We start from the raw sequence: 206,998 nt of genomic DNA on the forward strand, positions 1-206,998 counted from the left end.
TTTGTTTTGAGTTTTGGACACAGGGTTTCTCTAGCTGTGCTGGAACTTGCTCTCCCAAATGCTAGGATTAAAGGCGTATGCCTCCTACCTGGCTCCTAGCTTAATTTTTAAGGACTCTACTGATATATTAGCCAATCTGACTGCCAAACTACTTAGAACTCACAGAAATCAGAGCAACTTTTGAAGTACATTCAAATAACCACAGACACCGGGTGACCTAGCTCACCCAGGTTCCTTGATGGACTCGGCGAAGGCTGTTGTGATACACTCTGGTGGGGAGCACTGTAGGCTGAGCCTCCTCACCAGCACCAAACTCCTTCTCTAGTTTCCCACCACACCCTGGGAAGTAAGAACATGCCATTATCCATCTCCATAGGCCAGGCTACAAGGTGCTAGGTGCAGGCTGAGCCTCTCCACCATGATAAAAAGTGGTAACTGGTGCCAAATTACTCGCTTGTCAGGCTCCATTAGTCTCTGTTGCTCAGGCTACTCCTATGCCCAGAGGGGCCACCATCAGGAGGCTCCAACGAGTCCCTGGAACCTGAGTTCAGGGGAAGTTCAAGATCATGTGAAAGAGAGAGGGAGAGTCCAAGATCTTAAATCATGAGGATGCTAGGCAATTCTCACTAGTCCTTCATCCAGAGCATAGCCGGGGTGGGGTCTGGGAACAAGAAGCTATCTTATCCTTGTATATTTGAGCGTCCTGGGATAGGAAGAGTGCCATTCTCACGACTTCTGGATAACACCGAGAATAAACTAAAACAGAAGGTCAACAGATCAAATGCTGGAAGTTTGAATTTTTAATCAGATCTGGTTACTTCCCAATAAAGCAAGCAAGTCTAAAAACTAGCGGAAATCCATTCTCTCCACCACATACTTCCCAGTGATAGTTACAAGCATTAAATAGAGAGAGTAGGTATAGTTTGTTAGGGACGTGTGTGGGTGTGTGTGTGTGTGTGTCACATGGCAATTGTATATGGATGGGAGCCTAAGGCATGGGAGAAGAGACTGGAGATAGATTTGACCAGCAAAGGCCTTATATATAAACTATTGGACCTTTATCCTGCCCAGTGATAAACTATGGTTATTAGGAAACAAAGTTGCAGAAGAACCAGTAATATCCCAAGGTCACATAGCTTCTAAATGCCAGTCACTCTAAGATAACAGGGAAAGTAAGAGAATAGTCTGTTTTAAGGGAAATGAGATATTCATAGAGGCCCATGGGCAGCTGTTCATTCCTGGGTAATGAGACAAGAAGCTAATGTAGAAGCAAGCCGCCCTGGGAGCCATATTAAGTGATAGACTTTAATCTTGCCAATGACCGGGAACTTCTCAAACATTTTTAAGCAGGAAGTGTCACAACACAGTTGTGTTTTAAAAATGAGAATACGAACTAGAAGGGACAAAAATCAGAGGTAAAGAGAGGAGTTGGGAAACTGTAGATGTTACCACGAAAGTCATGACGACAACCCTGTGCCGCCCTCGTCTCTCTGATGAAGGAGAGAAAGCCTTGGAATACAGAGATTCTCCAGAAATACTCAGCAGATAAAAATCACCAGATCTTAGGCCACATAAGGCCTTCACTGACCTTATCATCAGTCTCTTCTCCCATGCATCTGGCTCCTACGAACAATTGTCATGTGAGTGGTACACTGGTGTTATATCAAACTATGCCATAATGCAAGAACAGATACAGGCCTCTCAGTCTGGAAAGATGATATCAAATAAGTAAGAAAATGGAAAGGTTTGTGTTGCTGACCACGGGAAGGTGGTGTAGCCAGGGTTTGGGCTTGGGTAGAACTGAGTGGTCTGGAAAGCTCTCTGAGGAGATGGCATTCGGACTTGCTGAGGCCGCGTGAGAGGCAGAAAGGAGTGGTCTCTCAGATTAGAGGAATCCAAAGCTTGCCAGGGCAGCCAGGACAAAACGGAGCAAAGAAGGAAGTAAGGTCAGAAAGAAGCTGTGGACAGATCATTTGTAGTTTGTAAAGAAGGTCAGGAAGCTAAATTTTATGGGTAGCTGGTGGGAGAAAGAAGTGACTTCATCTCATTTAAGTTGCTAAGCAATCACTATAGATGCTTCATGGGAAATATCAACATAGCATGGGTAAAAGCCAGGAGGAAGGTTTGTGGTGTTCCATCAAGAAAACGTAGGAGCTGAAGAGATGGCTCAGAGGCTAGATTCTTACTGCTCTTTCAGAGGACCCAAATTTAATTCCCAACACCCACATTAGATAGCTCACAAGCACCTGAAATTCTACACACACACACACACACACACACACACAGAGAGAGAGAGAGAGAGAGAGAGAGAGAGAGAGATTAAAAAATGTATGTTAAAAAATTTTATTTAGTAGCTTTGAGATGAGGAGCAGATTGAAAAGCATTTTCCTAGGTAAATGCAGAGGGTAAGCCAGAAAAGAATCAAGTGTGACCGTGCTTGGAACTTGAGTAATGAGGATGGGGAAGATAGAGAAATCAAGAACTTTATTATAATGTCTCTTGTCATGCAAACCCAGGGCCTCAAGAGCTTCAAGGCACTGTGTCCAGATACTGATGAGAGAACTGAGTGGATTCTACAGGGTTTGGCTATTGTTATTACTCATGCAATCCTTGGCAATGGTCAACCAGGAGACGTGGTGCCAGCTAGGGCCTTCAAGCAGCAGCAGCAGTTCTGCAGATGCAGAACAAAGAGAAACAAGGCCAGGGCTCAGGGCTGCTAGATGACACTTAGTGGGCATATGCCACTTGTCATCTCACTATCTTCAAATAAGGAGACACACGCACACACATACATACACACATACACACACATACATACATACACACACACGCACACATACATACACACATACACACACACACACACACACACACACACACACACACACACATCAGCATTTACTCTTCCAACCTGCAGACCCCCCTGCAAGGACAAGGGTTCTGTGGCCACCTCGGGCACTGGAATATTTCCCTTGCTCCAGTTTCTGGTGCATGTCCCTTGAGATGAGACATCAAACACATATTTGTAACTTTAATTTTTTTCAAACCTTATTTTTAATGATGGTTCTTAAACACTTTAACCTCCCTTGTAGTCCACCACCCACCAGAGGTAGTGGGGGAAAAGAATATGGGAAGAAGTGGACTTGTTTAGAAAGGTTCTTTGGAGTAATTCACACCTGTGTTGTCTGGAAATCGGCAGTTCAGTTTACAGGGCAGCAGGCAGTGGCAGCTTGATCCACTCATAAACATTTCACGAATACACCAGCAGTCCAGTTTGGTAGTGTCAGGTTAGCAACAGCAGTGACACGATCTAACAGAGACAGCCAAGCCCCATATTGCACCACAACAGCTACGGGATGTCAGTTGATGCTGGGAGCAAGAAATTATTGTCATGTCCCCCTGGTGTGTCTTGACTATCCCGTCCACTTGAACATAAAGTCCTAATGCTAGGCCAATTTAAATAATCATAACCACTGCCAAAGTTTGGTTGTTGTCAAAGCTTTAAAGAGATGTGTGGACAACCCTCAGAGAGCAGGAAAGCCCATCCTTAAAGCCTACCCAGTAGTGGGCAAGTTTATATCTGATTTATCTATCCTCCAATAGAGTAAGTAGTCAGTACCTTGATAGCAGCTTTTCCTCTATAACGATCCCCAGAACCCTTCTATTGCCAAGACCAGAAACCTATGGGCTATGTGGGACCATGTGCCCCAGAACCCCCAGTTGAATCCTTCTTGATCAACACACAGTTTATTCTGCAGAATGGGTCCTATCAAATGGCTACATGCCTGTACCTGTTTCTTTGTGTGTAATCTTCTGTTGATTCCCATGCTGCCCAAATTGTTGATGGAGACTCAATATCCTACCAACCAGTAGTCCAGTAGCCCCACAAACTCCTTCATTTTTCTTCACTATGTAGAAAAAAAAGAATCCCGCCCCTTGTCTATCACCACCTATGGCAGTACTTTCATATCTAACATCTTAGGGTTACTATTGCTGTGGCGAAACACCATGAACTTAGGGAAGAAAGAGTTTATTTCACTCATGGTTCCATAGAACAGTTCATCATCAAAAGTAGGAACTCAAGCAGGGCAGGAACCTGGAGGCAGGGCTGATGCAGAGGCCATGGAGGAGTGCTGCTTACTGGCTTGCTTTTTATGGTTTGCTCAGCCTGCTTCCTTATAGAACCCAGGACCACCAGCCCTGCGTGGTCCCACCCACAATGTGCTGCCCACCCCAACATGAGTCACTAATTTTTTTTAAAAAGACTGCCCTAAAAGCTTGCCTACAGCTAGATCTTTGGAAGGCATTTTCTCAGGTGAGGGTCCCTCCTCTTTGATGACTCTAGCTTTTGGTCAAGTTGACATAAAACTAGGCAGCGCACCTAACAGAGAACTCAAAAATGCTATCTACAAGACAGATTCTTGGACTTTGGATTTACTACCAGTCCCCTCTCCTTCAAGTGAGCCAGCAAGCTTTCTGAGCTAAACTATATCTGGAAGGTAGAGGTTAGCAGAATGCAATCATGGAATGGAATGTCGGAATAACTGTGGATTTTACCCACTGCACTAGGTCAGAGAACACTACAGTAGGGCTGTCCAAACACCCTGAGTTAACACAGGAACAGTCCCTGGGACCTTGCCATGTGGTGAGTTTTTGTTTGTTTTGTTTTGTTTTGTTTTGTTTTGTTTCAGTTGTTATATCAAAGCTGAATAAAGCATGGAGCCAATACAGCACACAAAAGTCACGTTCCAGCTGTGTTCCTAAGCCTCCCAACACCTCACCAATGTTATACACAGCTTGTGTGTGGAGGGCACTACCTTATGTATTTCCCTATAATCTACTGTCGTGCATCAGCTCCCGTCAGGTAGGTGGACAGGCCGTACCAGTGAATTAAGAGGACTCTACACTAGCCAGATGAAGTTTACTTTGTCCAGTTCATGGACTGTTTTGATGATTTCTGGGGTCCTTTGCTTCAAGATAGGCTGGGGTCACACATCTACCTTGGGGATAGTAGAGCCTCTTGAGGGTGTTTTCCATAACCCCTCAAGGTGAGTCTCATAGGGGTAACATGTTTGGTTCCCTTGTGTCTTAACTGAAATGCCTCCACAGGCCTTTGCAGGTACTTCACCGGCAAGCGTCTACCCCTATGGTAAATTTGAGGACTAAGGCAAAGTGCTCAGTAGAACTTCACAGGCAGATGTCACAGTCCAAAGGAAAAAAAAAAAAACAGAGCACTAACCCTTTCAGCTGATGGTTTGTCTACCATGGTCATCTGCTCCTAGGTAAAGGTCCTGAAGCATGTCTGTGTCCCCATGGTTGTGTCCCTATGGCCGTGTCCCCACGTATACATGTACCTTCAGCCTCGGCGTCTACCAGCACAGCAACTGTGTGTGTGCTATGGGTGACTATCATTTACTCAGATGTACATAGTGTTTCTAGTCCAGGAATGTGACCTGAACCCCCAAATCTTGACCAGTTCTCTGTTCCTTGTTTCCCCAGAGCCAAGCACCTATCAGACTGCCTCCAGCAGTCTGAATGGGTGGCTCAGGGGAAGGATATTTTATGTGGCATCCATCTGGAGGCTGGGCCTAGGTTTCTTTCCTCAGCCTTGCTGGGTGTCTGTTTCAGACTTCATTTTTAACATAGTGTCTTTATTGATTACTTTTATAAAATGTACCCCCATCTTCCCTTACTTCCCAGTCCTTCCAGGTCTGCCCCCCTACATGCCCTGTGGCCTCCCTCCCCCCACCAAATTTTTTTAAAAGTCTAATTTGTGCTGTCCATATAGTCACTCAAGCCTGGTCAATCCACCAGTGGTCAATCTCCTAAAGGAAGGTAAGTCCTTCCCCTCTCCAACCCCTCCAGAAGCTATCTATTGTGGAGAGCTACACTTTAGCATCCTTCTCACAAATTTTAAGAGATCTCTTTGATGGCTTCCTGTCTAGATTGTTACTTTGTGGGGAGAGAGGGGTCACTGAAGCCTTCCATGTCCCTCTCTCTCAGCTACGAGTCTGCAGCCATTGATACCACTGCAGAAGCTTCCTCGTCCTTTAGAGTCAGCAGGAGCACGGAGCATCGACTTCCACATAGTATATGATAACAGCATGGGCCATGAACATCCACCTGGCCTCTGGTGTCAGCACGTGCCTCAGACCTCAGCATGGTCTCCAGTACAAGTAAAGTCCATGGGCACCAACACGGTCACCAGCAGCAGCCCAGCCCATGAGCATCAGCATGGTTTCAGATAGCAACACAGACCACAGATATCTGAATTGCGTTTGATGGTAACACAAGCCAGCTCTGCCCCCAATCTGCAGCAGGACTCCAGACCCCAACATGGTCCTCAGCATCACAGCCTATGAACATCCATCCACATGGTCCTGTATGGCTACATGGGTCGTCATGGACCACGGCATGTCCCACAGCTGCCACAGAACCATAGACCCAAACATGGCCCCAGCAGCAGCACAGACACCTGCATGACTTCTGTGGTAACTTGGGCCACAGACACTGGAGCAGGACCATGGACTCAGATATGCTGCTCCCTCATCCCTCAACCTCCATCCCCCTCCCCCACAACCTGCGGCAGCAGGGACCACAGACATCACCACAGACATCACGGCCTCAGGTGGAAGCACAGGCCATGCACATCAAGCCTCCGGAGGTTGCTCAGGCCTTGGGATGGAAATGGTTCAAGCCGTCTCCACTGCACACTCTCTGCTCCATTCCTCCATCTTTCTCACCCCTCCATCAAAAATTCATTCATCGAAGTGGCATTGAAAACAGCATCTCATCATTATATAGTTTTGCCCACACAGCTCTATATGCAAATACTCATGGCCATGAGTCACTGGTCTCTCTCAGGGCCTCTGGTCTCTAAAGCACTGTGAATACTGGACTTCTTCCATGGCAGCCATGCCTCAGGTTTTCATCTCCAATGGTGATGTCCTGCTCCCAGACCTGGCTCTGCTCACCGGCTCTTTCTTCTGCTTCAGCAGCTCATAGATGGAGCAAGTGTTGTAGTTGACCAACGCCAAGCAGTGGATCTGGGCCCAGATGGCTGACGAGTTGGTCAGGTCAACCCACACTGTCGTGGACTTTTCTGAAGTTCCCCCTACCCTGCTATGTTTCAGACTTCTAGTAGCAGGCTTACCCCCTCTTTTCCTAGGTAGGAATACTTACTTCCTTTCCTTAGGATGAGACTTCCAAAGTTTCATTAGTAAAGCATTTGGCTGACTGGCTTTGGGGTATCTGTTCCTGTCTTTACCAATCAGTTCACATCTGCTTTGAGGGTCCTCTCAACTGACCAGTTTTTATTGACTGTACCTTGTCTTTGTCTCATTCTTTCTGTCTCCCATAGGTCTGTCATACTGTTCTGATCCACCCTCTCTAGGAATTCCCCAGGATCTTTAGCTTTCACTGCATAATGGGCAAGACCAGTGGTTTCATCCTCAACCCTTACATCAACCTCACAATCCATCTCGCTCCCACACCGGTCCCGCACCTGGAGAATCCTACTTCCCACTAGAAACTGTGGAGCAGTCTGTGCTCCTGCAGTCTGGTGTCACGACCAGAGATAGCCTTTGGCTGTGCATCTACTAGCTGTAGCTCTGCCTGACTACCCTGGTTGTCAGTCTGTGCCAACCTGGCACTGTTTCTGACCTCAGCTTCTGCTGTTATCTGTTGGCTCATGAGTAAGAGCCTACTTCCTTGTCTGCCCCTTCTCTGAGCAAGTGCAGCAGGGCCATGCAACAGCGGCAGCTCAGTTCATATACTCCCACTACTGATTTGCTTGCTATCTTCAATAAACAACATAGGCTAGCCCCGGATATGCCCTACAGAACCCTTATCCTCACACAGCCCATTCAGTCCATATCCACACACAGCCCATTCAGTCCAATCCTCTCTAGTGCCCTGTCCACTATCACACTAATTATTACATAAGCTGAAACCTCAAAAAATCTCAGAGTATTATTATCAGAACTCAATGGTAAGTATTTAAGAAAGCCTCAGAGGACTGCCAGCAGCAGCAGCTTATACTGACACAGAACAAAGAGGCACACGGGTCTTGGTGTTAGGGTTGTGCTAGCTGACAGCAGATGGGCCCACTCTGTTCATCTACCTTAACCTTCCTTCTCTGTTCCACCATCTTCAAAGGAAAGAAATGGACAGGAACCTCCCCTCGCATCAGTACTCACTCTTCCAAACTGCAGACTCCCTGCAAGAACAATCACCTCACTGTAATCACCTCCGACACTGACTCTGGAATATTCCCTACACCTGAGCAAGGAACTAAGCCAACCAAAAAGTGAGAAACACAATGTGGGATTCAGGAGTGACACTAAGGATAGAGATGAACATTTCACAATGTCCAGCCTATGGGTGGGACTTACAGCCAAAGGACCTGGTGATATTCTTTGTGAATAAGACAGAGCTCAAGACAGAGTTCCAAGGCATTCACATATTTGAAGTCAGGAAGAAAAAGAAACAAGATAGGAGAAGCAAGGGAAGGATGATGACTTAGCGCTGCTGTTTGGCAGGAAGATGCAAGCCTGTGTGGTGAAGAAAATAGTAGGAAAGGCTCAGAGACCGACTGGGACAGATGCGTCTGACAGGTAACATCATAAGAGGATAGATAATTGGCCACTGAGTTTCGCAACTCGAAGGCCATTGACACATTTGATCGCAGGGCAACTATAGGGACAAAGTTCGGTTACAGTAAGCTGAAGGGAGAAGATAAGAAAATAGCTAGTGTGAGATGACAAAATACAACTGAAACAGCTGAAAGGGGGAAACACTTTCATTTGTTCTCTGTTTCGAAGCTGTTTATCCATGGTCACGTGATCCTATTGCATCCGGGCCTGTAGTAAGGAAGAGCACCATAGAAGAAAGACAGCAGAAGAAAGCTGCCCGCATCCGGTCACCAGGGAAACAAAGTAAGGTAAAGGGCAGAGGTCCCAGTGTACTCCTCAAGGACATGCCCTCCCAGTGAGCCAACTCCTCCCCACTCTACCCCTACCTCCTTATGCTTCCACCACAGGATTTTGACCAAACCTTCAACACAGAGACTTCTGGAAACACTCCAGATTCAACTACAGCAAGGGCTCCATATCCTCAGGAAGAAAAGTATCTTGCAAAAGGTAAGAGGTCAGGGAAGTGTACAGGGCCTGAGGAGATCAGTGAGACTCAGGGTGGGTGATGCAGAAACACATGCACTTCCCCAGATGAGCCAGGAGACCAGAGGTCACCAGAGCAGTAGCTCCATCTGGATTTGTGTGACTTACTCCAGCTGCATTGACACATCAGAGCTAGCAGCACAGAAGGCAGAATCCACATAGTGCTGGGGGGTCTGAGTCTAGCAAAAAGAATGATATAATCTAAAGTACTGACTATGGTGTTACTCAGACAATTGAGCCAAACCTTGGAAGTCCTAAAGAAGAACTCCTGAGGAGGTGTGTGTGTGTGTGTGTACTGGGACCAAAAAAAAAAAAAAAAGACTGTGGAAGGACAGGCAGGGTAGGAATGAGGTCATTGGGAGCCAATAAGAAGCTGGTCTGAAAGGAAGACCAGAGGTCCTGAGCTGACTAGGAAATCAGTCCTCAACCACATTAGTCATGCTCCATTCTTGTCAAAGGACGTGGATGGCTAGCAAGACTAGTTACCAGAAAGAAACTGCAGCAGCCACTGCTTGTGGAAACTGTCAACAAGACTGGGAAGATGCTTTAGTGTATAGTGGGTAAAGTGCTTGTTATGTGAGCATTGGCTCTCCAGAATACATATAAAAACCAAATATGGTGGCATGAGTCTATAGACCCAGAACTGGTATTGATAAGACACGTAGGTCCTACGCTCACTAACCAGTGACTCTAGCTGAAATGAGATCCAGATTCAGTGAAAGACACTATGTCAAAAAATAAGGCAGAGAGTGATAAAGGAAGACACCTGACAGACCTCTGGACTCTATGCACACAATAGATCAAATGTTCTCTCTCTCTCTCTCTCTCTCTCTCTCTCTCTCTCTCTCTCTCTCTCTCTCTTTCTCTCTCTCTCTCTCTCTCTCTCTCTCTCACACACACACACACACACACACACACACACACACACACACAGGATGAGGAGGCAGGGGGGAAGGAGGGGGAGAGTGAGAAAGAGAGAGACACAGACAGAGAGGCATAGCCTAGCTTTGGAGACTGAGTTTACACCAGCTTTGCAACAGCCCTAATGTGGGCGCATTTGAGGTAAGACTCTGCCTGTTAAGGCAGAGATAGGCGACCTTTCCTAGCCTTCAGAAAACCATCCTGTGACACTCTTCCAAAGCAGTGTCACCTTGTGCTTCATGATCCCCAGACATTCAAGCGTGGGTTGACAAATAATCAAAGGAAAATCTGAGCACAGAAATCCTCTTTCCTTCTACAGAAATTGTTGGGATTTTTTACCCAACTCCTCTCTGTTCAGAAAAAGAGCTTCTCTCATTCTTTAACATAAATCAACAACCATAACCCCCAACTCCATAAGCCTGTACCTCCATATGTGGCCTAATGGAAGGAAGCACCGTATCAAGGTGAGACTTCCACATCAGTGCATTGTAGGCTTGGGGGAGAAATATAGATAAGAGGTGTTCTATGTCCTTTGCTGTCTCCTAGATACAGTGAGTTCTTGGTTTGCATGGGCCTTCCTGGCCCATATGACAAATTCTCAGTCCTCAGGGTGGAGTTGTTGGGAGGTAAGAGAGCACTGGAGGCCAAGGTAACATGTGTACCTTACAAGCATTAGGACCTGAATTGGCCCCTAGTTCCTGTGTAAAAGATAGAGGTGGTATTGCACCTTGGACTCCTAATACTGAAGAGACGGATGTGTAGTCTACTTGACTGAGCTACAGGCCAGAAAGAAGCCTGTCTCAAAAGTGTATACATAGCGTGAGTAACACCCAAAGTTGACCTCTGGTTTGTATACATATGCACATACATACACATTCACAAGCATGCATGTGTACCTGCATGAACATATGCATCCAAGAGTATACCTGTGCGCGCGCACACACACACACACACACACACACACACACACACACACACACACACACACACACACACAAAGGGAGGGGAGGATCCTAGTGAGAGATTTCCTGGTCTTTGGGAAGTATCTTGTGTGTGTGCATGCACACACATATAAGCTTTTAAAAAACTTATTTTAATAAGGGTTCTTAAAAGGCTTTAACCTCCCTTGTAGCCCACCACCACCACAGGTAGTGGAAAGAAAAAGTCAATAGGGCAAAGGGGGATCGGACCTGTTTAGAATTAGTTCTTTGGGGCGATTTCCAAAATCTCTGTTGTTGGAATAGCAGCAGTTCAGTTCAAACAAAGGAGCAGTTGTGCTGGCAAACACCATCCAGCAAAGGCAGTTTGATCCAGAAGAAGCTGCAAGGCTCGGCTAGTTGGCTTGAGTCCATAGAAGATGGCGGAAGCAACTGGAACACCACCAGAAGTTCTTCGGTGTTTCTTTCTCTGAAGTCATGACAGACAATGACCAGTGAAGAAGGCAAGGTGAACTGATGCCACACCATTGTCCCACATGTTGGGCTATACTGATACCCTTTCCGAACATCACATGTCCTCTCAAGCATCCACACTAGCAAAACATCACTGTGCCCCTTTTCCAGGCAGCTTCCAGAAAAACATCACATTTGTTCTCAGCAAAATATCCTCCCACATGTCTGCTTCAGCAGAAGCATCCTCTCATAAGACAGTGTCCAGAAAAACATCACACGACACAACTGAGTTGCCAAAGAAACCAGAAATTCCCACTTCACACACGTGCATGATTATTAGAACTGTCAACCCCAGGGTTTCATGCATGCTAGACAATGCTGTAGCGCTGAGCTGTGTTCCCAGTACCCAGATGAAGCAGCTCATGGCTGCCTGTAACTCCAGTTCCAGGGATCCAGTCCTGGCTTCTGCACATGGACTCAGGTAGACACATACACATAAAATAATTTTTAAAAAAAAAATAAAAATTAAAACATGCTCATTTTTATCAGCTCCTAAATCTTTTCGTGAGCCATCAATAAGCACCCACCTGTTTTCTCAGTCACTTATCTGTTTCTCAGAAATACACACAAGTCAAGGGTATTTCATTTTTAAAACACCCTTTTGCCCAGAAAACGTGGGCAGCTACCATGTCTATTTTCTCTTTTTATTTAATCCATGTGTTTGGCATTCATTAGAGAGAGGTTGGGAGGGAAATACTCTATTTCCTTACAACTGTTGTTAACCTGAAATTAAAAATAATTCTGTCACTGTTGTTTCATTGTTGAAGTCTGAACCTAAGGCCTCCTGCTGACAGTGACTTCCTTACCACGGAACTACACTGCCAGCCTTCTTTTTAGTTTTTATGTGCTGAGATCAGGTCTCACTAAGTTGTCTAGACTAGTTTTTACCCCCTCTCAGTAGCCCAAGATAGCCTCGAACTTGCAGTTCTCCTGCTACTTCAGCCTCTAGAATGCCTACCACCTCAGACCTGTGCCATTAGGCCTCGCCTCTCTTTTCTACTCTCTTTTCAACTCAGAACAGAGTGCAGCTAACCCCGTCTTATCCATGTGTTCTGATAATCCAATGTTATCAATCTAAAAAAAAATAGCAATAGCTGTTTCCTGTTTTATCTCTATAAAAACAAAAGTCTAAATGAGCATTTAGAAATGAACAGAAGGAGAAAGTGTGGTGTATGCACTCGATGGGATACTATTTGGTCTTCAATTTGAGGGGAACCTGCCAATTGCAATGATGTGCGATAAGTCAGGCAGAAAGATAAATATTGTATGATTCCATTTACACGAGGAACCTAAAATAACCCAACTTGAACCAGATACAGTGAACACGCACCTGCAGTCCTTATCTACTTGGGATACTGAGGCAGGAGAATTATTTGAACCCGTTGACTAAGGCCAGCCTGTGCAACACAGCAGGACCACATCTCAATAAACAATGTAGACTCTGCCAGGGGCTGGAGGAAGGTGAAAAACGGAGGGGTGACAGCTCAGCTCTGGGGACGGGTCAGCTCTGTTCCACACAGCACACTCTTGTGGCTAACAACAGTACAGTACAACTTAAACTCCTGAGTGCTTACATGAAACCTACTTACATTACTATAAAAATAAAATATGAGCATAATAAAAGTCTGGGAATTGATGGACGTGCCTATGACATTAGCCGTGCTGTTTATTCAGGGTGGACATTTAGCTCCAACTCATTAAAGTTATATACATGCGAAAGGTTTAGTACTTCATGACAACCACACATTGATAAAGTCGAATTGGGAGAAAGAAACTGTGTTTCTCTACTCAATCTTCTCTAATTCGTGTCTCAAAAATATACTCTACAATTTAAAATTATGTGTGTGTTTGTATGTGTGTTGTGTATGTTGGTGTGTGTGTGTTTGTGTGTGTGTGTGTGTATCATGCTAAGACTTCCTCCTTTCCAGTGCACAGTGGCATTTGAATATAGAAATTGACCAACTCTGCTTTAATATTTGGATTTACTGCTACTCCTGAGTCATGTCTATGCTTAGGCCCTTGTCTTTGTGAAGGCTTTTAATTTTACTAAAGACTCTTTAAGGATATTGTTTTCATGTCTTTTAAGTTTAGAATTAATCTTGTCTGAATATATTTTCTCTCAACTGTCTGTTTAGTTTTCCAGCTTAATACACCACCACCACCACCACCACCACCACCACCACCACCACCACCACCACCACCACCACCACCACCACCACCACCACCCCAGCTGTCGTCACAGAGGACAGAGGAATGACAATCATCCTGTAAAGTCTCCATCATTGTCCTCTGTAAGACTCACAGTCTCTGAAATACTTTCAGGAGTGTCCTGAGTTCCATTGCCAGCATCCAGCATGTTTCAAAATACATGCGCAGCCCCTTTTAGCCATGACCTAGTTTTTCCAGGCAAAGTTACACCCACGGGCTATTCATCCAGGCTTTCACGGGCTGTGTGCATGTTCTCTGTTTGTCTCTCGCTCTTTCCCTCTCCTTCTTCCCCTTCCTCTCTCTGTCCCAGGTGTGTGTGTGTGTGTGTGTGTGTGTGTGTGTGTGTGTGTGTGTGTGTGTGTGTGTGTGTGTGTGTGCAGGAGGAGTTTTGTCTAGTTGTGTGGGTGCCTGGATGCCCATATGCCTTGAGACTTTGTTGGGGGATCCAAAGAGACCGCTAAATGACTGAATCATTTGAGGATCTCTTTCCAACTTCTGCAAACTTGCAGAAACAGGACTTCTCTGCTTTCTAACCAGTCATGAAAGCAGCTAGAGATAGAAATTGTAGTGACTTCTAGGATGAATGAAGGCAGGCAACTCCTGACTTTTTTTTAAAGGCATCTGAGTTAGAAAGTCTCTTGATTATACTCAAACCCATTGTCTACTTTTTCAGGCACTCACTGTGCCTGTTTAAGAAACCTTTCCTTCTTTAAGACTCAGCACCCAGAACTCATCTTGTGAGTTACATGTTTTCAATCGGAGCACAGATGGACAGGATGACAAAGGCGGTTCTATCTGTGAGGACAGCTGTTTGTTCCCAGGATGGAAATTCCTAGTACAAAGCCGACAATGCTCTCCTTGTATGCCCTTTTCTGCTTCTTCAAGCCACTGGGCCCCCACCACCAGAGCCATGGTGGCAGTTTCCAGATCTCTGTTGCAATTATCTCTGGAGACACCAGCTACCTGTCTTCATCCACACAGACAAGCATCAATAAACACACATGTTGTCCCTTTGGCTTTATCTGGTTCTTACTTTTCTTGAATGAAACTGGAAATAAGATTCCTGTAAACCTTTGAGTGTGCTGGGTCCTGTGAGGAGGGGACTACTGAGGACCAAAGCCAGGGTCTTCTGCATGCCGGAAAGTGCTCTAACCAATGAACTACATTGCCAGCTCCTGTGAAGTCTTCTATAATTTCATCTGACCATGATTCTTGATTCTTTTTCCCTTATTCCTTCTTTCTCATAATGAACAAGAACAAAGATGAAGGGGAAAAAATAGACCCAGATAAATAAAATCTTTAGTGGTTTTGATTTTTTTCTTCAACTTTTCTGTGGTGTTTCACATGTTTGATTTTAGAAGTTTTTTTTTTCTTTAGTAAAATAAGAGGTGGAAGAAATGCTTGAGATATTTCACAAAAATGCACAGTTTTCTGAATATATCACATCCTCATATTTTCCTATATAACTACAGGCTATTTATTGATCCCCATGGTTTTCTGGCTTTAGCCTTCCTTGGTTGATGGTTTGCTCATGGTTTTCTCTTGTGGCCATCAAGATTCTCACATCACTGCTCACCTGGTTGTCACTCATAAGACTTAAGACAGACAAAGTCGATCTCCGCTCACTCCTAGGATAAATATCTAATCACTACATTCATTAGTTACTACCTTTGGTCAGAGATTAAGAAGTTCAATTGAAAAAAATAGATTTACAGATCTTTGAGCAAAAAAAGCTCTATTTAACTAAGTAACCAATTAATGGTTGGTCCTGAGGATTGTATCAGCATGTAAAGTGGTCACATGCTTCTTAAAGCTTATTTTTTTAATTATGAATGCACGCTGCTGTCTGTGGGCATGCTATGCATCAGCACAGGAAGGCATGTGGAGACCAAACAGCAGCTTTACCCAGTTAGTTCTCTCCTTCCACCAGGGGTTCTGGGGATCGAATCCAGGTCACCAGGCTCATATGGCAAGTTGCTTTTACCCAGCGAACCACCTTGATGGCCCAAAGAGCCTTTCAGTGGGATGACACCGGGCAGTAATTTGGATGTAATGTGAGCAGGGCGCTCCCCGTGCCCTGGGCATGTGAGAGCAGAGCTGAAGCAGCACTGGCCTGGTGCCCTTTTGAAAGCTGTGCTCCTCAGCAAGGATGGAGACTTTATCCTTAAACAGAATATAAAACGTGTTTGTTTTCCACTCTGTCAACTTAGTGATGCTTAAAACATAATAAAATAAAATATCATTTCTGCTGCACAGAGTTGATTAAAGTGTCATGGGATGTTTTAAATAGGAGAACAGAAAATCGAAGATGGATCTTCATGAAGGACCATGAAGTCTTTAGTTTTGCTTAGTAAAACGGGGTGTTGCACAGTCTGCCAGATGTGCTGCAATGTAAACTGAGGCGGGGGATGGAGCGACAGGGTAACTCCATCCTTGGCGCATTACATTAGATGAACAGAGCCCAGACTATGCAGCAGGACTCCAATCAAAACAAAATCAAATGAAGCCGGCAAAACCAATTAAAGGCAAGGCAGGAGAAACATATCAGGCATTTGAATCCAACTTTCAGCCACTGGCCTCAATAAGGAAGGGATAAAAATAGAACTTCAGTCTGGATCTCACTGCCTAATTTCAATTGTTTTTTTCATTTTATCTTCAAATCTGGCACTCAGAGTTGTCACGGCTGGCACTAGATATCCTGCACACAATCTGCAGAAAGGACCTGGTAGAGAGAGAACGGTTTCACATCCGCCTAGCCCCTGAGACACCTAGAACCTCTCCATGCAAAGGCAAACAGAACAATCCCAGAAAAACAAACAAACTGACCAATCCACCAGCAAATCCAGAAAGTGAAGGAGCTAAGCCTACTTTTTTAGGCTCTTCCTTATGCCCCCACCTTCCTGTATTTGCTGATTTTTGTTCTTGTTGTTGTTGTTCTTGTTGTTCTTGTTCTTGTTCTTGCTGCTGCTGCTGCTGCTGCTGCTGCTGCTGCTGCTGCTGCTGCTGCTGCTGCTGCTGCTGCTGCTGCTGTTGCTACCAGAAGATGCCTAGCAGAAACAACCTAAGGGGAGAAGGATTTATTTTAGCTCACAGCTTCAAAGCTGTCAGTCCATCATACTGGCGAGGGTGTGGTGGAACAGGCAGGAAGCAAAGAGACAGGGACCTGTGGGCAAAGGGAGCAAGACATAATTTTCACAAGCCCTTCTGTAGGTCAATCTTACTTCTTGAAGTTCCCTCAACCTCTCACAATAGCGTGGTCAGTCAATGAGCAGGCATGCAAACGAATGAACCTACTACTACGAACCTACTGGAGGGACACTTTATATCCTAAGCACATTGCTCTGGTTCCCCTCAACCATTCGCACTCCCCACACTTCATTCTAAGGCCTTAGAAACATGTCAGATCGTCAGTGTGAGTCAGCTGAGGTCAGATGTTCTTAACCAGAATTCAATGCATAGAATTAGAATGTCTGGAAATGACCTTAAACTTTTCCCCCTAATTTTCCATTTTCTGCATCAATTATCCTATGATAAAGCACCGTAGCCATGCTCACAGGGGATTCGGACTCTGACTCAACACCTCTGCTGATTATAAATCAAGGCCCCCTGGGGCTGCCTCTTCCATTTCTGGATTGTTTTAATCATTAAAATGTTCTGTTGTGCTAGCCAAAATTAGCCCCCTGTAGCTTCCCCTCATGTGAGAAATACCAAGCAAGCCTTCGCCTCCTGGCAGCCTCACTTCGTTTGAAGGCAGCTGTCATCTCCCTGCAGAGTACCACGTCCCTGAACTAAATATGCCCAACTGCTCAGATGACAAAATTCATAGGCTCCTCACTATCTTGGTCATTGCTTCTTGAACACATTGTAGTTCAACAAAGTCCTTCTTCAAAAGCATCATCTAGAGTGGACTGAAATGCTACAGGAGAAGCCTAACCCTGGAGTGGAAGGAAGCCTCTGTCTACTGCAAAAAGAAAAAACAAAATCAAGGCACCAAGAGCCACACCTACAAGAAAGATAGCGTTGTTGCTTTGTTTTTATCAGAGTGTTATTTTCCCATGTGGAGGGACAAAGAAGAGAGCTTGCTGGTGCTCTCACTCTGTTATTCTGTAATTAAATGTCAAATGCACCACACACACACACACACACACACACACACACACACACACACACTCACTCACTCACTCATACACACCAAGTCTGCATGCTATTTTTAACCCTTTGTCTCATCCCTCCTTCTGCAACTTGAAATTGCTCAGGGCTTTTTGACATAATAGGCTCATAGCAGCCATTCATTTGAAAGGGTCCCACTAGGCACAGACTACTCTTGGGAAAATGTATTAGTTATTTTGGTTGCTATGATAAAACACAAAACAAAATGCCTTATGAAAAAATAGCTTAATTTGACTTACAGTTCCAGAGAGAAAGTCAATAATGGAGGAAGAGACATGGCAGCTGCTGATGTCCAGAGCAGGAAGCTGAGAGATTACATCTCAATCATACATATGAAGCTGACAGTGAAGTGGAAGTGAAGCAAGACTTGAACCCTCAAAACATGCACTCTCTGATGTACTTACTCCACCAAAGCCATGCCTCCTGAAGGTTCTATAACCTTCCCAAACAGTACCACCAACAGGGGACCAAATGTTCAAATATCTAAACCTATGAAGGACATTTATTAGTCAAACTACCACACTCTATTCCCTGCTACCCACTGCCCATGGCTATCTCATGGATCAAACTTCGAAAGTCTTTATTGCCTTTAATAGTCTCACCGTTGTTGAAAAGTTCGAAGTCCAAAGTTCCTTCTGAGACTCAAGGTAATCCCCACCACCCTGGTTTTAAGGACAAGGTTTCTCTGTGTATCCCTGGATGTCCTGGAACTTGCTCTGATCTGTCTGGCTCTGTCTCCTGAGTGCTGAGATTAATAGAAAGTGCCACCAGCACCCAGCCTCAAGGTAATCTGTTAACTGTGACTCCCTGTAAGAGCAAGACAAGTCGCTTACCTCCAGCACACAGTGGCACAGAGTATGCCCTCCTATTCCAAAAGGGAGGAATGGGGACACAGATAGTACTAGACCAAAGCAAGACTGAAGCTCAGCAGGGAAAATACTAAATCCTGTAGCTCCGTGCCAAGTGGCTGGGGTTTTGGTTTTATTTTTTTATTTATTTATTTTTTTTTATTAACTTGAGTATTTCTTATATACATTTCGAGTGTTATTCCCTTTCCCGGTTTCCGGGCAAACATCCCCCTCCCCCCTCCCCTTCCTTATGGGTGTTCCCCTCCCAACCCTCCCCCCATTGCCGCCCTCCCCCCATAGACCAGTTCACTGGGGGTTCAGTCTTAGCAGGACCCAGGGCTTCCCCTTCCACTGGTGCTCTTACTAGGATATTCATTGCTACCTATGGGGTCAGAGTCCAGGGTCAGTCCATGTATAGTCTTTAGGTAGTGGCTTAGTCCCTGGAAGCTCTGGTTGCTTGACATTGTTGTACTTTTGGGGTCTCGAGCCCCTTCAAGCTCTTCCAGTTCTTTCTCTGATTCCTTCAATAGGGGACCTATTCTCAGTTCAGTGGTTTGCTGCTGGCATTCGCCTCTGTATTTGCTGTATCCTGGCTGTGTCTCTCAGGAGCGATCTACATCCGGCTCCTGTCGGTCTGCACTTCTTTGCTTCATCCATCTTGTCTAATTGGGTGGCTGTATATGTATGGGCCACATGTGGGGCAGGCTCTGAATGGGTGTTCCTTCAGTCTCTGTTTTAATCTTTGCCTCTCCCTTCCCTGCCAAGGGTATTCTTTTTCCTCATTTAAAGAAGGAGTGAAGCATTCACATTTTGATCATCCGTCTTGAGTTTCGTTTGTTCTAGGGATCTAGGGTAATTCAAGCATTTGGGCTAATAGCCACTTATCAATGAGTGCATACCATGTATGTCTTTCTGTGATTGGGTAGGCTCACTCAGGATGATATTTTCCAGTTCAAACCATTTGCCTACGAATTTCATAAAGTCGTGGTTTTTGATAGCTGAGTAATATTCCATTGTGTAGATGTACCACATTTTCTGTATCCATTCCTTTGTTGAAGGGCATCTGGGTTCTTTCCATTTTCTGGCTATTATAAATAAGGCTGCGATGAACATAGTGGAGCACGTGTCTCTTTTATATGTTGAGGCATCTTTTGGGTATATGCCCAAGAGAGGTATAGCTGGATCCTCAGGCAGTTCAATGTCCAATTTTCTGAGGAACCTCCAGACTGATGTCCAGAATGGTTTTACCAGTCTGCAATCCCACCAACAATGGAGGAGTGTTCCTCTTTCTCCACATCCTCGCCAGCATCTGCTGTCACCTGAGTTTTTGATCTTAGCCATTCTCACTGGTGTGAGGTGAAATCTCAGGGTTGTTTTGATTTGCATTTCCCTTATGACTAAAGATGTTGAACATTTCTTTAGGTGTTTCTCAGCCATTCGGCATTCCTCAGCTGTGAATTCTTTGTTTAGCTCTGAACCCCATTTTTTAATAGGGTTATTTGTTTCCCTGCGGTCTAACTTCTTGAGTACTTTGTATATTTTGGATATAAGGCCTCTATCTGTTGTAGGATTGGTAAAGATCTTTTCCCAATCTGTTGGTTGCCGTTTTGTCCTAACCACAGTGTCCTTTGCCTTACAGAAGCTTTGCAGTTTTATGAGATCCCATTTGTCGATTCTTGATCTTAGAGCATAAGCCATTGGTGTTTTGTTCAGGAAATTTTTTCCAGTGCCCATGTGTTCCAGATGCTTCCCTAGTTTTTCTTCTATTAGTTTGAGTGTGTCTGGTTTGATGTGGAGGTCCTTGATCCACTTGGACTTAAGCTTTGTACAGGGTGATAAGCATGGATCGATCTGCATTCTTCTACATGTTGCCCTCCAGTTGAACCAGCACCATTTGCTGAAAATGCGATCTTTTTTCCATTGGATGGTTTTGGCTCCTTTGTCAAAAATCAAGTGACCATAGGTGTGTGGGTTCATTTCTGGGTCTTCAATTCTATTCCATTGGTCTATCTGTCTGTCTCTGTACCAATACCATGCAGTTTTTATCACTATTGCTCTGTAATACTGCTTGAGTTCAGGGATAGTGATTCCCCCTGAAGTCCTTTCATTGTTGAGGATAGCTTTAGCTATCCTGGGTTTTTTGTTATTCCAGATGAATTTGCAAATTGTTCTGTCTAACTCTTTGAAGAATTGGATTGGTATTTTGATGGGGATTGCATTGAATCTGTAGATTGCTTTTGGTAAAATGGCCATTTTTACTATATTAATCCTGCCAATCCATGAGCATGGGAGATCTTTCCATCTTCTGAGGTCTTCTTCAATTTCTTTCCTCAGTGTCTTGAAGTTCTTATTGTACAGATCTTTTACTTGCTTGGTTAAAGTCACACCGAGGTACTTTATATTATTTGGGTCTATTATGAAGGGTGTCGTTTCCCTAATTTCTTTCTCGGCTTGCTTCTCTTTTGTATAGAGGAAGGCAACTGATTTATTTGAGTTAATTTTATACCCAGCCACTTTGCTGAAGTTGTTTATCAGCTTTAGTAGTTCTCTGGTGGAACTTTTGGGATCACTTAAATATACTATCATGTCATCTGCAAATAGTGATATTTTGACCTCTTCTTTTCCGATCTGTATCCCCTTGATCTCCTTTTGTTGTCTGATTGCTCTGGCTAGAACTTCAAGAACTATATTGAATAAGTAGGGAGAGAGTGGGCAGCCTTGTCTAGTCCCTGATTTTAGTGGGATTGCTTCAAGTTTCTCTCCATTTAGTTTAATGTTAGCAACTGGTTTGCTGTATATGGCTTTTACTATGTTTAGGTATGGGCCTTGAATTCCTATTCTTTCCAGGACTTTTATCATGAAGGGGTGTTGAATTTTGTCAAATGCTTTCTCAGCATCTAATGAAATGATCATGTGGTTCTGTTCTTTCAGTTTGTTTATATAATGGATCACGTTGATGGTTTTCCGTATATTAAACCATCCCTGCATGCCTGGGATGAAGCCTACTTGATCATGGTGGATGATTGTTTTGATGTGCTCTTGAATTCGGTTTGCCAGAATTTTATTGAGTATTTTTGCGTCGATATTCATAAGGGAAATTGGTCTGAAGTTCTCTTTCTTTGTTGTGTCTTTGTGTGGTTTAGGTATAAGAGTAATTGTGGCTTCGTAGAAGGAATTCGGTAGGGCTCCATCTGTTTCAATTTTGTGGAATAGTTTGGATAATATTGGTATGAGGTCTTCTATGAAGGTTTGATAGAATTCTGCACTAAACCCGTCTGGACCTGGGCTCTTTTTGGTTGGGAGACCTTTAATGACTGCTTCTATTTCCTTAGGAGTTATGGGGTTGTTTAACTGGTTTATCTGTTCCTGATTTAACTTCGATACCTGGTATCTGTCTAGGAAATTGTCCATTTCCTGAAGATTTTCAAATTTTGTTGAATATAGGTTTTTATAGTAAGATCTGATGATTTTTTGAATTTCCTCTGAATCTGTAGTTATGTCTCCCTTTTCATTTCTGATTTTGTTAATTTGGACACACTCTCTGTGTCCTCTCGTTAGTCTGGCTAAGGGTTTATCTATCTTGTTGATTTTCTCAAAGAACCAACTTTTGGTTCTGTTGATTCTTTCTATGGTCCTTTTTGTTTCTACTTGGTTGATTTCAGCTCTGAGTTTGATTATTTCCTGCCTTCTACTCCTCCTGGGTGTATTTGCTTCTTTTTGTTCTAGAGCTTTTAGGTGTGCTGTCAAGCTGCTGACATATGCTCTTTCCTGTTTCTTTCTGCAGGCACTCAGCGCTATGAGTTTTCCTCTTAGCACAGCTTTCATTGTGTCCCATAAGTTTGAGTATGTTGTATCTTCATTTTCATTAAATTCTAAAAAGTTTTTAATTTCTTTCTTTATTTCTTCCTTGACCAGGTTATCATTGAGTAGAGCATTGTTCAATTTCCACGTATATGTGGGCATTCTTCCCTTATTGTTATTGAAGACCAGTTTTAGGCCGTGGTGGTCCGATAGCACGCATGGGATTATTTCTATCTTTCTGTACCTGTTGAGGCCCGTTTTTTGACCAATTATATGGTCAATTTTGGAGGAAGTACCATGAGGAGCTGAGAAGAAGGTATATCCTTTTGCTTTAGGATAGAATGTTCTATAAATATCCGTTAAGTCCATTTGGCTCATGACTTCTCTTAGTCTGTCTACATCTCTGTTTAATTTCTGTTTCCATGATCTGTCCATTGATGAGAGTGGGGTGTTGAAATCTCCCACTATTATTGTGTGAGGTGCAATGTGTGTTTTGAGCTTTAGTAAGGTTTCTTTTACGTATGTAGGTGCCCTTGTATTTGGGGCATAGATATTTAGGATTGAGAGTTCATCTTGGTGGATTTTTCCTTTGATGAATATGAAGTGTCCTTCCTTATCTTTTTTGATGACTTTTAGTTGGAAATTGATTTTATTTGATATTAGAATGGCTACTCCAGCTTGCTTCTTCTGACCATTTGCTTGGAAAGTTGTTTTCCAGCCTTTCACTCTGAGGTAGTGTCTGTCTTTGTCTCTGAGGTGTGTTTCCTGTAGGCAGCAGAATGCAGGGTCCTCGTTGCGTATCCAGTTTGTTAATCTATGTCTTTTTATTGGGGAGTTGAGGCCATTGATATTGAGAGATATTAAGGAATAGTGATTATTGTTTCCCTTTATATTCATATTTGGATGTGAGGTTATGTTTGTGTGCTTTCATTCTCTTTGTTTTGTTGCCAAGACGATTAGTTTCTTGCTTCTTCTAGGGTATAGCTTGCCTCCTTATGTTGGGCTTTACCATTTATTATCCTTTGTAGTGCTGGATTTGTAGAAAGATATTGTGTAAATTTGGTTTTGTCATGGAATATCTTGGTTTCTCCATCAATGTTAATTGAGAGTTTTGCTGGATACAGTAACCTGGGCTGGCACTTGTGTTCTCTTAGGGTCTGTATGACATCAGTCCAGGATCTTCTGGCCTTCATAGTTTCTGGCGAGAAGTCTGGTGTGATTCTGATAGGTCTCCCTTTATATGTTACTTGACTTTTTTCCCTTACTGCTTTTAATATTCTTTCTTTATTTTGTGTGTTTGGTGTTTTGACAATTATGTGACGGGAGGTGTTTCTTTTCTGGTCCAATCTATTTGGAGTTCTGTAGGCTTCTTGTATGTCTATGGGTATCTCTTTTTTTAGGTTAGGGAAGTTTTCTTCTATGATTTTGTTGAAGATATTTACTGGTCCTTTGAGCTGGGAGTCTTCACTCTCTTCTATACCTATTATCCTTAGGTTTGATCTTCTCATTGAGTCCTGGATTTCCTGTATGTTTTGGACCAGTAGCTTTTTCCGCTTTACATTATCTTTGACAGTTGAGTCAATGATTTCTATGGAATCTTCTGCTCCTGAGATTCTCTCTTCCATCTCTTGTATTCTGTTGGTGAAGCTTGTATCTACAGCTCCTTGTCTCTTCTTTTGGTTTTCTATATCCAGGGTTGTTTCCATGTGTTCTTTCTTGATTGCTTCTATTTCCATTTTTAATTCCTTCAACTGTTTGATTGTGTTTTCCTGGAATTCTTTCAGGGATTTTTGTGTCTCCTCTCTATGGGCTTCTACTTGTTTATTTATGTTTTCCTGGAATTCTTTCAGGGATTTTTGCGATTCTTTCAGGCATTTTTGCGATTCCTCTCTGTAGGCTTCTACTTGTTCTCTAAGGGAGTTCTTCATGTCTTTCTTGAAGTCCTCCAGCATCATGATCAAATATGATTTTGAAACTAGATCTTGCTTTTCTGGTGTGTTTGGATATTCCATGTTTGTTTTGATGGGAGAATTGGGCTCCGATGATGCCATGTAGTCTTGGTTTCTGTTGCTTGTGTTCCTGCGCTTGCCTCTCGCCATCAGATTATCTCTAGTGTTACTTTGTTCTGCTATTTCTGACAGTGGCTAGACTGTCCTATAAGCCTGTGTGTCAGGAGTGCTGTAGACCTGTTTTCCTCTCTTTCAGTCAGTTATGGGGACAGAGTATTCTGCTTTCAGGCGTGTAGTTTTTCCTCTCTACAGGTCTTCAGCTGTTCCTGTGGGCCTGTGTCTTGAGTTCACCAGGCAGCTTTCTTGCAGCAGAAAATTTGGTCTTACCTGTGGTCCTGAGGCTCAAGTTCGCTCGTGGGGTGCTGCCCACGGGCTCTCTGCAGCGGCAACAACCAGGAAGACCTGTGCTGCCCCTTCCGGGAGCTTCAGTGCACCAGGGTTCCAGATGGTCTTTGGCTTTTTCCTCTGGCGTCCGAGATGTGTGTGCAGGGAGCAGTCTCTTCTGGTTTCCCAGGCTTGTCTGCCTCTCTGGAGGTTTAGCTCTCCCTCCCACGGGATTTGGGTGCAGAGAACTGTTTATCAGGTCTGTTTCTTTCAGGTTCCGGCGGTGTCTCAGGCAGGGGTCCTGCCGCTCCTGGGCCCTCCCCCACGGGAGCCCAGAGGCCTTATACGGTTTCCTCTTGGGCCAGGGATGTGGGCAGGGGTGAGCAGTGTTGGTGGTCTCTTCCGCTCTGCAGCCTCAGGAGTGCCCACCTGACCAGGCGGTTGGGTCTCTCTCTCACCGGGTCTGGGAGCAGAGAGCTGCTGCGGGCCGGGATCCGCGGGTGTGGGACTTCCGGTAAAAACCGGGGTTTTGGTTTTAAATACCTAGATATCTTTGCCCCTCCAACTTCGTTGTCTGCAGCATACGGCTCTTTCATGGTCTGGCTCCACTCCCCGGATTCAGCTCTCCTTGGCAGTTGTCTTATGGCTCCGACATCTCCAATTTCTCTACCGCACTCAGGCTTCACTTCCACAACTTCATGCAATGGCCTCTCACAGCCTCCTCACCAGGGCTCTCATGCTACACACATTGCCTGGCCCCAGCAGCTCTCTGAAACCATGGAGGAAGAATCCATAATCCTTTCACTCTTGCATCTTCCATGCTTCCAAAACCAGTACCATATGACCAATATCGCCAAGTTCAGCTGCCAACTTGGGGCAGACCTTTGCCCTTTGACCACATTAGCAGCAATTGCCTTCTAGAGGCAGGTACCCCTTAGGCCTGTGGTTCTCAAACTGTGAGTTGCAATCAATCCCTTTGGGAGGTCAAACAATCCTTTCCCAGGGGCCACCCAAGACCATCTACATAGCAGATATTTATATTACAATTCATAACAATAGCAAAATTATACTTATAAAGTAGCAACAAAAATAATGTTATGGTTGGGGTCACCACAACATGTGGAACTGTATTAAAGGGTTGCAGCATTAGGAGGGTTGAGAACCACTGTCTCAGCCTTTCTCCAGTCACAGATTAGCTTAGTTGGCTGGGGTCTTGCCCTAAGGGAATCCCTCCCATTGTTCTGGTGCAAAGCAAAAGGTCTTTCCTAAACAGTTGCTAATCCACCTAACAATTATAGCCTCTCTTTCAGCATGTGATTTAGCTGGAACATTGTTTCCTAGTGCTCTTTTTTCTATAAATTGTACTTTTTTTATTGCTATCTGTCCCAAATGTTTTAATTGTAGACCTGCATTACTGTTGTTGGAAACAACCATGGCACAGACTTAACATTATGCTGCTATGAATTTTTCTTCCATCAAAAAAATTAGTCCATTACCTTTTAATTTATCCTTAAGCAAGTTCTCAGGACATGGGCAGAAGGCAGCTAAATTCTTTTTCTAAGTATAACACACATGATCTCTAGCCTAGTCCCTAAAACTGTTCACCTCAGAAACCACTTGAGCTGGGCCACTTTAACTGGCATAACTTCCAACATGACTGTTTCCTAGGCTCCTACTACAATGGCATGTTAAACTCTGTTTACAGCATTCAACTACTTTTCTAGTCCAAAGTTCAGAAGTCTTCCACATTCGTATGTATGTACGTATGTATGTATGTATGTATGTATGTATGTATGTATGTATGTATGCATCTCAACCTCAAACAGAAAGCAGAGAACAAACTGTAAGTGAGGTGAGGCTAAAGCCCTCAAAGCCTACCCCATAAGGGAGTACTTGCTCCAGGGAGGGCGCATCTCCTAAAATTCCAGTGTCCCCAAATGATAATGCCAACTGGGGACCCAGTGTTCAAACCTGAGCCTGAGGGAACATTGCCCACTCAGACTACTTTATAAACTGAGCCTAATCTAGCCCCCAAACAGCTTGGCAAGTCTATTCCCACGGGAACATTTCACACTTCAGGACTTCTATGTCCAGTGACCCCATATCTCTCACCATAGTCTCAAATCCTTTCTCCATCTCCCTAGTCTGAAAGGTCTTCAGATTTCTCAGAACCATGGCTAACTTCTTTTGTGCCTAGACATCCACTTCTAGAACCCACAGCTAGAATTCCTCCTTTTGATTTCTTCTTTTCAGCTCCCCAGTAGGTCCTAGGCACAGAGACACTCTGGTCTACCAGAGACTCTCCAACACCTTCCATTCATTCACCTTGCCTCCATACGCCTATTCTTCAGAGGACCAGCAGTCTAGAGCCACCACCCTGTGACTGAGGATAGATACACACCACGGCTGAGGGTGTAGTTCAGAGCGTTTTCTTAGCATACACAAGGCCCTATGTTCAATCCCTAGCACAAACAGGAGTGAGGGGATGGATGCACAAACAGAAGCTGTTCATCTCCACCATTATGTCTTTTTTCAGCCTCAGAATCCAACTTCTAGAAATCATTGCTTTTAGGTGACTGAGTGAGGGACCTCAGGAAGCATGCTGACCCGAATCCATGTCTTTAAAAGCTCAATATTGTCTGTGCATAGTGGTATTAGTTGCTTTTTTCCTCACTGTGATAAAATACCTGACAGGAACCACTTAGGAAGAAAGGATTTGTTTTAGCTCACAGCTTCAGAGGGTTTGGCCCATGGTATCTTAACGTTTTTCTGCTTGGGCAGAACAGCAAGGTGATTAGAACATGTTATAGAACTTTTTTTTACCTCAAGTCATATAAATGTTGAGGAAAGAGATATAGGAAGGGGCCAAAGCAGGGTACAACCCTCAAGGAAAGACTACCGATGACCTACTTCTTCTAACAAGGCAGGAAGTTTCACTATCTACCAATAATATATTCAAATCTTAAATCCATTAAACCATTCATAAAGTCAAATCCTTTATGACTTAAATGTGTCTAGAAATGTCCTCAATTACACCCAGAAGTATATTTTCTAATCATTAGGGCAATTCTTAATTCAATCAAGTAGACAGCCATTTGTCTCTTACAATCAATGAAAGATTGGGTCCAGGATACCGGGGGACACAAAAATCCCAGAAGGCTCAAGACCCTCATATAAAACGACCTATGAGTTAAAGTCTCTCTACAGTACTTGAAATACTTGATATAATGTGAATGTTACATGGATAATTGTTACACTCTTGAGGATTAGACAGAGAAGGCCTAGGCGCTGTCAATAGATAACTTCCCTGATGTGATTGAGTAGTTGCTGTAGTAAAGACTTTTCTCCTCACAGTGACCAAATACCTGACAAGGAGCAATGTACAGGAGTTCGTCGGGCTTCTTCTTGGTCTAAGAGAGGATACAGTCCATCATGGCACAGAAGGCAGTGCAGCAGGGGAGTGGAGCAGCTGGTTGCACTTCATCTGAACTCAGGAAACAGAGAGTGGAAATGGGGCTAGATCTCAAGGCCTACCCCTAATAGCCCACTTCCCCCAGCAAGGCACTGCCTTCTAAAGGTTCCACAGCATTTCAAACAGTGCCAGCAGCTGGGAACTAAGCATTCAAATACAGGAGCCTATGGGAAACATTTCCTATTAAGACCACAACAGTAGTTATTAACAGGATGAAACAAACAAACCAAGAGGAATATTTTACTTATTTGTGATTTTATAATTTGTAGCTTTCAAATTATTTCCAAAACCCACTCAATAGAGTTGGTTTAAATGGAAATACTTTATGGTACCTGTGTTGGTGAGCAGTAGCTCACAGAAGAGCTTATGATAATCTATTCCATACCTGGATCATTCGAGACATAGGCTTGAGGCCGTAGAAGGATGCAGCCATGGAACAGTCACCGTTTGCAGGGTAGAGTTTCTGGAGCTAGTTTGCACTCATATGATGAAGTGTGCTGTGTTATTTGGGGAAGCTGACGCCCCATGAACACATCCCAGATTTCATGCTCTGGCCTAGTGGACCTGAGTCATGGTGACTGATGGGAGAGAATACTGACCTCAAGCTAAGGGCTAGTAGGCTGATTAATAGCCCCTGTGTGAGCTTTGACAATCTAACAGACACATCATTAGCTCCCAGCAAACAAACAACCTGTGGAGGTCATGGTTATGATTACACACACAATAAATACACAAATAACATAAAACAGAGCAAATGGCCTTTTTATGTGCCGGGGATATTTAAAAACTGAACGTGTTCTGTGAATACAGACTCTGCTAGTAGCTTAAGATTTTGCTTATCTTTCAGAAGCAAGTGCAGAAACTGTTAGCTGCAACATACCTCACCATAGCTGCAATGGTGCATTAAATTTTAGCCACTCAATCACGTTTAGGAGAAATGTCCATTAAAATCCAGTATTATCAGGACTTCACAACTTAACTTGATTCAACATTATCTTTGGGCAGTCTCTTACTCAGGGAATATTTTTAAAACTCAGTCATTAAAATTATTTAAATGTTACAAAAGATAAAACCAACATTCACATGGTACTGTTTCTTCAGTAGAGAATACGTCCTTTATAAGAACACACACTTGGGAACACAGGGGACTTGGGCCAGTTCCCTGGTTACTAAGGTCCATAAGGTTCAGAGGAAATCACCTTAAACTTACAACATGTGAAAACCCCCAACTACCAGAATTGTTATCTGCTTTTTGTTTGTTTGATTGATTGATTTTTTTCTAGTATTTTTTGTTGTTGTTTTTTTGTTCGTTTGTTAGTTTTTATTTCTATTTTAGTCTTCTCCAGGTTGAAGGGAAAGGAGGAGAGGAGAGAGACGACAGACAGCAAAGAGTTGACCGGCTAAAACAGACAAGTACGGTCATGACAATCGAGAGGAAATGCAGGTTACAGCTCTTCCCAAGTTCATTGCAAGCTGGACTGCGACAGTTTGAACTGTGAGGGTGTAAGTCTGTTGTTTACACTGCTTAGTCTGAGGCACATGGCTATCAGCAAAGATAACAGTACACTTGGACAAAAAGCATTGTAACCTTTAAGGCATGAGGACGTAGGGTACAGGTAAGTGCCGGGAAAACAGTGATGATACCAGCTTTCCACTCCTTCCAAGTCTTGTCAACACAGAAGACAACAAAATCTCATTATTATTTATGTTGTGTTTTAATTTGGGTTTGTTGTTTTGCTTGGGGACAGGGTCTCATTATGTATCCCTGTCTGGCCTGAACCCATTACATAGACCAAGCTGACCTTGATCTCATATAGATCCACCTGCCTCTGCTTCACAAATATTGTAATTAAAAGTGTGCATCAGCATCCAAGACTTGTGAGTGTCTTGTAAACCACAAAATAATAAAAGTAAATAAGATTTTTAGTATGATATACTAAAGTCAAGTTTTCCTTAGTAAACTGCCCTTGAATCTAAATGTGCGACCAGGAGACTAATAAATGTTGATGCTTTGTCTGCATAATCATGGATTGCTGCTTTGGGGAATTTCAAAAAAGTACTTGTGTTTTCTTAAGTGACAAATTAAAGTGGCAAAAATTTAAAGAGTAAATCAAACATAATTATAATAGATGGCGAAAATATGAATCACTTTCCTGGCATTTTCATCTTCTGAATGTTATAAGGTTTTCTTCTTATAAAAAAATTAAAATGAATTCAAAGCACCTCTGGGTATCTTCAGTAGAGAACTGTCTTTTGCCAATTAATTGTGTCTTTATTTGTTATTAAAGATTCCAATTTGGATTAAAGTTTCATTTAAGTGCTCATACTTCCATTTTAAATGTTCGGAGTCAAAATGGCCAGATCAAACGAATGAAATGTTTCAATTTTTATGAAATATGAAAGCTCTAATTTAACTACACATCTTCAAAGGACTACTGTTCAAGAAGAATATTGCAATGCCTGGATATACTCACCTGTCTATAACCATCAAGGGCTAGAGATGGTTCGGCAGTTTAAGAGAGCTTGCTGCTCTAGCAGAGGACTCTTGTTCAGTTCCCAGATCCCATGTCAGGTGGTTCACAATCCACCGTTCACTCCATTTCTAGAAAGATCTACTTCTGGCCTCTGCAAGCACCTGTACTCACTCATGTGTACATACCCATATATAGACACATCTAATTAAAAATATTATAATACATTTTTAAAAGTTAAGAGTATATAATGCTTTGGATGAAAACAAGTTGATAGTCTTGGAAAGAGAAAGGTAATTGCCCTTCACCAAAGCTGGACCCAGATGGCTAAGTGTGAGTGGGTAACACAGGCCTCAGGCTGTTTAACATTCCCTCAAATTCTCAACATTCACTACAAGGTAGAAAGTTAAGGCATGGGCTTCTCACCCAAATGATCTGAATGTGAGTCTTTATGCCATCCCCACTGGCCTCCTGACCCTGAGTGTCAGTGAAGAAGAGTTAGGATAGCCACTGCAAGGCTGAAGCACGCAGGTTGGTTCTTAGTCGTGCTCGTTTCTATCCTGATGGAAGATGGAGTTTTACTCCACATAGTTATTCAGGAAGCCAGGGTAAGAGGCTCTACTACGGACAGGCCACAGATACACTTCATTTCTTTTGAGCACCAGAGAAGCTCATAGTGGTGATTAGATGCTCTGGTGGAGAAGTGACCCAGCCCACAAATGATCACAGACATCACTTCTACTCACGCCTTGCTGTCACAAGGCCACCTGACTTTGAGAGGATAGGAAACTGAGTCTCCAGCATACCTGTGAAGAAGAGACTCAGGGAAAGATGAAGACACCCTGAAGACATCTCAGAACCATTACTTCATCCCTGTGATTCTATTTCTCTATCTGTAGAATGAAGCTAATAACCATGACTGTCTTTGGGGATTACTGTAAGCATTATGTTTTTATGCGCATAATATCTGGAACTGTGCCAAGCAGTGGGCACAAAAAGAGATGGCTCTCTCCGCCCCAGAAGTCTACACATTAGTAGAGAACATGAGTGTGTATGTGGTAATTTATATGGAAATACAACTAATCTAACTTTGGAAAATGGTGCTCATTCTCTCTGTAGCAAGGCAGAGGAATACAGAATTGGTCATGAGGGTGGCGGACACTGGTTTGGCTCTTAGCTCTTGTTTGCTGTGACTTAGTGACTTAAGCTCTCCTAAGCTGTAGGTTATCATTTGCTGAAAGACACTGAACTTAAAACATCCACTTGGGATTAGTTTGGTGAGAAACAGCATAATAAGCAATGTCCAGTTCAATCAGTTGAAGCTGTTATTTCAAATACATTCTTAAACAGTCTAGAGAGAAGCATCACAGTGACAAACACACATGATGATCCTATAAGCTTTCCTATGATTAGTGAGAAATAGAATTTAACTAGCTTATCCCTGTGGGGTTATTTCCATTTAAAAAGGAAAATAAGGAATAAAACATGGTTGGAGAGATGGTTCAGTGTTTGAAAGCATTGTCTGCACTTCCAGAGGACCTGTGTGTCTATTCGAGCACCCATGATAGGTGGCTCACAACTGACTGTAACTCTACCTCCAAGGGACCCAATGCTTCAAAACTAAAAAAAAAAAAAAAAAGATACACATACATGCAAACAAATAAAAAATAGATTGTTCGATAGAAAGAAAACAAAAACCTACATAGACCATAAGGATATATTTCTTGATCTAATCTTCCTATTTTTTGTACTAACTGTCTCACCAAAACCTTTACAATTAACTCTGCAACTCCCCAAAGGGTATCTTCCTTTGACTTCTCCTTCCTCTAGTCCACTCCCATCTCCTTCTACCTTCCTGTACGGAGTGAGCCCCTCAAGAGAGAGCTCATCACCTTGCTGCTTCCATGCACAGAAGCTATAAAATAGTTACGAGAAGAAAATCAGGGGGTTGGGGATTTAGCTCAGTGGTAGAGCGCTTGCCTAGGAAGCGCAAGGCCCTGGGTTCGGTCCCCAGCTCCCAAAAAAAGAACCAAAAAAAAAAAAATCAGGACTGCTCAGGGAAAATCAACTGAGAGGCACATCCCTAGATGGCCTTTTAATTCACACACAATGAGTTTTCAAGCCACCCTGTGAAGACTTGGTTTTGGTCAGCATCTGTTCTGTCGTCCATCTTTTCTTCTATATGATTATTCAGACTGCAGCAGCATCAGGATGAGTTTTCGCTGTCAACCAAAGTATATTTCTGAATAAGTCTCCCGCTCCTGTCCATTGCACGTTTGAAAGAAGTGACTTTTAAGCCCCACAATATGATAGAGTTGGTATTTTCTTTAATGTGGATTTGTAATAGTTGTTCATATGCCTTTGTGCTGTGTAATCGCTAATGTCCTCTAGGCAATTGATTTCAATATATAATGAAAGCTTACAACACAGTGACAAGTTAACAAATAGCCCTTTCATAGAACCATTCATACTTTCCATAGCAGAATGAGCCTCACAAGTCACCACCCTGGGTGTGACACTGTAAATACCAGGAATCAGAAAGTATGAGAAGACTTTGATCCTAGGTTTTTTCCATCCAGCCAACTATTTGGTGAACTATAACAGTACTCAAGAAGCAGGGCTCAGGCTGCCCCTCTGCCCCTTGCTCTAGCTGCAGACCATCCAGAATGCCAGAGCATCCTCTGTGTTGTTCTCGCCTGCAGTCCACAGGCCCCTCCTCCGTGATCCAGTGCTGCCAACCCTGAGTCCTGAAGCTCATCTTTCCCTCTCTTATCCCTTCCTGACACATGTCCACAGTCTCTTACTCCTCTCTCCCTGACAGGCAATGTAGAGGCCACCCCACAGGAGGGAAGCCAGTTTCCTGATTAGGATGAGGCCGTGCCTTCTTCAGTTGATAGCTAGGCCTCTCAAGTTCCCCAATTATCTGTTGTAAAGCATCCCTGCCTCCTTTTGTCTCAAACTGCAGCTGCACATCTCTTCTCTCTTTTTGCAAGAAGTCCAAACTGAATGCTATGCATGTACCATATTAGTGAGCAATGTCAAGCCCTGTTTCACAGGATGTATCATGTCCCTTTGAATGTTCAATTATTCCTTTTTATGAGTTAATATTTGTATAAGTGTTTTTAATTATTCTTTTTTAAGTATTTGTTTTACTTAAAAATTAATGTGAAAGTGTGTGTATCTGTGTGTGGTTATACAAATGTGAGTGCTGTGCTGTTGGGGGCCAGAAAAGGGTATCAAGTCCCCTGGACATAAAGTTTTTGTGAGCCACCCAAAATGGATGCTAGGATCTCAACTATGAACCCATCTCTTCAGTCTCTAAAAATTATTCTTACTTGGACCTGGTGAGATTGCTCAGTTGGTAAAGGAGCTTGCTAAGTTAGATTTCATGTTGCTTATAATGGTAGAGGCAGAAAAACAACGCTCACAAATTGTCCCAGTCTGACCTCCACAAGTACACTACGGCACTCATAAATGAAAGCACATATGTGGAAATAACACACAATCAATCAGTCAATCAATCAATCAATCCTCTTTTCAATTTTAAACACCTTATTCTTTATTTACTCATCAGCCAGGTATGTGCTCCTGTTATTGCAGAAACAGGGATGAGCGCGGTCTTTCTCACAGAGCTGTCATTCTGTTGGAGGCAGACAAACATTGAACAAATAACATAGGTATTTGATTACAGTTGTGTTATGTGCATACAAGGAGAAAAATGGGTTCCTCAGAGAGGATGCAACAAGGCACCTGACTTCACCTAAAGTGGGAGAAAGGCCTCCTCGAGGGCATTCTGTCCGAGCTGAGAAAACATCTGCTGGGAAGAAGATGAGGGCCCACAGGTGTGAAGGAGTGTGGTCCACAGATGATAACAGGGGTGGAGGTGGGAGTGGGAGGGTGAAGACAATCAAACTACAACTCTGTGTGCCTGGAAATGTCCAAATGAAACCATAATTTTGTAAGTACTGTACTATAGTTCATATGTGCTACTTTAAAATTTAAAAAAGAAAATGGAAGGGAGGGGTGAAGCAGAGGCAAGTGCCACATTTGGAACATCCCAGGAAGCAGAAACCAGCTGGGGAAGCCCTGGTGAAGGCAAAGGCTAGCAGCCTGGAGAACTGAAGAACAGAGCGGGGATGGAAGGATAAAGGAGGTGGGGATCGTGGAGGAAACTGAGCAGCAGGGAGGGAACAGCCATGCACAGACCCTTGGCCATGCTGGAGGTTTGGTCTCTACCATGAATTTCTGAAAGATAGTAATGTGATATGACTGGTTGTGGCTGAAATGGGAAATGCCTCCCAGAGGCTCAAGGGTTCCAACACTTTGTCCCTGATTGGTGGCCCTTTTGGGGGAGGCCTAAAAAGGATTAAAAATTGATGGTGGAAGTGGGGTTGTTGTACAGGTCAGCCCACTTCCTGCTCTAGCTGCTTCCTGACTGCAGTTGGGACTAGCTGCCTCAACCTCTCATGTCCTGGCTTCCACACCATGGCAGACTGTATCCCTTCAAACTGTAAGCCCAAATAAGCCCTTCTTTCTTTACTTGATCACAACTTTGAGAAAAGTAACTAAGAAAAGTAACTAATATATGACCACCTTCTTCTTCTTCTTCTTCTTCTTCTTCTTCTTCTGCTTCTTCTTCTTCTTCTTCTTCTTCTTCTTCTTCTTCTTCTTCTTCTTCTTCTTCTGCTTCTTCTTCTGCTTCTTCTTCTGCTTCTTCTTCTGCTTCTTCTTCTGCTTCTTCTTCTGCTTCTTCTTCTGCTTCTTCTTCTGCTTCTTCTGCTTCTTCTGCTTCTGCTTCTGCTTCTGCTTCTTCTGCTTCTTCTGCTTCTGCTTCTGCTTCTTCTCTCTCTCTCTCTCTCTCTCTCTCTCTCTCTGTGTGTGTGTGTGTGTGTGCGCTTCTGTGTCTGCCTCTGTGTCTGTGTCTATATGTATGTGTGTGTGTGTCTTTTAGTTCTTTCTTTTAAAAGTATGTAAATGCGTCTGTATACAGGTATTGCATGTGAGTGCAAGTGCCTGAAGAGGCCAGAGGTGTTGGTTTTCCCAGGAGCTGGAATCACAAGTGTTTGTGAGCAATCCAGTGTGGGTACTGGGATCCAAATTCCAGTTCACTGACAGAATAATATACATTCTTAACCACTGAGCCATCTGTCCAGACGCAAAAATTTTTCATTAAAAAAAAAAAAAAAGGAACAGTCACTCTAACTGCCATGGGGATAGTTATGAAAGGACGGGGAACTACTTCTCAATCTGAATGAGAGATGGTACTGGTCTGGCCTAATTTATGCTGATCAAACGGAAAGAGCAAGCTTCTCTGACGTGAGTTTATAGGTCAGATTGCCGAAAGCAAGGATTGAAAGCTCAGGGAGTTTACAGGTCAGATTGCCAAAAGCAAGGCTTGAAAGCTCAGGGTTAGATATAAATTAAGCTTAAAAGGTGGAAATAACTGGGTAAACTCAAGAATTTCTCTTTTTTTAAATAGGTGACTGTAAGTTTTTTGAGACCATATTTATGCAGAGACTAGATGGGGTTAGGGAAAGGCCTGGTTTATGCATAAATGTAACGATAGAGCTTGGAGCTCACACAGCTTTATATAAACGGTTAAGAGAATATCCGTTCACCTCATGTACAGTTACACTGAATAGAAATATATGGCTCAGCATACATTTATTATGATTATCCAAGGCATGTTCTTCAGATCTATGGCATCTGGGCATAGCTCTGACTCCAGCTACTCAGGAGGCTGAGCAAGAAGCAGAGGCTTGTATCGGCTTCAGCAAGTTCGAGGTCAGTTTGGGCAATTTTAGACAGATTCTGCCTCAACATGAAATAAATAACAGCTGGAGCTACAATTCAGCAGTAGAGTATATAGGGCACTGGGTGTAATCCTCATCCTCAGCAGTGTGGACACACGTGTGCAGGCACACACACACACACGCACACACACACACACACAGAGAGAGAGAGAGAGAGAGAGAGAGAGAGAGAGAGAGAGAGAGAGAGAGAGAGAGACTCTTGAGATGTTTGAGGAGTCACACTCCTGTTAAAGCTGGTGCCTGCGACTGAGGCAGCCTGGCGTGTTTGCCTGTGAAGTGGATTGGTGAGAGCTTGTGATTTTATTGTGTGAGTTACATGGCCGGTACCTGAGGCTATAATGCTGCTTTCTTCCTCATTTCAAAGACAAAGGGCACTCAGCAACCAGAACCACTGGTTTCCAGTGAAGCCAAACACAGTACAGACAGCAGTTGAACTAAAGAATCGCTAGCTGTCTTGTTTCCTGCAGCCTTCTGGAGTCAGATTCATTTCTGGCTCTCGAGAAGGTCTGAATACCAAGGATGAACCATGGTCATCTGGTAGTTTTGAGGAGCTGCCATTGGATCATGACGACAGCACTGGGCTAAGAGTCAGGAAACAGGATTCCCACTCCAGTTCTAGCCTGGATTCCTGACTGTCTCCAGTTGGTCACTTAGTCTCTTTGGGCCTTGGTTCTCAGCTCTGGAACTGGCACTAGCCCAGTGTCAGTACAATGCTCACTCTGACTTGAAAGGAAGATATAAGGACTCGCACCTAACATTCCAATGCATCTCTTTAATCTGTTAACAAAGGAGAACGCACTATGTATTGATCACCATGGCAGTAAACAGGAACCCACAAATCCTCGTAGAACTTACACACCCATGTCTGCAGCGGCTCCATCTGCATCTTTAACACCTTATAGCAAGTGCTTCAGGAAAGGCATCTGTTTGTTGAACACTCAGTTAACTCAGTTAAGAAAACAATTTTTCTTTTCGATATCAGTTTCAAGCACCTTTCCTCTGAAGTCCTCTGTATTTGGAGCAATGCTACTTACCCATGAACCGTAGGTATATTTATATATTTACACATATAAAAATAAGTCTGGTTGAAGGAATTTGTTGGTGTTAGCCATTTCTGTCAGAACATAAACTCCTTGAACGAATGACCATCTAGTGTCAGCATCCTTAGCAGAGTGCTGGGCTAGAGTGGCACCCAGTTAATACATCTTGCCAAGTGGATCTGTGCTCCTGGAACACACTGTGAAACTCAAGCCATCACTGACTCCTGCAGGAAGAGCCGGCACAGCAGGATTCCGCCTGCAGCCATCTGACACTTAGGCTCTGGCCAGGTCCCCTTTGCTCTACCTGTCCTTTGCTGTCCCTGTTTCCCTTACTCTAGGTGCAGGGAGAGTGGAGATGTCACCAGTAGATTCATTCCTAAGCACAGGGCCCTCCAAAGCGATTAAGCACATTAGTCAGGTATCGTGGCACACACCTTTAATTCCAGCACCGGCAGGCAAAGGCAGGTGAATCTCTTCAACAGGCCAGCCAAGACTACATGGTAAAACTGTGTCACAGTACAAAAGTGATTGAGCACATCCACCCAAAATACAGAAATCCACTAAAGATAGATAGATAGATAGATAGATAGATAGATAGATAGATGATAGATATAGGTGTAAAATCTATATAAATAACAACTGTATATGTTTATGTACATGCAAAATACATAGATATACTGGTATATAATTTGTACAAATAAATACACATATATAAGCATAGATGTATATATACACAAATACATCTAGATTCATTAAATTTTATGCATGTGCTTATACAAATAGATGTATCATTTGTAATGTCTATACATATATGTGCATGTTCATATGCATATACTTACATATACATGCATACTTACATGTACAAACATACATATGGGCATGTATACATACGCTCCTATACTTCATATACATGCATGTATACATGTGAACACATATGCAGATACAAGTATTTACTTTTTATAAAAAAGGAGAAACATTCAGATTTGCTGGCATGGAACATCGGCACACTACTTGGCACATCTGTTTAATGGCCCTTTGGCATGTACTGTACTCAGGTTTCTTGAGGGAGATAGAGAATGGCTCTTCTTCAGCAAAGAGTCACCAAGAGTTCAGTGAGAGATTTGCAGATTACCTTATCTGATTTTAACTAGTCTGCCCTCACAAACAAGAAAGCAACCTATAAAGATTCTTAGCAGGAGAAACACTCTAGATGTAATCCCACCAACATCAAGAAGCTGGGTGGTGATTAGCGGACGCCAAGCAGTGTCCAAGCATCTATCTTTGTCTGCCTGGCTCACCCTCGCAAACACCACACTTTCATTCCCATTTAGGCTTGAGAGAAATGGACAGCTGTTTAAGCTAGCGCCAAAGCAGTGGTTGCACTGGGATGCTCTGTCCTCACTCAGCACCCAGAGCCTGTCACCACAACACTCTACTGCCTGCTAACAAAAGGAAATAAAAAAAAAGTAAGCAAATGGTTCATCGTCTGGCTCAGACGTCTTAGGAAGCAATGTTCTCGGCACTGCTAAGCGCAGAACTTGGGTTGTTACCAACCCTACTGGATATTAAATAGGGACTCACTAGTGAGTTTACAAACAAACTTATATGGTGCTCTCTAATACGCAACAGGTCAAATAAATTTGGAACTTGCCACTGCCTAAGATGTGATCAGATGGTTAACTGACTTTCTGTGAGGATCAGCAATCTTATGCTCCAAAATTGGTTGTCATTTCTTCCAGGGAAATGAGAGTCTGTGTGTCTAACAGTGTTATGATAAAATTGCCACTTCCTACTTGCAGATTTAATGTTAAAATTTCCTAAACCGCTATAGCACATTTATAAAAAACTAGTCTAATGAACAAAAGCACCTAGGACCTTACCATGGCAATAAAGACTTTGGGTAACATTTATGATCTTCTTAGGCTCTCCCAGCCAGGGATGCCTCCTAATTGTAGCTGTCAGCACTGTTTAATCTCAGCCATTGCTTCACACGTGACCCAGACTGAGTAGGTCACATGTCAACACTTCCCTTTCCTCCCTAAAAGTTCTACCAATCACCTGGGGCCATGATCTGACAGAGCTTTTCCTCCTATACTCAGGATTCCGTGTTCACATCCACAAGGATACTTTTCCATCTTGGGAAGCTTTAGTTACAGCAGGGCTGCTATGTCGTGGCCATGTTACTTATGCTATGGATGTGGAGGTTTGGCTATGAGCAAGTGGCTGAAGCTCACATTGGACCAGGCTCCGCTCACCAAGCTGTATGCCCTGATGTGGATTTCTAGATTCACACACTGTCTAGTGTGAGCTAGCATAAGCTGCCTGGGAGTGGAGAACATTCTTAGTCACCCACTGACACAGTCCCTGGCGGCATGCCTCATCTCAACAAATATCTGTTGAATTCTCTCCTCTCTCTCTCTCTCTCTCTCTCTCTCTCTCTCTCTCTCTCTCTCTCTCTCACACACACACACACACACACACACACACGATTCTGACACCCTTCATTATTTTTCACGGTCTTTATTCAGTGATGCAGAAAACCAGTCAGTTCTCTCCTTTACACTCTCTTAAGCCCGTATCACAATGATCAACACCTTAGAGATGATACTTAGTGGAAACTGACTATATGATAAATGAACTTTGTCCACCTCCCTCCTCTCTTAGTGTCTCCTGTAAGCCACACTGGCTTCAACTCACTATGTAGCTGTGGATGCCCTTGAACTTTTGATTCTCTTAGACCTCCTAAGTGGTGAGATCACAGTGTGCCTGCCATGCTCACATTAGAGCCATGATGGGGATTCATGCATACTTGGTAGGCACTCTGCTAAGTGAACTCTCAGACACTTCACATTTTCTAATTTGTCTTTAAGATCAACCTTCTTTCAGTCTGGAATGATCAGCCCTAAATAGGACGTTGACCTCTCACCTCCTCCCAAGGCTCAGGGTTCATCTTGGTGTGGGGAAAGAAAAACTGCAAGAGCCGGAGGCAGTGAGTGATGACAAGGACATAGTGCTTCTGCACAGAGCAGGGAGCTGCACTCTGACGAAGAACTCCTGGCAGCCGTGACAGCATGCACACCACCTGCTCTTTGGTTGTTTGCTTGTTTGTTTGTTTGTTTTTTATTTTACACGATGTTACAATTAAGAGATTGCCTTGGATCTCAGAAGAGACTTTGGACTTTTAAATTGTTTAGACTGTGAAAGACTATGGCAACTTTTAACTTGGACTGGGTGCATTTTGCATTATGATAACAGCCATGAGCTTATGGAGGCCAGGGAATGGGATGTGACAATACCAATGAAAATGACCCCCAAGGGCTCATATATATGAAAACTTGATCCCCAGTTGGTGGAACTGTTCAGGGAGAATTAGGAGGTATGGCTTTGCTGGAGAATATGTGTCATAGGGCAAAGCTTTGAGGTTTCAAAGGCTCATGCAATTACCAGTGATCTCTTTCTGCCTTGTAGTTGCGAATCAAAATGTTTACTCTCAGCTGTTCCCTCACTGTGCACCCTCTGGAACCACAAACCATGTTAAACTCTTTCTTTTATCAGGTGACTTGGTTGTGCTGTTTTATCGCAGCAATAGTAAAGTAACTAAGGAAGCTACCATAGAGATACTTGTACTCCATGTTCACTATTGCTTCCTCACAACAGCAAAGAAGTGGAACCAACCTGCTGACCATCAGCAGAGGACTGTTGATAATAACACTCTGGTATGCATATACAATGGAATACTATTAGCTCTAAATAAAAATGAAGTCACAAAGCTTTCAGGAAAATGATTAGACTTAGAATGTATATTAAGTGAGGTCACGCAATCTCAGAAAGAAAAATACCAATGTCCTCCCTCACAGGATGCCTCTAACCTATTATATACTATATATATTATATAACATATATGAATGTATATATGAATATATATGAATGAAATACATTTGTGTATTCATATATATATATGAATGTACATATGGTATAGTATAACATGTAAAAAGGATAGCAAGTAAATAATAGGGATGAGAAAGGACAGACTATAAGTAAAGGACACATGAGTTATGAAAGAGAGTATAAGGCTAATTTTTTTCTAGTTTTGACTCTGTTGTGGAGTGTGTGTGTTAGATAGGTGCATACAAATATAATCTACAGTGCGAATGCAGAATACCCTGTACAGCCCAGCTGTGGGTGGCTGGTCAAATGTTTGTAAAGTCCTCTGACATGTGAAGACTTTGGTTTTGCCTAATTCTGTTATGTTATGTTCTTTATTTGCAAATTCTCTACAATAAAATTTTAATTACTAAAAAATAAAACACTACCCTCTAAGTTTTACTCACTGTATTTTTAATCTTCCCAAGAGCCTTCAAATGCATAATAATAAACTGTAAGGCTTGTATAATTGAATCAAATGAGACATCATAGGATTTATGACACCTCATAGACTGCAGTGCAATAGAAACAGGACTTCCATAAATGTTCACTGTGCACCAGTGGTGATGAAGGCCGAGGTTCAGAGCCACAGTCTGTCCACAGCCTAGGAAAAGGGAACAATGCTTCTGATATGACCTAATTTTCTGAAATATATAAAATCCCATTAATGGCTAGCACCTGATTATTAAATTTAACTTTATCAACAAGGAAATGCATATAAATTGATATTTATTTTCTCACCTATGTTGCTTGGTGAGATGTAGTGACTTGATTGTTCTGTGAAGGACCTTGAGTGACAACCTTAGGTATTAGAGGATACTATGGAACCAACTATCATTCCATAAAACAGAGAGAGAGGAAAAAAGCGAAACAGTAACTAATAGTTCTTTGTTTTGTTTTAAGGAAAAATTTTTACTTTTAGGGAAAGAAAATGGTTATCTTTTAGAAAGACCACAAGAATTAAGTAAATATATTTATAAAAAACTGATGAGGAATAGACCATGTGAAACTCAAGTAAAAACCGTGTGAACTTTTAAAAGGCAGAAAACCAAGTATCAAAGCCTATTAGCTGAAACTAAAAAGAAGGTCCAGAGACTAACAATCCCCTACTTGTTAAGTAGTAAAAGTGACAAAAGGCAGAGGTGGGGCAGGAGAGGAAAGGAAGGGAGGGGTTGTAGGTGAGAAGAGCCTGTTTTCTCACAGTGCTTTCAAAGTAATTATTACAACTTCACCCTTAATATCCTCAAGCAATATTGAGACATCTTCAAATGCCAAACTTTTATAATAACCACTATTCTATCACCAAGATCTCATGAAATCATTTCAGAAATATTAGCACTCTGCCACTGACTTTATTAGATGTCTCCTTACTCTTTCCCCTTGGAATCCTAGTGCTTGCAAAGCCCCAGATGAGGCTTTTCCCATATCACTTTCATGGAGATATATAAGTGAAACCAGCCAACAACATGACACAAAGAAAGTCTAGCTGTTGGGTAATTGGAAAGATGTGTGTTCTAGCAAAGTGACTATTTTATCAATCAATGCCATCAATCAATGCCACAGTATCTAAGACCACCTACTTTAATGCAGTTGCAAAGCTGTGCCTTCCCTAAGGGAGCTGTCCAATACGGAAACTGTGGCCAGCACATGCTGATTGCTTTTTGTGTACCAGGTAGCATATCAAACGCTGTCTACATTTTCTATTAATCTTCTCAATTTTAGGGGTGGGACAACAAAATACTCATAAATATGAATCTGTGATACTCCTGGGATGAGGCCTGGTAGATATTGTTCATATAATCTTAACTACCATAGCTTGGGATTGTTATTCTATTGTTTATTACAGCCTTGTAAAATAGGACTATTACTATTTCCACCTTACAGTTAGGATATTTAGCCTTAAAAGGTTATCAAAGGAATAAATAAGTAAGTAAATAAACCATCAAAGGAAAGTAGGACTGAAATTCACTAGTTTTTTTTTTCATGAATGCCCCCTTTCTGTTGCAGGATACAAGCGACAGTACTGTGGTACACCTAGTTGTTAAATGTCCTGTCTACTCTGGCGTGTGACCAATGTTTTTATTTTCACCCAAGGAACCAGAAAGAGGGGAGTTGGGGAGAGAGGGAGAAAGGGAGAGAGTAAGAGAGGGAAAAAAGAAGAGGGGGAGGGGATAGGAAACAGAGAGAGGAGAGAGAGAGAGGAGGGAGGGAGAGGGGGGGTAAAGAAATAAGAGGGTCTCTATGCAGTCCTGGCTGGCCTTGAACTCAGACCCTCCATCCACTACCTCCAGAATGCTGGGATTAAAGGCACGTGACACCACCCCTTGCTGTTTTTTACACAAGGTTTCCTGCAGCTATGTCTGGCCTTGAACATACTTTAATGCAAAGTCTGATGAATCAATCCTTCAGCCTCTGCCTCCCACGTGCTGAGGTCTGTACAGGCATGAGCCACAAATGTCTCTAGTTTTTCATTTTTCTTCATGACCTTAACATTCTTCAGGAATAACAAGTAGAAATACTTAGGAAAATACCTCCTTAATCTGAGTTTATGTGAATTTTACATTTGTTTTGATTGGCATTATACTATGAACATTTTAAAATGAAGAAAAATGGAAATTATCACCAAAGAAATTCTAAAGCAGCCTCCTCCTTCAAGGTCATCTTCAGCCACATGATTAGTTCAGGGCCAGTTTTTATTCTTCTCTGTAATTGTTGACTTGGAGCCTTATTGCCTTTGTCTGCTAACCTAGGTCTAGCCGTGGAAGCTTCCAGCCTCCATACAATCTGATCTAGGCCTAGGATGTTTTCAGCCTCTGAGACTTGATGCTGAATAAGCTCACCCTTCCTAGTTCTTTATGAGCCCCGGTTAGTTGGTTCAACTCAGCTGTTCTGACTCAAACTCCTCTCCAAACTGACTGATTCAAGCTGGCTTTTCCTGAATTGCTTTGCTTGGCCTCGAACTAATTCTAGCAATCTGTTCTAATCTTCTGTCTCCTTCTCATTCTCTGGCTTGTTCTGTCTTCACCTGTCTCTGTACCACTGTTCCATTAAAACTGCCTTCTCGGGGTTGGGGATTTAGCTCAGTGGTAGAGCGCTTGCCTAGCAAGCGCAAGGCCCTGGGTTCGGTCCTCAATTCCGAAAAAAAGAAAAAAAAAAAGAAGAAAAAAAAAGAAAACTGCCTTCTCTTTCTCTTCTTATGATGTTCTACTCTCCCTGTCAATTCTGCTGTACTGCTTTCCATGGACTGTACTGTATTCCTGTACTGTGCTCCCTTCTCCTGTATTGTCTGCCTTTCCCTTAAGTAGCTTCCCTTCCCTCTCCTCGGTGAGAGTTGTGCATATCCTATTCTATCAAGTCTTTCTCTATTCATCACCTTGTCTGCCACTCAATTAGACTTCACTTTAAAACGTGGGTGCTCAGTGGAAGGGGAAGCCCTGGGTCCTGCTAAGACTGAACCCCCAGTGAACTAGATTGTTGGGGGTAGGGCGGCAATGGGGGGAGGATGGGGAGGGGAACACCCATAAGGAAGGGGAGGGGGGAGGGGGATGTTTGCCCGGAAACCGGGAAAGGGAATAACACTCGAAATGTATATAAGAAATACTCAAGTTAATAAAAAACAAACAAACAAACAACAACAACAACAAAAAAACCGTGGGTGCTTCCTTCTACAAACTAACTTTACCTTCATTGTTTGGGATTAAAGGTGTGTACTAAGCAGGTGTCTGTATTCCAGCCAGAGGGATTAATGGTATATACAAAGGCCGAGCCACACCTTAACTAGAAACAGGTTTAAATAAATATTCTGTAACACTTTCCCCTTTTGTCTAAGCTAAAAGTTGTAGAGTGTTTAACTTTTACAATAGAAACAATTATCAGTCCCAACAGTCTGAATGTCCTTAATTAATGTGATGATCCCTTAATTGCAGCCTTGATCATCTGTCCTTCAGCAGATGTCCATTTCAGCATCAAGGCTTTCCAATCTTCCAGTCTGAAGACCGATCTGTTCTTCTTCAGTTGGTTGGTTGTCTCCATTCAGGGGACATCTGCTTTCTTCATCATCTACATTCCTGTCTTTCTGCATCCCTTCCTTCTCTGAATCCTGTCTTTCATGTGGAAGCTTCTCTTATTTGGATTGGATCTTTATCAAACTTGGTGCAACCCATAGTCTTCCATCAGCTGTGGAAATACAGACAAAACCTCTTCCCCATGTAACACATTACCTGACTTCCATTCTGATGTTAAAACATCTTTAAAGTATACAAGTTGATCTACTTCAGCAGGTTTTTTTTCTACAAATCAATGTCTTTCAGTTAATCTTATTCCCCCTTTCTGTTTATCAAAGTACAATTAGATCTTTATGAATCCACATAAACTAGACATTTAGGCACCTGCATTTCATGCCAGCTCCATGCCAGAGAGCCAGCCTTCTTGCTCATTGCCAATAGGCTGTCTATCTTGACCCTCACTGTTTTTAGGTACCACGGGTTCACAATTTCTCATTTCCTATTTTCTTGCTTCCTCCATCTTTTGTCTCTCAAGCCTTTGTACCACCAAAACTAGTTTTTCCTATAGTACAGCTATTTTTTTAACCTTTTTTGAGAGAAAACAATATAAATATTGCAACTGAAAGTATGGGGGATTGATTAAAATTGCAACAAGTAGTACTGTGATGACTTTTCAAGTGATATTTCTATCCCAAGTCCTTTTCTTGCTCTTAAGGGATCTTAAATGGAGTTTCCCATTTTTTTAATGCAGGAAAAATCTGTGTATACAATTAAAATTGTCATTTGGCGTGGCCGTGATTCAATGAAGATTTGCTGTCTCAGAAGCTCCCTTTTCTTGCTCTGGGCTTAAGGCTTCAGTCACTTCAGAGTCTCCTGAGTCTCTCTGAGCATTCAGATGAACTCAAAGAACTGATGTTTCCTCTGGAGCAAACCAAGGCAACTTTTTCCTCTGCAACATTTCTGTCAAATGTCCTCTCCTTTTTGCAATGTAGGTGGGCTTTCTTCTTCTCTAATCATATTGAATTTTCCTTTCAAACACTTTGATTGCCATATGTAAAAGTAACTTCTATTCTGTTGTAATTGTTGTCTGGGAGGCCTCTGCTAACCTAGGCTTAGTCCTAGAAACTTGGTCTCCAAACCATCTTCTAGCATGTTTCCAGCCTCTGAGACTTGTTGCTGAATATGCTCATCCTTTCTTATTCTTTCGGAACTCTGGCTGGCTGGTCAGCTGTTCTGGTTCAAAACTCCTCTCCATGCTGATTGATTCAATCTGGCTTTTCTCTCAGCTTCTGAGATGCTCTGCTTAGCTTCAAACTGACTAGCATTCTCTTCTAATCTTCTGACCTTTTCACTCTCTTGCTCATTCTGTTTACCTGTGTCTAGCTTGTTCTCTCTCCAGTTCTCTCTCTGTAAAACTCTACCCGTAAAACTGCCTCCTCCCCCTCCCTCTCTGTTCTGCTCTACTCTCCCTCTCAACTCTACTGCACTGCTCTCCACGAACTCTGCTAGATTTGTGTACTGTACTCTGTTCTTCTTGAGACATCCATCTCAATAAAATAAATAAAACATGGAAAATTAAACCTTATCAATATTTAGTCCATAGGTCAACATTAGCATCTCACTATTCTTAGTGAAAAGCATGCATCTGCAGCGTGGGTAATGATTCAGGGGTTCTTCACTTCATTGCTTCTTGGTATATTAGGATTTATTTCATGTTATATGAGCCAAGTCAATTCACTCATTGTGTTTGCTAGATTTATACCAATTTGACATAAGCTAGAAACATCTGAAATGAGGGAACCTCAATTATGAAAATGCCTCTATAAGACTGAACTACATATAAGCTGTTTTCTTAATTGGTGATTGACGGGGGAAGGCCCAGCCTACTGTGAGTGGTGTTGCTCCTGGACTGGCAGTCTTGGTTCTATAGGCAGGCTGGGTAAGCCATGAGTGTAAGCCGATAGGCAGCCCTGCTCCACGGGTTCTGTGTCAACTCTTACCTCAGGGTTCCTGCCCTGTTTGAGTTCTTGGCCAGACTTTTTTCACTGAAGGACTGTGATGCGGATGTGTAAGCATAAGCCAAATAAAAGCCTGTTCTGCCAAGTTGCTTTCGGGTCACGGTGCTTCACCACAGCAATAATAACCCTGACTAAGATACTTGTTATGTTATTATTTTGTTAAATCAACTTTTACCAAGATGAAAGAATCCAGAAAGGATTTCAAGAAAGAGGTCATGAGTTTGAGATAACTGTAGGTTGATGTCTATGTGCAGGTGAGGGCTGGCACAAGTTAGGTCAAGGCCATGATTGAACAGTTTTGAAAAAAGAAAAAGGCAGGGACAAAGTTTTTGAAAGGTAGGAGAGAAGGGGAAGGAAAAGAAGAATCAAGATGGAGACTGAGGATGACCCAGATCCGGGTGGTCTTGAATGGCCCTAGGCACTTATGTATATTTTTTAAGGGATGGATTTCTATAAATAAATTTATCTTATCGAGGTGGGTGGTTTACATCCTTATCAATTGGTTGTGAGTTTATTGTGTAGCTGCATTGTGGATTGAGAATTTAACATATAAATCTGATTGTTGGGTTGCAGTTTGTGGAGTCTTGATTTTACTGGATAGCTGGAACCAGAGGGTTTGTGACTAGGGGAGAGCCACTGGGAGAGATACTAACCAGAGATAAATTATGGTTAGTTTCATATGTCCCCCCCACAGTCCAGGAATTAACTCTAGGAACCAGTGTGCCAAGGTGCCATGCTGGAACACCTCAAAGAGGCCTGGGTCTGAGGGTACTTGGAGGCAATATGGAGCCGCAGAGATAAAAATATCCTGCAGTGCTGTGTGGCCCTATGGTTGTAGGTGCTAGCACAGGTTAAAGAGGTTTTGCTGTATTTTTAATATTTACTCCAACAGATAACAGTATAAGCATGAAGGAGAGAGGGGTAACTAAAATGGCACCTAACTCCTAACAAGGCTTCTACAGAACCGGCTCACTAAAGTAATGGGAGTGGCATGCTTGAAACTGATTAGAAAAACTCTCACTGTGTGATTTGGTCCAAAATTATGTACGTGCTAGTCAGAGGGACGAAGCATGGGGAAGCAAGCTGAGTACCGTAAGAACAAATTTATAGCAGCATCAACATTTTAATAGTCAAGAGAATCTTGATGCAGTGTTTCTTAAAATTCTATGATGAATGAAATTTTGAACATTTAAAGATTAGGGCTGGAGAGATGGCTCTTGCAGAGGACCCAAGTGATTCACAACTGCCCATTGCACCAATTCCAGAGGCTCTGGTACCTCCTCCAGCATCTGTGAGCGCCATGACTGTGGTTCATGTACACTCTGATATATATAAAGTAAAAAAAATTAAAAAAAATCTAAACACTCTTCCCAAATTCATATGTGCCCTTAAACATGAAGGCACAATGTTTTGACCTTTTCAAAAATGTGAGTAGTGTATTTAAAGAATTTTTAGTCTACCTGGATTTTTGTTTTATTTTATTATTTGTTTAGGGAGAAAGTAGTAGGGATTGAATTCAGAGCCCCCTACATACTTGGAAAGTCCTCCGCCACTGAACTGCAGGTCTCCCTTTTAAAACAATAGTTGACGTTAGGAAAGATGGAAAATTAGTAGCTGAATTTCAACAAAACCCTTTGTATGGCTGAAGGCTGAAACAGATAAAAGTGAGCACTGTATTAGTAAGAGTAGTTGAAAATGCACTTCTTGCATTAGGATCAAAATCTTTGTGGGTTACCTTTCTCAGCTTGTGACAGCTATTAAAGCCAAGTACAGAAATAACCTGAACACTGAATCAGATATTTTAATAAGTGTTTCACAAAGAACTAGCTTTTTAAAACTAATGAAACCTAGTCAATCATAGTGAGCTCACTAAATATTTTCAGTAGGGTTAATGGATTTTTTTTTATACCATTACTACTTAAAAACTCGTTTATTTTAACTGTCTTTGCTATAATTTTTAGATTTTTATAGATGTTTTACAGTGCCACAAACAGCAGAATTCTAATAAATCTTACATAACTGTATGGAGAGCTTTTCTTGGGTGTGGAGTGTACAATAGAAACAAGTTTGGAGAGCCGAGAGCACAGGTATAGGAGTTGGCACTGTGGATGCTGGGTTTGGTGCCATGGAATTAGCTCAGCAGGCTGTAAAAGGGCTACTTTGTCTTCATGAAGGACGCCTCGCTGGGTCTTCATAATGGAAGGGCTGCCATTAAGGAAAATGACTAATAGGAAATTTGTTTGGTATAACACATGGTGTTTACCGTCAGGGGAAGATTGAAATTCTCCAAAAACATTCAAAAAGACAGCACAGGTTGAAGCGCATTTCAGCTCTGCTCTCAGAGGCTCCCTCAGACTTGATCCTGTAGGAGGATGATAACAGGTTACCCAGAAGGGTGCAGGGGAGTTCCTCTCAGTGTAATGGCTCCTCTTTAAGGAGCTTCAGGGGCTGACTGATGGGCACCAAGGTTCCTAAGGAGAGTGGGGGTATAGGAGCTGAGTGATTGGCAGCCACGAAAACAGGACCGGAGCCTTGAGTGCGAAAGCCAGAAAGGTGATTTCTCTACAAGGTGCGCTGTTTACCAGTTAGAGGCCAAAGGTACCTGAAGAGGGGCAGCAGTGGCCGCGCTTAGTAAGAGGGAAGGTTCGGACTGTAGGGTGGAAAGCGGGGCTTTGAACTGGAACCCATCCGTGACGCAGGGGCCTGGTCCCTCCCTCTGCCGACAGAGGGAGCCGGAGGATGAGAGGACAGGATTCCCGGTAGTGAAAGGTGCTTACACCGTTCCTCGACCAGCATAGCGTTGCGTATTCCGGGGCAGAGCAAGAGGTGAGAAGATCCCGAGCTCGCCACGGCAGCACACGTTCCTCAGGCCAGGCGCCGGGCCGCGCGCCCACTGAGCTGAATTCTCGCGAGAGCGGCAGCCGCCATTTTTCCATTGATTGCCGCGGGCCGGGGGAGGGGCGGCGGCGGCGGCGGCAGCAGCAGCGGCGGCGCCCTGGGTCGGTGTCTGCGCGCTGGTGTCTAAGGCCTGAGCGGAGGCCTCCGCAGTTGCTGGAGCGCAGGCGGCTGGGAGGATGACTACCACTGCCATTCTTTCCTGAGACGCAGAGCCACCGCCACCTCCACCCGTCCTCCGCAGGCTGGGCGGAGACGAGCGGTCGGAGTCTGAGCGATGGTGCCCGGCGAGGAGAACCAACTGGTCCCGAAGGAGGTGAGGGGCCGGCGGGCCAGACTAGGCCCGAAGCCTGCGGTCCGCTTGGAGTCGTGCAGGCCCGAAGCGAGAGGCAGGCTAGGGCCGAGCGGGCGTGCGGCCGGGTAGACGGTGGGCGCGGCGGGCAGTTGGAGACCGCTGGCTCCCGGGGCCACGTAGCCGGGATAGACCCCTGGCTGCGAGGGGCGGACGCATCAAAGACTGGACCCGAGGAGTCGGGTCCTGCTCCCGGGGGTGGGGGGAGTATTGCGGAGAGAAAGTGGCCTTTGAAGTCCAGACTTCACACAGGTCCAGCCGAGAGAGTTAGAGATCATTTCAAAGAAAACATTCTGGAACAGTTGCCCGTGGGTAGGACGGGGTGACAGTGCTGCTTCTGGGGTTTGACAGTGTATAGCTTACAGGGCTTGTGAAATCTACACCTAAGTTGAGAACTGTGGGAGGGCAAACTTAACTGTTAAAGAGTTGGAGTTGTCGGTCCCCCCACCCCCACCCCCACCCCCAACTCCTGTTACTTCGTAGTACTATTGGCCAGCCTAAATGAGGCCTACCCAGGATCGTTGAAAAAGTAGTTAAGTGGGACTTGAACGGGAAGGTAGGAGATAGCCGAGTTGATTTTACCATATGGAGAGACGAAACGTTATTTTGTTTGGAATTTTGGTCTTTTGCTGGTGTTGCCAACTTGGGTGACTTAAATTCTTAAAAGCGAGTGACATAAGACTCCCGGACTTCTTGGCTTCCCTTGAACAGTCAGTAGTAGAAGATTAAAGGTAGAATCCTACACTGGCCAGTGGATTTCGACATATTAATAGTCTGTTGGCTTTATAAATATCTCCAGCATATTCAAACATGTATTTTTAACTGCTCATCGTCAGACTTAATGCTTTGGACTTTTATGTCTCATATACCTTAAATAGATGCCAGGTGTTAAGTTGATAAGTTAAGTAAGATCTTGATATTCATGCATGATCATTTCAGATTCCTAAATGTTTAGGGCCATATATGTGTGTGTGTGTGTGTGTGTGTGTGTGTGTGTGTGTGTGTGTGTACACAATTCGTTGCTACACAGACAACCCCAGGCACAATGCAAAATGACTTTATTATTTTGTACCTGCATAGTTAAAATTTCTCATCTTTTGTTAAATGGACAGTAAGTTGATTTCTAGGGTTTTGTATTGCTGTTTTGAGGTAGGATCTTACTATGTGGGCTTTGAAGTCCAGACTTGACTGGCTTGGAACTTGTAGATAAGCTGGTCTGGAAATCTTAAGAGATTTGCCTGTCTCTGTCTCTGGGATTAAAAGTGTGTGCTATCAAACTCAGTAGGTTGTCTTTTTGTTTTTTAAGGCTGAATTGTGTGTCAGTATTTATCTGTCAGGCATCACTAACTCTCAGTACGGCAGATAAGCCTGAATTAAAGATCTTGCCTCTAGACGGATTTCAACAACTAAGGGTTGGGAGGTGGGAGAACATGAGTCCTCCTATGGTACAGTCAGGGGTTTTGCACTTTGTATTAATAACAAGGAAGGAAGTAATAGGTTTTAAGAGAAAGCTAACCTTCATTTCCTTTGGTGCTAAGAGACAAGATTAACCCTTAATTTCCAACAGTTAGAAAATAGAACAGTAAGTAGAACCCTGCATACGATTATATTAAGAGTTTGGTGTGTAGAAGTCCTGATAGAGAGAGACGTGCACATATCCTGCTTTGCAGGAGCTTACCTGCTGTCTTACAAACTGATATTGCAGTGCTCGGTTCACCTCCTGGACGAATGAACTCTCCCTTACTGAGAAGCGCTTCCTTATCAGATGAGCCTAACTCTTTTTTCCTTCTGGATTTTATGCTTTATTTCCTGTTCTTGGCTTTCAGTATTTTATCCACAGTTCCTGCTTCCTGGGACATGCACAAGTGCTGCTCTTGAAATGCAGACTTTTTCTTTAGCTAACCAGGTGGTGTTCTGTTCTGTTCTGTTTTGTTTTGTTTTGTTTTTGACAACCCTGCTCATTCTTCATTCTTGAGGTTGCTTCTACACTTCTACACTTGCTTCTGAATTACCAGGACTGTGTCCCAAAAGGAAGCTAGTGATCTCTTAAACTGAATACATGGGCTTTCTAAACCCTTCACTTCCTTTAGCTTGTTTGTAGCATTAGATAATTCAAAACAAGGCCCGTCTGCCCATTCATATGCCCAAAGCCTTTCTCTTGTGTTTTTAGTAATGAGTTTTATTTTCTTTGTTATTAAATAGTATTTTAATCATACAGTGCTAAATCTGAGGGGAAGTCATGGTGATCAGCTAGTAATTTAAACCACTTTACTTCTCACAGGGGTGAGAAGCACGGCTCTCAGGTTGAAAGTGACTTGTTTAAATAAGGACTCACAGGTGGGGGACTAGCACTTGAGCCCTCAGGTCTTTTTCATCCTCTTTAATTAAGTTCAGTTCATGTTACCTTGGAGCTCTAAGAATAGTTTCTATTTCTTCAGGTACTTGTGTTTAGTAAGTGAAAATAAAGTGCAGAATTTAAAGCTTCCCTGTGTCTATTCCAGTGGGCTAATTTAACAACCCTAGAAAACTTTGTTTTGCTTCAGAGAAGTTCTACCTTTATGGATGTGGCTTTTGATTCTATGTGTGAATTCATGCAGTAATTAAGGAAGATAAGATTATTTTGACCCTAAAACTCCAGGACAAATGTCCCTTAGAGAACTGCTGGAGGCGGATCTTAGTGTACAGATTGACAAACTGTAACCCAGCTCCCAGCCTGTTTTTGTTTGAGTTAGGAATGATTTTTAAATTGCTAGATTTAAAAAAATTAAAAGAAGAATAGCTTTCTGTGCCATGCACTTGAGCATGGTTGACATGTGAGTTTTATTATTAGGACAGTTTTCAGTGGTGGCAGCAGGGCTGAGTGACTGCTGTGCCGGCTGTGTGCACAGTACACTTGCTTCTGGCCACAAGCTTTCTCTTATCTTTTCCCATGGAGCAAGTTTTTAATGTCGACAAACAGGTTTCTCTCTAGCTTCCTTAATTTGCTGTCTCTCTTTCCTACTTACTTCACCTGTTCAAATCTTTCATACAGCCCATAAACCTTCTTTATTCTAAAGAATCTTGAGCATTTTAACCTAAGGAATTTCTCCTTAGAAGGTTTTAGCATAAGAATAGAGGTCACTTAGCAGTTCATAAACAGCATTTTGGAACGTCTATTGTGGTTCCCCACTACTGAACACATTTCATGATGTTCATTGGGAATTTCTTGACAGCAGAGGTGGCATTTCTCACTTTTGTTTTTCTATCAGATATATCTATATCTATCTATCGAGCGCTCTCTCTCTCTCTCTCTCTCTCTATATATATATATATATATATATATATATATATATATATATATATATAAAACAAGTCTAGGGAAGTGTTTTTGCTGGAGCATAGATTAGTAAATATTCATTTGTATGGTTGTAAGGATGGAAGGAGGCTTTGAATTCTAACTAGTTATCCTCTGCTTGGAGATTTTCCACAGCATAATTGGCAAGTTGCTTCCACATCCATGACTTATCCTGTTAACAGCATTTCTTCTTAGGAGAGCACTATTATTTTAAGTTTTTGCATTGAGATAAATCTAGATCTCCAGTGTCATCTTTTGATAGTTGTCAATGGTCAGCATTTCTGTTGGAGAGCTTTTCTCATGGCTAAAGATAGGGGAGAACAGAGCTCATCCTTTCTGTTCTGGAGTCTGCATTTCTCAGCTCCTCAGCTGCTTCTTGCTTGTTCATTTGGACATGTTCCAGCATTCCAGTACTCCTAAATTGTACCCCCAAAAAGAGCAAAAGGAGAGGACCGTGCTCACTGAGGAGAGCATCACTGTTTTACTCTGCCATGTGACTTGTAATTGTGGCATATTCATTTGATGTTGAGATTGCTTGCTTTTAGTACCTCGTTTTAATTATTGCCTGGTAGTTCTTTCTTTGTGTTTTCTTATAAGGGTTTGGGTCATAGCACTTATAAGTACTCTGCTGTGTAGGAGAAAGTGAGAATAGACACCTCGAGTGTCATCAAGTATGAACAGTAAGGAACATAATAATGTTTTGGTAGGTTTTTCTTTTCAAGACATGGCCTCTCTACGTTAGTCCTAGCTGACCTGGAGCTCCCTACATATATAGACCAGAATGCCCTTGAACTCACAGAGCTTCTCCTGCCTCTGTGTGCCATCACACCTGGCACTGATGTTTTTTAAATGACACTTTTAGCACATAGAGCATATAAATTTAGAAAAAGAAAAGAAAATTAAGTGGACATGTAAATTGCACACCTTGATTTTTTTCCCCCATGCTGTCTCTTCTCCTTGCATTTGGATATAGGTTTGGGCATCTAATAATGATAGTAATAACTGGTGTTTATTGAGATACCAGATACAGTCACATATGCTTTGTATGTTTTAACTCATGTGAGGGTAACAGCCTCACAACCGTGTAGGAGAGATCCTCAATGATTATTGGTTTCTTTGTTGTCTTATTTCTTGTAGAAGAAATCTTTTCATCTCTAGCTACTAAAGACTATATCAAATAAGCAGTCTTTTAATTTTATCTCTCTTTGGAATTGCTGCAGTGCCACATTGGTCATTTTTGTTTTGTTGATTGCAGAGCATTGATTCTTGCCTGTGTGAGGCTTCGCAGATAATACCCATCAGTATCTCAAACTGGAGTATTAAGAAAGGTCAGCCCGTTATGAAACTTAACACTTAATATAAAAAGGAAACTGAATGGGGACTGTATATGATTCCATTTCTGTGGAGAAAACAGTGGACGTGAGCGGAGTTGACATTTCTGTGTGTCTGGATGCTTAGGCTATTTGGCTGGAGTTCTGCAAGTTTGTTGTTTTGGGTAGTTGTTGATGTACTGTAATGTCACATTTTATGATCTTGGTTTTTATTTCTTCTGCATTCCTGCTCTGTTTCTTTTGAGTAAGCACAGTTGTGCAGCTTTAACTCTTGGATGTGATTTACAAATTTGTAGGTGTCTCATTGACTCTCTACTTCTAATTCATCTATTTATTTGCTTAAGCCAGAACTTAGTTTTTATCTCTACTTGTCCTTTTTTTAAATAGTTCTTCATGTAGGAAGTGACTCTCGTACGGTTACCATTCTGTAGCTCTGCCTCTGTAATTATTTTATCACTCAAATGTCCTCCTAAGTGCTTGCTCTGCTTCCAGGCTAGCTGACCCTAGCTATCCTCACTATAACTTAATAGAGTTACTTTCTAAGCAGATGAAAATATGACCTTAAGTGCTTAAAAGTTTCTGCATGCAACCTTTGATAGCAGATAATTATCTTCATATTTTAAAGTAGAATTTTAGTAGTACTCTGTAAATGTTTTAGTTGTAGAGACCCACCTTTGCCTCCCAAGTGATGACATTAAAAGTGTCCGTCACCACAACCAGGTTGAGTTCATATTTTTCAATTTTTTCCCCTAAATTACCAGTTTAGCAGATGGTCTTTAATGGGTAACAGGGGATGTGTTTGGCAGTTGGGGGGTGGAGGGGTCGGGCTCAGAAAAGAGCTGCTGACATCTAGTGGGTAGAAACCAGGTATGCTGCCAAAAGTCTTTCTAGGGCCAGAACAGCCCCCTTAATAAAAAATTTTTTGTAAATCTGGTGTGGAGCACATACCTTTAATCCCAGCACTCTGTGAGGAATAGTCAGATGGGATTTCTGTAAGTTGGTCTATGTAGAGGGTTCTAGGACAGTCACATGGAGAGACCCTGTCTCTGAACAACAACAACAAAACAAAAAAAAAAAAAAAACAAAAATGTCTACCAAATTCCTGTAACTTTGTCAGTAGGGCCAGTATTGAGAAGCCATAGTTGTTATAAAAAATCTATTGTGTGAACACATTTCCTTTTACAGTCACACCTACCATTTTTGTCACTGTGAGAAGCTACCTGCTGCAGCTGAGATGTTCACGCTGTTCTAGCTTTTCTGTGACCTGGAGGCCAGCCTGATTACATAAATATCAAGTTCCAGGCTGGCTTTGGCCTGGAACAAACAAATTTTAGTAGAATTGAAAGAAAATCGTGGAAAAGAAAAAAAAAATGAGAACACCCCACCACCCCCATTACACATATATACACACTTAGTACAGGTTAGTAGAGCCAAGACCTGTATAGTTAAACTATAGAGAGAGAACAGAAGAAATGAAGGAAGGAAGAAAGAAGTTAAGTTACTGAAGGAAAGTTTCCAGGAGCTTGAGATAAACTGCAAAGTGAGCAGGACTGACCAGAACCTAGTGCAGTGCGGGCAAAATAGACAATGTAGTGAAGACCAATGGGAATTCGAAGGAGCCTCCAGGTATGGGGGAGGGGTGGCAAAAGCAAGGTGGGGCCCTTCAAAATAGAAGCTGTTGTAATCAGCAGCATCACAAGAGGAATGAATGCCTTCAAAATTTTTCTGGGTGACAATTCTCTGTCCAGCTAAACAGTCTCTAAAATAAAAGGGAAAATCTTAATTTTCTTTTTCTTTTAATATTGCTGGAATATGTATTATTTCCAAGTTACTCCCCTCCAATGTTTAAAAATTATGCCGTGTGTGTTCTGTGTGAAATGTCTCTCTTTGGAAATGTTGTTAGCTTTTTTTTCTTTTTCTCTACATACTTAGTTTCCTCTGAATTAATTTGATTGCTTGATTGGGTTTTGTCTTTGCTACAGTTGCCTTCCTTCGAAGGTCTTTGGGGGTCTGTGCAGAATGCAATCACTGTCAGTCCATGTTTATGTTTTCTCTGTATGGTGACATGTCTGGATAATTTCCTAACAAAGTCTCAATCTTAGTCTATTAGGCTGCTGCAGCAAATATAATAAGCTGGGTAGTTTGTAAAGGACAGAAATTTGCTTCTTAAAGTTTCAGAGGCAAAGAATTCCAAGATCAAGGTGTTTTCCTTGCTCAAAACTAGTGTCTCTTACTGTGTCTCATAGTGGATAAGAATAAGGAATGTCTCTGGGACATCTTTTATAAAGATATTTTCTCTTTAATGAGATCTGTGCCCCTATGAGCTAATAAACTTCCAAAGGCCTTATCTTCAAACACCATCATATTAGCTATTAGGGTTCAGGGTATAAATTGGTGTTATGTGAAAGTGTGGGTTGGGAAACCCTTAGACCTGTGAGTTGCAACCCCTATGGGGACTGCATGCCAGATATCCTGCATCTCAGATATTTATATTATGATTCAAAACAGTAGCAAACTCATAGTTATGAAGGAGCAACAAAAGAATTTTATGGTTGAGGTCCCCACAGCATGAGGAACTGTATTAAAGAGTTGTAGCATAGGAAGGTGAGAACCCCTGCTTTAGACCATAGCATTTAGGAACACATCAGTTCCTTTTGTAACTGGTGAATGCACAGAAAATACTTTTCCCCCAAAGCTTATAGATAGGAAATAGGGAGGTCCTATGAATCTTATCATGGAGTATGAAGATAAGATTTCATTCAGTTTTCAGAATGGTGCATATATATATATATATCTCCTTCATAAACCTGGTTATGCTTTTCAAAGATTGTTCTTTTATCATGAAGAGTTATGGAGAAGAGGAACCTGGGAATTCTAACTGCCTCTTAGATTGCTATCAGTTCTCCTGGGATATCTGAAATGGCCAGTTTCTGAGCCTCCTCTTTTTAAAAGTCTTTACGGAAGAATTGTGGAAAGAATACAAAGTTCATGTGTACCTTTTCTCTAGCTTGTGTTTCCATGACTGTAAAACAGTTCTCAAGTCCGAATCAACATTAGTATAAATGAGTTGCTGTGAAGTGGAGAAATAATTCAGATTTTTATCAGACTTCCTTCCACTAATGTCTTTTTTTCTCTCTGAGATCAGCCTCAAATCCACAATGTGTTGTGTGTCTCTTTATTTGTGGCAACTTTTTAGGCTTTACTTACATTTTCACAACGTTAATCATTGAAGAATTCTGTCAGTTTATTTATCGATTAGCCTTCATTTGGCTTTATGAACAGCCAATGTTCATAACCACTGAACCATCTCCTTGGCCCCTTTGATGAATTTTTACTCATTAATTAACATCTGTTATGGATGTTCAGACAGCAGTCATCACTGCTGTTCTTTTAGTAACTCCCACTCTTCTTCTGTGAGGAGGACTTGCCCCTTTCCTGGCATAGTTCTCATCCATCAGTGTGGACCTGCAGCTATTTACTCTTTTACTCTTTTATTCTGACTCAGTACCATCACCTGTTTTGTTCCAGTTTGGGCTAAGGGGAGCTTTTTCTGTTTAGTGTTCTTACTCTACAAGCATTTCCTACAATGCTGCTTCTGTTTCTCCCCTCATTGCTCTCAAACACACAGGCACGCACGCACGCACGCACCCTAGACTTTGCTTCTGTTTTTCCCCTAACACACACAGGCCCGCACACATGCACACCGACTCAGGCAAGGAGGAACGCACTGGATTTCACTTCTTGCTACAATGTAATAAGCATGTATTTGAGGTGCCTGGCTTGCTGCTTAAGCTGGCCAGCAACAGCTTCTCCTTGCCTGCTGTAGTCAGTACCACTTGCCTTACTTTCTAACTCCCTAAACTCCTGTTTCTGTTTCTTGTGGGTTTGTGCTCTATTTTTTTCTATGGTTTTACATATAAAGTTGGAGAAGCATGAAGTAACTGCACACATCCAATCTATACTCTTTAATTAGAAATTCCTAACTTCCTGTTTGGTCCACTGTACGAGGCCAGTTTTGTTTGATCCTGTTCCACTTCCTCACTTGCTGTTCCCAGATGCTCCTTGCATTTGTGTCGTTCTGTGCCCAGTCCTCAGTTGGGAAGGTTTTTGTTGTTGTTGTTACCCAGTTTTAAGGAACTTTAAATGGGTGAAATTGGATATTTCATGAAAGTCAGTATTTTAAGTGTTTTTTTAGAACCGATTGGTTTTGTTTTAATTTTAATCTACTAATTTAGATTAATGATGTAACCTTTTCATGTTCTGTGTCTAGATTCTATAATTTGGGAGTAAAGACAGGATGGAAGAGAGGAGGTTCAAATATTTCCAAAGCTACATGGATGCTACATTAGAAAGATTTTATTGAAAATAGTTGCCAAACAAACAAAAGACAGTTTTAATATGGTAAATTACTTAAAAGAAACTAAAGTTTCAAAAAACATCTTCCACTTAAAAATTTCCTTGTTGTTAAAGATTTTCAGTCAGCAAGCTTAGCTATTATATACAGAGGCAGAATTCTTCTGTGAGGTTCATTACACAGAGTGTTTCTGGGTATTAGTAGTGTAAAATCTAGAGCAATTCTCGATTGTAGAAAACTTTTCACCAAAGTGATTGCAGTTGGGCAGTGTTGGCAAATTATTGATAAAAATGATGTGGTCATTCTAATCAAGGTTCTTTAAAATACTCCCTACCCCACCTGGCTGCTTGGTTTTCTATTGGTATAGTGTAGAAGGGATGGAAATCCTTCTCAGCCAGCAAGATGGACCTTTCTTTTTTTTTTTTTTTTTTTAAGATTTATTTATTTATTATATATAAGTACACTGTAGCTGTCTTCAGATACACCAGAAGAGGGCATCAGATCTCTTTACAGATGGTTGTGAGCCACCATGTGGTTGCTGGGAATTGAACTCATGACCTCTGGAAGAGCAGTCGGGTGCTCTTAACCGCTGAGCCATCTCTCCAGCCCCAAGATGGACCTTTCTTGATTCTTCTGCCTCAACCTGATTGTGTATTCTAGTTCTGAAGTCCCAGCATTTTACCTTTTAAAGTTTGAAAGTTTGTGCCTTTATTGTAAATTGTCAATTGTGTCATCCTTTTGTCCTGAGATAGGGTAGAATCTCTAGTTCAAAAGTAAAATACCTTGAACAAGTTACCTAAACTTCTATAAGGACAAGAGTAGCAACCTGCTAGTGTGAGAAAGAGTTACTCCGTGAATAGTGTACTACAATTGCTACCTTGTGTTAACACCTCCCTCCTTACTCCTTGGAACAGCATCCTCTGATGTGCATTGTACAGTGTGTGTGTTGATTAGATTTAAAGGCAGAATTCTGATTACTACTCATTAATAAATATCTTTATATCCATGGTGCTAGTTTTTAGACTTGTCAAGATTCTCTTGTATGATCAACTAAGACTTATTTTTATTACTTCTTTATGAAACTGGAATGTGTAATCAAGTACAGAAAGTGAAAATTAAAAAAAAAAGTTTTTAAAACTATGAAGTCCTGAGAAAATGTGATCTGATATATTTAAGTAGTTGTTAAGATAATTTACTTGATTTGTAGGTGTCTTAGTTACTTTTCTATTGTCATGACAAAACACCATGATCAAAACGACTTTTTAAAGGTATTTAATTTTGAGGTTCAGGGTTTGAAAGAGTAAGAGTCCATATTCATCATGGTAGCTAGAGCAGGAGCTGAGAACTTATATCTGATCTACAAGTAAGAAGCAGAGAGAGCTAGCTGGGAGTGGTTGGGGTTTGAAACCTCAAAGCCCATTCCCAGTGACATACCTCCAACAAGACTACACCTCCTAATCTTTTCCAAACAATTCCACCTACTAGAGACCAGGTCTTCAAATACATAAGCCTATTGGAGCCATTCTTATTTAAACAACCACATAGATTGCTCACTTGGTAAGGATTTGGTTGTGGAATGTTGTTGCTAGTAATAATCCATGCTGAGAACTTTCTATTGATGTTCTGATCTTCTCTGAGTCTTGACGTGGACAGGAGACACTGTCTCTCTCAGTAGTGCTGTTGATTGTGTTTTAGCTGTAAGACTACAGCCTTCAGTTGGGGAACTGTGCCTTCACCACTGCATGCAGTGTTTATTATATAGGAAAACTAAACAAAGGATGTTACGCCATGTAACTAAAAATGGCTATGGGATATAAATAAGAAAAGATTTTAAGAGCTTTTAGGAAAAATATTTTTAAAAACAATGAATCTGAAACCTTTGGTAAAATGATAGGCTTAACTTTAGGGAAACCATGAGTCTCCAGCACCCATTGCTGAAACAATATACCTGGCATAAACAGAAGGAAGAAACATTTATTTTGGCTTCTGGTTTTAATCCATGGTTGTCAGTCCCTGTTGACCTGTGGTGAGGAAGTGAGGAACAGAGCCATTAACCTCTCTACAGTGGAGAAGCAGAGATAGTGAGCAAGTGACTAAGGGACTAGATTAAGATATATTCTAGAGCAGCAGTTCTCAACCTGTGGGTTGTGGCCCTTTTGGGGGTTGAACAATCCTTTCACATGAAAAACTATATTAGAGGGTCACAGTGTTAGGAAGGTTGAGAACCACTGTTCTACTGTATGTCTCCAAGATGGCATGCTGGGACGAACCTATCATATCAGAACTTTGGAGATAGTAGCGTCAGGGTTAGAGGCTCATGGTCATCCTTGCTTACATAGAGAGTTTCAGGACATCCTGGACTATATTAGAGACCATGTCTCAAACAAAAATGTCTCCAGTCTTATTTCCTGGTTTCTTATACTTGCCAGTACTAAAAATCTATCCATGGATAAACCCATTGATGGGGTAGAGCCTCATGATCCAGTCATCTGATCAGTGCTGCCTTGGGGGCCAAGCCCTTCACTTAGGAGCCTTGGGGGGGGATAGTTCAGATCCAGAAAAGTAATAGTTTTGTTCATGACTTAAAAATTTTAAGCATAATCAAAACATTATAGTTTGACCTAGAAATTCCTTTGTTTCAAGTGATACACACACACACACACACACACACATATAATTATTTTTTTCTTAATGAAGTTTTTTTTTGTTGCTTTTGATTTTGAGGCATTCATTCAGTTCAGATATGGAGCTTAACACCTGTCCAGATCGCAGAATTGGAAAGATAAGAAATGGCCTCATCCTAAATGCCAGTCTGGCCTAAAGGAGAGAATGATGTGATCAGACAAATGTGCACTCCAGAGATGCGGTGGGGCTATAAAAGGGAAGCAGCTGGCTTTTTCTGGGGGGTTTCTCCAAGAATATAACATTGGAGCTGGACCTCAGAGGATGGTGAGTGCACAAAAACAGAGCAGAGCTTTCAGTAATGGGAGCAACATTTAAAACAGAAAAGGCTGTAATACACTTTAGGAAGTGGCAGACCATTGCACTGTGTCTAGCCTTGAGCCAAATGAGTGTAGGTGCCTAGTTCTGGCAGTGGGAGTCCAAAAGTTCCAGAAGCTTTGTTTATCTAGAAATATTTTACATTTTATTGTACAGCCATCAAGGATCAAGGAATATCAGTTTGTTTTCTAGAAGTTCACAGAATGCCTTAATTTTTATACAATTTTAGTTGCTGGAACTCGCTTATAGAAAGTTTTTACTCAAATATTTTATGTCCTTCAACTTGTTAAAAATTTGCATATAAGTGAAATGAGAGGAATACTTACTGTTTTACCTGTTTCTTTTTTCATTTGAAATAAGATAATTGATACTTTTTGGTTTCTAGATGAAATGTTTTTCACAGTAGTGCATTTTAGTGCATTTTCTACATGTGAGTTATTTGGCAGAGTGTCCTTTCAACAGTAAGTGATTGACATAGATGGTACACTTACATGTTGAATAGGCTGTCAAATAGGTCTCTCTTGCCTTTAGAAAATGCCACCAGTTGCAGTCTGGTGGTGGGGATGTATCTAGATCTGTTGTGAAATCCTCTATAGTTTCTCACCTATTGTAGTAAGGAAGTTTACAAGTGAGAAGTTAGTGTTCTAAAAATAGCTTGTGATTTTCAGTGAGAGCCACACACAGACCAGGATGGTTGGCTTTTCCTTAACCCTCTGCTGGGCATGCTTATGAGTGCTGTGCAACTGTTGTCTCCTGAGTGCTCTCCTCCAATCTCTTTGTGAGCCTTGAGATTAAAAGGGGCTCTATTACATAAGATAGGGAACTCAGGGCTGGAGAGGTGGGTCAGGAATTTGTTGAAGTTAGTACTTAGTTATTAGTCCCAGCACCATGATCCCAGAAATAAGACTTAGGCTCAAGGTATATTTACAAATACCTTGACTATATATATAGTATACACACACACACACACATATATATGTATATAGTGTGTATATACACACACATACACACATATATATAGGCTCATCTTTAACTAGTTATAACTTAAAATATGCAGTTTATTCTACCTTACATTCTACCTCATGGCTACAAGGCTGGTTACCTGTGCTCAGGTACCATGTGTCTCACTAGTCACATCTTTTCAGGGAATCTCCCACCTGGCTCTATCCCAGGATTCGTTCTCTTTCTAGATGTCCCACCTCTATTTCCTGTCTAAGCCATAGGCTTTTTAATTGACAGGTGATGCATCCACACAACATATAAGATATTCTCTCTATAGAAGTTAGGAGCAGGTACTACTCTTTTAGAGGACTGGAGTTCTGTTCTCAGCACCCAAGTAGACCTTCAATTTCCTGTACCTCCAACTCCAAGAGATATGATATGACACCCTAATATAGAGTGCTCCTTACTAACGCTAGTATTTACTTCTTCCTGGAGAGTGAATTCAGTGTGGCATCAGCAGAATGATTACTGGACATGCCCCCAGGAATGTTTTAATTGGGGATGAATGAACTATTCCTAAGGATATCTCAGTGCTCTGAGTGAAGATAAGAATTTACTATTTAGGGAAACTTTGATTGCAGCTCCAGTTCCAGCTTGTATTAAGAAGTCAAGATTTTGTATGACTCTTCTAAAGTACAATGCACTGCCTTAATGAATACTAATAAGCTGACTACTAATAAGCCTGTTGTGTTTTATTAACATAACAATATTTAATGTTTTAATTTTTAGTTTATACCATATGGTGTAATTTCTCTGCATATTTTAGTAGTTTGTGGTAATGAAAAGGAATTGGTGAAAAAATTAGGTACCTATAGCCACCTCTCTAATACAAAAGACACCTGAGAAATATTAGTTTTGACATTTTAAATTCATATGTCTTGAAATATGTGCCAGTGTACTGTTTACCAATAATACGATACAGATATAATTTAAGAGCTCCAAAAAGAAAAAATAGACAGGACAGGGTGTGTTTCTGCAAGTATAGTCTGCTTTTAACAGTGTAAGGAGGGCAGTAGTTGACTGTCACAGTCCTTTGTGTTCTAGGTGAAGAAAGGTATCACTTGAAGAACTTGAGTAGGCATCAGGTGTCTGAGGTGTATTTTATGTAGAGTACAATCTATTCTGTGAAGACAGCTTTAGGGGGTTGGGGATTTAGCTCAGTGGTAGAGCACTTGCCTAGCAAGCGCAAGGCCCTGGGTTCGGTCCCCAGCTCCGAAAAAAAAAAAAAAAAAAAAAGAAGACAGCTTTATACAGTTGTACAACCACCACCACCAAGTCAAATATAGGATGGTCCTGCCTCCTTAGAAAAATTCTCTCCTATTTTAGCCTCCTTTCCCAGCCAGATCATAGCTAGCTGCCACCAGTCCAGTTGCTGTCCTTCTGTTTTGCTGTTTTGCTTATATATCATTTTAGTGGAACCACACAATGTATGACAATTTGGAGGTTGATCTATGTTGTTGCTTTTATTAGCCGTCTTTTTGTTGTTGCTGTTGCCGAATGCTCTAATTTGTTTAAATATTTACTAGCTATGGACATTTGGTTTTTCTCTGCGTAGTTGGGGCTACTTTTTTTGAGACAGGGTCTCGTGCTGTATCTTTCCCTGACCGGGAATTTACTATGTAGATCAGGCTGGCACAGAGATTAGTTTGCCTCTGCCTCCTAAATGCTGGGATTACAGGTGTGTACCACCATGCCAGGCTGTTGCTACAGTTTTGATGATTCTGAATAAAACAGCCACATTGTGATCTAGGGGGAGAGGAAATGAGATTGACTAGGACATGCTTTTTGTATGGAAAGTATCTGTTTAACTTTGTAAGAAACTGCCAAACCCACCTGAAATGCAAGTGCCATGTTGCTTTCTAGTCAGGGAAGTGTGAGAGCCGCAGGTGTTCAGCATGCTTGTTGCTACTTGGCAGTATCAGAGCCTTGTCTGCTGCTTGTTAAGTCCATATTTTAACTCAGTGTAAAGTAGTGCCTCTGATTTTGACTTTATCTCTCTGATGATTAATGGCACAGTGCAACTTTGTGTGAGGTTGATTTGGTTTCCTAGTAAACCTAATCCTGGATACTTGATGTAAGTAATGTGCTGGATAATGACAGGAGACAGGGCAATAAAAGACTGTCTGTAGTTAGTTGTGACTGATGGCACTGGTGTAATTTTACTAGATTTTTTTGAGAAAAGAGTAAACCAGTAATTTTTGTTTGTTTGTTTTGTTTTGTTTTTTATCATCTGTCTGGGTCCTTTCTGTTTGTTTTGTCTTGAAACTTGCTACATTAACCTTGCTTTCCTGGAACTCACAGAGATCCTCCTGCCTCTGCCTCCCAAGTGCAGGGTTTAAACCTCTCCCTGGGTCTTCATTTTCAACTGTTCATGAGGGAATGTTATGGCATAAGCTAATAAAAGTTCTCTCTAATTCAGTTGCATATATCTATACAAAATGTGCTTGCCAGATTAGCTTTTAGCCATTGTGAGATAGTCATATAACTGAAAACAAGACCTTTTCAGATTTTTCCCAATATGATAAAATTCCTCTGTTCTCCTCAAAGATAATCTTTTGCTTTTTCAGGATAGTATAAGTTCTATTATAGTCCAGGATTAGGTGTTTATTAAGTCTGTCCTGAGGAGGATAGCTAATAGTTCCATAATGACACCTGACTCTCATGGCATATGATGCTGCTCTATTAGAATCTATATGGCTGTCAGATTTGCAGTACTGAGCCAGAGTGGAGTAGAGTTGTGTAGGGATTACACAGCCAAAAGTGGTAATTATGCTAAGGACTCTAGCCAGGTGCTCTGACTTAAGCACAATGTTCTTAAAGCTCACAAAGACCAGTCTATAGGAATAGGTCTAATTGCCTACGAGTGAATTCTCACATTTACCAGCTTTTGTTGTGCAAACCTTATTCCTTATTAAAACTATTGGTTAAATAAAAATTGCTTTGACAATTACTGGGGAGTTACCCCTAATGTAATTTTCTAACTGCTAGCCCAGATACTTCCCCAGTAATATACCCAAAATAATTGGTCTTTCTCCTGGCTATGTGTTTATGGTCCATCTCCTCTCATGACAGCTTCCCCATCCATCCATCCAGCCAGCCAGCCATCCACCCATCCATCCCTCTATCTATCCAACCCCTAGCCAGGTAACTCAAAACCTGCCTACCTCTAATCCCTTCAGTAAATAGCTGTAGCCATTTTTATTTAACCAGTAGTTTTGAATTAAGGAATAAGGTTTGCACAAGAAAGCTAGTAAGTTGCAAACTATACCTTTGGGTGCAGAATTTAGCATTACAATATATAGCAGCAGAAAAACCTCCACAGTAGGTCAAACTTTAGAATATTGAAATATTGCAAACCTTTGAACAGGTGTACCACAAGCTGAGTCACTGCTTATCAGCAATAGCAATCTAAGAGAAATCAGAAGCCCAAATAACAGAAATAGTAAGTACTTACTGTTTCACTTCCTGAAAATATGTTAGTTGCAAAGTTTGATACTTGTTAGTGTATTTTTAGCTTATGTCCTTAACACTGGAATTGTCAGCAGGCAGCAATGGGAAGACCACTGCAGAGCTGGGATTCTATAAGAAAGTGGTCTGGGCAAGCCCTTAGAGCAGCACAGTAAGCAGCACTCCTTCAAGGCATGTGTTTGAGTTCCTGTCCTGGCTTCCTTTGATGATGAGCAATGATGTGTATACATAAGTCAAATCAACTCTTTCCTCCCCAATTTGCTTTGGTCACAGTGTTTCATCACAGCAATAGAAACCCTAAGTCACTCACTAGTCTTTAAAGCTCTCACACTTCCTATGAATTGAATAATTTGTTGCAGCAACTGAAAATTAGCTACATAAGAGTGAAAACATTTCTGGTTAATATCAATTCTGGAAATTTATGTCAAAATATTTTCAAAGACAATGGAATGTAGTTGCTTCAGAGATGCATACTCTAATATAGAGAGCAGGCATAAAGATATTTCAAGCATATTTTGTCCAAGTCAGCCTGTATTTTATTACTTATGTGTTTTTTATGTTATATAATTTAGAAGTAAATGCTATATATTCATATAATTTATAACATATTCACTAGTTTAAATTCAGAAAATTTATACCATAGTACACTAAACAATAAATTAATAAAAGTTCATTTATCACACTCTACCCATAATGTCTTTTCACTTTGAATATGCTTTAGAATAGACACAAAGTAGATTTTATTTGTTTTTAAGAATATTCCATATACGAAGAAAGCAAATTAAAGCAGGGGAATAGTTATCAAAATTGTAAAAACTTTTATTAAGCTACTTTTTTTCTCAAAATTGGTTTTTAAAACTTTCAATAGATTTTTTTTTTCTTTCTTTCTTTTTTCTTTTGAGACAGGGTTTTTCTCTATAGCCCTGGCTGTCCGGAACTCTAGACCAGGCCTGCCTTGAACTCAAAGCCTCCTCCCGCCTCTGCCTCCTGAGTGCTGCAGTAAAGGCTTGAGTCACCACACCTGGCTGTTGAAGATAACTTTTTCTAACATTCTCTCAAGGAATACTGACTAGGCCAGTGATTGTCACTCTGTAATTCTTACTGCTGAGCATCAATACCTGAGTATAATTTTGGTGCGGCACTTGTTTGCTTAAAATTTCAGAATATGTTCCTACTTGTTTGCTTTCCATTCTGTATCATAAACAAATGTTAACTTACATTGAGTAAATCATCTGCTTAAGTTTGAATTATCTAGAACTGACCAGTGTGAACAACCTTTTATGGGACTCGTAATGTTCTCTTGATATATTTTGAGTACTTCTTTAAGTTTTTAGGGCTTTTTTTTGTACTTTGTCAGAAATTTCTACCAAGACTTTAGGATCCTATTTTTGTTATGGAAAATGGTACCTAGAAACTAAAACCATAAACACTGGACATAAGTCCTCAGTGGAATCAGTTAAATAAATATATGCAGGGAGCATTTGTAAGAGTGAAATCTGTATTTTATATCCCAAAGATAAACAGATTGTTACATTTTTCACATCTTTTAAAGGATTTCTTTATATGTATGTGTATGGGCATACAGATGCCATAGTATGCATGTGGAAGCCAGAGGACAATTTACGTTCTCCCTATACCAGGTAGATTTCAGGGATCAAGCTCAGTTATTACTTAGGCTTGGCAGCAAGCGCCTTTCCCACTAAGCCATTTCAGTGGCGAGCACTTGGGCTTCTTCCACTTTGGAGTTACTGTTAATTTTCAGTTGTGAACATGAATGTACAAGTTGGTTAGTTCTTTTCTGTTGTTGTTGCTTATACCTAGAGTTAGAATTTCCAGTCCTGTAGATAGATGGGTTTGATGTTTTATGGTTACATAAACTAACCTGTTTATTATAGGGTAGATGCATCCTAGAGGTTAGTGCTTCTACCAGCCTCTCAGCTCCTTCAGTCAGCAGACTTGACTTGACAGCACGAGTGGAGTTCCAGGTTCAGGCCCTGCCAGGCACTGTTTTTGTGAGGGAACCATAGTGGCCCATCCCTTCATTTTGGTCCTATCACAGGAGCAATTGTTGATTCTAGTTTTCTTACCATTTTTCAAAGGGTGGCATCACAGTGGGTCTTGGATTTACTGATGATCCAACGTTGATGCATTCAAACACAGCACTATGACCTAGCTGAGCCTAGAGAATCTGTAGGCTGTTTTACCAACTATAGGATAATACATTTTTGGAAAACTTTGTTGTAATTTTCAGCTGTCTATCAAGTGCCTTGTTTCTACTGTTGGGTGGTGATTAAGTTCAGGTTCCTCTTCTCTTGCCAACTCCTGCCTAGACTGGAAAGACAAGTGTACTTACTCCTTCTCACTTGGCTTCTGTTGATAGAGAAGTGAAGAGGGCACTTCATTCTGCCCACCGTGGCTTCCTGAAGGACAGGTCCCTGATTAGAGACTGGTCGACTCAAATGAGTGTCTCTCTCAGCAGTTGGTGGGGGTGGAGTCAGTTTTGTTCTTTGGTGATTGGCTGTGGTAGTGTGGTCAGTAAGTTTCCTGTTTAGGGAGACTGCTCCTTTCCAGAGCTGTTCTGGAGTTTTTAGTCTGTACACTCGCACAGGATGTCTGCCTTCTTCCCTTCTGCCCTTCTTCCCTTTGTCCTCCTGCCCCCTTTTTTGGTTTATGTAAAATTTTACTGGTCTGATTTAAAAGTATCAAATATTTTAAAGATTGGAGTATGTTTGTAGCTTGAAAACTGTTACCATATTTAGCCACTATCTAAATAAATGTTGTAATGGATTAAAATATATCTATGAATCTTAGAAACTGGGGTTTATTGGAAACCTCTGTTAGGGTGTCTTTGGTTCCTTCCTGCGTTTTCTAAATTGCTTATATTCTGTATGTTAGTGTTTGTTAATATTACATGACATGTATTTCCTGTAGATATATTGTTCTTTCTGTTTGTTCGCACAAAAAATACATATTCCTGCATAATTTCCTAGACAGTTTTTATGGGTTCTGATACCAAGGCAAATTGCATTTGTTCCCTTATCCTGGATAACTATTTTTATCTTATGACTGAGAGGAATAATGAGAGGATTCTCTTTCTCTCGCTATCTATCTATCTATCTATCTATCTATCTATCTATCTATCTATAGTCAAATTTGCCAAGCTTTCTTCTTAAGATTTAAATTATAAAAATAAATACACACACAGTATGTAGGGATAATCTCTTATGTACTATATAAAAGTATCACCTTTCTATAAAGAGCTGAATGGCTTATAACTGAGAAATAGGCAGAAATTCCAGGAAGAGAGAGGAACGCGGGAAAGAGTCAGGTGAGGGAAGATGTCAGACATATGAAACTGAGAGGTAACCAGCCACATGGCAGACATAAAACAGTATAAATGGATTAATGTAAGTTAAGAGCTAGTTGAGGAGCAAGCCTAAACTAATGCCATTAAGCATTGTAAATAAAAATAAGCCTCTGTGTCCTTATTTGGGAGCTGGGGCAGGCTTAGAAAAACCCAAAGGGTTTTAGCAGTACCAAAACCACATAGCTTGGTTCATATTTTAATAGTACCTACTCTTAGTTTATCCATCGAATTGCATTTGGGATGTTTGTAGTTTGTGTGCTATTTTGAGCAATGGGAATTGCACATTTCTGTGTGTCTGCTCTAACTCAGAGCTTCTATAGGAGATGATCAGAAGATCGCCTGGGGAATGGATGAATCAGACAACAGGGGGGCATGTGGAAATTTTTAATGGTGAAAGTGGTAAATTGTAGGATAAGCATTTTTTGTTTTATAGGTAATGTATTGTCAAACTTTCCTGAAGGTGGTATCAGTTTACATTCACACTAAAAGTGAGAAATCTTAGTATTTCAAGTTTCTTTTTGCTGATCAATAATTTTGCACATTTCAGCATTTCTTTGTGAGCCATCCTGTCCTCTTCTGGGTTCTTGTTGGTTATGGCTCAGGTAGCAGGCTTTTTAGTTAGCTTTACTGTAAATATTCTTTCCCAATTCTTTTTGCCCTTTCTGTTTTGTTAACTCTGCATGTCTTCAATTTTAATTACCATTAACTATCTTTTTCTCTTCATTTTTGTGCTTTTTTCCCCAAGCTTAAGAATTTAAAGATATTCTGTGAAATTTCTTAAAGGCTTTAGGACTTTGCCATTGCTATTTAGGTCTATATAATATACCTGAAATGGGTTTGTTTTCATATAGGACATAAAATATGCTTTAAATTTTTATGTATTTTCTTCCTCTATACATGGCTACTTATCCTTGAACCAATTAATTAATTTTTTAAGACAGTATCTTATTATGTAGCCCTGTTTGGCCTGAAATTCTATGTAAACCAGATTGGCTTAGAACTCATAAAGATCAACCTGCCCCAGCTTCCTGATTAAAGACACAACCACACTTGGCTAAAAAAATGTATCTCTTATCTAGCCAAATTCCTATCTAGTTCTCTAGAGTCTAAAGTGTTAGCTCTTATATTTAGGTCTTCCATCTATTGAGTTAATTTAAAATATAAAACATGTTTTGAGAAGAGTGGTCTTTTAAAGTCCAAGCTACCCTGGAACTCATTATGTAAATTAGACTGGCTTTGAACTTGGTGCCACGTGCTACTGTTGTTTATAGTTATTTTTTATTTTGTATTTCATTCCTTTTAAAGAACTTTCTGACCAAGACTAAGCGGTGAGTACCAATTTTAATGGAACATCCAGTTTTTTTATTTATGTTGTGAGGCGGGGAGTCCTGTGTATTTTGTCTTGCCTCAAAGTAGAAGATTTTGGAGATGAAGACAATAGAGGAAGTATTAACTGCTGATTAGGTAGTTACAGGAACTATGGAGACACTTAAGAGGAAGGAGATGAGGGGAAGCAGGAAGATTTATAATTTTTAAGAGGGCTGTTCTGATTATCTTCAGCTGTGTTCCCACTGGTTCCTACTGGTTCCCACTACTTCTTCCTCAGAATAACAACCCAGACAAGATAGGCAGCAGTAACTTATTTTTCTGTTGAGTGGCATCAATCAGGCAAGTCTAGGGCTGGAAGCATCTGAAGGAGTCCTCAGACTGTTATGTTAATGCTAGTTGTCAGCTGGGATCTCACTGAGGATAGAGTAGCATGTCTACACATGGCCTTTTCATTTGGCTATTTAGTGTCCTTCCAACCTACAAACTGCACTATAAAGACTTGTATCTGAGTGAGCCAGGAATCTAATGTTCTTTCCAACCCAACCTTGCAAGTCATGTTGTATAGTATAGAAATCACTGAGGCCCACCCATATGCAAAGGGTGTGACATTAGATTCCTATATTAGCTAAGAGTTATGCCAAAGAATTGGTACACATGTTTTGAAACTGCCATAGTGAAACTTGGGCCAAAGAGTTGTAAGACTTTCAAGGGAAAAGCAGTCTGGGTATGGTGGACAGAAATGCTAAGACTCTGAGAGTGGCAGGGACCAGACTGCACGGGTGTGTCAGTGGCCTGCTTTCCACTGTATGATGAATGACTGCTCCAAGGGCTAAGAGCTTTGTTCACTGTTACACTCTAGGCCACCAATGCAACTTTAACATCTGGTTACAGGTCAGCATTATTTTGTGAAAGACATAGTCAACATTCTGAACCAAACTGGAGTTTTCAAACTAACTCTTCTGACACAGGAAAGTGAATGTTGAAATATAAGAAGCATGATTAAAAATGTGCCAAACAGCATCTCGAACACATGGGCACTGGAAAAATTTCCTGAACAAAACACCAATGGCTTATGCTCTAAGATCAAGAATCGACAAATGGGATCTCATAAAACTGCAAAGCTTCTGTAAGGCAAAGGACACTGTGGTTAGGACAAAACGGCAACCAACAGATTGGGAAAAGATCTTTACCAATCCTACAACAGATAGAGGCCTTATATCCAAAATATACAAAGAACTCAAGAAGTTAGACCACAGGGAGACAAATAACCCTATTAAAAAATGGGGTTCAGAGGTAAACAAAGAATTCACAGCTGAGGAATGCCGAATGGCTGAGAAACACCTAAAGAAATGTTCAGCATCTTTAGTCATAAGGGAAATGCAAATCAAAACAACCCTGAGAGTTCACCTCACACCAGTGAGAATGGCTAAGATCAAAAACTCAGGTGACAACAGATGCTGGCGAGGATGTGGAGAAAGAGGAACACTCCTCCATTGTTGGTGGGATTGCAGACTGGTACAACCATTCTGGAAATCAGTCTGGAGGTTCCTCAGAAAATTGGACATTCCACTACCTGAGGACCCAGCTATACCTCTCTTGGGCATATACCCAAAAGATGCCCCAACATATAAAAGAGACACGTGCTCCACTATGTTCATCGCAGCCTTATTTATAATAGCCAGAAGCTGGAAAGAACCCAAATGCCCTTCAACAGAGGAATGGATACAGAAAATGTGGTACATCTACACAATGGAATATTACTCAGCTATCAAAAACCACGACTTTATGAAATTCGTAGACAAATGGTTGGAACTGGAAAATATCATCCTGAGTGAGGTAACCCAATCACAGAAAAACACACATGGTATGCACTCATTGATAAGTGGCTATTAGCCCAAGTGCTTGAATTACCCTAGATGCACAGAACACATGAAACTCAAGACGGATGATCAAAATGTGAATGCTTCACTCCTTCTTTAAAAGGGGAACAAGAATACCCTTGGCAGGGAAGGGAGAGGCAAAGATTAAAACAGAGACTGAAGGAACACCCATTCAGAGCCTGCCCCACATGTGGCCCATACATATACAGCCACCCAATTAGACAAGATGGATGAAGCAAAGAAGTGCAGACCGACAGGAGCCGGATGTAGATCGCTCCTGAGAGACACAGCCAGAATACAGCAAATACAGAGGCGAATGCCAGCAGCAAACCACTGAACTGAGAATAGGACCCCCGTTGAAGGAATCAGAGAAAGGACTGGAAGAGCTTGAAGGGGCTTGAGACCCCATATGAACAACAATGTCAAGCAACTAGAGCTTCCAGGGACTAAGCCACTACCTAAAGACTATACATGGACTGACCCTGGACTCTGACCTCATAGGTAGCAATGAATATCCTAGTAAGAGCACCAGTGGAAGGGGAAGCCCTGGGTCCTGCAAAGACTGAACCCCCAGTGAACTAGACTGGTGGGGGGAGGGCAGCAATCGGGGGAGGGTTGGGAGGGGAACACCCATAAGGAAGGGGAGGGGGGAGGGGGATGTTTGCCCGGAAACCGGGAAAGGGAATAACACTCGAAATGTAAATAAGAAATACTCAAGTTAATATAAAAAAAAAAAAAAAAAAAAAGCCAAACAGAATGATCCTGTTGGTTAGAAGCTGAGTCACTGTAGAATGGAAAAGGGTTGGTAGAACATATATTGAATTTGCTAGTGATTTTTATTTTAGAATTGCCTTTAAAAAAATAAAAACAAACAAACAAACCCTCTTGTAGTCCAGGTTGCTCTTGAACTTCTTGTAGATGAGGATCCTCCTGCTACATACTTACTCTGACGTCACTGTTTGAAAAGTGATTACTGCTACTAGAATTCTATTTCTATTGTAAAGGCAAAATGATCTTTGATTCAGTATGTTCTCTGTATTAAGCAAAGGAGGGGGCAAGAGATAAATGTGTGTAGAAAAAGCATGGATATTGTAGACTCAGGGTTTCAAGAAATTGCTTCTTAATAATTTACAGTAACTTAGTTCTTCTTGCATACAAATATGTTTCTGTTTTCATAGTTAAAAATAGGACCTATAGTAAGCTTATCTTAAAGGTGACTTTTGTTAAAATGTGCCAGTTCATGTAATCACTGTACCATAGGTTTTCAGTATATATCTACAAGACTGATATACCCAGCATTAAAATTGCAGTAAAAATTATGAAGTTCTAGATGGTCTATAATATTGTAATTATAAGTGTCTTATAACAGGATGTCTTTTGCTTTCATTTCACTTGTGCCTTTATTTTATGGAATTAATTCATTTTGTTTTTATATGCTATAGGATGTGTTTTGGAGATGCAGACAAAATATCTTTGATGAAATGAAGAAGAAATTTTTACAGGTAGCTTGCTGGGTCACTGCTGTAGTGCGACAGTCAGCAGAGCAAGTAGCAGCATGCTGGTGTTTTGTTCAGCAGCAAAGCATGTCTTAAGTTTTCTGCTTGTCTGGCTATTTTATTCCTAAGCAGTTTTAGTGGCATAGTTAAAACTTCATCTTAAATGAGTCTTACATCTGTACAGTCCTTTGTACTTAACAAGTGAATAAAGAGGAAGGACTGAAAGAAAATGGTAAAGCCCTTAGTTTTGGATTTGGATGTAGTATTTGCCTATTGTTACAGATATATTTATTTTCCTCATTATTAATAGTACTAGGGATTAAGTTAATTACTTATAAAGTTACTGCTTAGAAACTTTTGATATGATTTATTTATTCATTTATTTATTTATGTATGGGGGCCAGGGAGTGGGGTGCCTGCTACTCCTGCATGTGAAGGTCAAAGGACAGCTTGTTAGGGAAGTCCATTCTCTGCTTCTAGCGTAGGCTCCAGGAATTAAGCTCAGGTCTTCAGCTTGACACCAAATGTCTTTACACACTGAGCCATCTCACAGGTCCTATATCTAGAAATCTTATTGAAGAATTAGATACAAGTGTTAGCTTCTTGATCCCCTGTGGTATAAGCCCAAACTTCCCTGTGCACTACACACTAACCAGTAGTTCATACCTCTCTCTCCTTCATTCCTCCACATCTGCTTTTCCCCTCAAGTTTCTTCTGTGTGGTTCCATGTGTCCCAAGTGTTGTAAGTGACTACTTACAAAACAGGTAACTTGAGTAGATTAGAGGTTTGAATGGAGTATAAAGAGAATCTTAAAATAATTTTTAATGTAAATCAGGATCTTGATCAGCAGACCAAGAATTATTACTTAAATTGAATACTCTAAGGCCAAGAAATTATAAATTATATAAAATTCAGTTATCAAAACATATTTATACTCAATAATAATCTGTAGCAGTATAGTATTTATGAACAGTGACTAGCCACAGCAAAGACCCAAGACTGGCTATCTTACCTTTAGGCGGCTTTTGCCCAGAAGTAGAGAAATGAACTGTGCATGTATGTAAGTTTGTAACCATATTCGCTTAGTTCTAACGTCGCTGAAGGAAGAAAGCCTGGAGAGAAAGTAGATGGATGGTTGAATGTGGAAGTAAAGAAGGCCCTTCACAGTGTTTTAATTCTTTAACTTTTTTCTCTCAGAAAAATCAAATGTTGATAGCTTTGAGTTTTTGTATTTTTTACATCTAGTGACATTGAACATAAACCATCAACTATATATCTTTGTACTTTTAAATACAAAACATCTAAGAAGTGTTTTGTTGTCTAGGTTTTGTGTTGTTGCTTTGAGGTATTAGGGATTGAGTGTAGGACTTCACGCTCCACACCTGCTAGGCAAGCACAGCACTTAGCCGTTCCCCTCGTCTCTTTTTAGTTTCTTTATTCTGAGTGTGCCTCACTAAATTGCCTGACAGGTCTTGAACTTAGAATCTTCCTGCCTTATCCTCTTGAGTTTCTAGAATTACAGAATTGCAAGCCCTAGCTAAGCTTAGTCATTGTCATTGTCACAGTCACAGAAATCACAATGTTGACAGCAGTGACCTCAAAGTTTGACTGTTAAGAGTGTTTAAAAAAAGATATGATTTGAAAGCAGCATACATTCAGGGTGTACTTAGGATTTCCCTGGTCAGCTGCTTCTGTATTCTTCTAATAGCAGAGCTGTATCTGGAAGAAAACACAATTTACTCTCTGATTATCCTAATGTAGTTACTTTTTCGCATCAAGGTTCTATTACTGAATTTTACTTTTTGAAGTTTTCTTTCCATTGTGCTGGGAAATCAGCTGCTTGTGCTTTGAGTTTAGACACAGGCACAGGCAGCCGGCTTCCTCATGCAGTGCTTAGCATGTGCATGTGTGCATTCATGTAAAATAAATTTGATCGTCCTCATTCTTGGCTAAGTTTTCTGTGTAGGGAACTTTGATCTTCCAATACCTTGTCCTAAGTGCATTTTTCTTCATAAATGGAATCTTTTGTGGGATTTTAAAACTTTGTAACTTTCTCTCATCTTGAGTTCTTAGAACTCTTCCGTCTAAACATTTGCTCTCTACCCTAAAGCATGTTCTGTGCTCAGGTGTGTCCCACTCCCACCCCACTACACCCTACCATCATCATGTCTTTCTATAATAGTTTGCATGTGCCTGACTGTATCTTAACATGTTTTTGTTACCTACTGTTGGTAGCAGCCTACCATAACGTTTAGTGACTTAAAAGAACAATTAATTTATTTACTCAGGATTGTGTGGGATGAAGTTTTTGAGCAAGGACTCAGCTGTTGAGCTCTGTTCTTTGAAGTGTCATGTCTTGGCTCCATTTAGCTGGTGCTTGGCTTTGAATGGAAAGTCCAAGAATGCTATTCTCATGTGTCACACATCCACCTCAGTGCTTCCACTCAGCGGCCTCTTTTGCCCATATAGACTGCTAGGGCTTCTGCATAGCGAGCTGATGCTGGTGTAATTGGATCTCTTACATGTGGGCTTGTTTATAAAGGGGGACTTTTCAAGATATGTAGTGGCGGCTGCTGGTTTCTTAAGGCCCAGCTCTAAATAACACAATGTCACACATTGTGGCGAACCTAAACATGGCCACATAGCCAACTCAAAATTCATGAAAAGGTGGAAAAAGGAAAATGTAGCAAAGAGTTTTAGCATTTTGGGTATTTTTTTAATTTTTAAAAAATATTTCTAGTATTTTATGTATATGAGTACATTGTGGCTCTCTTCAGACACACCAGACGAGGACTCTGAATCACATTACTGATGGTTGTGAGCCACCATGTGGTTGCTGGGAATTGAACTCAGGACCTCTGTAAGAACAATCAGTGCTCTTAACCACTGAGCCATCTCTCCAGCCTGAGTTTTAGCATTTTGTAATTCACCTGAAGATACTACCTCTTTTTTGGGCCTAAGTACCACCATTCTGCAGTAGAGCCTCAAAGAATAGGTATCTACTCCAGTTGTCTCAAGCCTAGTAAATGTATTTTTAAATTTAATGTTTTAGAAAAGTATTAAATTGATACTGTAGAGGAGTTTCGTTCTTGAAAAGCCGTTTATATGAAATTACAATGTCTTAATTCTGATACTGTCCAATGGGGAATTTTTTTTTTTTATTTTAACCAGTGTCCATATTTGAGGTAAGGAAAAGAAAAAATTTTATAGGGATTTTAAAGTTAGGTGAAATGTATACTTGGTAGCCACATGTTAGATTTAATTATAAGTGAAGTAAAGGAAAACCAGATAATTGGATATAAAATAAAGTAATAGTTTATAAAGAGCTGGTCTAGACCTTTAAAGAACATTGTATTTGTTTAAATTATACTAGAATTAAATTCAAGAGTAAAATATGGTAGGCATGGAAATTTTAGAAAACAGAATGGGTACAAAGCTTTATCACATGATTGTTTTTAAAAGCCTGTGGGCTGGGGTGTGGTTCAGTAGTCTAGCACTGCCTAGCATGCCCAATGCTCTGGCTCAGTCCTCAACACTGCCCCCACCCCCCACCCCCAAATTCTGATCTAGGAATCAGTAACATAGAATAATAAAATATTATTAATCTATACACTAATTATTTTCCAGCTTAAAATGATAAATTAAAGCCTGATAGAAAAAGAATTGGATGATGTATTTATAAATAAAGAATTGCAAAATACCATGTCTGCTCTGATTCAATGTCTGTATCTGAGAAGCCTGTGTATGTGCATAGGAAAAATACTGGAAAGTTGTTCAACAAAATGTTGCTAGGTTTTTGAGATATAGAATTATAAGTCATTTCTCTGTCTTTATATTCTTCCATTTATTTATGTATTTATTTAGTGACAAGGTCCAGCTCTGGCTGGCATGGAACATTCTTTGTAGACCAGGCTGGCCTTAAACTCAAATCTGCCCATCACTGCCTATTGATTGCTGGGATTAAAGGTAGGCACCACCATGCCCAGCCTTTACTCTTTTGTAAAGGGCAGCATAGTTATATAGAGAGAAAATAATTACTGCCATTAAAAGAAGCTCAAGGAACAAATAAAAATTAAATTTTGTGTTTACTATAGCACGGTTGCTCTTCACATGGGGTCTATTATAGTAACTTCTCTGTGTGTTCAGGTAGGAGAGGAATCTAGAGTTTATATACTTTCATGTGTGTTAAGGAAGTTGGGAGCTAGGGGTGCATAGCCCTGTGATATTGGATTAATACCACTGTTAGTATACTGTGCTGCAGCATTTCCATGTCCATATTCTTCTATAGTGTATTGGGATTATTCAAGCAGGTACTTGCTGGGCGTGGTAGAACATGCCTTTAATGCCAGCACTTGGAGGGCTGAGGCAAGAAAGTTCAGGACCAACCTGGCCTAGGATGTTTCCAGATTCTATCTCAAAACAAACAAAAAGCCAAAAACCAACATCCCCCCCCAAAAAATAAAAAAGTTCCGTAGTTGAAATTATTTTGAGTTCACTCTTTTACTACAGACCAGATTTTCTTTTTTTTTTAATAGTTATTTTTTTATTTCACATTTTATATTTTAGAAGTACTTAAAGACAAGTACAAAATACAAGAGTATGGAAGCACTGGGAAGAAGCTGTTTCCCCATTACTTAGCTTACTGCTTTACCCCAATCTAAACAGTGCTATATAGAGTCGTGATTCTAGGATTTTAATGTTGTATGTTATACTGTGGAATGAGAGTTCCCTATTTTTCTTATTTTTTTTTTAAAGCTTGATTAGACAGTAAGATACAGGCATGAAATTATGTTCCTACCAACTTTCACACCTCTGGAAGATTCTGTGCTTGTTGTGTTGTATGTTTGTCTTCTCAGTTGGTATATATGTACCCATAAGACAGACACTCTATCTTATATTTAATCAGAAAATTACTCTCTCATTGTTTAAGCGGCATTTTTTAAGCAGTATAGAATTTAATTATATAATAACAGAATCTTTGAGTTAGGTCGATTTTGGTTTTATGTTTTGAGTTTTTTAATATCCAGACTATTGTTTGCTGCCTATGAATTATTAATTTGTATATATTTGAATTTCTTCACTTTAAAGGTCTGGTTTATGTTATTAATTTTTATTTCAAATGTGTAATATACTCCATTCTGTGTGCTAATGTCCACCTTAAATACAGAATTGAAGGCTTTTCCTCCTTTTCATGGGTATATTAATAATACCCTCTTATTGCAGTCAATTTTTATAAAGAGGGTATTTTTCATTTTCATTTTTGTATTGTTAGTAATTAAAATTTTTATTTGTAATATTTATTTCTATTTGAAATGAAGTGCTAGCCAATCTGTTTTATAGAGATGTATTTTTATTCAAATCTAATAGGATTAACCTTAATTCACACAATCCCTTACAAGGCCAAAATTGACATTGCAGAAACAAATTATGGTGATTTTACTTTACTTCACCTGACATACACTTTGTGACTATCCTGTTTTCAGTATTAGTCCCTGATGATAATTCTAATTTTAAATTGGATAAGAACATAACAAAAGGTTGAAATTGATCCTGTTAAAAACAAGGGATTCTTGGAAGTGGAACTATAACTAAGAGCTAGAGTATTGGCTAACATACAGAGACTCTAAATTCAGTCCCAATACCATAGTGAAGAGAGATAAGAAAGAGAGAAGAGAGGATGCGACAAGAAGGGGAGAGGAGAAGACAAGATGCTGCTTGGCTAGAGCACAGGGTGTAAGTGTGTTTCTAAGTAGCCTTTCATGAGGATGCCAGAGATCCCCCAGGGAAAGCCCAAGATGCATCACCAGCACTAGTATTAGAAATACTCTTTTGATTGAAGGAATGTGAGATCGAAAGATTTAAACTTCTCAGGAAGGAAGATGTCGCCATCATTTTACTAGAGGATACTCTGACTATAGCAGAAGAGAGCAACAAGGGATACCCAAGTAGACTAGATACTGTTTGGTGCCATGTCAGGTAAAGAGAGGCGAAACTAGAAGGTGCTCAGCTTGGTTTCAGAAGCTGGGGAGGTATCGCTGGCTCATGCCAAGTTTGCCGTTAGATAAGGAAGAGGGGAATTTCTTCCACTCAAGCATCTGGGGTGTTCAAATACAGTTGATATAACTGCTAATACCATGGGAAATATAAAAGAAAATCAGTATTTTTCAAGAGCTGAAGGGAGGGTATAGGGCATAGTTCTTTAGGGTTTGTTTTTTTTTTTTTTTTTGTTTTGAGAAATATTTTTTTAAAAATTTTTGTCTTGACAGTTACTGATAAAAAGAAGGAAGGAAAATTTATAATCCAGTTTCCAGGTTGATAGCTGAAAAGACTTGGTAATGATACATTTTTAAAGATCAAACTTGTCAATTGAAAATTTTTTATATGAGTGTTTTGCCAGCATGTGTATCTGTCCACCACCAAAATGCCTGGTGCCTGTGGAAGCCAAAAGAAAGCATTGGATCTCCCGGAGCTTAATTAGAAGTGGTTGTGAACTGTTCAGCATGAATACCAAGAACTAAATCCAGGTCCTTTAGAAGAGCAACAGGCTCTAGCCCCAAATTTTGTAATTTTTAGCTTAAAGTGTTCATGGCTTCTTGGCTCTCTTGCTTTATAACCTTAAAAGGTAAAAGCAGATGTCCACAGGAATGACCACTTCCCCCAAAGCAATCATGGTGCTTACGTTTGACAGGATCTATTGGGATGTGCTTCAAACAGTAAAACAGTACAGAGAAAATATTGTCTTATGGGTTCTTTACACTGATCATAAAATTTTATAGTTAATTATACTTGTGTTTCTTTAAAGAATAATTAAAAGTAACACTTTTTTAAATTTCAGATAGAAAATGCTGCTGAAGAACCTAGAGTCTTATGTATAATACAGGACACTACTAACTCAAAGACAGTGAATGAACGGATCACAGTGAATTTACCAGCATCTACCCCAGTCAGAAAGCTCTTTGAAGATGTGGCCAACAAAGTAGGCTACATAAACGGAACCTTTGATTTGACATGGGGAAATGGAATCAATACTGCTGATTTGGTAAACTCTCAGACTTAAAGCATTTACTTAATCTGCTAATAGTAATGTCATAGCTTTGATTACTGCTCTTACTATGATGATAGAATGAAAGCTTGAACATTACAATTCCCTTTATATGGTTATCAAAACTGTAGTGACTAAGTGCAGACACAGTGACTGGTCCCTTTTCCCTGCCTTTGTTCTGGAGTCACCAGTTGTCCTAAAATTTACATTTATCAGGTCATTACTTTTGTATTCATAAGAAAGTGACTCCTACATAACTAAAACATTTTCATATTTACTGGGAGTTCGTTTTAATAAAAATTATGAATAAAATGGCTTATTTCCTTTTATTGTGTAACTGTGTATTTGAACTCAAACTCAAAGGTATTTCTGATGTATACAATCTCAGATGTGTAAGGTTTGTTTATGTCTCAGTTTCTTTTGTAGTAACTGCTTGTTTCCTTTGTGATGTTTCCACTTCATTTTTTGTGTTGTCTCATTTCTATATTGCAGTATCTCCTCAGAGGCCTAGTGATTCTTGTTTTACTCATAAGTCTTTGTGGTCAAGAATTTCAATGGAGGCTGTTTAAATTTGCAGTATTCAGCTTCCATTTTCATGTTGGAGGGACGGGGCATGCCGATGTCAGCCCATCTTGGGTTGAGAGATGACTAGCATCTGGTTACATGGCTCTGCTCTACCTTGCTGGCTGTAGTATCCAGAGAGAGAATAAGTTCTACTGTCCACTTCTTAGTCTAAGGAGGAATTAGGAAGGGGCCGGACTGACCAGAACGCCTTTTCTCATTTGTTCTCCTGAGTTCCCTGGCCTCAACTCTTGACCTTTGCCTAGTGTTTCCTACTACCTTTATCTCCAGAAGTCTCCTGTAGGCACTTTGACCTGTAGATACTTTGAGCTCTTGAGTTTTTCTAGATTTGTTTTTTTCATAAATCATAACTGTTTCTGGTATGTTCTTAGTACTCTTTTTTTTTTTCCCCGTGCTGTTGGCAAATTTTAAAAAACAAAAAAACAAAAAGCCTTTGGCATTCTTGGAGATTGGAGACACATAATTAGAGATGGCAGGAATGAGCTACAATGCCTGCTTTGGTTTGGATACTCAGTACATTGCTTATCCAGGGATTCTTAGACTCATGTGTCACAACATTTTATAGTCTTTAGTTATATAAACTTTTTTTAGTGTTTATGAAAACATTGCATTATATACACTTTAGTAAAAGAAATCTATGTATATATACAAGCTGTATTGATTTTTGGTAGGCATTATGCATCAATCCCTTAGCCTTTTCTTTGTTTAGGGTTTTAGATGCTGGGGAATGTGAGCCTCTGGGATGCTCTACTGTCATGGGTTTAGCAATTCAGCTCATGATAGAGGGGGTTCATTCAAAACCTAGCTGAAAAGAAATGTAGCCAAATCATTACTGAAATATTTGCATGTAAATATGTGTTTGGTGTTTTATTATCACTGTTCTTCATACTCTTAACATTATTTTGTACCCATAGGCACCACTGGATCACACCAGTGACAAGTCTCTTCTTGATGCTAATTTTGAGCCAGGAAAGAAGAACTTTCTGCATTTGACAGATAAAGATGGAGAACAGCCTCAGATGCTATTGGTAAGCTATTTAGAAAGACCTAGTTTTGTGCAGTTTTCCAAAGGAGGAAAAGATGTACAATTGCATGATAAATGATAGCTGTATGTGATGGCATGGGTGCCTCAGGTCTCCACAGCACCATTATCATGTTCAGTTTGTTGCCTCACTGGGACTGCTGCTGTACAAAGGATGGGAGGCTCAGGTTAGAAACCATACAGACTTGTAGTTCCATAGCCTTTCTCCTGGCTGAGTATAAACTCATTAGTTCTTTTGGGAGACCATTTCCATTCACACACACTCCACCCCCATCTTTCTGGTTGACTAATATGTCATCAATTAGATACTTCCATTAATTTACTCACCACAATTCAAGACTTATTTGAATAGGCATTCTGGTCAAACCCACTGACTCTTAATTGGAAGGGCATTTTTCCAGAGTTTGGACTTTTGAAGAGGTGTACAAATAGAAGTTACGAGCACTATACATTCAAGATACTATTTCTTTTTAAACTATGATGGGGCTGGAGAGATGGATCAAAGATTAAGAGCACTGGCTGTTCCTGTAGAGGATCCAGCTTCCATTCCTACCCAGCACCCACATGGCAGCAGCACACAGCTGTGAGTCTAGTCCCAGAATACTCAGTACCCTCTTCTGGCCTTTTCAGGGACTGCAGGCGTATAGTACATAGACATATATGCAGGCAAACACTCATACACATAAAATTAGAAAAATAATCTCTTAGAACAAAAGAGAAAACTCACTATGGTAATTAAATCTTGTTTGATGGTTATAAATTCCAGAGGATGTAGATGTGAAAAAATTTTTAAAAACCTGGTCTGCTTTGCATAGGTATTACAGACTGAAAAACTAAGGTCAGAGAATGTGGATTTTTTTTCAGAGCCTTTCTCTTAACTACAATTTGCTTAGGACAAGTTGTTCTTTTTAATGGCTTTCAGTTAGAAATGTGTTGTGAATAGAGCTGCCCCTTTGAGCTGGAGATGGTGATAAGCAGTGTGTTCACACTGAAACAGCCTTCTTGGGCACCCTGAAGCTCATCTTTTGTATTGTGGTGTCACCGGGTTTTGATTGGTTTGGATTGTCTGAAGTCGGAATTAGCTATTGTAGCAGAGCTGCAGACTCTCAGTGTTAGAGTTGCAGCTTGAGTTGCTTAGTCACTGTTGCTCGTCTCCACGGCTCATGCGGGTCTGTGCCCTTTAACCCTTTGCAGTGATTACACATTAACAGAAGTTTCTCATTAGAGACTGGGCAGCTCTCCATTTCATCCAGTAGCTCTTGAACATCCCTCAGCTTCTAGGCCTAAGCTATAAAAGTGATATAAAGTGACTATGCAGTGCTTACTCAGGACATTTGGAGGAGGACTTTGAAAGAAACTACAAACATATAGGAGTATTGCCCAGTCCTCTGAGTGAGATAGCTTTCAGAGCTGCCTGCAGGAAACCCAGGACACACTTTCCCTGCCTGCCTGGCAGAAGCAGCCTTAGCATGCTTCCACTGTTTCTCAGTGTTGCTACTCAGCAAATACTGGTTCTGCTGCCTTTTAGGATGACTCCAGTCACGTGGACGACAGCGTGCATGACAGGTTTATAGGTCCACTTCCAAGAGAAGGGTCTGTGGCTTCTACCAGTGATTATGTCAGCCAGAGCTACTCCTATTCATCAATTTTGAACAAGTCAGAAACTGGTAAGACCTATTTTGTTGTGTTCCATACAGTCATAATCTCAGCAAGTTCAGGCTTAATTAAATTTCTTGATTCCATCAGTAGGAACTGAGATCCAGAGCACGATTACTGGGCAGCAACAGCAGACTCAGCATGGCTAGACTGTGCCATTTCTTCCCTCATCTACTTGCCATCTTAACTACATTGTTACTACCTTTATTTATCTGCAAACTGAAAAGTAATGGATATTGTCTTCTGAAGAGAAGTTATTTTGGTAGCTTTCCCTCAAGCATTTATTCTAACGTTTCTGAAGTCAACTTCCCTGGAAATGAAGTCTTCTTTTCTCTCTTTTAGATTAATATGGGCTGTGAGGGAATATTCTTCCATGAAGCAGACAGAACACACTTATTTTATTGGGCCTGCTATATTTATAGTTTAATTGTTATGTTTGAAATAAATTAGGTTCTCACTACCCATGTGGGGGCTCATTCACAATCATCTGCCTCTCCATCCAGATCTGATGCCCTCATCTGACCTCCATGGGCACACATGTGGTATGTATACATACATACACATGGAGTCAAAACACATATATAAATAAAATAAAAAGAAATCTTTTTAAAAAACTGTTATTTTTTTAATATGATTAAGCCTAGTTTATTTTAAAGTTTTTATTTATTTAATGTGTATAGGTGTTTGATAATGTGTATCTGTACATCATGTGTATATGTTACCCACTGAGGGCAGAAGAGGATGACTGATCCCTTGCAACAGACAATTGTGAGCTTCCACATGGGTCCTCTGGAAGAACAGCCAGTGATCTTAACTGCTGAACTCTTTCTCCAGCCCTAAATCATTAAAATTTTATTTCATCTTACTAGGCTAGCTTTATATGAAGGTTTCATTTATATATAAGATTGATTAATTACCTTATGAATATAATTACCTTATGAATATAATCTAGATACATGTCATGTCTTCATCGTACAACAAACCTTTTTCATAAGGTAGTGTTTGTCCATGTTGAAAGAAATAGAAACAAGTACAGAGAAGTCTTTTGTTTAGCTAGTTAATGCTAAGCATGGTTTTAGAATCTTTTTAAAAATTTGAGAAAGATTTTCAATATTTTCAATATTAAACACCTATCGCAAATAGCAGTAATAATAGATGTACATTCCAGACTTCGTTTTAATATGACCTATAGTATTATACTTACTATAGCATTATATTTATTATATTTTGTAACATAGCTAATCACTGTGGAGTTTATTTGCTCTGGAAATAGCAAAAGGAACGATGGTCTTTGGTTTATAACTTCTGTCAGTGGATTTTGGCTGCATACCATCCAGGATAAAAGAGAATGCAGAGTTACTTTAAAGTATTGAACATAGTAAAATTGCTTGTAAAGTCACAAGGCTTTATTTCTTCAAAAGTCATGTAGAAATGATTGCTTAAAATGCAGATTTTAAGGTTTACTTCCCAAAATGCTAGTGGAACTGCTCTGTGTCAGGACAAAAAAAAATGTTCATCTTGTTTTAAATAAGTACTGTGAAGATTATTCTGAGATTATTGGTATACTTTGAAAAAGTTCCAGCTAAGTTTCAAAGTGGAAAAAAAAGAAAACATTCTTGAAATAGTTTGATATTCATTCTGACAGCTAAGTCCTTTCTATGAGACATTTATAGAATGCTGGGTACTAGGTCCAACTCCCTATCTTGTGAATTATTTGAAATTAAGATAACGGATTTTAGAAGTATTGTTATTTCTTTGTGCAAATAAAACATACCATTTGTCACACTATAAAATTAAAGGGCACTGGCAGTATATTTTTATTTTTCCTCATGAAATACACTTTTAAGAAAATGGATAATGCTTTTATAAAAATGCACGAGCATAGGGATCTGAGTTTGCTCTTGCTCTCTGTGTTAGTACTGCAAAATTTGATTCACAGGGCTGATGATGAGGGCGTGGGGGGCAGTTGGCCTAGTTGGGTCTTCCTGTGTTATATGTGATGTTTAAAGGGAAGGTGTTTATACATTCCCATGTTAATTATTGCTATTTAGACGAAGGGAATAAGATGATTTATACTCTAATAAAACCTAGTGTAGTACATGTGTTATTCTTAATATCTTGTTACATACCATATAATATCTATTGGTAACAAAGTTTACCTAATGCATACTGTAGAAGAGAATTTTCTCAAGTAGCTTTGAGGGAAAAAACAGAAATAATTTCCAACTAAGCAGTCTTGCCCTCTGGTTGGTGGTTGGTTAGTTGGTTGGTTGGTTGGTTGATTGGTTGGTTTGTAGTGTTTAAGCCCAAGTGCTGATCTTTTTTTTATTTTCTCTTTAAAGGTTATGTGGGATTAGTAAACCAGGCGATGACGTGCTATTTGAATAGCCTTTTGCAAACACTTTTTATGACTCCTGAATTTAGGAATGCCTTATATAAGTGAGTATTTGAAAAATGTTCTATAAGAATAAAAAGTACAGTTTTTAAATAATAAATTAAATTTACCTTCATAGACTTACTTGTAATATTTGGGGTATTTATTACTTTACATGATGACTTATTGTATATTATAGATGAACAAGAATCTTCAGAAAGACTGACATATAAAAGCAATGAGGAGAGAGAATCAGAAATGGCCAGATAGGAAAGGATCAAATTATTGAATGTCCCTATTCATAGTTTTATAGGGAAAGGGGTGTCTGATTTCAAGAGAATCCAGAACATATACATTGATTTTCTTCCCCCTCTCAATTTAAGAATTCAGTGTTATTTTTGAATAACACTGCTGTTAGTTATTAGTAAATAGTAGTTAGTGCTCCCTAAATAATGTATTAGGACTGTTGGGAGCACTTTTATATGCTCACCCACTTCTCATAATAGCTGTGAATTATCTGTTGTTATCACTATTTGGTAAAATCAGTTCCTAAATACACAGATACTGCTGAGGCCATACTGTAGGTTCCAGGATCCAGTCACTGTTAGCAGTGATTAGATTGGGTTGCAGAGGCCCCTAGATGAATGCAAAGGCCAGCACATGGGGGGTGGGTGTAGGGGATGGGCTAGAAATCTTCCTGCTGGGAAGATTTAAGTTCTCCAAGATGGTTGCCTGTGACCACAAACCTGCCTAGCATCCTAGGTGCTTGTTTAACTGTATGTTCTGAAACTCTGAAGATAGTAAGTTTGCAGCTCTGTAGAATGAACGGGCTATCAAGTAGCAAGCATTCCTTGAACACTGACTGCATTGCCATGAGTTTTATCAAACACAGAGTTCACAGTGTTAATAAGACTTGAGTTCCCCCTTCAGAGCTTCCATAGAGAGCCTGTTTAAATAAGTTCGTTATACAAGCCCTGTATGCCAAGAAAGGTAATAAAGCAAGATAGAGAGAATAACTTCTGGAGGAACTGTTGAGCACGCTCACAGCTGTAGACAGTGAGGAAGGGAAACAGCCATGAGAGAGCCTTCATGGAACCCAACAACTTTAAGTACAGAAGTTTTTGGGACCAGTGAAATCAATCCACTGTGTGTAGGGATGAGGGTTAAAACACAGATTCAATGAGGAGGACTTTGGCATTGAGATTATAGATGGAAGTTGACAGCAGGTGACAGCAGAACCAAACCTGAGATCACTGATATCTGAGTATAGAATAGACCTCAGCTCCGCACTGGGCTGCAGGGGAGCAGCACCACAGTGAAAGCTGAAGTTACACATTCATCCTTTGTGTATGGCCCACATAGACCCTTCGTTGTTGACTCGGAGGCTTGTGATACATTCTATGAATTATTAGGAAAGCTTATGTAGTGCAGGTTCAAACAGTGATTTGAAAGAAATCCTTTGAAGGAGGGCCTGTGATTAAGCCAAACTGGGATGCATGAGATCAGAATGGCAATTGTGGGTAGTACTGGTATTTCTGAGTGAAAACCTGAGAGAACACACTAGCAACCTTTTTAGTAGTAAAAGAATGGGAAGAATTGAATGTGCCAACAAAGTGTCTGACTACATTACCTGCAAAATCCCAGGTCCCAACAAAATGTATAACCTTTTAAGGTTGTGATGGGATTTTGAGATCCTAGAATGCCAATTCTAAAAGCCTTCCATGAAGCTAACAGGGGAGCTAGTGACTGCATGTAGAAGACAGTTAAAGCACATGTGATCTCAGAAATGGGACAGAAGGAAAGTGAATTGGAGGCTGAAGGGTTTGCCCCTGGGTAAAGGGAGCAGAGCCACATAGGTGTAACCTCTTAGTTCTAACATAAAAAAATTTGAACACTTAACAGAGGATGGAGTCAAACCAAAACCATTTGTAAACTGGAAAGTAGGAAAATTCATAGTCAAGCCTCTTTTGAAACTAAAAAGGAAATAAGAGAGTATTAGAGTGATCTTAGCATCGCCAGGTTTAGGCAGGACACCATTAATAGGATCCTCAATATTTGAGGATTTACGTTTTGTTTTATTAAGTACAGAATCACCTTAAGAACTCCAGAGTATAGTAACCAACTGGGGCTGTCCAGTCTTCCCTCTGCTGGATGATCCTGTGTTTTTGTATCTGGGAGGTCCTGTAGCGAGGCCTAGATGATCTCTTACAAATTTGTGAGAATAAAATTCTACTGGGATTATTTTATTTACTTAATAGCTTTTTCAATTCTATGTGCATTGGTGCTTGGCCTGCATGTATATATATATATATGAGGAAGTCAGATTCACTGGAACAAAATGTGGATGCTGGGAATTCAATCCTGATTCTCTAGAATAACAGCCAGTGCTCATAACCACTGGTTCATCTCTACAACCCCATTAATAGCTTTTAAAAAATGTTCTATAGTTGAATATTTGAAACATTTAAAAATGAGGAAATAGTACCACAAGTCCATGTGCACTCATTACCCAGCTCTGAATAGCACCAATTGGTAATCTCATATCGATATCAGCCGTTCTTAACTTGTAGGTCACAACCCTTTGGGGATGGAAGGTTGAACAACCCTTTCACAGGGGTCACATATCAGATAGCCTACATATCAGTTAGTTACATTATAATTTATAATAGTAAAGTTAAAATTATGAAGTAGCAATGAAAATAATGTTATGGCTTGTGGGTCACCACAACATGAGGAACTGTCTTAAAGGGATGCAACATTAGGAAGGTTGAGAACCAATGCTCTATATGTAATCTTCCATCCCACTGACATGGCAGGCGCAGCTTCATTTCATCTGTGATATAACAACTCGGTGTTTAACTTCTTCTGTTCTCCTTTGTAATTCTCTAAAAATGTATATATTGAAAGCTGTATATATGTTTTTTTCAGTTTGGGTTTTAATGTTTTGTCAGTGGATATTCTACATTGTTTTGTGAATTACTTATTAGAACTAAGTTTTTATCAGATTCAGATCTGACCCTTACATTTAAGTGAGCTTTGTCTTTTATTCCCAAGACAGAGCTGCTTTGTGCCTTTTGTTTAGTTTTGAATTTATAAATTAGAGAAAGACTGATTAGATATTCTTAGTTTTAGTTAACATCCAAATTCTGTGTATTGCCTAGAATTGAGATCTTATGTGATGATTTTGATAGTATGTTTTGAAGAATGAAATCATTTGATGTAATTAATGTGATCTCGTCCTCCGAGGTGGGAGTTTGAAGAGTCTGAAGAAGATCCTGTAACGAGCATCCCATACCAGCTTCAGAGGCTTTTTGTTCTGTTACAAACCAGCAAAAAGAGAGCAATTGAGACCACAGATGTCACAAGGAGCTTTGGATGGGATAGCAGTGAGGGTAATAATCTTTTAATGATAGCGACTTCTGATGTTAGAGACTTCTGTACTACAGTGTCACCCTGTGCAACACATCAATAACTTAACTATCTTTACCTGAAACATCTCCTTGCTTTGTGTTTGAATGTTAAAGTAATTTATTTTTAATTACTTAATATTTGAGATAAATTTTACTTAAGATTCTTATATAGTTAAATTTGGTATGTTCTATTTTTTTTTTTTTGGTATGTTCTATTTTAATGAGTTTAAAATTTTTTTATAGTTTTTTTTTTCCAAACATATTTTTTGAGATAATAAAGATACTGGGGACAGGGAGAAACTTCATTAAAAAAGAGCAATTTATTTTTAACTTTGTAACTTAAAAAAAATTTTTTTTGAGATTATAGTATAATTACATCATTTCTCTGTCTTCTTTCCTCCCTCCAAACCCTCTTATATTCCTCTCCTTGCTCTCTTTAAAATTCGTGGCCTCTTTTCTTAGCTGTGTAGTGGTGGCACACACCTTTAATCCCAGCACTAGGAAGGCAGAGTCAGGGGGAATCTCTGTGATTTGGAGACCAGCCTGGTCTACATAGTGAGTTGCAGGAGAGCCAGGGCCACATAGAACCTGTCGTGAAAAACAAAACAAAAAAATTAAGGCCTCTTTCTCATTAATTGTTATTGCAAACATGTTATAGATATAGCCATTAGGACTGGAGTCCATAGCTCTACATTTTTATTGGCTGTGGTTTTCTGTCTCCTACAGAGAGAAATACCGTTAATGTGGGATGTCTAATACATTTCTTTATAATAAAAATTAACAAGTATTGCAATACCACAAAACTAGTGCTATTTATACAATACTGGTTTGATGATTTTCCTGTGACTCCTTTCATGGCTACAATATGTCTTCCTCTGTTCTTGAAACTTCTTAAAGTAGATTTATCCATATTTGTATTTATGTTGAAACAGTAACACAATGTATACTGTCTGATACTATTTTTAATTAATTTTATGTTAAAATAGCTTGGCAACAGCATGATGTACAAGAACTGTGCCGTGTTATGTTTGATGCTTTGGAACAGAAATGGAAGCAAACAGAACAGGTAAATTCTCTCTCTCAAGGTGAAAGGACTATGTTATGAAGGCAGCTAGTATATTAAGATGACTTTTATTTTGTTGGAATGTTTTAAGACTTGGACATCAGTCTGTTATAGTTGGAAATTAAATTACTAGACTCTTCATCTGCTGTTGACTGAGTCTGAAGCATCTTCATCAAACCACTCCAGACCTTGGTTTCCTCATTGTCCTAGTTATGGTTTCTGTTGGGGAGATGAAACACCATGGCCAAAAGTACCTTGGGGACGAAGGGATTTATTTGGCTTACACTTCCACATCATAGTCTATCATTGAAGGAAGTCAAGACAGGAACTTAGACAGGGCAAGAACCTGGAGGCAGGGGCTGATACAGAGGCCAGGGAGGAGTGCTGCTCACGGGCTTGCTCCCCATAGCTTGCTCAGCCTGCTTCCTTAGAGAACCCAGGACCACCAGCCCAGGGATAGCTCCACCTACAATGGGCTGGGCCCTCCCCCATCAGTCAATCATTAAGAAAATACCCTACAAGCTTGCCTACAGCTAGATCTTATGGAGGCATTTTCTCAAATGAGATTCTTTTCTGTCTGATAACGCTAGCTTGTGTCGAGTTAATATAAAACTAATAGCACATTCATCATCAAAATAATGGAATTTAGTCTATATGAGCAAGAAGATCTTTTTTCCACTCAGAAGATAAATTGTTGTGAGGGTGGATTTTGAGTAGTTTTTCCTGTTTTTTTTTTAAATAAATGATAATCTGTACCACATTATAAAGTATATTCATCAAGCTTTATATTCATTTTGACGAGTCAGGTGTAGTCACATGCTTTGACATTTAAGGTCCTTATTTATCTGATTTAACTCACTTAGCGGCATAGAGCAGGGATGAAAGAGGAAGAGGTAGGTCCTAAGGTGGCACAAAGACCTGACCTGTATGCTGTCTTGGAAGAGAATCTTTTAAACAATAGGTGGGCCCCTTTTGTACATTAAGAAATTAGGCCTATACCTGAACTTTTAAAAGATAAATAGAAAATATATAAGAGAGTTTAAATAGAAATAAATATTGTTTTATATCTGTTTATTTGCAAAAAAAAATATTTTTTGTGAAGAAATACCAGATTTTTTTTTTTTTTTTAGGATACTGGTTTGAACCAAAATCCTAGATGCAGAAGGCCTGCCTGAGGCAGGAAAAGGAAGAGGCCATTACAAGTCAGTTGTATTAGAGTAGGCAGCTTTGGTGGATCCAGTCCGAAGGTGTGTGGATCCATCCTGGACATTTCAAAAGATGTAAATTTATGAGGGAGGAAACTGTTAGTATGTTTTCTCTCTGATGTTTTTCACTTGAGAAATGATAAAAACCATTTAAACAACTTAGTGATTTCTCTGTGTAATCCTATGGGATTGAGTAATTTTATATAAATTGTATTAGGGGCTGTTTCTTCTTAGGTCTGAAGTTACCCTTCCTCCTTGTTCACGTTCCTCTCTGTGAGTCAGTACTTCATTAAGATCAGCTGAGGCATCCCTACTGACTTCCTAAAATTTGATAACAAGAATCTTGAAGCAAGACATTCTTATGAAGGGTCATTACTTAGGGAATTACCTGCCTACCTTGAGTCAGAAGAGCCCCGGTTGGCTGTGAGAAGTAGGTGAGAGATACATCCTTTTAGATGAGGATATTTTGAGGGAGATTAATTCTAAGGTATTTTTTGAATTTTTGTATCTTATGTTCTTTGAATTGTTTTATGTTTATTATTAAAATTTAAATATTTGTTTGCCCAAGTTAGAGGAATTTTATAAATCAGAATATACTATGAGGCTAGTGGTGTTTGTGTAAGGCATTCAGAACACAGACAGCTCCTTAGCTCTGTAACAACTTGCCTGATCAGTGTGAATTAAGTTCCAGTCTAAGGAAAAGAACAGAGTGATTGATAATTGATGTCATCAGAATCTATTTTACTACTTGAGAGTTTTGTTGATTCGAGAGTATTGAAATAGTTAATTGTATCATTTTGTCTTAAACTAGTGATAAACTAATTTTATTAATTTCTTTTTCAGGTGATTTTTGTTTTCAGTTGTCAATTTTGTTCCCTAAAATTATAGATATTTATTATATTGGCTTTCTAAAACTTTAGTAGAAAAAAATCAGTATCATTTTGTGTCTCTTCTTATACCAAGGACTGTATATTGATACAACTTAAAATTGCTTGTAACAGGGAACACTTTTAAAAATGTGAATATTGTTTTTAGGCTGATCTTATAAATGAGCTGTACCAAGGCAAACTGAAAGACTATGTGAGGTGTCTGGAATGCGGTTATGAAGGCTGGAGAATTGACACGTACCTTGATATTCCACTGGTCATCCGACCTTATGGGTCTAGCCAAGCATTTGCCAGTGTGGTATGTACCTTCCAGCTGACTGGATATTTACAGATAACACACACACCAATCTACATTTATATTACGTATACACATGTACACACAACATTGATGATTATGTGTTCTGTTTGCTAAGCCACAGAATTAAGGATATGTTAGTCAGGTTAACCTGGAGTTTTTTAGACAAATATATGAAGTTCTATTTAAAATTTTAGTATTTTTTTGTTAATCTAAAATGTGTGATGTAGTAATTAGTTTAAATAAACAATAATATTTAAGGTTAAAACATGAATAAAGTAAGCAGTTATCCAAATTTAACATCTATAATCATCTTTTTAATTTTAACACTTGTAATCACCTCTTAATCACATTTTTAGCATGATTGCAGACTTAAAGTCAATGCTAAGAGCTCTTACAATTAAAGAAAGGTCTTTTCTCATTCATTATGGAATTATCTTTTGATTGTCACAGCTGATACTACATGTCTCATCTTCATGTATTCATAGTAGCCAGTTTTCAAGCACTTTTTTGCACTTAGCTTGTAGGCACTATTTTCACAAAACTCAACTCACTAGATCCTCTTGGAACACTGGGAATTGTGCACCTGTATTTCTATTTTCTTTTTCTTTTTTTTTTTTTTTTGATAGAAAACATATTGTAAATGTTCCAGAAATTTCTGTGGCAGAGAAATTTGTTATAGGTATTTTATTTGTATTTCCTTCTCTGTAGTACACTTGCTAATATTTCAAGGTACATGGAGATTCTGAGGAACACAGTTTGGAATATCTGTAATAACTTAAGGTCTAGGACAAATGTAGTAGGTTTTCCTTCCTTGCCAAGTCTTCTAAATTATGTTTGAACCAAAATTATAATGCTGTCTAATGCAATTTTTTTTAATACAGGTAGAAGGAATATTTAAGCCAGTTGATCTATAAATGGAATGGGGCATAAAAACATAGGGGAGGTTGGATACTGAGAAGTGATAGGAGGAGGGCATTGGTATACCTGATAAACTAGGGCAGTGATCAAAAAAGGAAAAGGTCCCAGTCATACTCTGTGAACATCAGTAGAATTTCTTTTAAATGTTTAAGTAACCTTTGGAAGGCACAAGAAAGTAAAGAATGATAACTAAAAAATCATACAAAAATCTGAAAATAATATGGCCACCTTAGTTACATGTATGTAAATATATTAACTAGAAACAGGTTTTTTAAAACACAATCCAATAATATGTTGGCAGAAGGAATTACATGCATGAACATGTGAGATGGTGGAAAGTAGTGTGTCATGAAAATATTCAGAAGGGATCAGGAGTGGCTGTGTAGGGCAGATGAGGATTGTTTTAGGACATTTCCATACCATCAAGACAGCAATACTAGACATGTATGCACCAGCTAACAGCTGCGAAGTGTGTGAGGAAATAGCATCTTCAGAGAACACATACAAACTAATTTTTTTCTAGTCATAGTTGAGATTTCAGTACTCTATTCCTTTGCCAATTGATAGGTAAAACAACCGTACAGAATGGCAAAGAACTTACAGAAGAATCCAACAGCACCAGCATTTGATAGAAATCTAGTGCACATCAGATGCTCCATCCAGCTGCAGAGTACACATTTAAATACCCATAAAATGGAGTCTAGATGGGCCAAAACTTGGGCTGTCAGAGGACTCTTAAATTTTTTAATCGCATTACATGATTTCCTACCACGATGAAGTAGATACCACTAGCAGAAAAGAATAGAAAAATAACCAAATACTTGAAATCAAGGGTAAAAGAACATTTACGTATCATGTACCAGACAAAGGAATATTTAAAACATACAAAACTTTTAAAACGTTGAGTTTTGTGTTTTTAATTACACAATCCAATTAGCAAAAGGCCAGGCAATGGTGGTGCACACCTTTAATTCCAGCACTTGGGGGACAGAGGCAGAGATGCTTCTGTGAGTTCAAGGACAGCCTGGTCCATAGAACCTGGTCTATAGAATGAGTTCCGAGATAGCCAGGGATACACAGTGAAATCCTGCAAAAAGAAAATTAGCAAAAGAATTCACCAGCACCAGCATTTCATTAGAGGGAACATTCAGAAGTAAACAATAAGTATGGTTATTGGTCAAGTTGAAAATCTCAATAGGAATTTTAAAGACTGTTGTACCTGAATGACAAATGAAATTATAACATCAAATTTTAAGACACAGGTGACACAGTTTTGAAAAGAAAACTTACAACACTAAATAGTTCATTTAAAAAATAAGTTTCAAGTCAGTAATCTTAAGGATTCACCTAACTTGGCAAAAGGAAAGCGGAAGACACCCAGGAAAAGCAATTATATAAGAGAGCAGAAAACAGTGAAAAAAATAAATAGGGGTGTAGAGGTAATCAGTAAAGCTTTTGTTCTTTAAAAAACAGTAAGTTTCAAAATACTTATAGCAAGACAGAAAAAGAGATGACAAAAGTCCTGAACATTGGGGGTGAAAAACATGTCACTCACCAGTTACGTAGCACAAACTGCAGCTCAACAAGTGTAAATTAGGTTCTTAATGACCCTGTGCCTAGTGAGCTATTTAACTCCACAACTGAATCGTTTGGGAAAGGGAATTTTCAAGTCTGAATTGTTTCACAGGGTACTTGTACTAAACATTTTAAGAACAAAATATGAATTCAAAATATTCTTTTCTTAAAAAGAAAGAATTCTTCCCTGTTTGTTTTGTAGAGCCTTGCTGTCCCGATTATCTTAAACAATGACGTTTCCTCAGCAATTTGTTGTGTAAGTTCTGGCTAACTCAGTTAAGCAGGAGGAGCAAGCATGAAGCTGACGGTTTTTAATACACATGATCGTATAGAAAATCCTAAGGCAGATTTAAAACAAGCAGATAACAAGGTAATAAGATTTTAGGCCATAAGAAAAACATTCAGAAATCATTGTATTTCAGGATACTAGCAATGAATAGGTGAAAGTGAAGATTAAAATACAGGACTGCTTGAAAAAAGTGCAAGTGCAAATGAAGCAACAATAACAAAATCCCACACATATTGAACTTCTGTACTGAAAACCAGAAAACTAGGAGAGGTGTTTAAGTGGAGAAACGCATTGATTGGAAATTCAGCATAATAAAGACACCAGTTCTTCTGAAGTTACATGGTGTGGTACAGTTCTTATTGTAGGCCACCAAGATTTCCATAGCACGTATTTAAATGCACTGGAATAGCCAGAGTACTTTTTTTAAAAAAGAAAAGTGGAAGGAACAGATCTACCTAAATTAGATTGAATGCTACTTAGCAATAAAAAGCCTTTCCATGCTGCTGTAGTCATTAGGATGCTTTGTATTAGCACAGGGAATATTGAACAGAACACCCAGAAATAGATTCAGACAAATATGCCCAACAAGTTTTTGATGGACAGAGAAATAACTCAGGAAAGCAGGATGGAATATTCAAATAATGGTGCTGACTGCCATTAACATCCATCTCATGCCAATGAACCTTGACTCTTACCTCACACCCTCCTCAAATAGTAACTCAGAACGGACATAGACTTAAATATCAAATATGTAAAGCTTTAGTAAAAACAAAACCACATAAATCCAGACATCAGATGAACTGTAAGGTTTAATGTTAAAAACATAACTCACAAAATTAAAAGTATTTACTCCTGAAATAGAATATTTGCTCATCATATATCAGATAAAGGAATATTTAAATTTTTCAAGCAATCAGTTTTATTTTTTAATTTCACAATCCATTTAGAAAATTGGCAAAAGATCTTACCAGTATTTCATCAGAGTGGGCATTCATATGCCAGAATCAGAAAAGATAGTCTCAGTCAACTAGCTATTAAGGAAATGTAGATTTTACAGTGAAAATCTTACTTCCTGCCACTGGTACAGTTAACAGTACAAATCATTACAGTAGCTGAGCTAGTAAAGTGTTAGCTGTGCAAGTGTGAGATTTTTGATCCCAGAGCTCACATGGAGGTTGAGCATAGAGACACATGCCAGTACTTAAAGTGCTAGGGAGATGGAGAAAGGAGGTTACCTTAAGTTTACTAGCAAGATACCTAAGGTTTGCTAGCTGGCCAGTCTAGTCAAATTGGGTTAGCCCATGGTCAGTAAGAGACCCTGTTTCTAAAAATAAGGTGAGGAACAATTGAGGAAGACTTGTAACATTGACTTCTAACTTCTAAGGTGAGATTTTCCTTAACAAGTGAATGATTGAACAAATTCCGATATGCATAAGCTGTAGATACCAATGAGCAGTAATTTGAATGAATGTGCAGGAAGTGAAGCTGCCTGGAAGAAAGCCGGGCACAAAAGTCGGCATACAGTCTGTTCCGTTTTCATAAACTTGATCATGTAAATGTTTTTTATGACTACATTTTAGAACTGCATCACTGTTGATCATTATTAGAGTTACTACTGAATTTAGTCAATTCCTGTCTTTATATAGAAACTATTTACTGCCTCTGCTGTCCTGTGGGATAAAGGACCCAGCATAGATAATAAATACACAGACCTAACTTAATTCACAGACTGGGGCAAACAGTGATTTGAGAATGCTTGAATGAAGAAGGAGGATCGAGCAGTGTCCCCATCACCATTATGATGTTCTGTAGTTTATGAAATGTCATTCTTAGGAAACAGGACAATGTGTAGACAGTATCTCTGGATAATATCAATTCTTGCAAGTATGTGCAAATTTCTAATTATCTTAGAAATGAAAATGAAAAAAAGATGAATGAATGACTTAGATAAAGTTCTTTCCCTAACTCAGAGCAGAGAGTCTCATGGAGAAGCCTGGATAGCACCGTCTATAAGGAGACACGTTGCTTTGCGGCTCATTGTCACTAACAGGAATTGCTGTCAGCATCAGAGATGCAGGAGATTAGCGCTCAGTGCGTTGTTCCAGTTCTTATTATTTATAAGGCTTAGAAAGACTAGCTTCCCTATTCTAAACAAAGAAAATGTTAAATAGTAAAGAAAAATGGATCTGTGGAGAATAGGGATAGTCCAACAACGAGAGCATGAGAGGAGAATACCGATAGGCCAACAGTGAGAAGGTGGGGCCATACTATGTTTCTTCTGGTTGCACTTGTGCCTAGATTATGTGCTATAAAATTGTAATGATCCTGGCTTTGTTTTTGCTAACCTAAGAACCTAAGAATTATCCTTTTTCTACTTTGACTTCTGAAAAATACAGTCTACAACTATATGAGCAGTTAAATTGTTCATAGTGTGTGTGGGAGGGAATGGCCTATGTAAAGCAAAGCTTGTCACCCTAGAGTGATAAAGTCACAGTTTGGAACTAAATTAGAAGCATAATTTGTTAATAGCGTAACATACAAAACTGTAGCTTACAAGAAGCAGTCCTTTTCTGTTCTGTGTGCTAGCAACAGCATGGTGTGGAAACATTTTGTTCCCTTCCATAGCTCAGGACCTACCTACCTCCTTTCTAAAGATCAGGACTTTTCCTATCTATATCATTCAGTCCAACACCACAATGCAAAAGTCAGTAAGAAATTAAGTAGAAGTGGGGTGGTGGTGGCACATGCCTTTAATCCCAGCCAGCACGTGGGAGGTAGAAGCAGTCAGATCTCTATGAGTTCCAGGACAGCCTGGTCTACAGAGTGAGTTACAGGACAGCCAAGGCTAAAATCCTGCCTTGAAAAACTTTAAAAAAAAAAAAAAAAAGTAGAAGAGGTTGGAATATAAAATACTGACCAAAGCAATTTTTATGAAGAATGAAATAACATAATTTTATTATAACTTTTAATAATTATTATAATAATATTTTGCCACTAATTTTGTTCTATTCATTCATGGCATTTTTGATGACTTCAGTTACAGTTTTAACATTAAACAGTATTTTAAGTAATTGTAAAACAATTACTTTTTTTCTAACTAGGAAGAAGCATTGCATGCATTTATTCAACCAGAGATCTTGGATGGCCCAAATCAATACTTCTGTGAACGTTGTAAGAAGAAGTGCGATGCTCGTAAGGTAAGAGACTTGTAAATACTATTATGTCTGAGATGATAGTCACTGTCTGTCCATTTGTCCCCTAACCACACTTGCTTCTTTTTAGGGCCTTCGGTTTTTGCACTTTCCCTATCTGCTGACTTTACAGTTGAAAAGGTTTGATTTTGATTATACAACCATGCATAGAATTAAACTGAATGATCGAATGTCATTTCCAGAGGAGCTGGATATGAGCACATTTATTGATATTGAAGATGAGGTAAATATTACATTTTCTTGTTATGCTTTTCATTATACATTTTTATTTTAATTTTTTAAAATCACTTTATGTGTATGAGTGTTTTGCTTGAATATATGTCTGTGTTACATGTGTGCCTGATGCCCTCATAGGCCAGAAGAGGGTTTTGGATCCTTTGAAGTTAGAATTAAAGACAGTTGTGAGCCACTCTGAGGGGGCTAGGAGTCAAACCCCGGTCCTCTGGAAAGTTTTCTTACCACTGAGCCATCTTTCCAGCCCCTACTTATTTTGAGAAGAGTTGTGTGAGATGCGTTAGGACTGGTCTACTTGAAGTGTGCTCTTGACGAAAGCTTTCTCCTTCCTCATTTTCCACTGGTACATTGTATGAGAAGATTATCCATGTGGCTTAAAAAAAAAAAGCTTTGCCTGACACTGTACTTTTCAAGTTTTTTTGTTATTGTTGTTTTGTTTTTGTTTTTGTTTTGTGTTTTGGCCGGAATAGCGTAAGCTCTTTAAGAGTCAAAGGGTTTCACCGCTGGGATTCTCTCTTGAATTTGGATAGCAATCTTGTTTCATAGTTTTTTGTTGAAACTGTATTATAGCTGGATTTCTGATCTTTACTACACATGATGCCAATATATGTGAGGGAGGGAATAAACAAAGTCGTATATGACCTTACTGTCTTCTCTCTGTGCTAATACTCTTAACTAAGGTACAAAAGCAAACAGAAAGAGGTTTTATCTATTACTCTTTGATTTTATTTTTTGTTTTAACTTGGAACTTTAAATAGTTTAAACATGGGATTTTGATGAATATAAGAAAGGCTCATCAGTTTCTTTCTACTCATTGACCTCCAAGGGTTTTCTAGCTTTATTTAATATATATTATCCTGCTTCTTTTGGATATTCTCCTGATTGTATTGTGTGAACGATTGTCAGTCAGAAAGGGTAGTTGTTACAGGGTGATAAATCCTTGCCGCTGTAAGAGTTTTGTTTGTGGCTTTCCTGATGGAAACTGAATACTAGTTGTAAAAATCTACCTTCTTCCGGGGGCTCAAATATAAGTGTAAATGGTCATCAAGTTTCCTTTAGTGTTTGTCTTAGTTAGGATTACTGGTGCTGTGATGAAACACCAAAAACAAGTTTGGGAGGAAAAAGTTTATTTGGCTTAAGCTTTGACAAACTGTTCATCATTGAAGAAAATCAGGGCAGAAATCTGGAAGCAGAAGCTGATGCAGAGGCCAGAGAGGAGTGCTGCTTACTGGCTTGCTCATCATGGCTTGCTCAGCCTGCTTTCTTATAGAGGAATCCAGAATCACCAGCCCAGGGATGGCACCGTCCACAGTGGTCCAGGCTCTCCTACAGGTTTGCCTATAGCTTGATCTTATGGAGACATTTTCTCAATTGAGGCTCTCTCCTCTCTGATGACTACAGTATGTGTCAAATTGACGTAAAACTAACCAACATAGTATTTGTGTGAGTGTGATGAAAACAGTTAGTTTGATAAATAAGAAAACAGTGTTTTCTGTACCTCATCTGCGTTGTGCCAGTGTTGGTAGAGAGGGGATTCTAGTCTTTGTGCTGAGGGGTTTTAACAACCTCAGTTACTCTACACCTATTTCCTACATGTCACTATTTAGTGCTAGAAAGCAGCAGAGATAATATGCCTTTATAGTTAGTGCATCCTAGTAAATCTCTAAACTCTGGCCCTCGTTTTCCTGTTGTAAGGAGCTGCTGTAACTGCAGTGGGTATGCACTGAATGGCAGCTACAGCCAATGAGCATTCGTAAAGAACTGATAACAGACGAGACTGGATGTGTACACCCGTAAGAGAGAGAAGAGGGAATAATAAGATTGGATGGTGTTTAGTTAAAGTTAGGAAATCTTCCCAAAGTCTGTTAAGCTTGAAAGGAGATATTCTTCATCAAATTCTCACTTAAACATAGATGAAGATCTGACGGGTGTTTTCTGTATTCCTGACATATTTGTTATAAAGGGAAACCTATCCTAGAGGAAAGAAATACAGATTTTGCTTGTTTGTTTGAAATTTGGGGACTTCGTTTTAAAAAAATCTTGTTTGGTTGGTTAGTTGGTTTGGGGTTTGTTTTTGGTTTTACTTTTTTTGAAAGAGTCTTGTTATACATTTATGGCTGGCCTGAAATTAGCAGTCCTTATGCCTCTGCATCCCAAATGCTGGGATTACAGGTGTGTGCTGCCATGCTCGTCTTGCAGTTCTGGAGGTGATTTTTTTTACCTTCATTTTGTCTTGAATCTAATGTCCTCAAAGGAAGAAGACTGCCCTGGAAACTAGATAATATACTTAGAAAAATGTTATTACCAACAACAAAAGTTATTCTTGTTGTGTGGTGGCTTTAAGGACTTACTTATGCATATCAAAGGCTTTCATCTTAAATCTAAATTTATGTTAATAAAAACATTGTAGGTACGTGTATAAATTATTAAAGAAAAGGAGAAGAAAGGCTTGTTTGGAGTTTCTAACAAGTGGAATTCTTCAGCTTGAGTCTCGGTGGCTGTGAATTGAAAGCAGTCAGGCATGGAAGTGCTATATCCCTGCACTGAGCACAGCAGATTCTAAAGTTCTCAGGGACAGATGGATGGCTTAGTTTAACTTTTCTACAGTAGTCAAGAGAATGTTTTGTTGAAATTGGGAATAAATGATTCTGTTTGGAGCCAAGGGTAGTTGCTGTCTCAAATGTTTCTGAAGGAAATATTAACTTTCTCTTGTTCCTTTGTAGCAGTAATCATAAATGGGGTTTAATATAATTGAGAACCACTATTTGCAGTGTTAAAATTTTATGAACAATAGAAATACTTTTAGAGTGTATTTTTTAGTTAACTTAAAATCTGAGTTTAAAACAAATTTACTTAAAATGAAATAGGTGTTTCTCTTAATCAGAACATGTTAAACTATGGGGAGATGATAAAAAACATAATATCTTTTCCTTTATTTGGCTTAAGATAGTTAGATAACTGTGCCTTATTAGAAATCTCCTCAGACTGAAAGTTGCACTGATAGTGGAGCGGAAAATGAAGGCAGTTGCCACAGCGACCAGATGAGCAATGATTTCTCCACGGATGATGCTGTTGATGAAGGGATATGCCTGGAGAGCAGTACTGGGAGTGAGAAGATCTCAAAACCTGGCCTGGAAAAGGTACCTTTTATGATGTTTATTGGTATTAGGTGCTGAGCATGCTAAACAAGTGGTTCACCAAAGAACTATACCCCTAGTTCCTACATGCTTTATTTAACAAAGATGGAGAATATAGTCATTTTTGAACATGTGCATTACTTTGTGCTTCATTTTTGATAATTAAGACTTAAAAAATATTTTGTGCTGGGTATAATCATAATTGTGTTTTAGAAAACACTACTTACTACTTCCTAGGAGACTGTGCTATGTTGAGCATTGTACCATGTTAGAATGGCTGCTACCTCTGCCCTTAGGATTGAGCAAGTCTCCAAATCCTTTATCTTCGCTGAGTTTGCCCATAGAGGAAAAGAAGAAGATTGGGCTTGATATGTTTCATTTGAAGAAGTCTAACAGTGGAACACTTCTGAAACACTTAATAACATAGCTGACCTTGAGTTAAGGAAAGCCAAATCTTTGGTTGGCTTTCCTCTCCTTTCTAAAACAATCATTAGAAATTCTAGAAAATGATGCTCTTCTTTAAATTATGATCTGGAAACCAAAGGACTGGATATCTAGGGTAGGATTTTCTTTCACCATGTCAGTGATCTTAAGGTTTTTTGTCAAGCCATTTTATAGCCATGTAACCTGCTTTATTAAGAGGATAATTTCCTATTTAAAAAAAAAAAAAAACCTTGAGCATAGCGTAAGTAATAAATCATTAACTTTTCTTAAGCCACAGAATCATTAAATCTAAAGATCTGGGGCAATAGTTAAGAATGAAGCATTACAGCGTGACTATTTTGAGATCAAGGCCACTCTTCTTGCCGCCATCTCTACTATCCTTGATTTTTTAAGGTTACCACCCCCATTCAGGGAAGAGAGCTGAGTGGGGATTGCTGTGCAGTGTCATTACAACTCCATATGAGACCATACTGTGAGCCCAGTGTAGCTCCACTTTGCCTACTGTTATGTGTAGATAATCATGTTAGCTGCTAATAAAGACAGCTTAGTTTCTTCATTCTGACTGTGGATGCCTTTTCTTCATCTTGTGTTAGTGTCCTTGGTAAGATGTCCAGTTCAGTACTGAGTAGGAATGCTAAGGCAGTTTCCTTGCTTTGCCCTATTGTGGGAAAACGCTTCAGTGTAACTGTTAGTAAAATATCGTCCCTGAGAACCCTTGTTTCTCCCATATAGGCAGAGTTGCCTTTTACTTGTAATGTGATACCTAGAATTCTAATTTTGAAAGTGATTTGGGTCTACAAATAAACCACCACACTTATCTAGAACTTGCAACCTCAGAATTTTTCAGGAACATAATTGGAGGGCAGAGTTCTAAAACTTGAAAATGTGTTACCAGTAACCAGTTGGTAAATGCCAGGAATCCCAGCACTTATGTGACAGAGGCAGTGGTATCTCTTAGAATAACAAGTTCCAACCAGCAGTTGCTACTAAGTAAGCCCTATTTCAAAAAATAATGAACGATGTTTGTAGCACAAATTCTAGATTGTAGGTAAATTTTAAAACCTGCCTGTCATTACTTTGATTAATCTTAGTTTTGGCAATAAAATTCAGAGTTTGTTTCAGAAGTTTCATTATGTAATAATTGTAGTCAGTTTAAAGTTAAGACAAGACAAACTGAGTGTGCTGATATTTGATTTTAGAAGGTCCCAGTATTTTCTAAGCAAAGAATAAAGGAATTAAGTATACTCATCTAGCATGCCTGATATGTTCCCTGGTGCTACAAAACGAAGAAAGCGCTTCTTCAAAAAAGTGAATGAGATCCAGCATGCCTATACAGTAGTGTACGCATGATCCCAGTTGCAGGATAAAAATCAGAGAATTGGCTGCAAGTTTGAGGCTAGTCTGGTCTAACATAGCTTGTTCCAGTTGAGAAAGGGTTGCAAAGCGAGACCCTCTCAAAAACTTAAAAAAACAAAAAACCTTGCAGAATCTACTTATGACAAATGGTCTTTCTAACCTTCTATGTCATGACCTCTCCTAGAGACTCTATTAAGATTCATTTTATTTGATGTATATTGGTGTTTTGCCTGCATGTCTGTACATCATGTATATACCTGGTACCCTAAGGACTGAAGAGGATATCTAGAGTTAAAGACAGTTGTGAGCTGCTATGTGAGTGCTGGGAACTGAATCTGGGTCCTCTGGAAAAGCAGCCAGTGCTCTTCCAATGAGCCATCTCCAGCCCTGGGAACTCTTATTTTTATTCACTCCAGGTAGAGATGGCGGAGACAGACCAGAGAAAGGATTCCATCCAATTCCAGCTTGGTGAACCAGTGAGTTTATTGCACTTCTTTAATGAAGCATGATGACTCTTAGGCTGCTCGATCACCAAAAAGCCCACTCCAGTGTGGGTAGCAAGTTACAGGAGTCTCCCTTTTCAGCACCTGGTTACTACTGTGATATAACCTGAGCCTCTGAGTTGATAACATTCATGTGTTTGGAGGTGGTTGTGGAGTTTTAAAGAAATATATGTATGTCTTTTGGTTCTTTTTTTTTTTTTTTCGGAGCTGGGGACCGAACCCAGGGCCTTGCGCTTCCTAGGCAAGCGCTCTACCACTGAGCTAAATCCCCAACCCCAATGTATGTCTTAATTAGAGTTTCCATTGCTATGAAAAGATACCGTGACCATGACAACTCTTTATTTCAGAGGTTTAGTCCACTGTCATGTCCATGTCACAGTGGCATGCAGGCAGACAGATACTGGAGAAGGAACTGAGAGTTCTATATCTGCATCTACAGGAAGCAGGGAGAGACAATGAGACTAGGACTGGCTTGAGCATTTGCAACCCACCCCCCAGTGACACACTCTCTTCAACAAAGTCACACCTCCTCCAACAAGTCCACACCTCCTAATAGTGCCTCCCTGCCTGCCCCTCCCTCTCCTCCTTCTTCCTCTCCCCCTCCCTTCATCCCCCCCCCCCAGTGTGTGTGTGCGCGCATGTGCACCGTGTGCATGCCTGATACCTATGGACCCTAGAAGAGGGTGGTTGTGAGCTATAGTGTGGGTGCTGAGAACCAAACTTAGATCCTCTGCAAGAGCCTCAAGTGCTCTGTACTTCACCTCAGACCTGTCTCCCCAGCCTCTCTTGTGAGTTTGATATAAGCCTTCTGTGCTGTTATATTTTCTTCTCTGTTATCGTTTGTTTGTTTGTAGCTTTGAAACAGTGTCACTTTATAGTCCAGATTGGCCTTGAATTCTCAACTGTTGTCCTGCTATAGCCTCTTAAGTGCTAAATTAAAGGCCTGAGCTATGTGTCTGGTTGCTCCTTATTGATTTTAGAGATAAAAATACTGGTTGCCAGGGTCTCTAGTATTACTAATTGTTTTAGGGGGTGTGAAGTGCCAAAGCTTCTAAAAGAAAAAGTAATTCAAGCTAGTGTGGAGGCACATGTCTTATAATTCTAGCACTTGGAAGACAAGTCTAGAAGAGTCAAAAGTTTGAGGCCTACCCTAGGCAACATAGTGGGTTTCAAAGCACCTGGGCAACTTAGACCCTATCTCAGAATGAAGAGTAGCACAGAGGAGCAGGCATATAGCCACACTGGGACACTTACCTAGTGTCTATGAGTTCAGTCTCTAATACCAACAGAAGAGAAAAGAGTGTATTGTAGACAGCATCAGGCATGTTCAGAGTAGAAGAGCCATAAAATGACTTAGTACCGAAGTAGCAACAGTTCTGGATGTGGGGGAGAGGTGTAGGTGTGGGTGGGCGTGCTGGGACAATGTCTCTTCCATGGAGCCTTGTCTATCCTAAAATTCACTGTGTGGACTAGGCTGCCCTTCAACTCACAGGTATGTCAGCCTCTGCTTCCCAGGTGCTATAATTTAAACAGTAAGTCACCATGCCTGGCTTGAATTGATTATTAATATAAATTATAGATGGCAAATTAATGTTACTTATCAAAAATACTGCATGAATATATTATAAGATACTTCAATTAGTGTCAGAAATAGAATTTTATTTAAAGGAAAAAAAAGGAATGTGTTGGTGATCTCTTTTTTTCTTGTTTTTTTTGTTTGTTTGTTTTGTTTTGTTTTGTTTTTTTGAGACAGGGTTTTTCTGTATAACCTTGGCTGTCCTGGAACTCACTTTGTAGACCAGGCTGACCTCAAACTCAGAGATCCACCTGTCTCTGCCTCCCAAGTGCAGGGATGAAAGGCAGTGTGCACCACCACTGCCTGTCTGATAATTTCTTGATCTTGACTATGCAAATTAAAACAACCTTCTATTAGTATGTACTTCACAAAATTGCAGACTGTTATTTTTCCTAAATAATCAAGCATATACAGATAGATACATAGATAGATACATATACATAGACAGATACATTTCCAAAGATCACAAGACAGCATATACAAGTATGAAGGATGAAAGTGTCATGTACTAATAAGGTTTTGGTGACTTACCATTTTAATGTTACCTGTGGGGTAAGTTAGTTTACAAAGGATAGCTGTCATGTTATGTACTCTGAATCCATAGGAAATAGAGCTTCAAATAAGGGTTTATTATAGCCTTCTCTTCCAAACTTTTTCTTCTCTCTTTTAGAACTCCCTGATGTATGAGCTCTTCTCGGTGATGGTACATTCAGGGAGTGCTGCTGGGGGACACTATTATGCTTGCATAAAGTCTTTCAGCGACGATCAGTGGTACAGTTTCAATGACCAACATGTGAGCAGGGTAAGGCTCCTGAAGTGGAGAAGTTAACTCAGTAGTAGGGTGGTTTATTCAGAGCCCAGATACCTATGGTGGTGTGTCTCGAGTTGAACTGGTCTTTCATTGTTAGTTGTGTCCTTGTTCTGCTTTGTTAGAGCTTGTTACATGTTTCCAAAACAGGGGTACCTCTTTCCTCTGGTCCCCACCCTTCCTTATGCATTCCTTGTGATTGATGTGGGGCTAGGAATTTTGAGCTTTACTCACCAGAGCAGCCACTGATAAATTCTGAACTATCTGTGTGGTCAGAGTCTGAAAGGTTGGATTAGGGTTGGGCTTAGTGGTTCACCCCATAGTTTCTAGTACTGGCAAGGTTTAGATAGAGGATTGTTCAAGCACAGCCAGGCTACATATTAAGAACTGTCTTGGGGGTGGGGGGGGGACTATTAGGTCCATATTTACATGATGACATTAATGGTTCTTACCAAAAAGAAGTAACATTACAACTTTATAGATAACACAAGAAGACATTAAGAAGACACACGGTGGGTCTTCAGGAAGCAGAGGCTACTACTCCAGTGCTTTTGCAAGGTAAGCAATAGCATGAACTTCAGTGTTGATTCACTGGAGTAAGTTTAGCTTCTCTGTGGGTCATACTAGGAAAGCCTTAGCCAAGGGTCAGTAGACTACAAGCCACGGGCATCTGTCCATAAGTTTTTGGCTGATGCCCACTGTAACATAGCTTGAGTTGCAACATAGACCATCTGACCTACAAAGAATGAGGGTTTGGTGTGGTGTGGTGTGTGGTGTGCTATGGTTTGGTTGGGTTTTTTTGAGGCAGGATTTCTCTATGTATCCTTGGCTATCCTGGAACTTGTAGACCAGGCTGGCCTTAAACTCACATAGATCTGCCTGCCTCTGCCTCCTGAGTGCTGGAATTAAAGGGGTGTGCCACCACCAATCAGTGAGACTAAGGGTTTTTTTTCTTGGTTCTTTCCAGCAAAGCAGTTTGCCCAGCCCTGACTTAGCTGTAGTAGGCATTGTGACACACAGCCTTCTTTACAACTTCATCATGTTACCAAAAGGAGTGTGTTAACCTTTTCATACATGTGCCATTGATGACAAAAAAGGATTTTCCTTTCCTTCTGGAATGTTTTAATGTGAATGTGTCTGTGAATAGTGGTATGATTATATTTCAAGTAAAGATTTAGTGCTTATAAATGGAAGCTACTGTCTATTTTAAAGGACCTGCTAATCTTTGTTGTATTTCTCCTAGCTCAACAAATGCATATATGCTGATATACAGACTGAAGGATCCAACAAGAAATGCAAGTATGTTACTAGCCCATGGCGAAATTTCCTTTGCAGGTCTTGAAAATGTAGATAACTGCTTTTAGGTGATAGCAAAGCTAACACCTTAGAGTTAGTTTATGCTGGGAGAGTGAATTAAGACCACTGTTAAGAAGTAATACTAGGTGATAAAAACATTTTACATAAATCTATAGATCTGGGCCTAGTGATGTGTGCTTATAATTCCAGTTACTTAGAAGGCTAGGTGAGGCAGGAGGGTTACAATCCTGAGGCCTACTGACAATTTAACAGGACCTTATCGCAAAAATAGTAATTTTAAAGGAGCTGAGGCCATAGGCCAGTGAGAGTTCTTAGTTAGCATTCATAAGTCCCAGAGTTCTGATAACCAGTGCTATACACAGGTGGACATGCAGTCACACACAAGCATTCCTACCCACAGACAAAGGTTGTTAGAAAACTTTCTCTTCGTTAAACAGATTAGGTAGAACTTTAACTAAGCTTATACCCTGTGCGGCATCACAGTTCACCAGTTGTGTGTTCTAGAGCAAATCACTTGACTTTTTCTGAGTCTTTGCAGATTTTGTAGACTGGAAACAATGACACCTTAGAGGGTTGTAATTCATGAGTGAAAGCACACTGTAGGGGCTTGCAGCATAGCTAGTATGCTTGTTTTAGTTTCAAGTTTTTGGGTTCAGTTAGTAGCTACATAGTTTGTGAGAGAACTTCAGGTGGCCTGAAGTACTGCAGAAATTGTTTAATAGAGTTACATATCTCTATTTAAAACTCAAACAAATTTTTGTGAATCTAGTAAAAAAAAATTACTTTATATTTTATTAAGAAACCCAGGGTGGGCATGGGCTTAACTGGTATAAGATGCTGTTGCCAAGTCCCATGCCTGATTTCCATGCCTAGAACCTTCAGAGCTGCCCACTGACCTCCCAAAAATAATCCTTAGTGTAAAGTGTGTGTGTCCTTTTCTTTATATTTTTGATTGTTATTAAAGTTTTTAGTCCTTGGGGAGGGAGGTTTTCTTGCTAATCCTTCCTGATTCACAGTGTTGCAGACATGTTAGAATGTGTATGTATGTATCTAGACACATACACAGATGAGTTTTCCCATATTTTTATAATTCAAAAAAGTAATCATTAACTTTGATCTCAGCATTTTTAGTTTTAGTAGCAGATGTGTTCATATATCTATTTCAACTATTAGTTTTTGTTCTCACCAGTGTATATTTCAGGACCTGTAGTAGTTTGGCTTAGAGGCAAAGCCAGGATTGTAATCCATGTATCCTATGAACCTTGCCCTAGACAGTGCAGGGCTTCAGCCCCTCTTGGCTAACTAATCCACTCAAGTTCTGTGGTAAACACCAGGGGGCACTGTGTTACCAGATTGGGAATGCTTTTTTAGCTAGTTGATTACAGGAATGTGTTCATACAGCATGAGGGAAAAAGGGAAAGTTTTGTTTTGTTTTGTTTTGTTTTGTTTTAAAGACTAGAGCTGATTTCTGGAAACATTGCATTTTTCCTCTTTACGTATCCTATTGGTTGATGATACTGATAGTCATTGCTCTCCTTAAAAATCAAGTGATCATTAACTTTATTCAAGTGTTCTGATTTCATATTGTTTCAAATATACTTTTAAGTCACATGAAACTGTGGAGTTACCAGTTTTGTGCCTCTGCCTTGTAGGGCTTCAGTGAGGAGAAAGGGAAGGTATTAATGCTTTTAGAGTGTAGTGACAATTTCATGAGCAGCATTTACTCATTCGTACTACATTCTCTAGGCAGTACCTTTTGGCCCAATTGTCTTTAATAAGCTTAAGGAGCTGAGTTTGAAGTAAAGTTGCCTGAGACCAGAGTTCCTTGGTGATGGATGGCACAATTTGAAATAAAACATGACTTTAAGTTTCCAAGGTTTCTTTAAATGTTGGCGTCTTGCTGGGTTCTAGGATTTGAGCCGTTTACTCCATCTGAATATGGTCTCATTATCCATAGCTCTTCATATTGCCCCCAAGATTGTCTCTGCTCTACCTTGAGAGGATAGAACATGTTTCCATGGAAGCACAGTAGAACAAAACGTGTACAGGAGATTGCCCTGAGTGACGACACTCTCTTATGTTCCTAGAATTTCTGGAAGTGGATGAGTACCCAGAACACATTAAGAACCTGGTGCAGAAGGAGAGAGAATTGGAAGAACAGGAAAAGAGGCAACGAGAAATTGAACGAAACACATGCAAGGTTTGATTCCCATGTCTTGAGGAGAGAAGTACCGGGAAACAGAAATGGAGGCCACACTTCAGTTACTGTCCTTCTGCCCTCATTGTTCTCTTGTAAACCTTACACGGGACTGGGGACATGTTCAGCAGTTAAAAGCACTGTCTGCTCTTCTAGAGAACCTGGGTTCAATTCCCAGAACCTACATGACAGCTCACAACCACCTATAACTCCAGGTTCAAGGAATTGGACGTCCTTTCTGGCCTTCAAGGGTACTAGGTACACACAGAGCAGACATTCACGCAAGCAAAACACCGATACACATTAAAACTTTTTAAGTATACTCAAAAAATAATATTCTTGGAGATAATTTCCCTTAGAGAGATAACCTTGTGAAATTCTTGCAGATTACTATAAAAATGTTGACTAGAAGCATATTAATCAGTGTTTTCCAAATTAGGGAAAAAACCAACCAGATTATAAGTCAAGAAAATGCTTACATGCAATTGTACAGTTGTTGAAAGTGATGTTTTGAGTTTTTTTTTTTAAGACATAAGACTTAATCGATTGGTTACAAATATAGAAGTAAGAAAGAATAGTCCCAACTATGTTTTTTTTTTAATTACATTGTTTTGACAATGAAGAAAAGTGGATTCAGCTGGGACCCTTGATCTAGTGAATTGATGGTGATATTTTCTGTTTTGTAGATAAAATTATTCTGTTTACATCCTGTGAAACAAGTAATGATGGAAAACAAGTTGGAGGTTCATAAGGACAAGACATTAAAGGAAGCAGTAGAAATGGCTTATAAGGTATGTTTAGTGGCTGGTTAGACTTTAATGTAGAGAGCACCAAAGCTTTATCGTTGAAATAGATGACTTAAGTACCTCGAATGTTAACCGTTAATCTTCCTCCATCCTCCAGCTGTGCTTTGGACTATACTCAGTAGATCGTGAAAGCTAGTCAGCTTCTGAGTCTTGGAGTTAGATTAGAAACACATTTATTTGTGCTTTCTGTTTATTTAGGAGGTATCTATTGAGTGCCCTCTGTATGAGCCATTAGAGATAACAGAGGGAAGACAGGGTCTTGGCCTCATGGAATTTATAATCCATTAGGAAATTTCTTATGATGATTATTTTATTGTTTAGATGTCATCATGTAAATCAACAGTAAATTGAGATGATTTATCCTACAACTATAAACATGATAAGGACACAATTTCATCATTGTATGGTTTATGTTGTTTAGGAATAATGAAAAGTGGTAATTAAATATGTTTAAGCCAGGCATGGTTGCTCAAATGCTGTAATCTAGCATTTAAGAGGTGGAGGCATGAAGATCAAGTCTTCAAGGTCATCTTCTTTTGCATAGTGAATTCAGGTCTAGCCTGCGTTACACATGCTTCTTTCTCAAAAAAACAAAAACACGTTTTTATTTTGTGGGGGATTGTGTTTTGTTAGATGATGGATTTAGAAGACGTGATTCCCTTGGATTGCTGTCGCCTGGTAAAATATGATGAGTTTCATGATTACCTGGAACGATCCTATGAGGGAGAAGAAGATACGCCAATGGGGCTGCTTCTAGGAGGAGTCAAGTCAACGTACATGTTTGATCTGCTGTTGGAGACAAGAAAGCCTGATCAAATTTTTCAGTCTTATAAACCTGGAGGTAAGTAAGAAATTTTATGCTCAAGTTATAATGGATTTTAAATTATTTTGATCAAATAGAAGCAAATGATTTAAATTTTTATATGTTCTTAAATATAATTTTGACAGGTTGAGAAGTAGTCAGCAATGAATTTGAAGTTAAGTTCCAGCTTTTTTTTTTCCCACTCCCCAAAGTCCAGCTTTTGCTGGGCTTGTTAGCACATGCTGTGTGCTGTGATTCCAGGAGTGGGGAGGCTGGGATGGTCACATCATAAGTTCAGAATTTTTTTTTCTTTTTTCTTTTTTTCAGAGCTGGGAACCAAACCCAGGGCCTTGCGCTTCCTAAGCAAGCGCTCTACCACTGAGCTAAATCCCCAACCCCAAGTTCAGAATTTTTAAGACCTCTATACACAAAATTTAAATAGTGAACAACAGCAGCAAGGAAAGACCTCTCAGGGTTTGAGTAGGGCTCCCTTCTTTAACGTGGAGCATCTGTCTGATGATGTGAAATGCCTTCGTTGTGAGCTCAGCTCAGGTCCCAGGGGTATCTGCCATCATCCTTCCTTCTCCTCCCCTCCCCCTTCTCTCTCCTATTCTTTATGGAAGCCATGCACTTCCTTGCTTTATACAGCTCTGCTGTCCAAAGTATATGAAGTATACTCATCACCCAAGAAACCTGCCTGTCGTTTCTGAAACCTTGGTGGTGCTTGCATTAGCCAGACTCTGCACTTTGTATAGAGTCCCTGTAACAGATTTTTTTCCGAATGGGATATAAAAGGGATGCAATAATTAAAGAATTACATGAATCAGTAATAAAAGCAATTTCTAAAACATGACGAGGCCATCAAGATGACTCATAGAAGGAGGGAACCAACTCCCACAAGTATATATTCACACTCTCTCTCTCTCTCTCTCCCTCTCTCTCTCTCTCTCTCTCTCTCTCTCTCTCTCTCTCTCTCTCGTGTGTGTGTGTGTTATAACCCCTCAATGCAAAATAAATATAAAAAAGGTTTTAGACAGACTTTAAATACTATGATGTATATTAATATTTAAGGAGTCATTTCTATTATTCACTAATCATCAAGATCTTAGACTATTTTGTCCTTTAAGTGAGCGGCATCAGGGGAAAATTGAGAATTGACAGTAACATAACTGCTAAATGGAATGCTAGGTGCTGTTTCTTTTTTAAGTGACTAAAATTTAGTTATAAATATGATGTAAAAATGAAAGAAAGACAAATAAACCACACTGGTTTGGGCATAGAATTTTCCATGGGAGTTGAAGTATTTTTTTAAGAAGAGCAGTAAATTTTACATTTGATCCTAAGCAGAAGACCAAGAAATACCTGAATTGTATTTTTTATATGTGTAATATAAAAGAATGCAGAGGTCAAAAATAATGCTTTTTAATGAAATTAGATGGAAGTAATGTAAACCTAATATATTGGATAATGAGAACATACTCTCTTTGCCATCTATTAGAAACACATTTAGAATGCACTACTCACATAAAATACAGTTTTAAAAAATTAACCTCCAGCTATATTTTTATGTTTTTAATGCAATAGAAGTGATGGTGAAAGTTCATGTTGTCGATCTGAAGGCAGAGACTGTCGCTGCTCCTGTAACAGTGCGTGCTTATTTAAATCAGACAGTTTTGGAGTTCAAACAGCTGATCTCAAAGGTAAGCAGTAAGATTAGACCATAAATCTATCTGAGTTCTTGCTGTGTGCATGGATCACTATGGTAGTTGCAAGTTGTAAGTTCCCCCTTAAAAGGGCAATATTTATAGGCAGAACACAACTGAACTCGAAAGGGACACTTGAGGTAGAAAAAACAGACTGAGTAGCTTTGGGGTATGGGCAGTAGCATTAACCCAGACTATAGTTCTTGTGAAGCACACACTAGGGGTATGAATTCAGTTTGTTTCACAGAAGGGCTTTGAACACTAATGGGGCTCTCACTGGTGCAGCAGTAAATAGATCCTATGATTTTTATATAAATGTTGTAGCGGTATATCAGATGTGTGCCACAGAATTAGTAAGTCCAGTGACATGAAACTGGTGTTCAAGGTGCATGGAAGTCTAGTTTGGGGTGGTTCTGAGAAAGCTGCTTAAATTATTCAGGTAAAGGCATATGGCAGATACCACCAGGCTGTGGTTACTACGTTTCAAAGGAAGACAGAAGTACAGTGAGTTGTTTGTGTTTATTTTATTTTGTAGGCAGGATCTTACTGTATACTGCTGGCCGGCCTCAAACTGATTATGTAGACCAGGCTCGTCTTGAACTCAGTAGATACTTATATCTGCCTACATCTACCTCCTGAGTGTTGGGATGAAAGGTGTGCACCACCACACCCCATCCTAAAAAAGTTTTTATTGCATTTATTTATTTTATGGTATGTGTGCTTACACTCTGGCTTAGTGACATGTTAATTGCAACATGAGGTAGCAAAGCAGACTTAACAGGAAGAAGGTAATGGATTAAAAGTAGCTCAGAGAATAGGCCAGTTCTGAATGTTTGAGTTGGAATGAGACGATCAAAACATTGGGTCTCTTTGGACAAGTGGACTAGACCATGGGATTTTAATTCCTGTGGAACAGGGGTGTCGTAACCATCAGTAAGTGTTCTGGTTGTGAGAGATCTTGTGAGGTCTGTCAGGTTTGATAGCCGTTACTGTGTTTAAGCAGCAAGCTAAAATACTTCTATCACTGTTGCCAGTTATAACATCATAGTGTGCTATAGTACCTGATGGCTAACTTGTGCACACACGCATAGTAGGTGATTATATGACTCTATACATTTAAAATAAGTGCCACATGCAAACATTCAGTCCAATGCAAAATATAAGCATTGATATTGGATTAAAAAAATTAAAAAGAAGACAAGACAGAATAGTAGCCCACTGTGATGAAGCTAATAACCCTCATTGGGGAAATGTTTAAAGAACAAGTGCAGTCACAGAGTTTTGTCAAAAGCAAAAGCCTTGAAAGTTAGAAAGTGTTACTTTGTTCCAGTTTATAACATAAGTAATATGAAGATGATTAAGAGTTTTTCCTTTGAGTAACCAAAAATTGTTAAATCTCTACTTAAAATTATTTTTCTCTGACAGTTCTTCTGAGGGCTCAGGGTGGGTATTGGGATTGGCACATAGGGTCCTGCTGGCCTCAGCTTGAGGAACTTCACATGTCTTCTCTTCTGAAGTGTCTACGTCCAGGTAAAATTCTGTTGGAAGCACACTGTATACTGACACTCTTGTTGCAGGCCACACACTTACCTGCAGAACCCATGAGGATCGTGCTGGAGCGCTGCTACAACGACCTGCGCCTGCTCAGCATGCCCAGCAAGACCCTGAAGGCTGAGGGCTTCTTTAGAAGTAACAAGGCATGTCTTTATCTTCTCATTGAGTCTTGTATGCAGGCGGGCGGCCGGGCGGGCACAAGTTGGGTAAAGCCGAATATTGACTGTAAGCTTGGTTGCAGCATACTGTCCCTCTCTGCCTGGAGCCCAAATTTCCATCGTTTGCCATCCAGTCGGGCTTCTTTCTATGCCTCAATGCTGCTCCTTTTCCCTCTGCCCAGGAGCACTTTTTCCTGTTTCCCACACGATTTACTTGTCAAACTCTGGTTTGACCCACCTTTCTGAGCCTTCTTGATTGAGTCTCCTCATGACTGTCTCCCTCATTTCCATCTTTGAGTTCCCTGTTAAGACAGTCCTTCACACCAAGTCAAAGGTGTACGTATGAGACTCCCCACCCTTGGCCCCTTTGCCTGCTCTGTGTGCCATCACTACCATGGCTTGCTTCATGGTGTGGTTCGTCCAGATTTTTCCTCCTTGGCTATCCTCTATTATCACACTTTCCATTCATTCATTTTGGTGCATCTGTACTTAATACATGTAATTTAATATCATTTTACTAATTCTGTATTGTAGTGTGTGTGTGTGTGTGTGTGTGTGTGTGTGTGTGTGTGTGTGTGTGTGTTAATAAAATGCAATCTGTGTACTGGCAAGAGCACTCATCAGATAAGAAATGCTGTGGCCAAGCCAGACAACCTAAATTTGATCCCATGGACATATATAGCAGAGAGAGAATTGACTACCTTAAGTTTTTTCTGAACTCTGTATGTGTACTGCACACCCATACACATATACACACATGTGCACAGTAAAATGTTTAAACCATGATAATGATAATTTGGGTAAAGAGCGCCAGAACAATCCTTTCCCCAACTTTTTTCCATAAATGGTTAACTAATAACGTGAATCTGTAATATTTATTAAATGGTAATAGGTTTTTATGCAAAACCCAACATACTGTTAATTGTCAAATCTGTGGTTAAGCCTTGCTTTGCTCTGCTTTGCTTTGCTTTGCTTTGCTTAGCTTAGCTTTGCCTTGCTTTGCTCTGTTTTTTGGAGACAGTGTCTTGTGTTTGTCCTTCCCTGGCCTTGAACTCATTACGTAGTACAGGCTAGCCTATGACAGTTATCCTGCCTCTATTTTCCAACTACTGAGATTGGGAGAGTATTACCATGTCTGGTCAAATTTATGGATAATGTCAGAGATCTTATGACATACAGTATGCTGTCTTTCGTTGGTAAGATGTGCTTATGAATAATAAGAATGCTACTAACGTAGTACGGAGTGTAACCCTCTCATTTACTGTTTAGGTGTTTGTTGAAAGCTCTGAGACAGTAGATCACCAGGCAGCCTTCACAGACTCCCACTTGTGGAAACTCCTGGATCGACATGCAAATACAATCCGGTTATTTGTTTTGCTGCCTGAACAATCTCCAGGGTCTTATTCGAAAAGGACAGCATACCAGAAAGCTGGAGGGGATTCTGGTAATGTGGACGATGACTGTGAAAGAGCCAAGGGACCTGCAGGAAGTTTAAAGTCTGTGGATGCCATTCTAGAAGAGAGCACTGAAAAACTCAAAAGCCTGTCACTGCAGCAGCAGCAGGATGGGGACAACGGAGACAGCAGCAAAAGCACTGAGACAAGTGACTTTGAGAATATTGAATCCCCTCTCAATGAGAGGGGCTCTTCCACCTCTGTGGATAATCGAGAACTTGAACAACACATTCAGACTTCTGACCCAGAAAACTTTCAGTCTGAAGAACGCTCAGACTCAGATGTGAATAATGACCGGAGTACAAGTTCGGTAGACAGCGATATTCTTAGCTCTAGTCACAGCAGCGACACTTTGTGCAATGCAGACAGCGCTCAGATTCCTTTGGCCAATGGACTCGATTCTCACAGTATCACAAGTAGTAGAAGAACTAAGGCAAACGAAGGGAAAAAGGAGACATGGGACACAGCTGAAGAAGACTCTGGGACTGACAGTGAATATGATGAGAGTGGCAAGAGCAGGGGGGAGATGCAGTACATGTACTTCAAAGCTGACCCCTACACTGCGGACGAAGGCTCTGGGGAAGGACACAAATGTATGTACTCGCGAGAAAGGCTCTCTGAAACAGTGTTTCTCACTTCAGCGTTGATTAGCAACCCAGTGCTTAGCTCTAAGCCCGCCTGACATGGACTGTAAGATGATTGAGTTTTCGTTCATTTGCAGTTCAGTACTTTAGGCAGTCATTGCATCAAGTTAAGTGGAAGAGAATCCAGTAGTAGGGAAGAATGCCAAGGAATACTTTTAACGTAACACGTACTCTCCATGCTAAAGAAGCCAAATACTTTAAAGATTTTATTTCTGTTTAAGAAGTTTATATATGCATATCATTGTGTATTGGTTAAATCCACCCCCTATTCCCTTCCTCCAATTATTCCCTATCCCCCCACCATCACCACCACTTTTCCCTACCAACTTCATGTGCTATGTTAAACACATTGAGTTCACATGGTGCTGTCTATATGTGCGTGGCTATAGGGCCATCTGCTGGAGCATGAGTAGCCTCACCTCTCAGGGACTAAATCTCTTAAGAAAACTTGATTCAGGGGCTGGGGATTTAGCTCAGTGGTAGAGCGCTTACCTAGGAAGCGCAAGGCCCTGGGTTCGGTCCCCAGCTCCGAAAAAAGAACCAAAAAAAAAAAAAAAAAAAAAAAGAAAACTTGATTCTTCATTCTCCAGCGGATATCAGTTGCCAGCAGCTCCTCAACTGGGGTTGGGACTGTGAACCCTGCCCATCTGTGCTGGGATTTTGGTTGTGTACAGGTCTTATACAGGTCTTGTGCATGCAGTCACAACCATGTGTGCAATGGCCTCGTCACATCTAGCAAATACTGTTTTTATGTATTACTACAAACATCTACTGCCTCTGGCTCTTAAATTTTTAGTATCTCCTCTTCTGCAGTGTTCCTGAGCCTTGGAGAGAGTACTCCATAGTCCTTCATTCTCCCACAATGACCACTTGTGGTTCTTCATTAATTGCCATCTATTGCAAAAAAGAATCTACTCTGATGAAGGTCGAGAGATGTTACTACTCCATGAGTATAAAGTTCTAAGTACATAGGGAAGTTTATATCCATTTAGTACAGTAATAGTCCCTTAGGGCCTGTGACCCAGTCAGCAACTGGGCTTTGCCCCACTTAATGGTCCCAAATGTGAGTTCTGTCACGTGGAGCAGTCCTTAGTCTAATCAGGAAGTAGTTATTCCCATTAATATGCGCTGCTGTAGTACCTGGGCAAAACTTGCTGGGCCTGTCCTTCTTGTAGCTCACCAGGTTTGCCAAGTGGGTAAGACAACTGATTATTTTTCTCCCCCAGTAGCATGCATAAAACCTCCCAGCCTTTTGAAAGTTAGCCAATAGAGAAGAAACTTCCAGATAGGTACTAGCTTGATTTCTCCATGTCCTATAACTCAAATATGTGCTATATTTAGCAATAGGGTCTTAGTATCAAGTTATAAAAGGTAACCAAGAGCAGTGGCAATAGGCTGTATTGTTTGAATATATCTCTTTTCTGTGTCCCAAAGCAAACTTTCCCACATCCTTTAAATATCCATATGCAAGGCAAAAGAAAGGAGGTTTGAGGGTGAGGGTTCATTTGTTACCTCGATCTTTTTTTTTTCTGATGGGAGTGGAACTCAGTGCTTTACCATCAAGCCATATTCCAACCCTTTTACTTTGCTAATTTAATTTTGCTAATTTGTTAGTAGGCAAGAGACAAACTGCATTTCTGAATGTTACAGATCTCAAAAAAAAAAAAAAAAAAAGGAAGGAAGGAAGAGATCTGTAACTGGGACATTGTTGCATAAGCCTTTAATCCCAGAACTCAGGAGACTGAGGAGGGAGGATCTCTTGTGAGCTGGAAGCCAGTCTGTTCTACAGAGCAAGTTCAGGACAGCCAGGGTGTTACACAGAGAAACCCTATCTCAAAAAAACCGAAGAAGAGAGAGAGATTTGTTAGTATAAGCATTTGAGGTAGGCAGTAACAATAGAGACGCCCACAATGTAGAACCGAATGAGATGTAAAAAGAACTTTTGGGAAGGGCTTTTACACAACCACTGGCTAAAGCTACCTAGACAGTTAACAAGAAAGCTCGAGTCAAGATACACTTCTTTCCCTAGATATGAATAGGAAGTAGCTGAAAGTGAAATGCTTATCAGCATTATCTTTAACAAATCGTGTATTAGTCTAGCTTGGTGGCATGGGCCTCTTATCCCAGCACTGAGGATGGCAGAGGCAGGAAGATCTCTAGGAGTTATAGGCCATCCTAAGCTACATAGTGAGACTGTGGGAAAAAAAAAAAAAAACACAAACAAAGCATATATTAATACCCCCTTATGGTTTTAGTTTTCAAAATCTTATATCTCCAAGTGTCTCCAAATTACTAAAGCAAATCCTAGTGTCCTCCATTGGACAGAGTAGAAAGCTGAAGCTCACAGAGGATGGAGGTCTGGCAGAAGAGCATACATAGAAAACATCTGTACAGTGAGCAGCAGGACTGCCACAAAGAAAAAGGCTTCTCTTTTTTTTAAGATTTTTTTTTTTTTGCTTTTGTTGGGGGAGGATATATATATATATTCGTATATGTGTGGGGTGTCTGAGGAGTCCAGAAATGGAAATCAGATCCCCTGAAACTGGAATTACAGGTGGTTGCAAGCTGCCTTACATGGCAACTGGGCCTCTGCAGTAGCAGCAGGCCTCTTAACTGCTGAGCCAGCTTCCCAGTCCCTATAAGGCTTCTTTTTGAATGTGCATGGTTCCTTTATCTTTGGAAAAGAATCCCTAGATGTCAGGCCCTGTACAGCTATTAGAAGTAGAATGAGAAGAGACACCCTGTCAGTTAAGTGCTTGCCTTGCAGACGTGAAGACCTGAGTTCAGTACTGAAAGCCTATGTAAGGACAAACAAAGAGGTATCTACTTGCACTTACAGTCCCAGCTTTAGGAAGGCTGAGACAGGCAAATCCCTAGGACTCTTGGAACAGACAGACAGACAGACTACTTCACTAGCTCCAGACCAATGAGAAGTTCTGACTCAAAAACAAAAGAGCAGGCTCCAAAGGCGTAGTACTCTCTGGCCTTCACAAGCACTAGCACACACGATCTGCAGACTTGCACACATGTGTGTGCACATACACAAAGAGGAGATTTGGCCCAGTGAGATAGCCCATCAGCCAAACATGATTCCTGCTGAGCCCTGATGACCTGAGTTTGATCCCCAGGGCCCACATGGCGAACGGAAAGAACCAGTTCGTACAGGTTGCCCTCTGACCTCCACGTACACTTTATGTCCCCTTATACATAGAGAGAGAAGTCAGTACATGGGAAAGTGTTTTCTGAAAAGAAAGAAAAGACAGTCTCAAAATGAAAAGTCTTGTTTTTTAAATGAAAATAATGAGTAATAGAAGTGCATAGATTTTTAACTAATGAGCTATAACTAACACCAGAATCCTTTAACATCCATATTATTTGTCTTATAGAAACTCAAGTGTAAAAATGTAGACTACTAGACAGAATGGTGACAGAAGGGTGTTGTACTAGTACTTAAGTATCCATCCAGGGGCCCCCGCAAGAAATGCATTAGCTTGCGTGAGTGAATTCATATAGTCCTCTCAGCAGCTGTGTGAAACCTGTTTCCTCTGGTGAAATACCTAGTTCAAATAGGTTCGATTGTATGGTGTCATATTCCTACTAAGTTATACTCCTAGGATTCCACTCTGGTATTCTGATTGTAAGCCACCATCTACTTACCACTGTCAGTTTGGACTACTCACAGTGATATATAGTGGTCAGGTCTAGCTCACCAAGAATTCCACATCCCAAGAATGTCCTGCGTAACATTGTCAGCTGATCTAGGGAATGACTGAACTACATTTAAGGTGCTGATCCTTAAGCCACCTTCAGGAATTACTTAAGGGAGTAATTATTTTAATTACCTCTCTGTTAAAAACAAAACAAAACCACCAAAACCGATGTCCTAGTGTAACTTTGCCCTGGTATGACATTGTTGCAGTCTGTAGAACTTAGATATGAACAAGGAAGGCAAATCAATGTAGTGCACATGCTTTGAAGTATTTTCCTATAATTTAGGTATCCTAAAAATACTTGAAGTTGTTTTGAGGAGACTGAATCTGTCTTTTCTCTTGTAAGCCTTCTTTCTTTGGTTTAATAAGCAGAAAGAGGTGTGTGTGACGGTCATCTCTGAAACAGTTTCATCACGACAGTGAGGGAGTCTTTGCTGAAACCATAAGCGCAGAGACGTCAGGCTACAGAAAGGAACCAGGTCACCGACACTAAGCCTGCAGACCACCTAGTGCTTAGCTCCAGACTAAATTGGATCAGTAACCAACAGCTGAGTCTCCTGGGAGCTAGAAAGGAACCAAATGGTATTCAAGTCTTTGTTGACTCCTAGGATCCTATGAGAGAACTGAGGCTCAGATTGGATCCTTTTATACAAGCCCTCAACCACTTTCCATTACACCCCTCCTTCAGAATCTTCAATGTCTTTGTGAACAGTGCAAATGTAAATTTGTTTCCCATGTGATTAACAATTGGGGACATCCCTTAACACCTAGAGTTCTAGGCAGTTGAAAAAATAAAACAAAACTGCGCTCAAATGTTGCATAGTAAGACCAAACTCATCACTGTCCATATTTTCTCCTAGTTTATACTCCTTACATGCGCTGATACCTGTTTTATGACCAGGAAAGTAGTCAATGAAGATTAATTTACCTGAAAAAAAATTCAGAATGTTTCATCCAGCCAGTTCCGCTGGCCTGATAATGTAAGCCAGTGTGTTTATGGCCTTTTGTAAAGTTGAAAGGAAGCCTACAAACCAGGGAGCCTTAGTGTTGTTGAAGGACAGCCTGTCAACAAGACTGCTTTTGGGTTTGTTACCTTATTACAAGAGAAAAAGACAGAGAAGTTAGGCCTGCAACCACGTGTGCCAAACCGTGAAGACCAGAATAGCTAGATGCATTCATACAAGGCACAGAGGGCTGAAGGACATAGGTATCAGGAAGAAATATAGAAAATAACTTATTGGCCAGACATGGTGGCACACACCTTTAATCTCAACATTGAACCAGAGCTCTTGAATTCCAGATCAGCCAGGGCTACATAACCGTGTATCAAAAAAAAAAAAAAAAGTTTACAAGAGATAATCCTATTAGAATGCCAAGAAAGTTTCAGTTTAAGCCTGGAAGAGGTGAGAACAATGCATTATTTACACACAGTCGTGCTGCAGCTCAACCACATTATAAATATGCACCTCAGTGTGCTAGTCCAAAGATTTTTTCCTAGTAGAAATCTCAGACTTATTCCAGACAATATTGCTAACAGATTTTGACACAGCTGCTATAGATCTGACTATAGATCTGTGCTAAAAGCTTTCTAAATGTGTGGGCTCATTGAATTCACACAGCACTGTGCTACTGTGCTTTCATGCAAAATGGGGATGGAAGCCAGTGGTTCCCTGCTACCTGTGGCTAGTGAGCAGAGGGTCAGAACTGGTACTGTGTGAAAGTGGAAACGTTTGTGCTTTAAGAGTCACCCTAGAGCAGTAGTTCTCAACCTGTGGGGACAGTCAAATGAACCATCCAAAAGTTGCCCAAGACCATCAGAAAATATAATCTCCATTATGATCTGTAACAGCAGCAAAATGACAGTTATGAAGTAGCAATGTCATAATTTGATGGTTGGGGGTCACCACAACATGAGGAACTGTATCAAAGGGTCACAGCTTTGGGAATTTCGAGAACCCCTACACTAGAAGTTTGCTAGATTACACCTGTCAAGTCCTCGGCTTGCACCTGGGTTGTTTATATTTTGTTTTGCTGTTTTATTCCGTGTTATTACCTAAAAATCTAGTCAAAAGAAGAGAGTCTTTTTCCTGCTGACAGTATAAGAAATGTGGTCTGTTTTACTTAACACTCAAGGGGCTGCTTTCACATTTTTGTTCCTGTTTTGTTTGGTTTTTATACTTAGGGTTGATGGTGCATGTTGATAAGAGAATCACCCTGGCAGCTTTCAAACAGCATTTAGAGCCTTTTGTTGGAGTCCTCTCCTCTCACTTCAAGGTTTTTCGAGTGTACACCAGCAATCAAGAGTTTGAGACCGTCCGGTTGAATGAGACCCTTTCATCATTTTCAGATGACAATAAGGTTGATTGCAATAACCCTTGTAGAATTGGTCCATCTAAGAATGGGTTTGAGAGCACCTTAGAGTCCTCTCAGTAACACGTAGGAAAGCCCCCAGGATGGGAGGCTGGCAGCTACTGGGTGTTTACATTGTCTTTTGCTTGTTCATCCAACAGGCATGGTTAAATGTGAACTGTGTGTCAGCTGTAGTTATAGTGCTGTGGAGTCAGGGGTGAAGGCGCACCTGCTCTCCGGGAGCCCAGGAGATAGAGGATGGGGAAACAGCAGAGTGAGCCTAGGTTGTTCTGCTGAGGCAGTTCATCTCAAAGAATATTCTTGATTTATAGATCACAATCCGACTGGGGAGAGCACTGAAGAAGGGAGAGTACAGAGTTAAAGTGTGCCAGCTCTTAGTCAATGAGCAAGAGGTGAGTGACATAGAAGGGAACCAACACCACCTAAGGGTAGAGATGGCTTCTAGTCGTTTATCTCTTCTACAGTACTCACTTCTGCTAGGATAGTACAAAAGTAGCCTGTGTCTCAATGTCTTAGGTAGGGCTTCTATTGTTGCAACAAACACCATGACCAAAAAGCAAGTTGGAGAGGAAAGGGTTTATTTGGCTTAATTACCCTTCCATATTGCTGTTCTTTATCAAAGGAAGTCAGGACAGGAACTCAAACAGGGCAGGAACCTGGAGGCAGGAGCTAATACAGAAGCCATGGAGGAGTGCTACTTACTGGCTTGCAGCTAGATCTCATGGAGGCATTTCCTTGACTGAGGCTCCCTCTCTGATGACTCTAGCTTGTATAAAGTTGACACGAAACCAGCCAGTATACCCAATGAGGTCATATTTACAAAGCAGGCAACCATGAATTAGCCCTGTGATGTGTTGTCACACTGCTGGAGTAAGGGTTTATCTGCATTGAAAAGGAAATGCATGGTTGCTTTCTGGGGAAGGATGACACTGTACTAGAAGGCAGTAGTGGCTGGCCTATGTGAGTGCCTTCTGTGTCCAAGGTCATTATGGGTTTAGAGGCATCACTGGTATGTTCTGTTACATTGCTTCCTGCAAAAACTCAGCTGAACCCCATCAGTTATCTCTCTGGTCTAAGTCCTGTTTAGTATTCCCAATCTGTAGATGAAGAGCCAACACAGAGAAGTTAAGTAACCTGCTCAAGCTCACACAGTTCAAATGCTGGATAAAGGCTCTGAGCAGGCTTCTTTAGGAAGTAATCAGAATATTTCAGTTCATCTCATGCTTAAGAGTTGGACCCAAAGGATAAGAAATATTTCCGAGATACTCGTATATTCTATATAGAGAGCTAGACAAATAGGAAAGCTCTGAACTTTTTATACAATGCCTTTATTAATTGAACAGTGTTTTATCAGTCACCTATTTTCACTCACATGCCTCCTCTGAGTCTTATTATATGTTGGGAGATTGAGTACATATTCTTTTATTGTAATCCATGGAACTGTGCCTTTTACTTTTAAAATAATCATAGTTGTATTATAAATACGAATGCATTATCCTAATTAATCATCATGATAACTCTGAAAGGAGGCTATGTCCCCAGTTTATAGATGAGGAAACTGAGGCTTAGGCCATTAAGCAAGGCTGCTCACATCCACTGAACTTATAAATTATGGGATTAATACTAGGAACAAGGAGACAGAACCTAAAACTCAGGCCCTTCCTTGTCATACTACCCAGCACAAATAATGCCTCTTCCTAACCCTTGCTTCACTGTGACACAAACTCTGATCATGTGTTTCATTCCTAGCCATGCAAGTTTCTGCTAGACGCCGTATTTGCTAAAGGCATGACTGTGCGGCAATCGAAAGAGGAGCTGATTCCTCAACTCAGGGAGCAGTGTGGCTTAGACCTCAGCATCGACAGGTAAGTGCGGCCCCAGTGCCAACCGCTCTCATGCTGCTATGCCTTTCTCCCACCGTGGAGCCAAGGATTGGGGGCATGAAGCAGCCTGCTAGACTTCTCCTTTCCCTAAGAATACAGAATGTGATGTGCTAGAGGCTGGGTTTCTGCATCACTTCCCCTAAATCTTAATGAGTAATCATTATTTTATACCTTAAACACAGTTGATTTTGGGTGTCAATTAATGTAACTTTTTTAGTTAAATACTTCAAATTATAGCAGTTGTCAGTGTATTGTTTTATCTTTAGGTTTCGTCTAAGGAAGAAAACATGGAAGAATCCTGGCACTGTTTTTTTGGATTATCATATTTATGAAGAAGATATTAATATTTCTAGCAACTGGGAAGTTTTCCTGGAAGTTCTTGATGGTATTGTCATTGTTTTATGGAGAAATATCAGTTAGAAATACCATAGAAGCCTGATCCCAAGTTGAGTTGTGACAAGTGCCTTGTACAGTGCCACAGTGTGCTATCCTGGTCAGCCTCAGGCTGTGGCTCTGGGGACTGACATGATCCTTGCCCTGTCCCTCAGACTCTTCTTTCTTTCCTTGTCCCTAGCATAGCTGTTTGCATTATATTTAGAAGATACCTTCTGTCTTTTCCCTTCTGATATTTCTTCTTTTCTCTCATTTTCTCTTACACAAAAATTGTAATTTACAGGTTAGATTTTTTTTTTATTTTTCTGGAAATTCTTTTGGTGTTTTCTGAGACATTCTTGTTATTTTCTTTATAATCGTCCCATATTTATGTTGAGAAGAATGTGCTGTTGAAAATGTGTCAAAGATGTTGAGAGGAGCTGAGTTAGTGGCCATTGACATTTCAGACACTACCAGCAAGCAGGAGAGCTCAATGGCAGAAGCTCAGTCTTCCCTGAGGTTAGAGGTCAAGGTGTTAGTGGATCTGTTTCCTTCCATCCTGGTCTCGTGGAGGAGGTGTATCTTCTGCTTGGCTTCGTCTTCATCTCCACATTGTGGTCTCCATGTAGGCTTGTTTGTACCTAAACTTGTCCACCTTTGTAAAGTCATCTTGAATTGAGGTCCACCCTAATAACCTTCTTTTAATTCGATTCCGTAACTATAAGGTTCTAATCTGAGTTACTCGAAACTTGCACTCTATGTCTTTTAGAGCAAGCATCTGGGTCCATGACAGTGACCTGGAGCAGCACTTGTGTCCAACACAATTCCCACTTTCACTTTTAGCACTAGGACCAACTATATACTCTTGAAGAAGAGTGGATGGAGGTCACATTGAAGTGAGCAGTTAGCTCTGTCTGTGTCTACAATCTAGAAAATAAGATCACGATAATTCTTAGAGAATTCAGTATTCCTTCTTACTGGCTGTTTCCAATCTAAAATAGCTAAAATTTAATAAGGTAAACTTCCAGTTACTTTACAAGTTAACTGGGAAATCTAAGAACTACTAGGGCACTAGGCAAATGCTGCATGCATTTTTGTAATTTTTCAAAGAAACTGAAGAAATAGCTCAGTGGTTAAAAGCTCCACATGCTCTTTCAGAGGACGTGAGTTTGATTCCCAGCACCCACATCAGGCAACTCAACAACCTTTTGCAATTTCAGCTTCAGTTGAATCCAATACCTTCTGGCCTCCATGAGCCCTTGCTTGCACACACACAAACACAAAAACTTTAAATTTTTTTATCTAGTTAGGAACTACAGGAAAAGTAAGATTATAAGCCCTTAGAGAAAAAAGAGTGCTTGGTATAATCCTGGATGTTCTTAGGTGTGGAGAAGATGAAGTCCATGTCACAGCTTGCCATTTTAACCAGACGGTGGAGGCCTTCGGAGATGAAGTTGGATCCCTTCCAGGAGCTTGTGTTGGAGAGCAATAGTGTTGATGAGCTTCGAGAGAAGGTAAGTTCATTTCTGAGGCAGTACATGTCTTTCTGTGTTACCTAGGAAGTAAGCACCAGCCACTAACAGCATGAGTCTTCCTTGGTCTCTGTCACACTTGGAGGGTCACTTGGAGCTCCTCCATATATTTTGAAATTACTTTGTTTCATTTGTCTAGAGAAGAACCTTCACTTTTCATTATTTTGCCAACATTGTTCTGTTTAAAATTAGCTGTATGACTAAATAAACAAAGGAAAGAGCATTGAATAGAGGCCATACTACCCTGAACATACCTTATGGCATCTGTTCACAGAAGCGAAACAGACTTCGGCATGGTTGGCTCTTAAAGGGAGTTGAATAGAGAATGAAGATGTGCTTTGCATTTTACAGCAATTAAGGTGTCTAGGGGAGGGGACTTGCCTTCCCCATCAGTGGTACTACTTCAGTGGGCATTTTTTAAAAACCTTTAATTCCCATAGTACATGCCTGAAGTTCCCACACTTTAAGAAGTAACTCAGTTGTAGTTGCCTGGCATGTGCAAGGCCCTGGGTTTAATTCCTCAAATAATTCTAAATATATTTATATATGAAATAAAGGAAAATGATACATGTGGTTTTTAAATATTTGGAGAAAAATACTTCTGACCATAGTACTAAAAACCAGAGAAAGGATACACCACATAAAGGTTCCATGTGACCCCAAGTGACAATTGTGAGCTTACAAACATAGCTAAAAGACAAGAAAGTATTTGAAATTTGTGTGGAACATGATGCCCCTGTGGTAGGGGATTTGGTTTGGCTGAGATGGGGTCTTACTCTGTAGACTAGGCTGGCCTTGAACTCAGCTGGCCTGTGTCTCTCAGCATTGCGATCAAAGGCATTTGCCACACTTACTAATGCCCCTTGTTGAAAAGCAGCCACTGTCTTACCAAAGAGAACATAAGCAGCTTAATCTTAAGGTGGGCAAAGGACGTAAGCAGGCAATTGGTAGAAGAAAAACAAAAGCAAAGAATGGCCTCCTTTTGAACTCTTCACTGGGTGAGGATTTAGAAAATCAAAAACTTAGAAAATTGACTTGTCCAGCTTTGGGGACGATGGGCAAGACTGTACCGCTGTGGTCAGTTCTCAGAGTGACAGGTGTTGTCTAGCTGCTGTCAGCTTCTCAGGGGAGCAGAAGTGCGCACTCTGCAGTGGGATCCCCGAGGTTACTCTGGACTCTGTTTCCACATTGGCCCTGTGCAGTGAGTGTCGAGATGGCTCAGAGTAGAATGTTGTGCTATTAGAAATGTGTGGTGTGGTGAGTGTAGAGGTGAGTCTGGAAGGAGTGTGCTGCCATTTCTAGGGGCATGTGTTTAAAAGGTGGGCAGAGAAGTGGATTGTACTGTCTGCTTCTAATTTTTGAATATGAAATACATTACTTTCAGATCCTCATTTTGTTTCAGAAGAAAAGGAAAATAACTTCTTTGAGAAAATTATTTTTAAATAACTTATATGTGACTTTTTTTCCTAGCTGAGTGAAATCAGTGGGATTCCTTTGGAAGACATTGAATTTGCCAAGGTAAAGCCTCAGAATGTTTGCACCCCGGGGCTGCTGTACTGCAGGTGTGGTTCAAGGTGTGATTCACGCAGTCACTCTTTCTCTCCTCAGGGTAGGGGAACCTTCCCCTGTGATATTTCTGTCCTTGATATTCATCAAGATTTGGACTGGAACCCTAAAGTCTCTACCTTGAATGTGTGGCCTCTTTATATCTGTGATGATGGTGCCGTCATATTTTATAGGTAAGGTACAGTGCTTTTGTTGCTGCTAGTGCTGATGTATTTGTGGTGTTGTATCTTTACAGTGCCGTTGATACAATAGCACCGAGCAGTAGAAATACAGTGAGTGATAGACGTCAGCTTGAAGTACCTTAGTTAAATCAGGAAAAAAACATCATGTGCTGCCACACGACAGAGAAGTAAGGCAAGACCAGGGCTCAGAGCCAGTGTAGCAAAGCCTAGGCTGCATGAGACCCTATTTAAACCACCCCCTCCCCATCCAAAGAAGGAAGTCGTGAGGGAAGACAGACAAGATGACCTAGCAGGTAAAGGCACTTGCCGTCCTAGAACTCAGTGGTGAAAGGAGAGAACCAACCCCCCAAATTGTCCTCTGACCTTCATATACATGCCATAACACATATGTACCCATTCACAATAACACATAACAAATAAATATGAAAAAGAAACCAATGAAATTTATTGTAATTGCAAGAAATTCTTTTAATCCAGTGCATACAAAATGTTAGTACAGCATGCCACTGACATCATTATGGGGTAGCTTTCATCCCTTCACTTATAGATATCTAAAAGATGCTGTGTATCATTCCCACCATGGCTCCATGTGGACAAGACACACTTCAGATGCTCTCTAGCTACTATGTTGGACAGCACACATACAAAGGAAAATAGCTTTTGAATGGTAACAGTGCTGTCTTTGCTAAGAATCCAGGCTATTTCCTGGAGCTATTGTCTATTGTAAGTAGATTGTATACGTCTGATAATAACATGAGTTGATTCTGTGCCATTTTAAGAAATGAATTCTGTGCACATGTGATTCCCATTAGCAACCTTGTGCATCCTGGTGTGTCAGAGCGAGAGGGAGAGCGCCAGAGTATTGAGATGTAAGTGAACAGGGCAGGGGCCAGCGGGACTGATGCATTTGTGTGTTACTTACAGGGATAGAACAGAAGAAGTAATGGAATTGACAGATGAGCAAAGGAATGAACTGATGAAAAAGGAAAGCAGCCGACTGCAGAAGACGGGACATCGTGTGACATACTCCCCTCGCAAAGAGAAAGCACTCAAGATCTACCTGGATGGGGCGCCAAATAAAGACGTAGCTCAAGACTGACCGCCAGTGCAGCCTTTCCCCTGAGGGCTCTTTAAGTAGATGGTTCACTACTGCTGGGTAGTGCCATTTTGGCCGGACATGGTTTGGTAACCCCATGACACCAGCACTGATTGGACCGCCCTTCACCAATCAGAAGCTCAGTGCCCAGTGGGCCACTGTCTTGACTTGGAATCATGTTGTGCACTATGGTCAGATGTACTGTAAAGCCAAGGATGTGCAAGAGAAACAAGCAAAGCCTGCTACTATGAAGGGAGGGGGACAAGTAGATTCATTGATTGCGGACAAATGTGCACATAGCCGCTAGTAAAACTAGCCTCAAACAGGATGCTCATAGCTTAATAATAAAAGCTGTGCAAAGGCCATGAATGAATGAATCTTCTGTTTATTTCATTGATACACACATTACCTCATTGACAGTTCTGAAGCAAATGCAACTGTGTTGACTTTTGAAAAGCAGCAAAGAGGAGTGGAAGGAGTTGTTAGAACCAGCGTAGCCCACAGAGGAATTAGGAAGGTGTGTTATTTTGTTTGACTTTTTGCAAAGTATTAAGAACCTTAGGGAGACAGCCCAACATCTGTGTCCTTGGGCCATGCCCAGTAGTTGTGCTCAGCTGCTACAGGTTTGTGACTAGAACCAACTGTAAGCTGTGGATATAGAGAATGTCTCCTTCCTTCACTCGGCGTGTAAATACAGCGGCCCTGTTGAGTTCTCCCGGCTGCAGCTCTGCTGTCTGCCAAGGCTCTTTGCCTCTCATCCGTCATGCACATTGTGTACCCTGAAGCCTAGCAGTCCGTCTGTGTACTCCTCATTGAACGCCATAGGATGTATTTGCTTGTTAATGAGGGTTCTCTGTTCAGTAGCTTCAAGATCTTTTCTCTGTACATTTATTTTCAAAGAATTGCTTCAAGTTTGAGTCTTCTAGAATGCCTGTAAAGTCCCGTTTTAATTTTTAAGAGTCAGTTTGTAGTTCTGTAGTTTAACTTGGGGAACCATCTGCCCATCGTATGGAATAGTTTCTCGGGGGCCTTGGTGCAGACCTGGTGCCACATGATTCATCGCAGAGTGCGCTGGAGTCAGCAGGCTGCTTCTGCTCTGCCAAGTACAGTGTCAAAGAGTAGAATTCCAAATAAACTTTGAAATACTATCTAATTTATAAAAGTCAATAAAAGGTTTTGGTAAAATTTTTTCATGCAAGATGCTGTTTACAACACTGAACATGCCAATAAAACATTTGTTCATGTTGCTGTGTTATCTTAGTCATTAACCGGGGACCACAGTGGGTCTGGGCGCAGAGTCAGTGTCTCATTCTGTACTTATAGTGAGGGTCTCAGATAAAAGATGTATTCAACTCCCTGACTATTCAGAATCAGATTTCTACCCTTTTCCCCCTTAAGAAATACTTAATGAGAATATTAGCAGATGTTGACTCTGGCTTGAGTATAACTAACAATTCTGCCTTTAAAGTCTCTTGGATCTGGTCCCCGCTTTCTTGGGACCTGGGCATCGATCTGCTCCCCAGGACTGGCTTCCTGGCAAGCAAAAGAAGCCAGCTTGCCAGCAGAGTGGACTTGGTGGCCTTGGATCTGGTCTAGCATAGTGCCTCTCCGTGACTGGCACAATTCTTCCCATTTGTCTGCCCTTTCTTGTGCCTTCTGTTCTGGGTCTGATGCTGCTGTGTGAGTCATTGTAGGCATATTGCACATGTAAGGAATAGAGACTGCTTCGTAGAAAGAAGTGCTCACTTCTCAGTGCATGGCAGTGAGTGAAAGCAAGGAACAAGGGCCTTTTCAAGTGAAGTCAGAAGTAGGAGGCTACTGCAGTTCAGCCCCTCTGAGCTTCAGAGAATTAACAGAGTCGGAAGCCTGTTGTAGCCTGTCTCCTGAGCCTGAGGCGGGGCCACGCGTGTTGAGTTGTGACCCTTCTCTAGGGATCACAGAAGTCTTGAAGGGCTTTTATGCAGGGCACATGAATTTGTGTCAGCCAGGTGCAGACTTTTAGAACCACATGGCTGTATTTCTGAGGCCCTGGCTAAGGTAAAGGGTGTTCTAGTCAAGGATCCACAGCTCTGATTTCACAGCTATGTGCTGAAGATCCGCTTATCAAACCAAGGGGGAAAAATTTATTTATATATATATATATATGTGTATATATATATATATATATATATATATATATATATATATATATATATATGGTAGTAATTGTGACAGTGTGAGGGAGCCTATACTAGAGTGTTAATGCCTTGTAATGAAAAGTGTGATACAATTAGGAAGATGGATGATCCCTGGCTAGAGTGTAAACAAGAGCTACTGGTTGGTTGCCAGTCTTGCTGTGGCGTATAGTGGCACACCCATGGTATCCTGATGATCTGAGCCACTTGGGAGTCCAGCATCACAGCAGTATAGTGGCGTATAAATCCATATTCCAGAAGGCAGTAAGATTCTCCCTGCTGGGTTGTTCTAGGATGTCCTTGGTAGTAGTTGGGTATTGTCATTCTCCCTCTGGATCCCACCTCTGCTCAGCAACAAAGACCTCACAATTCCTGAACCTATGACTTGTAAATTATAGTCTGTCCAGTAATGTGGATCCTTATTCCATCCAAACAGTGGATGGAATGGTTTGGTTTTTTAAAACAAAACCGTACTTTGGTCACTAATAGTCCTTTTTAAATGTCATGAATCCTGGAATCAAATGCAAAATGGTATGCCTGCCATTTTCTAGGAGGCTAGTAGGTGGCCTGTGTCCAGCGTGTAGCTCAAAAGAGGCGCTCGGACACCTCTCCTGAGTGTTCGTGGAATTTGAAGATGCCCTGTCAGCGCAGCCAATGTAGAAGGAGTCACCACTCCTAGGTCTGTTTTTTTCACAAGTCGGCTTTTGGAAACTACCAAACCCACAGTTATTTAGAGAATGCAGGGATCGGCCTGGCCAAAGTGGGAAGGCAAAGGAGAGCTGAGCGGTGCATTGCCCCCGTCACCCACCACCTCTAACCATCCCAGAGAGATTGACCAGGACAGGCTGGAACTGGGAATTGACTGGTGCGCCTCGCCCCCAAATTACTGGAGGATAGCACCCCTTTCTGCTGCCACCTTCCCCCATCCTGTAAGCACACTTACAATATTGAAAAATCTCACACAGCTCAGATAGCCTGCTTGCTCCAGTTTATGGGAATACAAGAAATGGTGGTTTTCCTAGAAACTAGACTACCCTATTGATTGACCCCACCAAAAAGCCTGTTTTCAGTGCAGGCTGTAACTTGTATTGCTTTGAAGTTTTGCAACAGTGATCTTAAGTTTGTATCGTTCAAGCTAGTGTGCTTCCTCTGCACACACTGTGGTCCTAAAGCTGCCCGATGCAGGCTGTAGGGAAGAGAGGTAGGGAAGAGAGATATGGTCACCTACCTCTGTCTGCTCTTCCTGTACCACTGCTGAGGCAGATGGAAAAGAAAAGACTGTTCAACAACAGCTATCTGCAATGAGGTCACCGTCCCTCTTAGAGACTCAATGGTAGATGTCCATAGGTCCCATCAACAAAAGCACAACTATTTGAAGCTGACCTCATCTTTGCCTCCACACTGTGCACTAGGTGCACACATTCATGTGAACACCTGCATGCACACCAGACAGTATATGCCCAGGGATGTCGGGGCCCAAAACAGGATACTGGGAACCCTGTGCAGCACAGAGGCTGAAGATGTGATATCAGTCAAGGACCTCAGGGTAAAGATCATCCTATTCATGTGGACTCCATCTACTTACATAAGCCCTTGAGAGTGGAGAACTTTTAACTGCAGAAAGCCTGAGGAGTCATTGCCACTGGGTTTGAAAAATAGGAGCTCTTGTAGTGTGGCTGTGAAATGCCACCTGTATGTGTTACTGTTCAATTACTCTAATAAAACACCAGAACCAAAGGCAACTTAAGAGTTTATTTTGACTTACAGTTTCAGAGCCCGTGTTGGCAGAGTGACAGGATAGCAAAGCAGGAAGATGTGCAGCAGACAGAGTAACATCAGATAAAACAACCTCAACGCCTGCCCCCAGCGACATACTTCTTACAAGGCTGCACTGCCTAAACCTCCCCAAACATTCAGGTGGGGACCATGTGTTCAAAGGTCTAAGACTGTAGAGGACAGTTCTCATTCAAACAACCACCACCCATTTGTTTTCGAACACTTGGTTCTCAGCTTGCAGCACTGCCTTGGGAAGTTGTAGAGCCTTGCTGGCACAGGTGGGTCACTGGAGGGGCCTTGCAATCTACACCACTTCCCATTGACTCTGCTTCCCCATAGGAAAGTCCTGTGGGCAGTCACCTCCACTCCTGCAAAAATGCCTGCAAACATCGTGGGCAATTCCTCCAAATTCTAAACCTTCCCTAAGTCACTCTTGCCAGGTACTAACAGCCATAAAAATAAGAAAAGTCATGCGTGGACTGTGAGTCCAGGAATGCCTGCCAGCTTAAAGACTAACAGAAGCTAAGAAGTGAGTGTTTTCAGAAGGCCCCGGAGGATGGCAGCCTGGTAGCTCCCAGCTCCCCCAGGGGCGGGTGAAGCCAAATGCCACATCTTAAGTGCCTGTCCTGGAAGATGGAAAGGTGGGAACTCTTCCATTTTCCTTGTCAGGGAAAGGGGAAGATCCCTTCTTGGCAGTCTGGTCCTTTGCTGGGATCACTGAGGAGCCAAACCTTCAGCTGCTGCTACCACTTCCCTGGCAGGAACGGGATCCAAGGAAGGAGCAGGCATGGAGTTGAGAGCCACAGTCTCTCCAACTCTTCCCATGGTTCCTTAACAATGGCGAGGCATCTCAGCTGAGCATTCAGGCCTCTCCTGGGTCCTTAGGATTTGGGAGTTAGCACTAGGAAGGAGACTCTGGTTTTCCCTCATTCACGACTCACTCTGACTCTTGAGACAGGGCCTGATACATGACAGTCACCGGACAGGGTTGTTCATTATTTGTTTTTTTTTTTTGGGAGGGGGGGAGGAGTTGCTTCAGTTTTGCTTTCGTTTTCAAAACTATTTCCAGCCTCATCTAAGCATTTCCTCAAGCTTCCAGTCACCCTATCCTTTGAGAATCCTATCTATTTCCCCTTCGAGTCCCCCTTCTGACTTCCTGGTAAGTATGTCATCTTTCAGGCCATTTCCTGGCCAGCCTTTCAAGCAAAGTACTCTCTGCTGGGGCTCCTCCACACTCCATGCTGGCTTGACTGTGTCAGTCACTGCTTGGTGTAGCTGTGTCCTGCTTTCTACTGTGATGATTTCAAAACTGGAACTCTCATCTGGGAACCTTCAGGGCACATCACGACCCCTGGCTCTGAGGAAGCCCTCGGCACCTAGCTGTCAGGTGATTCAGGAGATGAGTGACCCTGGTAAGTTTTGACACTGAATACAGGACGCCCCCTAGATGTACCCTAGATGCCATGTCATCTGACTGTGACCTCAATCCACCCTTTTGAAGCCACATTTCCTCATCTGTTAGTATCTTGTAGAATTAATTCAGAGACATAATGAATCAAGACCCTGCTGCCCTGCTGACCTAAATACACAGTGACCTCATTAATCTACTCTTTAAAGAGCTTAATGTGTCACAATTCTGTTGCAAGCTGGATAAAATATCCCCCTGCAAAACCTACTTGTCCCCATGCCAATATTGAGAGGCTACAACAATCTTTATCAACCTGAGACTATTTTTTTAAATGTTATTCAGTTATTCTGAATCTTAACATTTATCTGTAAAACCCAAGGATTTCAGCATAGCAGACAGAATACAGCAAATCCTAACCAGCACAGGTTTTAGTGACAAATGGACCCATACCACAGACACAGGTGACTTCATCAAGTACATTTATTGTCTTTCTAAATGTTTACATCTCTTTTCTGTGATATCTTCGGATGAGAAGTAAAGGCTTTTAAGAGGGACTCGGTGCTATGTGGCAGAGTTAGTGCGTCACGCTTATATGTCTTGGAACCGGATGGAGTTGACTCACTTAGGGGCACACCTCTGCACATATCTATTAGGCCAGAAGTTTCCAGAGGGTTCTGAGGAAAGAAAACTCACCCTTATTGTGGGTGGCACCTCCCCAAGGGTTGGGGTCCCAGAATAAATGAAAAGGGAAAGAGGGAGAAAGCTGAGTCCTACATTGCTTCCTTTGCTTCCCGATCCCCTATACTGCGGGATGGAGCCCCACACTCTAACGCCATACCCTCCCTGCCATCAAGGACTCCCTGCTTGAACCAGGAGCCCAAATAAACCCTCCTCCCTCAGGTTGCTTCTTGTTGGGTGTTTGATTGTAGCACCCAGAAGAGTAACTAAACCCAAGGCTGTAGAGTGGTCTTTACGGGGTGGGTCCTTGTGAGAGTGCCCAGACCCCTGGACAAGACTGCACATTGCCCTCTCTCTTAGCCAGAAAGGGAGCAGCTTGACTCTACCACATGCCCCTGCCGTGTTGTGCTGCCTCTCTATAGTTTCAACGCAATAGGATCATGACAGAAACATGAAATGCTGAACCCAATTAACCCTTTTTAAAAAATGCATAAGTTAATCACCTCAGCTGTTTTGCTACAGTAACGATGCTAGCACAGCCCCAGGACTGCATTTGCTCAGAGAGCCTCCAAGAGAAGACTCATATATTCCATTTGTTCTTTTGGGAGACGGTAAAGTATTTTCTCTCTTAAAACTAATTCCCATCCAGACAAGGATAGGAGTTCCAACATATTCAGACTCTAAATGAGGTGAGCTGCAGATGCCTGGAAAATCTGCTTCTATGGAATTTTAATTTTTGGTCCCTTTATACTACAGATTATTTTATTTTATTTTACATGAAGAGGGTTTATATTTATTGAAAATCAAAAAGTCCAAGAATTACCAAAGAGTAGCCAAAGTGATTTCTGAATAATCTTTGAGAGCAACACATTTGTGTACACATAATTTAAACCTCAGGGGAAAAAGCATGCTTATACAACTGTGTGCAACTTTAAATTTTAATAACTCTGGATAAATACAGAATGGAAATAGTTCCTGGCACCTGAAACTGTCATCTGAGACCTGACAGCCAGCCCAGCCTTCTGTCTGGATGTCACAGCTGTATTTTACACAGCCTGGCTTGGTTTTGATTTCTCTGTGTGATTGAGAAAGACCTTCCATTATTGCTAAGCAACTTTGCAAGTTTCATTCACAATCCTGGCCCTACAATTACCCAAGCATATTTCTTGCAAATTAATGTACACTGACTTTCGGAGGTATTGACGCATATGGTGGAGGACAATGCCCACCACACTGCTACTAACAGGGGGACATGCAAACTACCCTGACCTTGGTTCCAGGCATGCCTTGGAGGAGTAAAAAAAAATAAAAACAAAAGGGTTTTACTCCCCTCCTTTTGAAAGTACTGTTGGTGGTACCAAGGCTGGTGTGGGGTTGAGTGAGAGAACATGGGGCTTGGAGAGAAACCCACTCCTATCCCCTTCTAGGCTGTGGTGATCAGGAAGGAACATGGCTATGAAAGGCTGTGTTGACAGTGAGGTAGGAGCTAAAACACTGGGGGACTGGGGGATGAATGTGTGGAAGGCCACAAGAGCAGCATAGCTCCTGTGTAGTCACTTCCTCAGCCCATGGGAGGGGCACAAGACAAAAACAACGGCTACATTTTGCCAGGTCCACGTTTGCAAGGCAGGCACTGTCCTCCCTGTATCCCCCAAACCTATCATGGGCAGACTTACCCCCTTTCCCATCCTCTCCCTTCAAACAAATCTTCAATCCATGAAGAACAAACAAGGCAGCATGTCTAGCAACAATGTGGGGCAGCTCACCGCTCCCCTTACCTGCCACGCCTGTCTTTCTTTCCTAAGCCAGAGAAGTGGGGCAGCTGGAAGAAATGCACTGCACTGTACCTTGTCAAGCCAGAGGAAAAGCTACTGGGAAGGAGCTGTGGCCATTCCACACCTGGGGACACTCCTGGGAAAATAAATTAGCCATTCCTATTGCACATCTACCAGCAACTCAGCTGGGTCTAGGTCTAAATCTTCTCTCCACCTAGTGAATCCACAGGGGTGGCCTCCTCAAATGCCATCTCCTGGGCCAGGCTCCGCTCCAGGTCTTCCAGCTCCTGACGCACCTCCCCTATGAAGCCAACATCTTCGTAGTCATCCAGGGCCTCCCTGGGCAGCTGGCTCTCCTCATTGTGGTCATGGCTGCCAACGAAGGCTGGCTTGCACATGTATACCAGACTGTGGCTGGGGAAGAGAATGGAAGTTTAGTCAAGGTTCTCTCCATTACCCTGGAGAGCAGGCTTGGAGCATGTCAACTGCATGTGAGGCCTTGGGCCATACTCTCTGTGGGCCTTCAGGCCTCACTAACTCACTACTTTTTGTTAGGGTGCTTCCCGTCAACTTCTTACTAAAGAGTCAGCTGGGAGAAGCCCTTAAGGGACAATCCTAGGCCTGCTTTTCTCTGTGACTATTGGTTTGACTGCCTGGGAGCAGACCCTGATGATGGAAGTTCACTGTCACACAGAGTCCCCTAAGCCCTCTGCCCACTTGAATTCCAAGGGGAAGCACATTGTAACCCCACAGCTGCCGCACACATGGTGACCCTGGGCCTCTGTGAAAAAGAGAGGGAATTTTGCCTGTCTCCCCCATGAGCCTGGATTCTGGTAGACCAGAAGGCTGAATAGAGGTTGTGGCAGGGCAGAAAGATGTAGAGAGCAGTTCCTCCAGCCCCATGGCTTCAGTTTTCTAAGCTTCTAAGACTACAGGTGCCTTCCACATTGGTGGTCCTCCCCTCCTGCCTGTCAGTCTCCTTCCCAACTGTGATGGGATGGTCTGGGCTCATTCCTTCCACACCCTCCCGCTAGGGCACCTACTTGGGAAGCTTCAATCATCCTCTAACAGAGCCCCAACCTATGGATCTGATGCTGACTGGATCCCTTTATCCTAATGGCCTAGGGACATCTCCAGCCACACCTGCCCTACACTGAATCAATATCTCCTCCTAGCCAAACCCACTCCTGAGTCCCCCTGGATGATATTTTGGCTGCTCTCAGCCCCAGTAGGGAAGGGACCTCACCTGTGTGGCTGGCAGAGGAGGCCACTGGCACAGGGGCATCGGTCCAAAGCGCCTTCAGGCTCCAGTTCCCAGGTGATGAGGTCCAGCATCTGGCTGGTGGGGTCATGACAGAGCTCCCCCTCCACGGGCAGGGGTGTGCACACAGGGAACAGCAGGCCTGGAGCCAGCCAAGAGCCATCATGAGGACAGGCAGGGAAATGGATGCGGCCTTGCTCTCCTCCCTCAGCCCCAGGAGAGGTTAGAATTGAAGGTGTATAAAGGACAAGACCGGCAGTGTCCATTCAGGGTGGACCAACCCCTGAGGACTGGAGCAGTTATGGGGTCTGCCTGAAGAGGTCAAACCCCCAGCAGAAATGAAACGGGAACCAAGGCCCTTTAAGCAGGGACAGAGTGCCAATAAAGGCCTGAGTCAGTTAGAGGGAAGAGCTGAGCCAAGGAGTAGAGATGAAGAGGTCAGTGGATCTGGATGGACAAGGCCTTGCAAATGGGAGATTACAGGAGTCAGGGGCTGGGGGTGGGGCCTAGAGGAGCAGCCTTTAGAATGTCGTCCTCCAAGCAAACCGTTGAAGTAGTGGGTCCCTGAAGGAACCACTCCAGTGGGGCTGAGAAAGCAGAGCTGGGAGGCAGCTGAGGGCTTTCAGACACTCCTGGCAAAGGAGAGGGCCTGCACTAGCCCAGGGGGAGCGGCACTGAGGGCAGAAGCTGGGAACTGAAAGGAGAATCCACAGGAAGAACCAAGCCAATGGTGCCTTTGAGGGATGGGGGAAGGGCTCATGGACTCTACCCATCTAAGACTGCCCCTCCTGCCAGGACTCATGCATCCTAAAAGAACCTAGCTGGACTAGCCAACAATTGGGAAAAACCAACCCAGTGCTTATCTTACCACCCTACCCCAGTAAGAGGCTCTGGGGCTGGTGAAGTCAGTGAAGACCCTGCTGGGGTTAGGGAGAGGGGGTGGGGGTGCTGGATAGCACTCTGAGGCCAGCAAACCCCTTGACTGTGAGGTTGGGCCTCCCCAACAACCACTGGAGAATCCACATACCTCTTTGGAAGGCGCAGCACAGGCCAGGCTGGCAATCCCTCTGGTTGTCACAGATGGTCCCATTGCTACCTTTGGTGGCCTTTTGGGTGCAGTGACCCCAGGCACAAAGCTGGTCTCCACAGCACTCACTGTCTCGGGTGCATAGCTGCAGAAAAGTGAGACAAACACAAGAGGAGCTTACTAGCTAGAAGCCTGGATGGCCCGGCATGGTGCTCCAGCCTGCTCAGACCAATCAATGGTAATTTAACCCCATCTCAAGGAGAAGAGGCAGACTTAAGTGGAAACATAAGGAGCCAGCACGGAAATGTGGCTTTGGTACAAGATGGGTCAAACCCTGGGAAGACGGCACCTGAGAAGGTGGATGTCCAATTCTCTTCCACCCAGGTCAAGACTATACAAACAATACTGGTGGTGCCTCCATCCCACAACTGTATCCTTCACCCCTTTAACTAGCCCCAGTCAGAAGGGAAGGTGCCTCAGGCTACAGGTGAAGGCAGCAGGATTCCAACAGGCTGTTCAGCCAAGACAGAGCCAGGAAGGCTCAGGCTGGGGACAGCAGGCTGGGAACGGAACCCAGAGCCCCACCAGGAATGGCAATTAGAGAGCAACAAGGGATCTCCAGAACTGGGCCCTGTGATGTGGGAGTGGCCTGGGAGGACAACAGCAGCTGTCTCTCCACGATGGATCGAGCAAGATCACGGGACCCTTTATTTCCTGACCTTACTGTGCTATTTTACTGTTAAGAAAATGTCAAGAGTTCATGAGCTTTGTCCAAAAGGCCTGCTGAGTGGTGCGCAGGGTTTCCAATGCTTATTTATAGACACGTGGAGGAATGCCCCAGCCCCTTCCTGCCTCCTCCTTCTGCACACTTATTAATGAGATTGGTAGCTCAGGGACCTGGGGAGCAGCCCAGGAGGATAGAGGTGGCCCTTTCCCCTGCCTGGGGACTGCATGTATGCACTGCTGTGTGTGCTGCTGTCCCAGAGGAAGGGAGCAGTGCAGGGCCTCCTGTTTTCTCCTCCCTCCCCTTCTTTGCTACCTATGAGTCACAATTGTGACCAGAGATCATGGGGTAAGATGGCTGCAGGTCTGCTGAAATGACATCCTGATTACTGCAGGATTCAGTCCTCTGGGACTTCTCCCCATCACTTGCGAGCAGCCTAGCTGAGAACCCCTGGGGCTTCTAATCTTCTTTCCTGGCACAACAATGGAGTCTGCTGGTATCTTTACCATCTGCTGGTCCCGGCACGGCTGGCAGGTATACTTGAAGCTGGAGAACTGGCAGTACCTGGTGGGTCCGCAGTCCTCATCAATGATACATTCCTGGGAGGGCGGAGAGGAGGGCAACTTTGTCATTAAAGAGGAGGGGTAGATCTGTGTTGCCCTAGAAGGGCAGAATCCAGGTTAATCCCACTCTTGAGTGAAGCACCAGCCCAGAAGTGTCCGCCATCTCTAGCCAACCCAGAACCCAGCAGGCTGGAGCTTTTCGCCTATCCCTTCCCTGCAGTCCACATGGGGGACTAGCTTCTCAACACTCCCAGGAGCTCTCAGCCTCCCACATCCATCACACAATTGCCATCTGTGTTCAGTGTCCCCCCACACACCCAGGGCAGGGAGGATGGGTTCTCAAAGTTGTTCATACATAGAACAGATGGTTTTAATAAAAGGTGCTAATGCATTCCAGGCCCTATGTGACTGCACTGGAAGGGCTGGAGGCCAGGCCTGGCAGTCCCTGATGCCTAGGAAGATACCAGAGACCATCTCCCTTGGTGCTGGCCCTAGAAGCCACAGGCCAGCCTTAAGAGGGCCCTCCACAGGTTCCTGGGTTCTAAGAAATTGCCAAGAGGCAAGGTGAGCTTTAAAGTGAAAGTCGAATGGTTGGAATCCGACCCTCCCAGCCCCAGTACTCTCCATGGCCACCAGCTCCACTCAGCTAAGAACATCTGTCCATCTGTGAGTCAGACTCATGGTTAAGCTCAGCCTCAGGAAAAGGGGGCAGGAGATGAAAAACAGGTAAGGACACCATTCATCACCCCTTCTCTGGGACAGAACCTTCTCAGCAGGTGGCAGCTTTGGGGTCACTTCTATGTTGCCAACTGGGAAATGGTGGGACAGAAAAGTCATGGAACCTCACAGGAGATATGGGTAAAGCTGGGTAGAGGGGTTCTTTCCCACCACACTCTTGAGGAGCGGCTCAGGGCTCCCAAATACTATAAATCAGAGATGAGAAGGACTCTTGGAGGCCTGTGTCCTGGAACCCTGGCAAACATTCTAGAAGGGTCTCTGTGAAGAACAGGACCTGCCTCATCCGCATCTAAGGGCATGTCCCATCCTGAGAGCCAGTGTGCAGCCATCTACCTTAAAGCATGGCGTGTCAGGCATGGAGCTCTGTGCCTGGGGCTGGTCCTTAGCTCTACTCTGTGAGTTGAGGCAACTACACCAGTGTGTACAGAGGGTATCTGGGGGATGCTCAGGCCCAGAGCATCCACAAGCTGGGCTCCAGAAAATGGGCCCTGTCTCTCTTACTGTTATCAAGTGCTACTAAGAAGTAGCTGGTGTCCTTGACCCAGGTCACACTGAGTGCCCCCTGGTCAGCCCTGTAGGTCTGAGGAAATGTGTGTTTGGTTCAGAGCAGCTGCAGGCCTAAACTGAGGGCCCACCAGGGGGAGTTTGGACTATGTTCTGCTCTCCAAGCAAGGCTCTCTAGCCAGGAAGAAAGATGGAGTCACCTACAACACCTCAACCCCTGGCCCCAGCCCTTTCTGAAGGGTAACAGTGGAGAGGCCTAAGCCAGGATGCCTGTTTGACACAGGCGTCCACTTTCACACCCCAAGCAACCTCTCGGATCACCAGCAGCTCAGAGCAGAAAATCGTCACCTGCAATGTCTGCAGACACCCCTAAAACAATCTAATGTCACTCTCCTGCACATGGCCCTGGAGTCCTGTGCATCTAGCTCAGAAGCTGCAGGTTCCTTCCCCTCACCCACCGGTGGGCTGGGCTCTGTAGGGAGCCCCGGATACAGCCCAGGTCTCAACCAGTGTGGCTGGCAAGTGCCTTTGTTCCCCAAAGTTTCTGAGCTCAGTGGCCCAGAAATGCTAGGAGAGTTACAATCTGCTTTCTACCAGGAAGAAAACAGAGGATCTCACACCAAGGAGCTGAGCCTGCATCTGCTGGACCCAGGATGCCATAGTGACAAAGAGAGGACCATGAGGATGTGAGTTGACCCTGTATTCCAGGGGGATTGCATCCAGCATGCCCCACACACATTGGCACATGGATACAGACGCCACAAATGCCCAAGTCCCTTATATAAAAGGACATAGAATTTGCATCTACCCCACACATATCCTACTACATAATGATCTTTGGGTCTGTGGGCATCATGGTTACGCTGTCTGTAATGACAAAGGGAGAAGTGTATGTTCGATCCAGATGCTATTTAAAACAGGTTGGCTGTGGGTCTGGATCCTGCGGTATTGAAGCTCTCCTTCCTGGTTCCCTATCACACCCGCCCATACACAGGCAGCTTGGGAGATGCAACAGGACACTCCTGAGACTTCTTCCAAAACCCAACAGCAAGGGAACAGAGTGGGAGAGGTGACATTTTGGAAGGAGAAAGAAGCAGCAGGCACAGGGACAGAGATGACTTGGTGGGGAAGGGAAATCCATATTCAACCGTGGGAGGGGACAAAGACCAAGAAGACAGTCCAACCCAGAGATTCCATCTGCTGCAAGGGCAGGTCCCACATGAGGAGGGGGACAGGTCCTCTAACCTGAGTAGAATAGAGAAGAGAGGGCTGACACGGCTGAGAAATTCAGCTTTTTGTTCTCTGATTTCCTGCATCTCTTTCCTGTGCTCAGGGATTGTACCTACATCTGAGCTCACCCTACAGCCTCCTAGGAACCCAACTGTACCCAAGCCACCACAGAGGTCAGGGTGCTGGGAGGCTCTGCTGCTTCCTGTCTACGGCCATGAAGCCTAGGTGCTTGGATCTCTCAGGGCAGAGGACCTCACTGGCTTCCTATCTCTTAGATTCTAGAACTGAAGGCAGACTGCTGCTTGCTGCTCAAAACAGAGAGAGAACTGAGGTCAGAGTCATGAGTCTTGGGTGATTCAAGTTGCCCAACAAAGACATTCAATGCTTAGCTAAACACCTGCCCCACAGAGTCTCCAGAGCCAGCTGTCTCATCACTGCCCAGAGCACTACCACAGCAAGGTAAGTGCCCACAGAATAGCACGGGCTCCTTCCAATCCCCTCAACATAGTTAAGATTCCTGTGAGCAGAAGTTCTCAGAAAACAAAACAAAACCCAAAAAAGCAAACAAATGAACAAAACAAAAGAAACAGCTACACTCCCGTGAAGAAAGTTGTACAGGATAGATTCTCTGAGCAGACTTTCAGTGACTTTGGGGAGTCAGAATGTTGCAGGTGCAGAGCCAAATTGTCCTGGGCTATTTTTAGCCCCATAGCTATCTGTTCCCACTTCTTTATTTGACCCATTTCTCTGACTGTTAGCTAAATCTTTTTGTAATGTACAAACTGACCCTTCGCCTCTATTAACCCACATTGTCATCAGGTATCAGCCAACACCTACAGCAGATATTTCCCCATTTGCAGCAACTCACCTATCTGTCATACCTCCCAATGTGTTCTTAAATACATTGCCAGTTCAGAGGTCAGTCCATTATCATCAAGGCAGGAGCATGGCAATATCCAGGCAGGCATAGTGCAGGAGGAGCTGAGAGTTCTACATCTTGTTCCAAAGGCAAACAGGAGAGGACTGACTTCCGTGTAGCTAGGAGGAGGGTCTCACTGCCCACCCCCACAGTGACACACTTCCTCCAACAAGGCCACACCTACTCCAACAAGGCCACACCTCCCAGTAGTGTCACTCTGTGGGCCAAGCATATTCAAACCACCACATAATAGTAACCTGAATCCATCTATGTTCCTGGGGCCATAGGGACTCCTATTTGGCTCACCCAAGAAAAAGCTTTACTCCCTCTGAGGTAATAGCTGCTGTTGTTTGTTTGTTTGTTTGTTTGTTTGTTTGTTTGTTTTCCTTTTGGGGATCAACATCCCCACCTCAGTTTTAACTGCTTGAAGGATCTGCCCAGGGTCACCTGGCTGGCCACAGGCTTCTCATCTCTGTGCATCTCAGCCTAGCCCCGCCCTTCAGTGCCCGCCCACCTCCTCTACCTGAGTAAGCCACAGCCCACTACATGATGACACCTGCTTTACTAGGGCTGAGGCACAAAACCAAAGCAAAGGCAGCATAGGGCTTCCAGGTTTCTGTGCAGCTGTAGCCATGTCATGTCCTGTTCCTCCCTCAGCCTGATAGCCCAGAAGCTGGTCATGGGCCACCGCCATTCCACCGAGGCCTTCTTTGTTGTCTGGAGCTATATTTAGAAAACCAGGCAGGGAGCCTGACCATGGAACTGAAAACTATGGACTGAGCCAGGGCTGCCTGGAAACAGTCCAGTGCCTTGACGTGATCCTGAAAGAGTGGGGAAAGACACAGGCATTGCTTGGCATCTCTGTTTAAGCTCACAGGTTGTCAGCAAAGAGATTCTGAGAAACTGTGGTCAAAAGCCTGGGGATGGGAGGACAGCAGTGGGGTCTCCTTGCAGTTTCCAAGTCTCCCCTGCGGGGCCAGCCGCAGGCTCCCACAGTTAGGGCTTCATTTTACAGAGGAGAAAAGTGAGCCCCGGGGTTGGGGATGGGGATTTAGCTCAGTGGTAGAGCGCTTGCCTAGGAAGCGCAAGGCCCTGGGTTCGGTCCCCAGCTTCGGGGGAAAAAAAAAGAGAAAAGAAAAGTGAGCCGCAGATCACGGTAGGAAGGAAAGCAAAGTTTGAACACAAGTCCCTCAAACCCTCAGGGGACACTCTGTCTGCTGTTTTTACTAGTCTCAGGATGCCCCATTTGGGTTGGCAAGCTGGTTCAGCCTATAAACATGCTTGCCACACAAGACTGATAACCTCAAGTTCTACTCTTAGGATCTATGAGAAGGCGGAGAGGAGGCACAGGACCACTGTGCAAAGTAGTCCTCTGATAGCCACACGTAGGCCATGACCAGTGCACCCAACAAGCATAACCAATAAATAAAATGTTAATGTGCCATCTCAGATCTGCTCTCCCTGTCCCGAATTCCTAGGTTGACATCCTAGCCACGGAATATTTCTGAGCTGTCCTACTCTGGCAATTACATCATGGCGGGCTCAATTAATTCCCACGAGACTGTGAACTGGGCTCCCTAGGAAAGACCTCACCTGTGTTAAGGATGCTGCAAGGATGACTGATTAGGACTTCCAGACGTGGGGTGCTGGAATGGTGTGTGCCTGCCGCTCCACTATCTCAGAGTGTCCTTAGCCTCCGTTAGCATCCACTCAGGGCCCACCTCTGTCTAAGCGAACATCTTTGTGATTACTGGATAAATCCTTTTTGTGTACACTAACACACGACAGCCTCTCACCTCTACCCCTCATCTCCAGAGCCCACACCTCACGGCGAGAGCACCATTGAAGTCTCAGGAAGACTCTAGCAACTGATTCACTTCAGTTTGGGCTAATGGGGCTCATTCTAGTAAATAGGTATTTTTCCTCCTGAATGACTACCAACCTAGGGCTTACACCAGGGTTCTGCCTCTCACTGCAACCCAGAGCCCTCTGTGAGCAGACAAGGAAAGGACACCAGAGAGGACAACAAAGACACAGAAATGCAGAAGGAACCCAAGACTGATCAGTTCACCAAAGACAACAAGCAGGCAACAGAGGGCAAAAAGTATAAACCAATCAACTGGTGCTGCAGGCTAGGCCTACCTCCCCTCCCCCGCCCCCACCACTCTACACCACCTGTCAATCACCTCCCACTCACAACCCTTGTACCACCTTCTCTGCTACACTGGGCAGAGAAGCCCTGTTTACATAAGGGGAAACCAAGACAGTGAGATCATCAGTCTCTTGCTAAGGTCACCAATTGAGTGGCAAGGTTGTACTTGACCCTACGCTGGGGCTTTGAGACTAGGGCAGACATAGAGGCTAAAGGACAGGCAGGAAGAAGGAGGTAACAGTGTGAGGCAGTGAGTGTTCCAGAGCTCTTTTTTTTTTTTTTTTTTTTTTTTTTTGGTTCTTTTTTTTCCGGAGCTGGGGACCGAACCCAGGGCCTTGCGCTTCCTAGGCAAGCGCTCTACCACTGAGCTAAATCCCCAACCTCTTAAGGAAGGGGTACCCTCCCTGCTGGTCAGTTCTTTTAGGCTTGATTCAAGATACCCAGGAGAAGGTTAGGAGGTTCAGTTGATCTCCATGTCAGTAAATTCTAAGGTGTGTGTGTGTGTGTGTGTGTGTGTGTGTGTGTGTGTGTGTGTGTGTGTGTGTGTGTGTGTGTGTGCATGTGCATGTGCATGTGCATATGTGTGTGCACTATGTGGGTATGCAGAGGCCTCTATGTCAGTCTCCCCCAACTGCTGAGAGTCCTTTTTTGACCTCAGAATGAAGCCAGTTCCAGGGGCCTGTAATATAAACTGCTTATCTGTCTCCAACACAGAGGGGGCTGCAGTCTTTCCTAGAGATGGGGCTGCAAGTTATCCTACCAGCTCAGTGCTTTGGGGCAACCTCACCCAGGACTCTAGCCTGGCCCCTGCTGTAGAGACAGCCCTGTGGAAAATGCAGGCAGGAGCCAGGGGCCGGTGCCAGCCAGCCCTTATTATCCGTAAGTGCTAGCGTCAGCAAAAGTCTGGGTGGGTGGCCTGCTCCTGCCAGTTCCCACTCCCGTACACTCCACAAGCCAGGGAAGAGGAGGGTGACAGTCTACCCCCACCCCAGTGAGATGTACCCACCACCCTGGACTTGGCTCAACACCCTGAGGTAAGGAGTACACCCTGCCACTAACCCACAGCCTGCAGCAGAACTCCTCTCACAGCCACCTTTCCACAGCCCCAGGTCCTTAGGTGGAGACACATACTTTACAGAACAGCTAGCAACCCGCATCAGGACCTGGTCCTGCTGCCTGGCCATGAAGTCTCACACCCTGCTCCCCAGGCTTCCCCGTACATCCTTTGAGCCTGAGTCCCTGAGCATTTTCTCTGTTGAATTGGCTAAGATTTGTTTTAGTAAAGCTTCTTCTTGGTCCTCAATCTCTCTCCGTCCGTCCGTCCGTCTGTCCCTCCTTCCCTCCCTCCTCCATCCACCCATCCCTCACTCCCTCCCTTCCTCTTCTCTTCTCTTCCCTTCCTGTCTTTCTCTGCCCATGGTTTGAGTAGCCCTGAGCTATCATGTATGTGTTCCTTGCCATGACGTTCTGCTTCTTCACAATTCCCAAAAACAGCTCACCCCAAATTGAAACCATGAGCCAATATATACTTCCGCCTTTAGCCTGATACCCCTAAAAGAAGCAAACGATGCCAAAGAGAACCCCTCCCCAGGCTCTCATGTCTCCACCCACCTGCTCCCTCATCCATCCTCCTTTAGGTCAGTGGAGCAGAGGTGAGCTGGGTCAGCCTTCTCACCCTCTCTCATGCTGCTGTTTCTGCTAACCCATCCCACAAACCCCCCATACCCCCCAAATCTGAGATTCAGTGCTACAAATGCCAGACTGCAAGGCCCCGCAAAGCTCATAGCCATGTGATCAGGTAGGTCCAGAAATGGCAGACAGCCAAGTTCTTGCCAGGTTCCAAGTCATTTAATCCAGACCTGGGTCCCTAGAGAAGCTGTTCAGTACTAGAGAGAGACAGAGAAGGCCAGGCTTCTGCTCACCCAACCCTCCGAAAGGGGCTCTTTGGGAGCCGTTCCTCCAAGGGATGGGGTTTCGGACAGGAGCTCTGATTGGGGTTCTCGGATTCAGACATAAAAGGGGGTTTCCACACATGTAGCAGACAGATTGTTCTGAGGCAGGGTCTCAGATGTCCTAACCTGGCCTCAGACTCATTAATTAGTCAAGAACGAACTTAAACTTTTGATGCTCCTGCCTCTACCTCCTGAGTGCAGTGTTTCATCGCTGGTCCAGGACCTGGGACCTTAGCATAACTGACACCATGAGTGAAGCACCATTCAGGCCTTGGAACCCAGCATGTAGACAGCAATACCCACCCAAAACAAGAACAGAGACCTAATCCGTCAAAGCCCATAGTTCTGGGTAAGTTCCTAAATGTACTGACCTTGCTTTTTGGCTTCTGTATTTCTTCGTTTGGTTAACTGAGGTGTGTCAACACAGGATATAGTTTTTGTGCTTAAAAGCTCACCCTGAGAAAAGCTCAGGTCTGTGCTTGGGTCCCGAACACCCAGTGTAGTAGTAGCTGAACAGCTGAACCTGTGTTCTGGTGGTCTTCTGGTGGATGTCTCATCACACACACACACACACACACACACACACACACACACACACACACACACACACACACACGATCACTAGGCCTAGTTTATATGGTGCTGGTGATGGAACCCGGGGCAAAGACTCTTCCAACTGTACTTGTTTTACCTACAGCTTCTGCTCATCCGCGGGATTCACTCAGAGAGCGCTCCCACTCCCCTCACATCATATCTATTTAAATCAGCAAAGGTACTGACCCCAGTCAGTAGCCAACCCCTTCCCCACAACTCCCTCCTGCAGCCCGAGTCATCCTTTAAAACACAAAGCTAATATGCACATTCCCGATAGTAATCATTCTGCAAGGGGAGGGCTGAGGGCCCTGGAGAAGGCTGAGCACTGAACTAATTCAATCAGCACATAATTGGAGGAGACAGCCGCCTTCCAGGCCTCAATAGCAGCCTGCATCTAAAATGCTCTGTAGGACATCGATGTGACAAGGAGGACTCAAGTGGAAAAAAACAGCACCTCCCCAGTGACCCTGAAGTGGGGGCTGCAGTTGTGCAGTTGAGGAGATGTCGACCCTGATAATTCCAAGCTCTGAGCCCCACAGAGTGTGACCTCCTGTGGCTTTGATCCTCGCTCACCCAGCAACCTGCAGAGGGACAACCTTGTATCCTTATGACTAACTCCAGGACAACTGCAGGGGACCCTCACACCCCTGCCACTTGAAAGAGTATCTCCTTGACACTGCAAATTAATGACCTAGCTTTCTGGTTACACATAAGGTCTGAATTTAGTTAGCGAGAGAGCAGGGGATGTCTAAGCTCTGGGTTTGCCCAGTTCGAGGGACCAGATTAACAAAGTTCATGTGGACAGAGCCTCTGCAAGCCTTCTATTCTAAGGACACCACCTACCTTCTCTACCAAGCATAGCCTGGAATCCAAACTCTGTGTTCTTGACATAGCTTCTGGGAGCAGTTCCCAACCTGCTGCCATACCAGATCCTGACTTCAGCGGCACCCAGATTTTAGCCCACACATCTAGAATCCTTTACCTGCCTGACCTGCAGTTACCCTTAAAGACTAGCACAAAGAACAGGGGGTGGTGTGGCACATCTGTAATGCCAGGACTTGGAAAGCTGAGGCAGGAGGATCACTGAGAGTTCCAGGCCAAAGTAGTCACAGGAAACTCAAAACAAAACAAAAGGAAGCTCCATCAGGTAGTCCCTAATGCCTGTGCTAGCAGCTGTTTGGGGTTGGCCAAGAGAGGAGGATGCCACAAGTTTAGGGCTAACCTGGGCTACATAGTAAGACCCTATGTCAAAAACAAAACAAACCATAAAAACAGAAGCTTTGACCTTTTTTGCAATGTGGACTTTTTGACAGTTAGCTGAAGCCTCTCAGAACACTGCATCTAGATTGATATGGGGACAGATGAGATTACAAGCAAGAATGACCCCACCTAACAAGAGTAACAGAGTTAATGTCTCATGGCTTATTTGCATCCTTGATGGTAAAGTCCAGTAGCAGCTTGTCCTTCTGGGTTTTTTTTGCTTGTTTGTTTGTTTGTTTTAGATTTATTTATTTATTTTATGCATATGAGTACACTGTAGCTATCTTCAGACACACCAGAAGAGGGCATCGGATCCCATCACAGATGGTTATGAGTCACCATGTGGTTGCTGGGAATTGAACTCAGGTTCTTGGGAAGAGCAGTCAATGCTCTTAACCACCGAGCCATCTCTTCCAGCCCACAGCTCTTCCTTTTAAAGTAGGGCTGAGCACAAGTGTTGTTTGAAAGTGGCAAAGGGGGCTGGAGAGCTGGCTCGGTGGTTAAGAGCATTGGCTGCTCTTCTAGAGGTCCTGAGTTCGATTCCCAGCACCTGTATGGTTCTAAGTCTAGAGGATCAGACACCATCACACAGACATGCATGCAGGAAAAACACCAATGCACAGAAAATAAAAATAAATCCTAGCACTTGGGAAGTAGAGGTAGGCAAATCTTGGAATTTGAGACCAGCCCGGTCTACCAACTGAGTTTCAAGACAGTCAGGGCTACACAGAGAAACCCTGCCTTGGGGAGCGGGGTCGGGGGAGACAACAAACACTGGAGACAGGCAGGGGATTTGGAGTTTGAGAGATTATCCTTGGATATATAACCAGTTCAAGGCCAGCCTGACAAAGGGAATTGTATCTCAAAAAACAAAACAGATACACAAGTATTTGCAATGACATTGGTATTTGATACTATGTAGCTGGCAGTCTCCATTCAAGAATCTCAAGATTGCCAGACATACTTTAAAAGTTAGAGCGGCTGGGGAGATGACTCGGTGCAGAGAACACTTTCCAGGTGAGAATATGAGAAACAAAGTTTGGTCTCCAGCACTCACAGATGACTCTAAGTGTGCTGAGAAACACCTGGAACACCAGTGCTGGAGAGGCCGAGCAGACAGGAGCAGCCCTGGAACCCAGAGACCAACCAGCCAGCCAGGAGTTGGTAAGCTTCAGGTTCATTGAGAAACCCTACCTCAAAAGCAAATGAACGAAAGATAAATAAATTAAAAATGGGTGGAAACAGGGACATGGTCTTTCCTGAGTGGATTGGGAGGGTGAGGCTGGTGGGTACCCACGATTAAGAACCTCTACTTCTAAGTCACCCTTCTTTAAAAATATACCACAGGGTGAAATGGTCCTATAGGTTAAAGGTACCTGTCTCCAAACCTGCTGGTCTGAGTTCAATCCCAAGCCCCACATGATGGAGAAAGAGAACAAACTTTTGTAAATTGTTTTCTGATCACATGTATACACACACACACACACACACACACACACACACACACACAGAGAGAGAGAGAGAGAGAGAGAGAGAGAGAGAGGTTCCACATGCAAATAAAAAGAAACAAATGTTTAAAAACATACATCATGAAGAATTTCCAGCTCCCCTGAAAAGTAGGAAAAAGTGAATGAAATCCAAAGCTACCCAGAACAAAGCCAGAGTTGCTCGGCTGTGCACAGAAGAAAGCATTGCCCGGGGCCTTTCCTGAGCTTCAAAGACCCTTCAGCTCTCTTCTCCCTGAATATTTTTCCTCTCCCTGCTTCTGCCCACAGATTTCTTCCACAGCAAGGCACAAAGGGGGCTCCTGGAATTTCTAGACTTTTCAACTTAAGCCATGCATGTTAATGAGCCTGGAAAAGGTTTTAATTTGCTTCTGTGGTGGAAAAAAAACGTGCTTGACTTCATTTTGCTCAGAAGTGGTTGAATCTCTGCCTCACCCTCAGTAGCTGGTAGAAAACACGGGCGCTTTGCCTCCAAGGGGAAAGCCTTGTGCAAGTGTCCCAGGGCACACCCAGGGGCCTGCCCAATCCCACATGCCTGACTTATTTTACCAGGTAGGCGGTTGGCAGGAGTGAGGGAAAACACCCTGGCACATAGTAGGTGCCTGGGAAAATGAGTTCTCTTGATTTTCTCTCACCTTCTAAATCCCAACAAGTTGCAGGGGACAGAGAAACTACACAAGGTGACCTGACGGTGGCATTGGCCTTGGCTCTTCAGCTACAAGATGCATGTCTCGGAAGACAGGGACCCTGGAAACAAGGGAAGAAACAAAAGCTACTGGAGAGAGACCTGAACCTACATCCTGATGCCAGGCCAGGGTCACTGCCTATCTTAGCCACAAGCACCCCTGGTGTGGGAGACGAGTTTGCCCTTATCTCTGAACCTGGATGTCCCTCCATCCTAAGCAATCTTCTCTCTGCCTCCTGGACCTGACTGCTCTTCTCAGAGGTCCTAACTGATGAAACTGGGACATTCAGGCTGATGTCCTGGAGTAGTGCTTTCTACATCCCATCACTGCACTGTGGCCAGTGGCGCTATCTTCTGACACTGTATGCCACTCTCAGAAAAGACCCTGCCTGGGTGGCGGAGAATGTCAGCAAGAGGAAAAGAGAGACAAAAGATGGTTCAGTCAGTGAACCGCTCACTTCACAAGCACTTGGACCTGAACATGAGTTTGGTGCTATTAGGGGAGCGACAGAAAGATTCCTGGGGCTCGCTGGCCAATCTGTGAGCTTCCAGTTCAGTGAAAAACCTGTCTCAAAAACAATTAATAAATAGGGAGTGGCTGAGGAAAGCACCCAGCATTGACATCTGGCCTCTACACAAGCCCATGCATGGACACACACACACACACACACACACACACACACACACACACACACACATGAGAGACCACAGTTTGTCTTTTCCTGTGCTTCCCTCAGGAAGGGACAGTCATTGTGTGTGTTGTCTCTGCTTGTCCTTTGTGAATGTGTCTCCTATTTCCAGCAGAGGGCGTTGGTGCCAATCGGGGAAGCTTAGTCTAAATGACACATGTTGCAATTAGGTGGTCTGAGGCTTAAGAAATTCTTCCGAAATTACAGCTCCAAACGCCCTTGTTTCTCCATCAGAAATACATTTTTAAAACTGAGATGGCCACAATTTACAGGTTTTTTTTTATTCCAGTTCTATCATTTATTCCTCTATTGTAGCTTTTGATATTTAACTTCCCCAAACTCCAGTGTCCTACTCCTTAAAACAATATCAATGTCACAGTGCTACAGGGATTGAAACAGAACATGTACAACCCTCAGGGACACCACTCAGCAAACAGCAGACACTAAGAACCTAGAGGAAAGAAGGCAGGCCAGAAAAACAACCACTGGGAGTGGACAGTTTTCTAATAAGACTCACTCACAAAGCTAGAAAGATGCTTGACAGGTAAGTGTGGGGAACATGACTCCCCAGCAGCCATATAAAAGCCAGGAGTGGTTGTGCACACCTATAATCCCAGAGCTGGGGGACAGTGACTGGTGGATCCTGGGACTCTCTGCCCAGCCAGTATAGCTGAACAGGCAAATTCCAGGTTCAGTGAGAGACGATGTCTCAAAAAGTATGGTGGAGAATGATATAGACCCCTAATGTCAATCTCTGGTCCCCGTGAGCACGCACGTACACGTACATACACACACACACACACACACACACACACACACAGAGGCACATATAACTCTCACCAACACACACACACAGGCACACAGGCATGCACACACAGGCATGCACACACAGGCACACAGGCACGCGCACACAGGCACACACACACAGGCACGCACACACAGGCACATACACCACTTCATATACATTGTTCTGCCTCTTGTTTTTAATAATTCTTCTGTTTATTCTGTTTACATTTTCTGATTCACCTCCTAACTGTGTCCATTCAACTCCTGGGGCCCACTCCATTCCAAGCACAGAACCAGGGATGACACATAACAAATGGAACCCCCTGACTTCCTGGGACTCAAAACTCTTCAGAAAAGTCTTTCCTCTGTACTTTATGAACTTTTGTTCTCCCGGCCCCCAGTCTTCAGCATGTCCCTCATTATCGGGCACCCCTCCCTCCTTGCCACTAATTCTCAGTGTTGTGATGCCCTAGACCTGCCCTCTGTAACAGGAACTCCAGTCTTATCAAAGCCTGAACTAATCCGAAATGAGGTTCCAAGCCTGATCACTTTGTGTCCTGAAGAAAACTCTGCAGCTCATCAATAAATGGGGCGTTTGCACCCCAAGTGGGACGAGAAGTGAGTCACAAATAGAATGTCTTCACTCCCCTGTCAGCTTGTAGCGTCTCCTAGCTCAAGCACTGAGACAGCTGTGCTCATAGGGAAGTTTTCTACATTAGTGAAGTCGGCCACAGGGTGCGGCGTGACAGAGCTCTGCACGAGTCCCTTCCCTTCCATCTTCTTTTGGGGCAGGGTCACAAATAGTACAAGCTGGCTTCAGATTCACTATGTAGCCAAGGATGGCCTTGAATTCCCTATCCTTCTCCCCCATCTCCTGAGTGCCAGTGTGCACCACCTCACCTGGTCCTTACGGTGCTGGGGATCGAACCCAGGGCTTTGGGCATGCTTGGTAAGCAGTTTGGTAACTAAACCACACTCCCAGCCCCTCATTCCTTAAAGAACTTGAAGTGAACCCAGCAGGTCCTGTGAGTTCTCCAACCCAAACCTGCCAGACCCTGTGAAATGCTCCGTTTTCTTTGGCACAGGACCTGTCTGCACACATACAGTTTTTCATCTGTTTGGTCTGGCACCTTGGTCACTGTGACCTCTTAGAAGCTCATAGTCACTGCCTTAGAAGCAACCTTACAGCAAAATAAACACCATTCCTGATTTACCACATGCATCCTCTGTGATCTACTGCTTTCCCAAGAAGCCAAAAAAATTAAGTCAGAAGAAAATATTTACAGTTATTCCACATCTTATTTGTGTGTGTGTGTGTGTGTGTGTGTGTGTGTGTGTGTGTGTGTGTGTGTGTGCGCTATGTAGCCCAGCCTGTCCTCTAACTCCTGATCCTGCTGCCTCAAGCTCCCCAACTCCTGATCCTCAAGCTGTCGGCTCCCCAGCTCTGGGACTGCAGGTGCATGGCTGTACTCATCACTTCCTGCTTCAATCCCTTCTCCACTGTCAGAGCGAGTTCTTCCCCACAGAGCAGGGACAACAGCCACACAGCAGATCTTGTGACCCACAGTAGTTCCTGTCCCAAATTCTACTGTACTGTGCTATTCTGAAATGTGCCCATGTCTAATTCCTTCCTGGTGGTGGGGAAGTGACAGCAGGTCTAGAGAGAGCATGGAGGTCTGTGACGTTATCTCCATCCATCGTGTCCCAGCCCTCGCTGGGGAGGTGACCAAAGAAACAGCTTTCTGCCTCATGTGGGACACCAGCTCAGTTTGCCAGACTGTGGCACCACTGTCATTCTTCAAGGGCATTAGTACGGCCTCTGCCCTGTCCACCCCATCCCAGCCATTCCCTTCCACTGACCCTGTATCCCACTTCGGAGGAAGAACATGACTGAGGCCTCCCTTGGTTCGGTTTAGACCCATCTTCCAAGAAGCCTCTGCTGATATAACTCAAAACTTCATTGGTACCACGAAATCTCCCTGGGGAACCAAAGCCTCTGGGGTCTGATGTCCCTAGCAGAGAAACGGGTGGGGATGGGGAAGTCTTTCAAGAGGCTGCAGAGTGGGTGTGGGGTTCATCATGTCATCTCAGAGCTCCAGCTCATGCGCCTGTGTAAGCCCATGGGTAGTTTTGAACACACCACTAGAGAACTCAATCTGGGCTGAGAATGTGGGGCCAGTGGTGGGGTCTGGCTGGAAGACGTATATAAGGCAGGCCCTGGCTTGGGATTGCCACACTGCAGAGGCAACTTCTGGAGTCAGAGTTGGGAAGGCGCTGCCTCATCCAAGGATAAGAGAGACCAGGAGTTATTTGGGGTTTGGCTTTTTATGTTGTTTCTTTTTGAGACAGGGTTTGCTATACACCCAAAATTGACATCAAACTTGAAATCCTCCTGCCTTGGCCTCCTGAATATCAAGGCAACACCAGGAACATTCACATAATTCTTCATATCAGGTCCCTATATGTATCTCCCGGTACCTACAACCATGAGGTTTGAGAGGGGGAATATATGCTTGTGGTAGACACAGGATCTAAGAGCAAAAGTCACTGGGGGTGGGGTGGGGTGGGGGTGCTATATGACAGCTGTCCAACAGATCCTCCAAACCCAGAAGGCCCTGTGAGGGATGAAGAGTTGTCTCAGTGGTTAGAGCACTGGCTGCTCCTCCAGAGGACCTAGGTGAGATTCCTAGCATTCACATGACAGCTTACAACCCTCTCTAACTCCAATTCCAGGGGATCCAATGCCTTCATCTGGCCACCTCAGGCACCAGGCAGGAGAGTGGTACGTAAACATACATGTGGGCAAAACACCCATACACATATTTAAGAAAACAAAAGTCGCTGTGTGCTGGGAGTCCCACTGCTGAGTATTCATCCACAAGAACAGAAAGCTGACTCTTGAGGTGGAGGTGAGGAGTGCACCCCCAGTCTCCTTCTTCATTATTCTTCACGTTATTGTCTGAGACAGTGTCTCTCTGAGCCTGCAGCTCGCCATTTTAGCTGGACTTGCTGGCCAGTGAGACTGTAAGACCCACGTGTGCCCACCACTACCCCTGGAGGACCAAAGACTAAAGGTCATCCTCAGCTACATAGCAAGGTTTGAGGCTCGCTTGGGTTGCATGAGATTATGGCATTAAAAAAAAAAAAAGAGAAGGAAGCAGGCAAGTAAACAAAAAACTCCACTGAAGAAACGTGGTTTAGGACTCAGTAAAGACTTCAGTGCTCTATCCCTCCTGTTAGTATTGGTCTTGCCACCTACTACTAGCTTGGATTGTTTCTCTGTGTCTCCATTATTCCATCTGTAAAATGGGGTCAGTGGGTATCCTCCTCGGAGGGCTACCATGCAGATGGTTGGAGGGGTGCCAGAGGTACCTGGCACACAGCAGTCGATGTTTGCTTTCACTGTGTGGACTCCTCCCTGCCACCATAATCACCAGTTATTATGGAGCTCCTAGTCACAGCTCCAGTATTTACCCTGGCTCACGAATGGCTGGGTTGGGGGAGGGGCTCCTTAGTGTGATCACATCTGAGTCACACTGACTGAATGAGGGGCCGTGGGGAGCACAGCAGACGCTGTTATTATTACACTTGTGATATTATTTTTAAAACAAGACAAGATGGGTGGACAGCTTTGTGAGGTTTTCAGAACCGTGCCAAGGGCAAAGAAGGGCAAGATTCCACGGATCAGACAAGCAGGATGCAAAGGCCGCTGGGTCAGTGCTTGGAAGAATCCCCAAGTTCCCAGGGCAGAAGACAGTCACACCCTGCACCAGACACTTTGGCCCTTACACGTCCAGAGAAAACAGAACGCACCGTGGTGTTTGCAGCTAAAGGCATTGGGCTGACCAGGTACAATCAGTGTGACTTATCTGGCCCATGCTCCTCTCCCAAGTAAAGTGTTCCAGACTTCTAGGCCCAAAGCCAGGCTCTTGTGGGGCACAGGCTCTGCAGCCCAATGGAGACTTGGGTTTTGAGCTTCAGCAAAGCTGCCTCCTCAGAAATGGCCTCTACCACCCAAGTCATGTCCTCCTGGCTCCCTGCTTGGGGAGTGTGATAGCCCATGTACGGAATACAGAGAGTGATAACGCCTTGTGGACACAGACATGCCTAACTCAGCATGTCTCCTGACTCCTTGGCTGGGTTCTCCAAGTCTCCTGACCCAATCCCCACCCCTTCTTAGCCTCAGCTGCTGTTCCTACCACACTCTGGCATTCGAAATAAGTGTTCTGCAGCTCTTATAGCCTCGTGTCTTCTTGGCTTTAAACAAACAATGCTTCAGCTGGGAATGCCCTTCCCCTCTGTAACTAATTCCCGGACACCCTTGCAAATACAGCCTAATCACGCTTCCAGGAAGGTCATCAAGAATGCAAAGGGCCCAAGTCTCCCCTGCTCTCAAGGTGAGGAGGAAGCCCTCCTGTTTTACACAAGGCTCGGGGGTGGGAGACAAAGGCTTCGGTAGCAACTGCACAGAAGCAGTGTGGACTCAGTGCCTTGCTCCCTAAGCTGCGTGCACACATTAGGGAAATGCTACCTGTTGCACCTTACACCCGAACTGGAAACTTAATAAAACCTTCTGTGCTGGAGCACATCACCTTCCGCCATGATAGAGAGAGCAGTCATTGCCTCCCAAGTCTGTACAATACCCTAGAGACTAGAACAATGGGGCAGTTAGTATCTTGGCTTACAGAGCAAGCAGGAAAAAGGACAGTTTATGCAGAATCCCTACCCACCCACCCAACAAAGTCCTCTCAGTCTACCCTTCCTGCTTCAACCTCTGCTTTAGAAATTACATAGCTGTGGTATACATCTGTGCACTTGAGAGGCTCAGGCAGGAGTTGAGGACCAGACTTGGCTATGACAGGAATCGAAAGATCCTGTCTCACAAAGAAATTGGGCTGGAGAGATGGCTCAGTGGTTAAGACCAAATAGTGCTCTTCCAGATCTGAGTTCCATCCCCCTGCACCGATGCCAGGCAGTTCATAACTGCCTATAACAGCTCCAGGCCATCTGACGCCCTCTTCAGGCCTCCTGAAGTACTTCACACACGTGCATATAAACATACACGCACACGCACTTAAGATAAATCTCAAAAAAGAAATAAATTATGCACTCACAATGTAATTGCTTATTTAGTTGGTTGGTGGGTTGGTTGGGCCTGGATTCCCTTTGATGTTGGAGACTCTTTTACACTTACCTGCCTGTAACACAGTAGGCAGTCACAAGTATTTACCCGGATCACAAATGGCTGGGTTGGGGGAGGGGCTCCCTAATCTGACCTCCTCTGAGTCAAAGGGACTAAATGAGAGGCCATTGGGAGCTAGTGAATGAGTAATGAATGAGGTAAATGACTAGCACACGGATTGGAAATAGTCAAGATATAGTATAAGGTCTCGTGCAGTTCAGGCTAGTCTTAAACTTGCTGTGTAGGCAAGGATAACCCTAAACTCATGATCCTTCTGCCTCTACCTGCTGAATGCCGAAATAGCCTCTCCTAGCTGGAAGGAAATGAAAGGGACTCATTTTTATCTAGGGGGAAATTAAGGCATGAACGAAGCGGTTAAAACACTAATCAAAGTCACACAGCTAGTAAGTGTGTGTGACCAGCTCTTAATCAACTTGCTAAAGAACTTCTGCTAGGGTCATCTAAACACTCAGGGGGAGGGAGGAACAGGGGCAGAGGATAGAGGGAAGGAGGGCCTGTAGTTTTCAGAGTGGAGGCTGCAGCCTCTAAGTTGCCTTCATCTCCTCCCCCATGTGACTCAGCCCATGAGCTCACACAGACTGAGCACACAACCGGGCCTTGCTGGGGCTTCCCAGCTCCTTACTGCCCCTCACCACCCCTCCCCCCAAGCCCCACCCTTACCCCCATGGGACAGCCTGCAATGCAAATCTGACCTTTCCCTGACATGAGAGAGATGGGGGAGTGAGCTCAACTTCAGAAGACTCTGTTTGCTTCAACTTCCTCTCAATGGCCATCCCTTTGACCTTGAGCACACACCATAGACAAGCGCTTCCTTCTATTTGAGCCTCCCAGAGGACCACACACTGAGGCACTCTGTGGAGCCACGGCTGCCCAGAAACAAGCCTGAGAAATTGCTGAAATTTTGAGTACAATACTCAGGTGGGAAATTCTACAGGACCTCTCCTAACTAGGTGTGTTCAACCTTTGCCTAAGAGGGCTGACCTCCAGGCTCACACAACAAAAATATACGTCTATACTGAAATTATGAATAATCTACAAGGTCTTTGAGACTTATTTTAAAGAATAGTTTTTATTTTGTGTGTATACCACATGTGTGGAGGTGCCCGGAGAAAGCCAGAAGGAGGAATTGGATCTGTGGAACTGGAGTTACAGACATATAACATACATGCTGTGAACCCTCTGTTATGAAACCTAGAGGAACTGAACTGGGGTCCTCTGCAAGAGCGGCAAGGAGTCTTAAACGAGCCATCTCTCCATCCCATTAAAAGTATTTTCAAAACAGCAATCTATAAAGTCAATACAAACTGAAATTCCTCCAGAGGTTTCTACTGTTAACAATATTTTATCAAGTTTTTATACATACTTTTTTCTTAAAATGAGATATTTTTATCTTATGCATGTATATCTTATGTAATTTATATAAGTACCTCTCTGAAATTGACTTTATCAAATTGTTGAAAATATTCTTTATCTTTTTATTCCAATTTACATTAAACCTAAATAAAACTTATTTACTTACTTGTTTTTAAAGACAGAGTCACGAGAGTGGGAGAGCTGGCCCTGTGCTGGCCCCTTGTTAGCTGCAAAATTGGGTGCAGAGCTTGCCCTGGTGGTGTGGGTGCAAGAGATGGGGCAGGCTGACCAACTCAGCTAACACCCAGGCCCAGATCCAGGGCTTTGAGTTGGCCCACCCTGACATCTACCCTCTTTATGAACTACTAGAAGAGTAGAAGTGAAGAGGCTGGTCCTGCAAAGCCAAAGCGGCAGGATCTCCATGGCACAGGGGAACAACAGGATCTCTGAGAGGAGTCCCAGTGAGAGTCTAGTATTGACAGCGTAGCAGAAGCCAGAGGCCTCGAACCAGACCAATGACTCAGTGCAGTGAACATTTGCAAGTAAAGATGTATGGACAAAAGGGTACACTGTGGGACACGCTGTGACACACTACAGCTTCCAAGGTGAGATTTTGTTTGTTCATTTGTTTGTTTAATTTTCTTTTGTGGGCAAGGTTGCAAGCACAGAGGACAGAGGGCAGAGGGCAGAGGGGAGATAGGAAGGGATGGAGAGATGAGTGGGATTAGGATACATGATGTGAGATTCACAAAGAATCAATAAGATACTAGAAACAAAAAAAGCAAAAAGAAGAGGAGGAAGAGGAGGAAGAGGAGGAAGAGGGAAGAGGGGGAGGAGGGGGAGGAGGGGAGGAAGAGGAGGAGGAAGAGGAGGAGGAGGAGGAGAGAAAGTCTGTCATGTAGCTCAAACCGGCCTTGAACTCACTATGTAGTCAAGGATACTTTGATTGTCTGATCCTCCTGCCTCCATCCTCTGAGTGCTGGGTTCTAGGCGTACAACACCATGCCCCGTTTACCCTGAGGTGGAGATGGGACCTAGGCCTTCATCCGTACTTTCATCCGTATTCTACCAACTGAGCTGCATTCCTGGCCTGAAACTCATTTATTAAGACCACAGTGCTTCAATTCAAGACATGGAATCATTTACAGATGGCAGACTCCTTTCCGAAGGACACTCTGGTTGAGGCCATACCAACCCCGTGAATATGTCTCCCCCACGTCATCTGTATTTGGGAGTAATTATCCATGCCTCAGAGTGGCAGAGTTCTTCAATTTTCCATGTAAATTTCCCCCTGTGGTATTAAGGTCTTCTACTTGACCTGATTGACGTAAGAGCATCATCACATTCTTCGAGGTTTAGGGACTAACCATGGAGGGACACAGCAGCCCAAGACACTTCCCATAGAGCACCAGGTCTGTTTTCTTCTGCAGACGCAGATGCAGACCTGCTACCAAGACTTACACTCTGACATCATCACCTGTCCATAGTCCTCTTCTCATCTGCTGCCACACATGCACAGAGCCCAAACAGAAAGATCAGCTTGTGGCAAGGTCCTTCAGCAAAGCACCCAGGCTGAAGTAACTGTCCCACAGCCCCCTTCCCAGACAGAGGCAGTGGGGCTCTCCCGGACAGCCTTTGCTTCCTGTTTAGTCCTGTTCTTTGTTCCCAGCAGGTTGCTGGGAACCAGGGCAGTTGCCAATTACAGCCCAGCTTTAATTGTTTTTCCTTAATAATGACTGTGCACAGATCTTTTGTCAGTCTTCTGCATGGATTCTCAGAAGGCAGAGGCTGTAGGGATTAGGGGACGCCTGCCTCCTGCCAATCTTGTGTATACTTTCCATCCTGTACCATGGCCAACCAAGGGAAAGGGCTACGCTTCAGTCCTCCAAGCTGGCCTGACCCAGCAGGACTTCCCAAGGGGTGGAATCTCTAGAAACTGCCTCAGACTTCTCAGGAGGCTTGTACCCTCCCCAGGGACACATGCTCAACATGCTCAGTCACTCAGGCATGAGGACTTGAGCTCAATCTCCAGAATCTGTCATTTTTTTTAAAAAAGGCCAGGCATAGTAGTATGCACCTTGTAATCCCAACACTGGGAGAGTAGAAAGAGGTGGGTCCCTGGGTACACTGGCCAGCCAGCCTAGCCTACATGGTTAGTTCCAGGACAGTTAGAGACTTCAGGGCTCCACACATACTTGTACATACAGAAGAAATAAGCACGCCCATGCATGCACATACATGCACATGCACACACACACACACACACACACACACCCTAATCCCTAGCATCTTGACATACCTAGCACATCCATTAACCTTAACAGGTAGGTCCCAGCAGAAATCAGGGTATGGAGGGAGGGAACAAAGGCACGCCCACACAAGCGTGTCCTCTGTGATGTGTGACCAGGCTGGGGCTAGGAGAGGCCAGAGCTGGATTTGGGTCACTGGGCACACTTTCTCCTCCCATTCATCTCTCTGTCTCCCAGGGAAGTTATGTTTGTGTTCTCATGGGAACAACAAAACATTTGCCAAAGCTCTCTCAGGGTGTAACATTCCACCTTCCCCAGGATCCAACAGAAGCAACAGGCAAGGTGACTTTGTACCAGGAAAGCCACTGGGTCTCTAGTCACAGCAACGGCAGGCACACTGCCCTTCCTCCATCACCTCCAGTCAGAGGGATGACGCCAACACCAGATACTCTCTTGAACAAAGAAATTACTGAGGCATTCATGTTTCTACTGCCTGTATGGCTTTGGTGAGGAAATCCATTCACCTGTGGCCTTGGGGTATTGGCTAGTATCTTGGAGTTTACTAGATACAAATGAACTCATAGCTTCAAGCTAGGTGTGTTTGTGTGGAAAAACAAAGAGGCTCACTCATATCATCTAGGAAGGATAGCCAATGCAGGCATGCTAGATCGTGTAGCTGCAGGACGTGTTTTGATCAGAGGACACAGCCCTTTAAAATGGTGTCTTGGCTAAGTAGGCCAGACTCCTCTATGAAGAAAAGCTTCCCGACAGTGCATAATGGCTTGTCCACCCCAGCTTCCAAATGCCCCTTACCTCTAATCTCCTGTCCAACAGAAGCACAATGGTAGGCCTGCCCACTAGCTGGAGAAGGGGCCTGGCTAACGACTCAACACAAAAGCCCCTTGAAAAGACGTCGTCAGGCCCTATCTGCATCAGCTGAGGCGCTCAGGTGAAATTACACGCCTTGGGATGTTCACCCTCCTACAGCTGAGTGTAAAAACAGACCAGTGCCTTACATAGACTGTGAAATTTCTAGACAGGCATATAGTGTTACTGTCTGGAACTTTCCATGAACCTCCTCAGGTTACCATACATATTTATATGAACACCATATTTAAAGAAAGGAAAGCATGTTGTGCCTGGTGGTCGTTTTTAATTGAATTCATCTGGGAATTTTAAATCCAAAAAAGTTTAGTGCTGTTTATGGCATATGAAGGTTTGAACGGACTGTGACTTTTGCTCTTTGGGATGGGACAGTGTGAAGTGTTGTTAGAGCCACCTGTGAAAACCACTAAGATGCAGAACTAAGAAATGGGACAATATGACACCGCACCACTGCCGTGCTCCTTCAGAGCTGACCTGGCCTTCACAGCGTCCTGCTCAGAAAAAAGAAACTTACATTCCTTAAAGATAGCCCTCCTGGGCTGGAGAGGTCGCTCGGGGTTAAGAACACGTGTTGCTGTTGCAGAGGACCTGGTTTGTCTCCCATCACCTACATGGGGCCTCATAGCTGTCTGTAACTTCAGTGCCAAGGGATTAGACGTTCTCTTCCAGTGGGCAACACACACGTGTATAAGTGTTTACATACATGTAGGCAAAACACTCGTACACATACAAAACTAAATTAAACTGAAAGATACTGCTTGAGAGTCAGGTATAATCCAAGTAGAGGAAGCAGAGGAAGAAGGATGGTTTCAAGTTCAAAACCAGCCAGGGCTACAGAATGAAACCTTGCCTTAAACAAATAAACAAAGGATCCACAGGAGAGCTCAGCAGGTAAAGATGCTTGCCACCCAAGCCTAAGGACCTGAGTTCAATCCCCAACTACTTTGCACAAGTTGTTCTCTGACCTCAATACACACACACACACACACACACACACACACACACACACACACCAGACAGACAGACAAACAGACAGATGTAATCATGCCACAGCACCAGGTTTAATGTTTACCATGGTGAGCCAAGGATGGGCAGGTAGTTGAATGAAGAGTACTATGGGTGTTGGAAACTAGATACCATTTTCTTGACACTTGACATGACACTGTGACACTAGCTGGGCCCTTACTGAGGTAGACACAGAGCCTCTGTCATATGCCATTCCTTTAAAGGAGCTTGTGAAGCCTCCACTCTGTGTTTAAAAGGCCCGTTAGTCTAATAGGGGGCAGGAAGAAGAGCCAGGCTCTGGGAGTGAAGCATCCAACCTTAGTTCTCCCTTCTGGCCCATCAAAGTGACATTTGTTCTCATGGAGAAACTCAGCTCCCTCACTTCCCAGGGTCTAAGCAAAAACCAAGGAAAAATTATGAGGAGTCCCCTGGCTTGACTATGTGGCTCCCCTCTAATGTCCTGCCTCTTGGAAGCTACCATACAAAGGGGTTCAGATTATGCACCACACAAAGTGCCATATTCAATTGATGATCCAAGCTGGGTCACACACAGACCCACGAGGCCGGGCACACTCAAGAAATATGGCAGAAGTCGCAGCTGTAATTCATGTGTGTCCTCTGGCCTAGGGATGCTCTTAGCATCCTTGAGGTCTTGTGTTTACCCACTCATAGTTCTTAGAATCACAATTCCCCTCAACGGTACTCAAACCTGCTATAGGGCTGGAGAGGGTGAGGAGTATGCAAATCTATACTTTGATTAGGCCTTGTGTAATGTGATTGTGTCCCATGCACATGGGCCTCTATAATCGGAGCATCATCTCCAGAGTGCCCTGGAGTCAAGAGCAACTCTCAGTGAGGACTAAGGCACTCTTTCTGATTGACGGCCCTGTGAATTCTGTTGCCCTGCCCTTTCTACTTCAAACGAGGCTCTGTCTCCTACCAGCCTGCAGCACAGTCTTCACTCAGGAGTTCTCCAATGTTTTACCAATAGGAAGACTGACCATAGCTGCTCTGTAAGAATGAGGCCCTGAGTTCTACATGCTTGTTGTGATGCTCCATGCATATGATCCCAGCACCAGGAAGCCACATGGAAATGGGAGGCTTGCCGGGCAGCCAGTCTAGCCCAATTGGTGAGCTCTAGGCCAATGAGAGTCCATGCCTTACAGGAGGTGGAAAGTGTTCCTGAGGATGACACTCAAAGTTGTCCTCTGGCTTCCATGCGCCCACACATACGCATGTGTTAAAAAGAAAGGGAAGCTGCCCCCCTCCCATCCACCCTTTGTTAGCCCTGTCTTAGGTCTTCTTTCCTTTTAGAACTAGGAAGAGGTACAATGTGTGAGCTGATAACTAGGACGTGAGATGCAACTCATTCATAGGGCGGCAATAAACGCAGGCCCCGGCTCTGTGGGCAGGCCCTTTCCAGTCCACAACATCCATTCCATGGCAGAACTCATTCCATCTCCCTCCATTCTCCCTTGAAAGGTGGTAGCCACTGTCTCACAGCCCAACCAACTCCTCAGCCTGTGGTAAATGTCTACCAACTCCTCCTACATTTGAGTGCCAGGCCAAAACAAGCAGCAAAAGAAACAAAAAGAAAGTTCTGGCTGCCAACCAAAACACCACCACCTTCCTAGTAATCCTCCAGTTTAGCAGTGAGGTCAAGAGTGGGCACGGATCCCAGGTACCTTTGCCAGGGGTGTGGGAGACATCTGGTCAAAGAGGCTGTCCCCCACAAGGAAGCATATTGTCTCGGGTGACCACATCCACTTGCAGGGAATTCTCTGCTCTGGAGATTTGATCTGTGACTCCCATTGGGCTTTCCCTGGCTTTAGTGCACATCGGATCCCTGCCAACTTTAGGACTTTATAATCCTACAAAATCCAGCACACCCTTTGGCTGAGCCACAGGCAAACTGCAACAGCAGTTATGGGGACTAGAGCCTGATGCCAGAGGTGACAGATAGAGCCTGATGCCAGAGGTGACAGGCAGCCTTCTTCACCTTTAGGTTCTGGCTTACAACCTAGTCAGAGCTGGGGTTCTATAAAGAAAGGGTCACCCCACTGTCTCTGGACATTTCATCAGCCGGAACACACAGTCTGTCACCAAAGGATACCTGACACTTGTTCCCCTTTTGAATTTGAGGCATAAATCACAGCTGGATTCAACCGCCCTTGTTTTTGACCAGGTATCTGAAGGCATAGCCTTCTCTCAGGCAGGAGATGAAGGGAGGAGCACATTGGCAGTGACAAGGCTGGCGAGGGGTGGGGAGCCTGCTCCCATTCCCCATGGCCTTCAGACTAGGTCTGCAGACTGCGCTGCACAGAGGTGCCTTACTCTGGGGCATGAAAGAAGAGAGATGGTAACTTACATGGCTCTTCTTGCCTTCTCCATCCTCTACAGATGTAATGACTGTCTCAGAAAAGACCGTCTGTCCACTCTGGTTGTTGGTTATCTACAGATAAACACAGGTGTAGTAAAAATGAAACAAGGAATTCTGGGAAAAAAATCTCAAGACTTGGGTTTTTCACTTTCTGAAGTGGGAGTCCACAGGATGCCCGCTCTCCCTTCTGAGTTGTAATCACGGCACTGCCATCAGACAGAGTTCCTGGAGATAGTCCGAATCCACATCATCAGGTGACCATGCAGAGGGAACAAGGTGATAGTGGACAGCACAAGTCTGGCACCTGCCACCTAGTAAGTACTTGACACCAGCTATTTTTATCACTCTTGGGGCTTGGCTCTCGGTGTTGAGATTCTTTTTGACAAGATTCCAGTCTGACCAGTGTGACAGCAGAGGCTTGTAATCACAGCACTTGGGCTGTGGAGGCAGAAGCATCAGGAGTTCAAGGTCATCCTTAGCTATAGAGTAAATTGGGATCCAGGCTGGGCTGGATTTCTAATAAGTAGACATCCAGTCTATGTATCTTGCCAGACAAATGTCTCCATAAGAGGCAAGAAGGTGAAGGTTCTGGCCACTCCGCCCAGCTCCTGATTCTATAGAATTATTCACCTCACTGACATAGCTCTGAAGCACACAGGGTCCCTGTGCCAGCCTGCGGGCTGCCCGATTCTGTCCTGGGTCAGCAGCTCCTCCAAGGTCAGGACTAAAGATGAGTCTGAGTATCCTAAAACGCTCTCTGAGCCCCAGCTCAGCTGCCAGCAACTATCTAGTCACTTCTCGTCCCTGGTTTAGGGTTCTCATTTTGACATTATCTTTAAAGTTGGCACCAGCTGTACTCCCTCAAGAGTCCACAGCCAGAACCAAGATCAGCTTCTGCTTCCCAGGCAGCAAGGGCCAATCTCCACCACCCTGTTCCCCTTTGCTCTCTCTTTTTCCTCCTCCTAGGTTTCAAGTCATCCAGGATGGCCTCAAAGACACTAGATAGATAGCCAAGGCTGGCCTTGAACTCCTGATCTTCCTGCCTTCACTTCCTAAATGCTGGGATTACAGGCATGAGTTAGCATGCCTGGCTCGTGCTAAATATTTCATCCCTGTGAAAAGGAATGGTGTCTTTTTTATTTTATTATTTATTATGTAATCCTGTCCCAGGCCCTTTCGGCACTTTTATTATCCCACAATGCATTTCTTCCTCTCTAGGAAAAGAATGCATGCAATATTTTCTGAATCTATTTCATTGCCACTATGCACCTGCCTCCCTCGGCTCTGCACAGGCTGGTGCTCCATGGAACCCCTTGAGAACCTCTTCTGGGAACAACTCTCCCTCTGTCAGTACCCATGGGTCATGATGGCACACACCTTTAATCCCAGCACCCAGAGACGGTGAGGCAGGTAAATCTCTGTGAGTTCAAGGCCAGCCTGGTCTACATTGTGAGAACCTATCTTTAAAAACTGTTTCCCTTTTGTTTTTGTTTGCTTTTGTTTTCTGAGACAGGGCCTCTCTGTGTTGCACTGGCTGTCCTGCAACTGCCTCTACTTCCCAAATTGCCGGGATTAAAGGTGTACTGCACCACATCCAGCAGAAGGTTTCCCTCCTCACGTTGAGTGGTGAGCGGTGTCACTCATGAACTGCTCCTGAGGGCAGAGTGAAGCCCCACCCACCATAAGGTCTCTTCAACCCTGACACAGGCACCCGTGAAAACCTAAGAGGCCAGTGCCTCTGTCCCACCTGAGAAGAAGCCTCAGCTGCAGTACATTGGCTAGTAACTGCCTGAGGCACGCCTGTCTCCTTTGAACAGCACCCTCCCTTCCTTTGGGTTTATTCTGCTTTCTACAGCTCTCAGGTAGACATCTGTGGCTTGGTGTTAACACCTGTCAACCGTTTTCCCCAGTGGGACTGCCTATAGGAAGGAGGCACGGCTGTGTCACAGCCCTTACCTTGTGAACCTCCCGGTGCACATGGGCTGTGTTATTTTCCATCCTGGTCTCCGTGTTGGTCTCGTTGTGGTAGTTGGCAGGTAAACTTGACAGGGTCACCTCAGAGGACGTTCTAGCAGCCGCTTCTTCCGCCTCCATCTATCAAATTGAAGAAGCAAAATGGTTTCTTTCAATTATAACTGACGTGAAGAAAAGGGGCCATCTTCTCTTCCCTTCTGTAGGTGCAAAGACTGGGGGCAGTGGCAGTGGCCGTCAGACATGAGTTCCAAAGTTTTACACACCTCAGAAGGTTTACCTTATCCAGCAAGCCTACAGGCCTTATTCCTGGAACCCATGTAAAATGGTAGGATGTGATGCCCCCAAATTGTAATCCCACTACAAGGGATGGGAGGCAGAGAGGCAGTAATCATCGGGGAGTCCAGAGAGCAGCAGCAGAGACCCTACCTCAATAAGGTGAAGGGGAAAACTGACATCTGAACATTTGTCAGTTCCACCATACGTTCAACATAACACACACATGCACACATGCACACACACACATCTCTTCCCCTAAACACTTCCCCCACTTCTGTTTTTTTAAGATTTATTTATTTATTTATTTATTTATTTATTTAATGTATAAGAGTGCACTGTCGCTCTCTTCAGACACACCAGAAGAGGGCATCAGATCTCATTATAGATGGTTGTGAGCCACCATGTGGTTACTGGGAATTGAACTCAGAACCTCTGGAAGAGCAGTCAGTGCTCTTAATCACAAGGCCATCTCTCCAGTAATCTGCTTCCTGTTGACCTCTTTTACTTTTGTGATTTTGCATCGCCCTTGTCAATCTTTCTTTTCCTTTTAATATCACAGCCTCCTAGGAAATGAATGTTAATATCCCCACTTTACAGATAGGGAAACTGAAGCTCACAGAGTCTAGAGGAATTCCCAAGATGCCCAGTGTAGTCTGGAGTTGAAATTTGATCATTGGTCCTTGCCCAGGCCCTGGTGGCCTAACCCAAAGGTCACCCGCATTAAATTCCCACACAGTCAGCCAGTACCTCATTCTGTCTCTGGCCACAGAAATGTGCTCAGTCTTTGGAAGCCTCAAGTACTAATGTCTCCAATGAGGAACAGGATGGGGAAGAAGCACCCCAACTCCCCCACTTGTAAAACAAGTCTCTTTGTGGGTCCCAGTAGCGTTAAACCCCAAAGGGCTTAGCCTTTGCTGGTTTTCTCCTTCCCACTTCTTTTTGAATTCCTGCACGAATTTTTTGGGATCTGTCCCCCAACTAAACAGTTTGCAGCTAAGTTCTTGTTGCAGGATCTGGTGAATGTGGGAAGACTGAAATTCAGACAGAATATCCTTCAGGAGTTCCCTTCCCCACCCCATCTCTCAGTGACTCTGAGTGGATCTTCTATGGGATCAATAGATGGGTTCCGGGACCCACACTGCTTCCAGTCCTTCAGAAACACTTATCAATCGGCCTTTGGTGTCGGGCCTCTGAGGTCACACCCTCAGATCTTCTGGTCCCGGGAGCCTTACTGACACCTGTGTCACAAACAGCAGTGACACGAGTTTACACTCAGCTTTTCTTTCCGGGTCTATCACATCTCCAGCCCTGCTGAGTGGACAGGGGACAGAAGGATCATTCCACAGCTCCGCAGATCCAAGGGCAGCCCAGGTCATGGATGAGAGGGAATAGTGAAGCTTCCAGGACCATGAGGTCTCTTCAACCCTGACAGAGACAACCATGGAAGCCTAAGGGGCACCTCCTCCGACCTGTGAAGAAGCCTCAGCTGTGGTGCGTTGCGCAGTAGGTGCTTCGAGCGCTCTAATATGCTGTTGTTTTGACTCTGAAAAGCAAACCTCAAAAGGCATTTTTCTCCTGAAAACAATCACTCACTCTATCTCTGCTCCTCCCTTCCTTTCGTTCATTCTTTCTTTCTCCTCTCTTGACTTGTCTCATGTCTTTCTCCTCTCTTGACTTGTCTCATGTGACTGGCCTCTGACTCACTACGTACCAGAGGCTGGCTTTTAACTCCCTTAAGTAAACTTAAGCCCCAGATTTACCCCTAAATAACCACATAGCCTTGGGCAATACTAAGGCCCCTCTAAACCACAGACTGGATACATGGACAGTGAGGATGCTCCCCTCTTTGTTCAGCAGCTATGAGATTTAAGGGACTTCCGGTCTGAGCATGAATATGACACCTGCTGTAGGGTTAACAGGGGACAGGAGCAGCTCCCTCCTTATAGCCTCCTGTAAGGAAGCAGATGGTGAAGAAGCCAGCTTGGGAGACACAGGAGGGCAGGCAGCCAACAGCAAGCATCTGAAAAGCTCCCATTGTGACAAAGTGGAGAAGAAAGAGAAGAAACCAGGACTAGACAGGATGGGTGGGAAGGAAATGACATTTTTAAAGAAAGGGAGCTGGCATGTTTAGCAAAAAAGTAAGGTTTGGCTGGAAATAAGGAAAGCAAGGTATTGTAGAGGGTGTGTCCAGAAAAAGACTGTCTTAATGTGTTCTAAATTCCATTGGAACTGGAATTGTAGCGTTTGGCTTTCAGAGAGCTGGCAAGTCCCCAAATCTCCAGGGTACTGATGGCTGTCCCTCTCGAACCCCAGCCCCTCTCTGCCAGTGGCTGTAACAACACAAATGAGCTGAGGACTGTTTCATGAAACCATAAACTAAAAGTACAGTTTACCATGGAATCTTCGACCACAGTGATTCCTGCCACCAGCAAGAGAAACTTAAGCCTGAAGCAGTAGTTGCTTCACAGCAGAAGAATGTGAACGCTGTTAAAAAATAGCATCCGCAGCCCATCAAATTCATGGGTATTAAAGGAGCACAGTCGGAAAATTGCACAGATGAATCCAGGCTTGGTATTGGGGTGCCTCCCAGGACCCAGTCAGACAGTAAGAGTCCTCTATAATAAGCCAGTTACAGGCTGGGAGATGGAGCATGGGCAAAGGCATTGCCACTAAACCCGGATGATCAGAGTTCAGTCCCCGGGACCCGCATGGTAGGAAGAGAAAGCCAATTCCCTAAAGTGTTCTCTGACCTCCACATGAATACAGTGGGGCACGCGCGCACACACACACACACCAAATTATCATATTTACTAAAACATTTCAAATATACCAATTATAGATGTGGCAATGAGGGCAGAGGGGATAAAGTGGCTCTGTCCTTAACATACACTTCTTAAGGACACGGGATAACGAAACAAGAAAACCAGGAACTTCTCAGATAGAAGACTTTGGAGGATTTGCTTTCTCTAAAGATAATCCTAGAAAATCAGCTACTTTGTCCCCTAAGAGACAACAACAGCCTAAGGCAGCTGGAAAAAATAAAATGCCAGGAAGTTACTTGAAAGCAGATTCATGGCTCAACTATGTAAACATTAATGGCTTCTGGCTCGGGTCCTTTCTCATTCTCTTGAATAACAGCTCAACAGTAACTGTCCTGTGTTTGTGACATTTAAGGGGCTTTCTGGAAGTTTCTTTAAAAAGCTGGGCTGGTGATGGCTCTGAGAGCAAAGATGCTCACTGTGTCCCAGCCTCCCAGCCTCAAGTCAACCCCTGGAACCCACGCAAAGGTGAACGGGAAGAACCAACTCCACGGTTGTCCTCTCTGACCTGTGGCACACAGGTATGTGTACATGCACGCCTACACAGCCACCAACACACACACACACACACACATACACACACCATGCACACACACACACACACACACACACACACACACACATAATACTGATAAATAAAAATAAAAGTTATCTTTAAAAAGCCAATATCTAAAACCTATTAAAATCATACACCATTTTAAGTCTGGTTTTTAAAACTTTGCGTTTTTCTTTTCTCTTTCTTCCCACCCCACTTCAGTGCTGGGAATCAAACCCAAATTCAGGGCCCCAAGCATGCTAGGCTCTACCGCTGAGCTACAGTCAGAGCCCAAGACATTTTAAAGATGGGTTTCACTGAGGATTGACCACATGTTGGTAAATAGTGTGTTATTCGTGCTACTACTGTTTGTTTCTCTTTGGGTTGTTGTTGTTGGGTTTTTTTGTTTGTTTGTTTGGTTGGTTGGTTGGTTGGTTTGGTTTGTAATTGAGGGTCTGACTATGTAGCCCAGGCTGGCCTCAAATCTTTCTGCCTCAGCCTCCCAAGGGCTGGAACTACAAGTAAGTACCACTAAGCCTGGCCACACTACTGGTATTACTATAACAATAAAGATAGCCATTATTTCCTGAGACCCAATAGTCCTTCTTATTTATAATGACCTCATGAGGAAGGCACTTGGTCTATATCTACCTGCTTTTCTTATACCAATTTTTGACAGGGTAATTTGCTTTTCTATTTTCAAATCTTCTCTTTGATCCAGAGGTGGGTCAAAGATTTTTCTCCAGTTCAGACCCTGAATCCCATCACTAATAAATGGTAGTCCTGGGATCAAATGAGAGACAGTTGGTCCTCACTGTCTACATCCCCCTCTCCTTTCCCATCTCCACAATCCATGAGGCCAATCTAGGGTAATGTCATTGACTTTGTTAGATGTGATGATCAATGTCTTTTGTTTCCAGCCAATCTGCACAACTTAAGCAGAGATGTGTCCAGATGGGCAGCAGTGGAGCAGTGGAAATGATAAAAATTTCCACGGGAAAAGCATAGCACTAAGGTCTGATGGGGTTCCAAACTGCACTGTGGCCGTAAAGGCTAAGCACTCCTCATAGGAAGCTGATATCAGAGAGCCCTGCTACAAACCTTCTGAACTGTGGCGGGCACTTCCTAGAGAGCTAAAACATGGAAGTGCTGTTGTCAGCGTTCCTGGGAATCCATGTGTATGTGGGAAAGTCCTACAACCCAGGTAAGAATAGCAGGAGGCCTGACTTGAGCAAAAACGGTCAGGAGCTCCATGCAATCTAGAGCCACAGAGTTGGGGGCTGCTGACCCCTCCCACACACACACACACTTCAATCACTTTATATGCAAACTGCTCCATGAGCTCAGAAAACCCACAGGTCCTGGGCCCCAGGCCTGTCTGGTAGATACTCATATATGGCTGCTCGTGTCCCTGCATCTCAATCCAGCGATCCCTGCAAAGCCCATCAGCCTGGCTTGGAGAATGGAGGGCAAAATACACCCAAACTATACATGCTGAGGTGAAATCAACCTATCCCAGCAGGCAGCGGCCAACATTTAAAACTACCCAAGTGGTTAGTTACCACATAGAGACGCCAAGACCCCAACTCACTTGTCTGGTTCACTGCAATGGCTGGTTTCATTCCAACCCAAACGCCCATCTCACTAAGTGCCAAGGACGGCTAGCCACCAGCTGATCAAGGAGATTCAGGCAGCTTTCAACATGGTTGGGTCCCATCTTAGGAAACGGAGAGGGGTGCTACCCAAGTGTTGGCTCCTGGAAGATGAGAAACCAAAGTTTGCCTCTCATCTGCCAGGTACCACATTTTTGGCAATTTTCAGGTAATTCTCGTAGGAAACGGAGGTCGGGCTGCTAAACGATTGACCACAGTCAATCCACCTACTGTTGAGTGGCAGAATCTGAACCTTGGTCTCCCAAACACACTGGTGTAGGTGAGCAGCACCTCTCATACCCTCCCTTCTGACCATGACTCTTAGGACTCTACTTCAGCACTCCTTTGCTGCCCCACAACACATTTAAGGGAGCCAGACAGACTGTTAGCAGAGCTCAAGACTCTTTTCCGCACGACTGGCATCCTGTTTCTTGGGGAAGATGGTACAGGCTTAATGCCCAAGGGACATGTTGGAACTTGAAGCTGTCTGCAGCTAGCTGCTCCAATCTCTGCAAATCCACTGCACTGGGACAACAGAGTGGCCCCAACCTCAGCTCAGCTCCAACAGGGGACAGCCGGCTGAGTACCCGAAGACATCAGCGATTCGGTGGCTCCAGCTCCCCGGGGAGAATTCCTCCGAGCCTCCCTTGGTGGACAGGGATGCATTCAGACCTTTCAGCAGGCACATAGAACCGGCCGAGAGTAAGGATCACCCAGCGCTACACTCAAGGCAGTCTACGTCTGCCGTCAGGCCTTTTCCAGCTCTGCACAAAGCCAGGTCTTTGGCCAGCGCTGCAACCAGCGCTGAGAAACATTGCCTCCCCCACATCCCTCCAGGCCCACTCCCTTTCTCATCCTCGCACTTTCCGAGCCCGGCGCCCTCGGGGTGCACCCACCTCCTCCACCGCGCTGCGCAGTTTGTGCTGAGTGTCTTCCATCAGCTCCTCTACCTCTCGGAACATCTCATTGAGCGTAGCTTCCTCCTGAGGGTAGTTAAGAGCCGGGCCCGGCTCTGCCGGAGTCCAAGTGGCCGTCGGGGCAGGAGTGGGGGCAGTGGGGACCACCGCCGCTAGCAGCATACACAGCAAAATATCCCGGAGCCACTGCATGTTTGCTCCGCGCTGGCCGCCGCCTGTGTGTCCCGGAACGCTATCAAAGACTGCAGGACCACCCCTCTTCCCCGTCCCGCCCCGCCCCGCCGCTCTGCCCGCCCCCAGATGGAGCGAGACCCAGCCCCCTCCCAGACTCAATATCTGCTGGAAACAGGGTGACCGCTACTCCGCTCCAGCCTGGATACCCCAATCCCCCAAACCCGGTTCTAGTACCTAGGAGGAGCTACGCTTGACACTCTAATGAAAACCCAGCTTCAGAACCTAAGTCTTCTTCTCTTTATTGCAGACCACTTGCCCGGACCAGTGGACAGCTAGGCTACAGGTTCAAGCCCCGTCCCTTTCTTTACTAGTTTACCGAGCAATTCTATTGATCTTGGCCCCTGACTAAGACTCTAGCCTCTTCTAGCCAGGAGCAGGGCTCGATAGAGAGCCCAGATCATCCTCCTCCCATAGTGATACAAATGCATGAATCCCCCACCTCTACCTAAGGGAGACCCAGCTGAGCCATGCCCACGACGATGACCATACCGCTCACCCACTTCGAATGAACAAAGCTGAGCTGCAAGATGGATCTGGTCACGACCGGTCGCAGGGCTTCCACAGAGCAGCCGGAGCAGAATATGCACTGTACGCGGCGTGGATGCAGAAGCCCTGGTACCAGAAAGCTGCAGCCTGCGCCCCCCAGTCCACCACGCCTCCGCCGCGCGGGATGGGGCGGTTGCACAGCCAATCGCTCTCCAGGCCGCCTGCGATCTCACAGCTCATGCCTGCCTCTAAATCCTGGGAGGCCCATCTGCAGGGTTCTATCCTCTTTCTGGCAGCCCCCTACCTCCGCGATAGCCCAGGTTTCTACTATATTTTACAGCCTTCTTGGGTCTCACCTTGCTAGCTCTAAGCCCGCCTCTGCCTTGGACGCAGGGATGGAAACCCAGCCCCTCAGCCATCAGAGGGTAGTCTAGACGGTCCTCAGCCAGGAAAATCCACTTTTGGCCACGAGAATGGGTCAACAGAATGTCAGCAAGCCCCTAGACAGGCGACATACCAGAGTAGCTAGAACTGACACCAACAGCTCCAGTTTTGCCAAACTAGAATGATCTGTAACATAGCTTGATGTATGCTGCAGGCTATAGTTGTACGTGTAATTCCTACTTAATACGCACGATGCATGCAGAGGGGTCGGGGCTTGGAAACAGGCCGTGTAACTTGAGATAGCAACCTTGCCTATTGGCAGTTATCTCTTCAGTGCCTAGAAAGGGAGAACTTTAAAAAACGGGTTTTCGAAAACCTTTCTCCCACTATTTTGATTATCTATCCTGACACCTGGGCGGCCGCCGAGCATCTCCTGACCTTTCCCGTTTCTTCCCTGTGCTCCATAATTTTTTGTCAACTTGACACAAACGAGAGCCACCTGGGAAAAGAACACAGTTGAGAACCGCCTCCATTGGCTTGGCCTGTGGGGCTATATCTATACAGTATTTTCTTAATTGCTAATTGATGTAGGAGACCCCAGCCACTGTGGGTGATGCCACTGATAGGCCGTTGGGCTTAGGCTGTGTAGGAAAAGTGGCTAAGCAAGCCAGAGGAGAAAAAGACAGCACAGTGCCTTCCTCCATCGCCTCTATTTCAGTTCCTACTTCTGGCTTTGAACTCCAGGCCTGGCTTCCTTTGATGATGGAGTATAAATCTGTAAGAGGTAATAAACCCTTTTCTCCCCCAATTGACTTTTAATCATGATTTTTATCACAGTAATAGAATGCCAACTGGAACATGCCTCATCTGTCCCCTGGGGTAGCTATTGAAGTTTGCTCCCAGGTCACTGACTTGCTGGAGTCTCTTCACCAGCCCCTCCCCCACCCACCCACGGGGAACCAGGAGCTCCATTGTCTCCGAAGGGCCTTAGGCCTGCACACCGGATCCTGAGACACAAATCGGGGCCGTGTGCTTATTGTAATAGGTGCTGGTGTATTGGTACAGTGACGGGGTTAGTGGGCAAGCATTTTATTTATTTGTTTACTTTTTTATTTTATTTATTCAGTTTTACTAATGAAGTTGTTACTTTTGGTCTCAAACAAGGACCCTTTCTTAAGGTTCCCAGACCAACCAGGAGTTAGATGGGGATTTAAAACCAGTAAACCAGCTCCAGAGTTTCTACCTTTGAACGCTTTATACTTCTTTGCTATCCTTCAGCTGGGAAGTATCTGAGGTGACTTGGGAGCAGAAGATGAGCGATTTCCCTGGGGAAACACAGGAAGTGAGTGTTTGAGATGGTGACCACTGTGCCATGTCTGTACACCTGAGTCTACAGCAGTGGCCGTGGCTTCTCTGAGGTCTTTTTCCTACTAGGCAACTGCTTGTCACTGATGTGTGTGTGTGTGTGTGTGTGTGTGTGTGTGTGTGTGTGTGTGTGTGTGTGTGTGGTGGGGGTATCTGTCACTGTCACATAGGCAGAGAATGGAAGGGAGACTCAGAGAAGCTAGGTCACACTCAGTCAATGACTACAGACCTGCCTCTGGCCAAGCTGGGACATCAAGCCATTCTTCTAGGCCTCTAAGGAGAGACTCATGGCGTCCAAGGAAAGCTTCCTCCCCAGCATGCTTTGCTCTTCCCTCCTGGTGTCTGACAGGCCTTGCTCAGCCACTCCTTAGCTTTCTGGAGATGGCTGACCCGGTGTGAAAAGCCTGCTGAGCTTTAGACGCCCTGCCTGTCAGTCACTGTAGCTCAGTGTTCACTCACCAACAGAGATGAAAGCTGACCTGGAGTAGTGTGTGTGTGTGTGTGTGTGTGTGTGTGTGTGTGTGTGTGTGTGTGTGTGTATCCAGCGTCGGGTGAGGAACTGCGAGAGGCCAAATCTGCTCTCCAGCTCTCTATGTGTCTATAAAATGCTGAGGATCTCCCCAGATAAGCCCTGTCTTTCCCCTCAGATCTACTGCTAACCAAATTACAAAGGCTTTTCCTAATGGCAACCGACGGGCTGTGCTTTCTAATAGGGGGGAATATCAATTTTGTGACCACATTCTTTGCAGAACTGTTTTACAAATAGTTTTGTTATTAAAACTATCGCAAAAAGAAAAGGAAAATAAGAGAAAAAGAAACCATACACTACTCAATTATAACTGCTCTACCTGCCTGGCTTTGCACCAGTCTAGCAAGCAGCCCCAGGTGGCAGAGGAACTGAGCAAGCTGTAGCGATGGATACCACCCCAGTCCATACATGGTCTTGGCCCTGAAGAGCTTGGATGTGGGCAAAGAAAGCCCAGTTACCCTGGAGACTGTTAAAAGAGTCCCTTTGTAGGTGGCGTCTGTGAGATGAAGGGCTGAGGGGCAGGCTGGAGGGGAGAGGGGACAGATTTGCACAGACCTGTCATGTTTGGAAAAATGAACCTTCTGAAGCGCCACACTGGCAGTTTTATCTTTGTCCAAGATCTAAATGCACAAGGGACATCAGGGGCGGTGGAGGTGGTAGTTACTTCTCTGCCGTTGAGATAAACACCGCGGCCAAAGGCAGCTTAAGGAGGAGAGTTTATTCCGCTTACAGTCCCAGGGGGATAAGGGTTCATGCAGAGGGGGCGTGGCAACTGTGAGACCAAAGCAGGAACAAGAACAATACACCTCGTTAACACCAGTTAAGGGGTTATATTTGCAGATAAGAGAGTTAGGAATAAGTTTCTGTCTGTCCTATGTTTGTTTTTCCCATCTGCACTAGATGTGCTTGATCACACGTGGGCAGGAAGTGCATGTGCAGAAAATACATCAGGATGTACACTCGCCCCTGATTGGATGTAGGCGGCAGGTACAGGGGCGGGAATACGTTAGGAAGTATGCTTGTCCCTGATTGGGCCGGATGGGAAATGTGGTGAATTGTTGGTTTTGCCATTTTAAACCCCTGAAAAATGTGATTTATGGCTATTTCCTGGAAACCCGGAGATAGCTTTGACCAGAGGTCATCAACCTGACCAGTACTTAATTAAAGCTTGCTTCAAATTTGGTTTAAAATTGGGTAGTGTTGGGGGCTGGAGAGATGGCTCAGTGGTTAAGAGCACTGACTGCTCTTCCAGAGGACCTGAGTTCAAATCCCAGCAATCACACGGTGGCTCACAACCATCTGTAAAGAGATCTGATGCCCTCTTCTGGTGTGTCTGAAGACAGCTACAGTGTACTTATATATAATAAATGAATAAATCTTTTTAAAAAAAGAATTAAAGATGTGTGCTTTAAAAAAAAATTGGGTAGTGTTCTTATCCTCCAGTGATGGGGGGAAAGTACAGGAAACAAGAAGCTGAGAATTCATATCTTTAATTACAAACATGAGGCAGGCAGAGAGGAAAAAATAGAATTAGGTGATTACATATAATCTCAAAGCCCACCCCACAGTGACCTACTTCCTTTACCAACTGGGACCAAGTGTTCAAATACCCAAGCCTATCAGGGACATCTCTCATTCAAACCACCACAGGGGGTGTGGTTTTGTTTATTTGTCTGTCTTCTTTCAGAGCATCAGGAGCACTTTTTGGAATAATTATGCGACATTCTAAATTCTCACATTCTCTCTCGGAGAACCAACTGTGACATAAACATCTCATTTCGTGGATGAGGACGTGGTCCCCGCACGCTTGTCACTCACTAGAAATTTCCTAGAGAGTTAGATGCTTCTGGGCAGTTTTGAATCTTGCTCTCTGCCCCCCGAAACACACGCCCAAGGAGGCCTGTACAGCACTGCTCCTCAAAGCTCTGTGTGTGCTGTGAGCATCCAAGGCCATTTGTTGGCACTTTTGATGAGGAGAGAGGATAAACTGGGTCTCTCTCTCTCTCTCTCTCTCTCTCTCTCTCTCTCACACACACACACACACACACACAGAGCTCAATACTGAGTGGCAATAAAAAGAATGAGTGACATTTATAGGCAACGATTTCGCTAAGTCTCAGAAACATTATGTAAGGTTGGAAGAGGCAGTTATCGAAACGAAATTCACAGACTACGGTATGTACATATTTTTAAAACATAAAATAATAACAGATATTGCTCATGAGTTCTTGCAAATAGTAACAAATACAGGTATAATACCAGGCTTAAATGTGTAGCCTGCTTCTGAGTGAGAGGCAGCAGAAAACACACAAAACCGTTTTTCCCCGTTTTCTAATACAGCTATATATGTAAGGCCAGGCTCTATGCAAATGAGGTGTTTACTTTAATTCCTAATTCTCCTGCCTCTACCTTCCAAATAAAAGGCTCGTAGGCCTATAGCACCACTTGGCCCTCTCCATCTCAAATAGATTATGGTGAATATAAGTTGAAATAACTTATAAGATTAATGTGCTTTGCCATGATTGTTTCATTTTGTAAAGTTATTTGAAGCGTGTTATGGAGAATGCACTTGTACATAGTTAAGTATGCTTGTTACATACTTTGTGAATCTCCAGACAGAGCCAATGGTGCTGTGGTGTGTGCGTGCGTGTGTGTGTGCTGCTTGTTGTGTGTGCATGCTGCTTAGTTTTGTGAACTTGACACTAACTAGAGTCATCTGGAAAGAGGGAACTTCAACTGAGGAGGAATCGTTCCCATCAAATTGACCCCTTGGCAAATTTATTTTCTTGATTGACAGTTGATGTGGGAGGGCCCATCCCACTGTGGGCAGTGCTAATCCTGGGTTTGGTCCTGACTTCTTTTAGTGATCCACTGTGATTCAGAGATGTAACCCAATAAATTCTCCTCCCCGCAAATAAGTTGGACTAAAATGGGTGGAGTTACAGGCAGAGAAAATGTCTCTGGTGGCTGTTTTCATGGCTTAAATGAAAAAGGTATGATTACACGCATAGACTCAAGTCCCTGCAGCCGCCTTCAATCTATTCCAGAGCAGCCACAGGGACACGCTAAGTAAATTCAAGCCTGTGAGGCCACGGCACCATGAAGAACAGGTACATAGACAGGTGGGACAGGGAGGGCAGGGAGGGCAGGGGAAACAAAGGTCAAACCTGACTCCTATAAGGTACGTGAAGGACCACCATCCTTGCTCCATCTCATAGCAACAGGGTGGAGGGCAGGTTGGCGTGGGTGGCCACCTCATTCCACTCAACTGAGGATGGGCAGCTCAGCGAAGCTGACCCATCTTCTCTCTTTGATCTAAGGCTGAAGAAACCATCAAAATGAGAAAGAGAGAAACCCACTCATTCATGAGTCTGAGAGAGAAGAGAGGTTGAGACACCGCCTGGACCCTTGGCGCTTTTTTATTTTTTAAATGAATCCTTCTGAGATCCATATATATCTTTAGAGACATATATATCTTTAGAGACATATATATCTTTAGAGACATATATATCTTTAGAGACATATATATCTTTAGAGACATATATATCTATCTTTAGATTCTTCAAGTCCTTGGAGGATTGTTCCAGGATCCTCGCAGATACTCGACCCATAAAAAGAAATGTCGTGTTTGCACGTGGCCTGCCCAGTTGGACGTGTGCTTCATTCTCCGCTGCTCTTCCCATCTGTTTACTGATCTGAGGCTGCCTCACGTAACCAAGGCCAGCTTCCAACTCACTAGTGGCAAAGGTGTCTGACTCCTGAATCATTCCACTTCCACCTGCCAAGTGCCCGGATTAGAACCGCTGGGCCTGGCTTGCTTGCTTTCATTTTAAGGAGGCAATGCTCTTCAAGGCAGTCTACTTATTCACAGGAGTTCACTGTCTTCCTTTGAGGTTTCTAAGTAGCAGGATCATCTGCTCCTGCTGAACAGAGACAAGTTACCAAGAGCAGCTCCCCTCCGTTAGCCAGCCCCTGCTAGTCTATGCCGTATGCGAAGTTTCCTGGAGACTTCCCTGATCCTGCCTGTAACATAAAATAGTTCAGGGAAAAAAAAAAGGTGCCAAGATTTTTCTGAATGGAAACTCCATCTGCCCTTGGAAAGACTGTCTACGTGGATTCATGGTTTCCATGAGTAACAGCCACTGGATATCCAAAATAGTGTTTCTTTTGCCAAGTTTCCATGGGTGGTGCCAAAAAGACCCATAGGACCTTATCCTGGCCATCACCCTTGTAGCACAGCACAGGAGGGAGAGCCTTGAGGCTGGTTGCCTTGTTTCTTTGGCTAGCAGGTGTGTCCGTGGGCTCTCTGTGCTATCACATGTGTCTGAAGTGGGGGATGACTAACAAGCAGGAGGAGTATTTTGGTGAAACTGGCTCACAAAAAGAAAATGTGGCAGAGCCTGCTGGTGAATGGTTATTATTATAGAACCTGGACCTCCCAGCAAAGCAGCCTGCTTTCGGAAGACCATAGGGAGCAGGCCCGTTGAGTCCCCTCAGAAGTAGGAGGTTAGGAGAGACAATGGATGCTCCTCTGTGATTCAAGCCACTCTCCCCTGCTCTTCCCAGCCAGCTGTATGCAACTCTACCCCAATCTCTCAGGCTGTCAGAGGTGCTGTCCCACAGACCATGGAGGGTTATGGGGAAGCCATCATCCACATTGGATAAAGAATTCCTGGTGTGGCCACTTAGAGATCTCCACACTGTTGCAAGTAGCCTCTCACCCATGCTCTGTAAGGAAGCCCAGAGGATCTCACTGGTTGCCCCCAGGGTAAACTTGGATGAAGTCCCACTTTAGTTTGTCATCAGGGCCTTACAGGGAGGGAACAAGATGTTGTTCATATCTCCCAGGGAAGGACTATTTGAAACACTTACTGTCTCAGCTCGTAGGAGGTGGTGGCAAGACAGTGGGGAGTTCAAGATTATCCTCAAGCTATCAGGTATCTATAGAAGAAGAAAACCAAAAATGTGTTTACCCAGTCCCCTCCACTCTACCTCTTGCGGACTGAATGTGTGTTTATTTCTTCCCTTGGACAGTTTGTCTGATTTGTTTGCCTGTTTGTTTTAAAATGCTGGTTGAATGGAGCCAATTCCCTTTTCTAGATGCCTGCTGTGTTTAGAGGTGCTGACTTGGTAGGTGTGACATGGGGTTCCTTTCATGCTGTGGTCCAGTGTCTGGCTCCAGAGACCACAAGGAAGCATCCTTGCAAAGCCTCTCGTTATCATTAGGCCTCACCACAAAGCTCTTCTTCTGTCCTCTCATCAGCTTCTCCTCTAGCTTCTGGGTTAGCTTGTTCACACACCCAGCAGTGCTACCCATCCTCCTGATGTTCTTGGAAACTGCTGGAGAAGCGGGAAGAGGGATGGATGGGGAGCTTGACAGAACTGGGTTCGGATCCTTCTAGGACTGGACCTTCTCCTGCAAGATGCTCAGGTTAGCAACCAATCCCTGGGCTCCTAGCCCAGTGTTGATACAGTATATGACACTGATGCTATCAGTCACGTCACTGGGGAGGCCTCTAGGAAATTCTTGTGCAGCTAAGAATCAATCTTGACTTCTAGTCACAGTACCACCACCACCACCAGGAGGGCAGAGCCTTCCTGAAGATACTGAGGCAGGACCCGTCACACACTGCTCACCTGGTAGGTGTTTCCAGAAAAGTGGAGGTGGCTCCTGTGGGTTTTATGACCTTAGGAGCCTTGTCAGGCGTCAGTTGAAAGGAATAAACTCTTACATTGTACATACAATATGGACACATCTCAGACACATTACACGAAGAGAAGGAAGCTAGGTTTTTTCTTTTTTCTTTTACTTTTTTTTTTTCGGAGCTGGGGACCGAACCCAGGGCCTTGCGCTTTCTAGGCAAGCGCTCTACCACTGAGCTAAATCCCCAACCCCAGGAAGCTAGGTTTAAAGAAGCAGTTTCCACTAGATGAATGTTGTTATCTCCACACAGTATAGTAGAGGGCATCGGGTCCCATTACAGATGTCTGTGAGCCACCATGTGGTTGCTGGGAATTGAACCCAGGACCTCTGGAAGAGCAGACAGTGCTCTTAACCACTGAGCTATGCCTCTAGTTAGCAGGTTTCACTAGAAAAGTCAAACTACTGGGCCTGCAAACAAATGCCTTGTCAGAGACTGAGGTGAGAAGGAGTTGAGGATGAAACTGGAAGATTCTGTGCCTTGATCTCCGCGGTGGGCATGTGACTTTGGAGCCTACACATTGAAAGCCACTGCACTGGCCACGAAAGGGAGAAATTGTATGGATGTGAGCTTGTAATGGTTAATTTCAGTTGTCAATTTGACACAACCCAGAATCACTCGGGAGGTAGGTCTCTGGTTATGTCTAGGGGAGTGTGTTCTTGATTTCATTAGTCAAGTTTGGATGACCTGACTACTTGTGAGTAGCACCTTTCTGTAGGCAAGGGTCCTGGAAAGAATGAGCAGAAAGAAAGAGAGCGGAACACCAGCATGCACACGTGAGCTCATCACTCCCTGCTCTTAACTGTGGCTGTAGCGTGCCTGCTGTGGATATGATATACCTAGCTATTTCAAGTTTTCACCACTTTAATTTCCCCACAATGGGGAAAGCATTTCCCCACAATGGTAAAGCAAAAACAGATAAACCTTTTCTCTTGTGATTTGCTTTTGTAGGGGTATTTTTCACCAACAGGCAGCAAAAGGTAAAGTGTGTGTGTGTGTGTGTGTGTGTGTGTGTGTGTGTGTGTGTGTTTGATAAAGAAAAGCTTGTTCAACGCCCCAGGAGGCCTTCTCAGACAAGGGTTTCACAACCAGGACTCAGATGCTGCTATCCTACAAAGCGTTCTAGACTCATGATCTTGGATAAGCCAGTGTGTATAACCCTAAAGTTTTCTTACTTTATGAAATATGGTTTTTCCTTTGTTATAAAAGAACAACAAAAGCTTGCCTTAAAAATAAGAAACTGGACAGGAGCCCCTGCATTTCAATGTGGGGTGAGCATGCTTGTGTGGTACATTTGGGCATGTGGATTTGGAGGTTAAAGGACCAACTCCAGTTTACTCCTCTGGAGGAATCCATCTTGATATGTGAGACTAAATCTCTCATTGGCCTGAGTTTAATGATTACACTGAACTGGCTGACTATAGGATCCACCCTCCTCCTCCTCCTCTTCTTCTTCCTCTTCTTCCTCCTCCTCTTCTTCTTCCTCCTCCTCCTCCTCCTCTGCCTCCTCCTGTTCCTTCTCAGTGCTGGGATTACAAGTGTGCCCTACCAGGCTTGGCTTTTTTTTTTAAAAAAAATGTGGGTGCCAGGGATCAAGCCCTTCCCCCACTAAGCCATTTCCCCAGTCCCTAGCACTGCAACTCAATTCTAAAACTCTGGTCCAAAGCAATACTACTTCCTCTTCTCCCAGGTGACCTGACGGCTTTCTCCACTTCTCTGAGCTCTCTTGGCCTCCTCTACAAAAGGAAGGCAGGAACTCAATCTCCCTCCTGGGTCTGTTGTAAGAAATAGTTCCTCAAAGCACCCAGCAAAGCGCCTGGCTCCTAGGCAGCCCGGGGGAGCACTGACGATGATTATACAGTCATCAGCAACATCATTACCAGGCCTGGCTGGCAGGGCTTTAAGCCTTTTATCACAAATGGGCATGGGCAGGAACAGAGCCCCTTTGTGTGGACCCAGCCAAGCTCTGGGGAAGGCCGGCAAGGGAGTGTCCACAGTAAATGTGCTAGGACCACAAAGAGCTATGGAGGGTCCGGTGGACAGCCCTTTTTGTTTACGCAAGCAAACCTTTTATCTGCCTCCCAGCCCAGAGCTGCCAGGATAGCCGGGTCAGAAGTTCACATAATAAACAACTTTGCATGCAGAACATGCTCCCATCTAGTCCTGGGTGCTGTTGCTGGGGCTCTCACAGTTTAAGACTGCTAGTCATGCGTGGTGATGCATACCTGAAACTCCAATACTTAGACTCATTCACAAAACAACAATGTGTTAAGGTTTCCCAGCCTGTGTGCTCCTGGAAGGTTACACAGCCTGTTAGATCTATGGACTAAAGCTGCTGCCAGCTCAGGTTAGGAAGCCCACGGTCTGAGATTAGTGGCCTGGTACCTCACAGGGGATCAGGTTCATAAGGAGTCATACACTAAAGCCCTGGGCCCAGCACTGACCACAGAAAACAGGACCATGAGCCCTTAAGAGTCACTCGTGGCAAGCAGTCCTTCCTCTGACTCCAGGCCTAGAGAAACCAGGAGAAAAATCTCCAACTAGAGCTATTTCAAGAAGGCTCCTAGACGTCCTCAAAAAATTAGAAATGGTCTTGGCACAGCGACCACACATCTTTAATCCCAGCATGTAGGAGGCAGAGGCATGAAGATCTCTGAGAATTTGAGGCAAGTTTGGTCTACTCAGCAAGTTCAAGGCCAGGTAGAGCTACATAATGGGACTGTGTCTTGCAGGGGGGAAAAAAGTAATAATGGAATTTTGTGTGGTTTATCTACGTCACTCCTGAGTATCTACTTAGTTGTTGCAGCTTAGTGCCTAGCAGTCGATTTAAAAGCAAAGAAAATGTAGTATACAAATATGTTGCAGTAAAAATAAAAAACGGCGGAACCAGTTCCCGAGAGCACCCTGGTGGTCGCTAGTTCCAGCACCAACGGGCCACTTGAACTAGCGCTAATTTATCTCTGATTAGTATCTCTCCCGGCGACTCTCTGCTAGCCTCGAACTCTCTGGTTCCAGCTACCCCGCAAAATCATGGTTCTAGAAGTCCAGCATGGGGCTGGCCTATCACGGACTCTGCCCACACTTCCAGCAACCATCCCCTGGTAAAATCAAGACTCCACAAACTGTAACCCAACATTCAGATTTATATGTTAAACTCTCAATCCGCAATACATCCACACAATAAATTCACTGCCAATTAATAAAGATAGAAACCGCGCACCTAGACAAGATAAAATTGACCTGGTCCACCTGAATCTGGATCATCCTGCTCTATCATCTCCGTCTTGTTTCCCTGCTTTTCCTCCTCTCTCCTTCCTAGATTCCCCGCCTACCCTTCCTTCTCATCCAATGATAGGCTTCGCCTTATCCTGGACCCGCCTTGCTGCATAATGACATCATCCACACAAATATGCAGAGTTATTCGGGCATAAAAAACAAACAAATCATCTATTTTCAGGAAAATTCATGGAGTTAAACATTATCTCAGTATGTGAAATAAGCCGGACCCTCAAAATCAAATAGCCATGTTCTCTCCCATAGGGTGTGTTTATTAGACAGAGCCAACAGAATGAATATGTAATGAAAAGACCTTCATGAGACTAGTTTACCAAGGGTGGGCCATCCAACAGTGGCTGGCGGCATGTTGGAGGTGCTGAGAAGCAAACCAGGTTGCTCAGCGCACCAGCTGTGTGCTCCAGCAACCTGGGTCTGCTGCTGAAGGCCTGGAGGTTCTTTAGGAACTGTTGTCTTCAGTCCATGTTGGAAGGCCAGAGAAGAGGGAGTCTGATGGCTAAGCAAGACGTGGCAGTACCAGCTTTCAAACCAGGAAAGACGCTGTCACCAGCAAGAAACACAGGGAGGCAAGCAGCACAGGCTTCTTTTATTTTAACGTTATTTTTTGAGACAAGGCCTCAATATGTAGCCAGCCTGCAACTAGCTATATAGACCAAGCTAGTGTGGAACTCCTGCCTCAGCTTTCCAAGTGCTAGGTTCCACCACACCCAGCCTCCTAGCAGAGTCTTTACTACAGATAAACAAAAGCTCTGGGAGCTGGAATGGGACAAGGGATGTGTGGTGGTTTGAATAGTTCTGGGCCCCATAGATTCATGTGTTTGAATGCTTGGCCCACAGGGAATGGCACTATTAGGAGGTTTGGCCTTGTTGGAGTGGGTGTGGCCTTGTTGGAGGGGGTGTGTCACTGTGGGGGTGGGCTTTGAGGCCTTGTTGGAGGGGGTGTGTCACTGTGGGGGTGGGCTTTGGGGTCTCCTATGCTTAAGCTCCACCCATTGTGGACTCAATCTCCTCCTTGCTGCCTGCAGATCAAGTTGTCGAACTCTTGGCTCCTCCAGTACCATGTCTGCCTGCACACTGCCATGCTTCCTGTCACGATGATAATGGACTAAACCTCTGAAACTGTAAGCCAGCCACAATTAAATGCTGTCCTTTGTAAAAGTTCCCTTGGCAATGAAACTCTAAGACAGGGTGCCTCCCCTGGTAGAGGTGGGATTCAGATGCTTTCCAAATGGAGGGTGGCCTGGGCCGGATACACAGAGAGACATTGTTTCAAAACAAACAAACCAAATGAAGCGAAACAAGAGACAATATAAGCAAGCAACTTAAAAATAAGGAGTGGGCAGGACACAGAGGCCTGCTTCTTTCTCTGACAGCGTTCCAAAGCTCCCCAAAAGATTAATTTCTTTTTTCCTGGTCTTCTTTCTTCTGTCTGGCCTCCCTCTCATTCTGGTTTGAGAGGCTCTGAGGGTCCTCACTCAGGACCCACCTAGGCTCCAGTGTGTCTCCACGTGTGTCTCCACGTGTGTCACCTCCTGTTGTTTCCCAACCCTGTCTTTGTCTGGGTGCTTCCAGACATCCCGAGCACCATCTGGTTAGTCTCCTGGGTGCTGGCATTTAGCAGGAACTGGCTCACAGCACTGCCCAAGAACCATGGAATAAATGAATACATTTGGTTCTGGGCTCCATCACTTCATGTCAGAACCCAAGCAAAACAACCCAGCCTGTCTCAGCCACGTGTCCTTCCTGCCCACACTGTTCTCGCCTCTGCAGTCACAGAGCAAGAGAGCCTTAGACACTATGCTAAGGGGTGGCTTAGGTGGAGGCAGTGAAAGTGAGACATTCTCCACCCTTTCCCCAACCAGGTGATGTTTAAGCACCAAGACCCCAGTTGAGCAACGAATGTGTTAGATGACTTTAGCCAGAATCCTTCTTTATCCCTGGATGTTTCTTGTTAGTCTGGTTGATTGGCTGGTTGGTTGAGACAGGGGTTCACTATGCAGTCCAGGTGGATTGAACTGTGAACCACACCTTCCCACCACCCCGGCATAGACTCACCACCACCCTACCACCCCTGCATAGGTTCACCACCACCCTTCTGCTCCTAATTTGAGCTCTTTGTCCCCAGTTGGTGGTGCTGTTTTGAAAGGTTGTGAACCATTTAGGAGGTGGTACTTTGCTGGAGGAAGTGGATCTCTGTGGGTAAATGTGTATGTGTGCAAGACAGAGGTCAACTTCAGATATCTTCCTTACTAACAATAATAATAATAATAATAATAATAACAACAACAACAACAATAATAACAATAATAACAATACTGTACTGCATCTCTTACTGATATAAACCTGGAGATCATTGATTGGTTAGACTATCTAGCTAGTGAACTCTGAGGACTGCCCCCACGCCCCTGCAATCCCCAGACTGGGTTAAAGACTTATCCTGCCTTACTTCGCCTTTTTTTTTGTAATTAACTTTTTATTTTATGTGTATAAATATTTTGCTTACATGTATGTATGTATGTATGTATGTATGTATGTATGTATGTATGTATATCTAGCACTTGTGTGCCTGGTTCCTGGGGAGACCAGAAAGGGCAGTGAAGCCTATGGCACTAGAGTGACAGATGATTGTCAGCCATCATGAGGACACTGGGATTGGAAACCAAGCCCTCTGCAAGAGTAGCCAGAGCTTGCACACTGAGTCATCATCTCTCTAGTCCTTCTTGCTCAGCTTTTTGTGTGGGTGCTGAGGATACAGATCCGAGTCCTTATGTCTTTGCACGTGCACACACACATATGGACCACATGCATACACGCATTGCAAGTGTTTTTATAAACTGAACTATCTCTCCAGCTCCCCACTGTCTCTTTGAGCTTGCTGGGATCTGAATTCCTTCCTGTCCTTCCAGCAGGAAATCCCACTCTCAACGACCACAGATTAGTGTGTGCCTGGAGTCTCCCTGGAGCCCTGTCTGACCCCATGGAAGGTTAAGATACAGTTCAGTGAAGAGTAGCTCTGATAGATTCCGGAGGTCACAAGACCGGAGCCATTGTCAGGAGAATGGAGCCTAAGGAGGCACGATGCTCACCTCTCACTGGCTCTGCCTTACAGTAGACAAACTGGTCACTGTGGACTTTTAATCATCTTCTAGGTGAGAATCATGGGCCAGAAACAAACATTAGACATTCCAATTCCAAGAGAAGAATATAGGTGGCTGCATTTTGTTTGTTTTGTCTTCCTCAAGAAAGAGAAGCAAGAGGCCATTTATTTAGGCTCTCTAGTCTTCCCTCTGGGATCATGGATTTAGCAGAAACTCACTTCCTTACATATGTACTTATGGAAGGCTGTGTATGCCGGCTTGTGCACACTGCACATGCATGAACATGTAGGTATGTGTACCCATGCATACACACACATTGGAGGTCATATGTTGACCTTGGCTGTCTGTCTCTATCTCTCTTCATATGTTTTCTGAGACAGGGCCTCTCCCTAAACCTGACTTTACTGTTTCACCTGGACTCACTGCTGTTGCAGGGGACCTGAGTTTGTTCCTGACACCCATGTTGGACAGATTACAGATTAGCTCCAACTCCAGGAGATCCAAAGCCGCCTTCTGGCTGCCTGAGGTACCTGCATACACATGAGGTACGCACATACCTATGCCCACCCACCTCCACGCAAACACACTATAAAAGACATCCGGATAGGAATATTCACCATAGATATGTTGTTGTTGCTGATGCTGCAACTTCCGAAGGCATCAGGGGACTTGAACCCACAACCATTTGATTTTAGATCCAGCATGACCTTGAGAAGATTATAACCCTTTATTCCCCAGTTCCTTACTAATAATGGACCTGCATTAATAATTATAAGGGTCCTGTGGGCTGTCTACAAAGATCTAGTGAAATAATACACTTAACATTCTTTTCATTGTCTCTGACTTATAGCAGGAGTTCAATAAATACAGCCGTCGCTGTCTCCACCAATAGAGAGTTCCAACCAGGATGCATAGAAGAAGAAAATGACTTTATGGTGCACTCGTATGGAGCTTCCTGATAGCAGGGAGCATGCGTTTTAACCCTCACCACAGGCCATTAGCCTTACCTCTGGAGCCAAGATGAGCGACAGGAAGGGCCTCCGAAATGAATGAAATTGTTTGCAATGTTTTAACTTGGAAGGATTTGTGGTAAGTGTGTGCAACAGAATTCTCTTTGTGTAGGCAGGGAAGATGTGCTACACAAATCCAGACAATGCACTGGATTATCCAACCACAGTTAACATGTGGGGAGCATCCACACTGTTAATGGCTCTGGACGCTTACGCTTGTACCATTTCATTGTAAGCTGCCTACAACTGTGGCTGTGTATGTGCTAGTCTTGCTCTGTCTGTCGAGCGTCTGTCACATCTTACCCCGGCTTCCCCACTGGCCTGGGATATCTTATGCTGCGATAGCTGAAGGTGGACACTATAACCTAGAGGTTTGTTCCACTGATAACACTGGTGGTTAGGAGGGTCCAAATAAGAAGATACTGGTGTGTTGGCCAGGGCTTCCTGCCTGTGTGTCACACTATGAGGGAGAAACAGACACAGATCTAGCAAAAGAGATCAACTCTATTGGGAAAACCTCACTTAACAATAAACCAGCTTCTTGAGGCCTAACTGGCTGACAAACTCTAATTAGTCCCTTCCAAGGTGCCCTCCCCCCATGACCTAAGCCCCGCCTCTTAAGGAATCTACGATTTGATGCTGTCACGTGGGGCTCACAAACTGCTGAAGAAGACACCTGAACCGTCTCCAAACCTTAGCAGACGTCTGCCAGCCCTTGCTCTGGGACTTGAAAGGGTCTACTACATATATTATCACAGTATTGAACTTCGAACCATTGCCCCCTCCCAACTCTGTGCCCTCATAACTTGAACTAGCATCTGCTTGGCCTCATTCTTAAAAATTTCCCAGTTAAGCCTTTAAAATACTGAGCTTGCAGGCACATTCTGTCACCACAGTGAGCTAACTGTCTTCTCACCTTTAAAAAGATTGCTTTCATTGATTATTAATGCGTGCGTGTGTGTGTGTGTGTGTGTGTGTGTGTGTGTGTGTGTACGCGTGTGTGCACGCATGCAGGTGCTTGTGGAGACCAGAAGAGGGCATCAAGTCTCCCTAGAACCTGAGTTACTAGTGGTTGTGAGCCATCAAACAGGATGCTGGGAAATGAAATTGGGTCTTGTATAAGAGCAGCATACACTCTCAACTACTGAGTCATCTCTCTAGCTCCTAAACGTGTTCATGTTAAGTGTGCTGGTCACTTTTCTATTGCTGTGACAAATCACCATAGCCAAGGAAACTCAGAGAAGAAAGCGTTTATTTTGGCTTGACGTTCGATAGGGTAAGTCTATCATCATGGGGAGACATGGCTACAAGAGGCAACTGTGTGGCAGGGGTGGGAAGCTGAGACATCACTTCTCAACTGCTGGCCCAAAGCAGAGAGAGTGAACTAGGCCTGGGTGAGACTACAGACTCTCCAAGGCCACCCCTAGCAACATACTTCCTCCATCAAGGCCACACCCCCTAAGCCTCCCCAAACAGTGCCACCAATCAGAGACCAAGTGTTCAAATGCCTGTGGGATAGATTTCCCAGTCAACCACCACAAAGTTTTGGTGCTGAACTGTCACATGACTGTGCACCCTATCTGAACTGCCTGCGATGTATTTTTCGGGACTCAGGCTTCGTCCTGGCTGAGTGGGATAAACATACTATCTGAACGGAAGAGCTGAACAACAGCCATGCTGCAGGGACCGGCGCTGTTCAAAGCCTGCCTTTGCCCTGGCTGCTGCTGTTCTCTCCAACAGGAGATAAAGATGCTTGGGCTTGGGGGCCCTCCCTCCTCAAGGCTGCCAGGGAGAGAATATGTCTGTGTGGGTGATGGAAATGCTGGTGACTTGAGCAGGATTTTACTTGTGCATCTTAGGGACCGACTGTACTTATTTGTGGGTCTGTGTCATATTGTTTAGTCATCGGGTGACTGTGTGGAGCACAGCGGAGGTGTCATAATACTCAGCCTGGAGACAAAAAAGCTAAGAGGGTAGAGGTCCTGACTGCAGCAAGGACAGACTTTGCTCTCACTTCTTTCTTGTTACTTGTGTGCCAGCATCCCTTTAACATTTTTTACTTATGTATTTTTTAGTTTTTAACAGTTATGTTTTACATTTAATTTTTTAAACGGTTTTTTTTTGTGTGCGTACACACACATGTGTTAGCGCACCTGTTGAGGTGAGAGGACAACTTTTGGTATCATGTCCTCTTCTGCTATATGTCTTTTTTTTTTTTTTTCTGGAGCTGGGGACTGAACCCAGGGCCTTGTGCTTGCTAGGCAGGCACTCTACCACTGAGCTAAATCCCCAACCCCTCTTCTGCTATATGAGTCCCAGGGATCAAAGTCGGGTCACTAACCTTGGTGGCACATGCCTTTACCCACTGAACCATTTTGCTGGCCCTTAGTTTATTTTTTATTCTTTGACTGTTGCATATATGTTTATATTTTTATATACAATTTTATGTAATGTATACATATTAATTTTATATCAAATATAAATATATATTTATAATTCTATTCCTTCTCACTCAAATTACTCTTTCTATCCCCCTCTCCTGCTGAAACCCTTATTTACAACTCTGTGCCTTCTTCGTGCCTGCGTTACCCACTGGGTTTAAATAAGGCTACCTGTGTGAGCATGAGTAGGGGTCATTTACTGGAGCAACATATCAGCGGCTTCATCACTGGATAAAGTGTCATTCTTCCCAGAGTCACCCTCAACTGCTGCCTTATTTATTTTTTTGAGACTGAGTTTCTGAGACCACCTTCAAATTCACTATATAACTATGGATAACCTTGAACATCTAATAATCTTGTCTCCGAGTCCTGAGTGCTGGGATCACAGGTGTGCACCGCCACTGAGCTGTGTCCCCAGCCCCTTCGTAAGAATTTCTAATGTTTCTCACGAGGTCTACATAAGCACAACTTTAGATTATTGCACAGACTTGTTACGGGAGTACCAGATGCTATTATTTAATGTGTGTGCATGTGTGTGCGTGTGTGTATGTGTGTGTGTGAGTGTGTGTGTGTATGTGTGTATTGTGATGTAATGTGTGTGTAGTATGTATTGTGATGTAATGTGTGTAGTTATCTGTGTAACTGCAATGTGTGTGGGGGGATATCTATGTGCATGTACAGGGAGGTCAGAGGTTGATGTCGGTCATCTTGTTTTAAGACAGGGCTTTGTGGTAAGCATGGGCCTCACTGAGTGGACTAGACTAGCTACTGAATATGCTTTAGGGATCCATCTGCTTCTTCTTCCTCTCCCCAGGGTCAAGGTTACAGATCACAGCACCCCACTTTTTATATGGATTCTCAGGTCCCAACACTTGCAACTGTTGCCCTAGCTCAATGCATATTGTTTTGTTTTTTGTTTTTTTGTTTTTTTGTTTTTTTGTAACAGAGTCATGGGACTGGAGAGACAGCTCAGTGGTTAAGAGCACTGACTGCTCTTTCAGAGGTCCTAAGTTCAATTTCCAGCAACCACTTGGCGGCCCACAACCATCTGCAACATAATCTGATGCCCTCTTCTGGTGTATCTGAAGAGAGTGACAGGGTACTCACTTATATAAAATGAATAAAATCTTAAAAAAAAAAATGAAGCCATCACGGAGTGGCATACAACTGTAAACAAGTCGGCTCCTTGCCTGAGTCTCACCTCACCTCAGACCTGGCCTCTAATTCTCAAGCCACATTCCAGAAGTGGCTGTAGGGGGGATCCTTTTAGCCCACGGCTCTAACCATAAGCAGTGGTTACGTTTTAAAGCTCACCCTGCTGTTACAAATTTTACTTCTTTGTAAGCTTTAAATATTTAAAAATAAAAATCCTATAGCTACGTGAGATGTGGGGTACGTGCCTCTGCTCTAGGCGTTTGGGAGACTGGGGACTGGAAGCTTGTGAGTTCGAGGCCAGGCTGGATTATGTGGTAAAATCTCGTCTCAAACCAACCAACCAACCAACCAACCAACCAACCAACCAACCAACCAACCAACCAACCAACCAACATCCCTCAGTAAGGAAAACACCACATGGAGTAACCTGTGGGGGTCATCATCGCCTTCCTCTGCCCTTCGTGCTTACACCCATGAACACCCACAGGCTGTTTGTGTGATGCGGGCGCTCTTCTCCAGAGGATTAGGCACACCTCTGGGTACAGACTTCATTTGGAGCTGGACTTGGGCCTGAGTCTAAAACCTGCTTAACATTTAAGTATGCGCTCAGAGCAGCATTTTTCATAGCAGAATTGCAACTGAAGGCTAAGAGAAAAAAAAAAAACAAAACAACAAAAATTCAACAACTTATCCAGAGCCTTTTCCCGAAGCTGAAATGTTTATGTTGGGTGCAAATATGGCCTGCGGTTTCTGGAAGAAGGTGGGGGGGGGGGGGGGGGATCGTTAGGAGTGGAGGGCTGTGGGAAGAGCGCCACCTTGTGGTCTTATCATTACTTTCGAGAGCAGCTGTGCCTGCTGTGAAAGCTTCCATCACACTGGGGTGGAAATTTTGGACTGGGGACTTTCATTCCGAGACTGTGAGACATTTAGACTAGAACCTAGCTCCGATAAGCTCAGCTGCCTGACTCAAAAGATTTCATTAAAGACTATGCGGGCACAGCTACACGGTTGTTGAAGGAGTGGGGAAGAAGGGCGTGTGGCTGGCACTCATGGGACCGTTTGGATCTGGAAGGACGGGCAGAAAGCCTAGAAGAAGAGTTGATGATTTCACAAGAGACGAGACCACGCCCAAGCTGGGAAGCTGAGGAAGCAGGCCATCTACATTGGGAAGGCAGATGGGTGGCCACTCCTTACCTTACCTTACCTTACCTCTGTTTGACTGTCTATTGGTCTCTCCCGTTGTTGTCTCCCACCACCCCAACACAAGGGTAACAGGAAGGTAAAATAAGATGGCAGTTTCCCAGAACATTGGCAATCCCAGAGGCATCTGGAACTGTACCCTTCGACTCTTCTCAGTGCAGACTCACAAGGCACATCTCTGTCTGACACAAAGATGACAGCCATCACAGGCAGGGGACACTTAAGTAATCTGTGCTTTTCTTCTAACAGCTACATCAAAATAAATAAAAGAAACAGATAGAACTAACTTGGATAATATATTTTATTTCGTCCAACAGATCTGATGTCTTAGCATTTTAACACGTTATTAAGATAGAATTCAGAACTAGACGTTGTGGCACACAGTTGTAATTCCAGTGCTTGAGAGACCGAGGCAATAGGACTGTGAACTGGAGGCTAGCCTGGGATAAAACAGAAAGACAAACAAAGATAAACAAAAGGGTAATTAGATCTTTAAGTCCACTCCCCACCCTGGCTCTAAGGCTTTGGGATTCTGTGTGTATTTTACTAGACTGGACACACACACACACACACACACACACACACACACACACACACACAGCAGAAGCAGTTAGCACAAGAAAGGACAGGATTCTTCAGTAGAAGAGACCAACTTGACCTGGCAAAGTCACATGGGAGGCATTCACACTGGGCCACGGTGACTGTGTGAGATTTGGAAAATGAAGTGACAAGGGGGACAGTGTTTGGCCTGAGGAAGATGGCCTATCCATTCTTTCTGAGAACCTCAGAGCCACAAGTGAAGGTGCCCACTTAGCACATGTGTGCCAGGGACATTCCCTCATCCCACACACCCTGGTTACAGACATTCCCCAGACCACAAGCCAGCCACCAGTCCACATCACACTTTCTTCTGCCCATTTTTTTTTGTCTTGACTGCCCTGGAACTCCCTCTGTAGACCAGGCTAGCCTTGAACTCAGAGATCCACCTGCCTCTGCCTCCCAAGTGCTGGGATTAAAGGCGTGCGCCACCACTGCCCAATTCTTTTTTTATGATTACATCTTATGTGTATTTGGGTTGGGGGCACAGGTTATAGCTTGTGTGTGGTGGTCAGAGGACAGCTTGTGGGAGTTGGTTCTCTCCTTATCAGTCAGGCTTGGCAGTAAATGCCTCTACCCACGAGCCACCTCTCTAGCCAGCCTTAGGATTTTAGCGCTCAGAATAATTAAGCCAGAGTTGATAGAGACCACAATTCCACACTTCTCTAGTGGGGAAACTGAGGCCCACTGAGAGGAGGAATGTTTCTAGGTCATGAAGTGAGAGTCTCATCTGAGGCAAACAAGATGGCTCAGAGGGTAAAATAACAACGTGCCTCACAGGCCTGAGGACCTGAGTTCAACCCCCGAAACATACAGTAGAAGGAGAAGCAACTCCCTAAAGCTTCCCTCTGACTTGATCATACACTCTGTGGTGCGCGCGCGTGCACACACACACACACACACACGCACACATCATAATCATCATCATCATCACCATCATCACCATCCGCATCACCTCCATCATCATCACCATCACCACCACCACCACCACCATCATCCTCATCCTCATCACCTTCATCATCATCATCTCTTCTCTCCTCTTGGGTTTGCCCCTTCTGTACCCACTGTGGCCTTAGGCATTTACTAGATGCTCTGGATAAAAGCAGACATACTCTTATTTATTCATTAATAAATAATAACAATAAATTATTTATTAATAATAACCTCTGGGTGGGCTAAACAGGTGGGGGCTGACTGACAGTTCTCCACATAGTCTCACAAGCTCTCCACTTTCTGGCCACCCCTAGTGCCTCACTCCTCCCTTCTCACACTCAGGGAGACACTTCAGCACATGCCACAGTGGTCGCACTGCTAATTCTTAGGACCACATGAGAAGCACACGCTCCACCTGCTCCCACCAACCCCTGCAGGCCCACAAACATGTCTTGTTTCTCCATGTAAATTTAGCCTGGAATTTTATGTAACAGGAGTGATCAAGATCCCAAAAGCCTGGGTTCTGGAATGTTCCCATTCTAGGCCCACACAGTGACAGAGCTGCAGCGTGTCCCCCTTCCCCCTGCAATTTGGGTTTGTAGCCACTTGCATTCTGAAAGATAGCCAGGAGGTGGCGCCAAACTAATGCCGACAACAATTGCCTGTGAGCCTCCCAATCCGGAGGGGATCTGAGAGGGTAGTTACTGCCTTGCTAACAGATCTAGTTGGCCTTGGCTAAGAGTCGGTTCTCCTGCTCTAACAGGGGTCCTGTTATCCGTAATGAAGGTCAAGAAGGCTCTGCTCATTACTGCTGTCCAGTGCTCAGTGAAAACCGGGCTCTGGGTCGCCTCCAAGTGTATGTGTGTGGTGCCATGCAGGAGCTGACAAAGTTCTTTGCACCTCTACCCTTTCTCCGAAGATGTTCTAGGCCTGGAGCAGGTGGGAAGGCTGGCCTTCATTGAAAACTGATGCACCCAGGAAGCAGGGGGCTCAGGGAGAGACAGCTCCTTAAACAGCTAGCTGCCTCTGGCAACAAGGAGCCTCGTTACTCTGCAGTGGTGATTCCCATATTAACTTCCCACAAACATGCTTGGGAGGTGAGCCCAATATGGTGGCAGACACATATGGCTACTTAAATTAATAAAATGAATCCTTTGCGATAGGGTATCCCATATTCCAGGCTGTCCTTCAACTTGCCAGGAATCAGAGAATGACCTTAAACTTCTCATCTCCTGCCTCCATCTTGAGTGCTGGGATGACAGATTTGTGTCAGCACGGCTGCTGTGGGCAGGCGGGGCATGGAAACCAGGGCACGTGCCAGGTAAGCACTCTTCCAACTGAACTACATCTCCAGCCCTAAGACGAAACAAATTTAAAATTCAGTTCCTGCCAGGTGCGTTGGCACATCCCAGCACTCAGAAGACCAAGGCAGGAGGATTGCTGTGAGTTTGCACACAGCCTGGGACATAAGCAAAACCCTGTTCAGTACCAACAGCACTGAAATGAAAAATCCAGTTTTTTGTTTCCATTAACCACCTTTCAGACACATGTGCCTAGTAGTGGCTACAGGGCCAGCACAGAAATGAGTACGGATAATCACTGAAAGTTCTATTAGGCAACACGAGCCCAGAACACACGTAGTCTCCCACCGACAGGGCTGCATTTGCACGTCGGAGTGCACTTGATCCTCTAACGCTGCCTTCCATGGATGTGGTTCCTGCAGAATTCTGAGAGGAGGAATCAGGCTGGGCCCAGTCCAAATGCTTGAATCCGCTATTCCCCATGGCTGAAGCTTTGGACAAGCCGCTTTGTCTCACTCCAGCTGAGTTCTCATCTCTGCGGTGCAGACAGGATTACCAGCTGCCATAGTTATTACCAAATGACAACAGGTAAATCTCAGCTCAGTTCTGCAGCCTCAGGCCACGCTGTCACCATGGGGACTTGCGTCTGGCTCACAGGAAACATAAGGTTTGATTCTTGTCCAGAAGGAGATGATCATCTAGGTGGAGGGTAAGATATGTGACATGATCAGTCCAAAACCACCGCTAGGTCCCATCTAGGGCTGTACCTGGCCCTGTGGAACAGGACCACAGGAGAGACACCATGCTTATGAGGTTTATGTGAGAAGATCTGCATGGGTTTTGGAGCAACAGAGATAATGGGGGCGGGGGTGGGGAGGTGGGGAAGCAGCCTCATGGTGTGGTATTGGGCAGAACAATGTAAGGTTGAGGAAAGATTGGGAGATTGAGAGGGAGGGCCTGAGCTGACTAGCGCTGAGTGACCCAGTCAGGGAGGGAGGAAACCAGAGGAAAGAGTATCAGAGACCATTTTGCTGCAGTTGGGTAAGGCAGATGGTTTGGGGGTGGCAGGGCATAGGGGGGCATTATACTGGAAAAGGCAAAACTTGGAGACCAGTTAATTGTGCTGGTTGCAAAAGGAAGAAGGCTGGTGGGTTGTGCAGCAAAGGTGACCTCTCCTCAATGTGTTTTCCCTCTAGCCAGCACTCCAAGGCTTGAGAGCTGGGGCTGACACCAGGTTGGCAGCAGACAAGCCAGGAAGTTCTTGTTCGCTTCTAGGGGACACTTCTTCTCCAGACCTTGCCTGTAAACACTATTTATTTTGGAAAGCAACTGCTCTGTTTTCAAATAAAACATTGGGACATGCCGTATTGGATTTCCCTGATCTGACATTGACCTAGAAAAATGTGCTGGCAGGCACAGAAAATGTGATGGCCCACTGTGCTGGCAGGCACAAGTGTCTGCTCTTGGCTGCGGCTGCAAAGGTTAAGAAGCAAGAGAGTGGATGGGGCCTTCTCCCTGCTGGGAGTATGTTCTTGTCCCAAAGAGGAGGGCAGCTGAAGGCTGGGCGACAGTGTGGGCTTCTCAAAGCCTGTGTGTTCGTGGTCATGAGGAGCAAGAAGAGAGGCACCCAGTGAAGATGGGACATAGGTAGACCATGGAGAAGAAGCTGGTGAAGAGGGCTGGGGGCTGGGCCAATGCCTAGACCAAGGACAGCCAGAGATGTGCTGAAGCAGTCAGAGTACAGCTCTCAGGAAAACAGCCAATGTGACTTGAGCCCCAGGAGGGGAGGTCTGGAAAGTTCTTTGCAGAAGCCCTGTGTTATAGTAGGAACGTAAACATCTGGGGTCGTCCGGGACACAGGGTCCTGATCTCATTAATAAAGGAGACCCAGAGAGCAATAAGAAACCACCACGGAATCCCTAAATCTCCCAGAATCTCCCAGCCAAGCCAGGGACCTTATACTGCTCCACGGTGTATGCTGTATCCCCTTCATCACTGCTTCCCCCACCCCCACCAATGGGATGAACTGAGATGAGAGATGCACAGTGGCCAGCCTGGAGGCAGCTATATTGCAGCTTCACCACCACTCAGCATGGTATGCCAAGGCTTCCTCATTTGTACGCTACAAATAATAACCCAATGTGCCTCGCAGAGCTGATGGGGAAGACCAGAAATATGGCCCAGTTGGTACAGCACTTGACTGACACGCAGGACACCCTGGGCTTCATCCTTAGCACCATTTGCACCGTGTGGGTGTGTGTGGTGGCCTACACTTGTAAAACTAGCACTGGAGAGGTGGAGGTAGGTGTTCAAGGTTGTCCTCTGCCACATACTGAATTCAAGGCCAGCCCGGGGTATGTGAGACCCTAACTCAAACAAACAAACAAACAAACAAACAAACAAACACTGTAGGAGATTAGATGAGCTCATACACACAAAACCTTCCAAATAGCGCCGGCGTTGAGTAACCACAGCTGTTTGCCATATTAAATATTACGCTCATCTGTCTCAGCATGCTCTCCTTTTGCCCCTCATTCAGTCTTTACAGAGACTCAGCAGTGTTCTGGGTACTGGGGATGCCCCAGGAAGCAAAAAGAGCCCAGGGGCAGGTGGGTCGACAGTGCAATGGGTGAATCACCTGACAGGAGCGAGCTCATGCAGAAAGGTTTACTTTGGCTCACTGAAGAGGGTACAGTCCTTCACAGTAGAGAGGGCAGTGCAGCAGAGGTGGCTTCCTCCACACCTGCAGGGACATTGGGGCCGCTGTTTCACACGTGGCGGCTAGGTCAGGAAGCCACAAATAGGATCTGAAGCTGGACCAGGCTGTAGCCCTCAAAGGCTGGCCCCACTCCCACTCCCACCCCATGCCATGTTTTTGCCAGCCAAGTCTCTGGTCCCAAAGGTTCTACGACTTCCCAAGACATTGCCAGCAGCTGGGGAAAGGGTGTTCAAATACTTGAGCCCACAGGGAACATTTCACACTTAAACAGTCCTCAGGCTATCCGTGCTGGTGTTCCGATGCCTGGACTTGGTGACCACGCTGCATCAAGTGGCTGAGGAACCGTTACAGATGAAAGGAATGCTATCCCGGGACTGCCCATGTGTGGCCATCTCATCCCGAAGGCCCTTATAAGGAGAATGCAGGTGAGGCAGAGTGCAGGTGGGCAACCGGATGGCAGAGGAGAGGTTACGACGAAGGTGACTATGTTTGGGGATAAATGCCTGAGCCTAGGACCAAGAAAGGGAAGAGAGGAGAGGTGGGGCTGCCCTTTGTGTTAGCTTGATGAGACTGGACCATCCAGAATGATATAAACTCACATGGCTTTAAGCCACTAACGTTGGGGAGTTATAGCAACCAAAAGAAACCAACACAAACCCTTCTATTCGGAGCCTCTAACCTTTTAAGGACAGACACACTTTAAGAAATAAAAGTCAGGGCGTGCTGCACAGAGTTGCATCTGGGAGCAAGGGTCAGACTATGACAGGCCATCCCTCTGTCCCTCCAACTCAGCCAACCCCAGCCTCACACCTCTGTCTGTTCTGTCTACCTACAGTGCCCAGAGCTCCTTGGCTCTGTCTGGAAGTAGAAACACACAGAGAAGCAGGTTGTGAGGCTCCTGGGCTAGAGAGGACCAGGCATACAGTTGCTGGACCAGGAGTGGGTGGGGCCTGTGACTGAGGTCTAGGGTAATTAGCCTGCCCCCATGTCCCTGGGTGGGGAAAAGGAGGAATTGTGATTTGTCAAAGCCAGCCGGCAGAGGAGGGCAAAGTTGGCAGGCAGCCCTAGTGGCTCCCAGGTCTCCGTGATTACAAGCTCTCACTGCTATATTAAAGAGCACCTAGAATCCTCCCATTCTGGAGGCCGTAAAACAGGACTTGGCTTGACTTTCATCATGCCAGGCTGCAAGACTGCTTGCAGGAGCTCTTTTCTTTCATCTCCCTTGCCTTTTAATTGGCAGGTCTGAACCCCAGGAGCCGCCTCCAGTCTGAGCCCAGGAAGCCCGACTCCAGCTGACCTCCCTGGCCTCGCCCTGTTCACGTCACCACACAGGTCTCTGCCCCACCCTGGAGCAGACAGCTGAGCAAGGACTCAGCTGGGCAGAAAAGTATGGAGGAACATAATCCACTAGTGGGCCGGGGAGTAGGTGGGACTTGTGGGCATGGCTGGCATAATTAACCTGTTTCCTGGTTTCTCAGGTGTTACTTGGGGGTAAACAGGGTTCGTGGATCTTGAAAGGACGGTGCTTGTGACTCATGCTCAGGCGAGCACGGTTGAACAATACTGCATCTAGGGAGAACTACTCACAAGGTGGACGTGTTAATGTATAGGGACACACTTAGTGGAACTCCCCTTGGCCCAACTTCACAGTGGCTCCAAGCAGAGGCACATGTGTGCCCCCCTGTTCTACATGCCTGCGAGGGGTCAGAGGTCAGGTGGAGGCTGGCACTGGGAGCAAGGGTTTTGCTCCTGCAGAAAGGAGACTTGATCCATGGGACTAAGGGGACCAGATACCGTTGAAGCTTCTGGGACCGTGATTCTGTTCATTTGCCTTACCCAGAGGACCACTAGGGTGGGGAGATGGGACGTGTGTGCCGTGGGCTGTAGCATGTCTCACAGGATGTGTGTTTGAGCCAGGCAGTCACCATCTATGTCCACCTTTTCCAGGAGTGGCCATGCTTCCAGGGTCAGCCTGCATTTGACCTCTCTCATCTCATTCATCCGCCCCTGAAGCTGCCCTAACCCTGCACTGCTATGGTTATTCCCTGTGAACATGCTGCCTGTCTCCTGCCTTTGGAGTACCCTGTCCTGAGAGCAGGCCTGGGGCAGCCGACCTCGCCCGTCCCATAACCTCCATACTTCAGTGGGCGGGTGTTTGCTGTGAGTTTGTGCTTGGTGATGGCTAGAAGTCACCCAGTGACCCTGAGATGAAACTGGGATGTCTTCTGCTCTCATGCACATGTTCCAAGAAACCAGTCTAAAATTTCGTATCTGAACATGAGAGATGTAGTAGTTTATTTTTAAAACTTGACAATATCTTTTGTTGACACAAACGATGTTTATATTACAGAAATAAAATGTGTTCCAGAAATAAAAGTGGCCTCAAATCACTGGTTGGGTCTTTCCAGAACTATTGTAGTATAATCGAGAAGTGAAAGTAATCTGTGTATGTGTATATATGTATGCACACACATATAATACACACA

General features: G+C 43.3%; 3 protein-coding genes across 13 annotated transcripts; 2 read left to right on the forward strand and 1 right to left on the reverse strand.

Annotated features, from left to right (window-relative positions):
• The first annotated feature begins 8,452 nt into the window (after positions 1-8,452).
• Positions 8,453-10,561, forward strand: LOC147996928 (uncharacterized). Its single transcript, XM_087610309.1, has 4 exons — positions 8,453-8,615; positions 8,823-8,941; positions 9,041-9,140; positions 10,417-10,561. Exons 1-4 carry the CDS (start codon positions 8,603-8,605, stop codon positions 10,497-10,499), a joined length of 315 nt encoding a protein of 104 aa, XP_087466435.1. The 5' UTR covers positions 8,453-8,602; the 3' UTR covers positions 10,500-10,561.
• Positions 10,562-50,391: 39,830 nt separating this feature from the next.
• On the forward strand, positions 50,392-133,662 carry Usp47 (ubiquitin specific peptidase 47). Of its 10 annotated transcripts, none has more exons than XM_087559261.1 (30): positions 50,604-50,861; positions 55,487-55,559; positions 82,295-82,498; positions 83,998-84,111; positions 85,654-85,792; positions 88,124-88,220; positions 91,402-91,547; positions 92,552-92,631; positions 94,869-95,018; positions 100,902-100,997; positions 101,083-101,235; positions 104,219-104,386; positions 106,600-106,659; positions 108,933-109,064; positions 109,552-109,628; positions 110,314-110,369; positions 112,475-112,587; positions 113,271-113,375; positions 114,024-114,231; positions 115,777-115,892; positions 117,473-117,592; positions 118,877-119,654; positions 125,598-125,773; positions 126,097-126,177; positions 127,535-127,650; positions 127,935-128,053; positions 129,424-129,554; positions 131,043-131,090; positions 131,181-131,311; positions 132,245-133,662. In XM_087559261.1, the coding sequence occupies exons 4-30, from the start codon at positions 84,103-84,105 to the stop codon at positions 132,417-132,419; spliced, it is 3,780 nt and encodes a 1,259-aa protein (XP_087415387.1). In that variant the 5' UTR covers positions 50,604-50,861; positions 55,487-55,559; positions 82,295-82,498; positions 83,998-84,102; the 3' UTR covers positions 132,420-133,662.
• Positions 133,663-136,597: 2,935 nt separating this feature from the next.
• Dkk3 (dickkopf WNT signaling pathway inhibitor 3) lies at positions 136,598-178,905 on the reverse strand. Of its 2 annotated transcripts, NM_138519.2 has the most exon segments (8): positions 136,598-140,641; positions 141,474-141,630; positions 142,516-142,660; positions 143,746-143,838; positions 169,880-169,963; positions 171,848-171,985; positions 178,044-178,279; positions 178,788-178,905. In NM_138519.2, coding segments are annotated over 7 exon segments (1,047 nt in total). In that variant the 5' UTR covers positions 178,257-178,279; positions 178,788-178,905; the 3' UTR covers positions 136,598-140,424.
• Positions 178,906-206,998: the final 28,093 nt, after the last annotated feature.

This window comes from Rattus norvegicus, chromosome 1 (assembly GCF_021556685.1).
Source record: "Rattus norvegicus strain SHRSP/BbbUtx chromosome 1, alternate assembly SHRSP_T2T, whole genome shotgun sequence".
Taxonomy (NCBI): Eukaryota; Metazoa; Chordata; class Mammalia; order Rodentia; family Muridae; genus Rattus; species Rattus norvegicus.

Coding starts and splice junctions, on each gene's coding strand:
- Usp47 (XM_087559215.1), top strand. CDS start 50,823: ATGGTGCCCGGCGAGGAGAACCAACTGGTCCCGAAGGAG. Junction 100,998..101,082: donor AGAAGTGCGATGCTCGTAAG/GTAAGAGACTTG, acceptor GCTTCTTTTTAG/GGCCTTCGGTTTTTGCACTT. Junction 109,065..109,551: donor ATGACCAACATGTGAGCAGG/GTAAGGCTCCTG, acceptor ACAACTTTATAG/ATAACACAAGAAGACATTAA.
- Dkk3 (XM_087609253.1), bottom strand. CDS start 178,256: ATGCAGTGGCTCCGGGATATTTTGCTGTGTATGCTGCTAGCGGCGGTG. Junction 142,661..143,745: donor CGTGCCGGGACCAGCAGATG/GTAAAGATACCA, acceptor ACTTTTCTGCAG/CTATGCACCCGAGACAGTGA. Junction 140,642..141,473: donor CTCCTCTGCCAGCCACACAG/GTGAGGTCCCTT, acceptor TCTCTTCCCCAG/CCACAGTCTGGTATACATGT.
- LOC147996928 (XM_087610309.1), top strand. Junction 8,942..9,040: donor CACCAGGGAAACAAAGTAAG/GTAAAGGGCAGA, acceptor CTTCCACCACAG/GATTTTGACCAAACCTTCAA. Junction 9,141..10,416: donor AGAAAAGTATCTTGCAAAAG/GTAAGAGGTCAG, acceptor TTCCTTCTACAG/AAATTGTTGGGATTTTTTAC.